Here is a 266263-nt window from a genome sequence, read left to right on the forward strand (position 1 = left end):
TGCAAGATATTTACATGCCAGATGTGCTAAACGTTCATATGCCCGTTCATGCTTCAGCCACCATTCCAGAGGACATGCTTCCATGCTGATAATGCTCGTTGAAAAAATAATGCATTAAATAAATTTGTTACTGAACTCCTTGGGGGAGAATTGTATGTCTCCTGTTCTGTTTTACCCACATATTTCATGTTATAGCAGTCTCGGATGATGACCCAGCACATGTTCATTTTAAGAACACTTTCACATCAGATTTGACAAAACGCAAACAAGGTACCAATGTGAGATTTCTAAGGATAGCTACAGCACTCGTCCCAAGGTTTAAGAATCTGAAGTGCCGTCCAAAATCTGAGAGGGGCGAGATGTGGACCATGCTTTCAGAAGTCTTAAAAAAGCAATACTCTGATGCAGAAACTACAGAACCCAAACCACCAAAAACGAAAATCAACCTTCTGCTGGTGGCATCTGACTCAGATGATGAAAATGAACATGCGTCGGTCCACACTGCTTTGGATCGTTATCAAGCAGAATCCATCATCAGCCTGGATGCATGTCCCCTTGAATGGTAGTTTAAGCATGAATGGACATATGAATCTTTAGCGCATCTGGCAGGTAAATATCTTGTGACGCCGGCTACAATATGTTTTTTACAGTTCAAATATTTGTAATAAAAAATATAAAGTGAGCTCTGTACACCTTGTATTCTGTGTTGTAACTGAAATCAACATATTTGAAAAAGTAGAAAACATCCAAAAATATTTAAATAAATGATATTCTATTATTGTTTAACAGTGCGATTAATTGTGGTTACTTTATTTTATCACTTGACAGCCCTTCTTTTAGCTCATGCAGTAGAGGCTCATGCACTAAGCTCCAGAGGCCCCAGGTTCGATGCGGCCCGGCAATGACCGGGGTCTGTCGGTGTTACACAGGGACTGCAATTCTGACTGGCACTTGCACATTGAAGTGAAGCTCCTTGTAATTTTGTGACCTTGCATGCCCAGGCAGGGCCAAGCACACAGTGACCCATACAGAGGAGAGCTGTGTGTGTGCGTGCGTGCATGCGTCCGTCCCCAGGTCATTTTCTGCAGAACTGCTACTTAGCCAGTCGGTCCCCAGCCTGGAGCAGTGCATGGGATTCTTCTGTGCTAAGTGCAGGATTCTGCACTTGTCCTTGTTGAACCTCATCAGATTTCTATTGGCCAAATCCTCCAGTTTACAACTCTAAGGGGATGGCCAGTGGTTCACCCAGAGATACACATATTTGGTTAGACTGGGGAGGTTGAATGTGAGTATTGTGAAGGAGAGAAAAGTAGCAGAATGAGACGCAAACACAGCAATTTGTAAATGAAGATTTATTTCATGTGATCTTACAGACAGATTCTTTGTTTGAGACAAGTAATGTAGTTAGCATGGACCCATTTTAAATCCACGAAAGAAAACACCTGACATATTAATAAATGCGATCTTAGCCTACAGTTCTGTAAATTTAAATCCAAGCATGTATAAAAACATTCCGTAGTTGCAGAAAATCAATAGTCTTATAGAAAATGGTAAATTATGTGCTACATAATCATGAATCTGGTTTATTATTTTTCTTATCACAATCTGGTTTGATTATTAGTCCACCGGACAAGAAAATCAAGCTGCAAATAATAGATCCATAAAGAGGTGGGGGGAGGGGAAATAGGACAGTAGTTGCGACCAGGGCTGGCTCCAGGGTTTTTGCTGCCCCAAGCGGCGGAAACAAATAAAATAAAATAAAAAATAAAAGCCGCAATCGGCAGCTCCACCGCGCCGCTTTCTTCTTCGGCGGGACTTCGGTGGCAGGTCCTTCCCTCCGAGAGGGACCGAGGGACCTCCTGCCGAATTGCTGCCGAAGAGCCCGGCAGCCCCCCTATCAGCTCCCTGCTCCCCTAAGTTCCCTGTGCAGCAGCTGTCCCTCCCTCCACTGCCATGCGCTGCCCCTGCCCTCTGCCTTGGAGCTGCACCCAGAGACTCCTGCTTGCTGTGCAGGGAGAGAAGGGGGGGTGCTAATGTCAGGGTGTCCCCCTTTCCCCTGCTCCTGCACCCCGCTTACCCCTTCTCCATATAGAGCAGGGAGGGGACACGGATGGAGAGAGACAGAGAGAGCTTGGGGCAGCAGCTGCTGTCAACTTCCTGATCCACTTAAAAAGACAATGCACCTAAGAGTGGGTCAGCTTTCTTAAAGGTGCAGTGTGCATTTCTCTCTCCCTCCCACACATAAGGTGTGTGTCTGTCTGTCTGCTATGCTGTCTCCCCTCCCTCGTGTTCATGCTGCCTTGGTGAGAGGCTACATTAACAACAATGTGTTAACCCTTGAGGGCTCAGCCGAGTGCTAGTTCATCATTTAGCAGTAAGGCATTTCCTGGGAAATAACCCACCCTCTTCCACCCTCTAACTTCACCACCTCAACCAAGCTTCACAATCATCATAGCTGTGAACAGTATTAAATTGTTTGTTTAAAACGTGTGCTGAGTGAATATCTATATAATGTATAGTTTTTTGTCTCGTGAAAAGAAATTCCCTGGAACCTAACCTCCCTTATTTACATTCATTCTTATGGGGAAATTGGATTTGCTTAACATTGTTTTGCTTAAAGTCACATTTTTCAGGAACATAACTACAACATTAAGTGTGGAGTTACTGTACTCCAGTGATCGGGGAGGGAGGCATACAGCCACCTAGATAGATAGTTCTAGACCAGTAGCAGGTATTGCAAAGGTAGACATGGTCATCCTAGGTACAGCGAGCTGCAGTGATCCAGGCAGGAGGTCACAGAGGAAGGGGTACAGTTTCCCAGTCCAAGCAGAAGGAAAAAGTTTACTAAAAGCAGTAGCTACTTGAGGATCAGAAGGATATCTAGCCTAACACATTTGTCAAACTGGGTGCAAACTCCCAATCAAGACTGACTCTAGTTAAACACAATGACTTCCCTTGAGGTTAATCATAACCTGATGTAAATATTGGGCACCTACTCACTTCTCTTAAAAAAAAAATCTTCCACGTATTTTGCTAAATAACTCAGTTATCAAATTCCAAAAGATGTAGGCAATCATTAGCTATAGAACATAGATGTTGAATTAAAGAGGGAACCAAAATTCTGAATGAGAATGAAGAAAAGAGAACCCAGCAAAGACCTAGCGTTGTACTTTTGCAGTTGTGAATGTACGTAGATCTGAATAAGCTTTCCCTCGCTCAAATATAAGTGCTAATTAATCAGTTTTGCTATTTACTTATTCCTAAATACAAATCAAGTTGAACTATGAGCCAAATGTAAAAAGTGGTTTGGTTTGCATTGAGTAACCAAACCAAACCTTTGTCTGCTCTCACAGGTTACCCTAAAAATGTTTTATATAACATCTTAAGTTCATCATTCCAAGGTTCAAACCTAGGGTGAACTCCTGGCTCCATTGACTTAAGAGGGCTAGGATTTCACCCCTAATATTCTGTGGCTACCAAAGTTTCCTTGGGCCATGCAGTCCTGTCCTAAGACAAATAACTTTCAAGGTTATATCACTCCAAACTTTCCTCCTCCAGGGTTCTCTGGTTGCCTTGTAGCATTCCACCTGGGCTGGCTACCTTGGGAGCTAACTGCTCTTGGAACCAACTGCAGCATCAAATAATAATGCTGAAATAAAATATTTGAATCTGAAGTCTGCTCCACTTGCTCAATAATATTAATGCTTTGCAATGTTCTAATGTCTCCCTCCAGAGGATTTCAAACAGTTCCTCAAACTTTAAAGAAACCACAACACCCCTGGGGAAGACGGGTCAGTATTATTTCCAACACAAGGCAGCGACTAAGTTCTACATTTTCAAAACTGGTCGCTCATTTTGTATGCCCAGCTTTCGGAACTCAAGACCTGATTTTCAAAAGTGCTTAGCACCTAAAACTTCAGTAGGAGCTGTGGATGATCAACATATCTGAAAACATGTCCAAAGGGCCAAACATTTCTAAGCTAGGTATCTAAAATTTGGTTCCTAAATATAAAAAAATTCCTCTTTTTCAGAGTTGCTGAGTATCTGTAGCTCCTATTAACTTCCAGTGGAGTTTTGAGTGCTAATCACCTTTCAAAAAATCTGGTTATATTTAACAGCCTAAATATGGATGTAGGAGCCTAGGTATCTAACCCTGTGCACCCCCAAAAAAAACAAACAACCCAGGAATCCAAAATCAGAAGCCACTTCTGAAAATCAGGCTCAAATGACTTGCACCGTGTAACCTTGGGGAAGTGGTAGGTGAGGACTAGAACCCAGGAACTCCTCCAATCCCTGCACACACTTCAGAAACATGTTGCCTACCACTTGTCAGTTCATTCCTATGCAACCAAAGTCTAAAGATGCTGCACTAGCCCATTATGGAAACTCTCAATGGCAGTTAGGAGCCACAGTGGTTCAAATTGCCCATTGCCTGCCATGTAACTTTATTTCTGTTTATGTTGTGCATCAGCAGCCTCAGGTAGTTTATTAGCTAGGGGGTGTGAAATGTCTCTCTTTTGCAAATTTGGAACCATGGGCCAAAAACCATATAATGAATATAACTCATCCTCTGTGCAGTACTAGAATCTGGGGCTACTCCTAGAGGGGTTATTAAACAACTCCTGAGTAACCACTGGGGATCTATTCAAACAGCAAATGGAGGCGTAAATTAGCTCTGGATGCCACACAGAGTAAAAGGTTGTCAGAAATCTCCTCTTGGGTAGAGACTGGATTGACACCAAACACAATGCTCCTTTCTAGGCCAGAAAAGCGACGGATGCTGTCAAGAATAATATGCTTTCCCTGCACTTCATCTGCTTCTTGGAAAACTGGATTCAGCTTGAATTTCCTCATTTGTCTTGTTATTATGGGTTCATATTTTCTTTTATCGTGCAGCGTGCTGAACAGAATAGCAATCTCTTTCTCTGAGTAGCCCTTTTTCAAATACTCAAAACATTTTCTAGCCACATAATTTGCTATTTCGTTCATATTTAAGTCTCTTTCTATGCTATAAAAACCTGATACATGGTGACCACACGTGGCTTCACGTAACAAGTTTTCTAAACGCTCATAAGGAACATCTCCTAATTTTTTATCTTGTACAATCCTTTCCATTTGACTTTTTATGTTGCCGTATATCTCCTTGGAATTACGGACCACTTTGGTTAGTGATTCCACAGGGTCATGCTGACGTGCAGGTGGCAGACCAGATTTGCAAGTGTGACTTGTCTGTAAATAGTCCAAGAAGATCCAGAAAACACCAGGCTCATTACATCTTTGGGTGATATCTTCTGCCTTCTTGTACCAACAGCCATTCTCTTCCCGGAAATTTTGAGCTTCATCAACTACTATGTGTTTCACCTTTTCAAAGTTGTCCTTCATGAAAGTTACTCTTGTCACAGATTGGCAAATGCCTTTATCTCTACAATATAAATAAAATATTTGATAAATGTTAGTGTGTGTGCTGCAAAGTACTTCTCTAAATCTTATCAATTTAGACTGAATGATGTCAGTTAAATCATTTTTCTGTAGATTTTCAGCATACCAACAAAACAAATCCCCATCCCATTCAAACTTTGACTTTATTAAGAAAAAAATTGACTCTTCCTAAGACACATACATGCATCCTAGATACCCACATGCCTTGAACACAGAATTATTCCAGAAATCTACACACCTCAAGTGTGTTATGTAGCAAATTTGATATGAAAATTATTTGAGATCATTTTTTGTGTGGGCATGCTCACGGATAGGAATATTTTCACTCAAATTGCTTTGCCTTACTGGTTAAAAAACTGTATGGGAGCTTCATTACTAGTAGCTTAACGTACCTTCTATAAAAAGATGCAAAGGGACCGTGTACTTGGATAATATTATATTTTAATATATTAAATTTAAAGCATTTTTTCCATCCATAAGCTTCCAAATTGGTTTTTTTAAAGCAGCCCTTTCTCACCAGGCCACTAAAATCTATTTTTTTTGGCATCATCGCTCTGAATCGCTGTTGCTTGTGGCCTCTGAAAATTCGCATTCATAGGGAAACGGAGGAGAAAAGAAGGTAGGAGGAATTATTTTAAAAGTTTGCTCTTTAATACTTTATATTAGGGATCTTATCCATTTCCAAGAAAACAAAAACGAGCACTAGCCACAAGTAGCTGCATCATTTTCAGCTGGTGGGCTTCCAGTTCAAACATCTGATTTCCATGGAAACAAGACTCTTAGTTGAGCATCCCAGGTCCAGGATGCCTGCTCCGATTTATGACAGATTGATTTTAGAAACTTGCTACACACTTTTGGAATCAAATGGATAAATTTTTCCCTTTAGAAACCAAACTCTACAGTATTTCTAATTAGAACTAGGGAGGGAAAAATCAACTTAAAAAAAAAGAGTAGAGTAAGAAAGATGTTTTCTATCATTGTTTTTTCCAGGGATGGGCATAACAAACTGACAGACCTGTGAGGTTGTGGGGTGTATGTGGATAGTCTGAGTTTTCCTGGACCAATAAAACTGGACTTTTGATAAAGCCCACTTGATGAGGCATTTTAGCCAATATGCAAATTCTGATAAACACCATTGCAAGCCAAGTACAAGCTGCTTTGGTGGCAATCTTTTGGTTTTCCTACCTGAAAGGAAGTTGGCTCATTCAACCACCCCATCTGACTACTAGCACCCTCCTGTTAGCTACTTTTTCTGCTACACCCTCTATTCTGTCCCCTTGCTGTACAAGTTACATTAATTTTGCGCACACTGAATGCCAAATTGGTGTAAGTTACACTCCTTTGCCAGGATCCAACTTAGACCTATCTTAAAACATATCCACCCAAACGTAGCAGTGTTAAGTTACACATCAATACTTAGTCAAGAATGGTTTCCAATAACCCTCTTCTATGTTGTCATGTTCAAAACAGCAATTACTCAGGCCTTTAGGGTGAGATCCTTTTAGTTCTTGAAAACCACTTTTCAGTGATAAGCAAATATACTGTATAGCTTTAAGCCTCCCTTTTTATAAAGATAGGTGCACTTTAGATCAAATAAATAGACAGCATTGATCAAGTAATGGCACAGTTAGGAATTATATATGAAATGCTCACCCCACAAACTCTCTCAGAGGCCGGTTCTCACAAATGTAGAGAATCTCTTCTGGTTCGCATTTAAACACATTCCTTATCTTTTCGATGATCTTCAGTGCCACTATCGTTTTCCCTGTTCCTGGCAGGCCGTAGACAAATAGCTTTTTAGCCTTGTGCAGGTTTTTTGAAAGCAGTTCGTACTGTTTGATGGTCAGGAGGTTGAAAAATTCACAACCAAGCTGGTCACTTAAAAAGGATGGAAAACTCAGCAAGAATATTGCAAGTGAGCGCAGTAAATGTTTCAAGTTATCACCGTGGATTCGGCTGTAGTTAGTCGGGTACATATCTTGCATACTCACCCCCCCATCTTGCCCTTTGTCACTGTTACTGTGCAGACAGAGTAGCTTTGGCATCACACACACTTTTTGAGTGTAGCCCCCAATATTTACCAGTTTTTCCTTTAACCTGCAGGCAGTATGTCTTGAGTATTCAAAAATACCTTCAGAGTTGGGATTCTCAAAGACTGTGTAGAGTATTGGAGGACTCTCCATGGCTATTAAGAGAGCATCACAAACAACATCTTGGTTCTCCTGCAAGTCAACCTGAACAGCCCAGCTTCTCGAAAATATAAGTATCCCCTGAGAAAGCAGCTGCATGTGCTCTTCCATTAAATTGATTAGTTCTGGATGCTCTGATGCAAGCTCCTTGCTGAGGTTTTCTGGAGTATATTTTATCCTATTAGATTCCACTAAAAATTCAGAGAACAGGAAATTGTTGGAGTTAGAATAATTTTGACAAACTGGATTAGCATGCCTCAGACTAAGTGAATTAATGTTGGTGAAAGGTTCTGACTCGACAGCCATAGAGACTGGAGCCCCCGTTCACAGAAGAGGCAACATCAGTGCACACTTCTGTCACACTTTGCCCACCTTCTCCATATGCCTCAAACTTTTTCTACAAGAGCCACCTCCTAGGAGTGGGTAAGGAATTGAATCTACATTACCCATACAATTCTTGGTCCCTCTGCTGAGATTGCCAGCAGGGGAGCCTGTTGATGCCAATTATAATAGGGACAGCAGCTGGCCAGGTCTCCGTCCAGATCCACTAGCTCATGTCACAGAGTATGAACAGCTGTCAATTAGCAACAACTTTCAGTCAATACCAAAGTAGTGCTGGACTGTAACTGGCAACAGGCTCTGGATCCCAGTCTCTGAGCTATCCAACTACATCTATACCCCACCCTATTAATAATGATTCCACTGTGAACATTTGGGGCTCTTTCCTCCACCCCAGTACACTGTGCACTGGGTTGTTTGGGTTTCTGAGAGCAAAGGGGGGCTAAGCCTGGCCAGCAGTGCTCAACCCTCCAATGGGGTCTAACTGGGTGGGCTGAGACATGGCTAAGGGCCATGTGGACCCACTAGTATCTGGGGGCCTGAGTCTTGGGGGAAGGGCGCACAACTTCACATTCAAATAAGTAGTTGTCGTAAGTTAGTGCATAATTCTCCCACCGATGGCCTTCCATAGCCGTCTTCCTGTCTTTGCCTTATGCAAGTAGAATGCCCGGGGCTACTGCCCCTCAGCATCTTCCCCCAGCCCACACGCTTTCAAACGTGTCAAAATATAGAAACCAGAAGGAAGCTTCAAAAAGACGCACCTGGAAACAGATATTTTTGCAGATCATCCAGACTATCAAGGCCTTGGTGTGAATAAACTGGTTTGATGAGGGGAGGCCCATCTGACAGACTCAGCTCTTTCTTAAAAGCAGCAGCCAACTCTGAAAGTTCTTGAAAAAGAAAGTAAAACTCATGTAAATACAGGCTCCTTCCATCCCTCACCACTATAAGAAGGCTTGGAAGGATTTGATTTGTAATTGGTAAAGGTCAATAAATGTCGATTTCGCCACACACACACAAATTGACGAAAAATATTTCCATCAATAATAATCAGAATTTACAGATAGGCAAAGTAAGAAAAATGCAGTTTGAGAATGTATTAGAGTTTGATTTAAGGCTGTTTCTTTGGTATATTTTGACATGTGATGTTGACAACTTGTTTTTTAACGGTTATAAATCTTTTTTAAAAAATCTCAGCATCTACATTCATTTAATAACTATTGTCTGGGCCCGCTCCAATATCTCACTCCCCCATACTTTTCCACAACTGTGAAAATTTTAGTAAAAAAAGTTTAAAAACAAACCAATATTATCTGTCAAAATTATAAAAAAATAAACACTGAATTTTGCCCAGCCTAAATATAAGGATGTGTAAGCAAGTGTGTCACAAGCTGCTCTCAGAATGGTCTGAGATGTTGCTCTACAAAGAAATGGGCATATAGGCACAATAGACCATTTGCATGCATCATTTCAATTGCAGCAGGATGTGCTGCCAAGTCAGAAATCAGGGGCATAGAGTTGTGGTTTGTTTCACTGAGTAAAATCTGTCTACCAAATGAATCCATATTGGCAGCTATTTTATGTTAAGACAATGATGTCCCTTTCAATGTCCCTCAGTGAGCCACAGAATGGGGCTGTAGAATGATCCCTCTAACCACAGCTCTCAACTCTGCACCACTACACTGTATCAACTGGTCTAATGTGGAAGACACAACTAAAAATAGTGGAAGAGGAAACAAAACTATGGTGGAGTCAACTATTTTAACTTGTGTGAAGATTTCTGGAGCCCTTGTTTCAAGATTCAGCCTGACGTCAAAGTGCAGCAATAAATGGTGTGAAAAATGCAGGTAAGTTTGGACCTAAAACACACACCATAGTCAGGGAGAGTGGAGAGGTCATACTCTAAAGATACATGACAATCCTGGCACTGATGGGTTCCTGTTCACCTGCCACCCACTCTAGGGCCACTGAAGTAAACTGGGAATAAACTATGAAACATATTTTTGAACCTGGATCGGCAGCAGTCATCAAGGTGGTCCACTTCTTAGCTGTCAGTCTCTCGGTGCGGTTTCCCTTTACAATCCATGAGTCCGGCGTTTCCGAAAACACAGCACAACAAAAAGGTTCAATCCTCACAGCACAGACATACCCACAATGGTCTCCACATCTATCATATACATTTATGATTTTATGTTTGTACTTTAAATTATGTTCACTTTCCCTGGCAGTATGAAAGTGACAGAGGGTTAATTTCTCTCTGGCATGATCTATTTCTTTTCCTAATTCTTCAGTGGTTACATCTTCACGTCTACATCCTGCAACTGTCCTGTTATCGCGCACTCCAATAATGAAATATCCTCCTCCTTGTGTGTTTGCAAATGCAGAGATATAATTTGGCAGCATGTCTCTGAGGTATTTCAAGATATTATCAGTTGCAAAATTTTTAAATTCTACATCTCTTGATTCTGTGAAGTTCAGGGTCTCTCCATACTCCAATCGGTCTCTTTCAAAAAACTGAGCAGCAGCATTGCTTATGTCTCTCTCCTCCTGCACACCAGCTTTCTTTGTTCTCTGCACATCTTGCAACTGGGGTCTTTTAGCACTTGGCCCTCTCTCCTCTTCCAATTCTCTCGTGACATGGCCTTGTTTCCCTTTGAGAAATTCCAAAGCATCGCCAGGTTTCACACTGACAAGAGAAGTGCCAGATCTTAGGTACAAACCAGAGCTCAGGCTGCAAATACGAGGTTTTGTTAGGCCTGAGATAGCCAATGAGTTTTCACTGCTCCATGATTTAACAAAAATCAAAAAGTCACTGTTTTGCTGCATATAGTCAAAATATTTTGTCAAGTTTGGACACTGAATGCACTCCCTAAAAGCGATTTCTATGTCCTGCCCAATCATATTTCCTTGTAAGGTGTAGCCCTCATTTTCAATCTCCGCTTTTACCACTCCTCCTCCTGAGTTTAACAAAGCACACACTGCACGGGCCAGGGTAAGTTTTTGCTTTTGTCTTATATTTTTGGGAATATTTTTTCTCTCATTCTCTCCAAAAGTTATTTTTCCTACTTGTACGACCACTTCCGGATAATCTGTTGCTGAATCAACATACAGGTGCTCCACCTCATGGGCCATCTTGTGCCTGGGAAAATTTAAAAAAACTCCTTAGCATTTATGTAGGGCTTTTTATCTTAAAAATACTTTTTAAATATCAACTAAAATGCTGACTGTCCTTAAAACAATAACTTCAGAAACAGACTTCAAGGAGAAACAGCAGAACTAAAATTCATTTGCAAATGTAACACCATTAATTTGGGCTTGACTAGGGACTGGGAGTGGCTGGCTCATTACAAAAGCAGCTTTGCCTCTCCTGGAACTGACACCTCCTCATCTATTATTGGGAGTGGATCACATCCACCCTGATCGAATTGGCCCTGTCAACACTGGTTCTCCACTTGCGAGGTAACTCCCTTCTCTTCCTGTGTCAGTATATAATGCTACTATTAAAGGAGCAGCGTGTGCTCATAAGAACGGCCATACTGGGTCAGACCAAAGGTCCATCTAGCCCAGTATCCTGTCTTCCAACAGTGGCCAATGCCAGGTGCCTCAGAGGGAATGAACAGAACAGGAATCATCAAATGATCCATCCCCTATTTCCCATTCCCAGCTTCTAGCAAACAGAGGCCAGGGACACCATCTGCTAGAGCTTGTCATTGTGACAAAGTGGGAATATTTTGTAACATATTTATGATTCCTCTTTTTGCCTCAGTCTCCCCTATGTGCTGCATTGTTACTCAGTGAGTGGAAGGGGACTGTTTCCTCTCAGGACAGGCTGAGATGTAGGCGTGGGTGTCACCTAGCTGTCTGGGCCTTAGGGTACATATCAGCAGAGCATCTGAGAAGAGAATGGCAAATCCAGTTGCCAGGACTTTGACATCTAGTAACCAGTGACCCAGAGGCATTCCCTACGCCTTGGTAGCCCTTTAACTTTGGTAGTAAAGGCATACCCTTAGGCTGTAACCCACATGGTCTCTGCAAAGGGAAATCATTTCTCACTAGTCTATTAGAATTCTTTGAATGTGTCAGCAAGGTAGTGGATAAGGGAGAACTGGTTGACACAATTTATTCAGATTTTCAAAAGGCCTCTGACAAGGACCCTCACTTGAGAATACTAAACAAACTACATTGTTGTGGGGTGTTAACACCTGGGTAAGAGATGGGACCCAAAGAGTAGGAATAAATGTCCAATTTTCATCATGCACAAAGGTTAACACTGGGCTGCCTCGAGGTTCTGAACTGTATCCAGTGTTAATGATTTATTAATGATCTGGAAAGAGGGATAAGTAGGGAGGTCGCAAAAATTGCAGATGATGCAAAATTATTTCGTCAGGACCAGAGAGGACTATGAGTATGAGCTCCGGCGGTGATTTAAAGGGCCCGGGGCTCCCCGCAGCAGCTGGAGCCCTGGGCCCTTTAAATCACCGCCGGAGAAGCTGGTCCAGTCCAGCACGGAGTACCAGCTCTTGCCGGTACGCCGTACCGGACTGGCTTACTTTCACCTCTGCCTTCTGCTTAATGTGTAGATGTGGTCTAAAAATCAAATAAGATGTTAGAATGCATAAGGAATGGGATTAAGATAATAAGGACAATTTTATAATGCTTTTATATAAATCAGTTGGGGGGGAGGCTCATCTCAAATACTGTGTACACCACTGGTCACCATCTCAAAAAGGTTATTGCTCACACAGAGGGGGTTCAAAAAAGGGCAACAAGAACATGAAATACTCTTCACCGGAGAGTTTGTCCATCTGTTTCAGAAGCAAAAGGATAAAGAATTTAGCAAGAGTCAAATGTGCATTTCTGGTACCTTATGCCATAACTCTGTTGCGAGACAGCTTTAATCTACTCTACAAAAGATGTACATTTTAAACCCCAGCACAACAAATACAATATGAATGGTTTATAATCCTTCCTACTGTTAAAATATATACAAATTAATTCAACATTATACTGAAAATACAGAACTGTGATGTTACGCATTATGCATAAAGATATATAGGAAACACATGATGGTGTAGAAAGTTGTTGTTTTTTTTTAGCATGCAGTTGGGATGGCTGTATACTCCAAGTGGTGAAGAGAGATCAGAGATCTCATATCCTCACTGCATGTACTAGTTGGACTGATTTTATTCTACCTTGGTGCTCTTCCCTGTGACTATTTTGGGTTAGACACTACAGTTTCATGTTCCCTGAAATGGAAAGTGTTTTGCTAAGTGGGATGAATTGTTGTTTAATTCAGCTATCCATCTGCCACAATACTGCAAGACTATTCTGTAACTAACCAAAGTGGAAAAGTGACAGTAAATAGGGGAGATTATTTTTTTTCCTGTGTTTTCATTGATGGGAGAACATGACTAGCACAGAAGGCCATCTCCATGCCAGGAGTACTCACTTTTATTTGCAGAATTAAATATTGTAACAATTTTCTCTCACACAAAGACTATTTCAGAAGAAAATGAGAAACACACACAAAGCACAAGAAATGAATGAGTCTATTTCTTGAACTCATGCCTATGCTAGGATTTATTGAACTCATTCCTACCTTTACATGACCTCAGGAAAGCGCTTTGAGATCTATGGATAAAAATGCTGTGTAAGAGCCAGCTATTATTATTATTAACGTCACTCGCATGTAGAAAAGTGCTATCAGTTTCTATTGCAAGGAAAATGAAACTGAACTATCTACTAACCTCATAAACTGGTTCTGCAATTTAGGATCTTGTCTCTCTTCAAGAAAGTGCTGCAAAAAAGCTCTCCCCTTTCTCATCAAACCCAAATTTAACACTTGCTGAAAGTTTGTCTACATACAGAAGTTGCATTAAACTTTAACTTCAGTTAGTTTTTAAAAAATGTAGTTAAACTGGTGCAACCTCCTATGTGGGGAATTACATCAGTTTAAACCTGAAACAAATACAAGAGTGTCCACACACAAAGCTGCACTAGTTTAATTAAATCAGTTTGGTACTGAACACAGCTTGTCCTTGTCTGTCATGCACTGTGACTGTTTCATTCGTAGCACAGACGAGACCAAAGCATAAGGGATATGTATTAAAAACATGTAGGTTAATTCAGACCTAGTCTTTTAAGCTGTCACACGTTGGGCACCCAAAAACTGAAACAGCCAAACTCACTCGAAAATCTCTGCCGAAGAGACAAATTGTGCTCTCAGTCCCACTGGTAAATTCAGGAAGAAATGCAGTGGCTTCACCTGTAACTGAAGGAAGGATTTGACCCAGAGTCTTTTCACGTAGTTGTTTGCAGTGTTGTAGCTGTGTTGGTCCCAGGATATTAGAGACAAGGTGGGTGAGGTAACCATGTCTCTTTTCACTTAGAGCAGGTCAGAACTGTAATTCCGAGATTGCACCTTTACATCAACTCTGTATTTCATAAGGGAGGAAATAGCGCACCCCACCACCAGCATAGTGTAAAGTATCCAAAGTGAGCTGTCCAGGTGACTGTGTTTCCCCTACATTTCCAGGTCTCCGCTTAATCAACAGGAAAATATTTTTCTCCTTGTTGAAGACTTCATGCAACAAACACAACAAAAGAAATCCCATCTTACCTTCCTCCTGGTTCTCCTGCACTCAAGTAGACAGAGGGGCCTCTATGAATTTCGGGTTTCACCTTCTTGCCTCCTCAGTCTGAAGGAGCCTGTCCTAACTTCAGTATCTCTTGTCTGTCCTGTCTCAGCTGGTAGAAATCGATGTACCTCCTTTGACTGCAAAGGAACTATGCCAGTTTACCAGGATGATCTTCCCACTGGGTTCATCTCTCAGACTGCTGCTCTGCCTCTGGGTCCTAATGCTGGTGAATTGCCCAGACAGCAGATTGTGACAGGAGCAAAACCAGGCACAACTGGCAAAGAGTCCTGTGGCACCTTATAGACTAACAGACGTATTGGAGTATAAGCTTTCGTGGGTGAATACCCACTTCGTCAGACACATGTGGTGGAAATTTCCAGAGGCAGGTATTAATATGCAGGCCAGAATCAGTCTGGAGATAACGAGGTTAGTTCAATCAGGTAGGGTGAGGCCCTCTTCTAGCAGTTGAGGTGTGAACACCAGGGGAGGAGAAACTGCTTGTGTAGTTGGCTAGCCAGTCACAGGCTTTGTTGCTTTTTACAGATCCAGACTAACACGGCTACCCCTCTGATACTTGACACCATGCAAGGCGTAACCGGGTCCCTCAGAAGACCCCACTGTCCACACACCGTGTGGGCGAAGATGAGCTGCTCTTTAATCCTAAAGAGTGATATTTCATTAATTCTTTATGTGCTGCATGCAGACAGGCGCAGTCTAGCAGTCTGAACACAGGGCAAGGAACCAGGAACTGCCATCTTCTTTCTAGTCTAACACACTCCTCACAGTCATCTGTAAATTCTAATCTTGGCTCTGACCTCAGCCTGCTGTGAGACTTTGGGCTAGTCACTGAGGGTGTGTCTACACGGGAAATTTACAGCACTGCAACTTTCTCACTCAGGTGGTTTTTTTCACTCTGCCGTGACCACACAATCCACGTTAAAGCGCTGCTGTGGCGCTTTACTGTTGCCAGTGTAGACTAGCCCTTAGTCTCTATAGGCTTCTGTTTCCCCATCTCCTTGATGAGATTACAAGTTTGGCTGACAAAGGTAATAGGGTTAACATAATATACTTAGATTTCTGTAAGCTGTTTGACTTGGTGCCACCCAGCGTTTTGATTAAAAAGCTAGAACAATACAAAATGAACATGGCACACATTAAATGGATTAAAAACTTGCTAACTGATGGGTCTCAAAATGTAACTATGAGCACAGAATCATCTTCAACACGGTGTGTTTCCATTGGTGTCCCACAGGAATCAGTCCTGGCCTTTCTTTTAAAATAGGCTTTTTAAGGCCTGCCACTCTTGAGATATGTTCTCCTGGACCAGGACCATTCTGGTCTGTGGCTTACGGAAGAGTTATTTTTAATCCCCTTCCTCACTAGGATCCTTTCTTCCTTTTCACCCAGCTGTTCCACCTGCTCAATTCTGCTGGAAGTCTGTAGCAATTCTTTGAGTGTCCTCTGTGTGGTGTCCTAGGTCCTGAACCCTGGCCTAGGAGTCCCCAGGGAGCTGCCAATGTCTGTTGAAGCCTGGTGGGCTCTAAGCTACGAGGACGGTAGCCCCAGCCAAGGCACCGCCCACGGGAGCTCTGAGTGGAGGATTGTCTGGCTCCACCAATTGGTCCAACTTCGCTATTTAAGCCAGAAGGAGGCACAGGAAGTTTGAGCAACAGGATGGTTTCCTATGGTGCCTGTGTTAGGCCTGCACCCAGCCCTGTTCCTGATTCCTGCTCTGCTCCTGGCTCATGCCGTCACTCCTGTTCCCATCCATGCTTGATCCTTGCCTCTCCTCCTGCCCCTACATCTCACCTCCAATCCGCCGCTACCCGCCCTGGCTCTGACCCTGGCCTCCGACTTCTGATTCTGATTCCGGGTTGACCCTCGGCTCTGACCCTCAGCTTAGATTCCTGGTTCTGACTCTGCCTTGACCCCCTGGCTCTGGTAACTGGCAGTTGACTCTGGTGCTGACCTGTGGCTTCATTCCCCCACCCGAACGCCGGCTCCTCCCACTAGACCTGACTCCTGCTCTGACTACTAGGCCAGAACAGCTACATCTTGGTCCATAACCCTCAGCATATTCCTGCTCTTGGGATGGGTTGACTGGGTGCAGGCAGGATGGTGGAACCTTCTAGTAGCAGGCAGGGCCTGTTTGGGCACCTCACTCTTGCCTCAGTGTTGGCGCAGATTTAACACCATTAATTTGGGCTCCTTACAAAAGCAGCTTTGCCTCTCCTGGAATCGACACCTCCTCATCTATTATTGGGAGTGGATCACATCCACCCTGATTGAATTGGCCCTGTCAACACTGGTTCTCCACTTGTGAGGTAACTCCCTTCTCTTCATGTGTCAGTATATAATGCCTGCATCTGTAACATTCACTCCATGTATCTGAAGAAGTGGGTTTTTACCCACGAAAACTTATGCTCAAATAAATCCATTAGTCTTTAAGGTGTCACCGGACTCCTTGTTGTTTTTGAAGAAAAAACAGTCGCTACTTGTTCTGATTCCGGACACATGAGGTGTTGCCTCCTGGAGGTCTACAGGTTATGACCCTATATCAGTCCCAAATCCCAAGCTCTTTCTGCTTCAGGGGTTACCCAGTTTCTAAGTTAAACAGTATAGATAAGCAGCTGTTAAACCATTTGCTCCTGGAACGGCTCTGTAACTCATCATTAGGTTAGCATAAAGCTGTTCAGCATGTCCACACCCAGCAACAGTCCTTGTTGACTATGGCACCTAACCACAATTCCTGGCACAGCTCCCTCCTTTCTGTGTCCTAGTATTTTTTGAGCAGGAACATTTCGTTTAGGGTAGGGATGGGGAACCCTCGACCCGCAGGCTGGATCCGGCCCGTTTCTTAATTTCATTCAGCTCGCGGCAAGTCTTGGCGCCCGCCCTACGGGGCTAGAGCCGTGAGTGCCAGCTTACCCCACTGGGGGTGGGAAGCCCCAAGCCTCCACACCCCCAGCCCCGGGTGGGTGAGCTGAACATTTCTCTCTCTCTCTCTCTCTTAAAAAAAAAAAATCACCTAAATTAAGTTGCTTTTTACTTGTGTGTGTGACCGTGATTGATTTTTTTTCTATGGGTCAATGGCCCGTGATAGAAAAAAGACTCCCCACCCCTGGTTTAGGGGGAAGGAGGGGAGTTGATAGGTGGCAATGACAAGTCTCTGAACTGTCACTGAATGATGGGAGTGGTGAGTTGAGACTTTTTTACACTATGTTGTGTTAAATGGACCTCATCCCTCCCACCCCACTTGTCAGTTTCATTCTTCTGATGGTCCCGTCTGACACATACATTGTAAGCTGTCTGGGACAGGGGCTGTTTTCTTTGGGTACGTCTAGACTGCAATCACACCCAGTGATTACAGTTTCTGTAGACATACCCAGTGATGAGCTGCCAAAATATTAACAGGTTCCCTCCTCCTCACCCCACAAGGGGGTTGTGGCCGCCCCCCCCCCAGGGCTCCTGCTCCATCCAACCCCTCACCGGGACTCCTGCCCCATCCACCCCCCTTCCCTGTCTCCTGACTGCCCCCTGCCGCCCCATCCAACCCCTCCTCTCATTCCTTATGCCCCCCTGGGACCCCTGCCTCATCCAACCACCCCTTCTCTCTGTCCCCGACTACCCCTAAAACCCCTGCCCCTGATTGCCCCCCACAGCCCCATCCAACCCCTGCTCCTTCCTGACTGCACCCCCCCGGGGACCCTTGCCCCCCATTCAATCCCCCTGTTCCCTGCCCTCTGACCGCCCCACCCCATCCACCCCCCCAACTCCCTTGCCCTCTTCCAACACCTCCTCTCTGCTCCCTGCCCCCTTACCGCGCTGCCTGGAGCCGCTCGGCAGGGACCAGGTCTGGGTCCAGGCCGGGGGCACTTGGCTGGGCCGGGCCAAAGCTGCTTGGCCGAGACCAGCACCGAGGGGGCCAAGCCAGGCCGGAGCTGGGGGCGCTCGGCTGGGGCCGGGACAGAGCTGGGAGTGCTCAGCTGGGACCACGAGCCGGGCCAGAGGGAGCCGCGGGCCTGGAGCCGTGGGGCCGGAGCTGGGGGCGCTCAGCTGGGTCTGGGATAGGGCTGGGTCTGGTGGCGCTCGGCCAGGGTGCCAGGCCGGAGGGAGCCACTCGGCCAGAACCAGGAGCCTGGCCAGAGGGAGCTGCTTGGCCGGGCTGGGCCAGCCGCACCTCCCCTTCCCCGGTGCCCCAGCTTACCTGCCTGCTGCTTGTTTCGGGCTTCCCCCAAACATCTGATTCGCAGGAAGCAGGGGAGGGGGAGAAGGGGGACGGAGCATTCAGGGGAGAGGGGGAAGTGAGCTGGGGCCGGGGCAGAGTGGACAGCTGCCGGAGCTTTTGTTAAATAAAGCCCTTTTAGAACCGGTTGTTCCGGGACAACCGGTTCTAAAAGGGCTTCTAAATTTAACAACCGGTTCCTGTGAACCGGCTCCAGCTCACCACTGGATACAATGAGGATAATACCACCTACCTCACCGGGAGGATGTGAGGATTAGAACATAAGAACATAAGAGAGGCCGTACCGGGTCAGACCAAAGGTCCATCTAGCCCAGTATCTGTCTACCGACAGTGGCCAATGCCAGGTGCCCCAGAGGGAGTGAACCTAACAGGCAATGATCAAGTGATCTCTCTCCTGCCATCCATCTCCATCCTCTGACGAACAGAGGCTAGGGACACCATTCTTACCCATCTTAGCTAATAGCCATTTATGGACTTAGCCACCATGAATTTATCCAGTCCCCTTTTAAACATTGTTATAGTCCTAGCCTTCACAACCTCCTCAGGTAAGGAGTTCCACAAGTTGACTGTGTGCTGCGTGAAGAAGAACTTCCTTTTATTTGTTTTAAACCTGCTGCCTATTAATTTCATTTGGTGACCCCATGTTCTTGTATTATGGGAATAAGTAAATAACTTTTCCTTATCCACTTTCTCAACATCACTCATGATTTTATATACCTCTATCATGTCCCCCCTTAGTCTTCTCTTTTCCAAGCTGAAGAGTCCTAGCCTCTTTAATCTTTCCTCGTATGGGACCCTCTCTAAACCCCTAATCATTTTAGTTGCCCTTTTCTGAACCTTTTCTAGTGCTAGAATATCTTTTTTGAGGTGAGGAGACCACATCTGTACACAGTATTCGAGATGTGGGCGTACCATGGATTTATATAAGGGCAATAATATATTCTCAGTCTTATTCTCTATCCCCTTTTTAATGATTCCTAACATCCTATTTGCTTTTTTGACCGCCTCTGCACACTGCGTGGACATCTTCAGAGAACTATCCACAATGACGCCAAGATCTTTTTCCTGACTCGTTGTAGCTAAGTTAGCCCCCATCATGTTGTATGTATAGTTGGGGTTATTTTTTCCAGTGTGCATTACTTTACATTTATCCACATTAAATTTCATTTGCCATTTTGTTGCCCAATCATTCATTAGTTTGTACAGTATTTGAAGATGAAGGGTGGGATTTTCAAAACTCCCGGAAAGATTTGGGCACCCCGTTCCCATTAGAAATTAAACACTAAAGTCAGCAGCCGTGACTCTGAATACAGAGCTGACCTGCTGAGTGGAGTGACTGATACGTTGACATAGTCACTTTTCAGAGTACAGCCACACGTCCCGTGCCCAACCCACTCTGAGACAAGCAGTGAGCCAGACCCAAGGATGATTTATTCTTCATAATTTATTTGCAGTGGTGCCCACTGTATATTAGGCACTTTCCAAACACTTAATGAGGACAGTCCCTGATAGGAGGTGTTCCCTACCTACGAACAGAGGTCTGAGGAAGGGAAATAACAACAGGCAAGTTACAAACTTTTTATTTAAAAATCATCAAGAGTCACTCTAGACAGCATGGCTGAGGTGGGTCTTTAGGAGGGACTTGAATGTGGACAGGGTAGAGACCTTGTGGATGAGCTCAGGGAGCTTGTAACATGCCAAGGTGGCTGCATGGGAAAAGACATGGAGGTGGCTGTGTGAGAATCCGCCAAACAAGCAGATGAGAACTGTGGAACTCATTGTCAGGGGATGTTGTGAAGTCCAAAACTATAATGGGATTAAAAAAAGAATTAAAGAAGTTCATGCAGGGACATCATTTCAGATTTTGGTGGTGGTGGGCAACTTTAACTGTGATTACATGGGCTACTTAGGCACCTGAAAACTACTTTTTTTTTTGCAGACAATAATTTAGAAAGTAGCTGACAGGAGCACTGTATCTAATTCCTGTATACAGAAAGAAAATTAAATAAATACTAGACCCATTCAGCTCTAATACTAACATGTTCTGACATTTTGTGTCACGTCACTTAAGGGACACTGATTAGGCTTAAAATTTTAAAGCATACTCTTACTCTTGAATACAACAATGGAAACAACTGTACAAAAATCTAGATTACTTTCTATCATTTAGGCTATTTACTTTTTGCAGTTCACCAAGCTTGGAATAGATCATTTAACGTTTGGAAACACCCTACTAGGGAAAGGCCCCATAACTTCATACTGCACCTGCCTAGGGCTCTAGGGGTGATAGCTCACTACAAATACTAGACTAGAAACTGACTTTAAACAGGAGTGAAACTGACACTTTCAAAGTATTGCCAACCCCAAATGTTCAAAAATGATGAGTCCGGCTCACCAAAAATCATGAGATTGGCTTAAAAATCACGAGATTATTTAAAAATAACAGATTTGGTGTTCTTTTTGTTTGCTTTCTGCTGTTTGAGCCTTGAGGGTGCACTGGGTCACATTTTGAATCTTCCTCCACAGCCACGAGGGCTAGAAACTTACTTTTTCTTTAAGAATGAAGGCTGAAATCATCACAGATCCACTTGACTGCAGGAGCTGTGGCTTTAAGGAAAACAATAATTATCGTGAGACTCATGACAAAATCATGAGAGTTGGCAACACTGCTCACTTCTGTTTAAAGGCCAGTTACTTTCCAGAATACCACCACAATGACTGAGCTGCAGTTCTCACAGGCAAATATTTAAAACCAAACACCAAGAAAATTCCACATTTTAAAGTTGAGAAAAAATTGAGTCTTCTGAGGCAAAGCAGGGCCACTGCAGGCAGGAAAGGAAAATAAACAGGCACAGGAGCTCTGGGCAGCTCTTCTTCTCGAAAAAAAAAAGTTGGGTGATCAAATCTTCCAGTCCTTAATCAGGTAAAACTTCTATTGCCACCAGTGCCTTCACTCATAGATATTAACATGTGTTCAGTAATTATACACTTCATATTTAACTATCTTAGAGCCATCTTATCCAGGGCTACATATTTTATACGCCTTGGCTCAGGGACTATATTTTCTGGCATATTCTGAACAATGCTGAGTGCGCACATGGTGTCAGTGAATTAGAACAGCCGTACTGGGTCAGACCAAAGGTCCATCTAGCCCAGTATCCTGTCTTCTGACAGTGGCCAATGCCAGGTGCTCCAGAGGGAATGAACAGAACAGGTGATCATCAAGTGATCCAACCCCTGTCACCCATTCCCCGCTTCTGGCAAATAGAGGCTAGGGACACAATAATACAATATCACAAATAATACAGATTATGACAATAATAGTTGACTTTATGGATACTACGGATGCAATTTGTTCTTTGTTCTGGAATTGGTCTGAATACAGCTGAAACCCTAAGAATTTGAGGCATAAACACATCTGATACTCATACAACACGTTCTCATTCCTTCCTTTTCCCAAACTCAGAACAAAAAATAACAAAATAAAATGGTTTTTGGATAAAATATAAAATTTCACAGCTGCCATTGTTCTACAGCCCAGCATGGGGCAGAACCTGCCACCCCTTGGGGGTTAAAATGATCTCTTCTCATCTGACGCTCATTCTCTCTCTATTTCTTTCTTCATCCTTCCTGACCTTTGTGATGCTTTTCATGCTGTCAACCATGACATCCTCCTTCCCAATAGCCTGGGAGGCTCAGAGAACTGGCCTGCTTGGCTTTGCTCCCATGTATCAGAGTTCTCTTTTTTTACAGCATGCAACAGAGAGAAAGGCTGGTCCAGTGGAGAGAAAGCTGGGGTTGTATTTCCCCAGGGACTTGCTGAATGCTCTCAGGCCAGTGTTTCAAAGGTTTTAGGTACCCCAAAATGCAGCTAGGCATCTAGTGGGGTTTACAAAGCATCCAACTTTCTAGGTACTTTTGAAAATCCCACTAGGTGCCCAATAGGGTGACTAGATGTCCCGATTTTATAGGGACACCTGATTTTTGGGTCTTTTTCTTATATAGGATCCTATTACCCTCCACCCCCGTCACGATTTTTCACACTTGCTGTCTGGTCACCCTAGTGCTAAATACCTTTGAAAATGTGGTGGTTAGTCTGTGTGTGCCTCAGTGCCTATTTGTATAGGGGGGAGGGATAGCTCAGTGGTTTGAGCATTGACCTGCTAAACCCAGGGTTGTGAGTTCAATCCTTGAGGGGGCCACTTAGGGATCTGGGGCAAAAATTGGTCCTGCTAGTGAAGGCAGGGGGCTGGACTCAATGACCTTTCAAGGTCCCTTCCAGTTCTAGGAGATTGGTATATCTCCAGTTATTACCTTATTACCTATAGTGGGGATAACAGCACAGCTCTACCTCACCAAGGGAGGGGCTGCGAGGAGAAATCAGTTAGACTTTGTGAGGTGCTCAGCTACTACAGTGATGGGGCCACACAACTACCACAGGTCAAGTGGGCACCTTGCTATACCATTGCTCACCCTTCCCTTGGTTTAGGCCCCTTCTTTTCACCTATCCCCCTCACATCTCCCTCTTTTCCAAATGTAACCTTGGCTCAGAGGACTTGGCTGTATTTCTTCTGAGTTCCCTGTATTCTGGGAATTCACTTCCAGATCCTTAATTTAATTACTAGCTCTTTCTTATCTTAATCACTTGACCTCTGTTTTTAAACAAAATGCTGACTCCCTGCCCCAGGGGCACAAGCAGAGACCAGCCTGCTCCTCTGATGAATTTATATTCCACACCCAGACTGCAGGGCAGTTAAGAGCTCTAGCTGGGGCTAGGACACTGCAGAGCTCCTGTATGAAACTCCGAGTGTGGGAGGGCGAGTTGCTTACAGGAATTGCTACATTGTTTGCTTTCAAGGAGCTTGGCTTTCTGTGTGTGGAAGAAGTCTCCGAAATAACAGGAAACTGGTGTTAGCAGAGTGCTCGTGCCCAGGACTGTGATCACATCACACTATGAACCCCGAGCCCAATACCGAACTGCCCACCTGTTTCCTTGTCACCAGGTCAGTTTCTAAGGTTAGCAGCTTGTCCTCAAAGAGAAAGAGCCAAACGTTGGTTGGTGATGGGGGAGGGAGAAATGCCGCCCGGAAAAGGAAAGGGGCTGAGTCCTGACTTGGTGATCACCTGTTCTGTTCATTCCCTCTGGGGCACCTGGCACTGGCCACTGCCAGAGGACAGGACCCTGGGCTGGATGGACCTTTGGTCTGACCCCGCCTGGCCGTTCTTATGACTTCCACGTGCTGTGGCCACGTGGAGCTGCTTGAGCCCAGCTCCGATCCGCCGTCCCTACAAGTTAGGGGTCCCGGTCTCGTTCACACTAACGCCACTTCACGCCACTGTGGCGGTGAGAAAGGGCCGTAAAGCCAGTCCGTGATACTGACACTCCTGGCTGGATATTTACAGTGGCAGAACCCCGGGGCGGTGTCAAGCGGTTTTCGTGTAAATGAGACTCGGCCCCCGAGGGACCGTGGCTGCTCCGGGTCACACACACGCCAGGCGAGCTGCAATGGCGGGTTCACCGACCTGACCCCCGTCCCCGCGCAGGGGATCTGCCCAGGCGCTGAACGCGGGTTTGTGACCCAGGCGAGCTCGGTGTGAAATCCCCGAGGGGATCCGCCGCGGGGATAACAGCTCTGCCCCGCCGCAGGCACGGACCGTGTCCCGGGCCGCGCTCCCCGCCCCCCACAGCCCGGGAGAAACGAGCCTCACCTCGCGGCTGTTCTCTGCGGAGTCCGCACCGCGGGACGAGGAGCCTCCAGGGACCGAGCTAAACTTCCCGCCTCCCAGGCGCTGACAGACCCTTCCGGCGGATTAGACCCCGCCCCTCAGCGCAGCGCTGAGGTTCCAGAGCCCCGCCCCTCCCGGCTTAGACCCCGCCCCCTTAGCGCAGCTCTGACGTTCCAGAGCCCCGCCCCTCCCTGAGCCAGCCCCGCCCCTCCCCGCTTCGGGCCCGCCCCCCAGCCCAGCTCTGAAGTCCCAGAGCCCCGCCCCTCCCTGAGCCAGCCCCGCCCCCGCAGCACAGCTCTGAGGTCCCAGAGCCCCGCCCGCAGCCTGAGTCAGCTGACCCGTGACCCAGACGGGGCGCTGTGATTGGCTGCCAGGAAGGGCCGGTGGGGTCGTAGACCCGCATGGCGGAGCGCAGCGTGGAGCCTGGTGAGCCGGGGCAGGCGGGCTCGGGCCGAGGGGCTGATCCCGGGGGAGCGGCCCCAGCCGCACGAATGAAGAGCTAAGGGAAGTGGCTGGTTTAAACGGGCTCCGAGGTCCAGCTCCTGCTCGGGGGCGGCGGGGGCACATGGTCGCTCCAGCTCCCTGCTGCCCACTCAGCCTGTGGCCACTGCTGCACTACAGCCGCGCGGCTACCGGCTGCAGGTACACGGGGCCTGAGCGTGTGAGATCTTGGAGTGAGGCTGGGGAGGAGAGAAGATCTGGGAAGGGTCTTCTCAAGTCAAGGGAACACTGCCTAAACCAGTGACACTCAGATTGAGCTTCGAGAGCCCCCAGTGTCTCTTTTAATGTCTCCTGCGGCTCTTTGCAACACACGCTGTTAAAACATCGTGTAACCTAATTATTAACCAGTCAGGATGTTTTTACTATGTTACTAACCAGCTGTAGTTGACAAAATAACACTTTGGTCAGTCATTTTGCTGTGAAAATATATAAAAAAATTAAAAAAGGGAAATGGAAATAATGAATTCATACTACTGTGGCTCTTCTGGGTAATGTTGATAGTCAGTTTGGCTCCTGAACCACTGAGGTCTTAGTATCACTGGTCTAAAAATAGCATTTCAGTTTCAGAATTAGAATTAGTGGTGCTTTTTGCCACAGAAAGTAGGTTATGTATTGGCAGAGTGAGATGTGCCTACAGCAATGATGAGTGAAGTATAGTCTGACCTGGTATTGCCAAGATTTTGTTTTGGTTCTGACCAGGGTGTGATAATATAATCTTCTCTCTGAGCTGATTCTGGTTACTTATAATGAGGATGACCTATTGAATCTTGGATGTTCTTCCATTTTATTTATCTTTTTATAAAATATGCAAACTTGGTTACATTGTAAATGAGTAAATTATGCCATAGCTATTAATGAGGCCTTTTTAAACTATGTTCTAATTCAGCTTTCATTTTTTTTCAGGTCTGAGTAATAGTTTCATGTTCAGATGTCTGTTCACATGGAGCACAATGGACTAATTGGAGCATCAAATCCGACACAGTCTTTTCGTAAGACTTGAGTGGGGATTTTAGAGCAATACTGAATGTATAAAGGATGTAACCAGTTAAGTAAAGCCTGCTTCATTAGAAAGAGATGCCGGGGTAGAAAAAGATTTTTTTCTACTTAAGACAATAATTGAAGTGCAAATACAGACTGAAGTTCCAGGGTCATGTACAGTAACTCCTCACTTAACGTTGTAGTTATGTTCCTGAAAAATGCTACTTTAAGTGAAATGATGTTAAGCGAATCCAATTTCCTCATAAGAATTAATGTAAATTGTGTGGGGTTAGGTTCCAGGGAATCTTTTTCACCAGTCAAGACATCATATTCATATACTGTGTGTGTGTAATTTATAAATATATAACACAGTATAAGTTTTAAACATAATTTAATACTGTACACAGCAATGATGACAGCATGGCAGAGAGAGACAGAGACACACACACACACCATGTGTAAGAGAGAGAGAGATGCGCATTGCCCTTTTAGGTAGGTTAACCCCGCTCTAAGTACATTGCTGGCAGCAGCTGCTGTCTCAACTTGCTGATCTACTTAAAAAGGCAAGCTCCCTTTGTCCTGAGCCCTGTCATGGCCTCCTGCTCTGTGGGGAACTTATAGGAACTGGTTCCAAGCCCCCACCAGCTAGCTCCAACAGGCTGCTCTTTCTGAAAGCAGTAGACAAAGCAGGCAGCTACTGAATAACATTATAAGGGAGCATTGAACAACTTTAAATGAGCATGTTCTCTAATTGATTGTTTTGTTGCTAATGTTCACTGGGATGACTAAGTGAAGAGTTACTGTACTGACTTTAAAATTATATAAATCTTAGGTCATGACACTAATGAATCACTGATTTAAAATTAACTTAAAAGGTTCAAAGTCCATAGGATTAAGCATAATTCAACAGAAATGTCAGTGATCAGTCATGAGCTGCAATAAGGAGACAAACTGTTTTCTTCGCTTCTGCTGGCTGAGAGTGAGCAGCACTATTGGACACCAAAAAACCCTGGGAAAAAAATTAACCGTAAAACCACCTTTTCAATAAACACTCTAGCCCCAGTCTGGTAGCCTTTATTTACATGAGCAGTTGTACTGGAGTCAGTGGGACTACGTTTGTAGATCTGTGTAATCAAGCCTTCTCGGGCTGGCCATGTTATAAGGTTGTATTGTTCTCCTGGAGCATCTGGGTTATCAATTTTCAGAAAAAATGTAACAACTGTTGGGAAATATTTGTTGAAGCAAGATGTAATGGATGATATGAATTAATTTCAAATTTGAGCTATATTAAAAAGCCTTGTAAAATCTACTTAATCTTGAATAATCTTCCACTGAACGTGACTTCCCCCCCCCCCCCCCAAATAAGGTGTGTTTGCGTGAGCTCATTTAAGCTGGTGAAGTGTCTATATTTGTAGATCCCATAGTATTTGTGGAGGCAGCAAAATGAGCCTGCCTTCTTATTAATATGCCTCCAAAGGCAGAGGTAGCCATTAGCACTGGTCTGGTATGTAAAGTGACAGCTTTCATTTTAGCAGGGTACAGGAGTTAGGGACCCTTCTTGGGCCTCAAAGGATTAAAAAAAACAAACAAAAAAACCTTGGCTCTTAATGTGAAAAGATTGTACAAGTTCTTTGCAGCACATTGTTAGAAGGCTAAATTGCTGTTTCTGTAATGTATTGTAATACCATACCAGCTAGGATAGTCTACTGCTGCCCTCTGTCGTTTCAATAGAAAACAAGGTTCACGCTTCATGAAAACCCACTCCTTCCAACTGGTTAAAATGACCTGTGCTTAAGTAGATCAACTAAAGTGCTGTGGAAGCAGGAATCACCTTAAAACCACCACTAGCCAACTTTGATCTCTAAGCAGGCTGATTATCGAAGGAGACATTTCAGTATGACCAAATGGACGTAAGGTGCTAAATGAAGCTATACTACACCAGTCCTAATTAAAACTGGCAAACTGCAGCTTAAGTCTTGGCTCCTCTTCAGTATGAGGGCACTGCTCCCTGATTACAATTTCCACCATGTGTGATTTTACTCTGACCTTTGGGTCTCCACCAACTGTCCATATATTATGATGAAAGCAGCTACAGTCTGATTCAGTTCATGCAAATATAAACTTTCAGATGAGCAGTTTGAGTGGTTTTAAACCATTAGATAACAGAAGTGGAAAAAGTCTAGTTACGTCCTAATTCCCAGTATCATGATAGATAGGAAGGAAGAGAGAAGCAGCTTTGCAATGTCAGTAATCACTAACAGATTTGAGGATCTATTAAATAAAGCAAGTCTGAATTGGCACGGTTCCAGTTTTTATCTGGCTTCAGTCACATATGCTCAATAAACCCAATTCAGACAGAGGGCATCCTTTCCCTGGCTTGGGCTAGTGCTGCCTGGCTTGCTAACATCACCCCTGAGTTGTCCAAGGGGAGATTTAGGGAGGGTGGGGAGTTAAATTTATGGCAAATTGTCATGAATTGTGGGCCTAGCCCTGTTCTGTAATGCTCCCTTGTGAATGCCAAGATTGAATAGTCTGGAAGCAGAGCTGGGGAGAACATGATGAATCTTAGGAACCTAGGAGATGCCAGGCTGGAGCTGAGCAGTGGTTTATTTAGGGCTGTATCTGCCTTTGAAAGTGTTCAGCACCAGAGCCTTCTGGTTGAGAGTCTCAGCCTAGCCCTAGCATCTCAGAATTGGATAGAGCAGCATTTAAGGCAACAAAAACCCTAGTGCTGCTACTGAACCTAGTGTCCAAATGTGCCTTAGAGCCTGATTACTCTGCTAATAAACGGTCACTGTACCTTCTGCTGCCCTAGTAATGTGTTATACACAGTCTGGCTGGCACAAAAGTTGTGTTCCAGGTACAAGAACCTAGACTATACAGTGCTTGCACCAATTATGGATCTGCTTTGTAAGTGTCAGCGCCGCGCACTCCCTTCAGCTTTCAGGGGAGTACAGCTTAACAAGGTGCTGCAGCTCTGTAGCATAGCCGGTGATGGGGCACCTTTGGTGACTCTTTACATAAGTGTAGACACAGCGATAACAAAACACAAAGCCGGATGTGGAGAGGACTGTGTCGTTGGCTCGGATTTTGCGGCACAACGGGCACACTGTCTTCAGTTTTGGTAAGAGAGGTGAGCCTGTGCTGTAGTCCAGGTGTATGGGTGGCGGAGGAGTAGGCAACACAGTCAATGATTTGATGGTCTCCTGGTTCTCAGATGAGTACCACCAGTCCAGAAACTGCAGGAAGAACACGCCCACGGAGAGGCTGGTGGAGAGGGATAAGGCAACTCCTCCCAATGCTTTTTTCACCGCTGATTGCACTTGCTCCTTAATGCTGCAGCAGGGAGATAAGGTACAGACAGAAAATTAGCACCCTGCCCACTCACCTGTGTAAACTAATAGTGCTGATAGACAATAGTGCAGAGACAGTACCCAACTGCATACCAGAGAGAGACTTCAGGGCTAGTCAGCTACTGCTTTTTAAAAAGATACCTTGTTACAAATGTGTGATGTTTACATTATTTAGAATCAACTGAGGAAACGAACAACAGGTATTTTAGGGAGGTGTAATTTGGTGCATGGGGCACGGAACTTTTTTAAAACTTGGAAAGTAGGTCCAGACCCATTGAAGTTCTTAGGTGGAAGGAGTGGGGTTGAGAAGGATTGGGGTACAAAGGAATTAACCCATGGTTTAGTTTCAAAGCAAGCTCGGGTTGGGAGTGTCCAGAACTCATTGCCTTCTGATCAGGATTTCTGTAGGAACAGAAATGCTAGTCCCAGTCCACTGGTGGACAGTTGATCCCACTCACCCACTTTGGTGGCAGTTTCAGAAGACTACCCAAGGACTGAACAGGTCACAGAGACTGAGCTTCTGCAAGTTAAGGCAGTTTTGGAATCAGGGACCTCTGAAGTTAACTCTGACAGGCAGGCTACTAGACTCTGCTCCCCGCTTCAAAGAAGGTCACATTGAGGTTTTAAATATAAAGGAAACATATTTGACAATAATAGGATCCCTGTTTGATGCCTATATGGTACCTCTTAACACTGACAGTTTTATGCTAAAGCACCAGCTGGGAATAGAAAGACAGCCCCAAGATTCCCACATAAGACTGCAATAATTCAAAGCTGTATTTGTCTGGCTCCTTTCTAACTCACCTGTGAGCTGGCTGCTGGCTTGCAGTGGCTACTGCTAGTTTCTGCTCCAACGCCTGGATGTCCTCTGCTGTCAGCCTAACCAGGCGTACACCAGCCAGGCCGAGCAGTGGGGAATGATGCTGAGCCTTACCAAGGATATAGCACAGCTGCTGGCTGAGAAACCAGCCCTCCCAGGCCATGTTTACAAAGGGATAGGCTGCTAAAAAGGCCCTGTAAAAGCGCTTCCAGGAGGATGATGGAGGGTGGATGGAATATTCGTCCTCTTCCCTCAGACTAGAAACCAGTTTCTCCAACTTTGTTTTCAGATAAGGAATGAGAACCAACAAGAGCAGAGACTTCCAGTGCTGCTTCTTCGGCAGCCCAGCACTGGCCAGCTGACGCAGCCCCTTGCTGTCTCCCACCGCTATCCTCTTTAGGCCATAGAAGTTTTCTGAAAAAGAGGCACTACACCTGGACAGAAAATGCTGCTGGAGCAACAGATCCAGGAGGGTGTAGATCTCATCAAACCAATGCCAGAGGAAGCCATAGCGGCCAGGATTGGATTCAGCAAGCACCTAACACAAGATACAGGGAAGGAAATGGTGTCAAAGAGCCACTCAGTTAAAGCAATTATGGCCTATGTATCCGGTATAAGAAATGGTTCAGAAACAGAGACTTGAGCAGTGATCAGAATAAGACACTAGCTAATAGAACTTTGGCCCCGTGGTGAAAATTAAATCCTTCAGTTTGCTACCAGCATACGACTGGCAATACTGTATCTATGTGTGACTTAAGCCAGATGTGAATTCCAGGGGTGAAAGGTGAGTAAAGGGCATTTCACAGGGGACATGGTAGTGATCCCCCTCATTCCCCAATAACGAAAGTATACCCCCTAAAACACTGTCTGCGTATGTATCCTTGCTGAGCTGGAGACTCAAATGCACTGTATATGTGTGTGTTTTCCCTCCATGAACATTTGTTCGATATAAGTGCCTTAGTACTCCATGTCTGGAACTAAAGTAGCATTGTCAGCATCAGTCCAGGCAGAAGGACTTAGATCTGGGCACTCATCCCTTTGTGTGCTAGAGAAAAAGGTGATCTAAGCGCTGAGCCAAGACCTCATGAGTGCCAGTCAGCCCTAGTTCTGCTTTTGACCTCATCTGTTTTTTTTTTTGGACAAGCCACTTTACTTCACTGCTTGAGTGTCCCCAGCTGGAGAAAACATTTCCCTCCCTCACAGGCTTGCTGAGTGGATTAGTTAATGTTTGCATAGTGATCTGAAGATGGAGTGCTAATCAGTGCACTAATTATATGCCATTTATCCCATTCTTCAACAGCACATAGGAAATGTCATGTACCTACCACAGGGCAACTTGCTTTCCACACAGAGGAACCCTTTAACTTTATTTCTGGGAGTCGAGCATTCTCAGCTCCTGTGCCATTATAGCAACAGCAGTGGAGAAAGGTTACAATCTGTGTGCTATACTGAGCCACTGCACCTGCTCAGGCACAGGAGTTCTGTATCCTAAGATAGCACTTTGCCCTTTTATAGCACCTTCCATTTAACAATCACCAAAGTGCTTTTCCAACGTTAATTAATTAGCTCTCCCAACCTCTGTGTGAAGTATATATTATCCCTCATTTTACAAATAGAAAAAACACGGCACAGAAATTAAATGACTTGCCTAGGGTCTATGGAGAGTCAGTGTCAGAGCCAGGAATAGGATACTGATTCTGCTTTAATCATTAGCCTGTACTGCTTCTCATGGATAGGCTAACTGACACCAAGCACATGCTTGACACACATTCAACTTGAACACTGTCACTTATTTTCAGAATCATGACACAAAAAACCTTGTCTTTTAAGGTTCAATCCATAGCACATGTTTATGATGGAGTAGTAAACCCTTGCCACTAGGTGTTTCCAGTGATAATACTGGCATATGCCCTTCCTTGAAATAAGACTGCTGCAGTAAAGTTTTGTAAATGCAATCAAGTAACACTGTCACTGAGACTTCAATGCTATAAGCAGATGCTGCTAGGTGGAGACATTAGAAGGTACTAGTCCCCCTATGAAATACACATACCTTTTAACTTGGCCTAATGTAACACCAAACTCACTTGGTGCTGTATTTTATATGTTCACATTTCTCGTGCTCTATGGATACCACCTCCTCCCTAAAGCCGGGGGGCGGGGGAGGGATCTTTACCTTGACCACATGCTGAAGTGCAGGTCTCACTGCTGACATCAAGCTGTCCTGGGCCACCACTTCGAAGATGGAAGGCCTGTCCTCGCTGGCTGAAGCCGCGGTGAGATGAGCCCCGTGCTCCGCCATGGCGTCCTCCGTGCGGAAGGATCCCGACCTCCCCCCACGGTAGCTGGGACAAAGGAAGCAGGAGTTGGGGTGGGGTGGGGTGTTTTAATGCTGAAAATCCCTCCCAGCCCAAGGGAACGGGCTGTAGGCTGAGCAGCTGCCGTGACGCTGGCACCTGTGCCGCCCCCCCCGGGGACCTGGAGGGGGTGGGGGGGGCAGCTGGGCTGTCTCAGCCGATGGGCGAAGGAGCCTCCAGGAAATGGGTGAAAAGCGCCATGGAAACAGCCTTGGCGAGCAGCCCCGGGGAGGTCCGAGCTCGCGGCGGGGGGGGGTCTCGCTCGGGGACCAGGCTCCGGGGGAGGGCTGGGTCTCGCCGGCCCGGCCCCACACTTACCCCAGCGCCGCTCCCGGGCTGTTCCGGGCCCCACTTCAGAGCAGCCCCCGGAAGCGGGAGCAAGAGGCGACGCTCTGCCCCCCCGCCGCGTCTCTATGGCCTCGGCGGCGCGGACACTCTAGGCAGCGGGAGGGGGGGACTCTATCGCCCTGAGTCTTCCGAGCCGCCCCGCTTCCGGTTCCCGTCCCCGGCCGCCGCCTCCGCAGCGGTGTGTGTGTGTCGCCCCGCCCTGCGCCCGACGCCGCGGTGAGTGTGGGCCGGCCCCGCCCGCCCGCTCCATGGAACAGGCCCGGCGGGGGGGGCCCGGAGGGGGGCCCGGGGCGCGGCTGGGGCAGGGCGCAGGAAGGGGAGCGGGTCCCGCCGCCCTTTGTTCCCAGCCCCGCCGGCGCCGGGCGGAGCGATTGGAGGCCGCGGCCCCTTTCCCCACCGCTGCGGCCTCTCGCCCCCCTTCGCCCGGCACCTGCGCTGCCCCCAGAGCGGCCCCGGGCCAGGCCGGGCCCCGCGCTTCAGGGGGACGCGGGGTCCGGGGGGGCTCGCGGGGGGCCTGGCGCGGGCGTCGCCGTGGGAGGGGGCGGGAGCTGGAAGAGGCGGGGAGGGGGAATGGGGGCGGGGAGGGAGCGGGCTGGGGCCGGGTCACTCGCTGCTGCCAGCGCCAGGCCCCCCGCTAACACCCCAGGCTGCCCTGGATCCCGTGTCCCCCCCCGAAGCGCATTAAGCCCAAACCTTGGTGGAGCCGGACCCACGTTCCTAAATATTGATGGAGCAGGGGCACCCCAGGCCCATATAACTCGCCGCCTATGCCCAGCCCCACTCGGACCGTCCCTCGCCACCCAGGAGCTGTTCCTGGGGGGATGAAGCGCACACAGCTGGGTGGGCTGGCCCAGCGCTTAATGTGGTGAAACCGGGGCTGTTTCCTAGGGAGATTGGGGACCCACCCATTGATCCAGAGCGTGTCTAGCTTCTATGTACCAACTGGGACTGTTCCCTTTCCAGAGTTCCCAGATTAATCATCCACTCAGATTGTCTCAGTCTGAGACTTTTCCCTTTTAGATTTTAAGAAGGTTAGTGTCTTCACCCCTGAGGTTACCCGGGGCTGGGCACAAAACTAGATAGGGCTCTAGATTGCTGTTATGGAGTTTTGGGTGGCCAGGGTTAGTGTTCATCAGTTACAAGACCCATCTTTCTTTGAGGCTATTGTGCAAGACTGCCTCTGGATGTAGTGATTCCTTTATTCCTGCTGTAGTCACTGAATTAGACACATCTGGTTCAATCTAAATTTGAATTTCAAACACTTAAAGGAACAACATGCTGGTGAGCCAGCTGGGCTGCTAGATGAGACTAGAGCCTACTGGGTATTTTCTTGTCATGTTCTTGTTCTTGTCTGGGAGTGAACATAGGCCTTTTGTTGCAAACCTCAAAAACATTCCCAGTTTACTTGTTCTGAGTTTAGCAGGTGCTGGTTAGACACTGGGTTCCAGGATGGCAAAGATGAGCTATTGTTACTTTACAACCTCTCTCATCTTTAAACATCCCTCAGTTCTTGCTAATAAAAATGGCTGTTTTCCATCTTTAAAAATGTTTCAGCTTTCCTCCTGTTTTGAATTGTGCAGCAGAAGCTGGCATTTCCTTGACAGTTACTTGAAACCATTGTCATTTGTGAATCACTGCTCTCTTGTCTCTCTTTGTTTCTTGGGTTTCACTTGAGACTAGCTGTGCCCTGTAATGTGTTTGCTTAGTAAACCAGATTATACTGAGTACCACTGGGAAATTGCCTTTGACAGCATATGTGAAGCTAGCTCAAACACAGAATGAAGCAAAATACTCTGCACCTGGGGAAAGGCAGCCTTGTATTGTATTTGGAATATTGTAGCTGTGGTACTTATTAAAATAATAGTCTTAAATGTTATTTGTGTCTGCCAAATCAGGAGGTCATTAAGACATGTACTGTCACTAGATTTAAATAAGAGTGGAGTAATTTTATGAGTGCTAAAGACATTTGTAGCTGAGCAAGCTAAAATAATAAGGGTAATGAAGTCTCAGGCTTCAGGGCATAAAGGTCACCTGTGAAGTTTAGCAAGGAATTTTCCTCCTCTGTGTTGCATTGCACAGTTAGTTAAATGTGTATTATTGAGTTTCTGGCCTTTCCTTAAATAACCAGGTATTGGCCATTATTAGAATACCAGACTAAATCAGTCCAGGGTCTACTAAAGCATAGTAAGAACTACATTAATTCTCATAAAACTGGTAATGTGCCTGTTACTTTAGTGAATGAAAGACATTTAAGTTCTCTTTCAAACTGGGCTAAAATCCTAAGCAGTGTGTCAGCAATAACATTGCAGCTGCAAGTAGGCTGCATTTTTAATTATGAAATGAGACTTGTAGCAACTTCCTCTCTTGGAAAGCTATGGGGATTGCTGCCAAGACTGGTAAGCTTCAGGAGTTTAAATTCAAAGTGATGCTATATCCCTCCCCTCCTTTTTTTTTTTTTTTTTTTTTTTGAGTATCCTTCTCTGTCTCTGTTTTCAAAATTACCTCTTGTGTTGATGTTCCCAAACACAAAGCTAGCCCAGTGGTAAAGCAGTAGCAGAACCAGAGTGAACAATCGTGATCAAGGTCACCCTGCTGCAGCTGCTGGGCTGAGGGTAGGTACACCTGCGAGAGCACCACAGGCAAGATCTAATGAGGATTGCTGTTTCCCACTCCTTGGCAGCTGGACAGGATTACAGCTGTGCCTAGAGTCTCCCACATGGAGAAAACAGAAAGTGACCAGGATTATCTCATTACTTCTGCTCTTACTACTCACAGTAACTTTACTGCTGAAGCAAGAGAAACAATAGCATTAAGCATCATCTGGAGGCAAAGGAGAATAGATAAGCATAATATGAGGGAAGGAGGTATGATAGGACCAGAAGCTCCAAAAGGATGTGTTTAGCGTGGTGGGGGATGAGCAGCACAGACAGGAAGTGGTGCTGGTCTGCTATTCTTTTGGGACAGAAAGAGTTCAAAACCAGATTTGTTCTCTGGGAGCTCTGTGGAGGCAGCAGAATCAGCCTGTGGGGAAAAGCTGTCTTGTTTGTTTTGTAGCCAACACTTCAGGCTGACAGGAGGAGGGCGCAGGCTCAGTCTGTTACACGGGGATCCACATCAGTTTTTCAGCTGAGGAAGAGTCATTAGGAAGAACAGAGGTGTCCCTATCCCAGGAAAAAAGGAAGGGTAAGCGTGAAATAGGAGCTGGAGAGAGAGAAGCAGCAATGAGTGGAGACAGGGAGAGCAAGAGAAATGGAGAAGACAGAAATGCACATAAGACAAGAAAGGAGATCAGACAAAACCAGGAAAGGAGAGGGAGAAAAATTAGGAAAGGAGTTGATTGGATAATTATAGGGGCAAGTTATATTTCAGGTTTTCGGCTGTGATACTAATTTAATAATCAAAAGAAATGAGACTTCTTTCTCCCATGCTTGTCTTTTCCCCTGGTACTGTCTAATAGTTTGTGGGAGAGTCTCTTTCCTCCCTGGCCGTCACGAATCACATTTAAAAAAAAAAAAAAGGTGAAATGGATTCTACATTCTTCCTGATATGTTTGTGATGTCCCTATAATTTGTACATGTTGTTGGTAATCCACTCCGTTTTGTGAAACAAAGAAGTGCAAGTAGTCGGGAAGCCATTCTGACTAGAGTCCTGTAGTAACAGACCAACGTGTCCCCATGCAACCTGGTCCTCATGACCAACGTACCTATAACAGCAAACCAGCATTTGCAGTGCAGCCCTACAGTAACAAGCCAGCGTCCAGATAGCGTGGTAGTGAGATGGAAAAGATTTCAGCTTCAAGTTTCCATAAGTTTCTTGTAAAACACTTTTTTAAAAAGTGATGCTTTGTGTATGAGGAAAAACGTTTTTTTGATGCATGTGGGGAACGGTCTGGTTTGCGGTTACTTCTGTGATGCAACCCCAAAATGCACCAGTAGGGGGAGACTACCCTTTCCTTACTTATGTCCCTCCATTGTCTGAAATGGGTTGTTCTGAAACGTGAATCGGTTTCCATAAATGAACACTTCTTAAATATAACCTCACTTTTGAGGGGAGGAGGTGAATGAAATATCTGGAGAACACCTAAAGGTTCTCTCCCTCAGTATAATTAAAAACATCCACACCAGGGAGGATTGAAAGAACAGGGTGGGAGATTGTTGAACCCCTTTTCTGCCCTATCAAAAACAAACTGCTGTGTTTTGCCAGCAAACTTCAGTTGAAACTTCCTCGATTAAAAAAAAAAAAAAGTATTTGCTAAGTTACCTCACTAGTTGGTGCGGCACAAAGGTTGTATGTACAAACCCTTTTTCCCTTACAATATTCCTGCCAAGCCTTGTTTCTCTGTGTGGTGTAGTTTGCATAGTGGTTGACAGTGATTGCAACTTCTATTCACATGCTCATTGTTCTTGCAGGTGTGCTAAGGAATCGGAACCATGACGGACTCCAAGTATTTTACAACCAATAAAAAAGGTTAGCTTTAAACTCTTACCAAATATTGCAGGTTCCTGGAGATGCTGGCTGGCTATCATTTTAAAGTGGCTTTTTGGAACTCCACTTGGAAGAATTTGTGCTCTCCTGTTAGCTTTGTCCCCATTTCTCCTCTCAATCATCCAGGGAGAAGTTCTTCAAAAGTAGGCCATGAAACAGTCACTGAGCCCCTCCTTCCCCCTTTTCCTCTGGTAGCATCAAAAGGCAGGACTGAAGTGCTGAATAGTTTTGCAATGCACAAACTCAGTGACTCAAATTACCTTTCCTGACTCCCTGATTTTCCGCAGCATCAGAGAAGCAAAACTTGGAGATTTGAAATGTTTGACTTGTTTTGAGGTTTAGGGCTGGATTGAGGGTTCAGGACCATGGACAGTTGTCCAGTCAGACAACTAGACGTGTGCTTGGGTTGGGTGGCAGGGAAGAACAGGCTTGAAGGGTCTGGGTGTTTATATGTGCACATTTTTAGCCATTTGGAAGGCTTGTTATGAGCTCACAACAGACTCTTTTCTAAAAAGTGGGTCCTCTCTTGCTGCCTTCTCAAAATCCATGGAGAAATCTACCAGAAGAGCCAGATATCCAATTCATCCCTCCCCCATCCAAACTCCTCCTCACCCCTGTGCTCCACATGACTTTACTGTAACCAGGGGTGTCACTTAGCCCTAGTGATCATCTGTAACACCTTGTTGAAAGAGGTGGTGTTTCTGACATATCGTGGCTCATGGGTATAAAGTAGTCATGGTGCACACTTCAGGGAGGCGTTCCCTTACTCCACCACTGTGGAGTCATTTGTCTTACTCTTAAACTCTGGCCTAAGGGACTAGCAGTAAATACAGACCATTAACTCCAAGCCCTCTAAACTCTGCCTTTTCTTTGGACGTTAGTGCTGCTGATCCTGCATTTTGTTATGGCTGCAGATCAGAATCTGGGTTGGGGGAAAATGTTGATTTTTGGCTCTAGCTCCTTCAGCTGTGTCAGAATGTCTAAACGTTTCTGCTGAATGATCCGTATTGCCATTTGTGTTGTCACTATGCTTCAGAGTGAACACCCTATTGAAACAAAATGAATTTACGTCTTTTTAAGAGCTTTTCTGCACAGGGAGACTCAGGCAATTGAATTCAGATTAATGAAAGGTGTGAATTTAAAATGGTTTAGTTAAACTGCAGTAAATCCCTGTGTGGATGTTCTTACTCAGAATTAAAGAGGTCTTAATTTGGTGTTAGCTTAATTCACAGTAAATTCATCTAAACTGAATTAAGGCCACTTTAATTTTGAATAAGTGTGTCCACACGGGGATTTAATATGATTTAACTAATCCACTTTAGAAGTTAATTTGGAGCAACTTTCCTGAGTGTCCCCATGTAGATGAGCCCTTAGAGAGAAATGACAGCCCTAGCTTCAGTTTCAGTCAGGCAGCAGGAAATTAGATCTCACTGGGATAGTTATAAGATTGCCATAACTTTTTTAAAAAAACAGAAGTGTGTACATTCTACAGAAACTGATGCAGACACAAGGAAAACACTGGTGCTGCATACTGGCTCAGTCGGACTCTCAGACTTGCTCTCGATAAGAGTTATGAGCTGGATGTCTTTCTCAGATGGCTGGCAATGGAAGCAGCCACAACATTGTTCTTCAGAACAGTAACTTCTGCTCCTTCCCAATGGCCTGCTTGAGTCATTGGCACTAGGGCAGGGAACATACTTTACTCTGTTAAACACAGTGTGAATTTACAGCATTATAAAAGTCATTTATAACAACTCAGCACCTTTAATGCATCGTTCTACAAGCCAATTCTGCTGCTGCTGCTGTTTCCTATGGAAACTGTAGCTTGCTAACATAATGGCCCATCGTCGGAGGAAGTGAGAGGGCATATAGTTTATGACTATCATCTTTGCAGTTCATTCCTTTTTGACTTCCTGGTGTTGCCTGATCAAAGCTCTTGGCACCCAGTGTATTCGTGAATCAAACGGCACTTGCTAGGCTTCACGAACTGAGCTAATGTTTAGGGAGAAAAGTAGGATTTATGTACCTCTCAGCATGCCAGGCTGCTTTGCCTTTTTCCCAGACATGCCTGCCTGCTAGGCTGTCCTAAAAATGCCATTTGGAATAAAACATCTTTAAGGATATTGATTGCAGTCTTCTTTTAAATGAGTTGGTATGAAATGCCAAGCAGGTTTCACTGGCCCATATCGCATTACTGGCTTTTAAACAAGATCAACAATAGTGCCTGATGCTAACGAATCCGTTTCCTCAATGTGTTCTTTATAGTTTTCAAATCCCTTGCCATATTTTGTTTGCGGTTTAGATAATTGCCTTCATTTCCTCCACCTGCAGTCTGGCATGGTGGAATCAACAGCACAACTTTCCATTCCAAAGGGACTGTTGTCACATATAGACTCCTGGCTTGCTGGTTCCTTTTCCTGTTTGAGCAGCGATCGAGAGAAACCAGAAAATCTGTAGGGACAGAAAATGCAGCTTTGTTCTCATAGCTGTTTGCTATCATGCTTTCAGATTAGAAGTCCTTGTTCCCATTCCAAAGGCCACCCTCCACCCCCTAAAAACGTTTTTGGCTCTGCCAGATATTTTTAGACCCACACAAACATCTGGGAAACAGGCACCTCTCATACCATTCAGCCCTTCTATATTGCAATCATGGGCTCTCCAGGAGAATCCTACAGTAGTTTGTCTGCATTGGTCTGTGTGGAGCAAAGGTTTGAGCTAGTGCGTAGCATTGCCAGGGGCTCTTTGATCCTCCACAAAAGCTTACCCCTGATGTTACCATTGACTCCTGCTGTGCTGTGTGTCCTTGTTAGGTGGCTTGTGGTTTCGGATGATAGTGATGCCTACTCTGGGAAATCAGCTCCCAGTGAGGGAAGGGTTTGCTTCCTTTCCAAACCAGGCGTGTCCTACAGCTGCTGTCTGAGCAGAGTTAAGGCCTCAACTGAGTTTGTACAAGGGTATAGCTGGAAGAATTAATCTCAGGAAGGGTCTCTTCAGTTATTTTATAGGTGGTCTCTGAATCCAGGCATGATTCTTCCTTGAGTGTCTTTTGTTTGTTCTATCTTTTTGCCTCACCTGTTTTTTGGGTTTTTTTGTTTGACTAAAATTGTCCTTCCCTATTTTTGACGCTGCTGGTCCTGCCGTGCTTGTATTGCACAGTGATCTGTGTCATCCCACTGTTCCCTCACTGGCGCTTGCAGGAAGCAAACAGTGACAAGAATGAAGCTAGGAAAGTCTGGGCAGAATTCTCTGCTAAACTGAGCCACAGTTTCTTACACGTTCTAGTCCAGTGTCTCCCCTCTCTGCACCCTCGATCTTTTTGATCCTTGTTATATGGTAGTTTCTTTGTGCTCTTTCTCAGCGGCTAATTTAGCGATGTGGTTTAGTGCCCTGGAAAGTGGTGAGATTCTGACATACGTTGTGGCTTTTATTAGCATTTTTCTTTGTGGCCGTGGCCTCCACACCATTGCTAGAGCAAAGAAGATCACCTGATTTCTCTTGTCTGAGCAGCAAACCCCAGATATTCTTAAGATCACTTACCAAGCTTAGGAGCTCATCAGCACTGCTGTTTAACTGGTGAATGGGCTGAGCAATGTTGGAGCTCTGCTCCAAAGGCTAATCACTCTGACTCATTGCTGGTCTCTTCTGCCCCAGGCTGTCAAATTTGGGCCTCCCGTTTGGTGGTTTTCTATTTTCCCCAGTGCAGCTCTTGCTGCGGTTCTTCTGGGGCCTCCTATAACCTCATGAATCATCCACTAGCCCAAAGATGATGGAAGCAGCATTTCAGCGTTGATGGGAGCACAAGTCACTTTGGTAACTTTAAAGCTAGAGCCACTGGTTTCATGAAATTCAGACTGTTCTGTCTCCTTGCAGGAGAGATCTTTGAACTGAAGGCCGAACTCAACAATGAGAAGAAAGAGAAGAGGAAAGAAGCGGTGAAGAAGGTTATTGCTGCCATGACTGTGGGGAAGGATGTCAGGTAAAGGCTTTTTCCCTCTCCCATATGGTCTCCAACTTCATCATCTCCTGTGTTGGGAGCCTTTCTGTCCTGAAACACTGTGATAGCATTTGAATTCACACAATCGTTTGGGAGGTTTGATGGATTCTGAACATCTGGAAACCTTGTTACTAATTTTGACCCAGTTACAAGTGAAATGCATTTAGCTCTTATATAGCACTCTTCACCAGTAGGTCTCAAAGCACTTTATGAAAGAGAGGAGGATCATGCCCATGTTGCAGATGGGGAAACTGAGGCACAGAGTGGGGGGGAAGTGACTTGCCCAAGGTTACTCAGCAGGCCAGTGGCAGAGCTAGGAACAGAACCCTGGTCTCCTGAGTCCCAGTCCAATACTCTATCCTGCTGGTCTCCTCTTAATTTCTATGGATATTTGTCCATCATACTGTCCTAAACTGGGAATGAATGGGCATCTCCTTTGGGGAACTCCAGGGCTGGAAGAGTAGAGGCATCATAGGCCAGGATCAAGTGCTTTATTTGATTGCTGGAAGGTGGTGGTGGTGGTGGTTGGGAAGAAGCTTGCTAGCACTTTGCTTGGTTCAAACCAGTTCTGGTTCTTCACTTACATGGGCAATAAATGAATGCACAGAATTAAAAAGTATTCTCCAGTGCCGGTTTAGCCAAAGTCTTGTTAAACAAAACCTGTTCGTAGTTTAGCTATGTTAGGTGTCTTATCTGGGCTGACATTTTTTTAATCCACTTGTTAGCCTAGCTGGGGGGGTTGTTTTTAGTTTAAAAAGGTAACTCAGAGGTATTGTTTCCAGATGACTGTATGCCAGTCGCTATCAGACAAAGTTATTATTTGAACTAACTCATCAAACTGGGCTTTTAACACGGCATCAAACTCCTAAAGAGGAATGTTTATACAAAAGGCAAATAGCTATAAGTATTCTCAGGTTGTCTTTGCAGCAATTTGCTTCGGTCAAGGCTTCCAGATTCTCCTGTATCCTGCAGTAAAATCGTTATAATCCTGGGTTCATGGTCTGTTGCCAGGGAAATGAATGTAGGGTTGCAAATTAGCATTATGACTTCACTGCAGGACAGTGGAGATGCTGAACTAAAGAGACAGCACCTTTCAAATACCCCAAGGCCCAGGACCCATTAGCTTTGAGATCTGCATAACTCACCTGAGAGATGCAGTAATCCAGTAAAACCTTCCTCTGAAGTGCTGTTTACAGATTGCTACTTGGCATTTATATGAGCTGTGGTTAAATCTCTTAATTGTTTTAGATTATACTGGGTTGAAATTTGGTTTACAGTTTCAGTGTAAATCAGTTCTCCTGTCCCCTACTAAACATTGTGAAGTGTTGCTCCGTTCCCTGTTGTTTTAGGTGAACCCCAGAACTAGACGTGATGTTAACATTGTTCAGTCAACTTCATAATCAGATACGTCTTCTATAAGAGCATGTTATTTTACCTGCTCTAGGCACTGGTTTATATGAAAACACAGGAGGAGATTAAATGATTTAACTATTATAAAATCGTCTCCAAACTTTGTTTGGGGCGGAAAGTGCCCTCTGATTTGAACAGAACTTCAGACTTCCCCTAGCCTCCGTTGATTCCACTGTCATGCGGTCAAAGGGGTCATTTACGCTTCGTGCGACAGTTCATCTGACTTCTTTGCTTTCCCCTCCCTCCACTCTCCTTTTATCCAGCTCGCTCTTTCCAGATGTGGTGAACTGCATGCAGACCGACAACCTGGAGCTGAAGAAGCTGGTGTACCTGTACCTAATGAACTATGCCAAGAGTCAGCCGGATATGGCCATTATGGCTGTCAACAGCTTTGTGAAGGTAATTTGGCCCAGGGCTCATCAGAAAACAGCCTCATACAGTTCACGTCAATGTGCTTTGTTTGGCATGTGCTTCTCCTAGGCTGCAGGTAATCTACGTACTTGTACTCCCCAGTCCTTGGGCTCATGGGGGTGCAGGAAATTGTCTCAGACCTGAGGTCCCTCCAGTCCAGTATCCCATATCCGACAGTGGCAAGTGTCCGGTGCTTCAGAAGAAGCTGCATAAGCCTGGCAGTAGGTGGTTCTGAGAGGACCACCCAGAGTAAGTTTTACTGACCCCCATCAGTTAGAGGGTCGCTTATGTCCTGAGGCAGGAGGGTTTCTGTTCCTTGGTCATGTTTTAGCCTTTATTATAACTCCAGACTTTCTGGTTATCCATAGAAATGTCTAGTCCTCCTTTGAATCCTGCTAACGTCTTTGTCTCAATACCTTGTGGCAATGAGTTCCCCAGGTTAACTGTACATTATAGACTGTCAGGGTTGAAAGGGACCTCAGGAGGTCATCTAGTCCAACCCCCTGCTCAAAGCAGGACAAATCCCCAAATGGCCCCCTCAAGGGTTGAACTCACAGCCCTGGGTTTAGCAGGCCAATGCTCAAACCACTGAGCTATCCCTCCCCCCTGTTTATTTAGAACAGTATTTCCTTTTATCAGTTTTAAATTACCTACCTTTCAATTTCATTGATTGTTCCCTTGTTTTCTTGTCATCAGAGTAAATAACAGAGTCTGATCCACCTTTCTTGTACTGTTCATTATTTCACATACTTTTACCATGTCATTTATATCTACATCTTCTAACATACTTGACTAAAAGAACTTATTTCCTTGGTATACTGTGGCTTAATGCTCTAAATAGAATTGAATTGACCTGCCAACATCCAAAGAGTACCAGTAAATAAGTCAGAGCATGTTTCTAAGCTTTTGGTGTGGCAGGAGGGTGTGAGCTTGCTGCTGCTGCGGGGGGGGGGGTGGGGGGGGAATGTTCAGAAGGGACATCTGCTTTCCAAGGTCAGCTGTGAAGGTGCAGCTCCCTACATGAGCAGACTCATGGGGCAGAATGTAGTTATCCATTATATCTTATTAGTGAGTGATGTAGCACTTTCTGACCTCCTCCTTTTCCTGCTTTAAAATTTCCCCTCTAATGTGTTATGGAGGGGGTGAATTTTGGTGGGCAGTAACGTAGTTTGGAACAGTTCAGGCTAAGTCACCATCTTAGTTACAGTTCCTGACTTCCAGGAGTTGAACGCATCTGTCAGAGAATCACTTCCATGTATATGTCTGAAAATCAGTCCCTTTTTCAGGTGTTTTTCCATCATAAGAGATTAAATAGTGCACGGTAAGCGTGCCTCGTGGTGTTGGGGGTTTTCATGCTTCGGTCTTTTGTCTACTGAATTTTGAAGCACTTTGTTAACAATATAGATTAATCCTGCTGGTAATTAGCAGAAACAGAGGCTGAATTTTTAAAATCGAGTTAAAATTACATTGGTCTTGAGCTGCGAGATCAACTGTGTCCAGTTCTGCACCCCACCTTCCTACACACAAAAGCACTGCTAGGCTGAGAGATCTATGATAGCTAAGGTCTGATGCATTGCAAACTACCATGGCTGTGAACCCCAGTTCCATGGTGACACTATGAAGAACATTTATTTCTAGTTCTGGAAGTCTATGAGAAATTGACTTGGAAGAAAGTCCCGTTATGTTAATTGCCATCTTACATCCACTTAAATTCTCACATGATTTTAGCAGTCACTACCTCAAACCACCAGGGTTAGAAATCACTGGCAAAAGCATTCCTCTCTAGCTTACTGTCCTTGAGATTGGGTGATCAAGTCATGTCAGCTGAAGCTTTGGGTGAGGAAAAACAAATGGCATTGAGAATATGACTTCATTATCTGCAAGCTGCCAGGGCTAGAAACCACTGAGAACCGGTAAGGAAAGTTTTCAGAACCAGTAAGCTGTCCCAGCCTTTTGTCCTGGACCAGAAAATTGCCTTTCTCTAGTAGGAGGACCCATTGTCTAGGCAGGGTAAAATCAGAATATCCTGATCCCAGCTTTCAGCAGCTATGGTGAAAAACATCAGTGGCTTGCTTTACAAACTCTCTTGTTGCTGTTGCTTCCCTCTGCAGGACTGTGAGGATCCAAATCCGCTGATCCGTGCTCTGGCAGTCCGTACTATGGGATGCATCCGTGTGGATAAGATCACTGAGTATTTGTGCGAGCCGCTCCGGAAGTGTCTAAAGGATGAAGACCCTTATGTGCGGAAAACGGCAGCCGTCTGTGTGGCGAAGCTGCATGACATCAATGCCCAAATGGTGGAGGATCAGGGATTCCTGGATTCCCTACGTGACCTGATTGCAGACTCCAATCCAATGGTAACGTACCTCAAATGCACTTCATACTTGTAACGGGGCAGGTAATCAAGAATCCTGAGAGTTCCTAAATGCACTCAGTGTCCCACGTCCTTATGGATGTGTCTACTGGGGAACATTCAGCCCCCATAAAGAGCGGGGAGTGGCTTGTTCCTCCAACACACTCGCATTCTCAGTGTCTTTGTAGATTTCTCCACCACGTGAATCTTCCACTGAAAACCTTTATAGACATAAAACTTCAGTTTACGCCAGACCTTTTCTTGGTGTGTACATCTGCCTCCATTTCCAACCAGTTTAGCAAAATGCTGCATTAAAGAGCCACACTGGAGTAAAAGAAATGTCAACTTGTTTGTTTGAATTTTTGAAGGGTAGAGGGCAATGAAAATACAATTTTGGTGTGAATCAGAACTTGTGCATGACGGGAGTCAAGAGGCAAGATTGGAAGCATGTTGCACTGATTTGAAAAGACATATTGATCAGCTTTCTGGCTTGCCCAGTCACCCTTTGCACTGCGGTGGTTATGAAACGGTGTCTGGTGCCTCAGTGGGGCTGGCATTGAAATCAGCCAGTGAGTCAGCTATCTCTTGATTCTTTCTCCCTGGCTGGGACTTGAGAATTACTCCCCTGCCCAGTTCTTCTGTCTCAGATAATGAACACAGATAAATTGGATAACTGTGAAATTCAATCTCATTCTGTAATTGCCCAGCCCTGCTAGGAGATGGTGAAATGCTGCCACTGTCCTCTCAAAAGGCATCTCCTGTTTCTTTCTGAGACTGTGGGTTCTGCTGGCAATAATAGAGGTGTTGAGCTGTGCTGTGCTGACACACAGTAGACTTGTTTTTGTCTTCCCTTCATTTCCGATACTAGCTTGTTTAATTCAGGGTTGATCCCTGAGAATGATATGTTGGATGTTACCATCTGAGCTCTGCCAAGAGCTAGATGTTCCCGTGCACGTGAGCGCGCTCTGTGTGTGTGTGTGTGTGTAAACCACTAAGAACTCTTCATTGGCACCAGAGGTCATTTAACTGTTACACAGTTATCCCCAGCCTCCCTCTGGGAGGAATCACAGCTTGGGCTCTGAGCTGGGAATGCTGTGCTGCTCAGCTCCTGCAAAGAGAGGAGCGTGGTAGTGTCAGTGCCTCTTTGAGCCAGGTCAGGAGCTGTACTCATTGACTCCTAAATGAGTCATGTCCGGCTTCCCCAGCCATGAGAACGGCACTGCCTGATGCAGGGCTGCAGGCAGTCCTGGAGCACTCCCAGCACCATCACTGAGTTATTCCTCATTTTTAGTAATTTTAATATCTAAAGATGGGGCAGGAAGGGAGGAGATTTCCCAGCCAGCCAGTGGCTCTTCAAGCCAGGCGTTGAGCACCTTTGTGGGGACGTTTGTACTAAATGAAAACAAACTCAGGCTTTCTAAGGAAATTCGGAGCTGGTGCAGTTACAGGTACAAGTGAGATGCCATGAGATTGTTCCCTTTTCCCAGGACAAATAAAATTCTTGCCCTCGTGGGCATTGCTGTCATGGAAGTCTTGCTTCTCTTTGTACTTGTATGCAGTACACAGACAGAGAGCAGACTGACATCACTTGAGGGCCCTGCACTCATTTATTGCTCTCCTGGGTCGGAGTTCATCAGCACCATTCTGTTGCCCTCTGACGGGTGCAAAAGGCTCAGGGTTCATATCTTGCTTATTCCTCAATAAGAGTTAAAAATGTACCATAAAGTTTATACGATACCACGTCCCTAATTGCTCTGTCTGATGCAACGGCAAGAAGAGACCTTGGGATTCTTGAGCTTCGGTGATTTCAGATACAGGGCCTGTACCTTTGCTGTGCAGGTGCCGATATCTACCAGTCAGGAGAGAGATCTTGTTTGTGTGGCACTGAACTCTTGTCTCTAGGCCTGTCCATTTACCGCATTGCTTTAAGCAGAGTGAAGAATTCTCTATAATCTTAGGAGGAGCTACAAGTTTCAGCACTTGCTTTTGAATGTAAATAAGTATTGTCTTTAACAGTTAAAACATGGGCATTACATTAAAAAAGCCCACAGCAGATAATAAATGAAAAAGCTGAATGAGGGGCATTTAGAGGAAGTGGAGTCATATCCAGAAGCCAACAGTCGTTAAGCCCGTAAACCCTCTTCAGTCTTTATTTAGAAGTGCAAAGGGACAGGCTAGCTGGATATTTAGGGAGAGGGAGTTCCTGCACTCGAGGGGCTACCACAGCGAAGTCAGGGTATGATCTCTGTCTAGGAGTTCAGCTATAGGCAACTGGTGTCATAGTGCAGATGTCCATCAGGAAAAGGTTCAAGGAGGAGGTCTTGAATATAGCATGAAGAGAAGAGCCTCTTATGAAATTCATTGCTGCAAGGGTAGACCAATGAGTCTGGCTTCCCTCTCCCCCATCCCGTGGGTAGGTGGCAAGACAGCTTTTCCAAGGTAAATAAAGGTTTGAAGACATAGCTAAGGGGAAATGGTTTTCTCACCCAGTGAATGACAACTGCAGTTACCAGTAAGCTCTATGTCTAGTCAGAACTGGAACTTGCTAAATATTCCTTTTCCCTCTGTTGTTGCAATTAAAGGGGAACATCAGCTTAAAAATTACACCTCCTCCTCCTTTGGGTTTGCCTACTATAGCTACCAGTAACCCCTAAGATTGCTGTAACTGGAAAAAAGTGAGAGGAAACAAAACAGAATTGTTTTTCCTTTTGTTTGCTTTGTACATTTGACAGTACATGGCATAGTGTCAGTTTCACTACTCCCTCTTTTTAGTTAGTTTTTCCCTTGTTTGTGTGGGTCTTTCAGTTATATTGTCATCGCAAAAAAGGCTGAAACATTGCTACCCCTTGTGGATGAGCGTGACTTGTGATGCTAGCCATGTAGCCTTATAACTTCATGTAAACTAGACAGGGTTGGGTGTGCTTACAGTTCCTCTGTATCACAGATTTGCTTTATTGTTTTAATTTATATTTTATCTGGAAACCACAGCCCTTTGTTCTACCATTATATGTAAAGAGAACGTACATACTAAGACATTTCAGAACAGGCTTTGGAAATACCGGTAGTTGTCACGGTATCTCTCTAACTCTGCTTGTGTCTTTGTCAGGGCTTGTCTTCTCTATGCAGCTAAATCAGCACTGCTGCAATTGATGCAGCAGCGTCGATTTTAGCGGGTCAGGTGAAGATGTGGTAAGTCGATGGGAGAGACCTGAACCATCAATTTAATTAATCCACCTCAACGAGAGGTAGATTATGTCAACGGCAGACACTCTCCTGTCGATGTAGCTCGGTGTAGACACCGCTTTAAGTCGATATAAGTTATGTTGACTTAACTTACGTAACTATTAGCGTAACTTAGATTGGCGTACAGCGTTAGTGCTCCGCGAGTACTGGTGCTTTGCTGACAATTTCCATCAGATCATACGTGGCTCAACAGTAACAGCAAGGGGAATTTTTGCTATGGATACTACACTTATGAAAAATTGAGTGCTATTGGTATGCTTGGCATGGTACATCGTATGCCACTGAGATTTCTAGTGTGGTCTAAGGGAGTTAGCTACCCACTGAATTTCAGTGGGAAGTTCAATGCTTAATTCCATCAGGTTCCTTTGAAAATCCCAGAATTTATTTCTTAAGGTCTCCTCTAAAAGCTTCATAAACAATGAACTGCGTGGAAGAGAACCTTCCTCCACTATGCCTGTATCTGAGGGAAGAATGGCTGGAGACTTGGCCCTGGAGATGCAGGCTTTCTTGGCATTTCAGATCTGATGGTTAGTCCACTTAAGCCGCCACCTCCAGCTTAGATTATTGTTTTCTTTTAAAGCCGTGTCTTGAAACTAACAGGCAGGGGCTGCTCTCCAAGCGGCTTCAAGAACGGGAAGGCATTTCTAACTGCAGTGTTTTGAAGTTTTAGGCTTTCCAATTCCCCTGAGGGCTGTGATTTTTCTGGTGGAAAATCTGACCGCAGGAGCTCTCCCTGTTCTGAGGAGGCGGCCAGGCCTGTCATATCATGAGAGCAATGTGCAAGAGACAGCCCCTTGCTACTGCCTTTCACAGACTCCCCAGCTGTTCCTAGGATAGGTGGATCAATGTGCCAGAAAATGTATCTAGATTAGTGACTGTAAAAAGTCAATGCTCTTGTTTTAATACAGTTAAGTGAATTATCAGGAGCGCTGAGGTATAGATGAATCCATCCATCTCATACAAGACAGTTCCTAAGGGGGAAATTATGCAGTAAATCTGTACATCAGCAGGGGTGCTGAGAGGGAGTCTGTTCGTATACCTGGACCCAGGGTCAGTATTTATGAATAAAGACGGGTGGGCGACAGCTTGAGAAACCCCACAGTGTACGCAATCCTTTTCTTCAGTGTTGTTTCTAGGGACTACGGGCATCCAGCGAGTTGGATAATCTCTTAATGCAATTCTCACAGGAAGCCAGAAGAGACGTTTCTGCTGGTTTATGTATGTGAAAGTAGAATGGCATGAGCGTGCCCCTGCTCTCGGCTACTTTGGAACACAGGTCTGATCGACTTCATTCAAGCCTGTCATTTCACACTGCTCGTGTATGTCTGGCAGCTCTATCAGTCTCTTATGCACAAATCGAATCATGCAGAGTATTGCCAACCTGTTGTTCAGGCCTTCCTGAGAGCCGTGGAAAAATCAAGGGCAGGTGGTAAAATGCCAGACCCTTGCTGGGCTTTCGCTAGAAAATAAAAGGTTCTTATTGATCTCACAGCTTTTTAGAGACAGTGGAGCTAAAGTGTCTGGCTTTCCCCGTGGCAAGAGATATGGGGACATGCCAGCTCTGATATTAGATGATCTCTTTTCAAGATACGGTTTGGTTTTTGTTCTGTCCCGAGTTTCACATGAATATTGATGTTTACTTGGAGACACTGTGTCCCTGCCGTGTGAATGGCACTGTCCATTACAAGGCATAAGGAGAACTCCTACCTTCTTGTAGTTGATGTTGACAAGGCTGTGAAGATGTTAGATTCTGCTGTTTAGTTCCACTTACAGGATCTGATCTTTCACCAGGAGTTAACAAGCCTGCTCCATCCACCACCTTGACATGAAGAAACCATTTTGGTAAACAAACCTTCTGCTATTGTGAGTGACTTGAAACGGTGGTTACTCAGAACTCCTTCTAAAACATTTTAACCTGAGTGCTGCACAAAATTAAATGAAAACAGGAAAAACACTAGAGGACAGCAGCAAATGGATCATTTGAATAAATGGCTTGAACTAGCCCAGAGACTACTAATGAAAACAGCTTCCTTGGCATCCCTCAGTACCCAGAATAACCCAACTGATTGCAAGGAGGGTGCATTGGGATGGCAAAGCCCTGGGGTGTGAGTTAAGCCCTGCAGCCCCCGTGCTTACCAAAGACTCTCCAAGGTAGCATCACAAAAATGACTGAGCTGCCTGACGCATGCAATACTGTTGGCTAGACTCAACTCAGGCTTTGCCAGCAGAGAGAATGTGGGCGTAAGGAGTGACAGCAGTGGAGGGGAGAGATTTATTCATAAGAATGCATTGAATTGACTTAGAACAGCATGTGTAACTTACAGGGTTGGCAGGGAGGTGTTGGGATTGTGTTTATCTATTGTTTTCATGGGGTTGCATGTACTTAGGCGGGCTTCGTACATGCTTGTCTTCTAAGAGTGGGCAGGGTGATCTTTAGGGGGCACTCTTGCAGCTATTGAGAACTTAACCTTGGTTAATGCTGCAGTTACACTGATTCACCATCCTCCTATGACTGGGCATGGGAGCGTTGGAGATTCATGCCTCTTCGTGGCAGTCTTTTTACTCCAAAACTCAGGAGTTGTGTCCAATCTGCATTTATAGATTCTAAAGCTGGAAAGGACCATTGTGAGCATCTCGTCTGACTTCCTGTATAGCACACCATAGGACTTCCCCGAAATAATTCCTGTTTGAACTCAAGCAGATCTTTTAGACAAATATCCAATCTTGATTTAAAAATTGCTAGTGTCGGAGAATCCATCACAGCCCTGGGTAAATTGAACCAACAGTTAAGTACCCTCACTATTAAAAAATTTCATCTTCTTTCCAACCTAAATTTGTCTAGCGTCAGATTCCAGCCATTAGATGTCATGCCTTTGTCTCCTTGATTGATGAGCCCATTTTTATTTTTTTGTTCCCCACGTAGGTACTCACAGACCGTCAAATACAGATTAGAAGAGTCATCCGTTTCCTATTAAAAAAGTCTAGCTCATCCCTGCTTCCTGCAGTGTAAAATTGAGTGGGTGTGTTGCAGCGAAGTTGCTAGCCAGAAGTTGTGTTTGTTACATTATTTCTGGTTTTGGGTACAAACCAATATTTACTAACAAGCTCTTCCTCTTTGATCTGGTGCTTTAACCAGTTGAAAAGGAACGCTGACTGGAAGTTCTCATTTAAACGAGTATATATTTGTAATTAAACAAAAGACAGCAGCAAGCTAAAAACGGCATCTCTTCCTGCAGCATGTTATCTCTTGTGCACAGTGGTGCAGCCAGCTGGCTGCAAACCTTTATCTTAACTCATTCATGTTTTCATTAGGACAAAAGAGTTTTCCTCCTCTTTTGATGAGACACAAGAATATAGAGCAGCTGCCATTTTCTGCGGATGGAATGTTTAGTTTCAAGTAGGAAATCCTCATTTCCAATGTGTCCCGTCCCCCCCCCCGGAGCGTGCGTGTGTGTGTGTTTAAAAAAAAAAAAAAAAAAAAAAAAAAGTCCTCCTCCCGAATGACACAAACAGCCATTGAGATGGCTTTTTATTGCGGATCTGTAATCAGCTACCTCCTAGCCGCACAGGCAAATATTAATCATTCCAACGGGATGCTGCATAGAGTCATAACTCCATCTCGGGCCTGCTGATTGCCTGGTAATTGAGGAAGGCTTGGGATGTGTCTTTCTACCAGTTGAGATCCCCCTCATTAGGATGATGTTTGGCTGTAAATTACAGGGTGACCCTGCTGGAAGCAGATATTTTTCTCTTAGAATAACATCTCATTATGGAAGAGTCATGGGGCAGTCAGAGATTGTAAGTTTTCAGAGGCCATGACATTATCACAGTAATCCATCAGAGGGGAGTGTGGGCGTGTATGTAGATGCGCATATCATTTTATGCGCACACACGTAGATACCTCTCGGATGCTGTAGTCTGGGCATCTAAACATTTAAAGATTTTGTGCGTTCATTACAAGGCACTAGTCCAACGCGCTTTTGAACAGGTTTAAAACTGCATCCTGTCAGTTTATTCATGAGCTTTTCTGTGGCGGTCATCACTAGCTTCTCCGCTCCTCAGCCAGAAAGTGCTTACGCTCCTTCCACAGGTCGGCACAGAGAGACATTGAGGTTTGCTCATTGTTGCACAGGGCTCTGAACAGACCCCAGGTCGTCTCCCAGCCCTGACCCTCAACACAAGACAGGCCTTGCTCCCCGTTTGCCATGAATTTCCTTTTGTGATGCTTAGCATAACCAGGATTAGCATAAATCTAACACTCCGGGGGCTCCCTGTTTAGTTATGCTTACACCTAGCCCTGTTCAGCCTTCTGGATCCTGTTCCTACACTGATGGCTTCGAGCCAGCTCAGTTCAGGAAAGGCGTCTCATCTCTGCTAGTCACCTCCTTTTACTGAAGCAGGATTTTTGTTTAGAATACCACATTTACTGACTTGGGTGGAATTGTGCTATTTTCTGACATGGCAAATCACTGGGGTTGATAGCTACTCTTAACAAGACATGCCGACATTGTTAACAAAGCCACAGCGGTAGGTAGCTGATCTGGCCTGGCCCTGATTATGAGGTTCTTTGAACACTCGTAATAGCTACTGGTTTAGATTTCAAGCAATGTATATTTTAAAAAGTTTACCTTAGGGTGACCAGATGTCCTGATTTTATAGGGACAGTCCTGATTTTTGGGTCTTTTTCTTATATAGGCTCCTATTACCCCCCCCCCCCCATGCCCTGTCCCGATTTTTCACATTTGCTGTCTGGTCACCCTGGTTTATCTGTTCATGTTAATGACAGCCCAGGATGATGTGCTTCTAGTGAACTCTTTCTTGTATGCACGGGATGTTGGTACTGAATTTTCTTCTTAGGTTTCGAATTATGCGTAAAGAGAGGGGCTGATTACCAGTCTTCAGTATTTCCATCTGCACAATAGCTTGGCTTTTGTCTCTGGCTCAGCAATTAATAACTAAACCACAAGGTGGCAGCACTGTACTAAAGAGAACATGAACTCCATCTGCTCTGTTGCTAGTTCACTTGGGGCTCATAACATTGAGCTGGTCGACACTTTTCAGCAATATAAACGTTAAGGGAAAGAGGATGTCCACTAGGGTGACCAGATGTCCCGATTTTATAGGGACAGTCCCGATTTTTGGGTCTTTTTCTTATATAGGCTCCTATTACCCCCCACCCCCTGTCCCGATTTTTCACACTTGCTGTCTGGTCACCCTAATGTCCACACCCTTCCTTTCATTATTTGGGTCCAACGCTATTGTTCTCTCCTTGATTCTATGGCTCCCTTTGATGACTCTTAATCTGTGGAATCACTGTTCTCTGCAGAGATCTTCCCAAAATTCGATGTGTGCCGAGTTAGCATCTCCTCCCATTACTTCATGCCCTCAGGTTTTTAGTATTGAACACTAGTTCAGTGTTGCAACATCTCTTCTCTTTAGTCTTCAGTAAGCCTTAATGAGCATCTCCAATTAAAATGCAGTTCTGCTCTGTAGAGTGACTAAAAATAGCAGAGCAGAGTTCCATTTTCGTACCCTATTGGGTCAATTTACAAGGGAAAAGATGTTTTCCTGTGGGTCCTACAAACTCAACTTGGGTTCTGAGGCTCAAGCTGAGTTCTTCCCTAATGTACCATCACCGGGCCAAGTTAGGCTGCCAGCAATACCTGTGAAACCCAGCCACCTTCAATCTATGGCCTTAGTGACATCTCTGAGAGCCCGTTATCTTCACCCCACCTTCACTTTATTTCCAGCCACGTCACCCCATTGTCTTCAGGGGAATTTCAGTGTTGATACACACAAAGGAAGAGAATTCAGCTCGTGTTCTGAGTTGTATTGGTTCTCTGCATGGTTAAGAGAAATGAGGTAGTAACAATTTTGAGTCCCTGAAATCAGAAAATCTGGGAGAAGAAGCAAGAGCAATCTGTGCTAATGCCTAGATTCTTTTTGCTAGTCTCTGTACATCAGTGAATAACAAATTATTTTTGTTAATAGAAAACCGAACTGGCGAGTGCTAATGCAGTACAAAGGCTGAATGGCTCTGACCGATGGCAAGATTGTAAAATCCAAATATATGTGTGGCGAGGAAGGGAAGTCTGGATATGGGGTTGGTGTACCACAATTTGGCTGATGGGAAGAAGCTGTCGGGCGGGTGGTACCAAATAGAGACAATTTCCCTCCTCCCAGACCACTCATTTTGGTTGCTAATCTCATCTCCATTTCACTGCCTGTGAATGCAGGTTCTTTAGAGATCAAGTAATCCAGGAGTTGTACTAGTCCTTCAGAAACTCCTGTGTTCTGAGGAGTATCAATAGTGGTGGTAAAGCTAAATCTCTGTTGTCCATCTTTGTTGGGGAGGCTGATGTGTCCCATTTTTGTGGGACAAGAATTTTGCAGCTGCCATAGGAAGCTGCTCTGCACCTGAGTCCGTTTGCAGTGGCAGACTCTTATTTCTCCAGCCAGGTGAAGTGGGTTCATGTCCTTCCGAAGAACAGGAACAAATGAGCGTCAGTTGGAAAGGAGGATGAGAGAACTGTTTCCGCTCTGGGCGATTTATCATGTTAACACCATCCACAAACTGCCCAGTGAATGAGTATGAGTTGAGCCAAATTACCCAAACTAATCAGTAAACTCACCAAACCCCAGGTCACGTTCCCACCACCCCTCAGTTAGGTACAAACCTACTTAAGATGGACTAGGTCTCCTTGCTTTCCCCAGTCTCTCTTGCTGCCCCCGTTGCCCCCTTGATTATTCTCTCTGCTGAGGTCAGACCTAGAGCAGATGCGTTTGGTTTTGTTGAATGATCTCCTGGAGGGAGTGCGAGAGGGTCCTTAACCCAGCCTTCTCCTATTGGGTTGGGGTAGCTGTACACCCTCTTAAGAGACTCTATCCTGAGACATGAAAACTGATCCTATTCATTTGGAAAGAGTGACTAGTTAGAACCGGCTAATATGCTCTTATCTCTCCCCCTCCCCCCCATATTTATTCTTGGGCGTGGGGGGGTTATTCCTTTCACTAGTAATTTTCATGTACTAAAGCTGAGCGCTGGAATGCTCATTAAGAAAATATGCGTGGCCACTGACCCCATGGCCACTGACCCCACATTCATGTTTGATCACGTCTTTGCAATGAGACTAGCAGTGCCGTTCGCCTCTGCATGCTGTGCCTCATCTGTCCCGTTTGGGCCAAAGGAGAGCTGTCCAATCGTGTTCTAAGCAGCTGAGGACTCAGGGATTGCCAGATCGAGATGGAACTGAAAGAACTGTTGGTATGGGAAAACTAAGGGAAACTCCCTGGGGCATGGAGAATATAGAGGCCTTTGCTGATATAGTAGAATTCACTCATTTGCTGTTTTCTATCTACCGAGCTCCTGACTCCACTCATGATAAGTGAGCAAGACAAATAGGCCTGAAGATGAATTTCCTTTTGTGCTTTCCCCTCAGATGGGACTGGTCATGCCCAAACCTAAGGAAACAATTCCTTACCGGGAAAATGGCCAGCCGCTGTGGGCTTTATATCCCATCGCTATCTTACATTTTTCCTATAGCACCCATTGCCACGTAGCCTCAAAGCGCCATACGCAGATCATACACTGCTTGATAAAGGTATAACCATTATTGCATCATTGTGTATCATTCAGAGAGCCAAAGCACAGATGAGTGACTGGGGGAGTATGGTTACTAACTGAGCAGGAGCGTTTAGGTTATGATGTATTTAATTCAGAAGGCCCAAGAAGCTGAGAAACCAGCTGCATAGTTGTGTTGCATTTTACTTAAAAATGCAACTCGGACACCACATTGGTTTTAAACAGGGGTGTGTGCAGTGGGTGGGGAGCATGGATCGTAGCAGACACTGTATATTTATAAAGGTTAGCTGCCAAAATTCAACTGTGCAGCCATCGTAGCACGGTCTCCTTCCTATTACTGAGCAATAATGTAACACCTGCTACAAGATGCTTCTAATTTCCCAGGTGTTGGACTGTTTAGCCGAATGGATCATTCCAAGATCTTGAATATCAATCAGTGCTCTGACTCTGAGGCAGCTTTACAGAATGGCATTTTTTCAGCTGCTGTTTGCTGGCTATACCTGAAGTGTGCACTTGTCAGAAAATGTGACCTTTCCTTCAGCTTCTGGGCTCCTTCCCCCAGCAGTATTTTCTACATGGCTGCCCTGACCTAGCTTGGTTGGGTTGTGAGAGTTTGGACAGTGTCCCATGCCTCTGTTTTAAGTGGTAACATGCCTGTGCGAGGACAGTGATAATCATTTTGCCACTGGATGGCGCCAGAGAGAGCAACTGCAGGGGAGGTTTCAAAGAGCCTCTTTGGGAAAGTGGTGAGACAAACCCTGGTAGGAGGAGATGAATACTTGAGTGAGTAGGATTGGACATTCTTTTTTGGGGGTGGGGGGATGAAACAGCACTAAACAGGGAGTCTCAGGCTACCCCAGCCGTCTAGCAGAGCTCTGTGTTCCCTGCACGATGTGCTCACAGCCACGCCAGAGAAGCAAACCGTTCACAGTGTTGAGGTCGGCGTGTGCGTCCCCAGCTAGTTTCTCTGCTGCCTGCAAAGAGCAGTTCGTCAAGCAGAGTTTAAAGCTAGAGCGAATCTTGCTTCTCATCACGCTGCCAAAGCCCCCTCAGTCCCCAAAGGGAGATGAGAAGGAGCAGGATCTTTTAGTCTGGCAGAAAGCAGCAGGCTAGCGCTGCCTGGAGGAAAGGGGAAAGGCTTTAAAAAATAAGTGTGCTCCGGCATGCCTGCTGAAATCTAGGACCTCTTCCTTCTCTCCTCTAAAGCCCATCCCACCACACACAAGACGTGTGCTCCGGCATGCCTGCTGAAATCTAGGACCTCTTCCTTCTCTCCCCTAAAGCCCATCCCACCGCACACAAGACGTGTGCTCCGGCATGCCTGCTGAAATCTAGGACCTCTTCCTTCTCTCCCCTAAAGCCCATCCCACCGCACACAAGACGTGTGCTCCGGCATGCCTGCTGAAATCTAGGACCTCTTCCTTCTCTCCCCTAAAGCCCATCCCACCACACAAAAGACGTGTGCTCCGGCATGCCTGCTGAAATCTAGGACCTCTTCCTTCTCTCCTCTAAAGCCCATCCCACCACACACAAGACGTGTGCTCCGGCATGCCTGCTGAAATCTAGGACCTCTTCCTTCTCTCCCCTAAAGCCCATCCCACCGCACAAAAGACGTATGCTCCGGCATGCCTGCTGAAATCTAGGACCTCTTCCTTCTCTCCCCAACGCTCCGCCCCAAAAAAAGAATCCCGTTGCCATAAAGAGCAAGTTAGAGGATGTTTAATGATTTTAAAAAAAAATGGAAAGCCATTTTCAGGACTGGATTAAATACTGATCACTTATATAGCATTTAACCTCCGAGCAGGTCAGGCGTTCACGCGCCCATACCTCTGAAGGGGAAAAGGAAGTGGAGGACCATGACTTCCCCGACACTCCAGAGGGAATCTGTGTCATTGTTAAGGTTGGAACTTGGGACTTCCTAGTTTTAAATCCTGTGCGCAGACCGGGCAGTGCCTGTTCCAATCACCAGGCAGGGACAGTACTTGGCATTTAGCTAGAGGTCACCTGCGCCCATCACATACATAAACTGGATGAAGGGCCCTGTGGCCCTAATCTGAGCTATCTGGTTCGGCCACTTGCGCCATTTAACTTGAACGTATCTTAAGCTGTTGTGCAGGAGGCAAATTGCAATGTTGAGGTGAGTTGTTGTACGACTGAGTATGAGCGGAAGATCCTGAAGCACCTGTCAGTGTGGTGGTGGTGCTAAAGCCACTCTAGTGTAAATAGTGTGGATCTTGTTCTCCAAGGATCTGTCTGCTTGCTCTGATACTGAAAGGCTGCTTCGCCCATCTCCCAACCGAAAAGTCTAATTGCATCTGAGACTGCAGGAATGATCTTTCAGATACGTATCCGTGCAAATGCCCATAGCCTCCCAGCTGGGTGTCTCTGTAATGAAACAAACACACTGTATATGCCCCATATGCAGCTTGAAAATGCCAACAGCTCCCTCCATCCTGGGAAGTACCATGTGGGGAGAGGCTGCTGTACATCCAAGCTCGGGGTGGGGTGGTGGGGCTGAGCTTTGAGGACAGCCTCCTTAGTGAGCATTGGTTGCTTCACTCTGCATATAAACCCGCCAGCCACATCTCTCCGGAGCTCTTTAATCTGTTCACCTGCTTTTCTCCGTTTTCTTCCTCGTTTTAATGGGCTAGTAAGTGGAAGATTCCTGTTTTAAGCAGCAGAACATTACACTTCATTAGCTGCATTACACACTTGGTTTAATTTCCAATTAGCCTTAGATAATAACAAAGTAATCTGATTGCTCATTCTGGTGAGCATCCTGTCTCCCCTCCTGGTTTACCTCCATTCCCGCCCCTTTCCATGGAGTTTGGTAGAGAGAGACTCACTCTCTTCCCACCCAGCCACCTCCTGCTCCCTGGCTAATATATTTCACTCTGCCATTTGCATTGAGCTGTGTGGCTGAGCTGCCAGAAGGGATCATTCGCAAACGCGGCACAGCTGCTTAATGCAGGTTTCTCCAGGGCCTGGTGGAGCCTGTTAGATTAGCTACAGAGAATGTTTCTCACTAGCGCTGTAATGCACCATGTATGTTTATGGTGTTAAATACATTGTAATAGCCTCCAGCATGGGATTTTTGAAGGAGCCTCAGTGATTTTAAGTGTCCAGATCCCACTGAAACTTCATTTGAGTGCCGAACTCCCTGGGGGAATCCTAGCCTAAATGCAAAATTATCACTATTCAGCCAGACTGTGTTATAAACGAAGCTTGCTACAACTGCCTTTGAATGGTATTTAAATGTGACATTTACCAAAAGCCAGGTGAGAGGTGAAATCAGCCAGTTTGTGGTAGTCAGTGATTCAAGCCAGGGGTTTTGCCTGGGATTAGTAAAGCAGAGGCTGAAGCCCCCAAGATGCTTTGGGGTGGGTATCAAATCTGATCCAGGCCCAGCATTAGTCCTTGTTGTGCCGTGTGATTTATGATGGAAGGGTGGGTCCTGAAACAGGTCTGATGCAAACAGGAGCACAATTCTTACTTGATGCCCTTGGGGGGGGTGCATGGTTTGGGATGTATAAATAAATTAGCTAGTGTGATGATTGAGCAGGGAATCCGAGGAGGCTGTTGGTTAGATCAGAGCAGCATTGGCAGCTGGCAGCCAGCATGGCGGTTCCTCTCTTGGTTTAGTGATGGAAGAATCACTCAGCTAAGGAAATCAATCTCTAGGCTTTTTTTTTAAAGCACTCAGCATTATGGCATCTAGAGCTGAAATACAAAATAGTGAACGTCCACACGTGTGCATGCCGTCATTCTGGAACACTGGTTCTGTAGCAACTGGTGACTGATGCTTTGTAAAACTTTTGCAGTATTGTAAAATATTTGCAATATTTGTGTCCTTTTCAGAGTAGTGAACAGGGAAACCTAAAGAAACCATCCAGAGGAGCAGCAAACTTTTATAGAGGTGGTTCTGTACTGGAAACAATTTAGTACTAGAAACCTGGGGGACACTTTAGCAGATGAACATTAGATGTGGGTTTCCCTGTATATGATGTGCATTGTTGTATTCCGTTTTTATATCTCTAATGAAAATATCTAGCTCTTATATGGAACTTTTCATCCGTAGTTCTCAAAGTGTAACCCACACACCTTCTGGGTGTGGTGTTCTGTCCCATCTAGTGACACTGAGACCGAGAGAGAGATTGAATCTGCTCTACAGCCATAACTAACAGCCATATGGCTATTAGCTCATGCAGTAGAGGCTCATGCATTTAGCTCCAGAGGTCCCAGGTTTGATTCCGCCCGCTGATGACCGGGTCTGCCAGTGTTACAAAAGCACTTGATGGGAAAGGTCAGCATCATCTCCAGTTTACAGAGTTTTATATAGTGTGCTATTGGGTAGGTCTGTGTTGAACTCAGGCTTACAGCTCCATAGCACCCAATGTGCATTTTCAGGGACAGAAGCTTTTTTGTTGATATATTGGGTAGCTGTTCTGTATTAAGAATCTTCATATGACACCAGCTTAGGATATACAGCTCCTGAACTCCCAGGTTACATGTGAGAGGGAAGGTCTTGTGATTTGAGCATGGAACTAGGGGCTTGTTACTGCCCGGCAAGCCAGGCTGTGACTCACCAGGCAGTAATGTCCCACATGAACGCTGCTACTAAAAGTCTGGGCATGTGTTTTGGCTACTACCACGTGTAATGTACTGCAGTATTTTCAGTAACTAGATCCTGTACAGCACTTGGTAGACAAGTGATTGTAGAGGGAAGGACTTGTAATCGGGGCAGTTCTTGTCTGTTAGACAGCTAGTTGGGAGAATCACCTGCTTCAAAATCTGCATGTTGCCTCCTTTCAAACGGCGTTCCTTGGCAGGTCCTTGCCGTGTGATAGAGAGTTTTCATTTCTTAGTAAGTGCTTTTCACATAGGAAGAAAGTTCTGTAGACATTCTAGTGCCAGCCAAACAGCTCAGACTGAGGCTTACAAGGACTGGCTAGGGGGCGAAACAGGCTTCATGTGCCACTTCCAGTGCCCATAGGGAAACTGGTGACGCTGTCACGCGGCAGAAGCGAGAGAGGCTGGCCTCAACCGAAGTTAAGGTCAGGAAGGTCCTGTCGATCTGAAGAGATGTTTGAAGCCTGTAGCTAGCTGGGGTATTTTGCCCACCTGACCCACGCCACTGGTGCTCTGTGTGCTGACATCTTTCTTGGCTGCATACCCAGAATTAATATTGCAAAAGGCAGTGCTTGTAGGAAAGGCCATGTTCCTTTGGACAGCACTGATAGGCCACACCTTTAGCCTCTCTCTACCTGACCCATCTTTTACATCTCCTCCCTGGACATGATGCTCTCTGCACCATCTGCTCTGTTGTGGCCCCCTATTGGTCTCATGCTTTATCAGCAGTGGTCTCCTAACAGCAATGCAGTTTTTCCCCCTCTCCTTCCTCCCTCAGATACCCAGAGTGTTTTAGGAGGGACTCTAACTTTGGGCAGCCCAGGAAGAGCAACTTGCAAGATTGCATTGAAACTTTGGGTCTCCCATGAGCTGCCACTTAACATGGGTCTCTGAAGGGTTTGGTGACAGCTACTTACCATAGGCCATGATATCGAGGCAAAGTCTCAGACATGGCCCAGCTGCATACCATGTGCTAAGCCAAGTTAATCCCTCGAGTCCTGAGTGACACACTAACCGTGAATGCCTCTCCTCTTCCCTTCCTCTCCTAGGTGGTGGCTAACGCGGTGGCTGCCTTGTCAGAGATCAGCGAGTCGCATCCCAACAGTAACTTGCTGGATCTAAACCCGCAGAACATTAACAAGCTGCTGACGGCCCTGAACGAATGCACCGAATGGGGCCAGATCTTCATTCTGGACTGTCTGTCTAACTACAACCCCAAGGATGACCGCGAGGCTCAGAGGTACATGCGCTGGCTCACACCTTCCTGTGTGGCTAGTGGCCTTTCCAAAGTAAAAGTTCGGATGGATTCGCTACAGCGTCCCATCACCTGTCTGAGGGTGGGAGCTTGCTGTAATGGGCTGTGATACAGGCCTCGAATAGCAGAAATAGACTTCAAATAAAACAGCTTGAAAAGCCGTGAGAGTTTGATATTCCAGGTATTGCACGCATAAAAATCCATTGGGATCTGCTACTAAGCTGCACAGATCCCACCTCTCTGCTCATCATGGTTCCTTTAAAGGGCTAGACTCTTCATAGCAAACCAATGGTGGTATGGCAATTGGCGCATGCACTTTGCACAATTCAGAAGCTGGTCAGACTACGCCTCTTAAAGGAGACAGAGAAAAAAATTGGACTCTGTGCCCAAGAGGGGCCTGAAAGACTCTTGTTTTCTTTGTATAAAACTGCTTGTTTTCTCACATTATTTCAGGTTCTGTCTAGGCTGGAAAATTCGATGGTGCCCAGAAAACTAGTCTAAATTATGGCATCATGGGACTGACGATGAAGTTGAGGGATGAACTGGGGAAGGGATTTCTGTCACTGTTTAAAACTCACTGTTTTTGGGATACCGCTTTAACTTCAGTGACTTACATTGAGAAGAAGAGCTTGTGTTAGATTCATTACCCTCACCCACGCCCTTCAGTTAAGATGTTAAGTCCTAGCAAACATGTGTTAGATCTTCCCTGGTCCTCCACCAAAGCCAGGAAAGACCAGTCTCTATATCCTGCATAGTAGGGAAAAAACAAGAAGGAAAAAGCGCTGTTTAAAAAATAAAAATCGCCTTCTGCTTTCTGTATCCTTCATAAAGAGGCTAAAAGGGCACAACCCTAATGTATCTACGCAAGCCTGCTTTAATTTGCTGGGTTTTTTCAGTGCCTGCATTTTTGAGGCAGAACAGATAATCCCCTTTGAAAAAAAAATCTGTAGGATGAATTTTCCCCTCATCCTAGATGTTTTAAGATTTCCTTGTCTTGTTTCAGAAAACAGGCTCTTAATCAGCTCTAGGAGCCTACAGAGATCTCCAAGCACCAGGCCTGTGTTGTCCTAGCTTATCCCGAACGGGGCTGCCTGTTGAACAGCTCTGAACATGCCCTGCTCGCTCTTCATATTTGAATTCTCTAAACGTCAGGGCGTGGGACTGGATGGAATATACTGTATATTCCGGCGTATAAGACGACTTTCTATATTAAAAAACAACCCCCCAAAATCGGAAGTCGTCTTATACGCCGGGTATAACAGCAGGCGGCTGGGCTTTAAAAGGCTCTGAGCTCCCCGCCGCAGCGGGCAGCCCGGAGCCCTCTGACTCCCTGCTGCGGCTGGGATTTAAAAGGCTCTGGGCTCCCCACCGCAGGGGGCAGCCCAGAGCCCTCTGATTCCCGGCCGCGGCTGGGATTTAAAAGGCTCTGGGCTCCCCGCCGCAGGGGGCAGCCCAGAGCCCTCTGATTCCCGGCCGCGGCTGGGATTTAAAAGGCTCTGGGCTCCCCCCCTCGGAAGGGGGGGTCGTCTTATAGGGCGAGTATAGGCCAAAACCTATATTTTAACTGTAAAATTAGGGGGTCGTCTTATACGCCCCGTCGCCCTATACGCCGGAAAATACGGTAAATGCAATGGCGGTTGGCATTGCTGATGTCGGATTGCAAGGGGTTACTTGCCAACCGTGGGTTCCTGTGTCCTGTGGTGTTCACGAGAGGCCCCCCCGTTCAGCTGAGGGTTTATGGGAGAAACTCAGAAATAATCTGAAAATCCACATAGTCTTTTCTGTCTCTAGCATCTGTGAGCGGGTGACTCCCCGGCTGTCTCATGCTAACTCGGCCGTGGTGCTTTCTGCCGTGAAAGTCTTGATGAAGTTCCTGGAGCTGCTACCCAAGGAGTCTGACTATTACCACATGCTGCTGAAGAAACTGGCCCCTCCGCTGGTCACGCTGCTGTCTGGAGAGCCTGAAGTTCAATATGTTGCCTTGAGAAACATCAACTTAATTGTGCAGAAAAGGTACAGGCCAGAGTGCCGCTCTCGCTGGGTGTGGTGAGGGGATCTGGCTGAGTGAATCCATTCAGAAGTTTCTGGGTGTCCAGGTGTGCTAATTGTGAGGACCCAGCTTCTGGCTCCAAGGAGTTGGTTGACTAGTCCTGTTTCCTGTATCCTTGAACACACAGTTGTCGGCTGGAGTCATTGACTGTTTTTACAGCTGATTGGTTCTGCCAGCGTCACTGTTGTGTTTCTTCAGCCAGCCAAGATTTCTTGGGGAAGGCGATTTGGGACATGCATTCCTTTTCTTCCCGCTCCCTGCCATAGAGATACAAAAGAGCCTTCCCTCGACTGTCCATCAAAGACTCTAAACCGGGAGAAGGGGACCAACATTTGTTTTGTCAGCAGGTTCAAATACTGTGATCTCTTGATGATATTGAGAACATGGGATGGGTGTGGCACAGGAGCTGGTACACTCGGGGAAAGTGGCTGTATGTTGATACACATGTCTAGCCACTGAAGGAGAGAATCTGGTTGAGTAGGTGGCATTATGTGTTGGGAGGGTGTTATGCGTGGGTGGAGGGCAGGTGGGGAAGTAGGCAGAGTTAAAGCGGCTTGAACCCAGCAGCATAAATATCAGAGGGCTTGGAGGTGAAAGACGTGTGTTAATTTGAAATGCAGGTCTAATATATTTGTGTGCAAATCACTGATAGGCACCGATACCACTGTGTTCTTAGCAAAAGTCAAGGTGGTGCTAAAAGTCAGGTCATCGTTGTTGAAATGGAAAGTCACTGAGTTACAAGTGTGTGCAATTCTGTTGTGTGTATGTGTGTGTTCCCCAGGCCTGAAATCTTGAAGCAAGAAATCAAGGTATTCTTCGTGAAGTACAACGACCCCATCTATGTCAAACTGGAGAAGCTGGACATCATGATCCGCCTGGCATCCCAGGCAAACATTGCCCAGGTCAGTTACTCCAACTGTGATCATATCCCTGACAGATGGTATATACCAGCTCCAGAGTGCAATGCCGTTAGGGAAGATTTATGCACAAATTAATACCTCTAAAAGTGTTCTCTGAACTGTTGTACAATAAACAGCAGCAAATCAGTGTTATCTCTGGCACAGTGTACGGTCTGCTGTTACTTAACGGAGGGGTTGGAAATTTCTTAGTGCTTTACATGTTAATAGCGTTGTACAAACCTCACAACACACTTGTTAGGTAGGGGATACATTTTACAGACCGGAGTTGCAGAAACAAACAGAGCTGCAGTAACTTGCATATGAGTTGTTGGCAGGGTGGAGATTAGAACTTGTGACTTCCCATTCTATGCTGCTTCTGTCCTGTCATCCCAGTATCTGAAATTCCACCGTGGTCTATCCCTTCTCTCCTAGGGTGTGTTTCAAGCACTAGCCCCTCTTTGTTAACACAGAGCGATTCCAGTTGCTGCTGCTGTGCCATCCGGTTCCATTTATAACTAAATATTCTTGTTTAATGTGGCATCTTAAAATAGCTGTTTGTGTTGCACTTTATGGGAAGTGATGGAGCAAGGCAGCCCCATGTCTGATTTGCGGGGCACATGGAAAATCTGTGGAAAACCAATTGCCAGGAATATATATGTGTGTAGCGCTCCTCTTGGATTTTGCTCTGCAGATTCCTCACTAAATTTTGAAGTGCCTTCTACTAGATAATGCAGCTGATTTTCAAGAGAGGCAGAGTAGTCTGGAGAAGCTGAGAACCTGGAACTCTCAAGTCCCCTTCCCGGTTCTAAAGCCACGTTTATAAAGCAGGCAAAGCTCAATCACAGAGCTCAATAATGGCCTAAAGTGGAAGCTACTGAGAATAAACCCGTTGCTTCCCCTCTGATCCGCTCTGTTTCCACCTGGGACAAGATACTTAATCTGTTCCCCAGTTTCCCCATTTGTGAAATGGGGATACTTGCCTCGGAGGTGTTTTGAGACGTAGCTGGTGTTGGTACAGCACTTTGCAGAAGTACGGCTCTGCGTAAGCGACTGCTTATGAAGCTATTGACGCCACTGTTTGTTGTGTTGTGCAGCCTTGTATAAAGTATCATACACTGAAATACGAAACCTGCATTCATAAAAGTGCAAAGCTTAGCTGCCCTGCCCACACATTGCCTCTGCTGTGTTTATTCGCTTGTTGCTCACCCACTTCAGGGCCCTTTTACGCTGTCAGAGCAGTGAGCCCAGGTTCTTCAAACAAGTCTCCCTGTTTGTTTCTCACTTGCAACCCTAATTACATTCGTGACATCACAATAAAATCCACAGCAGGTCCCTGATGTCACACATGGCAAAGGACGTGAGACTTAAGCAGGAGTGGCTGAGCTTTGGAAACAAAAAGCTTTCTATGTCCCTAGGGCTAGTAAAAGAAATAACCAGAAGGTTTGATTTTGGCCAAACTGTTTCTAAACCAAATGATCCTTCTGAGTCTTATAAGATCCTGGCAGTTCCTGGAGAGAACTCTTGCAGGGTTTCCGTATATTACACAGCAGTCAAGGCAAGGGGTAAAGTTGACTTTATTTTACATACAACCTTTTGTGTCTCAAGAAACAATCTTATCTGCATAACAAGCTGTGCTACAATCTCCATACAGGATTGCTGGTGTCCCCCAGAGCCAATAGATAAAGGGATTGGCAGCACTGGAGAAGAAAAATACTCTGTGTACCGGGGAATAAGCCAGGACCCTACTACTTACCTCCCATTCCTTCCTGTACCTCCTTATAGACCCCATAGAAGCAGTGACTCCAAAGTCCAAAATGGCTGGTTGGGTTGCAATGGGCAATTTGAGAATAACCCTTAACTTTCTTTCCGCTTGTACCCATTGGGCCCTGCTGGACTGATTGTCTCCTCCAAGCTGGTTCTTCGCTAAATGTTGGTTGATGTAGCGGCTGCTTTTGGTGTTTAAGGACGGCGTTAACGTTGTACATGTGCCTAGAACTATGGATGGGCACATTTTAAATTAACCCAGCTAAATACTCTGAGCCCAGAATATTTAAAGCTCTCTGGGGATCGGTAGCTTCATTTAATTTTCCAGTACCTAAGCAGCGTGGCTAGGTAGAAATGGAGGAGGGGCAAATGGAAATGTTACTCAAATGACTCGTGTTTTGTTTGATGCTTTTCACAACAGGTCCTGGCGGAACTCAAGGAGTACGCTACCGAGGTGGATGTCGACTTTGTCCGCAAGGCTGTGCGAGCTATTGGACGATGTGCTATCAAGGTCGAGGCAAGTACCCGACATTGGTTTATTGGCTTTATTCATCACCACAATGTCTGAGCGCTTCAGAAATCTGAATGGATTGCTCCCCTTCAGCCTTGTGTGGTAGGAAAGGTTTCTTATCCCTATTTTTGAGATTGTCACTTGCCCCAGGTCATACGTTTTGTGTGTGAGAGACAGAGTCTGGAGTGGAACGCTGATCTCCTGAGTCCCAGCTCAGTGCCTTAACCACAAGATTGTTCTCTTTCTCTCGGATCCCAGCCTACTGGAAGGGTAGTGGGCAGATCCTCGTCTGATGTAAATTGTCATTGGCTTCAGCGGAGCGATGACAATTTACACCAGCTAAGAATGCCCTAGTCGCTGTGAGCTGGATCTTTAAAAGAGAGGTCTTATTTATTGCATAAGGAATGCAGAGGATTCAGTGCAATAAAGGAGTGGCTTGTGTCCCAGTTCCATTTTAATAGGACCTACAAAAAGTATTGGGGATTGTTTTTATTTTTTTCAGCGTTTGGAGTTGAAGACAATTGCAAAATGGAACACACACTGAAAATGACTGTCGGGTTGTCTAGTTTTAAAGATCTGTAAAACGTGGAGCTTTATTCAGAGGTCTGTTAGTCTGACTCATGTGAATGGCTTTCCATGAACATTTGCAGTTATCCAGAACAACAGTGTAAAAGATGCCTTGTCAGTTCAACAGCCACCTACAAATGACAGTATTAAGGTGGTGTATTGATTTCACTTTTAAAGCAAATCTAGTTGTTCTGAAAGGTGCTAGACAGCCATCACTGTGAAGAGTGAAGGCTTATAGTGTAAGGTTAGGTTTGTAGTTAGTGATTTAGATAAGCCAGTGGGAAAAGCTGTGTGAACAGTCTTATTTCCCAAACAAGGCTGATTTAAATGGAAACAAGAGTATCCACACAGGTTTGCACCACTTTGACTAACCGGTGCAAGTTTGTATGTAGACAAGGCCTCAGACTGCTTCATCCATCTGCAAGATATATGGCCTTTGATCAGCCCTCTTATCCCCACTGCCTTGCTGTTCCCTGGTTCTTCTGGCTCAGATCAGTGCTGATAGAAAAATACATGTCCCTGTGACGGAGTTTCCTCCTCCATCTCTCCAAACTGCCCAGAGGCAGTGATCAGCACTGCTCTGTCTGCATTTCCTGACTGCAGTGTCGCTGGATGCCAGTGTCGCTGGATGCGTCATCTGTGGCCAAGTAGAGAGGAACAGGCTATTTGAAGAGTAGCAATAGTGAGAGAAGAAGATCGGAGATTGAAAGAGCTGAGGCTGTTAGGCAGTTTGGACAAATTAGAGGTGGTACGTTTTGGGGGTAGGCTTCTCAGCCAAATCCTTGACTAGTCCACTCCAGGCCCTTTAGAATCCCTCCAGGCTAGAAGTTGGCCACGTGTCCCTCCTTGATACAGAATGGACATCGGCACATTCCCAAGGTATCTGGATGCCGTAGGAGTCTCTCTCCCGTCGGGTACTGTGTGAGGGCCGTGCCCAGCATGAACAAAAGCTAACGATGTGCCAGCTAATTTGCAATGGCAGTCCTTTACCATGTAACCATAGCCTCGTATAACTAATCGGCTGAGTTAAACCTTGCTTTTAGCTTTAGCAACCTTCCTTTGATGACGTTGCTTTTACCGAATCGTTCTGTTTACGTCTGACAAGAACCAAATGCAAAAGGTAGCAAGTACAATGCAGCCTACTACAGTGTAAAATGACGCTTTCATCTCTGGGTTAATCAGTACCTGTTCTCCGTGCCCCAGAGTTTACTCCAGGCCGTTTTCACTGCGTATGGGGACTAATGGAAGGCTCGCTGCACTCTCTCAGCCATCCAAGTGCTCGAGTTTCTGATGACTTAGAAATCTGCCTTTGACAGAGAGCGCAGCCAGTGGGAGCTCATGATGAATGAGCATTCACAGGGAACCACATCTCTGCCTTCAAGAATCCTGCCTTTCATCTAATTGTGTCTCTTCTAGAAGAGTTGGTTTGTGAATAAATTTGTATCTATTGTGACTCGAGACTTAGAGCAGTTGCTGTATCTGGCGAGGGTCTGGAGGCTTGCGTCTCAGCTGCAGGGCGAAAGGGAAGCACGCCATCCGCAGCTGTGATCGGAGGAGTACAAATGAAGCCTCAACATGGCTCCAAAGGCTTCGCTAGGCATAAACTCGAGAGAGGGCTAAGACGAGACAGCGTGAAAGTAGCAGAGCTGCAGCTAACGTAACAGGCGCTAGGGACCGGCAGGAGGCAGGGAGAACCGAGTCATGTTGTTAGTGGACTTTGGTCCAATCTAAGGAACCAGCAGCATTTTAACAAACCTTGCAGTCGTAGGACCTCTGTTGTGCAGTTTGTAGGGCTCTGCAGAATTGTACTGGGTTTCATTTGGTTTCTATATAGCACAGGGTTTTTTACTCACTTGTATCCCCCCAGATGAAAACCCTGCCTGCTTTAGTGCTGGCTCCTATAACTGGCCAGTTTACCAAAAAAAATACATCCTTTAATAAAGTGTCCACTTGCAGGAACCTCTGAAATGCCCATCTTCAAAATAGCTAACCAGTCACAGGAGGGGCGGTGCATCTTGCCATGGGGATTTGAGGACTACTTCAGTGAACAAATCCCCTTCTGACCGCTCCCTTTCAAGGGAGGCTCAGGCTAAAAATCAGTGGCACGTATTTAAACAATGAATGTTGTCCCCTGTGTAACAGATTGCACTTCAGCGTTCAACGGGAAAGAATTACAAACACTGATGTGCCTTTCCTGTTAACTGTTTGCATTCCTCAGCGCTTGGACAATGAAGAACTTCCCAAATCTGATCCATGTCTCTTTAAGATCATATAGTAAAAAATAGAAGAAGTCTTTGTTCCCAGAGAGTGAAGCTTTGGAACTGCCCCACATCCACCAGCAGGCAATGCAGGGGAAGGGGGAATAGCCCAATCCTGCCCAGCAACTTGGCTGGCAGAGATGGTATTTGGCCTGGGGCCTTGCTGAGATCCCCAAGCACTGCCTTGTGCTGAAGAGGCAGCCCACAGGTCTGCCTGCATGAGATTTGTAAAATGGTTTCACTGAGACTCTTCTGGTTGACAGGCCTCAAATGATGTTTTGTCAAGTGAGAGAAGAGATCGGAGCAGCCTGTAATCAAGGCAGACACCTTTAAATTACAAAAATTCAGATTGCTTTTTCCCTGCCATCTTAATAGTGTGGTACATATCGAGCAATAATAAGGAGACCTAATGTGGTGAACAGAGGAGATTTGTATTCAGCATGTATCTGTCACTGGGAATTTCTAGGTCTTCTGCTTTCAGGGCAAGCCTGCAGAGATGGAATGAGGCAAATGGCATGGGTGAGACTCATTCTCTGCGTTGCCCAAGTCAGGGCTTTAGGTCAGGCTGAAGTTTGTTTTTAGAGATTTATGCCCATTGTCAAACTGCGCTTCCAGTTTAATCCCCTTTCGTTCCTCTTCCACCCTCCCCCAATGCTCTGACATTGTGTAGCTCACTCAAATCGCAAATCCACTTGCGTAAGTACTGCTTGTACCCTATACTGAATGCTTTATGAGTATATTTATGGGGGCTGCTTATGTACTGCCTTGAGCAATCTGTTCCTCACATTAATCACCTGCTGTGTAATGAGGCAGCACATGCACTCCACTAGCGCCCAGTTGGCTATCCTCATTTCAGGCCCTCTGGTGTCTGAGCCACTTAGCTGTTTTGTGGCATCCTACTTCATGGGATCCCGTTATCTCCTGTCTCCTAATGAACACAGCTCTAGTTTCCAGGGTTTCCGTATGGCAGAGAGCATTCTAGGGGCCAGTTCTTGCCACTTTTATGGAGTCCGAGTCTGGGGTTTGAAGCTAGTTACTGAGTAAGATGCACTGGCAATAGCTAATCTTCAGGAGGGTCCAGCAAACTCGTTCCAGTCCTGGGTCTGTCACTGCCCTTGAAGTGCTTGCTGTGTGCTACTGACCCAGCCCTAGCGATGGCTTTTTACTTCCTCTCTCCCTTCCCCGCCAACACATGCACACCACCCCCTCACCTTCTGCCAGCCCCTGTCCAAGTACCCCACTCATGTCTGAACAGTGATAAGCAACTCCTGCAGTGCATACGTAGTAGCCTGGTCTATACATTAGCCAGCAAGGGGATGGCGTAAGTATCTCTGCAGATAGTATCTATTAATATAACTTCTGCCTGTATGCAGACTCAACCACCTGCTGGTACAGAATCATTTCAGCCATGGCTTTGTCCTTTGGCAAGAGCTTGGGTCAAAGAATTGATATTTCTATTGAGTAAAGCGCTGAATTCCCTGTGATACATAGGCATGGATCAGCATATGGAGCATGCTCCGGAAGTCCATACACATGTTCTGAACCGGTTACCATCCTTTGCTTGTGAGAGTAGCTAAAGTACCGCCCCATTGTCTTGCCCCTGTTCCTGGTGCATTGCACGCCAGTTACATGCACTGTGCTGGGCGGAAGTGCACCACAGCCTGTCCGGTTTCGTTGGCTTGTCTGGAACTGCAGCTGTCGTCTGACTGTGCCGCGTCTCTCCTCTCCTCAGCAATCTGCAGAGCGCTGCGTGAGCACCCTGCTGGACCTCATCCAAACCAAGGTCAACTACGTTGTCCAAGAGGCCATTGTTGTCATCAGGGACATCTTCCGCAAGTATCCCAACAAGTATGTGCCAGTACCGCAGGTGTAATGTCGTAACGGAAAACAACCTCCGTTTTGCTTGGCGCAGCCTAGCTAGCAGCTCATATGGTTAGCATAACTGATTTTCATGCATGTGGTCGCCAGCCCTCTGAACAGCAGCACCCATTCGGACTCTGGTACAAAGGGACTCTAATGTTGGATTGTGAACAGATTGCTGTCTGATTTCACTGTTGGTGTATGGGCAGGATGACTGGCACTGGTAAGAGGCTCATAAACAGATTTCACTTTAAGAGATTCCAGCCAGAGGTACTGAATGAAATGCTTATCGGCTTTCCTACCGCTTAGCATTATCACAGGGTGAGCCAGTACCCCCTTCTAGCTCTTGCGTGTGAGGGGCTCTTGTCCATTCAGCTAGGGCATAATGCATCAGTATCTTTCAGCTGAGTCTCCAGGATCAGTTGGTACTAATGATTAACCTCCTCAGGTTTCTATGCCAGGTCCAGTTGTCAGTGCCAGGGTAGATGCCCTCCGCGCCATCAGGATGATCAGCAGAGTGTGGGAAAGCACTTACAGGATACTAAACCTAGGATCACATGCCAATGGCCATGCCCCAGCTAACCCATTAGGGGCTGGGGGTGCATCATACACAGATGAGAATTTCCAGCCAGGAAGAGCTGCCAGTGAAAATGCAGGATCTGATACAGACTCAAGGGAAGTGATTCAGCTTCCCTTGAATCAAAGATCCCTTTTTTTAAGAGCGAAATGAAGGCAACTCTGTGCCTGGAGTTTCTCTCTTGCACAGTTTGGCTACAAAGAGGGAAAAAAATTACAAAGATCTTGAGGAGCCCTTGAAATCTCTCTCCTTTGACACACTCTCTGATAGGGGAGTGTGTAGGAATACTCTCTGGAGGTAATTCATCTCCTTGTTATGCATCTCTTGTGGATCATAAAAATGTAAGTCATTTTGGCTTGGGTCAGGGTGCTTTGCCGTTAATAGCTCGATGTGAGTTGGATACAGTTACACAATGCTTTGATTTGACCTTGATAATGACTGTGCTCTGGTAAATCAGGTATGAGAGCATCATTGCCACATTATGCGAGAACCTCGACTCCCTGGATGAGCCAGATGCCAGAGCCGCCATGATCTGGATAGTGGGTGAATACGCAGAGAGAATTGACAATGCGGATGAGCTGCTGGAGAGCTTTTTGGAGGGCTTCCATGATGAAAGCACCCAGGTAAAACTATGCTCACCGCCCCATCTCTCAGGTTCTCATGCAGTGTATGCAAGTGGCAGACCGTTGGGTTGGTGGAGCTGGTTGGAAAATGTTTCCCCCCGCACAGAAAACTGATATTTTTGGCTAAAATTCAAAAACCAAAACACTTTGATTTGGGAATGCTGATGCTGTGCCTCATGGGAAGTGTAGTTTGGGTGTCCCATGCTCCCATTCTCATCTCTTGTCTGATTGCATCTACCATCATGTACCCATGTCCCCTCCTCTTTAGGAGGGGGGTGTCTGATGCACAATGGGAGATATAGTCTGGCCACTGAGTGCAGCCCATAGAGGAGAATGGGGACATTAGGCAACCAAACTACAACGCCCATGAGGCACTACAGCAGCATCTCCAAATCAGCCTATTTCACTTTTTTAAAGTTGGTTTTGTGACAAAAATCAAACCTTTCTGTGGAAAGCAGACACTTTTTGAAGGGACACTTTGTCAGCCAAAAACCCAATTTTCCATCATACAATTTTGGTGGAAAATTTTCAACCAGTCCTATATGTTATGTTTAAACAGCCTGGGATACCCTAAGTCTGAGGCTTCTTGGCTTTCTGGAGGATGATTTAAAAGGTTTGTTTTGCTTCTTCCTAGAATATTGATCAGTGCATCAGATAGGTGGATTTTGCTCTGGGCAGAGGAGAAACCTGATGCCCGATAGGTCTTAAAATAACTGCCCCATTTACCATGTGTGACAAAGTTCCTCCTCTGCCTTGGTGGGTCCTGCGCTTATTGGCGGATTTGCTCACCTCAGAGATTCATGGCAGCCCTCAGTTTGGCCACTTTTGCCAGTGGCTCAAACCTGCCATTCACTCAGCAAACCTCATCGCTGGCCAGCATGGGGAAAGGGAGGAGAACAATCCCCGCAGTCTCTGCTGATCCACCTAGTGGGTTGGGGGACAGGCCAGGGACCTTCCCCTCTGGTGGGACCCACAGTCCAGGTCAACGCCTCTTGTATCCAATAGGGAGTTGGGGGGATGGGGGGAACCCGGGCCTGCCCTCTACTCCGGGTTCCAGCCCAGGGCCCTGTGGATTGCAGCTGTCTATAGTGCCTCCTGTAACAGCTGCACGACAGCTACAACTCCCTGGGCTGCTTCCCCATGGCCTCCTCCCAACATCTCCTTTATGCTCACTGCAGGACCCTCCTCCTGATGCCAGATAGCATCTGTACTCCTCAGTCCTCCAGCAGTAGCCTACTCGCTCCCAGCTCCTCGCATGCACCTCACTAACTGAAGTGAGGCCCTTTTTAAACCAGGTGCCCTGATTAGCCTGCCCGTCCTAATTGGTTCTAGCAACTTCCTGATTGTTCTGGAACAGCCCATTATCTTACTGCTTAATCTGGGGCTAATATAGCTACCTTCTATCACTCTCCTGTTGCCCTCTGGCCTGACCCTGTCACACATGGTACTAAGAGATTGTGCTGGTGTAAACTATAGGGTAGTCTGCACTGGGATCACTGCTGCCCTGACAGCATGTTTCACGTGGCTGGTGAAATGAATACATGGTTTGTGACATGGGCTTACAAAGGACAAGCTGCTAACCCACTAGTAAGACCCTAACATGCTTCATGGGAAGGCAACACCCACATTTGCATGTTATTTGTTTTATTATTAGCAGTTGCTTGTTGCTGGCCATGGCATTAAAACACTATAACGAGCATCCACAATCTTGGTATGCAACAAGGGACTCCAGTAGCTATGCACTAACCCCCATGCTGCAGCTGACGTTGGGTACCCGAGGCAGCACTGATGCCAGCGTAGCTCATTTAATCTCTTTGCTGTGTCCCTGCTTTCTCTTAGGTGCAGCTCACCCTGCTGACTGCTATAGTGAAGTTGTTCTTAAAGAAGCCCTCAGAAACGCAGGAGCTGGTTCAGCAGGTCCTGAGCCTGGCCACGCAGGTAAGCCAAGCTATTCAGTGAGATGAGGTGCTGGTGAGCCATGCTGTGTGTGCACCGTGGTTGCAGGCAGTTTGGTGCTGTGCCAGTTTGGCAATGCCAGGGCAGTCTTATGCACCAAGAGACAAGACTCAAGGATGTCATCGTGCACACCTGATTTCTCCCTGTTCAGGGAAGAGGGCTTTGATCTACGTAACCCAGTTTGCAGAGCACTCTGCATCAGTTCTCTTACGCTTATTCAGCTGCTACCTAATTCTTCCTCAGCCCTCACTTCTGCCTTGATGTTTTCTCTTCACTAGCAAGTAAGGCACAGGATGGGAGAGTTCTGTAAGAATCCAAAGAATTTCCTCCTCCAGGAAAATGGTTTGTGGCTAAAATCATGCACTGGGTGGAAGAGCAGGGAGAGATGGGACAGGTGCAAATCCTTCCTCGCTAATGGATGCTACAGCAGAAACTAAGCCAAGTTCTGAACCCACAAGAATGAGGATTTCTTTTTGTCCCAGGCTGTTCACAAATGTGCTAATTGCGGTGGCGGTTTGAATGATGGGCTAATATCCCAGATCCCAAAACCTACTCTGCTGAGTCACAAAACACGTAAAAGGCACCCTAGGGTCATAATAGGCTACACAAACCTGGAATCAGTCTGGTTTTATTGTATTTTCATATGAATAACAAGGCATTGCTAGGTGTGGTGGTGGTCTAAGCTCTGATTCCTAGGTAGAGATCCCTGGTTTTCACTTTAGCGTGAAAGAATGGGCACATTTCTCTTCTCAGGTTAGAAGATATCGTTGGTCTTTGCATGTCTCTCACGGGCAGGGTAGGAAAGGAAAGTGGAGAGGAAAATCTGAGTCTCCCCCCATTCCGGTTCAAATACCATGGTTCTGTTTGCAGTGCGAAAGCTGCTTTGGAAGAAGCATTCTGACTTGAGTCTGAATGTATTTAAAGGGCGTCTGGAGCAAGTGATCTTCCCCTCAAACTCCCTCCTTCATCTACCCTCATAAAGGCCCTGTTTGACCTTAAGCAGGTGACTACATATATAGGATAAATCAACATCTCTTGTTGAGATCAGGAGGGTTTAAAAAAAAAAAAAGTCCACCATCAAGCTGAGCAGCTCACCAGGCGAGGTGCCAAAGTTAGAGAGGCATTAGCAATTGACCTCTGAAGACCTGAGATTACTTCTAGATCATCGCAAGTGAAATGAGTTTAGCCAGCTCAGTCTCATTACAAATGGACACTTGTCCACTGCATGCTGGAGAAAGTTCTGAGTCGGCGGGGGGAGGGGGATTATTGCAAGTCAGAGGTCTGGGATCACAGAGCTGGAAAAGGGGGAGGCTGATTGCGTGGGTGAATAAGGACACGTAGAGAGTTAGACATATTGCCAAAGCTCTATGGGGAAAACTCACAGGCGCTTATCGACGTTGTGCTGCTAAACTCCAGCCAGGGTGATCAGTGGACACCATTTGTTTGCTTTCTTTTTTTAAGCAGCGCTTTTATTTAAAGAAAAGAAAAAGGAATGTCGATTTCATGCTAGGAAAGAATTATCTCCAATAAAACAAAGACGTTGACAGCTGAAGGCCTGGAAAATGGAAGAAAGCCCTAACAATCAGTTCAGTTTGTGTCTTCTCATATATATTTTATTAACTAAATGGAGGAATAAATGAGACCTTTCTGGCATAAAAACACTCTAGATATAAAGGTAGATGATTAAAGGCGAATCAGCCCCATCCTGCAGCGTTGTGTGTCTTGTTCCACCAGTGTCCTTGGGTAAGACACATTTCCAGGAATCCTTGATCATTGTCTTTCATAATACACAGCATCATGCATATTCTATTAGTATGTGGCTGAAGGAGTCAATTTGATCCCCTTCCCCGTCCTTCTGTCTTGACTGTGTGTCCTTCAGGACGTTCTGAAGATCACATTTGAAATGAAATTGTGATACTTTACAGGAGGTCAGTTCTAAAGCATGACCTCAACTTCTGTGCTTAGTAACCTTGAGGACTTGATCCCTTTTAAATTCCATTAGATGTAAGTTCTGAGGTTTTTCTCTCTGACCACATAGGTTAGCTGTGTTTGGGAATGAGCGCAAGGGGTCAGACCCTGCAATTTTTACTACTAAGGATGATGGGATTGCCACAGAATAGCAGTCTATCGATAGCATCTATAGCCCGGTCATGGCTGCTTTTCCAGTGGGTAGTTTCAGTGAAAGAAAGCAGGGTCACTGCAGAAGCAGGATATAGTTGCAGTGGTCAGGCCTGTTCAGTCCCTTGAGTAACGCAGTGCTTTGTCTCAGGATTCGGACAACCCAGACCTGCGGGATCGTGGCTATATCTACTGGCGCCTTCTCTCCACGGATCCCGTGACTGCCAAAGAAGTGGTCTTATCGGAAAAACCTCTGATTTCTGAGGAAACTGACCTGATCGAGCCAACTCTGCTGGATGAGCTGATCTGCCACATCGGGTCACTGGCTTCCGTGTACCACAAACCCCCCAACGCGTTTGTCGAGGGCAGCCATGGGATCCACCGCAAGCACTTGCCAATTCACCATGGAAGGTAAGCCGGGAGCAACCACGGAGGGTGTCAGAGGGCTGCTGTTTTCTTTCCTCCTAACAAGCCCACTTAAAAGATGCGAGGGCCTGCTACAAAAGCCAGATTTTTTTTCCAGTTGCAGAGTTGTCCGCAAAGCATTCATCGAGCCATCTCAGCGCCTGTCCCATGAGAGGATCTCACCCTGGTTGTAGCCTCTGAGCTTCTAGACCAAAGGAGATGGGAAGCATCCTAGAGATGAATCTGTTAGGTATTGGGCAGGGGGAAAGAAGTTGACACAGTTCTTTGAGAACACATGGGGAGGAGGGTCTGATATGGGAGCTGGACAAATAGCTGCTTTCAACAAGTAGTGCAGGTCTGGCAGAAGGAGAAACGCACCAGCCAAACCCAGTAGTTGTGCACACAGCCAGTGGAAGGGGTACATTTCTGTGATGGTACGAAAGGTTTGGGGGGAAAAGCAGGACTTAGAGGCCTTTGTTATGTGGAAAGTGTCTCCCTTCTTGCACTGCCAATTATGCAATTGGCCTCTCCTGCTGTGGGGAATGCAAAGTGGGGAAGAAAAAGCCAAGATCTCTCTCTGAATCTTGGAAAGCACAGAGCATGGAGAAAACCATTGGTCACAATCACTGAAGTTTGGCCTAGGCTAAAATGAGGTCAGATTGATGTCTGAACTATGGTGGAAAGCCCGAAATACCCTGTGACAATCAAAATGGTTTGGGTTGTTCCCTGGATATCACACCGTTTCTCTACAGTTAAAGAACAAACCAAAAAAAGCCCACCCTGGGATCGCAGCCTGAGAAATTGTCTGGTGCTTTGGAATCCAGCAGTGAGTGTTACCAATCCGCAGGGATTCTTGCTGTATTGCTGCTCACTTTGTTACCATGGCTGCCTTCTCACTGGCTTGCGAACTGTATTAATTACAATTGCAGATCTGCTTGCAACAGGCGGTACGGGATCTAAGCTCACCTTTCGAGGCAGTGTGTACCAGAAAACCTGGGAAGTGACTTCTGGAGCGCTGTACTTTTTTGCCATCTTACTGATAAGTCCATTTAGGCAATTGTTTCTTTGCTGTTTTCTAACACCATCCTTCCATACATACCGCTACTCTTAACAGCTAAAAGAGTTTCTGTAACTTGACTGACTTGGGGATGTTGAATTGCCTTTTTCCTGGTTATGAAACATCGCCTGGCAGGACTGCCCCAGGGCTTGCGGTAACAAGCCATTTAGGAGACCTGTGTTTTGATGTATAGTACAGTCCTAGTGTGCAAGGAGGCAGGGGAAGTTATGGCTGCACTGCTCAGGTACTATTCCCACCCACCGGCTCTCCAGAATCGTAGAGGTGTTGGTCCTATAAGCAGCTCAGATCCACAGTGTGACCAGCTCTCTTGTGCAGTGCTCTTCACATCATTGCAGAAGCTGCATCTCTTACTTGTCTAACCAATTCAGCTTGTCACCGGGAGTGCTATCATTATCAGCACCCAGTGCACACTGCTTATCTGACCTGACACTGACAGCTGCTACTCAGCCAGCCCACCCACTCTGCTCTTTCAAGGTTGCTATGTTTTATATCTCTGCATTGCCCTGGTATTGTTTGCTACTTAATTACCTGTCTGGGCCGAAAACAGCTCTGGCTTCAGCAGCAGCAGTAGGACAAAAGAGGGGGAAATGGACATTTTAAGAAGTCCCTTAAATGCTGATGCCAGACTCCGGCATCCTTCATAAATTAAAAGTGAGTGCTGGCGTTCCGTGGCAAACCATGTTTCCTCTGCTTGAGGTCAGCCTAACAGAGTCCATTACTCTAACGATCTTCCTTACTCCCAGACGAAGGACAGATTGATCAAACTCATGCAAAGGCCTCCTGTGCAGCATTGCTGCTGTGAGCCAAATTACCGCCTTCAATCATGTCTTCATAATAAGCAGCCTGTCGGGGGCACTGCTGTGGGGAGAGTGAATTCATGCGCACAGGGTGTCCTCTGACTGAATGCTAGAAAACTGACTCGCGTTTTCCTAATGCTGAAAACACTGGAAAGTCTGTTCATTTGCATACGGCAAGCTAAGGTTGCCTAGTGGAAGATAGTGGCTTAGCTTTTCACCCAGTAGCTTGGGTAGGATCTTGGTTTCTTCTATGCTATGAATAAGGCCTTTTGGAAGCAGAACCCCTTAGCAATGCTGTTTGCCACCAGCTTAAGTTCATGAGGTGTTTGAGAGGAAAAAACAGCATAGTGAAATTGAGGAGGAATGGAATGAGCGGTGCAGAGATCTGTGTTGAGTGTCATGTTATGAGGGTAACCGTGCCCTGATTGTCTTGATTGGTGGGCAGAAATAGCTGGTTAAGTCCTATGAGACCCGTGGGCATAGTCCTATGAGACATTAGTAATAGTTGGTGTCAGCAGGGTGAAAGGTATTGCATGTATGAGGGAGTATTTTGTCACTTAAATGCCAGCACAGTGCTTTGTTTATCTGTCTCTCAGCTGATGGGCAGCACCCAGCTGTGTTACGAGCAGCTCACAGCTGGTCAGCTGTTTCTGGGCATGCGCCACCAACTCGCATGTGTATCAAAGGGGTTACCTGTAGGGCCTCGTGGAGGAAATACTGAGGACCAGAGGAGCAACTCAGAAGAGGGAGTTGTGCACAACTCAGGTGGAGCATCACGCGCTCTCTAGCTTCCAGGGATTTGTCCACACTGTTGCTCCCACCTCCCCTCTACGCCACTGCAGGTGGGAGACTTGGATGGGAGGTTCCTGTCTGCAAAGGTAGACAGTCACCTGTGCTCCAACAAGCGCTTGCTGCTGTTCTGCTCTGGGAGTGGCAAAAGCAGAGGAGGCTAGAGAAGGGACTGGTCAGACTAGGACACTGGACCCTGGAGCTATGCTGGTGTCCTGGGAAAGCCCAAATACATGAATTCAGGTGGCAGTTTTGGAAAATGTAACTCTCTTGCTGTAGTCCCAGGGCAATACAAGAACAGCATTGTAGCATACTCCCATGTCTTTAATAAACATCTCATGCCGTACTCCTTTGAGTCTTGTCGGAAAATCCCACGTTATGGACAAAAAGCTTTGAAGGAGAAAGTCCAGTGTGGGGAGATGCTCTGAGAATGATATTTTATTTTGTTTTAACATCACTGCATTATCTTTCTTGTAAATTTCTCATTGGGTCCTGGGGCAGCTAGAGGGAAAGACCTTTAAGGAAACTTACTTGGTAGTCTCCACTGGAATAAGCAGCTTCCTCCTTAGTAAAACCTGTGCATTTTTTCCCAAGGTTGTACGTTCCTTCATAGGCCCAGTAGACAGGATCATGTTCATCTCCCATAGAATCTCTCTCAGTAGGAAAAAACTTTATTATGTTTTAGTTTGTGTTTTATTCATGGCTCCTGTTTTGGAGGAGTTTGTGGCCGCTTCTCCTAATAACCGCTGTGCTGAAGCTGAGGTTCCTGTCTGATTTTACCTCTGCAATTTCCCTCTTCTTGAGTTGTGGGACTTGTCTGACCAGTGGAAGGTCCTCAGATCTCAGAGCATGTACCGAAGCTCCAGTGTTGTCACCTCCGATGGGGGTTGTAACAGAATTGGTATGTCAGTTGTCCATATGGAACACTATTACTCTGAACTGTTCCTGGGTCACCTGTTTCTGCCTTGTTTTCTCCCTGGTGCTCCAAAGCCAGTAACAAAGGTGACTAATCATTCACGTTTATTCATTTTTCTTGTCTCTCCCCCTGCAGCACTGATGCAGGAGACAGCCCAGTGGGAACCACTACCACTACAAACTTGGAGCAGCCTCAGGTTATTCCATCGCAGGGTGACCTTCTGGGTGACCTTCTGAACCTTGACCTGGGCCCCCCAGTGAATGTACCCCAAGTATCTTCCATGCAGATGGGTGCTGTGGATCTCCTGGGAGGCGGGCTGGACAGCTTGGTAAGCACTGTCTCTACTCACTTTCAGCTGGTAGGAAATAACGAACCATTGGAGGAACCATTCATGGTCTGTGCTGTTGGCAAGACCTTGGTTAGTCACTCTCCTTGGTGCTTGCAGCCCAGAGGCAAATCGGAAAGGCCCAGAACGCTTGGCCATTTTTACTTCCAGGCTGGTTTTCTGCCAGATTCTTCCCTTAGTAAAAGGGATGTTGTCTCCTGCTGTGGAATCCCGCTGCACGTTGGTAGGTGTGTTTCATGCGCTGTCTGACTGGGAAGGGGGACTAAGGAGTTGCTTTTATGTTACAAGGACCTTGCTTATGTTACAAGGGCCAGTGCTTTGTAAAACACCCTGGCTCCTCTTCAAAGGGATCTTTGTGTTGCCCTCCAGTTTCAGTGAATCCTGTTAAAAGGTCCCTCTTTATGGCCTGCTGTATGCAGCTATACCAGCCTTACATCATCCTGTGTGTGTATTCTCCAGAGCATGTCTTGGTTTAGTATCGGTGACATGTTAATTGCAGCTAGGCCAGGAGGAGCACTCCACTGCTCTGCCTAGTCCTCCCCTTCGCCGCCGGAGCAGCTCACAAGGTGATTATTCAAATACTAAAAGGGTCACGCTCCAAAGCAAGAATAAATACATGATGCCTCCGCTCCAGGGAGGGAAGCTGGGCAGAAGCTGTAATGAGAATATCATGAAAAGGGGGAGATTGATTATGGAGAGAAGGCTGGATGGGGTGGTCCTCAGCCTGTGCCAGCCATGCAGTAACAGACAGCAACACACTTAGCCTTTAGCACTGTGTAATCAGCCTTCTAACATGAGAAGAGTTAGAAGTGGGAGGCTTGTCATGCACTCGAATGGACCCTGATGCAACAAATCTTTATTTGCCAAATGCTCCATTCGCTCTAGTAATCTTCATAGAATCATAGAATTCAAGATCAGAAGGGACCATTATGATCATCTAGTCTGACCTCCTGCAAGATGCAGGCCACATAAGCTGATCCCCCCACTCCTTTAGCAAGTGACCCCTGCCCCATGCTTCGGAGGAAGGCGAAAAACCTCCAGGGCCACTGCCAATCTACCCTGGAGGAAAATTCCTTCCCGACCCCAAATATGGCGGTCAGCTGAACCCCGAGCATGCGGGCAAGACTCTCCAGCCAGACCCTCTGGAAAAAGGTTAAGAATATCATATCATTGACCCATTGTACTATTTACCAGTGTGGCACTTAATTAACCTATTGACTAAGCCCGGTATCCTATCATACCATCTCCTCCATAAACTTATCTAGCTTAATCTTAAAGTCATGGAGGTCCTTCGCCCCCACTGTTTCCCTCGGTAGGCTGTTCCAGTATTGCACTCCCCTGATCTTAGTAAAACAGTCATTAAACACACACATCCAGTCCTAGCATTTCACTGGCTAATGAACTGGAAACCCGGTGACCTTTAATAGCTGGCAGAGGTCAGATGTGTCAGCCTGAACTCTCTGTCTCCATGCGGGCGGAGCAGAGGTTTGTGTGTCTGCACTTCGCACGCAGGCTGGAATTCTGAGGAACCCACTGCCACGCATTGCAAGAATGACTAGGAACTAAGGATCTCAATTTCTTGAATTGCATCCAAACCTTCCACGAAACAGTGCTATCCATGGCAGCTCCAAAGACCAATATACATCCCTCTGTGGGTACCTCTGTATTGCAGTATGACCTCGTGGGCAGAGCACTGGACTGGGACTCAGGAGACCTGGGTTCTATTCCTGCCACTGGCCTGCTGGGTGACTTTGGGCAAGTCACTTTCCCTCTGTCTCTGCCTTAGTTTCCCTATCTGTAAAATGGGAATAATGATCTACTGATGGAAAGCACTATATCAGAGCTAGAGTTCTGGTATTGTGCGTGTAGTGCACCCAGCTTCTTTGTTATTGTTTTGGCTCAGATACCATAGTGATGGGTGCAGTATAATGACCTAATTAGAATAGATTTTGGGAAAAGATTCCTATAAGTGTTGGTGTTGGAGATGTTAACGTAGGGACCCATTTGCAAATACAAACGTTGGAGCAGGAAGCCTAGCGTCTTGTCACTTGTTTAATGTTCTGCTTCTGCTAAAGTAAATCCATGGGGCTATGCAGTGTCCTCTAACAAAATGCTGCATCTCGGCAAAGTGGTCACCCCTGCTTCAGACATCAAGAGAAATAAAATGGTCGCCTGTGTGAGTTACAGACACGGTGCTAGAGCGACCTTCCGCATGGAGCTTCCCCCAAACACTTACTAGTGATGTGCCGCTGCAGCTAATGTCCCTGTTGTGTTTTCTCCCTGTCTGGGAAATGTACGAGTGACTCTCCTCCTTGTCTATCCCAGGCTTCCCTCTCTGCTCTTCTTTCCCTAAACTAACCTGTTTCTGTCTGTGTGTTGTTTTGGATGTGAGAGACAGAGCACGTTCTGGGTGTGCATAGGTACAGGTACGTGCATTTAACCTCATGTCAGGCCACATGTCTTTAGCAAGGCCCTGCAGCCAGAAGTGCAGAGTGGGTAGATAGTGGCCTGACAGAGGTTAAATGCCCCAAGCAGATCTGTGTCTGTAAGTTAACTGCCCTGTCCATATTACAAACCCCTCTTGATCATTGTGGAGAGAAATGGCCCAGCAAATGTCCAAACTCGTATATGGTGAAACCCATATCCGTGGCTGTGACTAATGAGACTGCACTGGTAAGTGAATGACTAGAATGGGACATTTTTTATTTTAGACTGCTGGCCGAATCCCTCAGCTAAATAAGTCTTTTCTTTAGCTAAGGTGCTGGACATTAATCTGATTAGGTAAAAATGCTGCTCTCAAGCATTGCCCGTTGCAGAAGAGTGCCTTCACCAAATGCAGGCTTTCTACGGCGAGGGTGTTCCACTTCAGAGGGATATGCTCAGTGCGCAGAAAAACAAGCCATGAAAGACCCAGCAAGACTGATACAAAGAAACAACAACCCGATGAACGAGTTTCACTGCAAATTATCATTTATATTTTAATTTTTTTAAACAGATTGATTTCTTTTCCAGGCATTTGAATGGTGACAAGATTATGCAAAACTTGATACACAGCAAATTAATACTGTGCACTTCATTGAATTCCTCCCTCAGCTTTGCTAGGCCTTGTCTCTGATGGCATGTCAGACTTCCAGCCACTTGATAGGTTAATTTCTTTTGAGAGTAACTTGTATTTTATCTAAATAGTGAGTTACAGTGTAACAGATCAATATGTAGGTATAGTGTTGCCCATACGTAGAGGGAGTGTGCTCAGGGCATGTTATAAATGAAAAACATAAATTAAAAAATACCGAGTCTGTAAGAGTTTATCCCATGAACCCGATGTGAGCTATTTAGTGATTAGAGCCAGCGCTGGGAGGCAGGAAACTTAGGTTCTGCTGCCTGCACTCTGTTCAAATCACATGCACTCTTCCAGTTCCTGGCTGTTTGCTAACGAGGCCCTTGGTAAGATGGAGCTTGGATACTGCGGCTGTAATGACAGTCGTTATTCCTTACAAATCGTTCCTGTGGTATGGTTTTGCTTTGAAAAGCTGCCTAATGTCAGATGTTCTTGTTGAACAAACAAGCAACAAGACATGATAGGTAATGTGATCCTCTTCATTGAACAGGAGCTGTTGTATGACAAGTCACTTTTCACCACCAGGGCAGTAAACCTGTCAAAATGGACAGCTTGTCTATTAGGTAAAGAATTTTCTAATCGCCCATCTACCACAAAGTTATTGGCAGAAGCCTGGCAGCCAGTCATACTGATTGATGCCCTGAATTCTGGAGCTGCGTAATAAACACTGAATGTACAGACTTCCTGCAATCCCTTCCTGAAGCGCCATGTCTTGGCAGACTTGGGTGAGAGTCCGTTTCAGGTGCATCTGCTCAGCTTTATGATGTGATTAGACTCAGTGCCACTCAGTCTCACTTGACGGCAGAGGTGATCTCTGAATGAATGAATGACTCAGCCTTCTGGCACCCCATGGTTTTCTGCAAGGTGATGTTAACACCGTTGGGCTTAGTTTTGCGTGACTGTTGCCTGCGGTGCCACCAGTTTGCCTTGGAAGCGGCATAATATTCTGCTGTTCGATTGTTGAGCACGATCCTCTGCACTGGCAGATCACAAATGCTGGTTAGCAGCAGCCACTGAATGGTTCCAGTCCTTCGGCATCAACAGTCATCTGCCCATCCATGTCCCATCTGTGCTTTGCAGCTGGGAAATTCGGGGCGCCTGGCATTATGTGCATACCCGGCTGGCTAGTTTCAGATGACTGTGTTCCTTCAAAAAATAAAAACAAGCCATTCGTCAGTAATTTAGTTTTAAAGAGTTAAACCGTTTTATTATTTTACACGCATCTGCTCTAATTGGTTTAATGCTTCTAGCTTTGTCTGTAGTTTGGCTCTGTTAGAGGAGGCACCTCATCTAACGGTTAAAACCCTGGAATAGGAGTCAGTCCTTGAGTGTTCGGTTCTGTTCCTGGCTCAGCAACTGACTTGAGCAAGTAATTTAAACTTCCCCGTGCCTCAGTTCTATAAAAGGGGGGTGATAATTGCCAATTTCCCAGGGCTCTTGTAAGGCGTAGTTCATAGAATCGTAGGACTGAAAGGGACCTCGAGAGGTCATCTAATCCAGTCCCCTGCACTCATGGCAGGACTAAGTATTATCTACCATCCCTGACAGGTATTTGTCTAACCTGCTCTTAAAAACCTCCAATGATGGAGATTCCACAACCTCCCGTGGCAATTTATTTCAGTGCTTAACCACCCTGACAGGAAGTTTTTCCTAACGTTCAACCTAAACCTCCCATTGCTGCTTGTCCTCTCCTCAGAGGTTAAAAAAATGGCCCAAATTTGGTGATGAACTGGGCACACCACAAAAGGCACATACTTGATGGGGTTTTAGGAGCGTTAAGAGCATGTTCTTGGATCAGTGCTGGGGTGGAAAGGAACTCTGGTGCCTGGCTGAATTCCTATATGATTGTTTAATGCTGCTGGGGTTATGTTAAATTGTGCGTTGTGGTACCTTGAGCTTTTTATGGGCACCTCCTTTTACTATTTAAATCAAAATAAATAGCTAATAAATAGTTTTGAGATCCTCTGATGGAGGCGCTCCTAAAGGACCAAGTAGTATGGCAATAAGTGCTACTGAAATCAATGGTCCTTCCTTTGTGTTGTTCGTGTGCCAGCTCCATTAACAGTGTACTGTCCTGGTTGTGCACTGACATAACTGTTCACACAGGAGGAGAGCTCGGTCTTTCTGCAGGCCCCCAGATCTTGTTGGTCAGAAAAGTGCACACAGAAGAGAGTCCATTAGCTTGCGTCTTGAAAATGCCCACATGTGAACCAAAGAAAAGAGGTTGCAAATTGAAGTGTGTGTCTAACAGCTTCGAGGATGTGGCACACGCACAAATCCCTTTGCAGCTAGGACCATGCCTTAAATAAAATTAGCCCAAATCAATCCTCATACTGGCAACAGTTTGCGTCTCAGCTGTTTAGCCAACCAAATCCAATTGATGCTATTCAGAAAATGCTTTGTTTTCCTTGCTGTTAGGTTGATTCAAATTGTGCAAGTTCTTAGTAACGTAGCATTTTCATCTAACTCCCTGAACCATGACAGCGTAGTTAGATGAATAAAATCACGTGTCTCCTGTTAGCCCGCAAATTAAGTAAGGATCCACGTACTACATAGCTGCATCGACAGATCTAGCAATCCTCTAGCCAAGGATGATTCAGTTGTTGGGCCCCGGTGGTTGCAGCTCCTGACAGTAACTCCATCCCTTCTTACTCTGCACCTGGACTGGATTCTCAGCATACCTCATATCACATTGCAGATGTGACTGTGGAAGCCTGTAATCCACGTATATGGCACAGACATCTTCGCGTTCTGTCCTTACAGAGCACCGTTAACATGCAAATAGGGGCTGGAGTGGCAGTGGCAGCGTTGCCGCGCAAGTCAGTGTAACTGCTTGCAGTGGAATAAAATTGCAGGACCAGTTGCTCTTTAACTGCAGAGCATCTGCAGCGTCATCCGAGCCACTTAACGTAAAGCAGAGACGTTGCAGTTGTTCGAGGTTCAGGGCTATTATTGCTGCTGTCTGGAGGTCTGGCATCTTCCTCTAGTTTGCACTGGCTTCTAGGATATTACAGTGGTGGGACCATCTGTGTGACTAGGCAGATATAATTGAAGGCAGTCCTTGCTATGTCCAGTAACTCTGTGACTTCCTGCTTGCCGCTCTCCTTCTCCGAAATGGCTGCTCTGGGGGAAGTACTTCAGTCATGGAAAAGGAGCTCCTGTTTCTGGCAATGTGACCTTCGGGACAATGCCAGGCTGCCAGTCCTGAAAGTTGTCCAAGCTATTTGCAGTTGCTTGTGATCAAGCCTCAGGTCCCCAGAGATGGTCACCCATGATCCTAAGGGCGGTGGTTGTTTACCGTCCTACCGAAATAGTAAGAATTTGTCAGGCTGGGCTGGGCAGGGTGTACTGTAATCTAGTTCTTTTCTAATCTGAGCATTCTGCTGGCAGATCTGTCTTTAACTGTGTAGCAAGGGGTGCATTGTGATTCCTGCTAAGGATGGCTGGCCAATTAGACACCTGCTCTTAAAATGAATGGAAATGGTTAACAGATGCTGCCAGCTCTCCAGGGAATTTGTTCAGCATTGCTTTACGCTTGACTAATATCTGCTTCTTTCCTTCTGCATTCTGCCTGTCACTGCAGATGGGAGAGGACACTCAATGGGTAATTGGTTCCTGTTCTTGCTGTCTGCCTCCTTTCTCTTCGTTACTCATACACATCACTGTTATCACCATCTCCATCTTTTGAGTTCATATTAAAATACCACACACACCCCCCGCACGGAGGGAGCAGGCAGGCTGGAATGGTGGTCTCTAAACTGGAGACGTTTATAGATACCTTGGAAAGATGGGGGCAGAGGAAGCAGTATCAAGCCAACAGGTGGTCCAGTGGAGACTGATCTTCGTGTGCATAGGGTGTCCTGGGCTCAGTTGGGAACCTGTTGCATTTATGCTGCATCAATCATAATTTAAAGAGGGGTGTCACCGTTTCCCTCTCCAACACACTGTATAGACAGCGGTGCCTCTTCCGAAGAGAACTCCGGCTATGTCTACACAACAAGGTAGGGGGTGTGATCCCTCTGCTTGTGTGCACATCGCAGCGTAACCGCGGTAGCAGCAGCAGAGGCACCTCTTAGGCATGTCGGTGTCAGGCGCAAGTATGTATACGTGAGCCGGGGAATTACAGCTCTGGGTCAGAGTGGGGCATCGCCTTTGTCTGTCCCAGGGCCTCCTGGTCTCTGGGCTGGCACAGCAGTTGGCATATTATGCATCAGCTGAGTTTTGTCCCATGCATATGAACCAATGGAGACGGAGGCCTCTGCATTGCTGTGCAGAGAACCTTTAAGGTGGGTTGAGAGACTCAGAGGCTAGGTCAAAGCTGCTTCTGTTTGGAAGGATGTGGCCAGGAGGCAGCACCTCAAGGGGGATGAAAGCAAATACAATGTTTAAGGAGCGGTAAGGGAAATTCCCTAGGCCAGAAGCCCGGCCTCACATTTCCTTGGCCCTCGGCAATGAGAAATAGGTGTTCCTGCTCCCCGCTGTCAGGCCTCTAGTCCATGCAGGACATATCTCTTCACCCCCCCTGGAAGGAGGACGGTCTTTAATCCAGCTCCTTCCCTTCACCCTGTCTGGCCTGGGTGACCCCTACCCGGAATTGTGTTCCCATGACATAGTCCTCGGGGCCAGGGACTGCACCTGGACGTGTTGGAAAGGCTTCTGTGCCTGCTCCAATTAAAAACTCCTGCAAAGAGGAGACTGCAATTGGGGGCTCCTGATATGTAAGCGCCGTGCTTTGTACGATCTCTCTCTGAGATTGCCCACTGCACTCGCAGACCGGCGGCGCATAGCGCGATTGCCAGCGTTACAAAGAATTGATTGCTGTCTTTCAAGCTTGAATTTTCGAGCCTGTGGCTTTCCAAGATGAGCTGAGTAAGAAACTGATAAAAAGCTGATAAACATCTGTCTCAATTATGCAGAATTATTCCCAATCATTTGCATAGTACTTTATATAAGATCTTTGCTGCATGGTGGGAGTGGTTTTTTGTTTTTTTTAATTTTTCTTTCATCAGACAAGAGTCCCAGCAACCCCACTCTCCAGCAATAACATTTAGAAATGAGTCTGTTATGACCAGGTCTGGAAGCTTTTCCTTCCATTTGTTCTGTTTGTTTTTTTTCCCCTGGACTTTGCTGCTTTTTGATGTAGAGTGCAGAGCTGGCTGACACCTACGAGCAAGAATATAAAGTGAGAGAAGGTGTAATAGATACATGTCATTATGTGGCAAGCCAGTCCTAATGCAGAACTGATCAGGTCTTTTCTTCTATGATATGGCTCCGACTGAGAGAGCTGTTTGAATAGCAGTCCCCTGCTGTGTCAGACGGACGTATTCGAATGGTAGCGAACGCGGCAGCCAGAAGATTGATTAAACCCCATTTGCAAGCTCAGTATTAATCGGTGCACACCACAGTTACACCACAGTGCGGGCGTTCTGGGTCTTTCACCGCTCCTCTCATTTCACACTAGAATCATTCACCTCGTCCGTTGTCTCTGACGTAAACCGGGAGAAATGATCACTTGAGCCCTGCACACTTGTAGGCTGAAAAAGAATGGAGCTCCATGCTGCTTCCTGTGAATGCCAGCAGTTCTCTCTCCTTACGCAAAGCATCGAGATCCGTGTCTGAAAAGCAGTTGCTGCGATGTGAGGGCATTAGAGCTCAAAGGAGAGCGGGCCTGGAGGATTGTGCTACCGTGTCGCAGACCTGGGTTTTGGAGTGATTTTGGTGGAAGCTTCATGAGACAGGGCGTGCTTAGATTTTCTGGCCAGGAGGGAGGCTAGTGCAATTTTGCAGTGTTCTTTAATGCCCCTTTAGCGGTAAGCAGCAATGTGTCTTTAGAGCTAGATGGCTACTGTGGGAGATGGAAGGATATACCCGAGAGAGGTAGCAGGACTGGAACAGTTTGTATAGTGGGGGTGCTGAGAGCCGTTGAACCACCTAAACCGTGTATATGATGGAATCCACTTCAAGCCAGAGAGTGCGGCAGCACCCCTAGTTCCAGCACCTATGGAAAGAGGGGAAACCCAGAGCAACGAAGGGGTGGGTAAAAGCCAGAGGATTTCAGGTGGCCGTGCTGTCATCCAATAGGGCCCTGCCTTTGACTTGAAAAAGGCCTCCAAGCTTGTTCCCAAGCCCCAACGTATTTGTATCCACTGCGGGGAAAAAAGCAATTGGTTAATATGCCATCTGTTGGCCAATTTAAAATACAAACACACACTCGCCACGAAAGCTGCCAGAAAGTGGGGCAGCAATGGCCAAGAACAAGTGCCATATGGTGGGAACGGGATGTACGTGAGACCTGCAGATTCTGAGCTTGCACAGCTCCAAGGCCTGCTCTGGGCCATGTTGTCACGCTTCGTTCTCCTCCTCCATGAGCACAGGACCAAGCACACGTGGATCTTTGATGATCCTGTTTGTCAAATAGCCCCACATACCTCTGGGCCAAGCTTAGCAGCAGAGCCTTCCATATGACGTTCGGTGTTGTCCCAGCAAGCCAACTCTTCCCCATGTGATTGTCACTGCATTTTTCCATGTACGCTCTTGTTCTTTTCGGTGGTGGTCTGTCTTTGTCGTCAGAGCGTGTGTCTTGTGTCTTATGTGTGACTGGAAAACTGTGTGGTGAGATACATAGCACTGCCCTGTTAGCAAAAGCTTGTGAGCTAAGATAAGCCTGCAGAATGAGGCTCTACGGTAGATATTCAGTATGGATCAACATTGCCTCATTATTTATAAATATTGATGGAATTGAGAAATGCGCAATGCAGGAGCACTGCAATACCAATAGTATTACTTGTACCTGTGTTCAGGTAGATATCCCCATGGGATCACAAGTTTTGGTCACCTCTGGTGACCCCAGCACTGAATTTTCTCTTGAAAATCCAGAAATTGTATCATGGGCTTTACCCCTTTCAGACAAACAATCTTAACATTTTTCACGGGAAGTTCATGGCAAGCTTAAAGAGCACAGGAAGGCTTAAAGGTAAACTGGAAAGGCATGGTGATCCAGCGGGGAAGGACAGCAGAAATGAAAGAATTTGGAATTAGGTGGTTCTAAGAGGAGCACGTTGAACAATTTTAGCTACCCCAAAGGGCAGCTTGGTAGCTTCAAGAAGATCATTATTAAAATACTGGATTACTTTGTTCTCTAAAGTCAGGTCTCTTATCTCTGTAGAGCAGGCCCCAACAGACCACTAGGAGCTCTTCCGTTTTCCATATGGGGTAACTGAACTCTGAGGGAAAGCACGAGCAGTGGTCACGCTGGAAGTCCACATCTCTCTCCCTTCCCCCTCTCTGGATATTAAAATTAGTCGCATATTAAAAGGATACAGCTGAGATGTGTTTAAATAATTGTGAAGTCTTTGCTTTTTCTGCACTCTAGAAAGTACTCCCTAGAACCCCAAAGCTTGTTAGTTTTATCTTCCATCATGGTTACCCCTACTGGGTTTTTGCAGAGCTGCTCAAGACTGCTGGTAGCTGACATGGGTTTCATGGGAAAGCACTGGTGTGTGAAACACATGAAGAATTGCACAGACTTTGCAAAATAGATAAGTCAGAGATTGGATTGGCTTTTTAATTGATCAACCTTCAAAGTACTCCTTTTTTTTTTTTAAGATGTGGACTCAGTCCCAGTGGGACGATGGATTGAAACATGTTTATCTGAAACATTACAAGGTGTTAGTTTATTCACCAGCTTCTTCTCTAAGCGGCTTTATTAGCATAAGAACCCCTCCCCCCGTATGTGCTTTCATAGAATCATAGAATCTCAGGGTTGGAAGGGACCTCAGGAGGTCTCTAGTCCAACCCCCTGTGTTCATCTGTCCTGTTTCACAACACACAGTGTTCATCTGTCCTGTGCATGGTGAGTGCCTGCGACGTGTTTGCAGCGGTTCAATTGAGTGAACTTCAAACTCTATTCTTGCCATCCAATACCTAGTTCAAATGAACTCTGCCTTTCTCTTCTCTCTCTCCTTTCTCTCTTTCAGCTTGGCAGTGACCTTGGCGGGGGCATTGGAGGAAGTCCGGCAGTAAGTGCCATCAATTTTTTTCCCGTAAAAAAAGCTCCCCCTAATATACTAAATCTGATATAATCTTTCCCCCACACACTGCTGCTTTACTAAACCACCGTGTTTGTGAAAACAGACGGCTTTCACCACAGTGAATGGTAGCGGATCCTTCAAATTGTTTGGGTCCCCAGGTGAGTTCTTCAGCGCTGGAGCTGCCATCTCTGGAGAGAGAGTCCCCCTCTCCTGACTCTAATGAGCAAAAGGAGGCAGAGCTATTGTCTTCATTAGAATGGCCCTGGTCTCCTGCTGTTAATAACTAAGCCCTTCAGGGAAATAACCGAACTTCTATAGCTGAGGCTTTCCGTAGTGAACCGTTTTTGATCATGGGACGAAGAATAGAGAGAGCTCCTGCTCTGCTGGGATGGCATGACCCTCTGCACCCAGCTGTATCATGGCTCCGCCACAATTTTTGGATATGCAAAATCCTTTGGTATGAATTCAGTGCAATCATGGCAATTAGCATGGAGAAAGGAAAAGGATTTAGATTATCTTGTCCTTTTGCCAGGCATATGCAGTCTTGTTCCCTAACGTGTATCCTCTTGAGCCTAGAGGTCTTTTTTTTCCTACATAGAGGGGGGGGGGTGCTACTGTGGTTTCAAGGATATCATATGGTTAAGGTGACAGCAAAGATTGCAGGGATTAGTCTCCAAGAGCATTGGAATACAAATGCATTATTTAGCACTCTTGATAATTCAGCAGGGAAGCTGTAAAGTGCTTTAAAATATTCAGGATATTGCCCAAATTCATGCCTTATTTAATAAGCAGCATTCTACATGTGCATTGTTCACCACTACCCTTTATTCCTAACTCTTGCAGGTGGGACAGACCTTCATCCCATCCTCTGTGCCTGCGACTTTTGCCCCTTCACCCACCCCCGCTGTGGTTAGCAGTGGACTCAACGACCTGTTCGAACTCTCTACTGGTATCGGCATGGTGCCCGGGGGATACGTAGCTCCAAAATCTGTACGTAAGAGAAACGTTGGTACAGTACGTTGTTCACCAGTGATACAGCTTAGACAACATAGAGATAACGAGGCTGTTCAGTTGTCCCCTTCATGAGATATGGGATGGACTCCATGAGCTGTGTTCCATTAGGTATATCTTACGTTTCCCCCAGAGCGACAGCGATTGTTGAAGGACAAATCTAACCAGCTCTAGATGTCGGTTTTCAGCATTTCCCTACTATTGCCAGAAAGGTGATGTTACTGTAAGGAAGGATTTGTGGCAGCTGCAAAAATTTGGACTCTGCCACTTTCCCCATTGGGCTGCTACTAACTAGATGCCCTGTAGCAGGTTTCCAAGATTTCACCCCACTGGTCCAACCATTCGTGCTGATCAATAAACAGAAAATCCACTTGTATGAGGGGAGTCCTATTTACGAGGGATTAAAATAAATGGGTGGTTGGAGTGAGCACCGTGTTAGTGTGTGCCCTGGATTTGCACCTGGTTGTAGAAGAGAAAGATGGTGAAAGCCCTGACTGAACCGTTATTTTTATTGATGATCCTTCAATATCAGCAGAACTTGGTCCCGCTAACAAGGCTTTGGCCAAGCTAGAATAGCCAATGTGAAGCTAGGTCTATGGGGAAAGCATGCCATTTCAGAGCAGCTGTTTGAATGTGGCGTTTAGTTTTTCCATGCCCTGGGTGTCACTGAGGGATGGAGTTCTTCCTCGTGGCACCAGTGTGTTCTCCTTCTTCCTGTTTGGAGCTGCCACTTATTAAAACCTTTGTTAATCTCAGTGAATAACCAACCAATAATTATTGTTTACAATAATATAAAACCCATGTGCATAAACTGCTCTGCCCCTTATGCCAAGCTTCCAGCATTTGGCTGCTTGCTGCTACTATGCCAAATGAAAGATCCTCTACAGAGGTCCCACCAAGTATCAAGTTAAAAACAACTATCCGCTGCTCAACCAATCACATTTCCATTCAGCATTCTCCACAAAGCACGTCTGCCTAGGTGTGCTGTCAGACCAAATCCTGAGCATAATGAAGTGGTTTGATTTTGTGCGAAACATTATAATCGCACAGCGAGCTAGCCTTCCTTCAAAGGCTTGTTGTATTCAAAACAGCTTTGCTCTTCGGCCGTGTCACCAGGATGAACAAAAACACCCAGGTATGCCGTGCTCTCAAAGCCTCCATCAGTGTGTGAAGTGTTGCATGCCCTGACGCTACCTGGCACTACCTGCTAGGCCATTCCAGATATTCATAGGTTTACAGATTGAGCCAGATCTGGGAATTTCACTACGTGAGGCCTGGTGTGACACAATCAACCGTGGTCACTCTGGCTGGTGCAACAGTCCTCATTAGTCTGTGTTTGCTGATGATCATGATTCCCCCACAAAGGTTCGTCAGGAACAGATAAGAGCACCAGCCCCGTGATTGTACTTGGTTCAGTCTTCAGGATTATCCCAACACATTCCCTGGAGGAATGTGCCTTTTCAAGAGACGAGTCAGTCCTGGACACCAGCCCCCTTCCATTTCTGTGCATGTTGGTGTTATCGAATGTTTCAGCGCTCCAACAGGAGCTTTGTAAACTAATAGGGTTTTATCAGTGGAACAGGAGCAGCAGGTGTGGTATTGCTCATTGGTGAGCCTGATTGTTTTAGATTCCTTTGCTCCATACGCAGCGTACTCTGTCAGCATCTATGTGCTTATGGACACTGTAATACTTGCTGAATGAATAGATTGCACAACTCAGGGCCTTTCTTTCAAATGTTTAAAAACTCCGTAGGGTTTCTCCAAGCTGGGCTGTGCTGGTGCTGAGCAGATTTCTTGTTGTATTTCAGGTTTGGCTGCCGGCAGTGAAGGCTAAAGGCCTGGAGATCTCTGGGACATTCACTCACAGGCAGGGACACATCTACATGGAGATGAACTTCACCAATAAGGCTTTGCAGCACATGACTGACTTTGCGATTCAGTTTAATAAGAACAGGTAAGAAACCCACATGTCCTTGGTAGGAAGGTGGCAAGGTCCTAGAAAGGGCTCCTGGCTCAGTTTCCCAGTTCTAGACATGGGGCGTGAGTGACCTGTGGTTCCCAGCCTGCTGCTCATTAACTTCTAGGGCACAATTTTCATTGGCATTGTGGGATTTAAAACAAATCCAGACACACGCATAGGCTCTTTCATTGGCTGCATGTTGTAAGTCCCAAACCACTAAATAGGATTAAACTCGCCTTCTTGATCTATACAATTAGTCATCTGCGGGCTACCGTTGGCCCCTTGCTAACTAAATCATCTTCCATTTACGGGCTGAACAGCATAGGAAGGGTTAAAAGATAAGAGAGGCAAACAACTGTTCTAAAACTTCCACTGAAAACATTCCTAGATCGACAGTAATACAGTGAAAAAATTAATGGCGATGATTTGTCATTCAAGCCTCTTCAGTTTATGGTATCATTCATTACCTGTACTTTTTACCCATGGGTGCAGGCCACCAGCTCAGTGAGACTCAAAGCGTAGCCCGCATCTTGGCGAGATTTCTCTGCATCACCTTGTCTACATGCAGCCAGGGCAAGCACTTGTATATGTTCTACCTAGAGTCCGAGGCTGCTTTGTTAGGTTAAATGCTGGAGGTGGCGAACTTTTTTGAGAAGGCTCATAGCTGCTGTGTGTTCTGTGTTGGCCCAGCAGTTCTCCCCATGAGGTGGATAGTAAAATTTCTGCTGGTTTCAGAAGAAGCAGAGTTAAGTCAGGCTTTGAAAACTGCACCCTGTGTGTCTAGTAACCGTAGCATGCGCGTCTGACACACTCATCCGCCCGAAAATGAGTTCATCTCTGGGCAAAGCCACAGAACAGCCCATAGTGACCCAGCTGAGGCTCTAACTGGCTTAGTTGAGTGTATAGAGAGGGGGAAATGTTACCTCTTAGTTAGTAGAACGCAGTCTGGCTGTGGCCACCTGAAGTCATTTATGCTACTGGTACCTGCTCTGGGTAGATCTGTAAGGAACAATTTTAAAGAGCCAAACAAGCCCCGATGTATATGTATATTTCAGTCCTGAGAGCGAATGCTTAATATGACGTGCTGATGAGTTCTGGCTACGGGTTGTATGAAATACAACTGAAAATATCATCGATTGATGCATCTGTGTTGTTTTTAATACAATCTGCTCTTCGACAGCCTGCCCTGCCCTGGTGAGCGAGCGAGCATATGGTCCCCTCTTTCTTCTAGCGCCGAAGCTGCAGCTGCCCCTTTTTACAATTCAGTGATGTTTTGAAACAGCCCCTGGATTTGTAAGGCTGAAGCGTGTTTTTATAGCTGGTAAAGCCCTAGCCAAGTACAGCTAAGGCTGCTGAGTCAGCAGATGTAACAGTCCCCAGCGAGTCGACGAATGACTGCGTTTCCAAATTGAGTTGGGAGGGAGCGCAGCATCCACACAAGACTTAAACTGTCTGGAAACGCAGGCCTTTTGAAGTAGTTATTTAAGTGAACAAATATTGTCAGTGAACAAATCACCAGGTGAAATAGCTGATGGCAAGTACAGTGGGTAGCGAAATCACTTTGCTGGCGAGAGCTGCCACTTGCAGTCCAGGAGAATGTCTAGAGCGTACAGATCGCTGCTCAGAAACCTGCCCTCACAAAGAGAAGCGCCCTGTCAGCGGAATCCCCGCTCTCGGCCCGTTCACATTTGTACCTGCCTCCGTCAGAGAGAGGGTACGTGGCGTGTCTGCCGTCGCGTACACCGAGTCACTGTCAGGAGTGTAAAGGGCCCATTCTGATTAAAGTGCTCTCATTCGAGCATGCAGATTCCTTATTTCTTAAGAGCAGCCTTGTAGAGGAAGGGAAAATTCTCTGCCAAGAGACTGGAATCCTCTCTCCCTTTCGGCAGTCATGGCCTTGTCTACGCTGGGGGTGGCATGTGGGGTATATGAAGCTATACGCTGCAGTGAAAAGCAGGCTGCATCCCCACTGCGATGTGTAACTACCTTTGAGGCTCCAGCTGTGGGGAGCTGCCAGAGCCATTCCCTCCCCCATCCTGACCGCTGCCTCCCATCACCGGAGACTTTCCCTGCTGCCAGAGTCTCCGCTGTGTAAAGCCCCGTTTAAACGCACTTTGGCATTACACTCCCCTGGAGGATGTTCAGACCCAGCTAGTGTTTAATTCTCAAGGGACACTAGACCAGCATGATCTGCTTTTGCAGCAGATCAACTTGTTTTCCTTAAATTAGATGTGGATTCTCTGGCCAATCCAAACAATTCCGCTTCCTTATTGGTCCACTGCAGCTGGGAATCGGTTTTGGTGGTCTCACCCTCTCCTTCCCGTCAGAATCCCAAGAGGTCTCCCTTCCAAAGGCACAGGGAGTCAGCTGAGATAGGAAGCATCACACTTTGCATGTGCCCTCTCGGCCCAGGCCAGCCCTCCTAACGTGCCCCTGCTCCCCGAGTCACTGACCTTCAGATTTTACGTGATGCAGGTATGTCCGTCTGGACTCTGGAGCGTTATGTAATTTGAAGCTTGGGACGAAGATGGCCAGCAGAGAGGTAGCCAGACTAGTAGGATGGACTGTATGGGAGGAGATTCAAGGACAATTCTTCAGGACAGCATGGCCGCAGAGGGGGCAGCCAGGTTAATAGATTCCATGCAAGAAGCATCTGATCAGGAAGACTGTGGTGGGTGCCAGTGAGGGGAATGATTTTTCTCCCTTCTCTGGTCTTGCTGCTGTTTCTCTCTTCCCGTTTCCTCCTTGTTCCCAGCTATCTTGATTGCCATTTCCGTTTCAGTATACATAGTGTTACATGTTCCCCTGTCGTTGAGCCGTAGCAGTGATACAACTTCTGTGAGCAGGAAGATTCCCTTCCCCCCCCCCCAGAACCACAGTATTAATTTTTTAATTTACAATGCATCTGTCAGAGCTCTGGGTGCTTGTCATCCCTTCAACAAGCATGTATCAGCCAATGCAAAGAGAACTCCGAGCATTTCTAGTGCACACATCACCATGGCCTTTTCCCCACCTAGCAGGGCAATGCAGCCCACCTTCCCCTGAGAATATCCTGCCTCCAGCTCCCTGGAGTTCAAATTCAAGGAGCATTTGCCTAGATGCCCGAGCTGATCTGAGCTGCTGAGACAAGTACATAAGGAGAGGCTTGGTCACTAAGATAATGGGTCTCAATCCAAGCTAACATCTTGAATTGCACTTTCAGACAAGCCATTGCAGAGTATGGAGGTGAAACGTGCACCATATAAACCCTGCCACTAAGTAGGACACGCGGGGTTAAAATGTGTCTGAGCCGGAGTGGGATGAGTGAGTGTAAATCCCATCTGCTTTGGCGGTGTGCTTTCCCAGTTAGAGTATAAAGTAAAGCAGAGAACCAGCCCCCATCCGAAGCCAGCCATCTGGCAGTACTGAGGACTGCCTTGCTTTGTAGCAGTACTGGTGCAGCCTGCTGATTCCTCTTTGGTTAGATGTTTCATGGATGTCCTCTCCCTGCCCTGTACCGGTTCGTGCATCTCTGTCCTTTGCTCCTAGCTTTGACACAAAGTCCGCAGCTGCCTGTCTGCCTACTTCTTTGGTGAAAGTGAAGAGTGTTTGTCCTTCCAGCCCTTCTGAACTCATATGCTAGTAAGCTGCGCCTTGCAGGGCAGGCCGCTGCTCAGCAGTTAGACTGGCCCAGGGGGGAGAGAATGGAGATGTTGCCAGTAGATAATCTCTCTTGGCCAGGGTGGGCCCTTTTCCAGGGAGACCAGTGAGACTCAAGTTCATGTGCATTGTCCTATTTCAAGCGTCCGCCTTGATGCCAATTGTCACCTATTTCCCTCTCCCCTCAGTCACAGTGGGGCACATCTCAGGAAAGGCGGGAAGCGAGGCCAGCCCGCCCTAAGAGGGAAAGCAGAGAGAACCCTTGGGGCAGCAGTCCCTGATCCCCTCCCCGTTAAAATAAGTGACTTCGTCGCATGTAGGGCTCTCAGAAATGCAGTGCTGGGTGAACACCCTCTGGCTTTCTCTCGCCCAGCTTCGGCGTCATCCCCAGCACTCCTCTGGCCATTCATACTCCGCTGATGCCCAACCAAAGTATTGACGTCTCCCTTCCCCTCAACACCTTGGGACCTGTCATGAAAATGGAGCCTCTCAACAACCTCCAGGTAAGCAGCGTCTGATGCTACGTTGAGGGGTCACAGCTCAGTTGTCTTCCTCCTGCTTCTACTAAAGGTCGCCTCTGTCTGGGGGCTCCTCCGCATAAGAACCCAGAAGTTCACTGAAATGCTGAGCAATGGCTTCTCAGGGGCGGGCAGGATGGACTTTTGGCCAGCAATCTGTTGGAAATGGTGGGGAGGGGGGGGGGGGTTTGTAGTACTTAGAGGCGATCTGCGTCCTCTCTCATCCTGAAAGTTCGCAAACCTAAACTGACTTGCAGGGCTCACTTGATGCCACTGCAGTGCAGCCACCTCTTGGGTGGGACATGGCCAAGAGTGTGCAGCAAGGCTGCACAATGTAGGACAGGAGGCAAAGATGATTCCTTGGTTAACTGGAACTGTAGCAGGGAGACAGAATGTAGTTACCAGAGCCAGGCTTTGCCCTGGATGCTGGGCTGTCACTCTCAAGGCTTGTATTTAACACCTTCTCCGAAGGCTGTATGCTCTTCTGATTATATGGCATTAAAACAAATTCCTCTTTGATATTTTAATACCCCTCCTTCCCAGTGTCTTTATAGCGGGACAGTGGGAAAACGTAACCCTTTTAACCTCAGATCCAAGCCACACGGCGTCAGAACATCTGCCCTCTGCGAAGCAGCAGTTTGTGGCTAATGACATACGCAGGCGCTCTTGAACAAAACCGGGGAAGTTGGCCAGTGAAGCATGGAAGTTCTGCAGAGCCCAGATGCCACGTGGTGCTAATGTACGGAACCGAAAAGCCGTGTGCACTAGGCAGTCGTGCAGAGCTATGCAGATTATCCGATAAATGAGGGAGGCTGGGTTTGCCATCTTTCCTTCTCCGAAAGGGAAATGCCCATCTTGTTTCCTCTCCCCCAAGGAGTGACTTCCTTGTGTTAGGGGAGTACGTTTTGGCAGTAAATAAGCTGACCCTCTTGGAGCTGCGTGAATATAGCAGATTCAGATGTGCTCCAGACAACGTACATACGGAGCTAGTTGAGAGGGCAGGGTCGGGATTTGCTAGGCTTGCCAAGAGCCAGGCTCGAAAGGAGAGGAAGAGCCGCAAACATCTGGAGCGGATCCCTATGTTGGGTGTTAGTTCAGCTTAGATGATGTTTTGAGATGTAAGAATAAAGGAACCCGTGGAAAAGATGGCTGCTGAAGTGATTATCTATTTATTTAGCCCTGCTAGTTTTAAGTGGTGCTTTCCTGAGATCACTGGCACTTTCTCTGCCCCAAAGAGCTAAGGTCCAGGAAACAGAGGGTAAGGGGTTGTTAACGTTACAGTAATGAAGCTGGTTTGTATATTTCAGTTCTCAGGCCCTTACTTCTCACTGTAATGCAGGGGTTGGTAAAGCAGTTCTCCCTCCAGGGGGCCTCACCGCTTCCCTTAGTGCAGCTTGGGGTCAGATATTTCAGTGGCCATTCTGGGGTCTTGGCACTGCTAGGTTTATCTATGTTGCATTCACCTCACCGGTCAGGCAGATGCAGCTCTGAAACAGAATGGAGTTTTGCCCCATTGGCAGAGTCTGCGGTAGCTCCCTGTTTCCTGAAAGCTGGCTGGTTAGTGGTTCCCCTGTCTATAGCCTTTATGTCTATGCATCTCCTGGGTAGAGACTTCTCGTATCCAGCAGATGCAAATAATCTGTTTCAGAGCACATAGAGCTCAGTGCCTTGATATTGGGCGGGGGGAGGTTGGGATGAAGTGGGTCTGAATACATATATAGATATAATCCCATTGGTATGGTCTCCAGTTGCATTAGGGGCCCAGACGGAGTGGAGCACTTCCCATGTAGAGAGAGTTCTTACTCCCTCCAGGGTTTTTTAAAAAAAAGCAATGATTAAATTGTAACTTTCATCTGCCTGAACAACAGTTTCCTTCTCTTGACTGTTCCGCTCCGTGGCTTATGACTTATTAATGAGTCTTCGGGCAAACAGCTAGAAATAGCTCCACTGTTTAGTTCCTGAGGCTCCGAATTGGCATCACATCACAAGAGTGGTGCAATAGCTGCTTCTGCATGAGTGGAGCAGAGATGAGCAGGTCCCCTACCCCACAGACCCTCGGCAAAGTCACGAGGTTAGGGGAGTACGTGGATGAGCTGCACGTGATCTCTCCCATGCGGGGGCCTTTTCTGCTTAGAGAGAAGGAGGCAGGGCAGGAGGGTTGATAATGCCCTTGGAATCCATTCCACAGAGGGAGGAGTTGCAGCATTTTGCACCACGGTGTAGGAGACCCATAAGAATCACAGATTTCCCAGGGCCAGGAATAGCTAGGCATGTCAAGTTGGTGATCACATCAGTTTGGTTCAGCTGTTATGAACACTAACTCATGGGGACAGAATGGACAAGTCCCAGACCTTCTAGATCTGGCTTTGGACATGAAGGGGTGTCCCATAAACCAAAAACACACACGGAAGCCACTGCTTCCTTTGCTCAGAAAGGAGATGAAATACTGGGTTACCATGAAGCCAGTTTGTTTCTAGCAGAAAATGCTACACGAATAAAGCAGAGCGAAAACATATGTGGAAACCTCCAGCTGCCTTATTTGGAAATAAGCAGAGCATTCATTAGTGCCAGATCTGCTCGCTCGTTGACTAGCTACCTCATTGCCACACAAGTTGGCTGCCCTTTTACAATCAGGGAAGCTGCCGTATGGAGTAATAGTATCTCTCTCAGCTGAGAGTTGAGTCACGCTGGTAGCGGAAGCCAAGTTAAAAAGTACGGTTGTTACTCTCCAGACCGCGGTGGATTTGATGGAGATCTGTCATTGTGCTGTCAGCACCCACCTCTGGAATGGCATTCTTTGTGTTTTTCCACAGAAATAATTACTTTTAAAACATCCTACAGAAATCACTCTGATAGGTGCCGTACTGAGAGAGCAATTTATAGCAAAATATAGGGACTTCTGTATTTCTCTACACCTATTTTCATTGAAGAAAGAAAATGCTCAGTAAGTTGAGTGCGATATTGCATGTGATTTTCTGTGCATGGAATTGTCAGGAGCCAGTGTACAAGATTTGTTTGAACTTTAAGGCCCTTAATTTCCTTTTTTTTTTAATCTGCGTTTTTGTTGCAGTTACAGAAAAATAAGTCCTCAGGCAACCAAACTCATCTCTAAATTCCCATGGCATGTGAACTAAAAACTTCAAAGGCTAATAGTTTGTTCTGCAGGCAGCAATTTCAGAAGTAATGAGTTTGTCCTGTTCATGTTGTAATTTTATTAGAATGTCTTATTCTCCACTATGTGCAGTTTAATTTTTACCTCTTTCCTAATCAGCGAAAGTGATCAAAACACTTGACACGTTAACAAAAACCAACACATTAGAGAAGGGAGAACTAAATGTTAAGAGAGCTACTTACGCAAGATGCAATCGGGGTCCGCACCCAGCATTAACAGCTTCTAGACTGTGTTTACCAGTAGTCCTGCCGTGTATGATAAAGGATAGAACCCTCCCTCCCTCCTCACCTCCAACCTAATATTGAAAATGGTTCATCAGCTTTGTAGCAAAGTTTGATTGACCCTTAAAGGATGAAGCCAGATGTAAATACAGAAGCATCTCGGCCCTGTAGAGTTAAGCAGACTCCAGACTGGTTCATTGTATTTCTATCCCTATTGCATTCCCCAAAAGAGAGCTGCTGTTGGAATGAGCCTTTTTAAGAGTGTCTGTTGCTAAATGAGATCTTCATGACTTAGTTCTTGTTTTGTTAATTTCCATCAGAGCTGGTTGTTTAGGAACATTTTCAAATTACTTACTCAGCCTTTCATTGGCCACCTGGCATTTGGCTTGATCTCACCACTGCATAGTGCTGGCTAAATCCAGTGGTAGCTGCTCGGCTTTTCTAGAATCATAGAAATGTAGAACTGGAAGGGACTTTGAAAGGTCATCGAGTCCAGTCCCCTGCCTTCACAGCAGGACTAAGTACTGTCCCTAACAGATTATTTTGCACCAGAACCCTAAATGGCCCCCTCAAGGATTGAAGTCACAACCATAGGTTTGGATCCTCAAATCACTGAGCTATTCCTCCCCCACAAAAACAACAAAGCCTGGAACTGAAGGGACCTCTAGATTTTCAGTCCCCAACGGTGCCAGGACCGAGCTGGCCTTCAGAGGCCCTGGGTTGACTGCAGGCCAAGGAAATGCAGACTTCTTCGGCTTCTGTTTTTCTTTCCCCATCTTGGAGCAAGGTGTGGAACCCGAGTGGCAGTTGCATCTCCCCTGGAGATCGCTGGGGCAGTCGCTATTCAAGTCTCTGCCTCAGTGCACATGGGATAAAGTAGTGGTTCTGCAATGAGAGCATGCGGTGGTTTAAAAAAAATAAATAAAGTCCGTTAATCCTATCCAGACCAGAGCCAGGATTGGAATAAAAAAAGCCATGCCGGATTGCCTGCTGGGAACTGTCCTGTACCAAAATGAAGCCGCGGTCCTAATACGCCCCCGTTCAAGGGTAGTTCAGAAATCCCCTCAATGTTGTAACTTCTGTGTTATGCCGAGCAGCCCTGGGAGGAATTGCAAGCGTTGCAGTGTCCTGCCCCGATATACGGGATACGTTGTGAGATTTTTTTATGTTCAAGACAACTGCAGCTGCTGAACCATGAAATGAGTAAAGGCTTCTAAAATTCCGTGCCTTCTGTCACTTGAAAATGATGAGCTGTGTGGGGGCTGCCTCTCACTAACCATCTTACCCAGAATTCGGGGCTAGTTAAAACCAGGTTCAGTCCAGATCCCATCTGCACTACAAAATCCACCGTCTTGTGGCCCAACTATGTTAAAACCTGGGTTGTCTTTTTACTGGTATGGGCAGAATAAAATGTTATAACCGTGTTGGGGAGCCAAGTCTTAACCCTGGTCGAAATGTAGACTGTGCATTTCTGTCCACACGGGCAAGAGTAAGCCATGTTATAACACTGTTCAGTCCACTGCGGGTGTTTAACAGCGAAGAACATATTTACCATTGGCTATGTAGTAGTGCTTGTGAATGTTTAAAATCGTTTCCCATCAGAGTTACACCCAAATCTCATTTTACTGAGCTTTGCGTCTATATTTGGCCTGGATTTAATGTTCAGACGAAGCATTTGATCTCTGCTGGAGGGGTAACCTGAAGTACAGCTTTAGCTAATACATCGCTGTCCATTCTGGATTTCCATGCTGAATACAACCGTGTTTGCCAGTTGTTCTGCGTAGTTCTGCACAGCACCGTAAAACTTGCAATCATGGTTGTGGCTGGCACAGTTTGCTCCCGTATAGACATGGCTTTAAGGCTGCGTCTGTACTAGCAATTTCCCCAAAAATTTCCTAAGGAGCAAACGCTATTGCAAAACAGCCTTGGCATGCAGTGCAGTCTTGTCCGCTCTTGCTCTGAGAAGGCCTAGATCAGTGGTTCTCAGCCCACGGGCCTGCATGTGGCTCAGTTAGCGCACACCTGCGGCCCAGCTCAGCCGTGTGCTAAAGGCTACGGGCTCCCTGCTGCCCTGCCGCACGGTGGGCTCCCGGCTGCCACTCGACCCCATGTGGTGGGGCTCGGGGTCCGGGCAGCTGGCTGCTGCCCAACCCCACACAGCAAGGTCCTGGTGGGGTCTGGAGGTAGGGTCCTGGCTGCCCCCTGCACCGGGTCTGGGCAGCCAGGTGCTGCCCCGGCCCCCCACAGCAGGATCTGGGGGTCGGGGTCACTTCCCCACGCCCAGCTCTCCACTCCTGGCCCCACTCTGTGGAGGGGTCTCTGGGCAGAGGGTGCTGAGAATAGGGTTTTGGGGGGCGGTTAGGTGGGGGACACTGGTTCTCAACCTGCGGCCCAGCTAACACTTTGTTTAATAGGTTGAGAAGCACTGGTCTAGACTGTGCAGAGGTAGTAGTGATGGTGTCTAGTCTAGCTTGGCAATCCCATAATGCTGCAGTAGAGAAGAGAATTTCAGAAAATTGCCAGGTCTGCCTTGCTACGACATAGACCTAGAATCATAGCAGGTTAGAGTTGGAAGAGACCTCAGGAGGTCATCTCGTCCAACCCAGCTCAGCTGTGTGCTAAAGGCTAAGGGCTCTCAGCTGCCACTCTGGAGTTTTGCTGCTCTCTGTCCCAACAGTAACTGCCTGCCCTGGATGATTTAATAAAAAAACAAGCTAGAACGAATCACAAAGAGCCTTAATGTACCTACTTGTGCCTGGAGCATTGGGGATTTTAACATTCTACATCAGATTTTCTCTTGGGATTTTAACATTCTACATCGACAACGTGTTCCATTCCTTGGCATTACCTTCTATCAATCACCAGGACTTGTTCAGCACAGCTGGTGAGCGAGCAGCCGAGCGCACGACTTCAGTATTTCAAAATGCCCTTAAAATTCTTCTCAATTGGCTGGCACACACTTGTAGTGATTGTGTTGCCAATTGCTGCATTTCTTCATGGATAGCGATACTGGAAACAGAACTTTGACTCACTGCAAAGCACTGTGAAATGTAGAACAAGTTTCTGTTGTTTCCTCCAAACTGCATTTGAAGCGTGTGGTGAAACCTTCTCCCGTCAAGGGTCAAGCGAAGATGCAATTCTCTCCTCTGAGGAAGGCTAACCTAAGTAAGCCGCTGGAGATCAGGAGACCTGGGTTTAGTTCCCAGCACTTCCTCTACAACCATGGACTAGTCACCTTAGGGATACTTCTCTGCCTCCTGGGGATGTTGAAGATCATTTTGTTAACATGTGAGTGGATCCGGTGCTGTGATGAAGGGGACCATACAAGTACATGAAGAGAGGAGGTGATGTGGGGAGGCATTGAGTGCTTACGTAAGCAAGGAAACCACTTTAGCTTCAGCAAACAGATTCCGTTCTGGAAGGAGAGATGGAAAAAACAAATCTCTCTCTTCCAAGCGACATATTGACTGAGTGTTGAGCATGCGTTGGGTTAGTTCCATGGCGGGACGGGATGGCAGGTTTGGGGAGTTGTTAACCCTTCTCAGAGGGTGTGGGGAGACACTAAGACACACCTCCTGGAAAGACGCATGTGAAGGTAGAGGGCCTGACAAGGACATGGTGGAGGTTCCAGCCAGGGCTCTGAGATCTTGTCAAATCTCACAAGCCAAGCAGGGCTGGACCTGGTTGGAGCTTGGCTGAGAAATCTAGGGAAACGCAGACACTACAGAAAGGGGTGATGATGATCCAGTAGGGGCTCTTCTCTGTGCTGGTCCTGACCCAGTTCCCCAGTACATTGGAAGGCATTGTGCTGTTGGAGGAGAGTGTTTTCTGGATCAGCCTTAGTCTTGTATCAAAAATATTGACTGTTTGTGGCACTTTTTGCAAGAGTTTTGTGTTAGTTCTTGTCCTTGGCCAAATTGCAGGTGACCCCAGTGGTTTCCTCTGGGTACTGTATTATGCTCTTCCTGCCCTAAACCGTTGTGTGCTGTTAAACAGCTGTCACGTTCCACCCCAGAGCTGGCTATATTTCGGTGGTAGATTAAACTGTCCCTGTGTGTCTATATATCTGAAAAGGAAGGACCTTGTGGGAGAAAACTGGCAGGGCCCATCAGTAACGATGTGCTGCTTTCACTGTGAGTCTGCTCGGGGACAGTTTTCCAGTTCTTTAGCAGCACCAGGAATAATGCTAATTATGTGGATCCTTTCTTGAAGCCCTTTGTTTAGGTGGGTACCGTTCCCCACGGTTTGATAGAAGGGAAACTGAGGCACGGAGGTGGGGATTTGCTCATGGTCACAGTGGGGAGCCAATGGTAGTTGGGAATAGAACCGTAATTCTCCCAATACCTACCGCAGATCCGTGGTTTGTTTTAACCACAATCCCGTATAATCGCCAGCAATGGTGAGTCAAGCAAGTAAAAAGAGCTCCCTCTTGCGCTGCATCACCCTGTTTTACCTTCAGACCCAGGTAAAAACCTGACCCTGCTGCTGAGCATCGGCTTAATTTCATGCCTTGAAGAGAGAGGTGCTTCAGGCGAGAGAGCCATATCCCAGTGAAGAGGGGAAGAAATCACCTGTGAAAGCATCCATTGTGGGTTGTGAACAATCAGAGCACAGAGTGGAGTCTGCAGCAGGTTCCCTCAGTTTGCCAGACCTGTCCTCACTGGCATGAGATGCAGCACATTTGACACAATAAAATGTGCTTTGGAAGTTACAATAGAGCCAGACACACATGAGAGCCTAACCTTCCTTCCACTAATTTACTGTTCCCTGACCATTGACGCAAACAGCATTTCAGGAGATGACAGCTGCAGCCAAGGACGTGTCATCCAGCCTGGGCGCTCCGGGCACTCCAGTCTGCTGCCTGAGCTCAGGATTTGTGCTTCTAGGGAGAGCACGCAGCAATCAGCGGCTGTCAAATCCTGTAGGATCCTGCGAACCGTACCCATCAAACAACATGAGGGGAAGCAGAGAGCATTCATGTGAGGTTTCTGGCTGCAGACATGGTCATGGAAATAAACCGTGGCCTTGTGCTGGCAGAGGTGATGTAGGTCCTGGAAAAGAAAGTTCTCACCTTGATAACATCATGGCTGTAAGGCACTCTGATGCATACTCTGGGTATATCTACACTGCAAGGGCGGGGAGCGTGCTTTTCAGCATGGGTAGACCGACACGGGCTAACACATATCTCTCTACTCAGGCTGGGAAGTACAGTCCCAGCTGCAGGGAAGATGTATCCTACAACTGAGGTGCACGGTCCTTAATTCAGCCTTGGTACTCCCAAGGTGTGTTCTTTACTGAGTACATGGCATTCCAGGGCATGGCGAGTGCGTCCACACCCATCTTTAGAGCTTTGTTTTAGTACTAACCTGATTTGGGTTTAAATTCTTTTTTTAAGCATTGCACGCTCACAATGTCTAAGAAATGAGTGTTACGCCCCTTAGAACAGCAGCTGCCAGCCATCAGCGTTCTGATGTCTTCCTGCAGCGAAAGAGTTCAGACGCAGCAAAGCAAGCGAACGTGAATCCCGATAGTTTGGTTCTACAGGGGATGCTCTCTCAGCAACGGCTCGAGGTGCAATTGAACAAGCTCTGAGCAGTTGGGTGCCTGGGGCAGGTTTTGCCCGGGCGAGACCTTTTCAGTGTTAGAGCATCACAGGAAAGCCTGTCTGAACAAATAAAACCTGTCCCCTTTGTTTTTGCAAGAGAATTGATCCTCTCTTGTGTGGCAGAATTCAAAGAGAAGAGTTTTTTTTTCCCTTCAAACCAGGTTGCGGATGGAAAGCAAGCTTCAACCAGGGTGTACCAGGCAGTCTCCCTCTCAGAAGAGGTTGAGGCTGAAAGTGCTAGTACATTCTTAATTACACACTACACGCAGGCAAACTTCTCTGAAGGGTGAGCCCTATTTGAATCAGCAAGCTCCTGTGGAAAGTTTGTCTGAATGAGAGGGGTTATTGAAGATGAATGGAAATTCCTTCTGTGTGTGTCAAGCAAAGTGCTGTTATACAAGGCTACAGGGAGGCAGCCGAACGGAGCAGGTTATGAAGAATTTCTTGAGGTCGTTTGGGGAACTTCCTTTCAGTGGCGACTAGCCCACAGTCGTCCTTGCTTGTAAAAGCACCATACCTGGTCGTACTGAAAGGTGAACTGTCAGGCTGGAGGGAGGTTACTAGTGGAGTTCCTCAGGGATCGGTTTTGGGACCAATCTTATTTAATCTCTTTATTACTGACCTTGTCACAAAAAGTGGGAATGTGCTAATAAAGTTTGCGGATGACACAAAGTTGGGAGGTATTGCTAACACGGAGAAGGACCGGGATATCGCACAGGAAGATCTGGATGACCCTTGTAAACTGGAATAATAGTAATAGGATGAAATTTAATAGTGAAAAGTGCAAGGTCATGCATTTAGGGATTAATAACAAGAATTATTGTTATAAGCTGGGGACGCATCACTTGGAAGTAAGAGAGGAGGAGAAGAACCTTGGAGTATTGGTTGATCACAGGATGACTATGAGCCGCCAATGTGATATGGCCATTAAAAAAGCTAATGCGGTCTGGGGATGCATCAGGCGAGGTATCTCCAGTAGAGATCGGAGGTGTTAGTACCGTTATACAAGGCACTGGTGAGACCTCATCTGGAATACTGTGTGCAGTTCTGGTCTCCCATGTTTAAAAAAGATGAATTCAAACTCTGGAACAGGTACAGAGAAGGGCTCCTAGGATGATCCAAGGAATGGAAAACCTGCCTTATGAAAGGAGACTCAAAGAGCTTGGCTTGTTTAGCATAACCAAAAGAAGGCTGAGGGGAGATATGATTGCTCTCTATAAATATATCAGAGGGATAAATACCAGGGAGGGAGAGGAATTATTTAAACTCAGTACCAATGTGGACACACGAACAAATGGATATAAACTGGCCATCAGGAAGTTTAGACTTGAAATTAGACTAAGGTTTCTAACCATCAGAGGAGTGAAGTTCTGGAACAGCCTTCCAAGGGGAACAGTGCGAGCAAAAGACATATCTGACTTCAAGACTAAGCTTGATGAGTTTATGGAGGGGATGGTATAATGGGATAGCCTAATTTTGGCAATTAATTGGTGTTTTACTATTAGCGGTAAATATGCCCAATGGCCTATGATGGGATGTTAGATGGGGTGAGGATCTGAGTTACTACAGAGAATCCTTTCCTGGGTGCTGGCTGGTGAGTACTGCCCACATGCTCAGGGTTTAGCTGATCTCCATATTTGGGGTCGGGAAGGAATTTTCCTCCAGGGCAGATTGGCAGAGGCCCTGGGGGGTTTTCACCTTCCTCTACAGCATGGAGCACAGGTCACTTGCCGGAGGATTCTCTGCACCTTGAAGTCTTTAAACCGTGATTTGAGGACTTCAGTAGCTCAGACATAGGCTTGATACAGGCGTGGGTGAGTTAGATTCTGTGGCCTGCGTTGTGCAGGAGGTCAGACTAGATGATCATAATGGTCCCTTCTGACCTTATAGTCTATGATTCTGTCAGGGGAAAACTTAGATAACAGAGGAGTTAAGGGAACCTTTCGGAACAGAAGAAAGAATGTTCCTGGCCCAGAATTGCCTCCAAGTTTTCTTGGAAGCGCTTGTAATAGTGTGTGTGATGGTATGTGTCAGACACTGCAGTGCTGAGCATGGGGAACAATGACAGCTAACTGGGCTGTGGTCTCTGGCCCGCAGAGCCTTGTTTTTAATAACCTCCCTCCTTTGTAGCTAGCCCTGCTGTACGTAGCAAGCTGTGGCTAGCCCCTGTCGCAGGGCACGCTTTGCGTGGTTTGTGCAACTGACACAGGAGTGCATCAGATGTGTCCAGAGATCAGAAACCGCCCAGGCACTCTTGAGACCTGCTCCCAGCCAAAAGGTTTGCAGTGTTGTGGAAGACTGGTGCACAGCCGCATTGGGAAGCTGTTCCGTTTGTGAGTAAATGTCCTGCTTGGGAAAGAGGCTGGGGTAACGTCTCCAGAAATGGAAAGTTCTCGCTCCATGGAACGGGGACAGCACCAACCCTCCCCCACTCCCAGCGTGTTCCTCATAGGGCTAGTCTCCCGGGGATCAGAGAAGAGAGCAGTCTGGTCCTGGGCCTCCCTCCAGTTTCTGTGCGGTGGATGTTTGCCCGCTAGGCCCTGTACTGAGCCCGTCAGCCTCGTCTCTCGCAAATTGCCATCACAAGGCTCCAAACCAGGTGGCTGAGGCTCAGACAAAGTGACCTAGCACTCATGAGACTCCACATCACTGCTCCAGTCTCTTCAGCTACCCACAGCCTCAGCTAGGGGAATGGGGGTGGGAGGATGAGAGAGAGAGATTTTTATTGGCTGTCACGGGTCCAGGCTCAAACAAATTTTCTCTTGAAGCCCTGCCATACAGAAGGAAGTGCCTGATAATATGTAGAATAAACCTTATAAAATAAACCAGGACTTATCGTGGCACCAGTGGGAGCGTGAGCCCTAGCAGGATTACCCCTCTCTCACATCGGCACTGCTCCTGGTTTGCAAAGGCTGCTTGTGAAGGCTGATTGCAGAGGTTTTCATTAGAGATGCCGAATGGTTTTGCAAGTGATGTCATCCGTGAACCCTGTGATGCAATTTGCTAGGGAGGACGCAGAGCTGCTTGCTGTGGTGTCAGGAGGAAGTGGTGCTCCAATGCACTGCGCTGCATCAGAATCGGCCGGCTCAGTAGTCTTCGGCAGAGTTGAGAGGGAGGTCAACAGATACCTTTTTATAGCACTCTCGTAACTGCAGAAGCAAGATCAGCATATTAATTTGGTGTGTGCCTCTAGATCTGTGCCTGGAGGGAGAGGAAGCTCTTTCCCCGGCCCCTGTTGTAAGCTGCTGCTGTTGTATAGCAACAACAATTAGCTACAAAAACTAACGAACCTCTGTTGCTGTAGAATAAACACAGCCGTTAATCATAGAAATCAGAGCTAGGAAAGATCTCTTCGGTGGCGGAGTCCACCTCCCTGCCATGCAGCATTGCTCACAACGGTACGTATTACTAGTGCACAGTCAAGTCCAATTTAAAATGCCCCGAGCATTGCAGCGGCCCTTTTCCTCAGGAGATTAACATGCCGCTTAATAGATTTCACTGTCGTTTTCCCAGACATTTAGCCAAAATTTTTCCAGCTTCAGTTCAATGCCATTACTCCCTAGTTATACCCAGTGTTACCCCCTGAATAGTTGCATCTCCCTCCTGGCTGGCTACACTCTTCCTGAATTTATAGACACCTCTCTCCCCCCTCCCCCCACATCATTTAGCCAAACCTCACACGTTTTGCTTGGATAAATCGTTCTTTCCAGTCTCCCAGTTAATTTGCACCTCTCTGAAAGCCACCTAGTTTGTTTAAATCTCTCTAAAGTGATGGCAGGAACTGAAGGTAATATTCCGTCTGCCTCTCAACCTTCAAACCTGCCAGCATGTGATGTTGGCAGTCGGTGTATGACAACAGACCGTAATGTAGAGCTATTTATATTTATGGGTCATTGACAAGGTGTAATGGTTTTAACTAATCCCTGCTTTTAAAAGATCTTTTCTCACTGTGTGAATTAAATATACACCCTTTTTAAACAACAGCATCAGAAAAGACGTGGAAAAAACAAGTTATGTCACATGCAAATCTCATGCTTTTCTCTGCTCTCCAGGGACCCTCCCAACTGCTCCAAAATAATTTTCAGTTGTTCCGAACGCTGACCTCATTTCCTTAACACTCTAGTTTGCATGTATTCCAAACCAGCTGATTGGTGTGTTCAGATTTCCCATCACCCCCTCCTCTCCTTTATCAACAGCTATTTCTACTGGGATTAGTTTTATTTCTAAATAGGCCCTACAGAACACAGGGACATTTTATTCTGCAGACAAAACACAGAGGTCTTTAATTTTGCCTCTGTGGATTAATCTGGTTCACCACTGGCTACAAATCATCTGGCTGGTGACCTAAGTGAAATACACAGTGGGTGAACCAGATTAATCCACAGATTAATCTGGTTTCCCCAGGATCTTCAGGGAGTGAGGTGCTCAATTCCTATTGACATTGAAGGTATTTACATATCCCAGCCACAGCCCATAATGAGATGTTATGCATTTTCTGGTCAATACTGTCTATCCAATGCCTGGGTTAGGATTCATCTATTCCAAGGAATTGTGGATATCTGCCAGACTCTGTTCCAGCGACATTGTGTGTTGTAGGCAGAGTGACCTCAGTTATGACAATACGTTTTCCTGGACCTCTGGTTTGCCCCTACTATTGCCATAAGCCTCATCAAGGAGAAAATTCAAGTGCAGTCACTCTCCTGGTGAGCAAAGAGCAGCCAGTCCTACGCAGAATGGCTTCTTGGTAGTGCTCAGAGGCAATCGTGTGCAGCTCTTCCGCTGTGGGAGTTTAAGGGGCCTGTTGGCAATTAAACTTTTCACCCATTGATTGCCCTCTCCCAGTTGCTATAAAGCAGACCCTGTTCCTTCCAGCCCAGGGCAGAGCTGTCGACTCAGTCAGCCACCGCCATGGTGATATTTACACAGCTTTCCCCAGGGTAAAGCTACTAAACACCAAGGAATTCAGGCGCTGCTGCGAAAGTGTGTTAAATGGCCCCCTTACACTGGAGTAATCTGCACTGTTGGTCTTGTGTGTGTGTGTGTGTGTGTGTGAAGCACAGGAGGTGTCAAGGGTTAAAAGGCAACGCAGCTGGAAGTGTGGTAGATGCAGGTAGTGAGGTAAGAGTGGGGGATCGGGTTGTATTCCCGATTCCGGCACTGATGTGCTGTGTGACCTCAGGCAAGTCACTTAGCCATTGGGCTTCAGTGTCCCTGTTTGCAAAATGCAGCCCTGTGAGACACGCTGAGGTAATCTGACGAACGTGGCAATATACGTGCTAAGCAGCGTTAGCGAGGTGTTGCCGAGACACGTCTGAGTGCAGTGTAAAAGGGAGTGTCCAGAGTTAGTGGCCGACCGAGTATGAACCGGCAAATGGAGCCGGTGCCCAAACCCCACCTACATGCTGCAACAAAGAAATTAAATTCAATGCGGGAGAAAGGGAGAGGGGACGTTGGAGACAGAAGATCGGCTTCAGGCTATGGAGTATTCAGAGCGTGGCTAGACTGAGAAAAGAAACCCAGGAATCTGTGGGGAAGGGAGGGGAGGACAGGGAGATGGAAAGGGGAGTGTGAGCCTAGCTAGGGGGAGGCCGGCTGAGATTGCTGAACACACAGGTTGGGTGGGGAAAGGGCCAGCTTGCAAATAGGAGGGAGGGGACATGAATGGAAGGTTAAAAAGCCCATCTGTGGAGTGGGGCGTGAAATGACAGAGTGCCTGCATGCAGCCAGAATAGATTAGCATTTGGGGGGGTGGGGAGTGATGGGAAATGAGGGCGGAATAAGCAATAAGCTTGAGGCGGCTAGCTGTGAGCCCACAGCGGCTGGCACAGTGAAGTGCCCACGGGAGGGGAGTGAGACCTGATGAAGGAGCAGGCTGGGTGCGCTCCTTGTCTGTAACTGCTGAGACGTTCTGCCAGGCCCAGCAGCATCTCTCCACGTAGCCCAGTGTGCACAGCTGGCCTTCGCCTCCAGGCAGGGCCGTTAAAGATCACCACCCCTAGAAGGGCACCAGCCCCCGAGGCCGATGGCTAGGAGACTCCTGTCCCGTCCATTCCCAGCAGGCTATAGAAAATGCCCTAATTCTCCTGTTTCTTTTCCTGCCAGGTGGCTGTGAAAAACAGCATCGACGTCTTCTACTTCAGCTGCCTTATTCCTCTCAACGTGCTTTTTGTGGAGGATGGCAAAATGGGTGAGTGCTGTTTGGTCAGCGTCCCTCTGCTCTTTGGAGAGCCACACGGGCAGGCAGAGTACAGCGTCCTGACAGAGCACAGCTTGATGCAGGTCCATCCGTAGCAGAGACCCATCGGTACTGGGATGCCAGGGCAGTGTAGCAGCCAGTCCCTGCTCTCCTGCAGTCGCTATTCAAAGCAGTTACATTTCCAGAACATCCCTCCTCTGGTCTGATTCTACCTGCCAAACGTAGGTACGCTGCCCAAATCCTGCTCTCGTGGAAGTTGTCCATTGACTTCAGTGGGACCAGGATTTAGCCCATAAATCTTATGCTGTTAACCCCTTCTTCACGTTCTCTCCAGTTCGATAGTCTGCTTTTACATCAGAGGCAGAGAAGGTGCCTGGTAAACAGAATCATAGCTGGCTTGTATGTTTGGCCTTTTTGCTGATGGGAAAGGGAAATCCTGCATGATGTGGTTCTTGTATTCTGAGCTTTGGGGGTCTCCCTCACAAACCCCACCTGCTCCTGACTCGTGAAAGTCTGCTGCAGCGAAGGCGTTGGGTACAGATCCACATGGTCTTCAAGACTTTGCTGCTTTCAGTCAAACTAGGCTAGACAAATTGCTAGCCAATGAGTTGTAGGGAAAACTCTTGAACTAGACCCCAAGGGATGGACTAGGTGCGATCAGGCAGGTCTCTTCTATCTCTGCAGCATGTTCTTCTGCAGTGACTCTTGGGACCGGCAATGTGGGTAGTTCAGAGAACTAGGAGGGCGGGACAGTGACCGTTGTCTTTCCTGTCTGTAGAACGCCAAGTCTTCCTTGCCACGTGGAAGGATATTCCAAATGAAAACGAGCTCCAGTTCCAGATTAAAGAGTGTCACTTGAATGCTGGTGAGTAACTTGGTTTTGGACTACAGCGAGCCTTCATGTAATGCACAGGAGTGACAGGTACTCAGTAGAGCATTTCCGGTTATCAGCATTGTGTATCGACAATGCTGACAAATCAGGATTGCAGCTACAGGCTGAGCAGTTCCAAATTCTAGCTCCAAGGATTTGTTTAACATAAACTTTCAGCTGAATTCCATAAAAGGAGGTTCCACAGTGAATGTCTCTGAAAACAGTCCCCTCCTTAGGATTTCACCCATTCCCTTTTTCCTTCCGTTACAGTTCTTACATTCTCCCTTTCCTGTTTATTTACCTTTCTTGTCACAGTGTCTCTGAGCAGAGAGCTTTGGGCTTGATTTCAAACCCTTCCTGCTAGTTACTGTGGTTTGTACCCTAACCCACATCACAGAAATTTCCTACTGGTTCCGAGTTGTTGTCTTTCACTGTCAGGCTGGGATCCCTGAGGCTTGTTAGCTGTAGGGGCAGCTGTGGCTAAGTGGCTTGAGAACAAGACTAGGAGTGAGGGAATGTGGGATGTAGATCTGCCACTAACTTGCTGTGCCACCTTGGATGAGTCAGCTGTCCCTCCTGGGTCTGTTTCCCCATCTGAAAGTAAGTGACCTAGTGGTTAGAGCACTGGACTGGGACTCAGGAGACCTGAGTTCTGTTCCTTGCTACATGACTCCGGACAGATTACTGCAGGTTCCCCATCTGTACAAAGGGATAAGGATACTGAGCTCCTTTGTAAAGTGCTTCGAGCTCTCCTGATGAAAAGCCCTACAGGAGAGCTAGGAGGTGTTATCTGCAGATATAAGGCCACAGTCATATATTGCTGTTGTTTAGTGTTATGTTGCTGGCTTTCGATTGTACCCTGTCTACTTGAGCCAAGTGCTTTGTCAGCTATTTGCCTCTATTAGGCGACGAGCATCTCGCGTGTACGGAAGACCTTTTTGCCACTGAAGGATGAGGGAGTACATGGCTGGTAGAGCTGCATTGTTCCTGTTTGAGAGGCCTAGATGGGATCCAAGTGCCTGTAACTAAAGCTAGTATGTTTTACAGAGAGGTGTGTCCCTCTTGATCACAAACTCCTGGTACTTTCTCTCCTGCCTGCCATCACACAGGGATAACACTCCTCACTTCAGTCACAGGCAGACACCCACCGCCTGCCTCTGTAGCCATGATTTTTTTCTATTTTGGACCACAAGATGTGACAAAAATAGCAGCCGTTGGACCTTATGACTTGATTCTGTTCCTGGGATTCTGGCGAGGGCAGCCGCTCCCAGCGCGCCTTTTGTTCCAGCCTCTCAAATGGCACACGGACATTTCCACCTGATTGGAAGTTCTGCCCTGTAATCCATCACACCCTTCCCCTTCCGCTCTCATCCATTAGCCACTCTGTCTGTCGTGCTCTGTGGCACAGAAGGAAGGTTTCAGTCTTGTGATGGACAATTTGTCAGTTTTTTAAATCCTGCCCCCCTCCCCTTGGGCCTAGATTCTAAATGTTCAGTCTCAGCAGGTGGCTTTATTTCTGACGAGACTTCCAGAAACTAGTTCTTTCACCCACTGTAAACCATAGCTGCAGTGGATCTGTCTGTCTGGGAGGAATAGGTAGTTTAATTCCTGGTTGCTCGACGTACATCGACGGGCCATCTGGTCCATTTTGCGGCCACCACACTGTCTCTAATTGTAGGATACTCTACTGTCAAGCTTTCTAGCTGACCCTTGGTTGTGATTAGCCTGTGCACTGCAGTGCGTTCTCCACTTTACCCACCTGTTCCCCTTGACTGGGAGTCATTAAAGGATGCAGAGTAATTGGCAGCATTCCCTGTTGGGCTGCTTTACCAGCCATGTGCCAGACCTTGTGCCTGGGCTTGCTTGGAATTGTAATGAAGCCCAGCTCTCAGCGGAGGGGCATGCAGGAGCGCTCCAGTCTCGTTAGATTTCTGCGCGGTTGCACACCATGTGAGTAATAACGTTGCTCTGTTGCAGTGTTATCTGCAGCCATCACCAGGGCTCAGAGAGAGGAAGCTCCTGTCAGTCTTTTTTAGCGAGAGCTTTGGAAGCGGTGCCGGTCTGAGTGTGATCCATCGCTAGGGAGGCTACAGTGTGTGCAGAATCTGCCAGCCTCTTCTGCTTGTTTAGGGAGGAAAATGGGTCATGTCTGATAAACAGCCTTCAAATGCTTTTATCAGCTGACGCCTCTGTTCTTGTCTTCGGAGCTGATGCCTCGTCCCTGCTGCAATTACAGGAGCCATTTTCTGCACTGACCACCTGGATCGTAGAGCCAAGCAGGCTGAGAGCTAGTGGGTGCCAAAGGGTGAGAGCTTGGCATGGAATAACAAGTGTTAGGCTGTGGCTACACAGGTGCAGACTTGATGCACGGTGCAGCATGATTTGTACCCTTGCGATGTCAAACTGGAGGAAGCTGCACCAGTGCAAACCACACAGCACTGGTGTAAATCTTGTCTCCACTAAGGGTTTGCACTGGTGGTCCTGGCTAAAAACCTAGTGTAGACAGGGCCTTACTATAGGCTCCCTCTGGCCATCATCCAATCTTCCCTCTAAGGGTAGTGGCTTGCAATGCTGAAGTCTGTGTGTACTTGCCCTGAGTGTATGGATTAAACAATCTACCTCCGTTATCCTGGCCTTTTTCTCAAAGAGACCCCAGCAGCAGATTAAAGCTTGCACGGTAAATTTCAGCTCTCCCATGTTCCTTATGAGGAATCTGAACAGTGCAGCTGTGTAACTTTCATACCCTTGGCATAGATGGGGACAGACATGCTCTAGGGACCTGGTCCTAGCTTTCAGCTGTGCCAGAGCAGCACGTGCCATGAACCAAGCTTGTGAATTTCAGTGGCTGTTGACTATGATTCAAAATTTGCTGCGATGCTGCTCTTCAGCCCAGATCCCTGCTTCCAGCAGCTGCTAGTTTTCGATAGGTGTCCAGGGCATCTTTGTCAATGTAAATCAATATGAATCCCATGAGACCCACTTAAATAGCTAATTCCTGAATCCACAGTGTGGTGTGATCTCTTCCAAGTCTAGGAACCCTGTTAACGACAACATTCATTCTCCAGTCTAGCTGATTTCCGGTTCAACAACATGAATTGAGCTGTGAGCTAAAAATACCTCCATTTCCCAGCTGATCTGCCATAATCACAGCGGAACCGGTTATTTAAATATAGTGGCAGAGCTATAGCAGGCATTTGACAGATGGAGCGAACACACCGGCAATTGTGCAGAGGCTCCTGAGGAGCTGAGGCGGGGGCTAATCAAAACAGTTTTCCCTCCATCAATGCACGCTGCCTGGCATTCTTTCTTCTCACCGTGAAGACCCTTCACTTCCATCTTTATGACTGTTTAGATCTTACAAATGCCAGCACAGCACCTAGAGAGGGAGACAGATGATACCAGAAGCCCTGCCATCCAGCTGAGTGAGGAATGCCGATTTGTATAAGGGGACATTTAAATTAGAAATAAATCTCTTTACAGCAGGGATCAGTTTTTTACTGAGTCAGAGATGCAGCTTGCTAATTTCTTGTCTGGCTCTGTGTTCTACTGAACATCCAGGATTGTGTGTCTGTCCCTGGACAGCAGTCAGATTTCAAAGCACCTCTAGCCTAATAACTCTGGTTATTTATCCTTTTTCCTTAAAGAAAAGGGAGATCGAAACACAAAGACATTTCAAATGTTACTGAATCTGTGGGCAAAATGTACTGGAAAGAACAATCCTATGCTTATCTCCTAAGGATGAGCTAGATGTGACTTTGTCCCTTGAATCTCAGATTTGTAAAGGTGGTTAGGAGAGGCTGCACTCGGCGCTTCAACGCCTCAAGGGTCTAGAAGCCTATGCCTCATTTTCCAAAAAGCGAGTTAGGCTCCTAAATCAGTTAGGCATTGCAATGCTGAGTGCAGCAACATCTAAATACTTTAAAAAATCTGGGCCTATGCCACCAATCCCACAAGTGACTACAGTGCCCTCGCGAGTCCCATTGCAATCAGTGGGTCTTGCTGCACTGGCCTGCAGATTTGGGCCAGGGTGCGAATGCATGGACTCATCTACTATTTAAGGTGTACGTACGGGTGCATTTCATATTTAAATACATTCAGGTTCTGCTTATGTATCTGAGGCCATAAGGAAACAGTTATGATATTTTAGCGGAGAAATCATGTGATCGTGTAATTAAAGATTGTTGTCATGGACACACACAAGGGGTCAGAGTTAAGATTAAAGGTACAACCTCAATTTTCTCATCTCCTGGCTTTTATGCTAATTTAAGACTTTGGTACCTTGATTATTCTGCTCATGTGAAAAGGCAGGGAAAATCCATTGAAAAGGCGAGAAGAGCTTAAAAAGCTGAGACCTCCAGAGCAGTGAGGGGCAAAGTTTAGAAACTCCACAGGTGTATAAAGATTTCAGTACAGGGTCCTGTTCTGCACTGAAATTCTTACTCATGAGATTTCGGCGCTGCCATCTGGATATGCTATTAAACAGGTTCAAAGCTCCCAGCATCAGTCAGCGTTACTGCCATGTATGCACGGTACCAAATTCATAAATGTACACCTCTACAACGCGGGTTCGCATATAACACGGTAAAGCTCTGACACACTGCTCTGAGCAGCATGTTAAGAGTGCCGGACCAGGCCGAGGCCGAGGGTTTCGATACGAGTCAGACGGTCTCAGGGGCGGTCAGGGGCTCTCCCCACCCTCCACAGGGTCTGGGGAGCAGGAGCTGTGGGAGGGCACTTTTGGGGACCCCGCAGTCCCAGAGTGGCCCAGGAGATTAGTGGAGGGCCGGGAGCAGCCCGCTCTGCTTCCCTCACCCCGGCCCCAGATATGCTGCCTGAGGGAGGGGGCTTGGGGGAAGGGATCGCCTCCCCCACACTCACTAGCAGCGGCAGAAGCGGAGCAACCTGGCCCCAGCCTGCTCCACTCCACCAGCTCCCAGCTGCAGCGCTCTGCTTCCCGCCACAGGTGAGTGCAGGGGGAGTCCTTTCCCCAACCTCCCTGCACTCACTGGCAGCAGGAAGCAGAGCACCGCGGCTGGGAGCTGGCAGGGTGGGAGCGGACTGGGGCCAGGCTGCTCCGCTTCCCACCACTGCCAGTGAGTGCCTGGCGGGGGGTTAGGGGGTGAGGTCCTGGGGTGATTAAGAAGGGGGGTCTCTGCAGGGGCAGTCAGGGAACAAGGTCCGGGGAGGGGGTGGGAGGAGGCAAAGCAAGTTTGATATAACGCGGTGAGATTTTTTGTCTCCCGAGGACCGTGTTATATCGGGGTAGAGGTGTACTTAGCTTAGGTAATTTTTTGCAAAACGCACATTCTCCTCCACTAGCTAATGCATGTTAAAATCCAATTTTCCTTTTTCACACTAGAATTTCTTAAAACATGTTAGTTAAAAGATGTTAATAGATTTTAAGGCCAAAAGGGGCTATATATTATCTAGTCTGACTGCCGGCATATTTTAGCTAATACATTTTAAAAACGCACCTTACACCCTAGTCCAGACAAGCCCTTCAAATAAAACAAGAGCCGTATTGTCTGTAGGTGTGTCATAGAATCATAAACATGTAGGGGTGGAAGGGACCTCAAGAGGTTTAGTCCATCCCCCGGGCTGAGGCAGGACCAAGGAGACCTAGACCATCCCTGGCAGGCGTTTGTCCAACCTGTTCTTAAAACCCTTCCACAATGGGAATTGTGTGTGTACGCACACAAATACAATTAAAGAATAATGCCAGTCTGGCTGTACGTAATCGTGCTGCCTTTCTCTTGAGCAGTTCTGATAACCTTATTTGCCCTGCTGCTTTATCGGTGTCACCAGAACCCTGGGATGGAATGACAGTCCCATTATTCTCAGTCGAGTGTGTTTTTTATTAATATCTCAGTATATTTCTATTATTTTCCCATACAATCCCTGGCTTTTGTTTGCTGCTCTTCACCCGACCCTTGACATACAAATGAAACCGTTCGCTGGTTTGCACTTTAACACTTGGGCTTAATCTAAAGAATGCGTTTGGTCTCTTAGTCACCACAGTTCTGTGCTTTGTATGTAATGTACTGGGAAGAAAATAAGATTGTTCCTTCGTCTAAAGTGGCTTTCCTAGTCCACTCCAGCCCCACTGCTGCCAAGAGAGGTTTGAATACAGTGAAGCTACTTCTGGCACCAGAGTCGGTGTGATAAATCTGTTCAAAGAACAAGACAGATTTTCAAAAGATTTCAGCTTCCATTGGCGCACCTAAATGAAACAACCAGATTTCCATTGCTCTCCGAGGGAAGGAGCTGGGCACGCAGCAATTTTGAAAATCTGGCCCTAGTTCTCCGTATGCGGGGTGAAATACAGCCGCCCTTCTAAAGGAGGGACCCTTCCTCGCGGGCAGGACCTTTCCTGCACAAACAGGTCCACGTTCCGTCACTGGTCTCAGCTCCTTTTGCTGGTTGTGGGCGATGCTCTTCCCCAGCCCAGATTCTTTGGTCCTATGCAGTTAAAATTTGTGGAGTCACATGGTTCCTTGCCAACAGAGTGGGGTCCTCCCCAGGATTATGAATAGCAAAGAGGAGGTGCTGAGCTGTCTCAGAGCAAGTTTTTATCCAATAAGAACAGAGTACAGGTCAACTCAGTGCCTCATACATGTTGTTCTCCTTCCACAGACTCCTGACCTCCCACTGTACAAATGAGGGACAAGTGGGGATTGGACAGTGCGTGGGACATGGGGCCAGATTTTCCAGAGTGGTTTAGCACCTAAAAATGTAGATAGGCACTAGTAGAATCTACAGAAGCAGGTTAGGTGTCTAACTCACATAGGCATTTTGTACACCTTGCTAGGCTCCCATCTGATCGTTAGGTACCTAAATACCCTTGACAATCTGACTCAGGGCACTTTTCGCCTCAAGCTTTGATTTAGTGGCAGCCCATATTGGTATGGAAGGTAGTTACCATCTGCCTGCTCAGGGGTCTCTCTAATGGATTGGTGGGTCTCAGTCCATTTCCCGGAGGACAGATGTCCACATTATAAACAAACTCCTCACCACCACCAAATGTCCAGCTGGTGCTTTTGCTGGCACTCGGAGCAGAGAGGCCAGTTATTGAATGGGTATGGAACACCCTCCCCCCCCCCAACCTTAAAGGTGGGCTCCTCCATGTCAGAATTAAACCCCGTGAGCAGTGGGAAGCTGACACTGCTGCCTTGTTCCATGGCCAAATAGGATTTCAGCCACCTAGGCTGCTCACCAGTCCGGCACCTCCAGCAGCACGGCATTCAGACACATCTATAAAGAGGGCTGAAGCCAGGCAGCTGCTACATTTGCAATCTCTTGGCCAATCCAGAATGTCTCGACTGAAATGATGCAGAATCTTCTGTCTCCGTAAAGATGCACAAGTTAAGACCGTGATTAGCTAAGAGATTCCAGGATTATTGTTAATATCTTAACCCATCCCTGGCTTTCTAAAGTAGAAAGAGACTTTCATGCTGGAGCAAACTCAGAAACGAGCATGCATGCCCTTGTCTGGCAACTCCCCGCATTCCCACTATGAGGTTGCTTGTGTGTTTTAAGCATTGTCTCCTTCACAGCCAAGCTTCTCCTTGATCATGCAGCTGAAGTCAAAGCCCTGTGCTTCTGCCATCAGTTGGAAATGACTGTGATGCTTCACGATGGGATCAGGCAAGGTTTGCAGATGCACCTTCTGCTTGAACCCATCTCTTCACTTGCTACACAGACTCTGTCAGATGTCGCTAGAAGCACAGGGAGGCATTTGAGGGTCGCACGACTGCTGACAAAATAACTAGGTTTTGTTTGCTGATTTCCACTGTTCGCTGCTGAATGGTACCGAGAGCTCTGAACTCAGAAAAAGGCCCATCTCAATAAGTAAATGGCAAAGCTTCATATATGTGATCCTGTATCCGGGACCTAGTTAGATGTGATTAGCAATCTGGTTCAGTGTGTGTGAATTCCCTGTGTTACAAAATGCACAGTTCACATATTTTTGAGCATGGTCTATTAATCTTGTTTTCCCTTTATAAAATTAGGCCCTGATTCTGCAAAGACTTATGCGTGTGCTTAACTTTACACAAGCAAGTGGTCCATAGAAACCATTGCAACTGCTTGCAATGTAAAGCAAGTCTTTGCAGGATGGAGGCCTTAATTAGCAACTGGCATCTCATCCTTTCCTCCCCCCTTTCCCTCCCCCCCCCCCCCCCAAAAATCCGACAACGGTAATTTGTCATTAAAAAGTATGGGCAGAAGTATGCAGGGCATGCGAAAGGTGGCTGGCTGTGTCTGTTATGTATTTGAGAGGTTCCCCCGGAAGGAAAACTCCTTCTGTCATATCTTTTTAATCTAAAAATTCAATTAAAAATAACCCTGTCTGTATAGAAGGCAAACGTTTTTAAAAAAAAACAACTCCTCACAAAATCCTATTTGAAGTTGCATATTGAGAACAGATGCAGCTTATCCTGCGCTGCTAAAGGAACCATAAATTCTTCAGATTGGTTTGCACTGTCATCGGGTCCTGTAGGTGCAGAGAAGGGACTCTGCCCACCGTCAGCATAGGCTTTTGACAAGCTTCTGCTTGTACCGTGTGGTAATTAACCGAGGCTTTGCCGTTCCTCTCGCTGATAAACACATAGCACAAGGATGATCTCCCAGCTCCCAGCAAATGTCTGTTTATAAAGGCAGCGCTGTCGCATGGCATTAACTGTCCTGCTTGAGCAAGGCACTGCCTGGCACTGTTGCCTAGCGACGCTGCCCGATCTTGGAGAAACTGACATTGGTTTAGACTTGCTCACAGAGAAGTGGCTGGAGCTGCTACCTGGGGATGGGAGGGAATTGGAAATGACACTTGCTCTCCAGTGTGTGTATCCTGAAGTCTGTGTTAATAGAGACAGAGGCAGAAATATTCAAGTGACAATCCAAGCCCCAGCACGCTTGGCTTGTGTTGTCACTGCGTTGGATTGTTATAAGTGGTTGAGTCACCTGATGGCTTCTGTGTCCAGTGATCTTATGACGAGCTTCCAAGACAGCAAAAGCAGGAGACTGGGAGTTCTAACCCCAGCTCTGTCTTCTTGTGTGATCTTGGACAGGCATCACCTTGGACCGCTCAGCTCCACTTTCCCCGTCTGGAAACAACGCGCTTGGCCAAATTAGCAATTCTCTCGCATCTTCAAGGCTTGCTCCTAGTAAGAGACCAATAAATGCTTCTCAGCAGGTCCACACTTTAGACTCAAGGGCTCCAATTGCGATTAGATTCAGTGCCCCTGCTGGGGGTCAGAGCCTTTAGTTTGCACTGACGGAATCCAGGCTCTCAGGGTGCCAATCTCGTGCAAGGAGGCGCCTCGCCCTCTGTGATGTATTGGTAGCAACCATCATTAATGTCACTGGAGCGAAGGTATGGGACGCTATAGCGCCGGTACTCTGCCGCTGTGTGCGCTTTGAACCTGCACGCTGCCAGATGTAAGGGTTTAAACGGGACCCATTCCATTCCACATGGGAAGCGAATCTACCCCGAAGTTGCAACTAATATGTGGTTGATGTTCCTTTCAGACAGGACCAACTGCCCATTGTGGCATCCCCACCGTTAATAGATCTTTGCCTTTTGGGTCCTCTGCAGGTTTTTCTGTGTGGCAATCTGCTTAGGCTGCACAAGAAAGAAGTGTGTTGGTCGAATCCTGATCCCTGGCAGGGGCCAGTCTGTGCCCAGCACAATTGTCAGCTGATGTGGCTTGTAACAGAGCCCCTCTGTGCCTGTTCCGGCTCCATTTGCGCTTAGGAGCAGACTGTTTTGCCCTGCATCTTTTCCTCACCCTGGGGGCCCTTCGTATAGGGGAGGAGGAGAAGTTACTTGCCTCTCCTAGTTTCCATAGTAACCAAGGAAGAGAGGAAAACCCAAACCTGACTGTCCGGGTCGTTAGCCGCATGAACCCGGCCCATCCTCTGCCAATCGCTGTTCCAGAGCCTTCAGGGGTTAGTCCAGGTGCTGGTCTTCACTGAGTAAAGCCTGAACCCAACGTTCCCATGCTGTGGGGAGAGCCGCGCCGCTCTTCAGGGGTCATCGATGCTGCCACAACTCAGCTGCGGCCCCCACCTGCTGGCTAAGTGGAGGAAGAAAGGCAGCTGCTCCAGGGCGAGATCGCAGCATGAGAAGTCAGACCCCTTCCCTGCTCTCTGCTGTATGGATTGAGGCTCAGATGCTCCTGTTTTGATCCCTCTGCTCCTGCGCTGACTTAATCGCTTCCATTCTTTAAACAAAACCTTTGTGTGGCGCTCTGGAGTTTAGTGTTCGTGAACGTGGGCGACGGACGGCGCTGGCTGGTCGGGTGCGCACTCCCTGTGTGGATGGTGTACTGTCCTGCCCCCACGCCATCCCTTGTCATGTAGTGAGCTTTCTGGGCCAGTGCCCTCTGCCTGCCTGCCTTCAGGTTTATTTGCCACTGGTTCCAAAGGGCACGCTGGGTCTTCCCCGCTGCTTGCAGCCAAGTTTGCATTTTCCTCTCCATCTTCCTGATTGCTGTGGGAAGTACAAGCTACTGGCCAGGGTTCGACACAGCCCAGCCCATTCGTTTCCCACACACGCACTCATCCTCACCTGTAGGATGCACTGGCACAAGGGAGCTGTTGAATTTGTGAGGCTGGAAATAGAGGCTATTGAATTTTCCTTCTGCTCTCTCTAGTGGGCGAGTTGAAAATGCCATGCTCTAATCAGCCGAGTGCCTTCAGCTCACCTGTGCGGTAAACACTTGTAACGGTTTTGGAGCAAAGGAAGGAGCTGGGTTTTCAAAACAGGCATCAGAAGGCTCCCCAGCATGTGTTGCTTGAGGAGCGTCTATCTCCCTTTTGCTCAGGAAGGCGATTCTGGGAACACAGGCCACATCCTTGTTCCTCCCTTTCCTGAATTTCCTGAGCCTGTGAATAATTGCGCCCTCAGCTAATATGCAGCAGGGGGACCATGTGGTCTAATGATTGGAGCAAAAGGACTGGCAGCCTGGTGCCGCGTGAGTTCCAGTCCCACTTTGTGGCAACATCTTCAAGCCAACCGGGAGTTGGCTGGAACACAAGAGCCACCTGGTGAACTAGTAGATAGAACATCAGCTGAACTTACCGCCGTAAGCCAGGAAATTACCCCAGGAGCCCACAGCCAGGAGTGGCTGGGACCTCAAGGGACATTTGTGGTTATCTCAAGAATCCCCTGACTATCAAAAGCTGGGAGCGGACGAGAGGAGTGGATCACTCCAAAATTACCCTGTTCTGGCCATTGCCCCCGAAGCTCCAGTCCTGGCCGCTGTTGGAGAGAGGACGCTGGGCAGGAATGGAGCATGGTCTTGACCCAGTATGGCCATTCTTCCATTCTTGTGTACTGAACTTGCTTTCCTAGGTCAGCAGATTGTGTGGCTTTAGGAATGAGACTTACAGGGGCACTGCTCATATCTTGGCCTCTATGGCCCAGAGTTTCTTCCCTCTGGCCTCAGAAAGACCACAGCCAGCCCCTCCCTTAAATTGGGTTTGGGCTTCCACAGGTGTGGGCCATTGATTTGGATGCTGTGTATTATGGATCCCTGCTGCTGTTTCTCTGTAAGGTGCCTGAGAAATAGGTGTAATGGTTACAGCCGTATATTTATGTGCAGGTAAAATCATACGTCTCTCCCGAGTGCTACAGTCACAAATTGTATAAAAACCTCATCCCGGCCGCAGTGCCGGGAGGCAGACGGGAAAGGCGTTTTCTCTCACCCGCTAAGGCACTGAAAAGGGTTTGAATTCAGGGTGCAGAGAATTGTGTTAATGACTGAGAAGCCAAAGTTGAGATTTAGGCAGTGATCTCATTTGTTCTTACCTAGCAGCATCCTCTGGCTCGGAAGTGCAGGGCACGATGTCCAAAATCAGCCTGTCCAAGTTCTGGGCCTTTTTTTAGGAATCTGCAGCTCACGGAAGGGACCCGGGCCTTGCTGTACTCTCGCCTTGCCTAGAGTAGTGTGATCGTGGAGGTGGGAGTGTGACCCCTGAGGGAGACCCAAATCTACAGGGAGGTCTCCAGGGAGATGGAGCACTTATGACCAAATCTGCTCTTCTCCAATGTGCGCCTTCCCCCGTAGACTCACTGTCTTGTGCAGCTGCCAGTTCTTCGTCTGTGCACTCGTGCTCTTTGTACACTGCTTAGCACAATGGGCCCGTGCTCTGTGACTAGGGCTCCTAGGTTCTAGGATAACACAGATGACATTTGGGGGTGTAGTTCTGTGCGTCTGGTGTGCACACTTGATTTAATAGAGGTGTTTTTCTATTTGAAGACACTGTTTCCAGTAAGCTGCAGAACAACAATGTTTACACCATTGCCAAGAGGAATGTGGAAGGCCAGGACATGCTCTACCAGTCTCTGAAACTCACCAACGGCATCTGGATCTTGGCTGAGCTACGTATCCAGCCTGGGAACCCGAATTACACAGTAAGACCCTTCGGCTCTCGGCGGGGCTGGGGGTGGGGGAGAGGAGAGGCCACACATCCTTTCTTAAGCTATCTCAAATCTGAGCCTGCTTCTTCCCAGCATGCTCATTTGGGGCAGGGCCTGTTAATTTCAACGCCAAAGGAAATTCCTGCTGAGCTGGGGGGAGTTGGGAAACCACTGACACAGCTATGTTAGTGACCCGCTGAGCTAGCTTAATGCTGACTCAGCAGCAGGCATTTATTGGCCGAGATCGGTACCACTCGAATTAGCCAAGAGAAATCAACACAAAAGCATTGCCAGAGTTCTCCCCAACCCCCGCCTTTCCGCCTCCCCCTCTAGTAAACAAACTAGATTTATGCCATGCTGCGCTGTTGAAGCAGAGACCAGCTGTCCAGATTTCGGAGATTTCCTTGGCCTGGCCTCTGTGGCAGCCACTCAAAGGCAAGAACGCTGCTTGTCCCACACGCCGCATGTAGCTATTTCCTTTAACTGTCCTGCCTCCCTACTGCTTATTGTTTTAGATTCTCCTCGCTGCTGATGGAGTCTCTCTCCTGGTTTGAGAATCTCGAGTCACACCCCGGGGGGCCCTTCGTGTGGAAAGAAAATTAAAATCTTTGAAAATGTACTACCGAAAAGGGAGCTTGGCTTTGCGTTAAGCTCCCTCGTTCTACAGGAGTGCGAGCAGGGCTCTGATTTGCGAGCTGGTCTGCTGTTGGGAACTGGCAGCTTGATGGTTAGCATTGCCCTTAAGGGAAAGCACCTCTCAAGGTTATTGACCTACGCCCGCCGAATACCACTGGCATTATCTTGGTTTAGTGTGGTATGAATTCCGATCCTGCGGGATAGGACTGTCAGGAGTGTACAGGTCCCGCATTGAACATTGGTGCAAGTCTATTAATCAGACTGTGAAGGAGTAAGCATTCGTAAGGGTGGGGTCCCATTTATCTTCTGTTGCTCATTTCCACAATTCTGTCACAAAACTGGCTAGCTTTTCCTCCGTGAGTGGGAGTACTCAGCACCTTGGTGGTACAGCTTTGGGGGACAGCAAGTGGGATTAAATATTTGAAGTTGTCTGTAAATTTAAAAAAAACCAAAACCTGGTATCCTGGAAAACACAATGGTAACCTGTGCTAACACAGTATGGGTCTTTGTCACCCCTTGAGGTTTGAGTCTGCTGCTGCAGCAGAGTTAAGGCACATGATCTTTTAGCTTTAATTAAATAGAGGCTCAGGCTTTGAGATCCACAAGGTCCTGGGTTCGGTCTTCAGTCAACCCAGCTCAAGGCGCACAATCATTAGGGCAGAAGAACTTGAACGGTGGGGATGGAAAAGTGTTAACTGCCCTTGCCTACCTATGTTAGGCCAGACTGACTCTCTATTAGACATCTGTGTGCAGCACCACTGGTGCGCGTGGCACCTTGCTGAGCGGGTGATGCATCGTGGCAGCCTCGCTGTGTATTAGACTGGGTGGAGTCTGGATCCAGTGCAGTGAAGTGGCTCCTGAGGGATTAACAAACGAGCTAGTAGAGATGGGCTGTGTGTTATCTGCTGCCTTCTTACACTAACCTCGGCTTCACGTCTCTCCTAGCTGTCCCTGAAGTGCCGGGCTCCTGAAGTGTCCCAGTACATCTACCAGGTCTACGACAGCATTTTGAAAAACTAACAGCATGGGTCCATGTCTCACTCCGCAGCGGGAGGAAGGGAGACTCCGGATCCTCCCGTTATCGGTGCAGGCAAAGAACTCTAACTGGAAGCAGCTGTATTCATGTGTAGGATTTCAGACAGATGCACCGAGAAACCAAGGTAGCGATTAGTATCCACATGCTAATAATAATATAGGGAACAACTGTTTGATATTTTTAGCGTCCATGGAAACTTTGTAACCACTGCTTCAACCACTCCCGTGTCCCCCCAGCGCCACTGTTCTGTCGTTCTTTCTTGTGGGCTTTTCCAGCTCGTGCCAATGTTTAGCGTTTTCTAAACCGCGTTAGGCGTAGTTGATATTTTGTAATATATGGCTCGTTTCAAACCCAAAAAAGACAAGTCTCTTGTTCATTAAAACAAGGCAAAGGCATCATAGAAACACAAACTGCACTTTATTATTTTATATTTTTTATACGTTTGGGGTTTTTTTTTTGTATTGTAACCAGATGAAAAAAAGGACAAAAAAACAGATCTGGAGTAGTGAAAACATCCAAGGGAACGCGGTGAGCTAGGACTAGCGTAGCCTTGAGGAGCCAGTGATGTGTGGAGAGAGCCAGTTCGGACCCAAGATGCATCTACTTGGGTTGGATGGGGCTTTGGGTCGTACTTGTGCTGTGGGCCTGGATGCTCATCCCAAAAATCGGTGCCCCAGCTGTCTTGCCTGGTTGCAGTCCTGGGGTTTGGAAGTGGGTCTTCATTGCATGGGGAAGCAGGAGCTGGCAGGGTCTGGTTTGATGGCAAAACGAGGAAGGAAACAGCAGGTCTGACTCCCGGAATGCAAGGCTCTTGGCAGAGCGTGGGGTGCAGGCATTGCCTTTTTTTCCCCCTTTCCCGCTCATTCCCTGTGTCTTCCTGCGACAGCCTGTCTGCCGTCCTCCCGCTGGGTCAGCTTCAGCTAGCTGAGTTGGGTTCTGCCTGGCTCCAGCTGCTGTCCTGTGTGGTAAATCTGAATCCTGGCAGAGGATGGTCACAGCCACTTTGCCTACAGTTCTCTGGGAGCATCCTCGAGCGCTTGCTTGCTGAGGTGTGAGTGCAAAAGCTGGAGGACACTGCAGCATCTGGCTATGCGCTTTGGGTTAAATTCGCTGGAGGAGTCCAAGCCCCTCCTCGCCCCCCTTACACCTGCGGGCACTGGCACTGCCAGGCAAGTTGCCCCTGGCTTTGGAAAGCCTTTTCGTCCGGAGTCCTGGAAAGCTTGCCATCAAAAGTTGCTGAGGAGAAAGCGCCCATTATACAGGGGTGCAAAGGAGAGTCGCCGAGAAGCTAATTGGGAGTCGCAGCTCACCTCCCCCCCTCACTTGTGACACCCAAAATATTTAGAGATGGGGGAGAGTCTTGAGTGCAATCTCCTGCCCCGTAAACCCTCAGCTCCGGATGACCCTGTTGCTGCAGGGGCCAGTGGGTGCTGTACGTGAGGTGATCTCACAGGCTCGTTCTCTCCATCCCCAGTCACCAGAGCTGGGCTTTCTGTGCCAAAGGCAATAGACTGAGGGTCATTTGGGTTCCTAGTGTCTGAAACTCACTGGCGTGGGGACACAGGCTCCCTTACTCCTCTCTGCTGCAGCTCCTGCTCACGCAGCAGGCTCCCAGGGTGGAGGGCAGCTGTTTGGGCTTTCTGCCAGCCAGGGAGTTTCCCTGTCGCAGGCAAGGTGCTGGAACAGACACCATGAACAGTGAAACAAAAGCAGGGAGAGCAGCTGGCTTGGCTCTATCCATTAGTCCATCTACATAGCTGGATGTGTCAACCCAGCCCCAGAACGGCTTCTGCAGTCCCCACTGCTCTCAGCTGATGCTTGGCACAGCACTTCCCCCAGGAGTGAAGCGACCCCCTTAACGGGACCACATACAACCCTCAGCCTGTGCTCTTGAACCCAAGACCAGGTGGGGATCACCTGTGTGATGCATGTGAGTCTGGGGATAGAGAACGGGACTGTAACGGTGGACCTGGAGAATAAGGGGGAAGGGAAGGGGCTAGCGAGGGTAGGCCAGGTCACGGGCAGGATGAAATGTGGTTCCATGGCAGGGAGACTCGGCTTGAAGCCAGTTCTCAGCCAGGGAAGTGAAGATTGGGAGCAACTGCATCCTTCGCTGTATGAGCTGGGCTGCGTCCTCGGTGCAGAGATCGTTTGGCAGCCTGAATCCTGGCTGGGCAGAAGGCGGGACAGGGTTATAGAAACCGGGCACTTGAGCATGCACCAGCTTGGCTGTTTGGTTAGTTGTCCAAAGCCCTGAGGATAGCTGGGCTGCAAGCAGTAATTGATAAAGTGCCGGGTGCGCGGAGGCGGGTGCCTCTCTCGAGCCGCCCCTCGAAGCCAAGCTGGGAAGCAGCACCCGGCCTCTCGTAAGTTTCCACCGTGGAGTTCAGCTGTGTGCATGGGAGGGGGTGGGCAGAGCAAGCCTGAGTCCTGCCGAGGTGTGAGGGGCAGCAGGGGAAATCCCTGTTCTCTCTGCCAAGGGACGGCAGATTCTGCACAGCGCCTCGTAGTCCCCTGGCTGTGGTGCTGGCTAATGGAGATTGCTGCTCAGTGAGCCTGCACCGGATTAGGTCACCGACCTGGGAGAAGCGGTGGAGGATCCCTGGGAATAAAGGCACGAGTCTTGCTCAGTTAAACCCTCTGTAAAACCTGAACACGGGAAAGCATTAAACAAAACCCTGAGCAAATCCCTCGCCTGCCCGGAACTCCTTCCCCCCCGCGGTGTCTGTGCGTCTCTTCTGGGCCTGTGCTGTGTGTGTGTCTGCATGCCGTGAAGCGTGGGCTGTGGGAAGGGGAGCCCCAGGGCAGGCAAGGAGCATTGCTCAGTGTCGATGCCATTCCATTGTATCGCAGATCCACTCTGATGTGTTCACTTTTTGGTAAAGCTTTACCTTCTGTCCTTGTCAATAAACTTGTCATTTACACGAACGCCCAGCTGTGGTGTGCCTCTGTTTGGGAAGGGGGGCTGGCAGGGCACAGCGGGTTTGGGGCTGGAGGATGCAGCAGGAGCAGCTGCTAACTCTCCTGAGAAGCACTGGCATCCTTGCCAGGTGACCTATGGACCAGAGACCCCCGTTCAAGGTCAGAGATGGCCAGAAACGTGCTCAGACTGCCCCAAGCTGGTCAAAAGCAGAGACAGTGCCATGTGACTAGAGATTTATTTGTGATAATTTCCCCCATCGCCCAGAATAAAACCCTGCTCTGTTCCCTGGCTGCTAATGTTCCGTAACACCCGTACCAGCGAACGTACATTTCCCTCCTCCTTCACTTCTATGCTTGGCGTTATTTATTGTGTGCATTACAATAGTACTCAGAGGCTGCCGCCACCGTCAGGGGCCCCTTATGCCAAGTCTTCAAACACACGGTGAGAGAGTCTTTACCCTCAAGAGCTTTCAGTCTAAATATCCTGGGCAGATGAAGGGCAGGAGGGAAAGTGAGGCACGAAGTGGGGAGGTGACGTCTGAGATCAGTGGCAGAGCTGAGAGCAGAACTGACTCCCACTCCTGTGTCCTGGAGCCAGTAGACCGTGATGTTCTACTCGCCTTTATCATTTTCTAGTTAAATTACAACGCACTATTGATTTTGCTGTGCAGCTTTGAGGCTCCCACCCACCTTCAGCTCCAGGTGCTCTGCACTTAAATCACTGACTCAGAACCTGGGCAGGGTGGAGAGGTTAGAATAAAGACCATCAGGCGCGTGGCTGGATCAAGCAGGAGGAGATGGGTGGGCTCTCCCCTCGTCCTTCGGGAGTCTCAGCCGATCAAAGCCTCAGTTCAGAAGGCGGCGCTGACCATGAAGGGATCCGATCCTGTAGCTGGGAAGCTACCGCGCTGAGCCCACAGCATCCCAGCGTTGCCAGCTCTGGTGCTGGTTTGTGTTTTTCTTAAAAGCCCCAGTTTCTGGAGTCATGTGAGAATCTCAGCTTTCATTGAAAGTAAGAGCAAGTTCCTCCCCCACATGGGAAAAAGCCTCTCAAACAGGATGTCCCCGAAGGAGCCCAAACTAGGAAACGAAAGAGAACCCCCCCCAACTATTGTTAAAAGTTGGGGGGTTTAAGCCTTGGCTTTTTGCAGACCTGACTCCGAATCTTTGAAGCCTGGGTTGTGTCAGCGAGTGGCCCCTGTATCATGCCCCAATGCTGAGTTAGCCCTGGCCTGGCAGAGGAGGACAGAGCTCAAAAGCAAAGCAGCCAGCGTGTTGCGGGTGGAAGGTGGCTGTAAAAGGAAGACGTGGGCCCAATACCACACCAGTGCCGTGGGAGGTGGGGAGACCTAGGAACCCGAGATTAGCCATAGCAGCCTGAGCCCTGTAATATGAAACCCTGCTGAGTAAGGGTACGTCTACGCTGCAAGAGAAGACCTGTGACAGTGAGCCTCAGAGCCAGGCAGATGATTCAGGTTCGTGCTACGGGGCTAAATATAGCCATGTAGATGTTGGAGCTCGGGCTGGAGCCCAGGGTCTGAAATCTGGGATGGGGGAGGGTTTCCGAGCCTGCACCCCTGCATCGACACTGTTATTTTTAACCCTGTAGCGTGAGCCTGCGTCAACTGACTCAGGCTCTGAGATTTACTGTCACGGGGTTTGTTTTGCAGTGTAGACGCACCCTTTCTCGCTCCAGGTTGTTACACAGAACCATGCCTAATGAAACCCCTTCCATTCACTCCCTTCTGTAGCAGCTGCTCCATTGAAATCTGCCTCCAGTCTTGCTTTGTCACCTTCCACCAGTGAACTGGCGTTACCCATGCTTTCCAAGTGGGAGGGCCTTGCTCCGTAGCCATAGTAAGAGAGAACCGAGCTCCAAAGAGATTAAGTGATTTGCCCAGGGTTACACAAGGGAGTCTGTAGCAGAGCTGGGAAGTGAACCAACCTCTCCTGCATCCTGCTGTCTCCCTACCATGTTCCTCATTAGACACAGCTGACGCATGGGCTCGTGAGTTCCCCTGTCACCAGCTCTTCCTTGCTCCGTGGCACCAAGCAGTTTATCAAAATAAACCATGCAGACATTCGGCTAAGTTTCTTGCAGTAACTACATCTCCAAATGAAGCTTAATGGCCCAATTTCTCCATGTCACACGGCTGCTGAAATACATGAAGGCTGGGAATGACTCTTCCCCCATCAGGAAAGTGTCCCTCAAGGGAGTCTCTTCCTGACGCTCCAGGCTGCTCAATCAGTGGTTTATTACTAGGTGCACCTCCCGGTGTGATTGGTCAGGCCTGGGCTCAGCTTTATTTGTGTGTAACTTAGGCCAAATCATTCTTAGCTGAGCCAACCCTTCAGGGGTCCTGGGGGAGGCAGACTCCCTCCACACTAGCTAATCCCTTGCTGGTTGCCTCCCTTTACCCTGCACTGGGGAGAGGGGGAGAAGTGGCATCATAGGCAGGAGCCATTAGTCCACACATGCACTATGGGGGATAGCTCAGTGGTTTGAGCATTGGCCTGCTAACCCCAGGCTTGTGAGCTCAATCCTTGAGGGGGCCACTTAGGGATCTGGGGCAAAATCTGTCTGGGGATTGGTCCTGCTTTGAGCAGGGGGTGGGACTAGATACCTCCTGAGGTCCCCTCCAACCCTGAGATCCTATTTATTCAGAGACCCAGTGGCTAATTTGGGGGGGTTTCACCTGGATCCCTACCTTTGAACTTCTCTTCCCATTGCTAAGCTGCTGCTCGGAGAGGCCAAGGGAGAGCAGAGGCAGTTTAGGGTCATAAATGATGTGGGAGAAGCTGCTTTCAAGTGGCACTTTCCAGCTCTCTCTCTTTCATAAGCACAGGGGCTCAGATCCTCAAAGGTATTAGGCCTCCAACTCCCATTGAGGATCTGGGCCCAGGCCTGTTGTCTAGTGGTGAGTCGCTCCTGGCTCCACCACTGACTTGCCATCCAGCCTAATCTCACTTAGCATCTGTCCCTCAGCGCGCTCCATCTCTAAATACGAATGCTTTGCCTTTCTCTCGTAACAACATGAGACTGGCCCTACTGGGTCAGACCAAGGGTCCATCTAGCCCAGTGTCCTGTCTTCCGACAGCGGCCACTGCCAGGTGCCCCAGAGGGAATGAACAGAACAGGTGACCATCAAGCGATCCATCCCCTGTCACCCATTCCCAGCTTCATACCCCCCAAACTAGCATCTCTGGGGAAGGACTGGGAAAAAATCAGTTGTTTAAAAAAAAAATGGAATAACTTGGGGAAAATAATAAATTGTCCATGAAAATTTTCATTTTCAACAAAAAAGCATTTTTGTGTCAAAAGCATTTGAAATGAAAACATTTGACCCATTCTCGTTATTAGATGTTTGTTGCAATTATAAAATTAAATGGGATCCTGTCTGTGTACTTCTCCAGGATATAATTGACACATGACTTGAGTAGCCCCAGCCTCCGTGGTCGTGGTACCGGTCCCGTTTTACAGAGATGGAAATGGCGTTAGAGAGATTAAGTGACTTTGCTGAGGTCGTAGGTTCAGTGGCACAGGGCTTCTGGCTCCACCCCCTACTCTAACCATTCGGCCGGGCTCTCTAATCATGGATATAAGACAAGGTTTGGGGTAGCAAGAGTTAGTTGGGAGTATTTTGAGTTCTTTCAGCCAAAGACCTCCCCATTATGGGACCAACCCTAGTCCCATTGCTCAACGCAGCAGGGAGATCATGGCAGCAGTCCCTAGAGCTAACAGTCCCTGCAACCTTGCTGCTGCCCTGCTGTGTCAGCAGGTGCGAGCTCCCTGCCTTTCTGGGTCTCGCCTGCTCTTTGTTGGCCAGGGTGGCTCCCTGTGTTCTCCTGACAGACTATTCCTGGAGCCCTGCCCCTGGGAGAGAGTCATCAGGCAAGGAGGGTGGCTGCTTCTATTTCACACCCATGACAATGGAAGAGAGCAGGGAGGTGAGCTGAACTGCGTTACCTGGAAGCCAGTCAGGATAAGCCGCTTTGCCGCAGAGCTCACAAACCCAAGTCCTTCCCCATCCATGGCTCTGCTGGACTCCTCCCACTTCCATGTCCATATTCCAGCACCCTAAGCTTGGCCGATAGGGGACAGGAGCCAGCCTACCAGTTAATCCATCTAGCCCCCACTCTCAAGCAGAGCTGCCCTGTGCTTTCCTTCCACCCTCAATCCAGCCATGCGGATGTTAACAGCGAGGCATATTTAGCACATCTCAGCGGGGCAGCCCAGCTGCAAAGGGGCTCTAAAGGGAGTCAGCACAACGTGATCAAAGATTTCCCTCATCTACTGAGCCAGCAGCGCCCCTCTGCTCCAAATCCCTCCGGGGGAAAGAGCTGCTGGCTCGCCTGCCGCTTCCACATTTTCCCTCTCGACGACACGGGGAAGGGGCAGCAGGCTCTGATCCAGGTGCATGGGTCTGGGACAGGGCGGAGGCTGGCCAGCTGCTGCAAGACTCATTTCCTCACCGTTGACTGATCAAACCACTATCCCCTTCAAGATCAAATCCTGTCAGACCAACCTAATAGCTTCCTTTGACAGGGTAATAAGCCTCGTGGAGGAGGAGGAAGCGGTAGACGTGCTATATCTTGACTTTAGTAAGACTTTTGATATGGTCTCACATGATCTTCTCATACACAAACTAGGGAATTACAACCTAGATGGAGCTACTATCAGGTGCGTGTATAACTGGTAGGAAAACTGTTCCCAGAGAGTAATCATCAGTGGGTCACAGTCATGCTGGAAGGGCATAACGAGTGGGGTCCCACTGGGATCAGTTCTGGGTCTGGTGCTGTCCAATATCTTCATCAGTGATTTAGCTAATGGCATAGAGAGTACACTGATAAAGTTTGTGGACGATACCAAGCTGGGAGGGTTTGCAAGTGCTTTGGAGGATAGGATTAAAATTAAAAATGCTTTGGACAAACTGGAGAAATGGTCTGAAGTAAATAGGATGAAATTCAATAAGGACAAACGCGAAGTACTTCACTTAGGAAGGAACAATCAGTTGCACTCATACAAAATGGGAACTGACTGCCTAGGAAGGAGCACTGCGGAAAGGGATCTGGGGGTCAGAGTGGACCACAAGCTAAATAGGAGTCAACAGTGTAACGCTTGCAAAAAAAAGCAAACATCATTCTGGGCTGTATTGGCAGGAGTGTTGTAAGCAAGACACAAGAAGTAATTCTTCTACTCAGCACTGATTAGGCCTCAACTGGAGTATTGTGTCCAGTTCTGGGCACCACATTTCAGGAACGATGTGGACAAATTGGAGCCAGTCCAGAGGAGAGCAACAAAAATGATTAAAGGTCTAGAAAACATGAGGAAAGATTGGAAAAACTGGGTTTGTTTAGCCTCGGGAAGAGAAGACTGAGAGGGGACATAAATCTTCAGGTACGTAAAAGGTTGTTATAAAGAGGAGGGTGATAAATTGTTCTGCACTGAGGACAGGACAAGAAGCAATGGGCTTAAATTGCAGCAAAGGAGATTTAAGTTAGACATTAGGGTAGTTAAGCAAGTTGCCAAGGGAGGCTGTGGATTCTCCGTCACTGGAGGTTTTTAAGAGCAGGTTAGACAAACACCTGTCTAGAAGATAATGCTTCATCTTGACTCAGTGCAGGGGGCTGGTCTAGATGACCTCTCAAGGTCCCTTCCAGTCCTACATTTCTATGATTCTATAATTCCACCCTTATGCACCGGCTGCCAGCTGCACCCAGATGTACAGGCTGAAGGGAAAATGAGAGAGAAGCAGAAATCCAAGCCAGCCCATCTGCTGGCCCCCTCCCCCCCGCCTGGCACCGAAGGCTGGCTTTGCTGCGAGCAGGGGGGAAGCAGGTGTGTGGCTGGCCCGCACAGCTGGGAGCTGAGGGACAGTGCTTCTATTTTGAGCTCTGCTGTGAGATGGTGCCTCTGGGTTTTTCAGATGCAGACGCAGGGAGTGGGAGGGGCCAGAGAGGCTGATTCCTAGGCAAAGGGAGCATTTTAGCTGAACAAAAACAAGCAGCCCAGTTCTTAGAGGGGCCGAGTGGTGGTCGCTCCCACTGAAGTCAATTGGGGCTGCGGCTGCTAGACGCCGATAGAGATGACGCCCCATAAAGTTTTAGCACTTATGCAAGTCTCTATGCCTCAGCTCCTTCTCTATCCCCTACCTCACAGGGATGCTGGGCGTGTGATGCGCACTAAGGGTCACATGCCTGCCTAGATGGATAAAAGGAAAGACTTTTATACACAGCACGTGTTTCACCGGTGGAACTCACTGCTCCAAGATGTCCTGGAAGCAAAGAGCGTAGCAGGATTGTAAAAAAAAAAAAAAGGCTTGGCCATTTCTCTGGAGAACACGAAGGCCCACGCTGATGAGACAAACGAAAAGGCGTATGAGAGAGGTAAATCCTCACACTTCAACCTCTAACTGCCTGGGGTTAGGGAGAGACTGGCCAGGTGACCCCATAACTGTCCAAAGGGTTTCTGGCACTGTTCCCTGAAGCCACTGGCACTGCCTAGTGTCTGAGAGGGGAGGGTGGCCCAGATGAGCCGGTCTGGTAGTACCTGTGTGCCATTCCCTCTCTGAGGCCGTGCGCCATGCAAACTCCCTCTCCCTCCGATCCCAGCTTGATCTAAACAGTGAGTTAGCCTGTCCCAGCCTGGTGACTCAATTCTGTGACTTCCTGCCTCTAGCTGCCTGGCCTGACCTCCCCAGTGTGTCAGAGCAGATTGTAAGCTCCCGGGGGCAGGGACTGTATCTTTACTTGCCGTGCCAAGGGCCACACGCACGCTGTACACAGGCTAATGGTTTTTGGGGTGCTCTCAAATGATGGAAAATACACAGCACCCTTGCAAAAAGACACCTGAGGAAGCTCAGGACTCTGAGGGCTGCGTTTTCAGGTGCCACTGGGACCGAACTGCCCTTAGAAGAGAGTTTAGAGCAGCCTCCGGTGTAGGTGTAGCACCGATTGTTGCAGACCTCTCTGCTTCCTTCTCACGGGCTGGGTTTCCAGACAGGCTCGGAGAAGGGAGCTGGCAATGGGATGGGGAGTCCCCGTGCTGCCCCGGCTGCTTAGAATTCCGGCGGCCACAGCCAGCGCGGGAGAAAGACAAACTGTTTCCTTGTGCAGAAGCCCTCGGGGAAGCATGATGGAAAATCAGAAGCCTGGTGTCTGGAGCTCACGCCACAACAAAGCGAAGGCGGCTGTGCGGGCCGGAACTCACCGCGGTGAAGCGCTGCGGAGAGGGGATCAGGACAACGGACGCTGATGAGACAAAGCTCCAGGTGCTAATCAAGGCGCTCGCAGGGGGAGAGTCTGAGCCATAAGGCAAGTGTGATGTGCCACCCCTGGCTCTGGGAAAGGCTTTTCTATCCCGGCTAGCGGGGCCGCTCTCACTTGGATTGCAGAGGACGGACCCAAAGGCAGCTCTGACTCTCCATAGGCCTCTCGCAAGCTTGCCCCTGTGGGGAGGAAGAGACCTTCTGCATGGGACAGGCCGCTTCACAGTAATTCCCGCCTAGCTGCTGCTTCCCTCCTGGACCTGTTCCCGTTTGACTAATGCGCTGGCTCATGCGCCTGGGAGGCCAATTCTTCCTGCCTCCGTCTTCCTCCGCCCCAAAGTTACGGGGCTCGGGCAGGGCCAGCGCGATGACTGGCCAGCAAGTTCAGGGGTAAACCGGCCCCATGCTAGGCAAGACAAGGGTCGCCTTGCCCTGGGGCTGGGGCAGATCGCCCCATTGCCGAGGAAACAGCTGGTTTCCAGAGGTGCTGAGCACCCACAACTCTCACTTCTCTGTGTCTGGAAGGAAGAGGAGCCTTGGGGCGAGGTGAGGCCATGTAGGTCCATTGCCGCTGGGTGGCCTATGACGAGGCCTCCCTCTTTCCAGCTGGCTCCGAGAGGCGGGCACATGCCAGCTCTGTGGAGCAAGGCCCAGCTGTTAGTTCTGTTTGTACAGCACCTAGCACACCAGGGTCCTGGCCCACAGCTGGGGCTCTGAGGTGCCGTGATAATACTAAGGCCCAGTGCCTCTGTCCCCAGGGGGCCATGAAGAGCTGTCACCCACATGGCAAGCGTGACACAGCTGGTGAAGGGCTCTGCTGGCTGTGGTGGGCGGTGGGGGGGTGACACACTCGTGGCAGGTGCAGGCAGCATGGGCCTGTGGGGGGGGCATAGGGCTGGAGGTCAGGAGACCTGGGGGGTCTAAGCAGCTCTGCTGGTGACCTGGGACAAGACACCTCCCTTCCCTGTACCTCTGTCCCCCCCCCCTTTGTTCAGAGGGTGCGTTCTTCAGGGCAGGGCCCGTCTCTTGCTACGTGAGTGTACAGCACCAAGCACACTGCGCCCCCGATCTACTTCGGGGCCTCCTGGAGCCACAGCAACACACTGAAATGAAAGCGCCAGGCCCACGATAGGGCCCTTAATGCAACTGCTTTCCTGCTGCGCGGCTGCGGAGCTATTTCACGTAGGCAGGAAATGAGCTTCGAGGAGCCTGTCTGGCACCTGGCGGTGGGTGTGAGACGCCCTTGCAGCTGGTAAAGTCGCACTCTCCCTTCCTTTCCATCCCGTGTGCTCAGGCAGCAACATCCAGCTCTTGCCTCATCTCTCCCTCTCGTTCCCTCCTTCTCGGGGAATCTCGCTTTTCTAGCCAAGCTTTGAAAACCTCCCTTGAAATTTTGCCCTGTGCCCACGATGGACACGGGAATCTGGGCAGAGTACCAGCCCCCTGCTGAAATGCGCGGGTCTGATGCAGAGCGAGATTAAATGACTTGCCCGAGGAGTCTGTGGCAAAGCCAAATCTGAGTTCAAGGCCAGGGCCATCCCTTTTCTTTCTGGAGAAGACCCGGCGCCAGGAGTTCCTGAGATCCTTGCAGCTGGCTTCATGTTTGTAAGTGTCTTGTTTTAGTGGGGTTAGGAAGAGGATTCCCAGGCAACTGGAAATAAGGGGAATCCAAGTCTTTTCTCCCCTGTGTTACAATTTCTTTTATAAAGAAAAATGCTGCAAGTGGCCAACCTCTCTGTGGGTATTATTAAAGCCTCCAAAAATAGACTTGGATCCCCAGTGCAGACAGGAATGGAGCCCGAATTTTCCTGGAAAGCATCAGAAAGGTTTATATGAGCTAGCATGCAAAGATGGTCCCTGACTGGCTGCATCCCACTCATACGGCAGGGCACTGACACCGGGGACGGTGTTTGATTTACTGGGGAAGCTGTGCTTAGGCAATATACAAGAATAACAGAGTATATGAGATACAGGAGAACGGCTACTGTACGCGGCCAGGGCCAAGCCAGCCCCTACAGATGTCAGCCAGCACTGGATCAGACCTCTCCAGAGCTGTCAGCTGAGGAGCTCGCCCTGATTAATTAAGCTTCATAACAACTTTGGGAATTAGCCAAACGTTAACTCAGATTCTCTGACAGTCTAGATATGATGTGGGACAAAGGTGCCTTTTCTATCACCTTTCACAGCCCCGATCCCAGGACCACGGCTGCCTGGTCCCAGCCGTAACGTTAAGCAACATGAATCTGCTCTATGTTCCACAGAGCTGTGGGGCAGCTGGGCGCAAGGAGGGCCCAACCCCACCCCCTTCCCTGGCTACACCCCGATGCAGAAGACAGGCTGGGATAGCAGTTACCGGAGGTTTGGATGTACAAATGTAGTTGTGAAATTGTGTATTTCACCTGGTGTGTTGGCTCCGTGCTCCTTTGAAAATGTGGCTTTCAAGGCCTGATTTTGAGCCCTCCCTCCCCACGACTCCATATGTGCACCCACAACTGTGCCCCTGCGCCCCTCATTGGACACGCGCCTTCGGGGCAGTAACCCCCTCGCCCGCTCGCCCTACCGCTTGTCAGCGCCAAATGTATTTGTGCACAGATGCGAACTCCTGCAGCACTGCATGCGCCACAGCGCGCACCAGCAGAGCCCGGCGTGAGCCCCTCCCCGAAAATCAGGCCCAAACCATCTCACGCCACTAAGAAATAAATGAAGGGTCCCGGTTCGTTCCCCAGAACCACGCCCAATTCAGCATCGGGGAGAACCTGTGATCCATGGCACGGCCGGGATTGTACGGGGGGAGAACCGAGGCACAACTCCTCCAGAGGTATCGAACTCAATGGACGGGAGGGCGCTAAGTCCCTCGGAGGATCTGGCCCTGAGAGATTAAGTGATTTGCCTGAGGTCACACGGGGGGCAGTGGCAGAGGCTCAGACTGGCACCCAGTGCCCCCCAGGCCCAGGCTCCAGCAGCTCCACCCCTCGGGGGCTGTTGCTGGTGCTCGGGGAGCCAAAGGCAGCGGGGGGGGCCCGCTGGCTGCTTGTGGGGGCTCCTCGTGGCCCCCCGTCCCCAGAGCCCAGCGAAGAGCTGAGCAGGCCCCTCTCCCCGGCTGCAGCCTCCCGGCGCTGCTGACGCGTGTGCCCGGCCTGGAGCCGCTGCAGCTGCAATTAAAAATCCCCCCCCCGCCCCCCGCCGTGACTGCGGGAACATGGCCGGCGCTGTGACCCAGCGGAACAGCTGCCCGCCGAGGCGGGGGCCCTGCACGCAGGGAGCCGGAGGAAGGGGCAGCCAGCCCGGAGGAGCGAGCGAGCTCCCCCCGCCGCCGCGGCAGCCCCAGCTGCCTGGCCGGAGCCGAGTCCCCGGGAGCTGGGGCTGCTGGATGGAAAAGCGACTCCCCCCTCCCGCCCCGCTTGCAGGGGATCCGGGCAGAGCCGGTGCCCGGGCTGGGGGGCAGCGCGCCCTTGGGATTCGCGCCGCGGCGAGGTAAGGAGCCCGGGACGGCGGGAGCTCGGGGCAAGGCAGAAACCCGGCGGGGGGGCGCCCGCGCCCCGCCCGGTGCAGTAAAGTTCCGTGGGGGGGTTGTGTTTTTCCAGGGAAGGAACAAATCAGGAACCAAAGTTGAAATTGGGCAGCGTAGGCACCTGGGGCGGGGAGCAGCCGGGCCGGCTGAGTCCGGGGTCCCACCAGGACGGGGGCAGGGGCAGGATTCAGCCCCCCCGGCACAGCTCTGCTCTGGGAGGGCTACAGGGCCAACCGCTGTCAGCGCATCGCTCCCCCCAAGTGGTGGGGTTGGGCCGCTGCAGCCAGAAGCGGGGCAGACAGCGGGGGGGGAGAGGGGCCGGCCTGGCAGCAAAGGGCTGGGGCCAGGGAGAAGCTGGCTGGAGCCTTTCGGACCGTTTCAGGGGGCCCAGGGTTGCAGGCAGGGAAGGGGGAGACAGGCTGGATTGGGAAGGTCCTGGAAAGAGCAGGTAGATCCCCACACCGGGGAGAAGGGAACTGCCTCTGTGCGGTCTGACTCCCTGGGCCCCATCCGGCTCCCCAGATCCTGGACTGCTGAGCCCCCCAGCACCCTCTCCCTCCTGCTGAGCCCCCCACCCCCAGCAGTGCACCCTCTCCCTCCTGCTGAGCCCCCCAGCAGTGCACCCTCTCCCTCCTGCTGAGCCCCCCAGCAGTGCACCCTCTCCCTCCTGCTGCTAATTCAAGAGAGAGCTTGTCAGCTTGCAACTGGGGAGATGCTGAAATCTGAACCGGGAGCTTCTCCCAGACCCTCTGTCCCTGACACACTGGGGAATCCTCCCTGCAGGCGTCAGGGCTGGTCAGTTTCACAGGAGACCCCCTCCCTCCCCCAGACCCAGGGTCCAAGGTCCAAGCTCTCCCTGGGCTCCATGTTACACTGAGCTAGTTGCTAACGTTCCATCTGGGTGTCGCTGACTTTCCCTACAGCATATTGTGGTGTGCGCGGGTGGGCGTAGCAGCTTATTTTTCTTCCAACACCGCCATACAAACTCTCATGCATATTCCCACGCCGACACCCTGACACATGCTCCCCGGCTACGCGCTGAAGGGGACACGCGGGCTGCGTCTGCTCACCTGCGCGTGCGTGCGTGTGCTCACTACGTGGGCACTGGATGCACGCTGAAGTGCACACGCTCTGTGCGCAGGCCCAGGCGCTCGCTTGCATGCGCCTGATGTGCAAGTGCTCGCTGCAAAGGCTGACCCGCTGTTGTCACCGCGCGCATCGCCCATGGGCTGCTGTGCACGCGTTCACTGTATACACGCACTATTTATGTGCAAGTTCTAACCGCCAAACTCCCCTGTGCACGTGGTACTTTCACTCGGCGTGTGAACCTGTAGCCAAAACCTTTGGCTGCAAGGGGCAGTAAGAGGGTGTCTAACCACGGTGGAAATTTGGCCAATATAAAAGTCTCGGCTGGATTGAGCTAGTTGCTACTTTAGCTCAGGGCACGGCAGTCTTTGAGGTCCCACCTTAGAGTGCGCTGTTAGGGGCACCCGTCCTGTGAAGAGGAGGGAGCTTTGCCTAGTGGTTAAAGCACAGGGCAGTCAGGAGACCTACATTCTGTTCTCAGCTCTGCCATTGGCCTGCTGGGTAACCTTGGACAAGTCACTTCCCCGTCCATGCCTCAGTTTCCTCCTCTGTTGGGCGGGGCTAACAGTCAAAGGAGGCTGGTGAGCCTTGATTGGTTACGAAGCACTGGAGGAATGGAAGGCCCCATGGAAATGTAGGGGGCTAGGAGAGTTCGGGTTATTTCATTACAATTCCAGTTTCGCTCTGCCTGTAGAAATGCTCTCGTTTCACAGCAATAACCTGGCTGTTTCCTTTGCTGGGAGAGCAGGAGATTGGCCTCGTAATGAGAGTGAGAGCTGATTGCGCCTTGTGGTCGCTGTGAAGGGAGGAGGAGAGGTATGCTTTCGGCCTTTCAGATTCCCAGAGCCTTGGCCTTGGCGGCAACTCAGGACCCAGTCTCCCTCTTGAGACAGGGACCAACTGGGAAGGAATCACCACACTGCCAAGCTCCCTTGCCATCTCCGAAAGCAGGACCTCCCGGGAAGGCAATTCCTGGCATGGTCCTCCATCCCCCACTCCTTCTTCCAACAGCCTGGGGACCCATCCCAAACTCTGGCCGGGGGGGCTACAAATCTGGGAAGGAGGAGCAAAGGAGGCTGGGCCTGGCATTGCCACACATCCTCTGCCACTCTCCCCACCCCCAAACACATCAAAGGCCCCTCTCAGAAGCGAGTGGGACTTTGTCTGAGGAGAAACCACACAATGGAACGCGGTTACCAATGCTGGCCAGAACCATGGCCCTCCAGCCAGCTCCCTAGACGAGGATCTCCCTGCCTCTCATATGGAATTGGTTTGGTGGCTCGTGAGCTGCCTGCTCATGAACTGGTGATTATGTTGCCCTCTTGTGGGAGAGACCTACAAAGAGGATAAAAGCTTTAATACTGCTGCTAGCTAAGGGAGCTTCTCCTGCAGCATTAACAGCCACAGGCCTGTGGTTTTCAGTGGGGGAGAGATCTAGCGGAGCTACCAACGCTGAGGCCTGGTCTATAGATAAAACTGAGGCTGACGTTTCTTCATCACTCAGGGGAGTGAAAAATCTGACCTAGTGTAGACACAGCCAGGGCAGCAGAAGAACCTTTCCGTTGACCTAGGGAAGTGGTGTTCCTACAGTGAGGGGAAAACCCCCTTCTCTCTGCGTCTACACACTGTATACCAGCATAGCTCCAGTTGCTTGGACTCTGGAGCCTCAGCCAGCTCCCCATTCCAAGCCCCCCTGATTGTCCTGCCCCCTATTTTCTCTGCTTCCCCTCCATTAGTCCTGCATCTCAACCACACCTTTGCAGCGAAGGAAGAGAGCGAGCCTGTTGATAGGGTTGCTGTTGGGCCAGGTGAGACTCAACCTTCCCAGGGGTTCAGTGCCCTGTCGTCCATCCAGCCCGAGTCCGGGCTAGCCTCTGTTGTTCTGGCTATTGCTAAGCTGCCTCCCTGGTCACAGGCTTACAGCAGTGTTGTAAAAGATACAGTCTTGGCTTAGAGGGTAAAACGGAGAGAGGAAAGAGAAGGCGTAAGGTGGGGAAGGAAAAGGACACACACTTGGAAAGGGGGTGTGACAGTTTCACATCCCAAGCAGTGGTAGGGATTTATCTGGTGGAGCTGCTGCAGGTGGCGGTGTCATTGGGCTCCCTGTGTCTGGCCTGGTCTGGTCAGGACGTCTCTCAGGATCAGAGCGACAAAAACACAGCAGTATCATAGTGTATCTCAGGGTGCCAGGGGACAGTGTGGGTGGCAGCTGTCACACTGGTGAAGTTCGCTCCTTCCCCCTCTCTTGTGTTTCAGGCAGCCAGCATTCACATCTGTCAATCTGTTTATTTTCTCCTCTAAGGCTTTTTTATGAGCTGGACAGAGCAACCCATCCCCCTCATTGCTTTGTTCACCAGTTGGGCTGAATTTCCGACACACCGGTTTTGGTTCATTGATTTCCAGTCCCCCACTTTTCTTGCTTACCAGGTGTGATTTTTAACACTCTTTGAGGAGGCCTTTGGGTTTGGACTCATTCAATCTGTCTCCCTTTTGCATTTTTTTTCCATCAACATCTATTGTTGTAGGCTATTGTGACACTTTATCAACTTTGCTCCACTTTTCCCAGTGGAGCTCACAATCAGGGCAAAGTCGTAGACCCATGCGGGTCCCCATATCTGTACCTCGGGGGGGCTGACATGGTGGCAGCAGTGGGATTTTATGCTACTGCATACATAAAGGTTGCTAGCCTTCCCCTATATTCATGACACAGTTATTACCACATAATCGGGGACGGTGCTGTTAGCCACAGCTGGTCAACACTGCACTGTCACAGGGACTGGGTCAGGGCTTGCCAGCAGGCAGAACTGGGCTCACCCCGAGGTCCCTGTTTATTTCTATTCTGAATCCTCTGCTTCTCCTAGACTTAAAGAAACCCCTTTTCTTTCTTAGCTGCCTGTGCCTGATGGGAAACCTTGGGCTACAACCAGGCCTCTGCAGACAATGGCCCCATTGAAGTCAATGGAAGTTTGATCATTGACTTCAGAGCAGCCAGGATTTCAGCCAGGGTGCAGCCACATGAACATGTCTCCATATGCATCTGTCTGGTTGTGTGTGCACTGTTGTTTGCCTGTCTGTGTGAATGTGGCCAGGTGCGTTTGTCTGTAGGCAGTGTTGATGCACGTGTTTGGGCTGGCGTGTATGGATGAACGTCTGTGTGCGCCACGTTCTGTGAGCGTGCCTGTGTTGTGAATGTGTAGCCACGTCTCCATGAATCCCAGAGTGTGCCTGTGTGTTCACGTGCACATCCCTGAGAGCGTATCCACATTTGTCTCCAGACACGAGCGTGCGTCTCTCCGCGTGTGTCCACGTCTGTAGTACTCGGCGGATCTGCCTGCTCAGAAATTAGCCTCCGTCAAATTAATCACATAACTGATCAAACCCTGAAATGAAACATTAAGCCGTTCACGCAGCAGAGTGATGGCCCCAGCTAAATACGATTCCACTTGTCCAAGTGAACACAAGATGGATTTCCCAGCTCTGGGAGGTGTCAATTTAGAAATGCCCTAAGCTGTGGCTGGTGCTTTCCACCTCTTCTTCATCCCCAGCAGCCTGTACTAGTTTATCCTAGTCACTCATCTAGAGCTGAGATGATCATTGATTTTGTTTGGTTTGGGTGCCAAACTGAAAACTTTGGGGAAAACTTTCCCCAGAGGCAAGGGGAGAGAATCATTTCAGTTCAAACCAAAATAAAATATTTTGGTGTTTTTATTTTTTTTTCTTGCTGAAACAAACCTAAAAAAACACTTTGTTGGACGCAAACCAATTTTTTTTGTTTTCCGTCTGGGTTGTTGTCGGGTGTTTTTCACCTTTATTTAGTTTGCTAAATTTCCAAATGAAATGTCAAAATGCTCTAAAATTCCCTCGTTCCTGGCCTACGCTTGATTCTCGGGGGGGCGGGGGGGGGCTGCTACCAGGTCGCTTTGGCCCTGATGGAGAAACAGATACAGATCCCTTGGGATATGCAGCTATCAAACACTCTCACATTTGGGCTGCCCCATTTTGGTCTGCGTGCCCCCAGCACAGGGCCCAGGTTCAGCGCTTGTCTACATGGGAACACTCAGGAAAGTTAATCAGAATGAATGTTTAAAGTGGATTAGTTAAAAATTGCAGAAAGTAAATGTGAATTAAGCTAAACTGGATTCAGAATAAGAGCGTGCAAACAGGGGTTTAATGTGGTTAACTAGTCTACTTTGACTTCACACCCTTAGCTAATTCAGATTAATATTGCTGAGTAATACCTAGCCTCATGTGGACATGCCCGTACGCAGTTTAGTAGGAAGGCCTTGAATTAACGTGCAAGAAATTGATCCAATGACTCGGACATTGGTTCGGGGCTCAGGACACCTGGGTTCTGTTCCTAGCTCTGCTGTTGGGTGGTGGTGGGCTAATCATGTCCCCTCTCTTTCCTTTATTTTGACTGTTTAGATTGTAAGCTATTTGGGGCAGCGACCAGCTCTCCCTATTCTTGGACAGGGTTACTGGCTTAGCAGGTAGGTGTGAGCAGTAGATTTGTCTGTTTTGATTTTAGTGAGGCTTTTGACGCACTCCCACGTGACGTTCTCATAAACAAACTAGGGAAATGAGGCCTAGGCGAACTTAATATAAGGTGGGTGCAAAACTGGTTGAAAGACTCTGCTCGGAGAGTCGTTATCAGTGGTTCTCTGTCAGACTGGGAGGGTGTGTCTAGTGGAGTCCTACGGGGGTCAGCCTTGGCTCTAGTACTAATCAATATCTTGGATAATGGGGTTGGGAGGATGCTTATCAAATTTGTGTCTGGCACCGGGCTGGGTGGGGTTGCACTAAAGATAGGTGCGAAATACTCCACTTAGGATGGAAAAATCAAAGGCACAGCTGCAAAGTGGGGAATAACTGTCTAGGAGGTCGTATTTCTGAAAAGGGATCCGGGGTGAGAGTGGAGCACAAATTGAATGCGAGGTCACGAATGTGATACAGTTGCGAAAACCCCTAATATCATTCTGAGGTGTATTAACAGGAGTGCCGTATACAAGAGGTAACTGTCCTGCTCTGCTCAGCATGGGAGAGGCCTCAGCTGGAAGTACTACGTCCAGTTCTGGGCACCACACCAGGAAAGAGGTGAACAAATTGGGGAGACTCCAGAGGAGAGCGACAAACACGATGAAAGGTTTAGAAAGCCTGACTTCTGAGGGAAGGTTAAAAACGGGGCATGTTTAGTCTGGAGAAAAGAAGACTGAGAGGGGCCCTGATAAGTCTTCAAATATCTTCAAGGCTGCTATGAGCAGGATGGTGCTCAGTTGTTCTCCAAGTCCGTTGAAGGCAGGACAAGAAGTAATGGGCTTTTTCTGCAGCCAGGGAGATTTGGGTTCGATGGTCGGAAAAGCTTTCTAACTATTAGGGTGGTGAAGCTCTGCAACAGCTCTGGAATCCCCCTCGCTGGAGGGTTTTAAGAACAGGTTGGACAAACCCCTGTCAGGACTGGTCTAGGTTTCCTTGGTCCTGCCTCAGAAGAGTGGGCGGGACTTCATGACTTCTTGAGGTCCCTCCCAGGCCTCCATTTCACTGGTCCTATGTATCTATGCACAGCACCTAGCGCAATGGGGCCCTGATCTAGGTTGCAGAGTCTAGATGCTACAGTAATACAAACCCCGTTCCTTTCCCTTTGGCTGGAATTGATTTGTGGCAGCCTCTTCTGACTCATCGCCTGTAGCTGGGAAGAGATAGGTGGAGGGGGAAAGCTGAGGTGAGGTTCCCTCTGGACAGGGGAGGAAGGCCCGGTGAGAGGCGTGATCCTGAGACCTGCTGCTCCTCTTTGTTCCTGTTTTCTGCCTGTTTTTTTTGGCATCATCTGAGGCTAGACCTGCCTCCCCTCCTTTATCGGGAGCTGTGCATGAGTTGTTCTGTCGAGCAGGTCAAGATGCTGCTAACTTAGCGTTGGAAAGGCGCTGTCAGGACATGTGTGCTTAGTGCTGTCTTGCCTGCCCTGGCCATGACTTCCAGTGCAGCCTTTATGAAGTCAGGCTAGTCAAGTCTCATGCTTCATGGCAGAAGCTGGTTGCCTGCAGGGGTCAGGAAGGAACGGGGCCCCCACTGTGTGTAGCACTGCGCAGTTGCCATGGGAATAGTGGAGGACCTAGTGGGATAATGTGCCAGCAGCCAGAAGCTGAATATTGGACTGGGTAGACCTATGATATCATCCAATATGGGAACAAGGAGGGCAGGAGTCTGGATTAGATGGACCTCTGGACTGATCCAGCAGAGGAGGGGGCAGGATGGCAGGCCTCATGGACCTCCGGAGCGATCTGGTATGGGAGAGAGGTAGGATACTGGTCTCTGGATCAGTCCAGTATTGTTTGGGTCTGTTACAATCAGCGTGTCTTCTATGTGCAGTACTAGGGTGGTGGTTACATGTCTGCTCAGGAGTTGCACCCTGGCACAAGAGTTGCACTGTTGCCCTTTGACGAAAGTGTTCCATTCTCAGCCCCGCCACCCCCAACCTGTTGTGCAGTGCATTATGTGCCTGGCTGCTTCCTCCACCCCAGAGGTGGCTGCATTTCCATGCTGCTGAATGTAGTGAGTTTGTCCAGTTGGGTGCGTTGCAAGGTGCTTTAACTGGTCATTACTGTCTCCCTTTTAATTGTTTAAAAAAAGGGGGGTTGTGACTTAATTTCCTGTCTCATTTCCCTTCAGTGTAGCCGGTTACCAAACTCTCTGGCTCATTCTGCTCCCTTTTGAGCTACTAGGGCTGCAGAAACATCACTAAGTCCTCTGCTGAGGGTACAGCCCAGCCCAGCCTGGAGCCATTTCCTCAACCTCCCTCCCTGCAGCCCCCTGCACCGGGGCAAGGAGAGTGATGAAAACGCGATCCTTAGGGGACCAGGGCCAGCTGGTGTCATTTAAAACAGCCCCCAATGGGACTGATAAGAATCTGCTACAGAGGTGGCAGTGATGGGGGAGGTTGGAGAGAGCCAGGGCTTTGTTAGCACAGGTGATGGAAAGGGGCAGAGGTAGGAGGAAAGATGGCCCAGTGGTCGGAGCAGTCATCTAGCATTTGGGAGACCTGGGTTCCATTCCCTGTTCTGAACCAGTCACTGAGTCTGTGGCTCAGTTTCCCACCTGTAAAATGGGCATAACAGCCCGGTGGGGCTGGGATGATGACTACATTAAAAGGCTGTGAGGTGCTCAGATACCGTGGGGCCAGGTAAGAGCTGTAGCTAGCTAGGCAGGGCTCTGGTTGGTTGGTTGGTTGGTTTGAGGCTGCCTGGGATACTTCGGAAGGAGGTGTCTTGTTTGACTGGGTCGCTCTTGGTCTTGCAGTGACAGGCTGGGCGGAGGAGGAAATGCTTCCTGAATGGGGCTGAAACCGCAGCCGCTGGAATATGCAGCCCGGGGGCCTTCCTGGCAGTGCAAACGCAGTGGCCTGCGCCAAGGAGCCGATCGCCACGTCGCGTGGGGGGGCCACGGCCGGGAGGCATGGTGACAACTTTCAAGGTCGCCGTGCTTGGGGCTCAAGGGGTCGGGAAGAGCGCCATCGTCCGCCAGTTCCTCTACAACGAGTTCAGCGAGGCGTGCGCGCCCACCAAGACGCGGCGTGTCTACCTGCCGGCCGTGGTCATGAACGGCCACGTGCACGACCTACAGATCATGGACTTCCCACCCATCACCTCTTTCCCAGTTAACACGCTGCAGGTACGTGTGCCAGGCGCTGACCCGGTAACGCCAGCCAAAGGCAGATGGGCCTGTTGGTAACAATGAGAGTCTCCCCTGGGGTCACATATGCTCTGACTCATCAACAGAAGAGACCCGATGCCAAGAGTCTCCTGCCATTTGACTCAGCATATGATGGGTTTCCGTTAAGAACACTAATCCACAGCCCTGCAAAGATGCAGCCCAGGGATATTTTTGCAGTAGTTTTCCTCTTAGGATCAGGTTGTGTCTTACGTGTCCGGGGCAAGATTTGTCTGATAAACAAATGTGTTAGAAGGGGGCTGCTCGGGGAAGGTTTGTTCTAGTGTTCTGAGCCTAGGAGTGGGAATCAGGACACCTGGGTTCTAATCCCTGAATCGCATCGTGGCCTCGGTGAGTCGCCTCCACTCTTGGTGCCTCCGTTTCATGAATTGCTTTGAGACCCTTGACTGGAAGGCGCCACACCAGGGAAGTTGTCGTCCCTGTGAATATTAACATACTGCAATCTGGCTGATTCTCATGGTAGTTACAATATATGGCAGGGCAGAATCTGCAGTGTCATGGGAACTGACGCCTTTCAGCGCTGGCGAGATTAGGTCTCAGTGAGAATTGCAATGAACTTTAGGAACATAAACATGCAGAAAACGCATTGTGACCCCCCCCATTATCCAAACCCCAAATAACCAACCTGCCCACCTGCGGCTCCACGCTTAGCCCCTTCTCCTGTCAGAACACGTGCCCCTCTCCCACAGCCCTGAACCCCCATTTAGAGCTGAACGTTTTTGATGGCCCCGGAACAGTTTGGATACTGTACATAGTTCCAGAGGAGAAAGTAGGAAGATAGAGCACTGGACTGGCATTCAAGAGGCCTGGCTTCTATTCCTGGTTTCACCACTGGCCTACTGGGTGACCTTGGGCAAGTCACTTCCCCCTCTCTATGCCTCAGTTTCCCCATCTGTACATTGAGATAATGCTACTGACCTCCTTTGGCAAAGCACTTTGAGATCTACATAAGAGCTAAGTATTATTATTATTATTTATTATTAAAAGGATGGTGTCTTCTTAGCTCAGCCTAGGCATTTGAGTGACCGCGAATCACTGCAGCCTGTGCTTTCCGTTAGACACCTGCGTAAATCTCACTGGATATGTCCACCCTGCAGCATGGAGGTGTTATTTCCAGCATGGGCAGAGGAACACGCACTGGCTTGGATCGAGCCAGCACAGTAAAAATAGCAGCGTAGCCGCAGTGGCATGGGCTAGTACAATCCTGTGTACGAACCTAGGTACGTACTCCTGTGACTAGCTCCTCCTGCCGCCCCCCGGGCTGTGCTGTTGGTTTTACTGTGCTCGCTTGATCAGAGGTCTTGGACATCCACTAGAGCTGGAAATTCCACCTCCAGCTGCAGCGTAAGTGAAGCCACTGACTTAAATGGGCGTTAAGCACGAGCTGAAATGCTTTGCTGACACAGGGCCTAGGAGAGTGACGCCCCTGCACTAAGCGACAGAGTCCCGTGACACCTTACAAACTAGCAGGCGTATTGGAGCATGAGCTTTCGTGGGTGAATACCCACTTCGTCAGACGCATGCAGTGGAAATTTCCAGAGGCAGGTATAAATATGCAGGCCAGAATCAGGCTGGAGATAACGAGGTTAGTTCAATCAGGGAGAATGAGGCCTTCTTCTAGCAGTTGAGGTGTGAACACCAAGGGAAGAGAAACTGCTTGTGTAGTTGGCTAGCCATTCACAGTCTTTGTTTAATCCTGAGCTGGTGGTGTCAAATTTACAGATGAACTGAAGCTCAGCACTTTCTCTTTGAAGTCTGGTCGTGACGTTTTTTTTGCTGCAGGATGGCTCCTGCCCTAGTTCAGATTCCTCCTCGAGTGGAATAAAAACAGCCCAATAACATGTGACATTTGGCCAGGCTTGGATCTCTGAGGTCAGGCTCCTGAATAAGTAGGTTTGATTTTCCCAGGCGCCTAACTCCCTGTGTGAGTCTGGACCTGCGGCTCAGTCCCTTGCTGTCCCTTCCTACCTCCCCTAATGATCTGCCGGGTATGGTGCGTTTCTCTCGCCGTTCTTCACGTAAAACAAACCTGGCATCTTTTGAGGATGCTTGGCTGCTGTAACAGAAACAGGCAGTTCTGTGGAAAATTAATCCGAAGTGGGATATTCTGCCCTCCAACATCAGCCGGCGAAATCAAAGGCTGTAACGGACGGCATCCCAACCCACAGTCTGAGGGAGCGATAGAATTCGTAGTGTACCAGGGCATCATGCTGAAACTGTGCAGTACAATTTCATTGATCTCCCAGCAGATGCAGAACGTAAAGTCGCCACTAATGTCTGACTTGTTTGCTGAGACATTAACTTTATGCCTTCTGTCTGGGGAGGTCAGTCCATTTTCTTGGGCGATCAATCAGGGAGCGAGGGTGATTTCAGAATCTGTAGGGGACTCGTGATGGTTATGGAGTTAGTCAGGGTAGTGGCTCCATAGTTAAGGTGGCAGGACAGAATCCATGCTCTGATTCTCATCTCCAATGTAGATACTATGGGGATGGGTGCTTTATAATCAGCTAAATGCATATCGATTACCCAAGGGTATAACTGGCCCAAAAATGCCCTTTGAGGCTGAAATTTCATGTGCTTAATTTCAACCCAAAGCTAAATCCTCACAATGTCCCTTCTTGCAGATTAGTAAAGCATAGTCCCAGAGAAGTGTAATAACATAAAAACAGAACAGCAATACTGAGTCAGACCAATGGTCCGTCTAGCCTAATAGTCTCTCTCTGACAGAGGCCAGTGCCAGATGCTTCACAGGGAATGAACAGAACAGGGCAATTTTGAAAGAGCCATCCCATTGTCCAGTCCTGTGTTGACTCTTCCCAACCTATCGTGTTCATCTGTGTCTGATAATTCTGTTCTTTACTATAGTTTCCACCAATTTGCCTGGTACTGAAGTTAGGTTTACTGGTCTCTAATTGCCAGGATCATCTCAAGAGCCTTTTTAAAAAATCAGCATTACATTAGCTATCCTCCAGTCATCTGGTACAGAGCCTGATTTACACAATAGATTACATACCACAGTTATGCAATTTCATCTCTGAGTTCCCTTGGGAGAATCCCATCTGGTCCTGGTGACTTATTACTGTTTAATTTATCAATTTGTTTCAACACCTCCTCTACTGACACCCCAGTTTGAGACAATTCCTCAGATTTGTCACCTAAAAAGAATGGCTCAGACGTGGGGAATCTCCCCCACATCCTGTGAAGGGAAGACTGATGCAAAGAATTCATTTAGCCTCTCCACAATCACCTTGTCTTTCTTGAGTGCTCGTTTAGCATCTTGATGATCCGGTGGTTCTGCTGACTGTTTGGCAGGCTTCCTATTTCTGATGTATTTTAAAAGTTTTGCTGTTAGTTTTTGTGATCTTACCTAGTTGCTCTTCAAATTCATTCTTGGCCTGCCTTATCATACTTTGACATTTGACTTGCCAGAGTTTGTGTGCCTTTCTATTTTCCTCAGTAGGATTTGACTTCTAGTTTTGAAACTATGCCTTTTTGTCTCTAACTACCTCTCCTAGTCTGTTTTTTAGCCATGGAGGCATTTTTTTTGTCCTCTTACTGTTTTTTTTTTTATTTGGGGTGTACATTTAGTTTGAGACTCTATGGTGTTTTTAAATAGTCTCCATGCAGTTTGCAGGCATTTCACCCTTATGACTGTTCCTGTTAATTTCTGTTGAACTACCTTCCTCATTTTAATGTAATTCCACTTCTTGAAGTTAAATGCTACCGTGGTGGGTTTTTTGGCATTCCTTTCCTCCCCCCTCCCCCCCGAGGATGTTAAATTGAATTACATGATGGTTGCTATTACCGAGCGGTACAAGCTATATTCACCTCTAGGACCAGATCCTATGCTCCACTTGGGACTAAATCAAGAATTGCCTTACTCCTTCTAGGTTACAGGACAAGCTTCTCCAAGAAGCATCCATTTATGGTGTCTAGAAATTTTATATCTGCGTCCCATCCTGAGGGATACTTGCCCAAGGGAGTGGATAGCAAGGGCCCTGTGTAGGAGGAGGAGCCGTTCTTGACTTAGTTTTGAGTAACACCACAGAGTTGACGGAGATCTCTGGCTGTGGGGAGGAAGCATCTCAGCATGAGTGAGCAGAATCTCATTCAGGTTGTGAAAGCCACAAAATGGGACCAAAATAGAGCTAATTAAAGGCTGCTCAATTTCAGATGAGCTGCTGTTTGAGGTTGTGGGCCGTGCTGTGCAGAATCTAATGGAGGGGTGGGTATGAAAGGAACATATGCCTAAGGATTACGCACGAGGCTCTCTGCTATTAAGATACAAGATAGTAATTTTTCGTGGGGAAACAGCCTGGGTAAAATCCAAACACTCCCCTCCCCAAACTTGAACTGAATCTGTTCTGAGTTGTGAAAAAACATCATGTGACCCCTTTCTTCATTTCCCACTGGCTCCGGCTCCAGTTAGTCCCAGGATAGGAAGCGCTGGCTCTTTATTTATTCCAAGCATTTATCTAGAGCTCATCCCCATAATATCTGCACCTGACGTAGATTAGAGCAAAAGCAATTTCCAAATTTAAGGCCTGATACAGTTTTGGACCAGAATAATTCAAGCAGAAACATCATGTCTACATTGCAATCACGGGGCATAAGAATGGCTGTACTGGGTCAGACCAAAGGTCCATCTAGCCCAGTATTTGTCTACTGACAGTGGCCAATGCCAGGTGCTCCAGAGGGAGTGAACCTAACAGGTAATGATCAAGTGATCTCTCTCCTGCCATCCAGCTCCACCCTCTGACAAACAGAGGCTAGGGACACCATTCCTTACCCATCCTGGCTAATAGCCATTAATGGACTTAACCTCCATGAATTTATCCAGTTCTCTTTTAAACTCTGTTATAGTCCTAGCCTTCACAACCTCCTCAGGCAAGGAGTTCCACAGGTTGACTGTGCGCTGGGTGAAGAAGAACTTCCTTTTATTTGTTTTAAACCTGCTGCCCATGATTCCAGATCCTATAGACATACACGAGTTAGCTTTAATCTAGCTAGCTTGAGCACCAGAATGACACAATAGCATGGACTTCAGCAGGGCTAGTCACCTGAGTAAGTATCCACGGTCCTGGCTTGGGCTTTTACAGCCTATGCTTCTGCAGCTTCCTTGCTATTGTTAGCCCTGGTCTACACTGGGCGGGGGCGGATCGACCTAAGATACGCAACTTCAGCCACAAGAATAGCGTAGCTGAAGTTGACGTATTTAAGTCTACTTACTGCGGCGTCTTCGCAGCGCTGATTCGACTGCTGCTGCTCCCCCGTCAACTCTGCGTGCGCCTCTCGCAGTGGTGGAGTCGATGGGAGAGTGCTCGGGGATCGATTTATTGCATCTAGACTAGATGCAATAAATTGACCCCTGATAGATCGATCATTACCCGCCAATCTGGCGGGTAGTGTAGACCTGACCAGGTAGAGCTAGCTCGGGTATGTCTACCCATGCTGCAGCTACACCTCTGATTTCAGTGTGGACGGGCCCAGATTTTTAAAGGTATTTATTGCAATGCCCAAGTGATTTAGGAGCTCGTCTCATTTCCACCCAAGAGCCTAATTCCCTTTTGAAAATTAGACTTTGGCTCCTAAATCTGTTAGGTGTTGCAATGCTGAGCGCAGCAGCTCCTAAATAGCTTTAAAAGTCTGGGCTGGTATGTCTACCTGTAGTGAAGGCATTATTGCTTTATACCAGGATAGCTTATATCCCTTCCTACATGGGAATAAGCTGTATCTGCATGAACACCGTTATACCGATAGAATTATGTTCACACTAGGGAGTTGTTCCACTTTGACTATACCAGCATATTTAAAAAATTATAAATGTGTGTAGATGAGGCTTAAGGAGTTAATACACCATGAACAGCCCTACCCCTAACCAGGGGGAGAAGAAAACGGAGAGCGGTCTAACTCGGTGTTTCTCCATGACTGCTCCGTGGAGCGATGCCAGTCCCTGACACAGTAGCAAGCTGGTCCCTGGTTCAAAAGGGTTGAGAAACATTGGCCTAAAGGATAGAAGAGGGAAGAGGTCCTAAAAGGTGCCTTTCACTGCACTGAGAGTGAAACAGCTGGTTGAAAAAATGCCAGTTATTTTTTTTAAGGGGCATTTAGGAAAAAAATGGGAAGGGGTTTGTTTTGTTTTTTGTTTCTCCACAGATTTCCCACAGAACAGGTTTGGTTTTCAAAATCTGGTTTTGGTTTAAAAAAAAATCAGTTCTCACAAATAGGTTTCTATTTGCAGAAACCTAGTGGCCTCTGGCCCCCCCCAATGTTGTAGAGACTAACAAAAGTGTTAACCAAAAATTGTTTGGTTTTTAGTTTCAGTTGGAAAAAAACTGGAAAACATTGACCAACATGGAAAAACTTCTGCTCTAATGGGGTTTTAAAACCATTTTGCTGAAAAATTTGGAGCAGCTTTGAGGAGAAATTGGGAGTGGATGTTTTACTAAAAGAGGTGTTCTGGTTCGAGCAGGAATTAATTGAAGGCAGTTCTCTGGCCTGTGTTATACTGGAGGTCAGAGTAGATGATTACTTTGGTCCCCGCTGGCCTTAGACTCTGTGCACTTCAAGTGTGTGCCAAGAGCCAAGCACAATGCCAGTGCCCCAGTTCAATCCCCTTTCAGCCCTAAATCAACCCTCAGTGCCCTGCCCCCAACCAGATATAAATGGGGTTCAGCTGGGTGGTTCTGGGGGAATTGCATTCCTCCCCCCTCAGCTGGACGGGTTCAGAGAGGAGCATTGCTGTGATGCAAGGAGGTCAATAGAGTAAAGGGATAAAAATGGAAGGATTCCCCCAGAGCTGCACAAGAAAGGAGGAGATCAAAATTCAGCACTACACAAGGGAACAAAAGGTCAGCGCAAGAGACAGACAGAAAAAGCAAAGGGTAATTTATTGACATGACAGACGATGCCTAACATACTCCATGTCTCGGTGTGCACCACAGAAGGCGGACGGTGCAAACGGATGGAGGTTTCCAGGGAAGGAAGAATGGGTCCTTGAGTGATCTCAAAGGAGTGAAGGGAGGTGGGAAACACAGGGGCTTGGCTCACCCTAGCTGCACTACGGCCGACGCTGCGGAGGAGGGATCAATGTAGAGAGGGGTAGGAGTGCATCACCTGAATGGGAAAGAGGAGGCCTGGCTGTTGGAGGGAGAATGGATGGCTCAGGAGATTGGTCATGGGTTACAAAGGCTTTTCCTTCTAGTTTGGTACTGACCAGAAGTCGTTGCTTGGGGACTATCAGTAGAACGTGGTGTGGGTTAGAACCGTTCCAGAGGAACAGATGCCCCCATCAGAACTGGCACCTTTCCTGGCAGTCTCAGAAGAGAGGCAGAGGACTAAGTGAGGTGGGGTCCCTCCAGGGCAGGGCTGAGGGGCATGAACAGCTTGGCGTGGGTTCTGAGGATAAAGAATAGATGCTTTTCAGCAGGCCGTGTCCATCGCCCCAGGGAGCTCTGATTACGTGTGCTTCTGAAATGGGTTGCTCCAACCCTCCAGGAACTTTGGGAAAGTTTAGACCTGGAGACAAACGTCACGGCTTGGGCTCGTCTCTGGTCAGAGGCAGAAGCTGAAATGCCAAAACGTGGAGCGAGGGGCTCTGCCCTGTATTCCTCTGACTGAAAGGACCAAGTCCTGGAGAGGCCATGAGAGAGGCTGTCCTTCAGGGATTCCTCGCTCAGCTAGGCAGACTCCTTGTCTCCCATGGTGGCTGCTTGTTCATATCACAACCCACCACCACATTCCTGTCGTGCCACTAAGGCCTGTGTGGTTGCCACTAGTGCAAAAGGTTATTTGTGTAGTGCGGAGCCAATGGATTGGCAAGTGAATCTGAACCTTCTCTGGAGGCCAGGCCTTTCTAAGAGAGGTACCCTTAGATCACAGCACCATAGGCAGCCACATAAGGGTCTGCTTTTCCGTCAGTCCCATGTGATGCTCTCCTATCTGCTGGTGAGACCAGCATCCCTGCCTATGGTCCTATGTGGCCTTCCTGGCTCCTTGCTTGGAACACTGCACTTCAGCTTCACCTCCTAGCTTCCCAGTCTGCGCTGGGGTTAGCTAGACATCACAGATCTTTATATACAGGTGAAGGAGGGGGTCACCCCAGCTGTAGGAAGGACACAGGCAGGAGATTGCCCAGGATTCATTTGGGGCATAAAGGGGGCAAACCTCAATCCCAAGAAAGGAGGACAGTGGATGGGCTCCACGCACCGTACCTCACATGGGGGCCAGCACTGCAAATAGAATTAGCCCCAAGCCCCCGTACACCAGGCATGGATCCTGTCACCCTCTCCTAGTTGCTTTAAATAGCTTCACTTGCCTCTCTGATGCAGAACTTGGGAGCGCCAAGGCTGCTACATCACCAAGCGGAAAGCGATGCTCAGCAGTCTATAAATATGCCGTGTTTATAATCACACAAAATATAGGGCTTCTGGCAATGCATAATTCAGCAGGGCTGAGGCTGCATGGGGAGCGAGCAAGCAAGCAGCAGATAAGCACTTCTCCCTGGGCATCCTCCGACAGAAGGAACAGCCCCTTATCCACTAATGCCCTAGGCAGGGGATGGCAACAGCTTCTCCCAGAACGGCCTTATTGTTGCATGAACAAGGCACAATTGTGAGAAGAATGTACCCCCCTCTCTCTCTCTCTGTGTTGGAGGAACATGGATTCTGCAGCTGAGAGCACACAGCTCTGTGCTGCCTTCTGGCCGATTAATCCCCGCCCCTTTGGAATGCTCGCTGATGGATCCCCGCCCCTTTGGAATGCTCGCTGATGGATCCCCGCCTCTTTGGAATGCTCAGCAGCCTATCAGGATGGTTCCATCCATCCACTAGGCTTTATAGCCTTGGGTGACACTTCACTTGGAGGTAGCGAGGAAAGGATGGCATGCTTGCTCCTCTTTCACAGGCATTTCGTGAAGGGACTGACAGGCAGCCAGTCCTGACAGTCGCACACATTTTGGTAGGTGCTTTTGAATAGAAAGAGCAGCGTGGAGCTAATTCATAGCAAACTTTCTCACACTCATGCCACAAGGGAAAACAACAGGAAAGCAGCAGCCTGACCCACCTGGGTGTCCAGGCTCAGTTTCACACGTGCGTCATAAGGGGAGTGCAATCTGGATGCTAATGCTCCGACAATTGGTGGGAACCTACTTTCTGGAATATCCTCTTGGGGAGGAAGAACTGGCCAGCCTGGCACCTGCACTGACAGGCCCTTGATCCGAGTTCACTCAGCTCCCTTTCAGGTACAAGGACCCTTCCAACAGTCACGATACTAAAAATATGTAACGGCCTAGTCCTCCTGTCACTTACACCAGAGTAAATCCATTGTCTTCAGTGGCGTTACTTGTAGAAATTGTCCTGCTGGCTCAGACCCAAGTCCATCCACTCCAGTGTCCTAGCTCCAGTAATGGTCAGTACCAGATGTTTCAGAGGAACCCTGTAGCAGGCAGGTTTACTCTACGGTAGTGGAGAATCAAGCTCAAAGATTCAAGTTTATCCTTAGTAGGCCCTAACTGACAGGAGTGAAGTTACACCATTTATATATTTGACTCCCCTGTCAGAGAAACCAGTTTAACCTTTAGAAACTGGCATCAACTTTGCATAATCCACATCAGCCCAACTGCTCCTGTGTCCTGGGTGTTTTCTCTAGTTCTTTGTCTCTGAGAGTTGGGGCTTTTAACTTCCCTGCCAGCAACAGCTACTTGCCTCAGGTGTAAGGCAATCTAACATGTTCACTTTCCTTCCATCAGCATTGCCACATCTTCCTCCTCCCCGATGATGTAGGATTATTTGGAATTCTTGTAATTCTCTGGTGCCTTTCGCCTCCGACCTTCATGAATAAAGCGTCACAACTCATCTTTGAAGCAGCAGAATATTGTCAAACGCATTTTATAGACAGGGAAACTGAGGCATGGAGACATTATGTAATTTGCCCGAATAGTCATTCAAGGATGCATTGCCACTGGAAAAGTAGAATTCAGTGACTGCTAGAATCCCTGCAGTAACCACTAGCCTATACTGCAGTCGTTGTCCCCCCCCCGCATCACTGTAGTATTTGCAGTGTAATTTACCATTGCTCATTTATCTATTAGAAATCAGCCCTTAATCCACGTGCCTAATCAATAAGCTACTGCAAACAGCAACTGATCATTAATGAACTAATCAGCAGTCCTTGATTTTTTTTGTATTGCCAATAATTTTATTACAACACTTAACTGCAGGTGTCATGAGGCAAAGCAACTTTAAGCGAAATCTAGATAAGATAATAACACCCTAGTGAAATCATGATGGACAATGCTGAAAATGACTCGAGTGATGGCATTCAAGCAAATTGCATTCCAGTCTCAATGTAATAAGCTGTAATATACTGATCTCCCAGACATATTGGAACTCTTCCATAAAGATATTAACCCACAGCTAATAAGCTGCCACTATAATAGTCTTTATCGCTTTGGTAACAATCACTGAAAAGTCACCCTGTCATTTTCATGCACTGACCAGGGGGCATGGGGGTGGCACCATGAATGAATAGGTTTCTTTCATCGCTAATTCCAGTGATTCATTCAAACCTTTGTGGCCTGCAAGCAGCGATCCAAAAAAGTGTCCTTTGCCATTTCTTCCATTCCTAGCTCCTTTTGCTTGCTTTTATTCCCAAATATCATAACCGTGAGAGGGGATGATTCATTGTACGAAAATGTCTCACTACAGGAAGAATTACTATAGTTTCTTCTAACTGTATTTTTATACTCTACAGTAAAGCTTTTGCAATTTCTCCTGCATAGAGTGCAGTCCCAATCTATCAATCATAACAGGGTCCATATTGTATGGAATCCTAAATCTCTACCCATTTCCATAGGGTCCGGGACTCCTCCTGCTTCCTCAGTCCATTAGAGCAGCTGCCACATAAACATGGGTGATTCCTGTTTTGTTAAGAATTGGGGGTTGCAGCCGTGTGCAGTGAGAGAGGTGCCCGATGGTGCCAGTTTGTATGGCTCACAAAAGGAGCCCAGGCTGCCAGCGATCAGAGCGCTATAGCTCTGTGGTTCTGCTATGGATTGGATTCTTGTGTACTACACAAAGTCAGCAGGCACAGATGGAATGTCTCCTATGTTTGTTTCCTGGGACTTGTGTCTTTCTGATCCTTTGACAGCAGTTGTATTTCTAGAGTCACCTTTGAGCTGCGCTTGTGTACGGGATAACAGCAGTCTGGAAGCCCCGATGCAACCTTTACACGGGGTTGGATTGGGCACTGGGAATTAGTATTTCTCTCTTTTTTTCTTGAACAAATGCAGTGTTAACAGCTTCTGAATGGTGGCATTTAAGGAGGTAAAAGCAGGGCATATTTTCACTCATGCATCATGCACAAAACACTGACTGTTCTGTATGGGAAGCTCTTGAAAAGTCCCAGCTGTTCGACAAATGTCTTTTTTTATTAACATTTTCTAGCCCTAAACTGGATATGCAGCATGCCTCACCCCCCCAAACTAGTCTCCTGCAGCCCTAGGCAATGCAGGGAGGAACACAAAGCCATGGAATGAGGGCCTGACTTTGTGGGGCTGCGGTTGTGCTAGTTTTGCCAGCATGGCTGTGCCAGGGCGTCTCAATCCTAACTTGCAGCATCCTCTTCTGTTATCATCCTGGGCCACCCCCAGCTCTGCCAATACATCCAATGCTGATCTATGGCATGCCCTGCTTCTCCAGGCTTGGGACCACCCCACAACAACCACCAGCAGCTCCTTCTGCCATTCCAGTCCTGACCTCCGCACCCTGCACAAACTCAGCCCGGCCAATGACTCTCAGTTCTAACGTGAAATACCACTGGATCTTCCAGTTCCGGGCTCTTCTGGCCTCGGGCCTTCTGGTTAGCAAAACCTAGTGTCCTAGTCTTTGCCTTTCCTGAGCAAAGAGCTGTCCTGGCCCAGCCATTCTGTGATGTGGATGAATGGCCACTCTAGACCAGAAAAGGAAATGTACTTGATCTCTCTCTAGTTCAAACAAAATGTGTACAGTCTAGATTGCCAGAGGTGAACGCTTAATATGTTCACTGACAAAAACATTCAGTGAGTTCATTAGGCTGAGGCAAGCACTATAAATCTTGCAACAAGCTAATTCAGAACCATGGACAGATCGTGCGCTAATAGTGCCATCAAGCATCGAGCAATCAAGGTGAAATTAGTTCTGTTGGAAAGTACCTAATTAACAGACCTGGAGACCGGGGTCCTTCACGTGCAGGCTTTCCCTACATTGCCCTGCCAATGTGGATATAAAGGGGAACAAACTTTTAGGAACGAGGCTTCTCCCCTCCAACATCAATCGCCAATCAAACAGCCCACGAACGTAATTAACGTTGATTGCTTTTCCCCTGAGTCAGCTTTGAACCCATCCTCTAAGGGGGAAACAGGACTTAACCCCGCGCTGGTCCCTGATCCTGAACTTTACCCAGGGTGAGGTAGCTGGAGATGCTGGTGAGAGGAGCTTTGTTGATGTGGTTAGTCTGACCTCGTGCATAAGAACAGGCCATAGAACTTCCCGGAATTAATTCCTGTTTATTTGCCAGGGAGCAAGCCAGAGAAGACCAAGAGGTTAAAGGAGGAGAGGAGAGGAGAGGAGGGGTGGGGGTGTTGAGGAAGGTTAGTAACCAGGATGGGATGAGCTTGAGGGGGCAGGTGGAGGAGAAACACAGTCATAGAGCAGGGAGGTGACTACCCCTTGTCACACTGTGAGTCAGCAGCAGAACCAGGAATAAATCCCAGATCACTTGAGTCCCAGTCCTGGGCATTAACGCTAGAGCATGTGCCTGCTATAATTATCTGCTACTTATTCCACCAGGGTGCAGTGAGGCTGCTGCTGGGAAAACCCCCGTTAGGCCTGTAATATCACCCATCCCAAAGCAACGGTAACCGCCGCTTTGGACTCGCGTTAACTTGTACAGCCGGCCCTAGGGAGGCTCAAAATAGAAGAGTCCGATGGTGCTGGGGTTTTGTGTTTGCAGAAGCAGGCGTGGTATTGCGTTAGGAGCAGTGCCCAAGTCCAGCAAAGCATGGGCATAGACCCCAGTAGCAGAAGGCCTGGCATGGTCCCAGCAGTGCCCTTGCACATGAGGTGGCACAAAGGCTGGAGAGAGACCCCTAGGGCCGTGCCAAGGGGGACGTCTGCACCTGAGCTCTGACCAATTCCTGTGTGCCTGTTGCAGGAGTGGGCGGACGCATGCTGCAGGGGGCTCCGGAGCGTCCACGCCTACATCCTAGTCTATGACATCTGTTGCTTTGACAGCTTTGAGTACATCAAAACTATTCGACAACAGATCCTAGAAACGAGGTAAGTGCCTGCTTGCCTTACTCCTGGAAAGGGCCCAGCTCGCAAAGCTAACGTCACCTCTCAACTGTGCATCCCCTCCAGGACTATCTTGGGGGCAGGGAGGAGGATGGAGGGTAAGCAGGAGCTCCCTGGCTGAGCCTAGCACTCTCAAGGAGTCTCCTGGTTCCCGTCACTGCTGAGAGCCCTAGGGACTGAAATCTGCTAACAGGTGCAGGCTAGATCCAGGCACCTTCCACCTGCACTAAATTCACTCAAGCATCATAGAAAAGCAAAGAGCAACAAACAGCTCAGAAGGGAGCTCGCCAAGCTGCCAATGAGATATTAAGAGCCACAGCGGGGCCAAGTCTAGTCATTGGCAAAGCAGCTTTGAGGTTCTTACCAGTATTTGTAAGCTGCGCTTGCTGTGACAAGGGAGGTGAGTGACTGGGCAGTTTGCTACACCAGGATCTGCCATACCCCTCCATGCAGAAGAAAGTTCCCTGCTGACAGCCCGGCAGCAGCCCCCAGTCTGTTCCCCCCTTCCCCCCACATTACACAAGGGAGGCTCCAGATTGCCATCCTCTGCCACTGGGACAGGCCCAGCCAGGACCTGGGGATGGGAAGGGATCCCCAGGGGACAGAAATGTTAGTAGGAAGATAAAATAGTGAGCAGCAGAAGCGCTATCGTAGGAAATTGGAAGGGGGTAACGGGTTGGAGGTTAAGGGACTGTGGCCTTCATGCCAATAAAAAAAAATTGACATGTTTCTTCTCTTCTGTTACCAATTCCCCCCACTACTCCGCTCTGTGTCTGTGTCTGCCCTGCCTCTCTGCAGGGTCATCGGCACCACCGAGACCCCCATCATCATTGTGGGCAACAAGCGGGATCTGCAGAGGGGCCGGGTGATTCCCCGCTGGAACGTCTCCAACCTGGTGAAGAAGACCTGGAAGTGCGGCTACATCGAGTGCTCGGCCAAGTACAACTGGCACATCCTGCTGCTCTTCAGCGAGCTGCTCAAGAGCGTGGGCTGCGCCCGCTGCAAGCACGTCCACACCACCATCCGCTTCCAGGGGGCCCTGCGCAGGAACCGATGCACCATCATGTGAAGCCCTGCTCCCCACCCCCTGCTCCCACGACCGCCCCCAGAGACCCTTTTGTAAAACGGAGGGGTGGGCGCAGGAGGACGTGACAAAGGAAGCAATGTCAGGGAGGGTACCCAGCTCTCCTGGCTGAAGCCTCGGAGTGAGCCACCCTCAGCCCTGCCCGTCCCCAGCGCATAGACGGCACGGCCTGTCAATTCAAGGAGGCGGCGTCATGCTCCAAAGTGCAAAAGGCTGTTAGGAGCCTTCCTCTCCTCCCGCCTCTGCATTGGATCATGGACTGGATGATGCGCTGTCCAGCGAAGAAAGGAGAGGGGCACCTTGGAGAGAGCAGGGATGGGTGAAGTATCGCTGGTTACCGCGCAGTTGGGGGTGGGGCCGGCCTCCTGCCGTCCCAGAGCCAGGCGAGGCTGCTATCAAGCTGCCGCTTGGGTATTACCTGAGGATGACCTAGTCTTGACAAGTGGCAGATTTGTATGGATACACATCTGTAATGCCAATGGCCTACCACGAGGCGTAGCGTGGCATCCCCTGGGAACCAGAGATGTTTTCACTGCAAACAGGGATACAAAGACCCAGTCAGCCTTAAGTCAACAGGTCCTTCACCCTTGTGCCAAGAGAGTAGCTTGGCAGCAGGGAAGCTGAATCCTCCCTTCTTTTGCCCATTGGATCTGGAGCGTCTTCCCTCCAGGGACAGAGCAGCCTGACAGCGAGAGGCATGGCTGAAATGGATTTTTTTATTTTTTTATTTCGGGACAGAATTTTCAGATGGTTCAACACCCCCCCCCCACACACACACAAATCCCCCTCCAAAACTGGTCCTTCTTGTTTCCTTCCTGTGTTGTGTTTCTACAAGCGCCAAACCCTTTTTTAAATATCTCAACAGCGTGAGCGCATGTCTGAGGCTTGCCTTTCTTGGCATGTGCGTGTCGGGGTGTTCATTCTCACATGTGTGTGCACGAATAGCCCCCCCACCCCCCTTCTGCTGACAAGACACCCAGGTTTGGCAGTTAACTGCATCATTTTTGTTCTTTCCTTTACATGGATTTTTCCCCCCGCAGCTGGCATTTTGGCACTAGGTTTAAAGCAAAATGATCCTGAAATTCTAGTGTTAGCTCCACTGTCCCTGCCAGACTCCTATCTGACTGTACCAGATGTGCTGGACGGGTACTGGAGTTCTACCTCTTGTTGCTGGAGCTGACCACTGTCAGTTTTGTATAGATTTAAAAACGATCATCATAATGAAACCAAACTAGACAATGGCCTCCTTGAAGGATAACAAAAATACTCTGTAGACAGGTACCTAGTGTTTGAGAAACATCCTACAGCTAATATAAACACGATGGTTTTAATGCTCATTTACATCAAGGATCTTTTGTGCTCCTCTGTGTAAAGGGGCATAAGCATAAATAAGTATCAGGACTGATCATTTATAAACTGAGCCAACCCAAACCCACCTACATCTTACTGTCATGGCAGGAGAACTTACTGTCATGAAAACTGAACTTCAGTTAGAAACGCCTGTTTTCCATAGTTGTTTTACCATAATTGACCTCCTAAATTCACCCCAACTTAAGGCTACTTTGCAAAGATTGACTGACATTTCAGATGTCAACGTCTCAGTTTATATGCAAGTATGTACAGTTTCCTAATAGGCAAGGCCATCTCCTTAAACTGTTTAAAAGGGCTGATCGGTAGCTGCAGTGGATCTCAGCTTCCCACTGAAAGCAGCTTAGTTCTCACACACACAGACACACATACATACGTCTCCCCCGGGATAGCCGGGGGCTGTTGTAATAGAACAAATGAAACCTGAGAGGGAAAGTTCTGTGTTCAGGCTTTACTAGAAGGCGATGCTATGATACTTTATACGCTGTTACACTTTCTGGATTCGTCTATTACTTTTGTCCTAGACAATCTTTTCCCTAAACATGACCCTTGCCAGAAGCCCTGGTGCCGTCCAATGGCAGACTCCTGAATTACATTATAGCAAGGCAGTCAAATTGTTTAAAGGTGACCTGCAAAGAAATGAAAAATTGGATTTGTGCCTCCCCTCACACACATTTTTTTCTTTTGGCTAATTTATGATTGATAAAAGAGGTCTGCCTTTTTAAAAAAAAATTCTGCTTGTGTTTTATATTTTAGAAATATAGGTCTTGTCTACCCTATTTTTCCTTGTCTACCCTGTTTTCCCTTCTTTAACTTGCTCAAACACATGAGAAACACTTGGGAGAAAAGATTTCTTGGTTAAAGTTTAAGGGAGGCGGAGGAAGCTCCCACTCCGTACCTGAGACAAACAAGTTCTCCAGTAAAATCAGACCTGCAGCTTCTAAGATAAAAAAAAATGTTTAAGCCTTCCTTATCTATAATAAAACAAAAAACCCAATATTTTCCCATTGGTAAGCTCCATTTCACAATGATGCTATTACTACCTTGGTAACACTTTTTATTAAGATGACATTTCTAAAAAAAATGAACTCTAACTAAAGTTTAATTTTTATGACCAAATCCCTGGAATCTTGCTGTCATGATCACCAGAGTCACTTGCTGGAATACAAACTATATCGAGAGCACTTTTGCAATGTGATAGGCTGTGATTTAGCTGTCTAATTACCATTACCACTAAAGAGAGGAGCATTGCTAAGTCATTATCTGCTGTGCTGAAATTGTATGCCATGTACAGTTAGGTTTGCAAAATGGAATGCCATATAACATGTAGAGAGAGAACGGAAACAAATCTACGGCTACCTAGGTACTTACACCATAGCCACTTGGAACTTCACAGTAATAATGGGTAATAGATCCTCCTGCTCCAAAAACACAGGCCTCCATCACTTGAGCTAAAGGCAAATCTCTAGTATCAATATGGGGTCTAGGACACACAGCTGAGTCCAGCCAGTAAAGAGCAGTAGTACATATTCACAGCAATCAATACATTACTCTATGAATAGTCAGTTGTAAATTCTAGGCTTATGATTCTACTGAGATTTCAGAGGACTTGGTCATGGTTTGTGACATCAGCAGAACCTTCTGCTGGAATTGTAATTCTAGAATTAACTGTTGCTTGTTATTTATCCTGTACGCTGCATGTACTACAATGTAATAACATGCTTTGCTGCAGGTGGGTCTAATGTCATCTCTTTGGTACGTCGTACTTATTAATACATTATGTCCCTATTCTTGTTCTCTAGCCAGCTTTATCCCTTAAACTTTTTTAATAAGAAAACTCATTTGTAAATGCTAATAATAAAGCATTTATAAATGTGCTATCATGTAAAAATATCATGTATTAAGCCAATACATAGATTATTATAACCCTGTATCCTGCAGTTTATAACAGAAATTGGTCTAATAAAAAAGATTTCCCCACCCACCTTATTTTTCTAATAGCCTGGGACCAACACAGCTACAACAAGACTGCAAACAGTTTATAACACACTTAGTTATAGGTTTTATAGCACTGATTAAGTATTTTGAAAAATGTTATAAATGTAATTATTATATTCTACAGTGACTCAGAGAAAATTATATTAGTAATAATAATACTTAGCATTTATATAGCATTTTTCAGCTTCAGAGTGAACTGCAGCTACAAACACCGAATCCTCACAATAGTCCGGTGGGGTGTAGTTATTTTACAGGTGGGGAAATAAGGTAGAAAGCTCAAGTGATTTGCCTAAAGCAACAGAAGGAGCTAGCGGCAGAGCTGGAACATGAATTGAGGAATTCCAGGCTTCCAAGCTCATACTCAGCCCCCCAGGTAATATTGGTTGGTGTCAGTATTGGGCTGTGAAGCCACAAAACAGGAGAGAGAAGATGACAAGCGCAATAGCATTTTTAACGACGCTCTTAATAACTATTGTAATAACTAATCACATAATTATTTATGAATTAACCTATTTCTAAAAATACCCTTAATACAAAGTGTTACCGTTCTCTCTCTTTAAACGAGGTTTAAAGAAGGAACATTTCACCATATACATTTTTACACACACAATTGTGCTTCCTTGGCAGGAAAATTGTTCCCAACTCTTCCTGGTGAGTGTCTTCCCTGGGAGGGCTCAGGCGAGAGCCACATTTCTCTCTGCACTGTGCACCTATTATTCATTGATGTACATTGGAGGAAATGTACAGACGGTGACGTGAAAGCCTCTAATTAGGAGTCTCTCTCTCTCTCTCTATTCCCTCCCATCCCTGCCCCCAGATGTTCTTCATCTGACCTGTTTAGTTTGAGGGTTTCTTGGACTTGGTTTTCCACTTCCCCTTGGGTTTCTTGTTGGAGATTCCCAATGTATCTGTAAAGCCTGTAACACACTACACCTGTTATGGGAAATCAGATTAAAATCAGGTGCATTTCCCCTTCTTCTGTACCTATGTCTCTGTCATTTTCCTGCGATGTCTGATTGGTTCTGATCCAGTCTGGCAATTCCTACCTTTCTAGAAGCAGAGCTGCTCATGCTGGTCACTTGGTGATGGTGAGGAGTGTGGATATAAGAACTAAGTCCAGCTTTTCTAATATCCTGTCTCTTGCATGGCCAGCACCAGTTTCAGAAGAAGAGGCAAAACCCCCGCAGTAGCAGATGTGGGAGAATCTACCCCTCCCCCCACCTTGCATTAGATCTGCTCCTGGTCTCTACTGGTTGAGGTTGGCTTAAGCCCTGCTACATGAGGTTTAAAATCCCTCCCCACATTTTGTGTGTCATTAATTACGTTAACTCTGCTAGTTTGATACCGAATCAAATTCTCATGCGCTTTCCAAAACCCAGCAACTTCCTACAGTTTTGTTTTTCTTTTAAAGAATCCCATTCCAGCTCCTCAATCTCAGCAAATTTCTTACTAAGGCAAATTAAGTGTATTGTTATTTTTTTCCCCCTTTGACCAGAAATCAATCTAATGTTGAATCCACCAGGTTACATTTAAAGCACAGATCTTTTAGCTGGTCACATTGAAATTGCAGTGGTTTGAAATCCAACCAAAAGGCATTGCAATTTACAGCTAACGCGGCTTTTAACTCAGGTTGGCAGCTCTGATTCAACCGCAGGCACTCCTACAGCCTTTAAACTTGAACTGTTAAGCTGCATTAGAAGCCAAGCTGCCATGTCATCACTGCTACTTTAACTTGAACTAGCTAACCCAAGTTAAGAACAGTTCTTTTTTTTTTTGCACTGTAGACATACCCTGTGTGGAGGAGGAACTGATTTTAAAGAATAGTTTTACATTGAAGATTGTATCTTTTTTACTCAGCAGAAATTATTTCTGTCTGGTTTCAGTCATACCCAAGAGGAAGGCTAGTGGAGGTTTGCCTGGTAAAGCACAGCTGGCTTGACACCCTGACATTTATCTCGCACTCTCTTTCTCTCTTAAAAAGGTCAGTTTTACAAAGCTGAAAACAATTATGAGCCAGATCAGCTGGGGGGACAAATTCAATCAGAAAAATGTGAATGATAATTGGGATTTAAGAACACTTTACGAGCTGCCCCAAAAGACACAAACCTAAAATCAAATAAGAAGGCCGTATAGGCGGTGAGGGTTGTGTTGAGCCGTGCAGCACTAAAATCACACCTTGTATGTAAAGGCAGAAGCACTGGCTGAGCCTGATTCTCCATTGCCACAGCCAGCCAGGACCACCCAAAGGATTCAACCAGGCCTGGGGCAAAGCAATTTCAGGGGGCCCCTTCCATTAAAAAAAATTGCAATACTATAGAATATCTCGTGGGGGCCCCAGCGGGGCCTGGGGCAAATTGCCCCACTTGCTCCCCCCACCCCCCAGGCTGCCCTGCAGCCAGCTTGGATGCTCATTTGCAGCCGGATAAGGGGACGTTGGTGTTTTACAGCAACTGTGCACAGCTGCAAATGGGATGAGACGGGGAGAAATCAGACCCACTGTTTTTTGTCTTGACCCGATTTCCAGCTGGCTGTGAGGGGACCTTTGCCGTGTGATGGCCCCTCCACACCACAGGGCGTGACCTTGCGAGAATTTGAAAACACTAGCTATGTAACAACCCCCAGCCTGGCGTCAATGATCACATGCAGGAATAGTGAGCACACAGCTCAGCTCTGGAGAATTGAGAGAAGATGATTCCTGAAGAGAATTTTAAAATGAGGATAGGGAACCCTAAGGGGACAAAATTTCCCAGGTCCAGGCTGCAGTCTGGCTGATCTCCTTAACCCAACCAGGCAAGACCTGCCAATAGCTAGGCCTGGAGCCTGTGAACAACAGCCTGGTTAATAGTAGCAGTTGTTAGATGCATTACAAGTTGGGTATAACTAGCACTAATTGAGGCAGAGGTTCCCTGGGCCATTGCCAGCCAAGCCTTTCACCTACATGAAACACGCATTCACCACCTGAGCTGACTGAAGACCCTGTTGTATTGAAGACCCCATTGTGAGGCCCTTACAAGCTTGGAACAGTAGCTGTAGGGTGACGGCACATCAGTGATGTCTCTGTAATCCCTCCCGTGTTGCTACTTAGGGACGAGTGCTCTAGAATGTAAAAGAGAATGAGTGCTTTTCTGTAGGTTTTTAATGAACCATCCCATAGAATTTAATAGAGAATTCTGTCCTCCAGTGTTCAGAAAAAAAGTTCATTTGGTTTTAGATTTTTTTTAGAGTAATTTCTGAAGGATCCTCTTAATTTTCTGGGTGGTGTAAGGCCCAGTTGGCCAATTTAGGAGAGGCCACTATGGCTCTGCTCCAAAGGCAACGGGAAGACTTCCATCCACTTTACTGGGTTTGGCTCAAGCTGTAGGTGCTGGAGCTCAGAACACAGTGATGCCCAATCCCTTTCCTACTCACTCTAATCACCTCACTTAATTGAACTGCCCAACTGTCATTCCTAACTGCCATGGAACCTTCAGGGGCCCCACATTCCACCTGACAATGTCTCCCCCACCTCCCCGTCGTCACTGCCACCAACTGTCATGGAACCTTCAGGGACCCCACATTCCACCGGACAACATCTCCCCCACCACCAACTGCCATGGAACCTTCAGGGGCCCCACATTCCACCGGACAACGTCTCCCCCACCTCCCCGTCGTCACTGCCTCCAACTGCCATAGAACCTTCAGGGGCCCCACATTCCACCTGACAATGTCTCCCCCACCTCCCCGTCGTCACTGCCACCAACTGTCATGGAACCTTCAGGGACCCCACATTCCACCGGACAACGTCTCCCCCACCACCAACTGCCATAGAACCTTCAGGGGCCCCACATTCCACCTGACAATGTCTCCCCCACCTCCCCGTCGTCACTGCCACCAACTGTCATGGAACCTTCAGGGACCCCACATTCCACCGGACAACGTCTCCCCCACCACCAACTGCCATGGAACCTTCAGGGGCCCCACATTCCACCTGACAACGTCTCCCCCACCTCCCCATCATCACTGCCACCAACTGCCATGGAACCTTCAGGGACCCCACATTCCACCGGACAACGTCTCCCCCACCTCCCCATCATCACTGCCACCAACTGCCATGGAACCTTCAGGGGCCCCACATTCCACCTGACAACTTCTCCCCTGCTACCGTTGCCAGATGTCTGGTTTTTGACTGGAACATCTGGACTAGAAGGGAGCCTGGCAGTCTTCAGTCAGAAAAGTCCAGTTGGCCACAGCAGGCAGCAGTGCCCACCCTTTGGCCGGGGGTTGCACTAGGGCCAGGGTACCCCTCCTTGGCGGGGCAGGAGGAATAATTAGGTATCCCCTGGGGTGGGCAGTACCCTGGGGTGGGGATGCCCCATGGCACATGGATGGCTGGGGAGCCTGGAGCAATGCCAAGCACCCAGCGTCTTGTTCTGGCTAACTTGGGTGGCACTGCCCCTGGAGTGAGGGGAGGAGAGAGGTCCTGGGCCACAGTGGGGGGGGGGCAGAATGGGGCGGGGCCACAGGGGAAAGGGGCAGAACAGTGTGGGGCCATGGGTGGGGCTGTAGGTAGAAGAGGCGGAAGGTGTGGGGAGGGAGCCCCCCCCCCCACTTGCTCTGGCCCAGGGCCCCAGGAAACCTTAATCCAGCTCCGCTTCCATTCATGTCATTGCCCAGCGCAGTGCTGCATGCACCAGGGCTATGCCTGCGAGCAGGAAGAATACCCAGCATGATGTGGGGGTCTGCCATTCTGTCCTCGTTAACACTCATGGCCTCTGCGGCCAGGGGGTGGGAAGAGCAGCAGCTGCGGCTGGAGCCACATGAAGGAGCTGCTCTCTGCTCAGCTGCTGACGCCTGACAGAGAGCAGTGGCTGGCTTCCAGACCAGGCTCCGAGAGGCAGGTGCCGCCACCAGGGGGGGGAATCCTGTCTCCCCCCCCCCCCTTCTGCCCTGATTACCATGGCCCCTCACTAGGGGGACCGACCCCTCCCTGGCCCCTGGTTCTGGGGACCGACCCCACCATGCCCCAGTCCTAGCTCCTTGCTATGGGGACAATCCCTCCCTGCCCTGGCCCCTTGCTCCGGGGACTGATCCCCACTGTACCCTGATTGGTAGGTGGGCAGGCTCTGCATTAGCTCCACCCAGCCTGGCTCTGCAGGTAGCAGGTGAGTCCCGGGAGAAAGGGGAGTGAGCGGGATGTGGGGAGTGGAGATCGAAGAGGAGTGAGCAGGGGGCGGGACCTTGGGGAAAGGGGCGGGGCAGAGGTGTATGGTTTTCAGCAATTAGAAAGTTGGCAATCCTATCTCTCCCTCTCCCCCCTCCAGCGTCACTACCACCAACTGCCATGGAAACTTCAGGGCCATCCGGTTCCACCTGATAGCTCGGTTACCTCCCCCTCAATGGCCACGGGACCATCAGGGCAAGAACATTCCTGCAGGCAGCTCACCATCTCTTTCTAGCAGCAGATGAGAGAACATGGCAAAGAATTGTCATCTCACGTTTGTCTATTCCTCCTTTCAGGTTTTGCACTTACCCGGCCCTCCCTATTCACAGATGGCCTTCCTGCTCTATAGAGGGCTATATCTCTGTTCACAAGGGTCTCTTTAGCTGCACACAGCCGCCACTGAATGCATGGAGGCTTATGAACACAGAGCAGGTCTGAGCTCCTTTAAGGCCCTCTTCAGCTGGGAACAAGTGGGACCTGACAATGGTGCTGTGTATTTCCTGATAACGGCCACATTAACCCGGATCCATGCCCCCTCCAGCTAGCCTGTCAGACACAGAGCCCTGAAGAAGGATCCCCCCTGCATCATGGGAAGCTTGTCTTCAAGCTTTAAATCCAGAAAAATGAGTTTCCAACAGGTATAAGACACAAATCTCCAACCCTTTCTCCAGACATCTGCTTCCGACTCGGTTCCTAATCTCCGACTGCCTCATTCTCATGCCACTTGAAACAATCACTAAATTGCCTCCTGATAATGAACCCTGCAGAGAGAACTGTTTTACCCGTCCTGAAAGAGGAGGAGGGACGTGATTGGTGATGAGTCATGGAGGAGAATTACTGTTAAAAGTTTCAAACCCATGTTTCTAAAGACATTATAGAAGCTACAGCAACACTAGGAAAAAAACCCTTTCAGAGAGGGCTGCGTGAAAAATTTCCACAAACTGTTTTTCAACAGAAAATTGGCTTTTCAACTAAATGAAATTGTTTGCAAAGAGTATTGGCTTTCCACAGAAAATTTTGATTTGCCCAAATGCCCCAAAACTGGAATATTTAATCTAAAAGCCGAAATATGCCATGCCATGGTGCCTGTGGGAGTTGTAATTCAGGTGTCTAAAACTCCTATTCTCTAGAGGCCAGGCTCCCCAATCCGACTCATGTCCCATGATGCATCTCCAACATGTGACTTCCGGGATGTGCCAACTACCCTCTCCAAGAAGGGAGACCGTGGTGTCTCATGGGAGATGCATTTCGCAATCAAAATGTCTTGGGTCTCAGCAGAAATATTTTACCAAAGCCTCAACATTTTCTGTTAAAACAACCCTTACTTTTCCACCCAGCTCTACTTTCAGACCATTTATCAAGGAGCTTGTAGTTCTGAACAAAGGAAATTAAGCTGTATCCAATACATTTAAATTAAATACAAGTCTGTGATGGCTCTTCTCCATTTTTGTTGGTTCTGTATATTTACAACACTCATCCAACATGGTTATGTTTGTCAAGGAATTCAACTGACCTATCTCATGAGGCCTGGTCATAAACTAACAGAACCACTCCAAGTGAATGTTTAGCTGATCAGCTAAATAATTTCATTTCATTCTTAAAAGATCCTTCTTGCCAAGTAGTTTTGTTCCATGAAAACAATGAGGAGCCCAGTGGCACCTTAAAGACTAACTGATTTATTTGGGCATAAGCTTTCATGGGTAAAAAACCCACTTCTTCAGATGCGTGGAGTGAAAATTACTCAGTTCCTATCCCAGGGACAAATGGCATTAAGCTGATACAATTCTCAGTGCCTTCCCATTGTACCTGCTCACACCAGGACTTAATCTGGTTCTTGTCTCCATTATTACACTTTAAAGGGTGGGGGGGCTTGTTTTTAGCTGTAGGTTGCTAAGGGGTGACATACACTCGATGAGATATGCAATGAAAACACTGATCCTGCAAATTCATCCTATTTCCTGACTGCTGGGGAAAGAACATTTTCACGGGCCTGGTAGGATTTTTCATGTTCAGAGAGATCACCTCCGTGATGCCTCTTTCTCTCTTCCATATTCTGTTTTCACTGGGCTGCCACCCATATTCCTTCCCCTTGTTCTGAGACCCACCATCTAGTGGGGAACCGATGAGTTGGGCAATCAAGCAACATAACCTGGGGCTGTAATTCTCAGAATCAGTGATCCCGTACCACGTCTCATACCCACAATGGGGTTGTTAATGTGTTTCTAATGACAGCAACAGAACATAATGAAAACGGAACACTTGGCAACTGTGTGGGAAATGGAAAGTGTCAAATATCCCAATGCCGACCCATTGCACTTAGGGTGGAAGACGGTGCCCCCGACACATGTCTCAAGTCAGTTTCAGCCCTGCAGCCTTAAGACTCTTGTAGAAGGTATATTGAAATTCTCACTGAATCGCTAGTCCGTTGAGATTAGGGTGACCAGACAGCAAGTGTGAAAAATTGGGACGGGGGTAGAGGTAATAGGAGCCTATATAAGAAAAAGACCCAAAAATTGGGACTGTCCCTATAAAATCCAGACATCTGGTCACCCTAGTTGAGATGGAAGCATTGCTCCACCTAGTATTACCTGCACAAAGGGTTATTAATGTTCCTTTCACCCTCACTGAATACAGTTCAGATCTAGATCTTGCTGAGGCCACCTGAAAAAACAACATGGGTGAGCTGTCCAATCAAATCACTGAGCACATGGTTGAACAGCGTCCCTGGCCTCATTTGCCATTCCTTCCCCCACCACCCTCCAGATCCACAATCTTAAATATGGAGCTGGCCACATCTGGACCTGACTGTCCTATTTCCTGCTGCCTCCATTAATGAACAGAAATTTAAAAATCCAGAACATTTTTTTTTGCAAAAAAATTCCAAATTTTTGTAAATCAGCATTCTAAAAATGCGAAAAATTCCCACCTGCTCTAATTAACAGAGACCATGCAAACTCTTGTCTTTATGAACTCATGTTTCTTATCTAATCCTCTCTTGGAAGACCTAGCCATAGGTCCAAAGTTAGGGATTTCTAATGACCCAAAGGAAAAATAGGTTGTTTGGAAACAATTTATCTCACGTAAAGCGCAACAAAGGGTTCACCTAGTAAGCTATATCATCCCTGGGTTATAGGCATCATTGCTATCAATGGATCGATCTTTGCATATCCCCATTGAAACAGAAGTTACTGAACCAGAAGAAGAGTTTTAGGAATGTCTCTATTGCACAAACACTGAGAGTTACACAGTGATCAAAGGTTTAGGAATACAATGGCTAACTGGAACAAGCAGCATTATTAATAATCACCTCAAATACTATTTCCAAGAGTTATAACAATAAAGACAATTCACACATACATTACACAGAACATTCATGTGTATCAAGACACTATGGGTGGTCTCTATAGGGCTCTGTCCTGATATCACAGGGCATCTCTAGCGCCGGCATGTTGGTTAAAAACAAGCCCACCATCTGAATCTATTATATTTCTTTCAGCTCTTGTCATTTCAAGTAATTTCCTATTTCAAATGCATTGATGGCTATTGGTTTAACAATAATAATGACAAGCTTAAAATACGTGCAGGCAACTATGGCCCAGATCCTGAGCTGAAGTAAATCAAATTTACATCAGCTGAGTGTTTGGCCTCGGTAACTTCATGAAAAAGGGGGAAATGGTCTGATTAGGGACTTTGACACAATTCATGATCTATGCCACTTCCAGTGTTTTAGAAAACTCTCTTTGAATTCAACAATAATTTTGTGAACAGAATGAGGGTGGCATGTTGCCCATTGCATATAAAAGGCAGAGCAATCTTGGGGGAACCTTTCCAAAAGCAGGGCTCTATACTTCCTTACAAGTGCAATTGGGATTCCCACTGGGATCAATACAAGATTCACCCACGGATCTAGGACAATAATAATAATATTTTGCCTTCCTCTTGTGCCTTTCGCCTGAGGATCTCAAAGTGCTTTACAAATATTCACTAAAATTCTTGGCACCTTAAGAGGTAAGCATTATTGGCCCCATTTTACAGATGGGGAAACTGAGGCACAGAGAGGTTTTTGTTTTTTTGTTTTTTTTTTAATTATTTGAACCCAATAGTCCTGCTCTAACAACGAGACCATGCTCTTTCTCCTCTTTGAATGGCCTAAATTGGCCTCTGTATTTGCAGTTTATGGGCCAAATTCTCCTCCCAATTGCACAAGTACACCATCCCTGGAAATCCACAACTGAGAGGGGAATTTGGAAGTACATCTGTCAAAGAAAAATATTACAATGGATTTGGAGTGGGTCTCAGGGGCAAGGAGAAAATGATCACTGGCATCTCCCCCTGCTGATAGTACTTGCACAGTAAAAGTATTTACATTTCCATCTGCTGGTAAAAAAAAAATTTGCTTTCATTGTACCACACTAACAGAGCTTTTCTTGGGTTAGCAGTTTCTGCCCTTTGTTTTAAGTTCTGTTCTTAGTTCCAGACTTGGGACCAAGTTTTCAAAAGATGCCTCATGTCAAATTGCAGGCTCATTTTTCCACTTTGAAGTGTTAGTGCATGTTCAAACCCAGGAGAGAGCACAAAATTGTACCTGCAGTTTTTGAGGGTCATGTCAAGGCCTCTCTGAAAATCTGCCTTCTCATCCTTCAAAATAAATGTCAAATTTCTTTGGCCCAAATGATCAGGTCACTTTTTTGAGCCACTGGGCTGAGAACTTGGGAGAACTTCAACTTCATCAGTTCACTGGCTTCGCATCTGTTGGGCCGGAGTCTCCTCTCTAACCCCGTTTCTCCAATGGGGTTGGAGGAGAACGTGGCTCCCTGTACAGCTACAAACCCTTACAACTGGGAGGCAAAATTGGCGCCAGCAGGCAAGACATCAGACCCAGGATTCCTCATCTTCTTCTGTGAGCCACACTTTGGTATCTGCTAGGACTGTCTTCTTCCCAGCTTGTGGGGAGTCACTGTGTTCCGAAAGCCAAGCCTCTTCCTCAGACTCAGCATTTCCTGTGCTGTTCTGCCTTGTGCTATCCAGGCTGTCCTGAGTTGGCTGGGTCAGATGCTTTGAGCTGTGGGCCTTCTCCTGGGCTTTGATGCTGGCCACTTTCTGTGCCTGTCGATAGGTCACTGGAGTGGGGATTTTGGATGGCCGTTTCTCAGGTCTGTTGTCCCTGCGTGGGCGGATTTTGGGGCGTAGCTTTAACTTGTAGATGGATGGCACCCGTTCGGGCTTCTTCAGGGACCTTTTGGGCTTACCTTGAGGCAGTTTGGACTTTTCAAGGCCATCCGCAGAGGCTGGAGAATTGATAGATGCCTTGGGGGCATCAGAGGCTGCCTGAGGAGCTTTGCTATTTCTACTGACTGCAGCAGACCCTGCATGGCTTGTGTGAGATGGCTGCCTCCTTGACCAGTTGCCTTTGGTTTCACTGGACACGTTCTCCTGGAACAAAGCCCCTTCTGGCTCCAGAAGCTTCTTTTCCACCTGGTTTCCATTCACCAGAGGCGAACTTGGCTGAGAGGAAACCCTCACAGCCCCCTTGGGTGGGATCTTGGTGATCCAGTTCTCCACGTCCACTGGGAGGAGCGTCTTGTGCCCCTGGGAGAGTTCGTCAATCACATCACCATAGCGGAATCCAGCCGGGTGCCATTTTGCCTCTCCACTGGGCACATAGACACCACTCCGAGGCACACCCTCACCACATGGCAAGGTCTGCCTGGCACTTGTAAAGGAAGACAGGGAGGGAGTGGAGGACCTGAGCCCACTTATGTCACTGGCGGCGGTGACGCTCGCTGTGCTGCAGTCCAGAGTGAAGTCGTCCAGCTGGTTCCCCTCAGGGCAGTGGTTTTCGTCAGAATCAGCCTCTAGAACCTTTATGTTGGATAAGATCTCATCTTCTAGGCTCCTGTACAGCGCCTGCTCCTGGGCCGGGTTGATGGGCAAAGGTGTATACACCCGTTCCCTCTCCTCTGTGGAGCCTAATGGATCTCCACCACTCCTGCTGCTGTCTTTAGTGTTTCCTGGCTCTACCTCCTGCACCAGTCTGGTGTTTGGACCCTTGTCCTTCCCTGCTGGAGCTGACTGGCCAAGTCTGTCTTTTGGGCTAGTGGGAAGATTGGTCGTCAATGTCTCTGGCTTGACTGCCCCATCGCACTGTCTGTGCCCCTGAGAGCCAGCCTCGGCCCTGGACACGACTTTGTTCTTTGAGAGAGCTGGGGCTTTTGCCATTTCACCGGCAGGGACTTTCCACCCATTTCGGAGGCGGGGCTCCCCCTGGTAGCTCTGAACAGGGGTTGGGGGCCTGCTGAATGCGGGGCCGGCTTTGACTGGGATCTTAGTGCTACTTTCCTGTTTTGGAGTCTGGCCCATGTGTTTGACTGGGGAGGATGGCCGCCCAACCCCAGCATCCCCCCAGCCACGTGCAGCGTTGTGGCTCTGTGCAGCTCCCTTGGAATCCCGTTGTGGGGAGAGGTGAAGGGGTTTCATTGGGCTGGAGGAACGGACCATCCCAGGAAAGGTCTTGACCCCTGATTCCTGAGGCTTGTGAGCCTGTGGAAAGCGTTTTACTCCATACTGGGCGCTCCTTGGTGGCTGAGCTGTCCTGTCCTTTGGCACTGTCATCTGTGGCCTGGACTCTGTACACCTGGCTTGCACAAACCTAGCTGGGTCCTTCTGATTCATCCCAGAGATTCTACTAGTCTGTCGCCCTCTCTGGGGCTCTGGGAGAGCTTCCGAGGCGCCAGAACCATCCTCCTCGCTTCCAGTCAGCAGCGATGTCAGGGAGGACATAGAAACGCACAGCTTATCCCGCCCGCTCTGGGTGGAGGAGTTCTGGTGGGTAGCAGATCTTTCTTCAGCAAACAGCTGCCTCCGCGAAGGAGTAGCAGACCGCTCTGTTGCCCTATAACAGAGACAAAGCATCAGATCGGTGTGTCAGTCGCCTCTAGCCCTAGGGAGGCGGGTACCTGCGTTGCTCTGGGCGTGAAGCTGGTTCTGTGCTGACAAGCAGTGGGAGGGCGTACACATCCCACGTTAGCAGCTGTAACCATTTGCCTTGTGATGCACTGACAAGCTGGCACAAAGGCCAGTGCAGGCCACCCCCCTGGGAGGTGCTGACAAGCTCAAAGTCAGCAAAACAGGGCCCCGTAATGTCATCAACTCCACTAAAAAACACAGGCGTGGGGGTTTAGCTACTTACATTTTGGTGCTGCTGAGAGCAAGGGGCTGAGTGAGCTGCCTGAAGTCAGTTAGCACAGGCAGCTCTGCCAGCGCATCCCTAGCCTGACCTACCACCCACCCTATCAGCACGGAGACATCACCCAGACAGCCAATAATCCACCCCCATCTGGAAACAGTCTTCTCTCTACCTCTTCCAGTTCCAGGCCTTGGCCTACAGCTCTGCCAGTGCCCCTCAATCCTGACCTGCTGTTCCTAGCACGCACAAGCACTGCCAATGACCCTCAAGCCAGTCCTGGGGCCTCACTTGAGCAGAAACCCTATAGCAGTTAAGTGACTCCCTCCAGCTGATCCTGAGATGACCCTGAGGAGCACTGAAGGCGGCCATGGCCAACTATGCTCAAGCTTGAAACAGCTCCTTTGAGGTGGGAACCAAACAGGAACAACGGGTGGACTGGGAGTCCTGGAAGGCACCACAAAAGAGGCCTGGCTAGCATGAAAATGCACCATTCACTGTGTAATTCTCCAGCTTTGTCCAATGCCAGCCGCTCTTCAGTGGCTGTGTCAGTGACTATAGCGACTGCTCAGCACAGCATCCGTGGGAGTCATCCGGGAAACCAAGCCCAAGGCCTTTCGCAAACGTCTTTTCATTACCTGGCCGAAGGGACCCTCCTGGGTTCTGACTGATCCCGCGGGGGCCTGGGCCGGGAATCCTTCTTGCTGGTGCTCTCTGGCGATGCAGATGAACGAAGCTTCCGGCTGGCGCTGAAGCTCTGTGGGGTGTAGGTCCTCCACTCCACTGGGGGCAGTGGGCTTTGGGACCTGCTCACGATCAGGGTGGGCTGGGGCTTCTTTGGGTTGTCCGTCCTGGGTGTCGGGCAGACCTTGATCTCATGCTGCACCTGTACTGCCTGCAGCCTTTGAGGGCTTGTCAGCTTGACAGCCTGTTTGTGAGCTGTGAAGAGATTCAGGGATTCAGGATCTCTGGTCACCGCACGCCGGTGGATTAACCTTTTGGGGTAGCTGTACCGGTGTGCCAGACCTAAGCAGTGCCAGATATTACCAACCACTTCTGCTTCAACTGTGCATGTTCTAACTCACCATGGAGACTGGGGTAGACCAGAATTGATGCCAGTCCTCTCCAAGCCACATGGTGAAAATCCCTTGTGAATACTCACAATGGATGGAAAGCTGGCACTGTGGCACACCTAGGAATTTCACATGGGTCTTTAACCTCCAGGAATAATTTATTCAGCTGGAATAGAGCAAGATCTCATTGTCTTATGACATTTCTACCATCCAGGTGCTGAAATGCAGTGAGATCCGATCTCACATTATTCTGCCGCCTTAATTGGTTCCCTGAGGCATTTAAAACCTTGTGAAATATACCAAAAAAACCCTAAATACAATAGTCCCAAAGGGCAATTCCTACACACACCCCTAGGCAGGACTGAGGTATTGTAGGTCCCTCTCCCGTCTGAAGTGCCAGCCTGACCTCTAGTGGCGCTATGTGAGACAAATGGCTTCCCAGGAGCCTTCTCCATGCTGTAAGGAGTCATCTGCCTCCTGCTACAAGAACCCAGAAAGAAATGACCCCTACCAAAAAGTTCATGTGACCCTGTCAGAATAGATACAGGCTGAACTGCTTTCCACCCAGCACAGCAACCATGGGCGAGCCTAGGGAATTGTTCAGATTGGATGTCCTTCTCCTGTCTGTCTATGCTTCTTTGCTGTGACCCACAGAGTCTTCTACTACTGAAGACCTGTAGCCTGATGACGGCATGGGACACCCACCCACCAGATTCGAACCTCATCCAAGGCGAAGGGTCACCCCCCATGCGGCCCTCTCCAAGGCTGCACACATGGAACCTGCCGACTGAAGCAGAACAAGGAGACTTACACAGCGAGGTACACCGGCAGGGATCATGCTTATCCAGATAATGTTCCAGCGTGTCCCAGCCACCTCCAACCCGCACCATCACATGATTCCGGAGGATCTGGAACAAACAGAGCATCCATGACCGAGGGGCTCACCTGGGCCTGCAGCGTCCTGGGCTAAAAATGAGTGAAAGCTCAACAGATGGATGTCACCATCCTGTTGGTTTTATTCCAGTGAAGTATATACAGTATTTCACATGCACATGACTGTGGATGCACACAGGGTTACATGCACACATATAATAATAATTCCAGGTGCCACAGCATACAGTGGTTTTCATGGTAATAGGTGGGGAGAGAACCCAGGACCTTTGTCTTCCAAAACAGCCTCTACCCGTTGAATGAAAGGAGAACCTCATATTCTCTGTGAGCCAGCTAAGAGATAACATCCTCAAACAGATGTGCGGCCAGGTTTTCCAAAGAGATCAGGGCCAGATTTTGCAGTGCTTGGTGCCCCAGATTTTCCAAAGAGCTCAGCACCTGTTGTGTTAATACAGCACAGCCAGTGCACATTCAATGTGCTGAGCTCTTCTGGAAATCCCAGCGCTACGGACTGACCCTGATTGGTGCAGAATATCCTAGTCTTCCACTGACTTCATTGCTCAGCCCATCTCAGGAGCAGCGTTTACCTCGTACACTACAATATATGCATGCAAACACATGCACACATTTGGTTTACATGCCTGCCTATGCATGCATACTTAGCCATGCATATGGTTGCATACATGTGCGTGCACACACCTGCATGTCTGCTTTTACCCGGCTACATGTGGACAATGTGTAAAAAAATCATGTAGTCCAAAGGGGATTTGAATTCACTCAGATGAACCAGAAGGGGTGGAGGACCTGCAGCCTGGAGCACAGTAGCATATGCCTCCTGCCATGGAAAAGATGCAGGTTCTCACACACAACGCAATACAGAGCTTGCTACCACTATGTCTTACTCCAGCAGGATGCCTCAGGGACCCAGTGGTTATTCAGGTAATTGAGAGGTGTACATGCAGGTCAGACCATGATGGCATCTCTGACGGCAGGAGAGGGGTTTGAGGGTTAATATGGGTGGCCACCCCCACAAAGAGAAGAAAATCTGAGGGTCCTCTCCAGTCAACCATAACCTGCAGGGCACATGACTTCCACTGAAATCACGGATTTATAGATTTGTAGATTCTAGGACTGGAAGGGACCTCAAGAGGTCATTGAGTCCAGTCCCCTGCTCTCATGGCAGGACCAAATACTGTCTAGACCATCCCAGACAGACATTTATCTAACCTACTCTTATATCTCCAGAGATGGAGATTCCACAACCTCCCTAGGCAGCTTATTCCAGTGTTTAACCACCCTGACATTAGGAATGTTTTCCTAATGTCCAACCTAAACCTCCCTTGCTGCAGTTTAAGCCCATTGCTTCTTGTTCTATCCTTAGAGGCGAAGGTGAATAAGTTTTCTCCCTCCTCCTTATGACACCCTTTTAGATACCTGAAAACTGCTATCATGTCCCCTCTGTCTTCTCTTTTCCAAACCAAGGCTATCAGCCAGGAAAGTTAATGAAGGGACTTAGAGACCTGAAAGATACCCACTGAACAGAATACAGAGGGGGGTGGAGATGGGAGCCTATGTTTCCCCCCCCACAGTGAATGCAGCGCTGGTGAAAGGCACCAGACTGACAGCTCTGGAGGCTGGAACCCTGTACTCATCCACTGGACAGCTGGTATGGCACTGACAGCACCAAGGGGAGCTTCCCTCACCCAGCCCCATTCAGCTCAGACCCAGAAAGAGCACTTCTAGGGAGAAAGGGGAACTCACTCTCCATGGCCCAGCCAGTCCAACCAACAGGCCGGCTGGAGCGGTGGGGTTTTGAGACGTCGTCCCCTGTCCTACTAGGGAGCGGAGTGACATCAGAGGGCTTCAGTGTTAGCTGTCCCATCCTACTTAAGGTGAAGACATGCAGATCCCGTTACTAATCCTCACTGCCACTCAGCCCCTTCCCCTGAATGCGTTTTGTGGTGTGCTACCGCACCATGGTATGAAATCTCTGCCTTGCTAACGGTCACGGTGCTGTTACTCTGACTCTGGCAGCCTCGCTCGCCATATTGACACATGCCATCTTTTGGGATGGGACCAGGCACAACCAGAGGTGAAGAGCCCGTGTTTGGTGAATCCCACCCCAGAGATCCACCATCCCAGCCCCAGGTGGTAGCAGCAGTGCAGGTGCCCCTCCTACCCCCAGAGTAGATTAGAAGTTCCTGGTATTATTATACAGACCAACATAACAGCACCTGGAAAGCACACACCCCTGGACTTACCCTGACAAAAATAAGGGTGTTGGAATCGCCCACGCGGTATTTTCCTTCAGACACCTTCATCATGGAAAACTGGACTGGGCACGTGCACCGGCTCACCAGGTGCTGGACCTGCAGAGTCCAAGGCAAACCATTCATGGTCAACATGAGGAAAGTGCTACTCCCTGTGCATCCTGGATACCATTGTAGCCTTGGGGAGGGGCGTGCTAGGCTCCTTGGGCCTATTCTCCATCAGAGAGACTGGGTGCCAGGGCTTATCCAAATCTCATCAAAGCCACTCGATCCTGTAAAAACAGCCTGGAAATCCCACACGAAAAGATTTCTGCTGCTGCCTTCTTGTGATTGGGCCCTGAAAAACAGGCTTCTGGCTCTGGCTGTATTTGGAAACTGGAAGCACAGAAGCCACCACAAAATTAAAAAAAAATCAACGGGTCGGGGAGGAAATTAACTGAACATTCTTGAACCTCTAAGAAGGTCAGGATCACCTAGCGCTCGATGTCAAGATCCAGGAAGTTGAAGCCAGGCTAATTTGGGCCTTTGGAGTTCTAACTGGGGCCAGCTGATGATTGAAGACATCGGTTCCCTTTGCCCTATTCCATTCAGTAATTTGACCCTTATTATCTTCTAACCCCAGTTAGTGCCACTAACCACCAGGGAGTCTCGCCTGCTGGAAACAGAGGCGCAGAACTCCTGCTAACTCTGTCGGATTTTAAATACCCAGGTGCACTGAGCGGAGAAGAAGAATCTCTCACATTCAGGTAGCAGCTTCCTCCCTGAAAGGTCCCAAAGTAGACTGCATATACAGAGGACCTCCCGCAACATTGAGACAGGCCCCCAGTCAGGTCCTCCTGAAGTTCATACCTGGACAGAACAATGAGTATCAGGGAACTCAGACCCCCAGTGCCTGCTGGTGCCTTACAGCGTCCCCTCTTCCTTACCATCTGGTCCAGATTCTTGAAGTCACAAGGCTTCCTCTGGGGCTTGGGAAGTGGGGTATCCTCAGGGGGGAGGTCCATCTCCTCTCGGATCTCCTCCTCAATCTCCTCCTCCATTTGGATCAGGGTGGGAGCACTCATCCCGAAGCGAGAGGCCCGGCGGGCCACCTCCAGCAGGCACAGCACAAAGTTCTTCTCGTTCTTCCTCAGCACCAGGTCCTCCGTCTCAAACATCAGCACCTCTGGGGCACAGCGAACGAGCAAAACGTGGGATGAAGGAGGGGAAGGATGGAGAGAAGGAATGAGAGACAAGGGCAGAGCTAGTGAGAGCAGCAGCGGCTGCTCTGGCAGGGGTGGTGAATTGTCCCACCGATGCAGCGTGTATGCAATGATGTGTGTTCAATCACATGGCCACAGATCTCTGCAACAGGGACTGTCTGATGCAGGAAGAGCTAAGCAAGGCCTGGTGTGGTGAGACAGTATGAGTGAGAGCCAGGGAGCCGACTGTGCAGACATGGGTGCAGATTTACCCTCAGTGTTTAACCTCTTCAGGCCTAAGGGGGTACAGTAAGTGGTGGGACACATATTGGATATGCCCTGCCCTGATAGGCCAAGTGAAGGGATACTTGCATGGAATATCCTTGATATACCAAGCAAATGTGTAGGTACATATGAGGTGTCAGTATCCTTGCATGAACATACACCAGGGGTTCTTTAGGTATAAATATCCTGCTCATGAGATGCCAGGCAAGTGGGCATTCAGCCCCACCTTACAGTGGGAGAGTGAAGGACCTCACTCTGCTTAGTGTAGCAAAAGGAAGACCTAGAGGTGACTCGAGCATGGTGTATAAGCACCTTTGTGGGAAGACAATGCTGGCTCTTTAATTTCATCTAAGGGAGAAAAGTAGAATAAAAGCCAATGGCTGGTAAAAACAACAAGGAGTCTGGTGGCACCTTAAAGACTAACAGATTTATTTGGGCATAAGCTTTTGTGGGTAAAAAACCCACTTCTTCAGATGCAATTGGCTGGTAGTCAGACAAATTCAAGCTAGAAATAAAGCACAATTTTGAATAGGGACGGTGATTAACTGTAGGCGCTAACTCCCAAGAGAAGGGGTGGATTCTCAGTCTCTTGACATCTCCAAATAAGGCCTTTCTGGAAGAGGTGCTTGGACCAAACACAAACCACTGGGCTCAACGCAAGAGTAACTGGGGGAAGCTCTCTGGCCTGGGTTATACAGGAGGTCAGACTAGAATGATCTAATGGTCCCTACTGGCCTCCTGATCTATGAATCACTAGCATGCTCAGCTCCTTTCTGGAAGTGGACGCTAATGTGATAAAGTGAGGCCTGGAGCACAGACACTGCTTTGGCTAGGGAAGGGTTAAACAGAATCTGGGCTCCTCCTGACTTCAGCTGTTCAAGGACCTGAGGACCAAAGGCCGGGTTCTGTGTAAGAGAACCAAGGCCTGGATTACCCCAACCGTAGCCAGCAGAAATGCTGCCAGTTTGACCAAGGAACTAAAACCACCACGTGGGCACAACCTCAGCCAGTCAATGAGGCAGAGATTTACACACTGCTAGAGCACCCCCCTCTCTGACCCTAGCTCCCAGTGCAATGAGAGAGGAAATAAGGAACTACAGGAAGGCAGTGCTGTGTTAAAGACATTCACGGCCGCTGCTGCACTGGGCTCTAGCGCAGGCTGACAAAGATGATGTTCAAGGAGCAATGCAAATAAATCCAACCTACTAGTCGCCTCTGACACACAGCGCTCTTACGTCTCTTTGCCAACTGCCATCCCTACTGCAGTTTGTTGTTATTGTAGGGTTGCCAGTGCTAACTTTAAATCAGATTTGCAATTCTTTTTTTAGGGGGTGGGGAAAGCGTCCCGACTGCCAGCGCGTTGTTGTTATTGTTATTCATTATTTGTATTGTGGTAGCACCTGGAGGCCCCAACTGAGAGCGGGGCCCCTTTGCGCTGGGTGCTGCGCATACACACAGCGAGAGACCCACCCTGCCCCACGGCACTGACAAGCGAAATAGACAAGACACACAAGAAGGTGAGAGAAACAAAGGATATCGGCCCCCTTTGCAGATGGGGAAGTGAAACCCAAAGAGATGAACTGAATTGCCTGAGCTCATGTGGCTGCTCAGTGGCAAAGTCAGGAACAGAATCCAGGCCAGTGCCTTAGGACCCAATACTAGACAACCTGCCCTCTCTTAAGATGCTTTCACTAGGAGGCTGGTGAAGCTCTGGAAGGGGTTACCTAAGGAGGTGGTGGAATCTCCATTCTTAGGAGTTTTTAAGGCCTGGCTTGACAAAGCCCTGGCTGGGATGATTTAGTTGGGATTGGTCCTGCTTTGAGCAGGGGGTTGGACTAGATACCTCCTGAGGTCCCATCCAACCCTGATATTCTATGATTCGTCTCAGAGCTGAATCCCCAGAATGCTACTCAGTTTGGGCAAAGTTTAATGAGAAGGGAGGGAGAACGCTCTCGTGATCGAGGCTCAGGATGGGTCAGGACACCTGGGGCCTCCCTAATTGGGCCACTTTGTGACCTTGAGCAAGCGGCTTCCCTCCAGTTTCTCCTGTCTATAAATGGAGAATAAAGATGGGGGTGGCAGGGCTAAGTGAATGTTTGCCAAGTGCTTTGAGATCCTCAGCGAGAAGGCGTTAGGAAAGAGCGAACTATATTAGACTGTCAGCTTTTTGGGGGGGCAGGAGCCATCTTTTTGTTCTGTGTTTGTACACATCAGGCACAGTAGGGTCTGGTCCATGGCTGGGGCTCCTACAGGCTACCTTAATACACCTAATAAATAACGCACAACGCCCAGCACAAGGTGCCTGGTCCTAGGCACCAAAGCAAGACAAATAAATAATGAGCAGAAAAAGCATTGCCATGGGCTGAGGCAGCAAGAAATAAAGAGACATGAAAGGAATGGAAAGAAACTGGAGGGAAAGATCAGAATCCTGTTTACCTTTAATATCCATCTCCTTCCTGCACCACTGGATGAAGTTAGACACGTTATCCCTGGCCTGGAAGGTCCCTGGCTGGGCAGAGTCATTACAAGTCACCCCATATCCGGGCAGCTGGAGCTTGTGGGCCAGGCCCGGATAGTCGCGGGAGAACTCTCTGGCCACGTGGGTGATGTTGTTGGCATGGTAGCACAGCATGGAGCCCGTCTCCAGCACCTCCAGGAGGGACCCAACGTTGACGTCCCAGTCATAGAGCTCCTTGAGCCACTCGGCCAGGTCCTCCTTCATGGCGTAGAGATACTGCTCGCTGGACTTGTAGGGCCGGATGCTCTGCACCGTGGCCCCCTGAATCCCCGCCATCTTGCCATGAGACGCGGGGCTAAAGGGAGACAGAGAAGGAGCATCAAAGACTTCCATGCAGGACACTGAACCATCAACTCCTTGGTTTGGTTCCAGACTTACCCAGGTATGGTGAGTTTCCACGTCTCCGTCCCCAGAGCGGGTTCTCATGGGCCTGTCCCTGGGCCCCCCATCGCCACGGCTCTCGCCAAACTGCAGCGCGCAAAGGACACCCCTGATCTAGGCGGAAAAAGTCACAATATTTCTCCCCTCCTGCGGAGCGGCAAGGTCAGCGGTGGCAAAGCTCCATTTGGTCCCCTAGTCGTGGGTAAGATCCCCTAGCCATCGCAATTGCATTCCTTCAGGGAGAGCAAGTGCCACCATCCATCCCACACGCAGACGCTCGGCTCCTCCGAGCCCTCCACCGGAAGGTGCTGTCCTGACGCCTCATTCCTGCGCCCACGGAGCCCACGCTGCCCCAGCCCGCTGGGGGAACCTGCCTGCAGTCTCGCCCCATTGCGAGGGGACACACATTCCTATGCTGGGAACTGACCTTCCCCCCGAACGCTCTCCCTCTTTCTTCAACAAGGAGCTGGGGCGTTTTGCCTTCACCCAGAGCTCCTGCTGCCTGCCCCTCACGCCCCTGGGACTGTCAGAAGCCTCTCTCCGTCCCCCGAGGGGTTCCTTGGAGCGGGAGTCAATTTAAACGGGAAATCACCCCTCCTGGACAGCCCAGTGTTTTGCTTCCTTTCCCCAAGTGCTGTTCTCTTCTCCTTGGTGACAGAGACTTGCTACAAACACTCCCTGTTAACCCCGTAGGCTCCTGCTTTCCCAACCAACGTGCCTAGTTCCTTTTTTTTTTTTTTTTAAAGCAACAATCGTCCCAAACCAGGAGATTTTAATACAAATCTGAACTCCTCCAAACTTTGGGAGCATTTGGGTCTGGAGCATTGGTTTGGGGCCAGCTGTTCAGCAATAGCATAGGACACTGGGCCATGTTTCCTCCAAGGATCTCAAAGCACTTTACAACCATTAATGAACTGATCCGCAGTTCCTCCTCCCGCCCTGCCCAACACCCTCTGTGCAGTACTGTAGGTCAGTCCCATCTTCCCCATTTTACAGATTGGCAAACTGAGGCACTGTGAGGGGGAAGCGGCTTGGTCAGGGTCATACAGCGAGTCGGTGAGAGACCCCCAGGAGTCCCAGTCTCCTGCTCGAAATGCTAAACACACCAGGACAAATCCCATTCCACCCATGCAGCCCTGCTGAAGTTAGTCCAAGTGGATAGCCATAACTGAGGTTAAAATGAAAACCAGAGTGCCAGAGCGTCAGCTGGGGTGTAAATCAAAACATGTCCACTAGAGCCATGGTCCATTCACACCAGCTGAGGATCTGGCCCAGCACCTTTCAAAACCAGGCACTGCAGGACCCGGGCTCATCCAGTCTGCGTAACAGTCTCTAGTGTCACACGCCACCTGGAGACTGGGCGCGATCAGGAGGGCTACCACATTTTGGTGTCTGTTTTCTGGGACAGAACAATCACACCATGGTGCCATGCCATGTGGTCACAACACCTGCATCACAGCCCCACAGTGTCGCCTCCGCACATCGGGAGCTGATGGGGCATCTCCCGAGGAAGAACCCGATCTATGTGCCCAGAGCGAGGCTGCGCCAGCAGAGTAGCCATGTCACCATCAGACCCCCAAGTGCAGCCACGTCTTGCCACACCTTATGCCTCTCTGAACAGAAATGCTGCAAACGGGGCAGCCCACGTCATTCCCTGCACCAGTCTGGTCCCTGCACCAATGAGCTCCTAAGTGCCCGAATGAAACCGGGCACCTCTCTAGAGGTTTACACGAATGATTCCTGGGCAGCAGCAAAACACATGGGGCCAGCGCTCCCCCACCCGCCTGTGGAGCGCGTGTGTCAGTGGACATTCAAAGAGAAGAGGATGCAGCTATATTAATGAGGCCCTTCCAAGTCACATTTCCCTGACTGGGGCCTGAAGAAAGATATGGTAACACCACGGAGGGGGGAGGGTGTCACAGAACCAGGGGAGAAGAGGGGACGCTGCTATAGGGTGTGGTTAGAGATTATATCAAGGAGAGGTTCTTCAGTGGTAACTAGGGGAGGTAGAACGGATCCCAGCAGGGGCAAAGACAGCTGGGAGTATGCACGAGTGGGTGGACAGATATTCTTGGCCTACTGCTCCCGCTGAAATCCACTCTCGCTGGTTTCAAAAGACACAAGGACGGGCCCTTAGGGTTAGATCTGTGGCAAAGCTGGGCCCTCATGTCCAATGACACAGCATGGGGTGACCCACCAGGTCACTCCCTTCCACTGGCCTGTGTGTAGAACCTGCCTGGAGAACCCCCAGGTGTCACAATGAGCCACGGCCCAGCGGCTGGCGGTTAGGGAGCTGACAGTGGCTTCGCAGCGAGTGGCAGGGAGGCCTTGGCAGGTGAGACTCGGCTAAGAGGCTTTCTCCTGAAATCCCTCGAAAGTTAATCTACAGGAGGAATTAAAAATGTTAAAGCTGAGTGAGCATGAGGACAGCTGGGGGCTTGTGATACTTAATCCTGCCTCAGCATAGGGGGCTAGATTAGGTGACCTCTCGAGGTCCCTTCCACCTCTTCATCACCCTGGTGTAATATGACAAGGGCCCAGACAAGGAGGGCAGGTCTTTCATGATCTTATTTAAAACCCAGCAACAGACTCTGTCTAATTCCCTAACCCTGCCCAATATTGGGAAAAAAGATTTTATATTCCCCTGGGAGTGTATTACCTTAATGAGGACTCCCTGGGCTGCTTGATGCCAGAGAGATCAGATGGACAGACCCAGCAGAAGCATGGGCTGCCTTGGCTCCAGCCATGCTGGATTTCATAGGAACACAGGGCTGAAAGGCACTTCCTGGATCACTGTGGCTGGTCCCCTTAATGCCTCATACAACCCCATGCTCCATTCCTCTTGGACCTGCGCACTGGCAGTGATCTCAGTATGCAGGACGCTGTCATGCTGCCCCCGGGCTCAGCGGTGGTTCCCGCATGAGTTTGGTTTCAAAGACTGAACTGTATCGGGCTTTATCTGGGGCATCTCATGGTTACCAGCACTCTAGCTACATCGACACAAGGCAAATGCTGCAAGAAATGATTTTGCACCATTCCGACGTTCAGTGCTCCCTCTGGGAGTGTGGCATTGCCATGTGCTTGGAGAGAAGAGTGAATTCCTGTGGTCCCCTTTCCCATCCCCTGCTGGAAGGAAGGGGGCGACTCCAGGCACCGGTTTGATCACTCATTGCTCCCTGCGTTGATTGGCCATCTCCAGGCAGTGCTCTGGGATTGGCATGCCGCTCGCTCAGACTAGAGCAGGGTGGGCGGAGCCCTGATAAGACCCACCAAGTCCAGACCCACACGGCTTGATTGAGCGGCAGAGGTGGAGCGTGGCTGGATTTTGGTGGCACACACGTATGTGTTAATGTGATTTGTTGCATTGTCCCTGGTGCTGGGCAATACCATGTAACATTATGCAAAGACCAATCGGCCAATGACAAACTCCCCCACCGTGGTTTGTTTAATGGCTGAGAGAGCATTGCAAGGATTTTACTTCAAAGCTTATAGACACAACAGGTCCCCTCCCCAAACCACACCCACCATTAACTATGGCCTAGCACAGCTGGTTACAGCTTGAGAGATGAGATGAGCCCCACATCATGCTTTGGAAGGCAACAGGCTTTGGGACCAGATAACTAAGTCCAGAGCAGGGGGCCTCTCACTGGTAATGCCCAATCCCAAGGCATCTGGATCCAGCAACCACCAGCCAAAGCACCCCTCGTGCTATGGAGGCAAAAGGCAGTTTTGTTCTGTGGTTTCACATAAGTGCCCAGAGGCCTTCGGCCACATGGTCAACCCAGAGAATGACCATCACATGAGTCAGGCAAGGAAGGGCCCTGGCTGGTCAGCAGGGTCCCTGGTCGTAGCAGCAGGTAGAGGATATAAACATACCGGGAGCCTTGGCCCCAACTTCATTTTATGCTGCTGTTTTCCCCTGCCCCAGCATTTTGCTAGCTTACCATGTCCTGGTGGAGAAAAGAAGAGGAGGAGGAGAAGGAGATGGCAGAGGAGGAGGCTGAGGAGCTGGAAGTGGTAGAAGAGGACACAGAGAAAGAGAACATAGTCTCCTACTCCCCCCTTTCTCCTCAGACGTCAAGCACAGAGCAGGTCCAAGAGCTGAACAAAGCAGAGGAGAACTGGCTCTGGGGCTGGCTCCCGCCTTTCTCCCTCTTCTCCGGGTTGACCACGCTGGCAGACAGGTACCGGCACTGGGAATCTGGGAGCAGGCCATGCTCTGCAGAGGGCGACTATCTGGGGGTAACATCCCCCATACCATAGGTGTGAGGGCCTCACACCTATGGTATGGGGGATGTTACTACAATGGCACGACAGCGTGGGAGGTGTCCCTCCAAGTCCTCTAGTGAACCCGGAGGGTCACTCCAATCTGCCACCATTTTCTTCCTAATTTCTAAATTCCCTGGACGCTGAAGCCCTCTGTCCCCAGCTCATGCACGGTTACCAGTGGAAGCATCCCACACACTGGGCCATCAGTGCGGCCAGGCGGCTCTGGAGGGACTGTTTGCATGACCTACTCCATCCTTGGCCTCTCCACTGAGACGGATCGTTATCGATGCCTGTTCTCTGAAATGAGAGGGAGCTCTGTGTGGATGAACTAGAGCTCTGCAAAGAACCGATTTTTCAGTTCAGTGGCTGAACCAAAACACTGGAAAACAGTTTGTTTCGGGGCAACCCAAAAAAGTAGTTTCATTTCATTTGGGGGCTTTTTTTAAAAAACTTGTTAAAAATAAAATTGCAGTAAAATGTTTTTAAAAAGGCATTTTGCATTAAAAAAATCTAACTGTTCTAGCTCAAAAATGTCAAAAATAAAATGTTTTGATTTAGGGGGAATTTTTCCCCCCCTTTTTTTCTTTTCTTTTTTTAACTGAAACACTTTGACAAATGTAACCCAAATTCATAGAATGTTTTGACTGTCCTAAATCTGCATTTTTTGACAAAGAAATTTTGGGCAGAAAAACGTTGTTGAACTGTTGTTACTTTGGAATACCGGGGTGATAGTTTTCCTGTTATGGACAATTATCCACTACAAGTGGGCCTGAGACTGGCAATAACTCATTTCATTTAGACCATATCACGACCATCACATGGGTAATGACTTTCAATCACTGCTAGCATGGAGTGGATTGAAAATGGTGACCTAGAGAGGAAACAGGCAACCTCCAGTTACCTCAATACTGATCCCTGTAGCGAGTCGGTGTGGCTCCCCTCCAGCCCAGCAGAGGGAGCTCCTTGCCAGACGCCCAAGTGGGCTGAGACACCACTTCCTGTCCCCGCCCCCCGGAAGTCAAGGGGCGGGACAGGAAGTATAAAAGGAAGACGCCAGAGCTCAGTCAGGAGCCAGCAGCCGCCGGGAGCAGACGTGCCGGCGGGAGCTCCTGACCGGGAGCCTTCTAGGAACCAAGGCAGCTGCCCAGACTGGCCTCCGCTTCCCCGCGCCCACTACAAGGAGGAGGAGCCGCCCGAGCCGCCCCGTGACAGGTACTGGGACCACCCGCCGGACCGCCCCTGCGCCCCCCCCGAAGAGGAGCCGCCGGGGCTTCCCCGGCCCTGCTTCCCGGAGGAACCGCCGGAGCAGGCCTGGCCGGACTTTCCGGAGGCACTACCAGACCTCCCCCAAGCCCGGACCCGGAGGAGCCGAGGACCTTTGACTGGCCCGATCCTGATCCAAGTGTGCAGGTAGGCCCCGAGGGGGATATGGAGTGTAGCCCGGGGATAGCCGACCCCTGTCAGGCTACGGACACTGAGGTCCCCATGTCAGTGTGTTGCGGTCAGGACCCCACTGACCAGCGGCCGTGAGAGCCGCTAATAGGGCCCCGGGCTGGAACACAGTGGAGTGGGCGGGCCTGTGTTCCCCCTGCCACCCCACTCGCGGGTGGCAGTTTCCCCCTCACCTCAGTGCTCAGCCCCTGCTCCAGAGGCCTGAGCCTATATTGACTTTGCTGTTGCTCAGCCCCTGCTCCAGAGGTCTGAGCCTATATTGACTTTGCTGTTGCTCAGCCCCTGCCCCAGAGGCCTGAGCCTATATTGACTTTGCTGTTGCTCAGCCCCTGCTCCAGAGGTCTGAGCCTATATTGACTTTGCTGTTGCTCAGCCCCTGCTCCAGAGGTCTGAGCCTATATTGACTTTGCTGTTGCTCAGCCCCTGCCCCAGAGGCCTGAGCCTATATTGACTTTGCTGTTGCTCAGCCCCTGCTCCAGAGGTCTGAGCCTATATTGACTTTGCTGTTGCTCAGCCCCTGCCCCAGAGGCCTGAGCCTATATTGACTTTGCTGTTGCTCAGCCCCTGCTCCAGAGGTCTGAGCCTATATTGACTTTGCTGTTGCTCAGCCCCTGCTCCAGAGGCCTGAGCCTATATTGACTTTGCTGTTGCTCAGCCCCTGCTCCAGAGGTCTGAGCCCAAGGACTGCTGTCCGACTACCCGCCCTAACTGAGGGCCGGGGCGTATACTTAGTGACTGTGTGCCTTGTGCGGCCCCTGCCTGAGGGTCTGGACCTGGACTCATACTGAGACTGATTGCCGTCATCCAGCCCCCCTGCTCCAGAGGGACTGGACTCATACTGAGACTGATTGCCGTTATCCAGCCCCCCTGCTCCAGAGGGACTGGACTCATACTGAGACTGGTTGCCGTTATCCAGCCCCCCGGCTCCAGAGGGACTGGACTCATATTGAGACTTTTTGCTGTTATCCAGCCCCCCTGCTCCAGAGGGTCTGGACTGCCCACGTAGAGGGGACAAGGAGCGAGTCGGTGTGGCTCCCCTCCGGCCCAGCAGGAGGGTTGAGCCCCGACGCGCCAGCTTACAATCCCTAAAGCCATTATCTTAAAGGAAACAACAAATCAAGGAAGAACAAAAGAAAAGTCTCCATATGAGAGCACCGTCTGTGCATCTCCTTTGGAATCTGCTGCTTCATTTCTGCCTCCCAAAATGTCAGCAGAAAGAATCAGTGCACAGAAAGCCAAGTCCGAGCTGGATTCCAAACTGGCACTGGTGCGACCACTGCTGGAATACCGTGTCCAGTTCTGGTGGCCACAATTCAGGAAGGATGTTGCTAAATTGGAGATGGTTCAGAGAAGAGCCACGAGAATGATTAAAGGATTAGCAAAAATGCCCTACAGTGATCGACTCAAAGAGCTCAATCTATTTAGCATAGCAAAGAGAAAGTTAAGGAGAGACTTGATTCCGGTCTATTAGTAGCTACGTGGGGAACTGGTATTTAATAGTGGGCTCTTCAGTCTAGCAGAGAAAGGTCTGACATGGCTGGAAATTGAAGCTAGACAGTGAGGGTAATTTATCACTGGAACAATTTAACAAGGGTCCTCCTGGTGGATTCTCCATCACTGACAATTTTTAACTCGAGAAGGGATGGTTTTCTGAAAGCTCTGCTCTAGGAATGATTTTGGGCAGGTCTCTGGCCTGTGTCATCCAGGAGGTCAGACTAGGTGGTCACAGTGGCCCCTTTTGGCCTTTGAATCTATGTACCAAAGCCAGTCCCCTCGTTTGTCCCTATGGCCCTCCAGACTACAATTCTTCCTGAGGAGAAAGGCAGGGTCGGACCTCCTTCCCAGCGTATCAATGGCATTCCTTCATCCGCAGACAGGGTTCGCTGTTGGGCTGGCGAGGCTTGTTCAGAGCAGGAGCTTGGTTCAGAGGGTAAGAATTTAGCAAGCAGGTCAAAATGTGGGTTCAGAAACCTAACCTAGGAACATGAGAATTGCCAGATCCCTGTCCCAGATAGCTCTGGTTTTCTGCTGGATCGATTAGACCCTTGATCTATCTCCACCTAATCTAGTGCCCTGTCCCCAAGTGTCCACTACCGGCTGCTTCAAAGGAAGGTGATCATCTGTACCATGCTGTCCAAAGGAGACATTTCTTCCTTAGTCTTGCAGGTCAGCAGCTGTCACCTCTGAAGTAGGAGATTTGATGTTTTATTTTCTTAGCTTGCATAATGAATGTGATTAGTCATCTGAAAATTAGCCAGCCATTTAAACACGCGTCATTTCATCACCTTGAAATTGACGTCTCCTAAACTTGCCACACAAGAAACACATGGTCTGCTGCTATAATCAGTGTCATCCCGCAGGGCTGGGGAGAGAGACTTGCCGCAGAGCAGAAGCCATGATGACTTCCTCTCATCTCCCTTTTCCTTCCTAGGAAGAGATCTCAGCAGGAGCCCATCTGTTGCCTGCTGGACAAGAAGAGGCGCCCAGGCAACACGTGCTCCGAGTGCGAGATCCTGTTCTGCAGGAAGTGTGAGGGGCTGCACTACAACCCGGGTTTCATAGAGCACTGCATCCTGGGCCATGGCAAGGAGGAGCCAGAGGGCAGGGGCTCGGGCCTCATCAGCCCCATTCTGAGCGCAGGTGGGTTCAACAAACAGCGGCTAGGCTGGGATTTGACAGTTGTGAACCACCAGGTGCATGGGCTCCAACCTGCCTCTTGTGCCGCCGGCATGGAACCGGAGCCAGCCCTAGGTATGTCGGGGCCTTGCGCAGAGGATCCTTGTGCTTCCCCTTTACTCCCATCTCAAAGCAGATCCCCCTCTCCTGCACTCCCCCTTCCCTACATCAGTCACTTCCCATCCCTTTGCCCCCATTCTCCCCTTCCTCTTGCTAAGGAGTGGAACCCAAGCCAGCCTGCACGTGCACTGTCCGAGAAACTCAGTGTGAATTGCATACCCTTCTCTGGGGCTGCCTCCGAACCAGCCTGTCTCTTCCTGCTCCCAGCGCCCTGCGCTCTTCCAGCCGGCTGGCTTCCTCCTGCAGTAGAGCTCTTCCCAGAATCATGGCATCTCTCAAATGGTAAAGCCCTCGCTAGCCACCTCTCCGGCTCCAGTTCTGGCTGGAAGCTCAGCCTGCACGGGGCGTAACATCAGCACCGAGGAGACACAGCTGATGCCAGCATTGCACAGGGTTAGGGCCACAGTAGATTCCCAAGCTGGTGCAGCTGGCTGGGGGCTGGCACCTGCCTTGCGGCAGGGAGCAGCATCTAGAGCAGAGGCAAAAGGAGATGGGATATTATGAGAAAGCGAGAGACCACTAGACCACTGACAATTAAACACTGAGAGGCAATTGAAAGTCAGAGCATTCATCATTCAGGCTGTCAAACCCTCCCAACCCCACCCCTCTGCAATCATAACGTGATCGTCCCTTATTCCAGATTCCATCAACCTGGCTGTCGCTCCAGGGGGAACAGAAGATGAAGAAATAAAGAGAAAATGAAGTGGCGACTGTAATCATTCTCCTTTATTCCCCCATAAATCACCTGACACCGCAGACAGGCAGAGACTGCATTGGCATCAGCTTTCTTGCTTCTAAGAGAAGGTGAGGGGCTGCCTGCAGGACGACTTCTCTGCCTGGCCCGTGTGCTCAGTGATCTTCCACAGCACACAAGAGACTTTCCAATAGGACTGGTTGAAAATTAGCCATTGGAACTTTTTCCTTGATGGAAAATGGGGGGTTTTCAACTGAACAAAGATTTCTGCAGAAAGTATCTGTTTTTACTCAAAACCATTTGGTGTGTCACCGCAAACGTGAAAATCTGAACACTTGGGGCCAACCAACAATTTATTTATTTTTAATTTCTACAGGCTTTGGTCAAAAAAAAATAGTTTGGTTTGCAGCATTTTCAGCCAAAAGTTTGTGGGGTTTGGTTGCCAAAAATTGAGAAATTTTTCAGTTTGGGGCTTTTTGTCAAAAAAAAAAAGGGGGGGGGAATTTCCACCCAAAAACCCTCCCAACAAACCCAAACATTTCCCGACCCGCTCTCCCCTTGCCGGCCCCCCACCCCACCCCGCCAATGGAAGAGAAAAGCAATACAGAAGGTTTCGTACTTACCTCAGACCAATATCTCCACCTTCTCCTCTTCCATGCTGGCATCTGAGTGCTACACATAAGAATAAGGGTATTATACAGATTGCATTAGCAACCCAACAAAGTGGCAGGCACTTTCCAACCGGAGACAGAGACAGTCCCTGGATGGGAAGCATGTTAAAAAAATCCCAAGGATGCAGAGGGATTAGTCAGGGTGCTAAAAAGGGCTACACCTAAGAGTAATGGGCTGCAAGAGGCTATGGTAGGGTCTGTTGGTGGAGGAAGGCATTTGACAGTGGCCGGAGATACATACATCCTGCACAGTCAATGCTGGGAATGGAAAAGAGCTTTGGAGCCGAACAAGCATCTTTCCATTGGCTGCAGTGGACTTTGGCTCTCGCCCCAGGGTTTGATCATGCCTGTCTTCTGTGATTGGCACCTCTTCAACCGCCACTCACTGATAATTCCCCCACATCAGTCCCGTTTCCACTGACGGGCCACCAGCATGGGTCATGTCTGTACGGGGAAGCTGCTGAAATTCTCCCACCATGAGTCTAGCGCTGATGCAAGCTCTCCCAGGGCTAGCAGGGAGGGGGGCACTAGCCTTTGTTGCCTGCTGGTGTTCCAGACAGTGCTGACACCAGTGCTGGCAGGCAATAGCTCGGCCACCATTGCTAACACAGGCAGCACTGCACTGCTGACAGATCATTGGCAGAAGATTTCTGAACATTCTTTGCGTAGAAGCGCCCTGACTTGGAGCGCGGAGCTTCATTAGAGCCACTCATCAGCGGGTCAGGGAGGCTGAAATTTGCCCGTGGAGAAGGCCTACACACCTTAAATCACAGCTAAGCCCTCAAAATAGGGTCGTGCATAGGCCTTGTGCCTGTTGTGACAGATGCTATTTTGCCAGTGTTCAGGGATTGAAACAGTTGTCATGCAATCCCCGGGCGATGCTCTGGAACTGCTTCCCACAAAGCCAGGCAGGACTTTGGGGAGCCTCCTCTCCCTTGGAGCAGACTGCCTGCAGGGCAAGAAGCTCACACGGCTTCACCTTCCTGGGTCTGACCTTGGAGCATTCAGCATCCTCTGCCCCTCCGTGCGCTTCCCACAGCGAGTCCGCCCAGGCGGGGTCCTGGGGAAGCCACAGGGTCCTGCACCCCCATTTCGCAGTCAGACGTGACTCTCAGCCAGCCAGTAAAACAGAGGTTTATCCGATGCCAGGAACATGGTCTAAAACAGAGCTTGTAGGTACAGAGAACGAGACCCCTCAGGTGGGTCCATTCTGGGGCCCAGGAAGCCAGACAACCATGTCTGCCCTCACTCCTCGTCCCCAGCCAGCTCCAAACTCAAACCCCCTCCAGCCCATCCTTTCTGGCCTTTGTCTCTTTCCTGGGCCAGGAGATCACCTGATCTCTTTGTTGATCTTTAGCCATTCCCTTGCAGGGGGGAATGGGGGAATTGCAGCCCTTTGTTGCCAGGAGACAGAGTGTTGGCCATTTATGCACGCTGGAGACTTAAGAAATGCATAGGGGAAACTGAGGCACCCACACAGTATTCAGAGGAAACATTAAGAACAGTCCCACTTCGTCACACCAGGGACCCCAGAACAGTGCTCGGCAGGAAACGGTTTTCTCATCCCACCAAAAAAAAAAAAAAGATTTGAACATTTTTTCCCCATCCCAAATGGAGACAAAAAGTTAAAAATCTTCAAAATTTTTACGACCTTAAAATCTTTGGGGTGGGGTGGGGTGATCAGTTTGGGTCAATTGAAATATTTTACTTCAATAATTTTGAAACTTTTCGTTTCGACCTTCCTTCCCCACCCCCACTATAATGAGCTGAAATTGCCAAACAAAAAGCTTTCAAACTGGGAAACCAAAACTTTGCATTTCAAAAATGTTGCAATGGGACAGTTCGACAGCTTCAAAACTTTGTTTTCCAACATTGGTTTGAGCCAGGAGCTTCTTGGAAACCGACCCTCTCCCGCCAACAGCTTTGGCTTTAGCGAATCAGCAGTTCCTGAGGAAAAAACATTTTGTCAAAAAATTCCCCACCAGCTCAACTCCAGAGCTAACACCATGAGCTGCCGCAGCACGAGCTAAAGAGCCGGGCTCTGTACCGGGGGCTGTAGGACCCGGGTTGTCCGTGGTGGATTGGGCAAGACACACACTGACCGGTGGGTTACATTGGCCCTCTGCAAAGGAGTCAATTTCAGGCCAAGGAAGTGAGCCTCTCCCAGCAGCTCTTGTGGTCACATTGTGTGTATGAGCGCGTGTGTGAGAGAGAGATTCTGTTACTCTCCCTCAAGGTGGTCTTCGCCCTCCCTAGGGCTCAGTTACTTTCATGTAGGGGCAGTAGTGAGTTAAAAGCTGCAGGGCAGTGATCTGCGAATAGGGGTGCTAATTGGATAGCAGGTGAAGCACCAGTAGGAAACCCGGGGACCGGGGGAGCACTTGGGTTCTGGCTGATGAAGGCACAAGAAAAGCTGAGCTCTCTAATCAGACAGACAAGCTGAGTTTTTCCTCTCTGTGCGTCCTCTTTGGCCCTGCTCACACTACCATGCTAGCAGTGGCAGCTGTTGATAGCCGAGGTCCGGCAGCTGTGTGGATCGGCCGGAAGTTCTAACTCTAGAATACGGATCTTGCTGGGGATGCGTGTTAAAACATGATGGTGCCATGATCTCCTTGTGCGCACAGGACCGAGCTGTGTTACAGCCCTGGGATTTATACATTCGCTGGTGTAGATGGACCCACCGTCCCTGTAGGGAGAACGGCAGGCTCTGGTTATTGCAGATCTCACAGCTAAATAGATAATTCTCATCCATAGAAGATGAAATGCTACTGTAAGTGCTTGTCTCTGGACCGGCCACATGCACTGGCCTGATGGGACCAGGCTGTCTCCTGTGGCCAATGGTGCCTGATTCACAAACTACTATCCTTGCTTTTCTCCTCTACGCTCTGCCGTCACCCAACTCTGTCCTCACCCAGTGAAGGACTTGGCCTAACACACCGGCTCTCAGTTCCTACCTTAGGAGCGCTGTCCTTTCATAGAGGTGCCTTTTGGCCCCTTGCTATATGCCTGTGTTGCTGATTTCACCAGTCCGCTAAGCTTCTTGGCTGTGGACTTTCCAGGCATTTGCCAGGAGATGACGCTGGGACCCCGGTGAGCCTACCAAACAGGAAGCAGAATGCAGGGCACCAGATAGCTGGCCATGGGCACCTGAGAGCTGAAGGCATTCATCAATAACCAGGCTGATGAAGAGGATGGTTCTTTTTCCTCCCCCCTGGGAGGCTCCAGCACCTGCAGGAAGAGGCAATTGTTTACACAGCTGTTTCCTGCCAGGTGATCCCCCAATAAAACATCCTACACACTGCCGCTGTCATGGCACAGCGCAGCCAGTGGGCTGAGCTACTCTCCTCTGACCTCAGCCCAAGACCTCCAGGGATTCTCCCCGGCCACCCACATGCTTGGTGACATTTCTCCTAAGCGCATGGCCCTCTGATCTCAGGGGGACGCTACCAAGCAGTCAATGAGGTGCTCATTGATCTGAAGCCACCCCTCCAATCCCAGTGACCGGCGGAAGGAAGAAGGCACGTACTCTGTCTATTCCACCGCTCGCCCTCCAGAACCTCCTGTCTGCTGCACAGGTGCTAGTGGGTCTGTGCTCCTCTGCCAGTCATTTCCAGCTCCCCCTCTCCCCTGTCCTTGTCAGTGGCAGCAGCATGAATGGACCTGATTCACGGCCTTCAACAGGGTTCTGCTTCGAGCTAGAAACGTAATGTTCGGAAGATCACCGCACTCCCCAAGGAAATTTTTGCCCTGGATGAGGTGGATTTTTCAAGCCTTGCTTGTTTCACTGGCCTTGGGTCTTGCAACACTGAAAGGCCTGCGATGTGCTCATCATCTCGCTGGTCCCACACAACCGCAACCTGTGCTAGAAGTGCAGGAAAGACATTTATAAGCAGGCAACTTCCAACCTTTTATATTTGCTCGTATATTTTTCTAGTTGCCTAGCAGGCTGCAATGCCTTCAGCTCCCTGGTTGGATTAGAATCACCCTGACTGGCGGGTAGGTATCCTGATGCCATGGATCTGGTCCCAGGGGAGCAGGTGAGTTCCAGGGATATTAGCACAGCAGGTGTCTGGAAGCTCATCCATTTGCTGGAAGAACTCCAGGTCTAGCTGCAGGTGCTTGGATGCCACAAAGCTGGGTTTCTGGCTGAAAGATTTGCTCCAGAGCTGGCAGCAGATGGCTGGATAGCATGAAGCCAGCCATTTAAGTTAGTGACTTAATCTGAAGACATTTTAGTACTATGCTGAGAGTCAAATACTGGTTTTGAAATCTGGACTCAGTGGGAATGCAGCAGTGTCAAACCCAAGCGTATAAAAAATAATGGATCAGGTCCAAAAAATTTGTGAGATTGGCATGAAAATCATGAGATTTTTAAAAATAATAAATATGGAGTTCTTTGTGTTTGCCTTCTGGTGTTTGAGCCTCTACGGTGCACTTGCTTCATGTCTTTAAGCTTTTCTCTGCCATCACAAGGACTAGACACTTAATTTCTTTTAATTTCTTCTGATCTTTTTCTATAAAAGACATGGCTCCAGGAGAACACCATTAATTGTGAAAGTTGGCAACACCAGAACATGAATAGTTCCCCAGACACTTGCTTTCCTTCCCCGTAACAAAGGCTTGCAGGATTACAGTGTCTAGTTTGGATCATTTGCTCAAAACCTCCAGAGAGAGAGAGAGAGATAATGGACATTTTATGGGCCATAGATTTAGCCTCACATGTGTTGGCTGCATCAGTGTAACCCCACCCCCAAGAGCAAGTGCGCAAGGAGTTTGTGACTTGACACAGAATTGAGCTCTGCCAGCCAACACCACACTGGGGAAGGAGGTCCGAGTGGCCCAAGAATCTCAAATATTCCCGCAGGCTCAGGAATGCTGCGTGCCTGACATACCGTGAGAAGCAAGGTCGCGGAGGAGAAAAGACCCATTGTAAAACGGGCTCTGAGACAGGGCTGCCTCGTGGCTTGCCGTATTGCATGAAGTAGGAGCTCCATCACACCCAGCCCAAGGAGCTAAGATGGGAGGATCTCAGCATAGACAACTGGGGTAGTGCTAATTAGCAGGTGCCCTGTGTATATTTCTTCGGCCCTGTCCCACAAGGGAGGTCAGGGGAAGCAGCTCCTTTTATTTTCCCTACTACTTCTTGGACTTGGTTGGAGAATCCTCTTCCTTCCATTTCTGCTTCCCCAGCTCACTTACTGCTCAGGATCAACCCTACAATAACAAACCAGCCTGCTGCTTTTGTGTAGCCCTACAATAACAAATCCACACGTGCTGCCCTGCACTCCAACAATAACAAACCAGTCCGCACGCAGCCCAGCGCTTCTGAGCAACCCTACGATAACAAACCAGGGTGTGTAGCCCAGCACTCTTGCATAACCATACAATAACAAATCATTACATGCAATGGAAAAAAAAACATTTCAGCTCAGGAAGAGATTTCCATTTTAAACTCCAGGAAGTTATTGTGACACAGAGTAGAAAAATGGGATTTAACATATTCTGACCAAACAGCTCAGCTGTGTCTTTTGTGGCTCATCCTGCACTGCCAGAAACCCTGCTTTCATCAGAGTCACATACTCTGAATTAGAGCAGCCCCCCGACATCCCCCAGCAATCCCTTAATTCCTCAGCAACTGTTCAGGGCATTCCACAATGCTTGTTCTTGAGATGATTTTACAAGTAAGGATGTGTATAGCTGCAGACAACGTGCTGCAATGAGAACAATCCCAGAATGCACAAAGCCTGACGGCTGAACATTGCACCATGGGATGCCTTCCCAGAAAGCAGTCTGGTCTGTAACCGGGCCCAGGCCTATTCAACATATTCATAAATGATCTGGAAAAGTGGGTAAACAGTGAGATGGCAAAATTTGCAGATGATACAAAACTACTCAAGGTAGTTAAGTCCCAGGCAGACTGCAAAGAGCTACAAAAGGATCTCACAAAACTGGGTGACTGGGCAACAAAATGGCAGATGAAATTCAGCATTGATAAGTGCAAAGTAATGCACATTGGAAAACATAATCCCAATTATACATATAAAATGATGGGGTGTAAATTAGCTGTTACCACGCAAGAAAGAGATCTGGGAGTCATTGTGGATAGTTCTCTGAAAATATTCACTCAGTGTGCAGCGGCAGTCAAAAAAGTTAACAGTGTTGGGAATCATTAAGAAGGGGATAGATAATAAAACAGAAAATATCATTGACCCTATATAAATCCATGATACACCCACATCTTGAATACTGCATGCAGATGTGGTCGCCCCATCTCAAAAAAGTTACATTGGAATTGGAAAAGGTTCAGAAAAGGGCAACAAAAATGATTAGGGTTATGGAACAGCCTCCGTATGAGGAGAAATTAATAAGATCGAGACTTTTCAGCTTGGAAAAGAGACGTCTACAGGGGGGATATGACAGAGGTCTAGAAAATCATGACTGGTGTGGAGAAAGTAAATAAGGAAGTGTTATTTACTCCTTCTCATAACACAAGAACTAGGGGGTCACCAAATGAAATTAATAGGCAGCAGATTTAAAACAAACAAAAGGAAGTATTTCTTCACACACCACATAGTCAACCTGTGGAACTCCTTGCCAGAGGATGTTGTGAAGGCCAAGACTATAACAGGGTTCAAAAAAGAACTAGATAAATTCATGGAGAATAGGTCCATCAATGGCTATTAGCCAGGCTGGGCAGGGATGGTGTCCCTAGCATCTATTTTCCAGAAGCTGGGAATGGGCGACAGGGGATGGATCACTTGGTGATTTCCTGTTCTGTTCATTCCCTCTGGGGCACCTGGCACTGGCCACTGTTGGCGGACAGGATACGGGGCTAGATGGATCTTTGGTCTGACCCAGTGTGGCCGTTCTAATGGTTATCTGGAAAAGCACAGTGCTTTGTGGATGCCTGATTCACAGGGAAGTGCCTTAAACCAGCATCACCAAAGCACATGGCGGCACCCTTTGGCTGTGGTTATTCTGCTTTAGTTACAGTGGAAGAACATGCTCTGAAACATTTTCCCCATGTAGAGAAGATCTTGTATAGCTCAGCAGCCTTTTAGCTCAGCAGCTAGCGAGATCCCATTCGGCCTTGAGCCTGGATGTTTATCTAGCACCATCTTGCTCGAATTCCAACACCCTGAAGCGCTCCCTGGCGAAGGAATGGGTCCAGGCTGTAAAAGCAAGTGACAGGTGAGCAACAGCGAGCTCTACTCATTGGGCCTCCTGCGTTAACGCAATTGGAGCCCATCTATGGAAAAGGATAAGCACGTTTCTCACTAGACAGTGGGGCCTGCATGGAGGTGAATGGCAGAGCCTGAGCACAGGGTCATAGATACAATCACAGACCTAGTGCTAGGGAAAAACCCCTTCACGAACGACCCCCCCTTCTCCAAGTGTCAGCCCGTATAGAAGCGGTTAAGAGCCTGGCAGTGCCTTGCATTTGTACAGCACCTTGCACAAGGGGTTTGTGGTCCATGATGGAGGCTCCAGGTGCTAAGATAATACAAATAAATCATCAGAACCCCTGAAACATACAGCAAGAGGCAGGCTCACCTCTGATCGGGGCTGCAGTCAGCACCCTTTACCATCAACATCTTGCCTCCTGCCACGCGAAGCACCTCCCACGACTGGAGAAGAGGCCACCTTGTTTAGTCGTTAGCGCAGGGCTTGGGTTTTGGTTCTACTCCCGGTTCTGCCACGGACTTGCTGCGTGGCCTTGGTCAGGTCCCCTTACCTTTGGGTGCTCCTGTTTCCCCGTTTGTAGAATGCGCCTAGCGATACCCACCTACCTCATGGGATTGGGGTGCGTTGTCGGGTTCAGTCACTTAGATGTATCGGGTGCTCTGCGACGGGGAGTGTAACTATTAGCAGACTATAGTTCAAGCCTTGGCCTAATTCCAACACGGCGTGAGATCCTCTTTGTCCTTCATCAAATGAGGCGCGTCTGTGCCGCCTCCAGGAACATGCCCGTTCATTAGCAATTCCACGTCTGATTTCCCTGAAGTCCGGGGAGCTGCCGTCCTTTCTGATTAACATGCTTGGCCTTTCTTCCCAGCCTCTTATCTGAAGAAGAAATTCCTTCCCAGCCCTTTCACAGACCTGTGATTGTTCTGTCCCTTCCCCCTATCTATCTCCCCCACTGCCCCTGCACCCTGGGAGCTGGTGGAGGTTGGGCTAGGAGGCCAGATCCCTCTGCGGGGTAAGTTGTTTGAGGGCTGCAAAGTTGGAGCAGGAATGAACTCGGCCCGTCCTGCCCTCCGCACGTATTGCGACACCTTCCGCACTGTTCTGCGCTTTATATGGCCAACATACCTGGGTATCAATAGGCAGCAAACAAAAAACACCCCTGGCATGTTACAACACGAACAAAAACAAACAGGGCAAATGCCCCTTTGTCTCTTCAGAAAGGGGGAGGAGTGACTCCTCAGCCAGCGCTGGTGTGGGCTAGGAAGTGGTCAATGTCGTGTCTCACCGGCTCATCCCCAAACAGATCCGGCATCACCCGTGCTCTGCTGCTATGGACGGCCATGAGTTAATCCTCCATGCTCCTCATTTCAGCTCTGGAGGAAAACGAAATTAACAAATCCCAATGCCGGAAGAAATCCTTGCTAATCAGGGGCCTGCTCGCATGCCAAGGCAGAACCAGGCCCTTATGTAGTATAATGCCCTTCAAACACACTGTAGCCCTGAATGCTTTGCAGAGTTAAACCAGCTCTTCATTGCAGGGACTGGGGTTTAGTACAGGGGAGAGGCAGCTGAGCAGGCAGTGGCCAGGGTGAAAAAGAGCCCTTGGGAAATCTGCATGTGCTGTTCTTGTGCCAGTTGCAATTTGAACAATCAAAGCTGTTTTGGACAGGTGCAGATGAAAAGCTTCTGACAGGTGCCCGCGACAATCAGATCAGAAGGAAACTTTTCCCCGGCCCTGGAAAATAACCCACTTAGTGCCTTTATTGTGAACACTGAATTTCACTACTTTGGTCCAAAACAGTATGTCTCCAGGATTCCACTAACAAAGCCAGACCACTCCACTCCCTTGCTGGCAGCTAAACTGTTAAAATAAACTCAGCAATGCCAACCACAAACATTCAAAAGAAACCAACAACCCAGACACCTCCCCCCAAAAAATCTCGAGAATGGCTTAAAAAAATCACGAGATTCCTTTTATTTGTATTCTGGGTTTTGAGCCTTTTAGAGTTCACTGCGGTCACATTCTCAAGCTTTTTCTCTGCAGCAAGGAAGGCTCGAAACTTGCAGTTGTTTTAAATGAAAGCTGAATTTCTCACAAAAATCACGTGCCTCCAGGAGCAGGGGGCTTTAAGAAAAACCAGCAGCTGTCGTGAGAGCTGGCAATATTGTGAGCTAAGGGTGAGATGCCAGAGATGCCTAAGGGGTTGGATACCCAGATCCCATTCATTGCAATATCCCTCTGATTGAGAGAGTAGAGTCATCGTTAGTTAGCAGGGTTCGCAACAGAGGACCTACCTGAGGTATCATCTTGCTCCCTACGCTTCAGCAGAGGGCTCAAGCTGGCATGAGAAATGTGAAGGGGCGGCTGGTACAGCCAGGGCTGGCTTTATGCAGAGTCCCCCGATTCCCTGGAATTGGGCCCCATGCCGAAGAGGGCCCTGCGCCTAAGGGGGCCCCGGTGGCATTTCAGTGGGGGGGGGAATCCTTCGGTGCCGCGGAAGACCCGGAGCGGACACCCCGCCGCCAAAGTCTTATTGGAAACCCAGGGGGCGGGCGGGCACAAGCCCACTCACTTCTAAAGGCCCCTCCCTCAGCCTAGCAGGAGGGGGACCCAGGGACCAAATGAATGCGGGGGACAACAAATGAGAAAAACAGGGACTGAGGCGAAGGTCATAGGTTCAAAACGAGGGCTCCGGATGGGGACACCGAGCGGAGAACCCTGGACAGCGCCCGTGCTTCTCAAAGGTGTCGAGGGAGCCAGCGGATGCCACCCAGTGGAACTCTGCCTGGATGGGTGAAACTAGGGAGGAACAGGAATAGGCCCCACAGTCGCAGAGCCCCCCTCGTCCAGCATCCTCCTCCTGCTAGTGTAGATGGAGAGTTTGGCCAGGGCCAGGAGGAGGTTGACAAGGTCTCACGACTTCGTGGGGAGTGCAAAAAGGAACAGGTGCGGGGAAAAGTGCAGCCAGAACCTCAACAAGAGGTTCTGGAGGAGCTGGAATAGGGGCTGCAACCTGGCACATTCAAGGTAGGCGTGCGCCAGGTTCTCCCTCATGCCGCAAAAGGGGCAGGCCTCGGGTACGGGTGTGAACCGCGCCAGGTACACGCCTGTGCTCACGGCTCCGTGAAGGAGCCGCCAACCGATGTCCCCGACGGGCCGTGGGACCCGGTGGAATAAAGGCTGCCCCACCGGGGCTCCTCACCCTCTTTAGGTGGAAGACAGTCCCGCCATTTGGTGTCGGGGCGGGATGCGAGGGTGAGGAAACGCAGTGTGTGGAGCACGAGCGTGTACAGTTGGTCCCTAGGCGTGGTTCGGAACCGGACCGGCTGCAAGGTGTGCAGCCGGCTCGGGGTGTGGGAACAGGGAGGCCGGGGGCGATCACGCAACAGGGGCCGAATAAAAATGTCTGGAGGGCCCGGGGTGAGGGGTGGGCGGGGAGCGCCTCTCGCAGGGCCCGCTGCAGGAAGACGAGAGAAACGGGTGACAAGGCGGCCTCCGCCTCCTGGAGTACGCACAGGGGAGTCGAAAGGATGGAGAGCCCCATGCGCTGACCGAGCACATGGGGATCCACCCAGTCCCCCCTGTCGTAGTCCAGGAGGTCTCTGAACCTAGTGGTGCCGCCGAAGCCCCGGACCGCCGCCGAGTATCCCTATCGGGCCCTGCGGGTCATAAAGCCGGCCCTGGGTACAGCATTGTCTGCGACGCTAGAGGACTCTGGAAATTGCTCTTCTACCAGAGTCAAACCAGCCCAATTTGGTGGTCTTCTGGGCATGCTGTGGTTTGATAAGCTCTAGAGAGAGGGCCAAGGAACTGGGATTTGGTGGTCTTCTGGGCATGCTGTGGTTTGATAAGCTCTGGAGAGAAGGCCAAGGAACTGGGATTTGGTGGTCTTCTGGGCATGCTGTGGTTTGATAAGCTTTGGAGAGAAGGCCAAGGAACTGGGATTTGGCTTTTATATGGGAAAGGCTGCCTTACCCTACATTGTTATAAAATCCTTTAATTCCTGCCCAGGAGTGCCCTCTGCTGGATCAAACCAGGATGCCAGGCAAACCCAGAGCGGCTTAAATCAACAAAACTGGAGAGCCACAAACTGCAAGCGAAAGCAGGAGAGGCTGGAAGCCAGGTCACCCCCAAAGAGCCAGGACAGCCGCTGGTGAGGAGGCAGCTTTAGACAAGGATTGAAATGCTTTTCATGGCAGACTCCAGCAAAACATGGGTCCCCCTCTACCTCCTCTGAGACATTCACTCCCCCTCCCGGGGGCTTAGGAGTTGAGACTCCAAAGTGTTCTTGAAAGAAAACAGGGCAACATCTCTCCCAGTACAAGAACAAACCCTGCGGTGCAACTTCTGCAGCGTGGGCAGGATGCAAGCGTAGGGTGACCATTCTGTTTCTTGATTTCCTGGGCTACCAGGCCAGCTCCCGCTTAGGCATCCAGAAGTGACACATCTCCAAGAAGATGGAGAGAATGTCATCAATACAACCCCCAGAGACCAGGCAGAGAGATTCCCTAGCTGAGCCTTCTTTTTGGATGCTCCCAGCTAATTCAGAAGCACAAGCTGATGCCATTTCAAAGGGTTTTAATAGGCATGTACAGTGTTTTGTGTTTACATAGGATACTCTCACAGCTAAGCAGACGACCTTCTCCACTAAGCAAACGGATGCCAGTCTAAACTGCTGTAATTTACAACTTCTTCCGGATCTCGCAGCGAGTTACACTAGCTTACGCTACCCCCTGAATTTGGCCCAGAGAATTATCAGAGTTGTTCTCATGTGTCACCCAATGAACACGGAAAGATTGGAGCTGCTGGAAAAATGGAAGAAAAAAAAAATCACCAATCATTCGGAAATTCTGTTCTGTTTCGCAGGTTCAACATGGGCCCATTTATCCGATCAACGGTCTAGTGAAAAACCCAGTTTGGGGTAAACGAAAAATGTCAATAGTGGTTTTGATAAAAATTCCCATTCAAAATATTGTGAAAAACAACATGAAAAAAACAAACCAAAAAGATAGGAAAAAGTCAACGGGGTTTTATTTTGTAAGGTCTCCCTCTCCCAAAACATTTCATTTTACAAAAACGTTGGCATTTTTGGACCATAAAGCCCCTTGAAATATTTTTAAAGTTTCTATCGTCTGGACCCTGGCACGTCAGGGTGGTAGTTCTGGGATTATCCAACCTCGCCAGGCTAAAGGGCCAGTCTCCTCCTGTTTGCAAGTGGAGATATCTTTGAACTGAGAAGATGGTCTCGTCTTCTCTAGAGCTCTGTAAAATACCCATTTTAGCCCTTTGGTTTAGTGGGGGACATTGGTTAAACCACTGAAGAACACTCTGGCCGGAGAGATCTGCCCACTGTTCACCTCAAGGTCGGGACTATCCCTGCTCGCCTGCGGCAGTCATTGGGATGGCTCCTGAGATGGGAGTTCAAGTAGATCATTGACAAGAGGTATCTGGGTGAAGGACCAACATGGGAAGGGAAACATGTATCTGAATAAAAACCCTCCCGGTAAAGAGCAGGGCAGGAGATGGGGATCAGCCGCCATCTTTTCGATGCCACATTCAGGGCCGGATTGTGCCCTTGTCATCAAGGCGTGGAGGGGGGTGGAAGGCCCCTGGTTACGTCCGAGCATGTGGGAGATCAGAAGAGAGTCTGGCTGGAATTCCTGCCCCAGCAGCCAATCCACGGCAGCTGGGCGGCCCACTTCCCCGTCGCCACCACCTGCAGCTTGGCCTGGTCGAACTTCCAGTACTGGTCCTCCCTGAAGAAGTACACGAAGCCATCCTGCTGCGTCAGGGCGCCATCCACCCCGGCCGGGACCCCGTTCCAGTCCCTCAGGCTCCGGGGGTAGTAGGGCTCCACCTGCAGGGACTCCTCGCTCACCACGTAGTACTTGGGGCCCTTGAAGAGCACCAGGTGGCGGAGCTGCTGGAAGTAGAGGGCCGCGTCGGGGTGGCGAGTGCTGCACTTCTGGGGGAATCCCGCCTCCAGGGCGGAGCCTTTGTATCGCCAGCATCGGCCGCCTGGGGAGAAGCCAGAGACAAAGCTGGTTAGGATCGCTGAGGGGGGAGGCTGTGCAGGGGCCAGGACACACGGCAGGGAAGTCAAGAGCCATGAGCTAGCAACAGCATTTTGACAATGGGAGCCTGTTTCTCAAAGGTGTGTAGTTAATAAATAATAGACAGAGCCCGTTTCATCAGCAGATCTCAAAGCGGCGCAGCACCATTCCTGCCATTTTACAGATGGGGAAACCGGGCACAGAAAGGCAACGTGATTTGCTCACGGTCACCCAGCAGGCCAGTAGCAAAGCTGGGAATAGAACCCAGATCTCTGAAGCCCCCGTCCAGTGCTCCAGGCACTAGGCCACATGGGCAGGTCAAACAGGCATTTGGAGGAGGACAGATGATGTTGTGGTTCAAATGTAACACTGCGCCCCAAGTGGGCTTCCGGCAGGAGGGGCCTCTGGATCTAAAAGCAGGAGCCTTTCCTGCCGAGCTAAATGATCCAAGGCTGCATGCAGCAGGCTCGTCTGTGGCCCAGCACCACGCTGCGGGGGGTCCCACGCCCTGGGCTGGGATTCAGATCTGGGGCCGGCTCCCCCGTGGTGAACTGCACAGAACCCAGATAATCTGCCTCGAAAGGATGAACACCTTGTGGGTAGTGCCCACATCCAGCACTGCCCACCTTAGCTTGCAAACAATAGCTATGAGAGGTCAGACCTGCCCTCATTCACCTCCGTGGGCACGGACCCTGAATCCTAAAGCCTGCATTTGGTAGCGGACTAGTTCTGCGGACACACCCAGCCGCTCTGAGATCACGGGCAGAGCTGGGGAAGATGCTTTCCATGGGAATATTATTAGTTCCCGTAACCAAGGGCATGGCTACAAGAGGCTGACTCAAAGGGAGGAAGGAGGTGGACGTTGATTTCTTAATGACAAACAACCAGCAGGTGTCAGTGCTGTCCAATTTATGACAGGTTGCCCAGCCCTTCATCAGAATCCCTGAGCGGTTCCCAGGGGGAAGACGGATACTTACAGCCCAACTAATGTCCCCTTCACAGATGAATCGACGCACAACAGAGGATCCTAAGGGGCTAACGTGGAATGCAAAGAGGCCTAGATGCGCTCAGGAAACCTGTGATCAAACCCAGCTCTGGGCTCACAAGGGAGAACGCACCTGCTCAGGATATCCTACCCAAGGTGACCAGCACCGTAATACCTGAGCGCCTCATAATTTATTTCATGCATTTCTCCTCCCAACACTCTGGTGAGGAAGGGCAGGGCTGTTATCTCCATGGTACAGCTGGGGAACTGAGGTGCAGAGAGGCTAAGTGACTTGCCCAAGGTCCCCCGGGAAGTATGTAGCAGAGCAGAGAATTGAATCCAGGTCTCTCAAGTCTGAGGCTACAAACACCTGTCTTATCCCCACTATATTCACTCGGTGTCACTTGCCAGACACACAGCAGATAGGGCAGCCATCCTGACAGGCCAACCAGCTCAATAAACTCTAGGTCTTCCCATTGCCCCACCCCTGAACAGAAGGGGGCAGAGAGGCTGGCTGAAGGGGCTGGCAATGGGATACAGGGCCATTCACCTCTTCCAGGGCGCGGCCCGAAACCCACGTGAGAAGAGCCTGTTTCTGACCAGGATTTATGGAGCGGTTTGTGCTACCCAGCAGACAGAGGAGTGCAAAGTCCCTCTCCCAAAGGGCAGGCCGCCTAAATGAGGCAGGCGCTAATGGATGAATGCAGCGGAACTGGCCTCCTTAGAGATGGACTGAATGGGCTGCTGGCTAATCTCCTCTCTCAGCCACTGTGAGGAGATCCCTCCAGGGCAGGGGTGAGGCAAGATCACCCTGCTCTTCCTGTTCCTGCTGCCAGAGGCCCCAGGCCTGCCATGTTGTGCAAAAACCAACACAATACAACACCTTGCTATTCCCACTGCTTTCCGTAGGGGCCGCTGGTGCGCAGCAGCTCAATGCCGAACCAATCATTCCGGAGCAAACCCAAGGAAATCAGGGATGGTCGGACTGATGCAACCAGCGGTGAGTGCACTGACCAGCCCTTCCTGGGATCCTCCACCCAGAGTGAACCCTCCATTGCCACTTAGTGCACCTCCAGCTAACGAGCCCCGAGCGGTGCCGTGCACTGAAATCCCAGGGACTCCGGAGATCAAAGGGAAATGTCCCCCGTCGGCGTTTTGGCTGTAAATTGAGATCTCTGCAATCGTCGGCTAAAGGCACTGGACTCTGGCTGTCTACTACGGACTTGTTACCGTAGTGCCCGAGCGCCCCACAATCTCTAATGCGTTTCCCCTCCCCACACCTCTGTGAGGTCGGGCCGGGCCGGGCTGTTAGCCTCATGGTACAGATAAGGATCTGAGGCACAGAAAAGTTAAGTGATTTGTCCTGGGTCATGAAAGAAATCTGTGGCAGGGCAGGAATTGAACCCAGCTCTTCCACCATCCGTTCTAACTGCTAGACCATCCTTCCTTGCCAGGGTGCTCATGCACAGGGAGAACCTCCTGCACAATCCTTGTAGCCAGGGCCTGCCTGCAAAGCGCTATCGGCTGCCAGCGGCTGGGGGGTTCTCGTTATTCATTTGTATTATGGTTGGGGCTACAGCACGGTACAGCTACGTCGGCAGACAGAGGTGTGGTCCTGATCCCTCCCTGGCGGTTACGGCAATGCAAATAAACAGTAAGAACCGCAGCAACTGCAACTGCAGGCTGATTTCCCACTGTCCCATCCCATCAGCCTCAGCGCCGGCCGGCTGGCTGGGCACTCGGTTACTGGACTATGGGTTATGGCAAGGGAAGAAAAACAAAAACTCTTTTCAAAGAGCCTGCCCCGCTCCCAGGCTCTTTCTGATCCTAGCCCTGCAAGGAGGGGAGGGAGGGAAGAGGGACTGCTGGGCTCCACCCTGCAGTAGGAACAAAGCCCCCATTCTGAACAGCCTCCAAGCTATTACAATTACAAGCCAATGTCACACTGACATCCATTCTCCTTTGCAGCCAAGTGCCTGGGCCTGCACTAACGACCCTGAGCTGCCCCTTTAAATGTCCAGTAAGTCAGCCTGCTGCAGCAGTTCACAGTCAGATGGGGAACTACATCGTCTTAGCCACTGGGGTCCCTAACACCACGGCCAGAGCCCCTGTAACACTCGGGGCTCAGAGCTCTGCACTGGCCTCTTGCTAATGAACAACGCTTAGCGCTTGCAAAGTGCTTTCCACCCCTACATCTCAAAGAGTTTCACAAACGAGGGTGAGTGTCATTCTCCCCATTTTACAGATGGAGAAACTGAGGCGCAACAAAGCAAAGGGGACTTTCCCAAGGTCAGCGGCGAAGGCAAGAACAGAACCCAGCCTAGAGCCCAGTGCACCAGGCCATGCTCTGGACAGACAGACAGATCAAGGACACAGCCACAAGGGGGAGATTTTTGCTCCTCCTCCTCTGGGTCTGGCTACCTTTGAAGAAGTAGAATTTCCCGTCTGCCTCCGACACAGCAGCCGCGTCAATGCCAGCTGGGAGCTCCGCCCATCGGGTCCGGAGCAGCTGCGGGTCGGTGGCGTTGCCTCCCTTCGTCACAACCCAGTAGTGGTGGCCTTTGAAGATGTAAAGGTTGTGATCTGCATCTGTGCAGAAGAGGGAACCGAGTTAGAGGGAGTGTGGCCTTGTGAACCTGAGCGGGGGGGTCCTATCTCTGCAAGCCAACGGGCCCCGCTTTGCGCCCCACCCAGAACAGAAAGCAGCATGTGCAAAGCCACTACAGCAAAGGCCTCTCTCCTGCCCCTCCCACGTATCTGCCTCTTCTCCCAGAGATCCACACTCAGGCTCCTCACTCACCCTGGGGAAGCTCATCTTCTCCAGGGCCAGCCCATCCCCATATGTGCCAGCTCCACCTCTCTGCCCTGACGTCTCCACCTGGGTGCCCTGCAGGCACCTTGAACATGCCATGGCAAACCCACCACTTCCTCCCAAGCCCTCTGCTCCCCGTCCGTTCACAACCCCACCTGCCCATCTCCTCACCATGAGGCCATCTCCGACTCACCTCTCCTCTCCCTGCATTCAGGCTCTGAGCAAGCCCTGCCGGCTCCTCTGCTAAGTCATTCTAACCCCCATCCCTACCCAACAGCACCGACCCTTCGGTCCTCTCTCCCCCTGATCCCTGCAGCCACCCGCCCCTCCATGGCCCCCAGCTTCTCCTCTCAATCCATAGACACTGCTATTGTGGAAGGCGTCTTCCTCTCCTGTCGCTCCATCTAGGCTACTCCCCTTCCTCGCCTGCCTTTCACCAACAGAAGTCAGCCCAATAAAAGATACCACCTCACCCACCTCGTCTCTCTCCTCCTGCGTCAAGTTCATTCTTCTGGCCCTCAGCGTCAAGGCTCTGCATCACTGAGATAATTTCCTACTACATCCGCTCTGCCGTCCCCCTGTACTCCTCCCTCATGCCTCCTCGCACCTTCTTCCTCGCTACCACGTGCACTTAGGTACCCCACTAGGGAGCATGCTGCAGGGCTACCCCTCTGTGCCTGATCTGCAGAGGATCGGAGTCCGTCACAGTCTCACCCTTGGCACCTGCTTTTAGTTCTGGAGGTCCCCGGTTCAACCCTTGGTGTGTCGGCTAACACAGCAGCCCTCCCACTTGGCACGTCTCTCTCTTTCTCTGCGCAATGCTCCTCAGGACACACATGTGCTACGTCCTCAACCCTTTCAATGGGACCCTAGACTTGATCCCCCCAGGGGGTTACTAACACTGCCGCCGCCAGCACCAGCTGGAGGGGAAACGGGCCGGTGAGTTGAATAAGTCTGTCTTTTCCATCTCGAATGTCTACAACAAGGGAGGGCAGGCTAGACGGAGCAGCAGACAGAGGGCTACAGCTGCGTGTCGGCGTCCGGGAGACTCACCGATGGTGATAGCATCGAAGAAGGACTGGCAGTAATAAGAGCCGAGGCTCCCCTGCAGCTGATCGTCGTCTGGAAAATCAGGGCTCCAGTCCTGGAAATGAGCAAATAACTTCCCAGGAAGCCGCACAGCTGAGCCCTTGGAAGGCTTTCCTGCAATGGAAAGGGAAACCACGAGATGTGTAGAGTGGCCGCACAGGGGATGCTTCCATAAAAGCAGCCACACTGGGTCAGACCAAAGGTCCATCCAGCCCTGTCTCCTGTCTTCCGACAGTGGCCAATGCCAGGTGCTTCAGAGGGAATGAACAGAACAGGTCATCAAGTGATCCATCCCCTGTTGCCCATTCCCAGCTTCTGGCAAACAGAGGCTCGGGACACCATCCTGCCCATCCTGGCTAATAGCCATTGATGGACCTGTCCTCCCTGAATTTGTCTAGTTCTTTTTTGAACCCTGTTATGATTTTGGCCTTCACAACATCCCCTGGCAAAGAGTTCCCCCAGGGCTTCGGCAAACCCAGGAAAAGGGGTGGTCTTGAGATGCACTGAGACATCACACAAGCCTTTTATCTGGATGTGAGGTTAAGAACAAGGAACTAGACCAAGGAGCTAGAGCTGGGTAAACCTTTTCCAGTTTGAAGCAACTTTTTGTTCCAAAATTTCCTTTAACTTTGTTTTCTTTTTTTCTTTTTTTTAAAAAACGATCACAAATGTTTTCAAGTGGTCAAAATCTAAATGAAACTTTTTAATGTTGCTGAAACAATTTTTTTTGTTACTTTTCAATTCACCTGAAATTCTGACAGTTTTTGTTTTTGATCAGATGACGATTCCCAGCCTCCACCCATCCCTGACTTTTCAGAATTGCCGGAGAACCAGAAGATCCACCATTCACCCGGTTCTAGCTGAAACAAGAGGGTGTAACAGAGAGCGAGTCTGGTGCAAGATCTGAGGTCTGAACCAGAGGCTGTGATCAAAGTCAGGCCCTGTATTAAACCAGATGCTCACAAGTTCATTGTGCAGTACGTGAACTTGGCAAAGTTGTTGTTAGTTTACTAGGCACTAGATATTTACATAAAGATATTCCAGCTGGTACAGACACACCCCAGTCTAGTACAAGAGAAGTTGCTTTGACAAAACAATGAATAGGGATGTTTTGTCCAAGATAGAAGGAACAAGAGGCGGTAACAAATAGATGTCATGAAACACGTCAGGTGGTATGTAAGTTGTTTATCTCAGTCTATAGACGTCAGGGTACCTTGTCTTAACCCTTTGTCCAGCCTAGGGGGCAGTAGAAAGTCCCACTGCTGACTGAGCCGGTCCATTGTAATGGGCGTACATGTGTTAGTGTACCTGCAGAATCTAGGGGGTGCTAGTACCGTACTTCGTTGAAAATAAACCTGGCCGAGTGCCTTCACCACCAAACTGCGTCTGTGGTCTTTCTGGGTAGCACTATCGATGCCTGCGGGGTCAGCTACCCGTGCAGAGCTTGGGGCGGCACATGGAGAGGACACACACGCAAGCCAAAAGATGACAGAGGGGATCCAGGAGATCCAGGCTCACCGTACAGGTTCTGGACAGCAAGGATGTCATCCCAGCTCAGCACAAAGTCCTTGCCCAGCTTCTTATAATAGGGAGACATCAGGGCGCTCCTGACGGGCGAGTGCTCCAGCCCCAGCGTGTGCCCGATCTCGTGCGCTACCACCACAAAGAGGTTGCGCCCCTTGCCGCTGTGCAGGGACCATCGCTCGTCGCTGTCGAAGTGCGCCTCCCCACGGCGGGGGAAGAACGCGTGCGCCAGGGCGCCCCCTGGTGGAAAGAGAGGAGCGGAGGCGGTTACAACTGACGCAAAGGTCACATGCATGTGCCGAGCCTGTTCTACAATTGGCAAGGGATGTCTGGGCACAAAAGGATGCAGTCCGTGGTGGCACTAGGAATACACAGACAATATCAATCATCCTATTTAACATGGACTTTTTAACATGTATATTAGTACGGGCTCTGCTGGTAAACTTTCTGGGTTGTGGAAATAACGCAATTAGTATTTTTAGCGGGTGGGCGAGGTGTAAGGGGGACAAAAACATTCCTGTTTGGGGCCCTCCAGTGGGCTAACACCACCTCTGGATACAGTGGCAGCCAGTGAGAGAACACTGGTGGGAGACAGACAGCCCCAAAGGTAGAAGCCCTGTAGCTATTCCCAGATCAGGGAGTGTATTAGGCAGGGAAAATTTGCTTTCTCGGTGATGGGGAGAAGCAATTCACGCCAAACCTCCTGTTCTGTCCTTGACCTCTCCACTGAGTCTGCCAGCAAGAGCCAATTGTGGGTTTGGGAAATGGAAATCAGCCCAAGAGGAACTGGCATCCAATCCCAGCTAACGTGACATTTTGGTTACAGCTGGATTTGAACCACTCACCTTTGGGTAAATCCTCGCTGGCTCCCTTTCACTAGCTAGTCATTGCCTTTCATGCGCCCGGAACATTCCCGGGGGGGAATCACTACAAAACCTAATCTACTCCCGCTGATCCTCACATCTTCATGTCAGCTGTTTGAAATGGGCCACCTTGATTACATTGGCCTCCTTAGCACTACAAACGGGATTTCCACCCCTTCTTGTCAACTGTTGAGAATAGCCCACTCCCACCTTCACTGAATTGGCTCGTTAGCACTGACTCCCCACTTGGTGAGGCAACTCCCATCTTTTCGTGTGCTGTGTATTTATACCTGCTCCTGTATTTTCCACTCCATGCACCTGATGAAGTGGGTTCTAGCCCACGAAAGCTTATGCCCAAATACATTTGTTAGTCTCTAGGGTGCCACAAGGCCTCCTCGTTGGTTTTGCAGATACAGACTAACACGGCTTTATGACCCACAGGGCCCAATTAGAATACTCGGCGGTGGGGCGTCCACTCCGGGTTTTCCGTGGCACAGAAGGATCCTCGCCGCCGAAGACCCCCGGAGTAGACCCCCTGCTGCCAAAATGCTGCTGAAGACCCTCCGGGAAATCGGGTGAATCGGCTTAAAGCCAGCCCTGCATGGCTGTTAGTCTGAAACCTGTGGAATCTAAGGCACCAAGAAGTGATGTCTGTATCAGAGTCGTTACGGGTCTGACAGCATTTAAATCGAATCCCTTATTTGCAGGCATAATAAAAAAAAAAGGGGCTCAGCCCGAAAGCAGCTGTTCTTTTAAAACCAAATGCATTGGTCATTTGGATAGTTTGAATTAATTGTCCCAAAAATACATTTTTAAAATGTGAATTAAAACCAGGCCTTAAAATAAAAAAAAAAAAGGCTGATGGTTGGATATTGTGGACTAATCTCTTTAGCAATAGTGAGATTAAAATGATTTCTGTTATTCACTTCTAAATACAGGCCATTTTATCTGTAGAGTGTGTAGTTCCATTGAAATTGACATGAAGATCTTTATCACATGGGTTAATCACTTGGGCGTGGGAGCAGGCATGCTGCAGTCACTCCGAACGAGCTATTCTGCTGCATTGGCTGAAGGCTACGGGGATTGAAATGTCCCCAGAGCAGAATGGCTTAGCAAGGGATGTGATGGATTTGGGAGGAAATAGCCCAAGCTGTGAAAAGTCTGTGGTCCCGGATTTGTATGAAAGTCCACAGTACAGTTTAATAACTGACATCACAAATTCATCACACAAGAACATAAGAACAGTCATAGCAGGTCAGACCAATGGCCCATCTAGCCCAGTATTCTGGCTCTGAGAGAGGCCAGTGTCAGATGCTTAAAGCAGTTGGAGGTTTAGGGACAGCCAGAGCATGGGGTTGCATCCCTGACCATCTTGGCTAATAGCCATTCGTGGACCTATCCTCCAGGAATTTAGCTAATCCTTTTTTGAATCCTGTTATACTTTTGGCCTTCACAACATACCCTGGCAAGGAGTTCCACAGGTTGACGGTGCGTTGTGTGAAGAAGTACTTCCTTGTGTTTGTTTTTAACCTGCTGCCTGTTAATAACAAATTCTAAGGAATCACTAATTCCTTAAAGCCAGGATATTAGGAATAAATATCTGCGGCTAACCTCAGGTTTCAAAGGCGTGAAATTTGTAGCCATCACCCCAGAAATGAGAGGCCCACCCCTTACCACTAACCAGCTTTGGAGAAGAAATAAAAAGTAGGGCACAGATCCATGCCTGGTGCATATTAACCTAGATCCGTCAAAGTCAAGGGAGCTACGATGATTTACACCATTGGAGGATCTGTCCCAAGTCCTTGAGAGCCTGCGTCCATGAAAGATCTCACGGCATGCTTTGCAGGACAAGTGTTGTTCAGTACTTAGACAGGAGTGAGACAAAAGCACTTGCGTAGTTAGTCCCAGTGTCCAGCTAAATAACGATTACATTCTCCCGCCCTAAATCCCTGTCTCCGTTTCCACGGGACAGCATGACCCCCATTCTGCTCTCACTCCTGTGTAAGCCAGGAGGAACTCCATCCAAGCCAGTGGAGCTTGCACCAGAGTGAGATCAGAGACACAGAATCATAAATGCAGGGCTGGAAGGGACCTCAACGAGCAATCGAGTCCAGGTCCCTGTGCTGAGGCAGGACCAAGTAAAGCTAGACGAGCTGTGACGGGTGTTTGTGCAACCTCCAGTGATGGGGATTCCACAACCTTCCATGGAAGCCTGTTCCAGAGCTAAACTCCCCTTAGTTAGAAGATTTATCCTAATAGCTAACCCAAGTCTCCCTTGCTGCAGATCAAGCCCATAACTTCATGTCCTGCCTCCAGTAGACATTGAATCATAGAGCCAGAGGGTTAGGAGGAACCGCAAGGGTCAGCTAGTCTAACCTTCTGCCAAGATGCAGGATTTGTTGTGACTAAACCATCCAAGACAGATGGCTCCAGCCTCCCTCGGTGTAGGAACTTCCATGACTTCCCTAGGCCGTTTGTTCCATTGTGCTACGAAGAACTATTGATCACGGTTCTGTTGATAACAGCCCTTAACATATCTGAAGACTGTTAGCAGGTCAGTCTTTTCTCAAGACTAAACATGCCCAGTTTTTTTAGCCTTTGCTCACAGGTCAGGTCTTCTAAACCTTTGATCATGTTTGTCGCTCTCCTCTGGACCCTTTCCAATTTGTCCCCATCTATCGTGAAGTGCGGCACCCAGAATTGGACCCAGGCTCTGAGGCCTCACCAGTGCCAAGCAGAGAAGAACAATGACACACCCCCATATCTTACATAGGACAGCCCAGAATGATATGTGTCAGGCCCATCCTTCTCCTTCAGCCATCACACGCTAGTCCTGGCCAGCGACACTAAGCTGATCTGCTCATGGGGGAGGCACTGGAGGATCACAAGCCTCTTCCCCTTTCCACCCCCCCTCCCTCACTTGCTGCCTGGTAAGAGCCCTCGGTGTAAAAGAGAAGCTTACGATGAGGGAGCGATTAGCACCTGGCCCATCGAAGGCGTTGCTGAGTCCATCGTTGTGGTCGCCATGGAAGAAAGCCAGGCGGATGTCAGCAGGGCTGTCCAGCACCTCCCAGAACACCAAGGATGAGACATTGCTCCAGAGATCGAAAGCTGCTTTCACCGCCAGCCGCACCTGGTGCTGGGGCAGATACCAAGGCCAGTTCACGATCCGGTAGGTTAGGTGCCGCTTGTACCACTTTCCACCTGCAAGAGGGAGGGTTTTCTTTTATGTCTCCATCGTGTTTCCCATCCACAGATCTCACTGCACCTTCCAAAGGAAGGGTGGGATCATTATACCCATTTTACACATGGGGAAATTGAGACACTGAGAAGAAAAGTGATCTGCCCATGTTAGAGATAGGAATAGAAGCAAGTGTCCTGTCTCCTGACCCAGCACTCTATCCACCCTAACCCACTCTATACTTCACCTCCACTGAACAGTGCATTCAAGAATCCTACAGATCCTGATCTCAGGTACAACAGAGTTAATCTGGAGTAGGTTCCTTTAATGGAGTGACTCTGGTTTTGCATTGGTGTAAATGAGATCAGAATCCAGCCCTGTTGATCTGAAGTTTCTTTCAGCTCAACACACCTCCTCCGGTTCACACACCAGGCAAAATTCAGATCTCAGGGACGAGAGGATACATCTGGAATAATTCCACTGCCTTGAATGGGGTTACTTTGAATTTACTCCAGGATTTGGCCTCACTGAACCTCTTCTCAGCAGCAAGGATCTCCATTGCCTACAAGCCCCAAAGGTTTGCCAGACAAGGGAACAATCATGGGCAATGCCATGGAGCACCCCAGGGCAGCGAGGAGATGAAAAGGACCATGCACTTCAATCTCAGACCTAGTCTGTCCCTTAGCCAGCGTATTGTAAACATAATGGAGCAGATCATCCCTGCAGTAAATCCCATTGTCTTCGATGGGACTCCGACTGAGGGATGAAGGAGCCCAAGTAAGGGATGATGCCTGTGACCCTCCTGGCGCCTACTTGGCCTAGACATGAGTGTTAGTGGGCGTGATTCTCCTCTCACCAATCAGGAGCAGCTCCACCAGCGAGAGGAGGAGTCTGATACTTTGATTGCAAGCTCTGTGGGGCAGAGACCTTCTCCTGGTGATGTGTTGGCAGAGAGTCTAGCACCATGGGCCTCCCAGGTGCTACCATAATGCAAATAACAAAGAGGAGGATAAAGCCCAAGTGTATGTAGACCCCATGGAGCCCACTAGGGGCTTCGCAGTTGCTACTGATTTTACGTGGAAGGCGGGCAAATACCACGGCGTAGGGAGGCAGTCTGGACAGAACAGCTGGCAGAACCAACTCAGTCTGGGCCGTATGCTGAACCCCGTTGCATTGAGGCACATCCGCAAGAACTCCACTGGCTTTAACAGAGTGACTCCAGATTTACACCGAGATCAGGATCTGGCTCTCTCTCACGCCCTCTTCTTGATTTTCTTGCCACGCCTCCCTTCTAGCCGGCGGGTCGCCCTTCTTCTGAGAGCCCATGAATTGGAGCAAGTCACACCACCACTGGCACATGCGCACCCCAATGTGTAACGCTCACCTCCATTTACACCACCACCGACTCAGACCCCAGGCTCCCCCACCAGGGAGCTGCGCTCCTGGATTGCTGAGCATTTTGAAGCCAAGGGGTGTTTTGATCAAGTTAGGAGAGAACGTGGGACACGCAGCCGGAACGAGGGCATTTGCCCCCCAAAGCCAAGCGGAGTAAGTGCGCATAGAGGGCCAGATCCTCAGCTGGTGTGGATGGGTGCAGCTCTGTTGAAGTCAATGGATCTATATTGGTTCACACGAGCTACCGATCTGGCCCAATAACTAGCTTTGCCGCCTGTGGGTTTCAGTGAATGAAAACAAGGTTGCTGCTGAAAACAGCTGCCCTGCAGGCGGAACGAAATAGCAGCGATGCAGGAAGGGGAATGACCTCAAACACATGGGAGAGGCTGGGGGTGTGTCTGGTAAGGCAGCCCAAAAGGAATGCGAGATTTCAGGCACATGTCACTTATCTGTACATGCGGAAAGTCAGGTTTAGGTCACAAAGCTCCGACTCCTGGACAACATATGGGTGGGTCTGAAATGTGTTCCCAGGAAGGAACGGGATTAAAATGTGTAACAGAGGCCACTGAGCTAAGGTCACACAGGCAGCAGCACCGGGTGAGAGTGGCAGCTCTTGGTATTGGCCAGTAAAGGTGAAACCCAATTCTGCAGAGCAGGTTTCTCCTTGCACACCCTGCTGGGCCATGGGGCTAAGATCAGCTACGGTGTCATTAGGCAACAATGCTGCTTTTCAAACCCAGCAGGCTGGCTGAGGCTGAGAAGCAACACGGGAGCGTTTACAATCATCCTCCACCGGTGCACTAGCACTTGTGTAACGTGTTTTTAATCCACGGATCCAACAGCGCTTTCCAAGACAGGTAAGAATCACTGCCCGGCTCCATTACAAATGGGGAAACCAGACAGAGAGTGGTCTGATCACTGCCCTGTTATATCAAACAGGATCCTTTCACGGTCCCCTGACCTTCCCCATCTCTTCTGTCTTTACCTTTTGTCCCTTGATACATGCTTAGATTGTAAACTCCTTGGGGCAGGGACTATCTTTTCATTATACGCCTGTGCAGCACCCTGATCCCTGACCAGGACCTCCCCGAGCTACCCTCGTACAACTGATAAGTTACGGCTGGTATCTGTACTGTGGGGACAATGAGACTCAGCTCCGAAGCCCTTTGAGATCTACTGGTGCAAAGCACTCGATAAGAGCTAAGGATTGCTATTCTTTCAAAAGTCAACGGGCTTTGGTTTCTAGGTGTCCAACATAAAGCACTCGGCAACCTCCGTGTTTCCACTCAGTTGTGGGGAAAGCAGAGCCGTTTCCAAGAGACTTTCTCCATTGGATCATACGAACTGGAACCATAAACTCCCTGAACATTAAATTTCACCAAATGAGGGTCAGTCCATCCTCATCATCATATCCACTCATTATACTCCACACCCGAACACAGCCATCATATGAACATCATACCCTCATATCTCAAGGTCTGTACTTCGCCCCATCAACCTTTTACCCCCAATCGAGGATACTGCAGATTATGTATTCCTTACGCCACCCGATCTTAAACCGATCCCCTCAATAATCTGTACGTTATTCCCTGATAACCAGAAACTTCTATGCTTAAGTTCTGTACCATTCACTTTAAAAAAAAAAAAATCATCTTAATAAAATGTTTAAATCCGAACCACCAGCTGTAGAGACCAGAATATCTGGGGGGAAATTTGCATTGGAGAGGGGGAGTCCTACCGGGGTTCAGACTGCCTGATGTTTTGTGCAGTCTCATGCACATTCCTCCGCCCCGCACTCTGAGTTCCAACCTCTGTGTTTCTAAAGGATTTTTTTTTTAATTACATTTCTAACATAGTGAAACTGTGCTAAGTAAACTAGATTGTAGAGGAGCTGCACTGATTTACAGCAGCAGAGGATCTGCCCCAAAGAGGCCTAGGTGAATGCATTTTCCTTGCCCTATTACAATACTAGGATGGCAGGGGATAAGAACTAGCTAAAACATTCAGCAGGATCAAACTTGCATTTTGCCGGCACCAAGTGGACCTGGAACCTCAGAGGTTTCACGTTCTCATTATACTTAGAACTACACTTCTTGAGCTTGTCAACCGAGCAGAGAAAGGTACAAAACTATCCAACGGCTGGAAGTTGAAGCTAGACAAATTTGGACTGGAAATAAGGTGTACATTTTTAACAGTGAGGGGAATTAACCACAGGATCAATTTACCCAGGGTTGTGGTGGATTCTCCATCACTGGCCATTTTTAAATCAAGATTGGACGTTTTTCTAGGAGATCTGCTCTAGGAATAATTCTGGGGCCGTTTTCTGGCCTGAGCTAGACAGGAAGTCAGACTAGATGATCACAATGGTCCTTTCTGGTCTGGGAATCTATGAGCATGTTCTAAATTTGGCATCATGATTTCTTTCGGTTCTATTACAAGACACTTTACGTTGTCCATTGCAATGTAGTTTCATAGCGTTTTAGCCACATACTTAGCTACATCCTCGGCTAGTGTCCATCTAGCCAGCCACCCCTTACTGTGGTAGCTGAGCATCTCACAATACATTTATCTTCACAACCCCCTATGAGGGAAAGCAGTGCTAGAATCCCCATTTTATCCCTGGGGAACTGACACAGAGAGACTAAATTATCGGCCCAAGGTCACACAAGAAGTCTGTAGCAGGGTAGGGAACTGAACCTACGTCTCCCAAATTCTAGGTAGTTCCCTAACCACTAGGCCATCCTTCCTCTCAGACGCACAGTGTAGCACCATTAAGGAAATGGATCTATGAACATCAATGGACCGAATCTGCTCTGCACCAGCTGTGGGGCTGGCTCATTACTCCCAAGCAACCGAGGAATTCTATACAGACAAATGCAAAAGCCAAAGGACGAGAAGCATTTACTGTCAGTTATGGGGGTGGGGGGATTCCTGGTTCCACATGTGATTTACATAAGGGCTGAGTGGCCTAGGCTATATGTGCCAGCATTAATAACCAGCTGGCTGCAGGACATGGGAACTGCGCATTCGGAAATGCTTCACATAACTCTGCCTTATGGGGCATCACCCAGGAGAATGTCTGCACCTCTACTGGTTGGAACGCGGCCACAGGCGCAAAGCATTCTACACCTGGTATAAACTGTCAAATGCAATTGAGAGCAAGGGATTTTTAAACACCGAAGTGGACTTTCCTGAGCCTTCTGCTGCCAGCATCACTTGGGCGGAGAACAGACATAATGCATGACCCCGACGGCACGGGAGCCCAAAATGCAAGATTGCACAACCCTAAGGAGATGCTACTTTAAAGAGACATCGGCAGCGAGTTTAAGCCAAATGCTCAGGGGTGGGGCAGGACAGGGAAAGGACAGAGTCATTTACAACATTGGTCTGAATCTGCCTCGGTCACAGCCAGAGAAATTCCCTCAGTGGCCCGGTCATTATTCACTCTGGTACAACAATGGGAACTGGGGCCCAGATCCTCAGAGGTATTTTAGGGACCTAACTCCCATGGGAGGTAGGCACCTAACTACCTTTGAGGATCTGGGCCTTGATCCAGCTGGTTCAGGCAGCTGGTTCAGGTTGCGGTGGTGGAATACGTCCCTCTCATCCCTTAGCATCAGCCCCTTCCAACTGAGCAGCCACCAGGCACATCGCTGCGGCCCCCTCTTGCCCCTAAAGGCCGCCGGCAGGATTTGGATCTCACGTGCGCTGGTGCGAATCAGGAGCGACTCCAGCGAAGCCAGTGGGTTCCAGTGGAATAAAACCTGGACCAGCCCCTGCGTCTGTGCATTCTGGGACAGCCAGGCCAGAGCAGCCCGCAGCTAAAGCAGAGCGAGCGATGGGGTCTAGGAAAAGGGACGGATGGGTTTTCCCCCGGTGGGGTGCCCATTGCCTCCTGGTTATCTCGGCTGGGCTCGTGCAGGGCTTTTTCACAGCTAATCTCCTTTGACAGGCCAGCGCTTCCAAAGCCTGCCTAGGCAGTTTCAGGGCTTCGTTGCAGATACCTCCAGACGCTCTTTCTCCTGTTGCGGGCACAGGCAAATAAACGTCTGGGGCTGGCACCGAGGCGATTAAAGCGGGTGACAGGCCGCGCCTTTCTAACAAGCCCAGTCCCCTATCGCAAAGGCAAACCAGGGCTGGGGCTGCAAACATCAGGGAACACACACTATGGGGAAAAAAAAAAACAGGAGTACTTGTGGCACCTTAAATTTGTTAGTCTTTAAGGTGCCACAAGTACTCCTGTTTTTTTTGCGGATACAGACTAACACGGCTGCTACTCTGAACACTATGGGGAGGTGCCCAGAAGATGGGGCCCTGTTCTCACTCCAGCAGCCAAGCCAGGACCTCCCGATGCTGCTGTGTGAAGTGACCAGCGGCTCAGTTCCATGGTTCCCCCCCTCGGGAGGGTAAGGATTCTGTAGGGCTGGAGGGAGGGCGCACAAAGGCAGGGAAGGATTCAGGGAGCAGGTGCAGTCTGTGGTGTGCTTGTCCGGTGCCTAAATTAGCACGGCCACAGACCTGTCCCCTGCCATGCCAAACACGGCTCCATCTTGCTGCAGAGAACCAGCCCCAGTCTGACCCCGGTTTGGAATGGGGTTAAAAACATGGTTAGGTCCAGTCTACACTACACAATGCAACAGCGTTTTATCCGCAGCATGTTGTAATCGGGAGCTGGCATTGCAGAGCACACGGGTGAGACCGTCGCCTAACAGAAGATCCCATCTCGACTGTTCCCCTTTCTCCAACAAAGCTCGCCCCCGGCTCAGACAGACGGCTTCCTGTTGAAAGCAGGATAAACAATGAGCTGCGCAGAACGCTTCTGGAGGGTCTGGCTTCCCAGCCACGGAGCCTAATCACTCTTTGTCCTGCCACAGCCACTCGCGGCAGTTCCCCCGGGAGGATCACATGGCAGGGCTGTGCGGCTTCTCTTCCCCTTCCCCGCCACACGTCAGCACAATTCATAGATTCTAACGCCAGAAGGGACCACCTGACCATCGGGTCTGACCTCCCGAGAACTGCCCCAGACGAATTCCGGTTGGAACGAGAGCAGATCTTTTCGAAAGGCAGCTGATCTCGATTTAAAAATGGCCAGTGATGGAGACTGCACCGAGCAATCGGCTGTCCACACACGCAGGAGCACGGGTTGTGAGGGGAGGAGTGGGGAGAAACACCAGTGTATGTGCCGCCAAGTACCAATGCAGCTAGCAATAAGACTACTTACGTGGTTTCAACAGGCTTGGAAATTGCAGCTGGACTGGCCAGGAGAGTCAGGCAAAATGTTTATGTCTAGAGTTTTCCTTAGGGAAATGCCATTTCCTCTCAATTGTGAGGACATTCAATGGGGGGCTGGGGGGGGAGAACATGGGGAAAATGTTTCAAGAATGTCCAAACGGGACATTCTCCGAATGGAACCGTTTCGGTTTTTCGTTCCAGCGAGGACTGTGATGGAATTGCAAGCTATCCCCTTCAGGACACGTCTACACAGCACATGTAGACAGCCGCGCTAGCTCTGCTCAAGCTAGAAATAGCAGCGTAGCCGGGGTAGCGCAGACGGCCGCTCGGGCTCGCTGCCTGAGTGCAAATCCACCCGGCCCACCTTGGTATGTACGCGGGCGGCTAGCCAGAGCTGCCACTGGTGCTACCCCGGCTACGCTGCTATTTTTAATGCACTAGCTCAAACAAATCGAGCACATCTCTGTCTGCCCACACTGGCAAACATGCTGCCAGCAATCCCCTAGGACAGGGGTCACCAAACTTTTTACTTCGTGCCCCTCCTTACCCCTGTCCGCGCCTTCCCCGACCCCGGAGCTGGGGCCGGGAGCGGGGCCATGGCTTTGGGAGGGGGGATGCGGACAGGGCTAAGGGGGCCGAAGCTGGGGCCACAGCTGGGGATGGGTGTGGAGCCCCGGGCACAGGGCCGGCAGGAGAATTAAAGGCACAGAGCCAGCAGCTGGGGCCAGGAGCAGAGCTGGGTGGCGCTCCCTGCCCAGCCCACCATGGGGGCTGGCCCTGGCCCCAGCTGTGCCCCCCTGAATGGTTCTCTGTGCCCCCCTAGCGGAGCACACTCCACAGACTGGGAACTCTGCCCTAGGAGTGTTTGGGGAGGTTGTTCCTGACCCCGCTTGCGGGTTAGGGGGCTTGGGAGAGACGCATGCAGTCAGAGGGTCTGGTCAGAGCCAGCAGAAAGCCAGCTGGCGTGAGCAGTGCCACTCTGTCTCTGGGCCCAGCCTGCTTTCTCTCTCTCGGCTCTGGGGCTCTTGTGTGGCATGGTCCTGAATTCTGAGAAATAAAGTGGTGTCCGGTTGCAAGCTTCCCGCACACGTGGTTCGGTTTGGGCGTATGCTGTGAACTTTGCCCCGAGTGCCACCCTGGTGCATCAGTTCACCTCCGTCACCAGCCTCCAACACACACCAGTCTCCAACAACCCTGCCACGCTCCTTGGCAGGGGACTGAGAGTTTGCCATTTCTGCCTCTATTTCATCCTGCCCCTGTCGCCCCACATCCTTCCTGGGACGCTCAGTCCAGCCTCACTGAACGCAGACCCCCCCGTCCACTCGATACATTGGTACCCAAACGAGAACCCTCAAGGGTTCAGAAAGCAATAACTGGCCCCAACCCACTGAAGAGCGGCCACACTGGGTCAGACCAAAGGTCCATCTAGCCCAGTGTCCTGTCTTCTGACCGTGGCCAATGCCAGGTGCCCCAGAGGGAATGAACAGAACAGGGAATCAAGTGATCCATCCCCATCACCATTCCCAGCTTCTGGCAAACAGAGGCTAGGCACACCAGCCCTGCCCATCCTGGCTAATAGCCATTGATGGACCTGTCCTCCATGAATTTATCTGGTTCTTTTTTGAACCCTGTTATAGTCTTGGCCTTCACAACATCCCCTAACAGGCTGGGAAGGCTCAGCAGAGGCTTGCAGTTGTAATGGGATTAGACTGTAATATCTATGGGGCAGGGACCATCTCTTTGCTGTGTCTGTACAGCACCTAACACAATGGGGCCCAAGGCACAATCACAACAGAAATAAATAATGACGATAATAAAGGGAGAGGAAAAGGAAGGATCACCAGGGATCAGACAGGGAACATCTGGCAGGGCTTCCTGGATGGTTCTGTTTTCTACTCTGATCCCTTAGCATCCTCCCTGGCTTTGGTCCATTCCACCCGCGAGGAAGCTGGTCTGATAGAGCCAGCTGAGGAATCCGTGTCTCCCCTCGCCCACTTCCTCCACTCTAGCCATGCTGGAAGCTTCGCCCCCTCACTCGGATTGCCCCGCTTAGGGGCTCTCCCTCCCCAACTCCCTCCCCTTGGAAGGACTCAGACGGGGGTGGGAAGGGAAGACGGTTTATGGCTCTAGGGAGATGATTTCTCCCGCGCTGCATCTCTCTTCTCTTGTGGGTTTAGTCTCAGTTGTGCCCTTAGACGTCCCTGGGCCAAGTCCATCCCCGAGTGACGCCACTGGCTTCAGTGGATGGATTGGACCCAGCGGTCAGACTCTGGTCTCAGATGCACACAACCGTTGACTCCATGTGCATCACCAAGGGCAGAATTTGATCCTCGAGGCCACCGCTGAAGCAGGGGTGAGATTAAGTGGGAGCAGAGGGAGGCCCAGCTAACAGCAGTGGCCTCTCCCTGGCTTGGGGTTAGCAGTGACCCACCCACAGCTCCCCCTCCTCTTTCCTTCCGCTTTCACCGCTGCACAGTCCCTGGGGTGGCCAGCATCAGGCAGCATCAGGCCCCAAGTTTCTGGGGGCACTCACAGAACCCAGCAGGTTACGTGGTGTTTGCACAATTCACCCCCCGTCCTGCTGGCATCGCCCAGCTGGGCCCAGCTGTCCCCAGACACCAAGAGACCAAAAAGCCTCTTCATTTACATTGCCACCGCCAGGCTAACCGGGTTCACACACCCTTTGGCAAGGGAAGAACGCGCCTCTCTGTGCCAGGTTTTCCTCTCAAGGCGCCATGGATTCCGCAGCTTTCCAATTCCTGATCCACCTCAGGGCTGAGCTCCAAATATGAAATGCCTGGAGCCCTGCAAGGCAGACACACTGGGATTCCCTGCAGCTCCCTGCGCATGGGTCTGTCAGATAAGGGCCTCTCTAGTCTCCATGTACACTGAAGATCTCATACGTGTAAGGGTTCCCTGCCAATCCTTCCTCTCCCTCCACACCATGATGGCTGCTGCCCTCCACCCTAGAGGTGGCTGCCTTTCAGTGAAGAATGGAAAGATTGTTATACATGATCTGTAAAGTGTCCCAAGACTCGATTTAAAGGGCGTGGGGATTTAAAGTCCCTGCCTGTTCCAGTCAAGGCCCCGCCCCTTCCAATTGAGGCCCCGCCCCTTCCCAGGACCCCAGCCCTGTGTACCAGTAAGTCCTTTAAGTTACTTTCACCCCTGCCCGTGGCTCTGGAGTCATTCCAGGATCCTGTTCCAAATCACCCCCCTTGACTGCATGGACCTGCTCTTGTCCATCTCCGGGTCTCTCTTCTTTAGCATTCTCCTCCCAGCACCTTCTCCTCTGCAGCCCACTCCCTCTCCGTGTCCCTGCCTTGCCTAAATCCTGTTCGCTTCCCCGCCCCCTGCCTACAAATGCTCCGTCTTATCTCCATGGAGCCCTGCCAAGATAGTTTGTCGGAAAGATGAGAAGAAGAGTCACGTTTTGTTGTAGGGAAACCAGCTGCGTATGGGAAAGTGCTGCCTCTGGGGAACATTCCCCACCCCACCATCAGCCTCAGCCGCTAAAACAGATGCAGACATGTCACTGGCACTTATCTAATCGCTCATTAACTTTTCCCATGTCCCAGGCACAGCTGCGCCCAGCCCGCTCTCCTCACAAAGCATGTTACTGACGGGCGTATTTGGAAGGCAGCTGACGGGAGACGAGGGGCCGGGTAAATGGGTGTGACGGTGCTGACTCGCCTGGTGCTAGGCGTGCCCAGCTCAGAGGCAAATCCAGCCTGTAGCGACGAATTTATGACCAGACGGTCTGAAGCAATTAACTCAACAGACAGACACACACCCAGACTGCTGACGGTGCTTTCCTCCTCACAAGGCGCTTTGAGAGTCTCTGATGGGAAGCGCAAACCCCTGTGTTCAAACACAGGCACCTCGGGCAAAGCATCCTGACGTTCAGAGGCAATGCAAATCTGGAACGCCCGCTGATTTCAATGGGAGCTGCAGTTGCTCAGGGACTTTGAAAATGGAGGCACTTTGATTCAGGTGCCCTTAAGCATCCCCCTTTGAAAATTGTGCCCATTGTTATTCCTGGTAGGGGCACTCGTCCAGTTTTAAGGACTGTGGTTTTGTTGGAAGTCGCCCTAAAAGAGAACCTCCAAACCTGGCCTAAGTAGCCATCAGTCCCAGAGAGGTGCCCAGCCTGCCTTAATTTCCCCTCCTCCAAGCCACCTTCCCTGAGCGAGCTAGAAACAATGAGAGGTCTTGGTCCTTATCTTCAGGGCACTCAGTGGCCTGGATCCAGGACCTGTGTCTTCCCTGCCAGAAAAGATGTTTATTTTACAGCGAGATAAATAGGCTGCCATAATCCTAATGCAGATAAGGCTATTGTGATGTAGCCCAGCAAGGTCATCTCTGGGTGGGGGAACCGCGTTGATCTCAAATAGCTACACTGTAGGAAAATCTACCTGTGCCTTATCTCCACTTGGCTTTCACAATGAGATGGCACCAGTGCATTAGTTATCTTGCTTAAAAGAAAAAAAAGAATCACCAAATTTCAGAACGGGGTCCAGAGTTGACCCCATGCCTCAGGCACTGAGGAACTTTCTGTTATAAGGGTCAAACTCATCTGTGCAGGAGACAGAGCATCCTCAGGGGCCAGTCTGAGAATATATCCCCAGAACCCACAGCCAACTGCGACCGGACACCGTCGTCACCAACGAGGACTGGAAGAAGATCATCATGGTGGATGTTAGAGTGTCCTTCGAGAACAGGACCCCGGCCTTCCACCATGCCCGAGCTCGAAAGGTAGAGAAATATGCCCCTCTGGCCGACACCTTGAGACCTAAGGGTTACCAGGTCCAGACCCATAGACTGATTGTTTGAGCCTTAGGCGCATGGAGCCCCAGTAACAAGCGAGTGCTGAGAGAATGTGGAATCGTTTAACGCTACGCTTGGCTGATGCAGCAACTCGTGGTGTCAGATGCCATCAGGTGGTCGAGGGAGATCTACATAGAACACATCACCGGACATCGGCAATACCACGAGGGATATTGAGCGCAGTCAGGAAAGTAACAAATACTTTCCTCGTGGATTGTATTTTCTAAATGGAAAACCAACCTAATTCTCAATTACTGAGGGACAATCTCCACTCATTGATATATTTTGCTTTGCACAACCAAATCTCCATACAACTTTTCATGAGTCATTTGGATTCCAATATCCAACCTGTATTGTTAAATCTAGTCAGCTAACTTTGGGTTATTGCTGATTAGGTACTCTATGTAGCATATGACATTAACAAAACTAACTTTGTATTTGTGGATAATCTAAGCACTACACCCAGATGTACAGACTCTCTTTTCCCAACCTATGTACGATATAACTTTTTTAACATTAGCTTTAATAAAAATTGTAAATCTTAACTCCCACAGGGCCCTCACAAACTTTACCCGCTTCCACTCCAAGTGCCAGGGGCATTTCTCTGACCTGCCTTCTCAGATACAAACACATTTGCTTGGACATTTGAAGCAAAACCAAACCCTATTCAAACAAGCCACTCCACAGCACACACCCCGCTCCCCCCAGGCAGGAATGAACGACGCATGCCAGAGGTTACCCATGTTACTTCATGCACAGCTGGAAGATGCTCAGATACGACAGTAAAAGAGATCGAACAGAACCTGCCCGGCATGAACTTGCAATACGGAGAACAATGCCAAATAAGAGTCATTTACAGCAGTGTCTTTGTAAGCTACTGTCTGTGGAGAGAAACTTGGGACAATTTTCAGAGTGAATGTTCAGTGCGATTCCTTCCAAACAATCCTAGTGCCGGGATCAACTCAGCACCGGCTCAGCCATTAACCTCCAAAAGGCTGGACCAGGCAGATACATGTTTTCCAAAAGTTCTTCTCACTAACAAGCCTGGATCCCAGTCACACAATTTTAATTTTGGGCAGCTATTTCCTTGATGTTGATCAGGGATATCATGGTCCAATAGGTGTAATTATACTTAGCAGACAGATGCGTTCAAATGTCCTTGAAAGGGAGAAAAGATCATTCTATCTTCTTGCCCCCTCGTCTCCAAGTGTAAAATTACTGCAGTACAGCCAGGAAAAGAATCAAATAAAAGATACATCCAACTACCCCAGCCAAGCCTAGAGCTGGACGCTTGTAGTGGCTGCCAGAGTAATTTAAAACAGACATAGCGGGACGTGCGGAGATGATAAATAACAGGATCTCAGGGTTTGCTAGATCTGGTCAAAAAATTTCCAAAAGGAGAATTTTCTATTGGAAAATGCAGCTTTGTCAAAATCAAAATATTTCATGGGACCATGTCAGTTTCAATAAGGAATACGTTGAAATAAATCATCATGGGCTCTCATTTTGAGAAAGTCAAAATGTTGCATTTTGATAAGATGCAAATGTTTCATTTCGGATTTATAATTTCGATTTGTTTAGAGATTTATATTGCATTAAATATTCTTTTAGTATTATAATATATTATATTTATTATAATACTTTTAATTACATTCTAATGTTTTGACATTACCAAAATGAAGTGTTTCAACATCAGCGAAATGGAACAATTTGATGCTCCCAAACAGAGTTTTTTTGGAATTTTTGTTCCATGGGGAAGTTTGGCTTTTCCTTATGATTCAGGACAAGGAAAAAAAAAGAATTAGGACTGTTGATTAATCGCAGTTAAGTCACACGATTAACTCAAAAAAGTTAATCGTGATTAAAAAATTAATTGAAATTTATTAAATATTTTGGATGTTTTTCTACATTTTCAAATATATTGATTTCTATTACAACAGAATACAAAGTGTACAGTGCTCACTTTATTATTTTTATTATAAATATTTGAACTGTAAAAATTATAAACAAAAGAAACAGTGTTTTTCAATTCACTTCATACAAGTATCATAGTGCAATCTCTTTATCTTTAAACTCAAAAACAAAACAAAGTCCACTCAGGCCTACTTCTTGTTCAGCTAATCGATAAGACAAACAAGTTTGTTTACATTTACAGGAGATAATGCTGCCTGCTTCTTATTTACAATGTCACCTGAAAGTGAGAATAGGCATTCGCACGGCACTTTTGTAGCTGGAGTTGCAAGGTATTTACGTGCCAGATCTGCTAAACATTCATATGCCCCTCCATGCTTCAGGACCATTCCAGAGGACATGCTTCAATGCTGATGATGATCGTTAAAAAAAATGTGTTAATTAAATTTGTGACTGAACTCCTTGGAGGAGACTTGTATGTTCCCTGCTCTGTTTTACCTGCATTCTGCCATATATTTCATGTTATGGCAGTCTCGGATGATGACCCAGCCCATGGTCATTTTAAGAACACTTTCACAGCAGATTTGACAAAATGCAAAGAAGGTACCACTGTGAGATTTCTAAAAACAGCTACCGCTCTCAACCCAAGGTTTAAGAATCTGAAGTGCGGTCCAAAATCTGAGAGGGACGAGATGTGGACCATGCTTTCAGAAGTCTTAAAAGAGCAACACTCAGATGCGGAAACTGCAGAACCCGAACCACCAAAAAAGAAAATCAACCTTCTGCTGGTGGCATCTGACTCAGAAAATAAAAATGAACATGTGTTGGTCGGCACTGCTTTGGATCGTTATCGAGAAGAACCTACCATCAGCATGGATGCATGTCCTCTGGAATGGTGGTTGAAGCATGAAGAGACATATGAATCTTTAGCGTGTCTGGCATGTAAATATCTTGCGACGCCAGCTACAACAGTGCCATGCGAACGCCTGTTCTCACTTTCAAGTCACATTGTAAACAAGAAGCGGGAAGCATTATCTCCTGCAAATCTCCAAATTTGTTTGTCTGAGTGACTGGCTGAAGTAGGACTGAATGCACTCGTAGGCTCTAAAGTTTTACATTGTTTTATTTTTGAATGCAGGGGGTTTTTTTGGACATAATTCTACATTTATAAGTTCAACTTTCATGATAAAGAGATTGCACTACAGTACTTGTATGAGATGAATTGAAAAATACTATTTCTTTTGTTTTTTACCATGCAAATATTTGTAATAAAAAATAAATATAAAGTGAGCACTGTACACTTTCTATTCCGTGTTGTAATTGAAATCAATATATTTGAAAATGTAGCAAACATCCCAAAATATTTAAACAAATGCTATTCTGTTATTGTTTAACAGCGCGATTAATCACGATTACTTTTTTTTAATCGCTTGACAGCCCTGAAAAGAATCTAAATTTCAGAATTTCCCATGGAACAGAAATTTCAGTTTCCAATCAGCTCTAATTGTTGCTGAGGTCAGATGTGCCAAAGAATGGGTAAAACTCAGCAGAAGGGCCCATCTTCAGGCAGTTTCCTAGGCAGGAGCGGGACGAGGTAACTTACTAGGTCTTCTCCTGCTCTTGTTTTGCTAGGAGAGGCTACCAGCACCTCAGCCAAGTTACAGGAGCTCTGGGAATCAAGTCACAGTATGTAAAAGTTCAATCACATGTAGCCTGGGCAAGCACCCAGGTTTTATTGGCCAGCAGCCTGCATTATTGCACTCGGTCCATGACAATCTCAGTGAACAGCGAAAGCACCTACCCTGCTGCGCATAGCGCTTCCTGCGTCTCGTCTTGGCCCGTCTGCCGGAGAGCAGGGCGTGCACCCGCTCGGCCCAGGCAGCGTGGCTTTCTGCATCACTCACACCACATCGCGGCCGGTTCATCTGGTGGACCGTGGAAGTATCCAGGACCCCGCTGAGCGGCAGGTGGGTCACCCACTGGAACTCCCTGAGAAAGAAGGGGAAGAAACGTCCGAGACAGCAGGGAACTGAAGGGCCACGCAGAATGATGGCAAGCCCTGGAGCCGCCCAGCCCTCAATCACTGGTTCACACAGAAGAGCCACTGGCATTGGTGCATTATGGGAAATGATAGTGCTCGACACCTATAAGGCCAGATCCCAGGCCCACTGAGTTCTATGGCAAAGCTTTCATTGTGCTGGGAGCAGGATGCAGCACTTGTCATCCACATATCTGAAAGCTGTTTATAGATGTGGTTACCCACACTGCACAGAGGAGAAACTGAGGCACGGAGCAGAGAATGCAACAGCAGAGCCTGGGCTAGAACCCAGGCCTCCTGACGCGCAGGCCGGTGCTCTAACCACTGCACCACACTGCCTGCCATGCTAAAATGAGTCGGCGCATCCCAGTTCCGTTTCTCACAGGCAGGTATCCACATTCAGGTGAGAAGCACAGTTGGCTCCAGCTGGCAGACTTAGCAGGGAAGGCCAGGGATTGAATGGATTTTAATCAGACTGGGGCACATGCACTGAAGTCAATGCAGTAACCCGAGGGCGCACAGGCGTCTCCGAGATCAGAGCGTGGCCCAGGGGAGCTGGAATAGGAGTCAGCACACACTGACCCTTGCCACGTGAGGGCATATTAACCTTTGGTAACCCTGTCCCCGGCCTGTCAGGGGATTGGGCCCAGGCAAATAAAATCAGCCAGCTCCCAGCACTCCTGGGTGCCACACGTCTCTTGCTGCATCTGCTGCAGTACAGGCTCCCGGGGCTGTTAACGCAATGCAGCCAGAGGTCGATACAGCTTTTGCCTTGGCGGCTGATGCCATTTTACTAGCGTGAAACTCCCCTCTTGCTCATGTTCATATGCTTGGCACCTGGGGAAGGGAGGGAAAACTCTCTGGCGCCAGGCTCCCTCGGAAAGGGCAATCTTCTCCGTGGCACCTCACACAATCCACCAGGATGCGCTGGGGTGGGAGGCCCGCCCCTGGCATTAATCTGTTAACGAAAGCCCAAGGAAGAGCACAGCTCCCGGGAGACAACCTATCCTGCAATCACAATGGACCCTTCTGGCCTCGGGATCTATGGCCCCTCTACGCCAGCGTATGAGAGAACAGAGAAAGTGTGTCCTAGCGAACACAGCACCTGACTAGCACTCAGGAGATGTGGGTTCTACTCCTGGCCCGCTGGGTGACCTTGGGCAACTCATGTCTTGTGCCTCAGTTTATCCATCTGCAAAATGGGGGGGATGATACTGGCCTCCTGTAATGTGCTTTGAGATCTACTGCTGAAAAGCACCATAGACGGACCAGGTGGTGTTGTTATTATAAGTGCAGCTGTCATCCCAGGCAGTCATGAAATCTTCCAGCCAGCCACGAACTGCAGCATTGCTGCAGATATTATTCTAACCAGGCCATAAAAGGCAAACGAATCTGTGCAGTAAGATACTGGGCTGAATGGTGCAGGTCAGCGCATCACTGCTGGGAACTGGGCATGCGGCTGTGTATTTTACAACAACCAGCTGTGCTTTTGCCTGCTTAGAAGCTAGACAGGGCACAGGAAAAGACCTTTGCTGGGAAGAGACTTTAAGGTTAGGGTGACCAGGTGTCCGGTTTTCAACCAGGACGCCCAGTTGAAAAGGGATCCCGGCAGCTCCAGTGAGCGCCACTGACTGTCCGGTTGGCGGTGCTGCACAGCGGGGCTGGCAGGCTCCCTGCTAGCCTCTATGCCGCGTGGCTCCTGGGAAGCAGCTGCCATGTCATCCCCCGAATGGGAGCTGCGGGGCTGGCACCTGTGGACGGGGCAGCGCGGAGAACCGCCAGGCCGCGCCTCCATGTAGGAGCCGGAAGTGGGGGGACATGGCGGCTGCTTGAGGTAAGCGCCGCCTGGAGCCTGCATACCTGACACCCCCCCACCCCGTGCCCCAATCCTCTGCCCCAGCCCTCATCCCCCTCCTGCCCTCTGAACCCCTCAGCTCCAGCCCAGAGCTCCTTCCTGCACTCCAAACACCTCATCCCCAGCCCCATCCCAGAGTCTGCACCTCCAGCCGGAGCCCTCAACCCCTCCCTGCACCCCAAACCCCTCATCCCCAGCCCCACCCCAGAGTCTGCACCCCCAGCTGGAGCCCTCACACCCCCTGCCCATGTCCCAAGCCCCTGCCTCAGCCGGGAGCCCCCTCCCGCACTCTGAACTCATTTCTGGCCCCACCCCGGAACCTGCACCCCAGCTGGAGCCCGCACTCCCTCCCACACCCTGGCCCCCTGAGCCAGCCTGGTGAAAATGAGCGAGTGAGGGAGGGTGGGGAGAGCAAGCGAAAGGAGGGCGGGGGTGTGGAGTGGGTGGGGCGGGGCCTCGGCAAAGGGACGGGGCAAAGGTGTTCGGTTTTGTGTGAGGAGAAAGTTGACAACCCTACCTAAGGTCAGGGTACAGCTCACACGACCCAGAAGCCAGGGGCTGGATGGGGATTTTGGTTTGTTGCATTTGAAATTTCTCCAGAAAGGAAGATTCTTACCTCACTGCTTCTGCGAACTGCTCAGAAGTGGGTCCACTAGGAGCTGGCTCATCAAAGTAGCCGTACTTCTCCAGGAACATCTGCCGTCAAAGGGAAAATAGGAAGACAGAAAAGTAAGTTGTAGCTGAAGCACAACTGGGGAAAAAAAAGCCTGAGAATATTAATAGTTGTTCATCTGCACTTGATTGCTTGGGATACAATGTTCACGTCTGGAAATAGTGCAGCAAAACCAGGCCCACCCAGGAGCACACAGCTGTGTGGATGTTGCTCACTGTGGGGACAGAAGTCACAGAACTGATCTTCCTGTCCCAAAAGCACCAGCCCCACTACTTGAGCTAAAAGGGACTCTTCTTTCTCTGCTGGCAGTATAGGGCGTATGACATTATTGGGCCATTCTGATTCCAGCCAGCAGAGGGAGGTAGTTTGGAAATACTGAAACATGCCTCTCAAACAGAGAGCTCTGGGCACAACCTGCCAACCACACAGCCCGTAGCCAAAGTTCACCACGCGTACTGAAACGGTTCTAAACCGCTGAGGGACGAGGAAGGCGCCGGATGTTGATCAGCTCCATCCTGCTCCCTACAAAGTCAATGGCAAGGCTCCCATGGACTTCAGTGGGGGAAAGGATTGAGCCCAGGCGAGATCTGTGGCCACAGTAAAGCTGTGTGCACTGTCTTCTGCTGCAAAGGAACCGGATGCATCCCTGGAGAGGGAACGTGCTCTCGTGGCGTTCTCTGCCCTGCAACCAGGGAGTTCTGTTTTCCCGATTGTTCTTTAATTATTCATTATTTTAAATAAAGGGACCTCGTCAGTTCAGACTTGGTCCAACATATAAAATGCATAGAAAAGTTCCCAGGAAATTGTCTCCCATCCCAGTGGAAACAGTTTCATTAGACAACCAACTTTTCCTGTTAACAGGTGAGAACCAGAGAGCGTAACTGATGGGAAACCGAAGTGAGACCGACTGGGCTGTTTTCATGATCCGAGGCAAGAGAAATGTCAAAAGTGTAAACTGCACCAGTGACGAGGAGAACATTTGGGGCCAAATCATCACCTGGTGTAAATCAGTGAAGCTCCTTTGACTATGCTTATTGAGAGGCCCTTGGTCTTTAAAAGCCCTTCAGCTAGAATCAGCCCTGGTGTCAGCAATACATTCGTGTGGGTTGGCGAATCTGGGTGGATGTGGATATTTTCATTTAAACTATATATTTGTGGTGTCCTGAGGACCATGCTGGATTTGCAAGCTATCATTTTAAGGGGAGAAGGGGCTCCTGGTCTTGCTAGCAGGCTATAGGGCTCTAGAGTGAAGCTTGTGATGAGAGTCAGGCTGGAAAATTATGCCTCCTTGCCCCTAGGGAGCAGCCTGTTTTGTCTCTCCTGTTTTGGGGTTCATGTGTCGTTCTTTCTGAATTCTGAAAAATAAAGTTACATTATGTTGCAACCTTCCAGCAAGAGTATTTACGTTTTTATCTAACTTCCTTGTGTGTGTGCTATAAAACATAACAAGGGTCTTTAAAATACTATTTACCTTACACCTCCCCAGTTCCTGGACAGGTAAGTTACACTTGGTCACATTAACATCCCATCCTCTTTGGTGTCTGCCATGACAGGTCATAACCCTGCACCCACGGGGGACAATGGGAGCTTTGCCACTGAATTCAGCGTGAGCAGGATCAGGGCCCAGTTGTCTCAACTCCCTTTGGCGAGTCCATCCCAACCTCCAGTTGCTATGGCTACGAGCATTAGTCTTGCTATCATCTCGGATTTCTCCCTCCACCACATTTAGCCTGCTGCTCCTACTATTCTGTGAGACGAACGGTTCCCTCCCGTCACTCCTTGGAAGTTGTTTATAGCTGCCTTCCTTCAATCTTCTCCTTCCCAGGCTATAGTCTCAGCTCCCTCAGACTCTCTCCTCTGAGGCCTTCTTCTCCAACACTGTCCTTCACTACAGCTTGTCTAAGACAGGCTAGAGCCTTCGCCACGAGATCTGGGTCCAATTCCCAGCTCCGCCACCGACTTCCAGGGTGGCCTTGGATAAGTCACTTAGACCCAGTCGACACTCAAAGCTTTAGCGGCACAGCCACACTGATTGGGGGGGTGATTTTTGCAGATAGAGTTACCGTACATCCCTAAAAGCCTTTGCATAGACCCAGTTATACCGCTATCACTCATTTTGCGCCGCTGAATCAGAAAAAGCTATACTGGTACAAATGCTTTTATACCATAACTGCATCTACACTGGGGGGTTTTGCCCCTTTAACTATACCAGCATAGTTAAAACAGCGACATTTTTCAGTGGAGACTAAACCATGATGTCTCTGTGCCTCAATTCCCCATCTGTGCAATGGGGATCCTGCCCTGCCTCCCAGGGAGGTGGTGAGGATGAACCCATCAATGGTAGCGAGGCGCACAGGTCCTAAGGTTTCCAATGATTGTTCCTAGGTGCTTGACTTTAAATTTGTTAGCACTGAAGCTCATCTCACTGCAAGCAGCCCTCACGTTTCTGACCCATCGGGTGACTTTGCGGTTTGGCTCGGTCTTTGTGAGCAATTGGTCTCAGGGAAAGCCAAGCCGTTTCCATTACACGCTATCCTAGCATGCTACAAAGACAGCACATTTCTCATTAATCCAGCTTCTAGCCAAGACTCAGCAGAGACCAGCAGACCCCCAGAGGCACTGTGCTGTTCCATCTCTGTCCTCTCCGGTACTCCCCTTTCCTTATCAGCATTCTGGGGTGGGGGAAGCAGGCAGACTACAGATTTCATCATATAGCCCTGCCAGAGATTGGTCTTTAATCAGAAAAGCCAACGTCTTTCTAGCTGTGATATACAGCACCTGGTATAGCCAACACACACAAAACGTTAGAGACTCCGGGGAGGGGAGAGCTTCTCTCTCTCAGCAACAGAAATTGGTCCAATGAAAAGTATCACCTCGCTGACCTTGTCTCCTAGGACTGACACGGCTATAACCACACACACCATAGAAAAAAAGATGTCTGAGAAATAGATGGTTTCTTGCACACACACACACCCCTTTTCTTTTTTTTATCACCTATACCTTTGTGTTTGTTATTCTGCAGATTACATTGCAAAATTGTTTCATTGCATAAAAAGGCGCTATGCAGCACAAATGGAAAGCCAATGTCCCTGATACAAAAAGCGTTTGGTCTTATTACAAGACTGTTTTGCCACAGCATATTTTTAATCAGAGAGTCTAAAAGCCCTTTACAAACATTAAAAGGGATACTTGTTTTTTTAAAGTCATGTTTTAAGCACATTTCCATGTGTGTGTTTTAATAATACCTCAAATCCTTAAAACACGGGCAAATCTAATTTATTTCTCTCTACAAAGAAAGCTGTCTGTGTCTATAGTTGAAAGTTAACTATGATTTAAGTAGGGTGTGAATTTAAAGCACAGTAGCGATTCTGGAGTAACTTTTGAGTGTCAACAAGGTCTCATGCTGTTTGTGAGGGTCTTGTCTACATGGAGAGTACTCCGGAATAGCTATTCCTGATTAACTCTCTGTTTGGATGCTTTTATTCCAGAGTGCCATATTCCAAATCAGTTTAATCCACACTGTAGCGGGCTGGCTACCCGCTCCTGCCCTTTGGGGCTTTAAAACAGCCCTGGGAAGGGGCTTTTGGCTGGGCTGATTGGGGAAATGGCGGCAGCTGGGGGCCACGCCCCAAACTGAGCCCAGGGCCTTATAAAAGGCCAGAGCAGCCAGGAAGCCAGGGAGTCTCTCTCTGTGGTTAGAGAGAGATGGGCCTGGCTGCTTAGACGTTAAGATAAGTACCTAGGGTGAAGCAGGACGGGGAAAAGGCTGAGGGGCTGGGGAAGCTCCAGCCTAGGAAAGCCCCAGGCCTGCGGCCTAGCACGGGGCTAAGAGGTACTGGGGTTTGCAGGGGGCAACCTAAGGATAGGTAAAGCAGCAGGTCCGAACCCCGTTGCCGGTGATGAGAAGGCTGACACTGCAGTCTGTCCCAGGATATGGGGCTCGATAGTGACTGAGCAGTAGCCATTCTGAGGCAAGTGGGGATAGCGTGGTGGGGGGGGGTTCCCCTGAGAGGGGGAGACCCAGTTAGAGTAAAAGGGGCACCGGGTCCAGGGAGGGACACGGGGCCGAGAGTAAAGCAGGTGGATCACCAGCCTGCAGAGGGCGCTCCGGACTGGAAAAAGAGCTAAGTTGCGGAGTAACCAGTAGGAGGCGCCGCAGGGGTGAGTCCCGACCCGTTTACACACACAGTGGGGTGAATCAGGAATGGCTATGCTGCTTCAAATTCACACCAGGCCTACTCGGAATTAACTTCCCAGCATATACAAGCCCGTAAAACTTCCTGGATTTTACTCAGCTTTGAATGATACAAAATGATTATTCCTTGTGAGTGACATTAACTCCTGCGCGGAGAGGTAGTGAATAGAGCCCTGCGAATCCACAGATATCCACGGACCCTTTTTGCGGCTCATGGATCTGCTGCAGATACAAACTTCTAGTAGTGAAGTGGATGCCCAGGTTTCATGCTGGCCTATGAACAAAGGGGTGAGTTCTGCTCTGTGTGTGTGCAGTTCTCTGGTTCTCTGATAATGGCAATTATCAGACACTGAACTCGACAAGGGTCCAGGTCCTCAAAAGAATTTAGGCACCTAATTCCCACTGAAATCAATGGAAGGCAGGTGCCTAAATACCTTTGAGGATCAGAGCCTAGGTCCCTACACCAGAGACCTTTGACTATAACAATGGAACCCAGGAGTCCCGACTCTCGTCCGCCTCTGCTCTAATCAATAGACAACACAGCCTCTAGAATTGCAACAGCTCTGAACCCCCACCCCGGAGAATACAAATAGGGGGATTTTATGTAACTCGATCAACACAAGATGATTAAATATCATTAGAACTATAGTTTAAAGCTACAAGATGCTAGGGAAGTTTTAGCTTCCACCCACCGCCACCGCAGAAGGGGAAATTCTATTTTCCATGCAATATAAAAAGCAGCAGGAAATGAATAGCTGAGCATTAAAGGAAAATATGCCCAGCACTCCCTCCGCACTGGAGAACGGAGCAAAACAAGAGGGAAATTCTTCTGGCTGGTTGGAAGCCAGCAAGCGCCCCAGGGAGCAGGTCAAGCCTTGTCAGGAGGGACTTGCTATGCACAGGGCTGAGGATGCTGCAGGGGAGGGGATTTATGGGGTGAAAGCGGCGACTGACGTGGATGTTCACTGACAAAGGAGCACGCCCCTAAAAGGTGGTGTGTATTGACCCATTTTGCAGACAGGGAAACTGAGGCAGGGAAGTGCCATGGTGTAGCCTCTCTGTGCCTCGGTTCCTTATCTGTATGACAAGGAGAACAACTCTGCCCTGCCCCACAGGGGTGCTATGAAGATAAATACAGCAAAGAGCCCGGATCCTCGAAGGTATATAGGCACCTAATGTCTATTGATTTCAACCGGAGCTCGGCAGTCGGCACCTTCATGCCTTTGAGGATCTGGGGACTCAGGCACTAAGACAATGGAGGCCTTGTAAGTACCCACGATAGAGATCCTGCTTTCCTGGTCAGGGCCTGACCCGCAGCCCATTGAACCCAATTAGGCCTTTATAGCAGAGGGTTCAGCCCTGAAGCACACAGCCCGGCCACCGCTGTTCCCATGAATGACTTGCATGAAGCTTAGCCCTGGCTGCCTGTAGCTGGAAGGGAAGACAAAGCTGCAACATCCTGGCCTCGCCTCGGATAACACTCCACGGTAGCAAGAGTCACCGCCGGGGAAAACATCCCGACGGACACTTCAGAACGAGGGCAAGGTGTTTCCTCACTTTAACGTGTCCATGAGCAAGAAGCAAATACAATTCGAATTTCCTCCCCTTGGAAATCACAATTAGAAGCAGCAGATTTTAGTTGCAGGTTGAATCCTGAACCCCAAGACAGCGGGATTTCAGGCCAATCGTAAATGTCTTAGATCAGAAACTCTCCTCCCTCGTTTGAATGGCTGCCACCGCCTTTGGCCCTGAGCCTCTCCTTGGCTATCGGTCCCAGAAATCTCCAAGGAACCTTTTCTGTATTTCCCTTTCTTCCAAATCCAGGTCTCAGCATTGGAATCAAGTCAATTCTATGAGCCGCCGATAAGTAGCTGTGTTGGGGGTTATACATTTTGGAACAGGAAGTGCCTCAGTTTCCCCAGATTTAAAATGGGGATAATGCCCCTGAGCTCCTTTGCAAAGTGCTCTGAGATCTACTAATGCAAAGCGCTGTCTAAGAGCCAGCTGTTATTATATGGCTAAGATGATTGCCACGCAAGTGAATCCATGTGCCTTCCAATTCGGCAGTTAAACCAATGAGTTCCTTACTGCAAGGTCAGCATTACCAATGGTCAGCACAATACACAATTTGTACAGTGGGGGGGCTGAGAGTCATTGAACCAATCTGTAAACCCTGGATATGATGGAAACCACTTCAAGCCAGGGGGTGCAGCAGCACCCCCAGCACCCCTACTTCCAGCACCTATGCTTAGGGGCAGCTTCACTGAAAGTCAATGGGAGCTGCAGGGGCTCAGCACCTCTTAACTCCCGTGCCTCAGTTTCCCTCCAACAGGGACAACGATACTTACCTACTTCAGAGGACTGATAAGGGTTGAATTAGCATTGACAAAGCATGGTGAGAGGCCGGGTGAAGAGTGCTACGGGAGGGTAAGCGCTACGGTGGTAGGATCCATGCTAACCGCATCATCCTAAATTGTTCACTGCTTTCTAAACATGTGGTTTAGGTGGCTGTGAAGACTTCTCGTTTGTTTACTTTCCACACTCCAAAGCTGCATTCCTGACGGCATAACCTCTTGGAGTGAGTCCTCGGGGATCTTTTTTTTTAAACACACATTCGATACTTCAAGTACAGCTCCAGTGTCCTCCGTCATCAAACAGGAACACAAACCAAGTTCAGCAGAAAACGAGGACCGAGACTGGTTAAACCACCACCCGGCTTTACTCTTCCACCCCTGCACGTAAAATTCCTCCGCTCTCTCCTGCATGTCCCTCAAGACCTGCTTCAACATGAAATTAACCAACAGGCAGAGAATGGTTGGAATGAAGGCAGAACCCGCAAGCTGTGTATGTTTTGACTGTATATTTTAAGCCTTTCCCAAGCTCTTCATACTTTGTCTTCTTGACCTGCCTTTTCTGGGCAGGGACTTTGGGCTAGATCTTCAGCTGGTGTAAATCGAGTATCTTCATCAATTTCAACAGACCAGACCTGCAATGGCCCTGTACCAACCTGGCCCCCTGGCTTCCTGCCTGTTTGGAAAACATCAAGCAGAGCACGGCTGGTACTGGAACAGTAATAATAGTATAACCCTATAAATTTTTTTTTAAAAATATAGCCACCACGAGGAGGTTGAAATGTGCACAGTTTCAGGCCTGTGGGTCATCCGTGACGTGTTATTTTCCGCTGAGCAATCAAAGATTCTTCTCAGTTGTTTTAATATTAAATAAATAAATTTCCCATCAGCGTGAACTAGAATTTCCCCTTTGCTCGTGAACTATAGGCCTCCCCCCTCCTTTCATCTTCCGGCCTCCGCGCTCCGGCTACTGTACACTCCCCTCACTCAGCACGGACCCTGGGAACATAACGGCCATTGTCAGTGAAAGCAGCCTTCTCAGCTTTGCACCGAGCGACTGCAGCTACTTGGGACAGAGCCTGCATTCCCCACGCGGGGGCCCAACGGTCATCTCACTCACACGCGGGAGAGGCAGAAGTTATTGTGCAAGTGACATCAGATGATGCTTTAAGACGCTTGGGGGAGTTTTGCCAGAGTGCAGAATGAGGCTCTGACCCTACAAACACCCAAATATCTGCCAAACCCGTTTGCACATGTTGCTCTTTTTTTTTTTTTTTTAAATTAATCTTTGCGGGGAGGGGGTTGTTTTTGTTTTTAAAGGGATATCAAGAGAGAAGAAAATAGAATCTGTCACCATTCATCAATATAAAAGTAAAAGTAAATATAAAGCGGAAATCTGACTGGTCCCAGAAGCTTTCAAACATTAGACTCCAGGGTGCTATTTTCAGGAACAAGCAATGATTGTTTCATGAACCAGCTGTAAAGAAAGTTTGATTGTTCGCACTGCACAGTCACATCTGTGACTCACGTAATTGCGCCACAATTATTCGTGTGGAGGTTCACGTTGAAATTTTTGAACTGTTTGACAGCTGGGTGCTGTCAGTAGCCATTGTTAGCAGCTATGATCTAATGAGCCTTTTATTCCTCCTTAGATTACAGGATCAATTAAATGATGACTGTTATTCCTCACAGGAAATTGACTAATGACCGCTCCCTCCACGCCCGGGCTACTTTTCCTCCTGTTAAGGTAGGAAATATATTGGTGCCAAATTGAAAGACTTATTCCAACAGCAGAATTTTTTAAAACATTTGAATTTAAATCTTTCACAAAGAAAGTTTGTGGGGGTGTCACTCTTAGTAGAAATACAATAGCACCTACAGACCAGCCTCCCATTGGGCGAGACACTGCATAGACGCTTGGCAAGAGATAGTCCCTGTCCCAAAGAGTTCAGGCTACGTCTATGGGCATGTCTACGCTACAGCTGCCATAGCAGGACAGTTACGGCGCTGCAGCTGGGCTGCCATGGCGTAGATGCCTCCTACAGTGACAGAAGGGGTTTTTCCGTCGAGGTAGTTAATCCACCACTACGAGACGGCAGCTAGGTTTACGGAAGAATTGACCTAGTTGTGTCTTCCCCGTGGGTTAGGACTCAGGGTGTGGAATTTCTCACAAACCTGAGCCACGCAGCTAAATGGATCTAATTTTTAAATGGAGAGCAGGCCTAAGTGATTTGCACATGGACAGTCTGTGGCCAAGCTGGGCGTGTAAACTAATCGATCCAAGTCCAGTGCCTTCCTCATAAGGTCTGTTCTATAGAGCAGGGGTAGGCAACCTATGGCACGGGTGCCGAAGGCGACACGCGAGCTGATTTTCAGCGGCACTCACACTGCCCTGGCCACTGGTCCGGGGGGGCTCTGCATTTTAATTTAATTTTAAATGAAGCTTCTTAAACATTTTAAAAACCTTATTTACTTTACATACAACAATAGTTTAGTTATATATTATAGACTTATAGAAAGAGACCTTCTAAAAAGGTTAAAATGTATCACTGGCACGTGAAACCTTAAATTAGAGTGAATCAATGAAGACTTGGCACACCACTTCTGAAAGGGTGCCAACCCCTGCTATATAGGTTCTTATATCACTCTCATCACCATCTCTGAGTCGCCGTTATTAACAACACTGGCGGAATTTGATTTTTTTTTAAACATCAACAGATAATAGGGATATTTATTTTTAAGCATTTTTCTCAAGTTAAATTATCACAGTTGTGCAAAAGTATGCATTTTAAGCACTTTTTCCCCAATTTAAATGTTCACAGTTGCATGAAATTGGGGGGGGGTCTGACAGTGGAGGGGTCAGCCAATAATTATTTAATGACAGTAGACTCTGAAAATTCAAAAAGCTAAAGCTTTACAGCCATTCACACACAAATTGTCAACATCCCACGTCAAAAAGAGAAAGCAAACAGCCTTAAATCAAGCTGGAATTAGTTCTCAAGCAGCATTTTTCTTTCTGTGCCTATCTGTAAATTTCAATTATTATCATCCAAACACTTTTTCCTCCCTTTGTGTGTATATGCTGAAATTGACATTTATCGGCATGTGCTGAAAAAACCTAATCCTTCCAAGGCTTGCTCTGACGAAAAGCCTGTGATGTGGCCAATGTGATAGATACACGGTTCAGTAAAGTGAAACATATTTTATTTCTGCCACTCCAGCATCCTCTGTTCCCTACGGGGGTAGGAGTATGAGGTTACCTCCACAAGAGTGAGGTTTTTGGTAGGGTTGCCAAATGATTTAAAAAAATAATCACAATTAATGGTAAGTTTAAAAAAAATAGTCATGATTAATTGCAGTTTTAAACAACAGAATACCAATTTAAATTTATTATAAATATTTTGGATGTTTTTCTACATTTTCAAATAAATTGATTACAACGCAGAATGCAAAGTGTGCAGTGTTCACTTTATATTATTATTATTGATTACAAATATTTGCACTGTAAAAAAAGAAACTAAAAAAATAATATTTTTCAATTCACCTCATACAAGCACTGTAGTGCAATCTCTTTACCATGAAAGTGCAACTTACAAATGTGTTTTTTTACATAACTGCACTCAAAAACAAAACAATGTAAAACTTTAGAGCCTACAAATCCACTCAGTCCTACTTCTTGTTCAGCCAATCGCTCAGACAAACAAGTTTGTTTACATTTACGGGAGATACAGCTGCCTGCTTCTTATTTACAATGTCACCTGAAAAAGAGAACAGGCATTCACATGGCACTATGGTAGCCAGCACTGCAAGGTGATATGCTAAACATTCGCATGCCCCTTCATGCTTCAACTACCATTTCAGAGGACATGCTTCCATGCTGATGACTCTGGTTAAAAAATAATGAGTTAATTTATGTTGGTGGCATCTGAGTCAGATGATGAAAATGAAGGCGTGTCAGTTCACACTGCTTTGCATGGTTATCTTTTTTACAGTGCAAATATTTGTAATCAAAAATAATAATATAAAGTTAGGGTGACCAGATGTCCCGTTTTTAAAGGGACAGTCCCATTTTTTGGGACTTTTTCTTATATAAGTGTCTATTACCCACTTCCCCCGTCCCGTTATTTCACAGTTGCTGTCTGGTCACCCTATATAAAGTGAGCACTGTACACTTTTATTCTGTGTTGTAACTGAAATCAATATATTTGAAAAGGTAAAAAAAATCCAAACACTTTTATAATACATATAAATTGGTATTCTATTACTCTTTAATAGTGCGATTAAAAATGTGATTAATCGCAACTTTTTTTTTTAAATCTAGTTAATTTGTTTTGCGTTAATCGCTGGCGTTAACTGCAATTAATCGACAGCCCCAGCGTTTAGTTCCTTTAAAGGCAGCACCAGTTGCACTGAAGCCGCAGGGAGGGGAATGCACACCACAGCACAGCAGGCTAATCCCAACACTCAATAACAAACAAAAACACGAAATCCACTCCTGCCCGTGCTGGCAAGTTCAGTTTTACACACACGGACAAAGCGGCTACATTGGAGAAGCTACTATACCAAGTGAAGGCAGATTTAGGAATATTTTGGAGGATTTCTCAGCCCATATAAATACACCTTGGGAAGTACATTCAATTTGTGCTCAGGACTGCGCATGTGAAGGGGGAGAGAAATGGGAGCCAGACACCACGGCGATATTGGGGGAGGAGGTATAAAAAATTCCTCAATGAGAAGGTTTCAGCTGTGCCTTACATTCCCTCTCACTTCTCCGGCGTCAACCCTTTCTCTGTCTTTCTTTTCTAAACCATCTTTCTGCCTATTTCCAATGGCCTTACGGTGCTTCCTTCGTCAAGCTTCAGGGATTTTGTCCTTTATTGCATTGTTCACAGAGAGCCAGATTCTGGAAAACACTTCCACACGTGCTTAACTTTAAGCATGTGATTAACTTTAATTGATGCCAATGGGAGCAAAGCACACATACCACTGTTTTAAGAAAGTCCCGCTGACTGCAAGGAGAATTGGCAAAGCGTGCTCCTGAAACAGCGAAACATTGGCATGGGACTGGGACCGAACTCTCCCAAATTCTAATCCGATCTGAATCCACACCTCCTTTTCTCCATGTGCATAGAGGGGATAATAATGGTTCAACATTCAGATATTTCAGATGTAGCTTTTCAACTTTATTTTTTATTGCCATTGCAGTCACCACTAACACAAAGAAAAACAAAGGCCAAGCCAGGAAATAAAGCGATTCACAATTTGCACACAAACTTGCGTGCCTAGTTTATATAGTTCAGTGTTACCAACTCCTGTCTGGCCAGATTTGATGTTTTTTTCTTAAAGCCTCAGCTTCTGGAGTCATGTGATTAATTGAGGATTATTATTACCACCACCACCACCACGCTCTTAGATAACACATTCATCAGCAGATCTCAGAGCACTCATCTCCGCTTTCATGTCGAAACAAAAATAAACATTGGAGGTACTTACGTGGCCTGCAGGACTGTAGTATCTGAGCATGTCACATACTAATATATTCATCCTTCCAACCCGCTGTGACGCAGTGCTATTGTCCCCATTTTACAGATGCGGAACTGAGACAGACTACATGCCCAAGGCCACACAGGAAGTCAGTGGCAGAGCAGGGATTCGAATATAGGATTCCCAAGTCCCAGGCCCTAAACACTGGTCCATCCTTCCTGTTTTCTAACCCTCAGGACTGAGCAGAGGTGCTTAAAAATGTGACACACACACACACTCAAAATCCAGATGGGAATAAAAATAACCCCCCCCTTTTTTTTTTTTAAATCTCATGCTTTTATGCCAGTCTCACAATTGTAGGAGCTGGGCTCATGGTTCTGGAGCAGTTGGGGGTTGGCAATGCCGATAATCACCCCGGAGGGGAGGGGGCAGGAGCTTCTCCTCGATCTTGTAGGTTACACATTACAACCAGGATCCTGCATGATTGTACGCACGTGCCTAACTTTAAGCAGATGCTTAATTTTAAACCATGAGCAACCCCAGTTAATCCAATAGGGCCACCCATGGTTTTAAAAATTAAGCATCTGCGTCAATCTTCGCTGAAACAGAGCCCAGCTGTGAAGAACCTCAAATCCCTAAAGGCTCCCTCTGTTCTGTGCCAAAATCTGACACCTAAAATCTCCACAAGGACCAGGCGAGGACACATCCAGTGACATAAAGACCAAAAAGAAACTTCAACCCAAATACAATTGCAGATGGACCCAGATAAAGGAATTCCCCGATTTCCTTCCAGCCACTTTCAGCTTGTCTCTCAAGTAGCCCAATTTTGATAGTGGGATTTCCCCATGGCTCCCCGGGATCCCCACAGCCCCCCAGATCCCTCTGCCCCCTCCCCATGGTTCCCCATGGCTCCCCGGGATCCCCACAGCCCCCCAGATCCCTCTGCCCCCTCCCCATGGTTCCCCATAGCTCCCCAGGATCCCCACAGCCCCCCAGATCCCTCTGCCCCCTCCCCATGGTTCCCCATGGCTCCCCAGGATCCCCACAGCCCCCCAGATCCCTCTGCCCCCTCCCCATGGTTCCCCATGGCTCCCCGGGATCCCCACAGCCCCCCAGATCCCTCTGCACCCTCCCCATGTCCCCCGGTACGGCCCCATCCCCCCGGGATCCCCACAGCCCCCCAGGATCCCCACAGCCCCCCAGATCCCTCTGGCCCCTCCCGTTGCCCCCAGCCCCTCACCTTGGCGCCCCCCCGCCGCACGCCGGCCCCCGGGCCGGGCCGCGCCAGCAGCAGCAGGAGCCCCAGGGCTGCCAGCGCCGCAGCCGCCTCCATCCCCGCGCGCTCCGCCGGCCGCTCTGGCGCCTCACCCGGCTGCCGGCTGGGGCAGGGCTCGGCGCGCCCGGCGGAGGCTCGCTGCCGGGGCGGGGCGGGGCTCGCCGCCCCCTGGGGCTGGTCCCGGTCCCGGCCCGGAGCCCGGAGCGCAGCGCCCGCCGCCGGCAGCAGCGTGCGGGGAGCCGCGGGGAGCCTCCGCCGGCCACGGTCGTGCCGGGTCTGCGCCCGGGAGCAAGGGTGACAAACCCGCCCCGGGAGGCGCCTGGCTGGACCGTCCCCGCACAGCCGGGACTCGGGTCACCCTAAGCTGTGACCCCCCAACACCTCCGGCCCAGCTCCCCGCTGGCTGCCGCCGCCTCGCTAAGGCCCCGTCCTGGCAGCCCTGGGCCCCGTCGGGCTCGGATGGGACGGGGCAGGGCCCCGCACGGGCCCCGCTGGCCCACGCACCCAGCTCCTCTGCCGGGGGGACTTGCCCTCAAGCGGCCGGTTAGTTCGGCCAGCCCAGAGGCCCAGGCTTTTCTAGCCCCCCAGAAGAGCTCGGAGTACTAGGGGGACCAGCCGGCAAGTGTGGAAAATCGGGACGGGGGGAATAGGAGCCTATATAAGGAAAAGACCCCAAAATCAGGACTGTCCCTATAAAACCAGGACCTCTGGTCACCCTACGGTGTAGGCTGGCAAGCTCGTCCCTGTCTCGCCCCGGGTCCAATCAAAGATATTACCTCACCCGCCTGGTCTCTGGGGGAGCAAGGGAGACACGATGAGCTGAGAACAAGGGTTTGGGGTCAAACCCAAGCGGGGATATTTTTGAATCAAAAAGTGGAAACTTTTTATTTGAGATCAACTGGGCTGTTTCTGGCGACTTTTGACCGTGATCCTTTCACAAAATTAAAGGAAATTTTGAAACAGCGGGTCATTTTGAATGGCAAAAATCACACCCCGAAGGGGTTTTCTTTTCTGTTCCTCATTTATTTATTTTAAAGATCCGGGGGGAGGCGGCTCCCAAAACAATTGGGCACCGTGGACACAAATTCACAACACACTGTGAGGTAGGTGAATCTGCAAAAAGCTTTGACTAAAAATGTGGCCTCGCTCTACCCTGGTGGCACAGGGCCCTGCCACGGCTCTGCAGACACCCGTGGGCTTTAGTATCTCGGCTGCAGACGTGTTCATTTAAGCCAGGCGTGGCTCCAACCCCGTCCAGCTTATTAATGAAGACGTTAAATAAAACCAGCCCCAATCCCGGCCCCTCCACACCTGGGGGCGCTGCAGAGAGTTAGTAGCAACCTACCAGAATTCGCACCACACTCCAGCCTTACATTATTATTTATGTATTTTTATTACTACAGCAGTCAGAATCTCTGAATTTGAGCCCCCTTTGCTGCACACACATATAGTAGGAGACAATCCTGATGAGTTTACAGTATAAAGAGGAAGAGGAAGTTTTATCAGCCCCTTTTACAGGTGGGGAAACTGAGGCACAGGGAGATTTTTTTTTTTAATGGCCAGTCCAAGGCGGTCAGAGCTGAGAGTTGAGTGTAGTCCATTGAATCCCTTACCCATGAGACCATCCTTCATCTCAAGGAATTCCTAACCTGCCTTCATGACTTCACCCAGCTTTTATCCACCATGGACTAGTAACCCGGGAACAACAGCGACACGGGGTTAAGAAGCCCTGATGAAAAGTCTGACTCTGTGTGTCTTTTGCAATTCAAGGTATGTCTACACTGCAGCTGGGGGTGTCACTTCCCCCTGGGGGAGACATACCAGCATTAGGTCTGATTGAGCCAGCGTGCTAAAAATCACAGTGTAGCAACAGCTAACCACAGAGGGGCTAACCACCCCGGGGTTGAAACCCTAGGTCTGACCTGGGGGCAATTTACCCATTCAGCTCCCTGTGCCCAGTTGCAGTGTGGACATACTGACTCACTTGAATTTCTTCCTTTTCCCCCTTCTCTAGGCCTCTCCTCAATGACTCCCTCTGAACCTGTCCTGCTCCCATCTACCCGTCCCTCCCTGCAGCCGGTGGGCTCTCTTCCCAAGCATTCTGCCCAAGTGCAGGTCCTAGGAATCTCAGGTGGATGGAGAATACACAGACATCTAGCTCAGTTCGATCAGTCTGCCTTAGGAGAAGAAGGACTCAGAGTGTTGGGCCATTGAGGGTTGATGCCACAGTAGCACTGGTTTATAATAGCCACATCAACGCCCATCCCAATTGTAAACAATAGCCAGCCTCTGATTCTCCCAGTGCGCCTTGTCTGATGTTTGTCTGTCGTACAGATTGCAGACTTGCAGGCCACAGAAGTGATTTAAAGGAAGAGAAAGGGGAGACCCAGGTGCTGTGGGATATAGGGATGTTTTTCCAGCCAGAAGAGGCTGAGTGATAGCTGGCCCAAAGACAGGAAATGAAGGGAGTGGTGAGGCTGGAATTGTGGTAGATGCACAGATACCATGGCAATGAGCCTGGAGGGGTGATATCATCAGAGACAAGGGCTGAGATGTGGGAAGGGAGTATACAATGGGAATCTTTGGTGTCAGTTTAGAATTGTAGAATCTCAGGGTTGGAAGGGACCTCAGGAGGTATCTAGTCCAACCCCCTGCTCAAAGCAAGACAATCTCCAGACAGATCCCTAAATGGCCCCCTCAAGGATTGAACTCACAACCCTGGGTTTATCAGGCCAATGCTGAAACCACTGAGCTACCCCTCTCCCCAAGCATGGCTAAACAGATACAAGATCCAAATGTTCCTCAGGGCATTTCTAAGGCACAGTCCCTTTAGCAGCAAGAAGAGCGTCTGCCTGCACATGCGTCCATGTTTGAGACGGCTCGAGGAAGTAACTGTCCATCTGCTGTTTCACTTGAGAATACAACTACGGGAAAGTGACTGGCTTAGATCCAAACTAAGCAGGAAACTCCATCCTCACATTATCCCGCTGCGCGGAGGTGTCTGGAAAAGCACCTGCACCAGGGCCCCCTAATGACTCAAGAAATGTTTGAACCTTCTAACTAAATTTCCTTTTTGTGATTTTTAGGAAGCTGGTGTCTGACCCACGCCGGAGCTGGGTCAAGGAGCCGGCCTTGAGCTCCAGGCTGAGTCAGGGGCCCGCGTTCCAGTCTGGATTCTAGAAAGCCCAGGTCTGAAAAGCTGCTGCTCAAGAGATTTTGGCCCCTAAAAACAGAAGTGTGAGTTCAGCTGCTCCTGTGAGAGCGACTGTTCTTTCAAGCTGAACCTGCCCTAAAGGATCAAACTCAGAACTGCAATTCAGGGTGGGAGTTTACATCCAGGAATTTCAACTTCTCCCCCAAATTTAAAGAGACTCGGGTTCAAAGCTTCAAACAGTTTTCATCATACAAGATCCCAAAGAATATTGCAAATTACCTACACCCAGGAATCATTTAACCTAGCATGGAAATGCAGTCACCTCTTGGAACAGCAGCCAGGCAACCAACACACTATACAGCAGCACTGGGAGGGGAAGTTTGGCTACAGACACCGGTACAACAGCACCACGACTTCTTGACTACAGGGCCTTGTTTCTGTAAGATCTTAACTGCAGGGAATTCGAATTCTCTTTTTCTCCCCCCAACAGGTGATGAGACTTCCAGGATTTGAACCTCTGATTATAAGGTGGCTCGCATCCCAGTGCTTAGCCTGAACCATGGCCTCTAGCATTGTAATTGTAGCCTAAAAATATAATGGAGGGTAAAATACGTTGCTACAGCAGCAGCTCTGCAGCCATGAAAGTTTATGAAACTATAGGGCGTGTGATGGAGTAGCAGTTTAGCGATGCTGAGCAGCAAATACATTGTCGTCTGTTTCCGGTGGAGGTGAGTTCAGGAAAAGTTTATAAACCAACATTATGAATCACTATCGGCCAAGCATTCCAGTCTCCCTGAACGGCCTCTGTTTGTTATCTCAATAACAAAACAACAACAAGAATTACTCTTTGCCGTGCCTTCTGGCTGCCAGAACTGATGCACAGGGATTAGATACATAACTTCCCATTGCATTGCGATAATGTTTTTTCCATCAGTCTCGGGCACCTAAGAAAAATCTTGATGAAAAGTAGCTCCTCCATAGCAGGCGCTTTTCAAAGTTGGCCTTTCTCCCATCCACCAATAGAATGGCTAACAGCAGTTTAGCAATAGGAAGGGTTAAATGCATGCCAAGTTTAATGCAGTGTAAGAAAATATCAAGTGGAAGGTGTTGCTTTGACAGACTGAAATCTACTGCGCCAACCTCCATAAGCAGCGGAAGTGTTAATTTCTCCCATGCCGCCCCATAAATACGCCTCCCTCCGGAACTGGAGGGATAAGTAGCAGGCATAAGAAGAGTGGGAAATCTGTTCTGTGCAGGAGACAGAGCTTTCTCAGGGGTCTGTCCTAGACTGGAAATAAGGACCATCCATCCCAAGCACCGGGCACGCTTCTCTGAGCTGCTTTCACTGACACATATACAGAGCCGCACGTGCCCTTTTAAAACCAACCCAAAAACTAAACCCCTCCACCACGCGCACAATTCCTCCCATGGTGGGGGGAAGACGTGGGAGAGAACAAACCGCACATGAGAGAGGTTTGTCATGTCACTTAATGCCTGTCTGGAAGGTGCCTTGATGGTGATGGAGGTATATAGAATAGTATTTGGTCCTTGATCGCTGAGCTGAGCTACCAAATTAGGGTGGGAGGTAATGGGGGTTGGGTTTTATCAGACCACCCCCACCTAGCTCTTAGCTAGAGCTTTTCATCAGTAGATTTTGAAGCCGTTTGCAAAAGAGGTCAGCCTCATTATCTCCATTTTGCAGATGAAGAAACTGAGGCAAAGAGCAGGGGAAGTAACTTGCCCATGGCCACCCAGCAGGTCAGTGGCAGAGCCAGGAGTAGAATATAAGCCAAGACTCCTGAGTCCCAGTCCAATGCTTTATCTCCTACTAGGAACTGGACTGAGAACCCCCAGCTCATTTCCCAGAGGCAAGGCCCTTCAATTTTCAGGCGGGTTTTTTGCTTAAAATTTTCCAGGAATTTATCAGTGTTTATTATAAAAAAAAATTTAAAAAGGCTAAAATTAACTGCACAGTTCTGGGGATAAATATCAGGATTAACACTGGGGGCTTGGAGGACAGAAGAAAAACAACAACAAATCGAGAAAAGTGGGCCCAGAAGCAGAAAAGCTGGGGGAGGCAAAGGTGTCATCTCCACATGCTACCTCCTCCGCCTCTTCTGTTACGGAGCCGCCATCTCTCCCTCCACAGCAGGGAGCCGGCTCTGGGGAGTTACTGCACGTCTGTTTTTAACACTCAAGTACTCACCTGCATGCGTGCGTATCTTCCACTACCGTGCCTTACTTTAACAGACCACCTCACATCTGCCCTTAGACTAATTTACTAACAGAAACACACCTCCCTAATGTCATGGATTGGATTTCCTTAACGTGAGCAGTATTTCCATGTACGTGAGTGGCCAACATTCAGGGGGCAACCAGTACGACCGAATAGCAGGTTTTGTAAAACTCGAGGTAAAAATTGGTAACACAAAACCGAGGGGCCTTACCCATACCCAATGGCGACAACATTGAGTTGTCACTGACACGGCTTGATTTGAACCATCCTGCAGAGTGGGAAAGGCCGTGTCTCTTCCATCTCCTGAACCACCCAGTTCCCAGAAGACTATTTTTAAATTAAAGCTATTTGAGTTCTGCGTGCGTAAAGACAAGTAAAACACCTCGCAAGCTTAGGCCCCCAATCCTGCAAGGGTTTATACACAGGCTTCACTTTATGCGCTGTGAGTCGCTTCCTTGGAGCCAAAGGGACTTGTCAGCGGGCCTATGGTTAAGCAGGCACACAACCTCCTTGCAGGATCAGGGCCTCATTGGAATTACCGACCGTCAGAACTAAAAACCGATGAGTTGTTTTGTGAAAGAAAAAAAAAAGGCCCTCACACCCTAGAATGAATTTGGACAGCTGTTACTGCCAAGCTTGTATAAGGAAACTGAGGGAACCAGAATTAGAGCAGGAGCAGATGCCATCTACTGGTGGAAACATAATAGATACCTGTGTCTTGTCTAATCTGGGTGTTTCTAATGCAGGGATTCTCTAACTTTTGTACTGGTGACCCCTTTCACATAGCAAGCCTGTGAGTGCGACCCCCCCCCCCAAATTAAAAACACTTTTAAATATATTTAACCCATTATAGATGCTGGAGGCAAAGCGGGGTTTGGGGTGGAGGCTGACATCATAACCTCACAGCCCCATGAGTGGTCTCAACCCCCAGTTTGAGAACCCCTGTTCTAATGGATGCAATCCTAGCTACACTGAAGTCAAAAGAATTTTGCCATTGATTTCAATGGGGCCAGGATTTCACCCAGTGGCACAACAGTACAAGAGGTGCTGGGATGGTGTGCGACTGGCCCCTTATATAGACAGCACTGAAATTGCTTGGCCTTATGTTGAATTCTTAGCTATTTTTGTGGCATTACAAGTTTCGCATCCCCGCTTTCCGTGCTGGCATCTCTCTGCGGTATGCAGTTATTTTATAAACTTGTTATTCCTCCTGGCAAGCGCCAGATGCATTTTTATAAATAAACTGTCACTGTTTCATAACAAGGCATTCTGAAAACACCCCCGCTGGCCTTTTAAAGAATGGCAATGGTTTTATATCTATGTGTTAGGGGCTGTACATGTAAGGACAGGGGGGAGGACTAGTAATCCTTGCCCCACAGCCCTCAAACCCATATATTTGGTCAATCTTTCCCGGCTGTTGGCCCGTTTCTCCATTTGGCTGCATTAATTATAAACTCGTCAGGACAGAGCGCTTTCCATCCTACAGCAGGGTGGCCTAGTGGACAGCACATCCAACTAGAACCGGGGAGACCTGTGCTCCATTCCTGGCTCAGCCATTGACTTGCTGGGTAACTTTGGCCAAGTCACTTCTCTTGTCTCGGTACGTCAGTTTTCTCAGCTATAAAATGGGGATAATACACTAATCTCCTTTGTAAAGTTGCTTTGAGGTCTACTGATGAAAATGGCTATAGGAGGGCAGAGTATTATAAAAGCATCTGATTTTGCTTTACGTAAGTCCATATAAAACCACAAACTCTCCGCTGAGCCCTTTAGAAGTTGCACTGACTTAGATTTGCAACTGCTCCGTAATTCTGGGAGTAAATGCAGGCAGTTTTCTAGCCTAGGTGCAAGACACTATAGCTTAACAGAGCAGTAACCCGCTTAATTGGAATGCAAAGAGTCAGCAACAGTCATTACCTTGTCTGCAAAGCACAAGTCTGGACACAGCTCCTTGGCAACTACCAGTTATTCATTTTCCTTTTAGCTTGACAACCAGATGCCAATTCCTGCCTCATTATATCTTGTTCCACTGATCTTCATCCAGTATCCGCTGACAGTCCTGGTAGGAGCAGAGTAGGGTGCTGACATACTTAAACTTTTTATCTGGGCTTGCACTGGTTAGAAGACCCCAAAACCCACCACAACAAAAAATGAGCGTGCCCTTCTATTTAATGCTGTATCTAAGCAAGAACCAGTTAAGAGAGTGGATCTGTCATTAGGGATAATGCTACCCTTCCCTGCTGGCTGGCAAGTTTCTCACCAGACAAAGCCTTCAGCAAAAAGCTTCCTTCGTTTCCTGAGAAAGGCGCAAAACATTGGTAGCAAAATTAGTGGTGCAGCCGACAATGCTAAACCCAAGTGACGTGATGTTTTCATTGCAAGAGTGGGAAGAATCAAGAGGGGCTCAGCTCCAGTGGTTGGCCTGGCCAGTTTAATTGGTCATTTACCTGCTTAGTAAGTCAGATGGACTTCAGGCACCCAAGGCAGCATTAAGATTTATCATCCTGCATACACAGCATCAGGGCACTTGAAAGCACCGATGCTTTTAACTAAGGGAAAGTGCATGGGTTGGAAGCTGCTTAGGTCTCAGTGGGAGCTATTGGGACTGCACCTGATTTGAAATGAAAAAGGCAGGTAGAAGTGGTTTTAAATCTCAAAAGGGGGGCAGGGGAGGGGAGCTATTAAGATACACTGATGCAATTTGGAAGCGTTTTTATGCCCAAAGAACTAACACCCTGTTCAGTTTCCCCTGTTAAGTGACTGAGGCCCGTTGTGCCACCTCCCTGTCCTTCCTTTGGTTCTTCCAGGGCAGCACTTCCTATCTGAGCGAGAGGTTTTCATTTGACGTGACAAGCTTCTGCCCCATCTCTAGATATGTGAATTCACCTTCCACATGACTTTATAATTATGTTGTCCTCTCACTAACCCAGCCGCTCATCAGCATCGGCTCTTGGTCATTTTAGGCCCCAGTCCTGCATGGAGAATCGTGCAGGTGGATCCACGCAGAGCCCAGGGGCTTGAGATAGTAAGATCTCTGGGACCAGGATTACAGCTCTCCAGAAGGCAAAAGCACAATGCACAGCTATGGAGCTCCGTACGTAATACACAACTCGGCCTGGTTATTTTGGACTGGCTCTAGCCAGTCAAACCCAAGGCAATTTACAAACTAGGAAACCTCAGTTGGTTCAGGGTATTTTTTTTTATTTTTTTTTAAGGGGGTGGGTTAGGTTAGCACTTATGCTGGAGCAAGACTGCAATCCTATTAGCATAGGAATTTACAACACGGACTGCCTAGCTCAATGGTGTTGCATACTTAAGGCCTACACCAAAGAAGGAAATCGACAAGAAGCCATACAGCAAACTTCTGTTTGACTAACACGGTAACACAGCCTGTACAGGAACACCAAAGCAGATTGGTGCCAACAGGCTCCAGTCTTGACGTATTCCAGGGGAAATGCACAACACCTAAAGGTGTGAAAATGGGAAGTGCCCATTTAGTAGTTTTACTTTACCACCTCCTCCACTTCACACATTTTTGGGCAGTCATTTCTTAGAATACGCAGGGTTTTATATGAGGCAGTTAAGATACAGTAGAACAGAACAGCCACACTGGGTCAGACCAAAGGTCCATCTAGCCCAGTATCCTGTCTTCGGACAGTGGCCAATGCCAGGTGCCCCAGAGGGAATGAACAGAACAGGTCATCATCAAGTGATCCATCCCCTGTCACCCATTCCCAGCTTCTGGCAACAGAGGCTAGGGACATCATCTCTTGTGGACACAGAAAATGCCCAGCAACCATTCTGCTCTAAAAACTGACACTGAAAGGCATTGGTTAGACCATCCCTTGATTTCCCTTCCTTTAGCCCTGATGGTTGTTGGGCATACGTTACTTTATCTAAGTTTCTAGGTGGTTGGAAAGACTCCAGTATATAGATAGCATCCCTTCCCCTCCACCCCCCATTGAGAACAGGTCAGAAAGAATTTTACTTAATGTTGGTTCAAATTCTACAAGATGTTTGTTTTGCTCACGTTAAGCTATTTTCTCTAGAAAAGCTGTGGAGACTAAAGTCCATCAGCACTGCCCCAGTATTACGCTGAATTTTCATTTGATAGCAAGACACACCATGGCCAGGTCTACACACTTTTGACAGCATAGTTATGTCCATTGGGGTGTGATCTCTGACACATGTGGTGGAAGGACGTGGAGTTTTCTGCTCCTTACCGTTACATGGCTCCTTTAATCCCAAAGCTATTTATAACTATATCCAGCAGCACTGAAACGCAGTCACTTTTTGGACGTCAGGTGCCAGCAGCCTGCACTAAACAGAGAAATGTGACAAAATTTTGGCCAAATACCTTGAGGCAAATGCCTGATCTAAAAGCTATGGTATCTTTAGTGCCCATGCAGAATTGACAAGAGGTCCGTTTTTGAAATGATACCTCAAAAATCCTCACACAGAGAACTGCATCATACCCAAATTGATCTACAAGATGAGGCGGCTGATCCTGTCAATATTCTACTCTGTTACTGGGAGGTAATCTT

General features: G+C 48.6%; 7 protein-coding genes, 1 long non-coding RNA gene and 1 other non-coding gene across 18 annotated transcripts; 4 read left to right on the forward strand and 5 right to left on the reverse strand.

The window, feature by feature from the left end:
* Positions 1-2381: 2381 nt before the first annotated feature.
* On the reverse strand, positions 2382-14921 carry LOC123352868 (schlafen family member 13-like). Its single transcript, XM_044993346.1, has 5 exons — positions 14587-14921; positions 9977-11106; positions 8729-8857; positions 7093-7819; positions 2382-5422 (listed from the first exon to the last, which is right to left on the reverse strand). The coding sequence occupies exons 2-5, from the start codon at positions 11097-11099 to the stop codon at positions 4642-4644; spliced, it is 2760 nt and encodes a 919-aa protein (XP_044849281.1). The 5' UTR covers positions 11100-11106; positions 14587-14921; the 3' UTR covers positions 2382-4641.
* Positions 14922-20277: 5356 nt separating this feature from the next.
* Positions 20278-24646, reverse strand: LOC123353213. The gene is made up of 3 exons (XR_006574430.1): positions 24561-24646; positions 21399-21458; positions 20278-20657 (listed from the first exon to the last, which is right to left on the reverse strand). It is a non-coding gene; the product is annotated as an uncharacterized LOC123353213 (long non-coding RNA).
* Positions 24647-25052: 406 nt separating this feature from the next.
* On the forward strand, positions 25053-133167 carry AP2B1 (adaptor related protein complex 2 subunit beta 1). 7 transcript variants are annotated; one of them, XM_044993264.1, is made up of 23 exons: positions 25053-25220; positions 25983-26060; positions 37342-37399; positions 41288-41393; positions 43085-43220; positions 45344-45589; positions 62089-62279; positions 64086-64307; positions 65126-65246; positions 67429-67524; positions 72076-72191; positions 73238-73403; positions 75243-75341; positions 77629-77888; positions 81598-81790; positions 92903-92944; positions 93800-93946; positions 95776-95921; positions 99940-100069; positions 115185-115269; positions 116057-116143; positions 128407-128561; positions 130149-133167. In XM_044993264.1, exons 3-23 carry the CDS (start codon positions 37363-37365, stop codon positions 130221-130223), a joined length of 2856 nt encoding a protein of 951 aa, XP_044849199.1. In that variant the 5' UTR covers positions 25053-25220; positions 25983-26060; positions 37342-37362; the 3' UTR covers positions 130224-133167. The 7 variants fall into 7 exon arrangements, with proteins under 7 accessions (XP_044849199.1, XP_044849202.1, XP_044849198.1 ...); XM_044993267.1 differs by lacking the exons at positions 25053-25220; positions 25983-26060 and adding an exon at positions 32550-32568; XM_044993263.1 differs by lacking the exons at positions 25053-25220; positions 25983-26060 and adding an exon at positions 32962-33148.
* On the forward strand, positions 25715-25809 carry LOC123353322. The gene has a single exon (XR_006574464.1). It is a non-coding gene; the product is annotated as a Z30 small nucleolar RNA (small nucleolar RNA).
* Positions 25847-33064, reverse strand: PEX12 (peroxisomal biogenesis factor 12). Its single transcript, XM_044993271.1, has 4 exons — positions 32903-33064; positions 32404-32572; positions 30215-30768; positions 25847-29393 (listed from the first exon to the last, which is right to left on the reverse strand). The coding sequence occupies exons 2-4, from the start codon at positions 32527-32529 to the stop codon at positions 28994-28996; spliced, it is 1080 nt and encodes a 359-aa protein (XP_044849206.1). The 5' UTR covers positions 32530-32572; positions 32903-33064; the 3' UTR covers positions 25847-28993.
* Positions 133168-149500: 16333 nt separating the features above from the next.
* RASL10B (RAS like family 10 member B) lies at positions 149501-168289 on the forward strand. Its single transcript, XM_044994179.1, has 4 exons — positions 149501-149516; positions 152320-152691; positions 165943-166067; positions 166881-168289. The coding sequence occupies exons 2-4, from the start codon at positions 152476-152478 to the stop codon at positions 167149-167151; spliced, it is 612 nt and encodes a 203-aa protein (XP_044850114.1). The 5' UTR covers positions 149501-149516; positions 152320-152475; the 3' UTR covers positions 167152-168289.
* A 10720-nt stretch (positions 168290-179009) lies between these two features.
* On the reverse strand, positions 179010-192130 carry GAS2L2 (growth arrest specific 2 like 2). Of its 2 annotated transcripts, XM_044993364.1 has the most exons (7): positions 191512-192130; positions 191052-191428; positions 188076-188314; positions 187141-187248; positions 184800-184896; positions 183554-183854; positions 179010-182624 (listed from the first exon to the last, which is right to left on the reverse strand). In XM_044993364.1, the coding sequence occupies exons 2-7, from the start codon at positions 191407-191409 to the stop codon at positions 180605-180607; spliced, it is 3123 nt and encodes a 1040-aa protein (XP_044849299.1). In that variant the 5' UTR covers positions 191410-191428; positions 191512-192130; the 3' UTR covers positions 179010-180604. The 2 variants fall into 2 exon arrangements, with proteins under 2 accessions (XP_044849299.1, XP_044849298.1); XM_044993363.1 differs by lacking the exon at positions 191512-192130 and having other exon boundaries at positions 191052-191466.
* A 1622-nt stretch (positions 192131-193752) lies between these two features.
* C19H17orf50 (chromosome 19 C17orf50 homolog) lies at positions 193753-201034 on the forward strand. Its single transcript, XM_044994328.1, has 4 exons — positions 193753-193849; positions 195443-195698; positions 199667-199875; positions 200672-201034. The coding sequence occupies exons 2-4, from the start codon at positions 195460-195462 to the stop codon at positions 200731-200733; spliced, it is 510 nt and encodes a 169-aa protein (XP_044850263.1). The 5' UTR covers positions 193753-193849; positions 195443-195459; the 3' UTR covers positions 200734-201034.
* A 12141-nt stretch (positions 201035-213175) lies between these two features.
* On the reverse strand, positions 213176-256441 carry MMP28 (matrix metallopeptidase 28). Of its 3 annotated transcripts, none has more exons than XM_044993260.1 (8): positions 256294-256441; positions 242967-243046; positions 240259-240446; positions 224894-225115; positions 221043-221288; positions 219489-219638; positions 218045-218212; positions 213176-214603 (listed from the first exon to the last, which is right to left on the reverse strand). In XM_044993260.1, the coding sequence occupies exons 1-8, from the start codon at positions 256384-256386 to the stop codon at positions 214221-214223; spliced, it is 1530 nt and encodes a 509-aa protein (XP_044849195.1). In that variant the 5' UTR covers positions 256387-256441; the 3' UTR covers positions 213176-214220. The 3 variants fall into 3 exon arrangements, with proteins under 3 accessions (XP_044849195.1, XP_044849196.1, XP_044849197.1); XM_044993261.1 differs by lacking the exon at positions 256294-256441 and adding an exon at positions 255063-255268; XM_044993262.1 differs by lacking the exon at positions 224894-225115.
* Between the last annotated feature and the right edge of the window lie 9822 nt (positions 256442-266263).

This window comes from Mauremys mutica, chromosome 19 (assembly GCF_020497125.1).
Source record: "Mauremys mutica isolate MM-2020 ecotype Southern chromosome 19, ASM2049712v1, whole genome shotgun sequence".
NCBI lineage: Eukaryota > Metazoa > Chordata > Testudines > Geoemydidae > Mauremys > Mauremys mutica.

Bases quoted from the DNA above. Each gene is read 5' to 3' on its own strand.
- LOC123352868 (XM_044993346.1), bottom strand. From the start codon at position 11,099: ATGGCCCATGAGGTGGAGCACCTGTATGTTGATTCAGCAACAGATTAT. The intron at 8,858-9,976 runs GTTCAAAAATAT...TTCTTTTTCAAG, and splicing joins GATGACTGCTGCCGATCCAG to AACTTTCAGAGTTGGCTGCT. The intron at 7,820-8,728 runs GTGCGTCTTTTT...CTGAATTTTTAG, and splicing joins GCAAAAATATCTGTTTCCAG to TGGAATCTAATAGGATAAAA.
- PEX12 (XM_044993271.1), bottom strand. From the start codon at position 32,529: ATGGCGGAGCACGGGGCTCATCTCACCGCGGCTTCAGCCAGCGAGGAC. The intron at 30,769-32,403 runs GTAAAGATCCCT...ATCTTGTGTTAG, and splicing joins CACTTCAGCATGTGGTCAAG to GTGCTTGCTGAATCCAATCC. The intron at 29,394-30,214 runs GTGAGTTAGAAA...TCCCTGCTGCAG, and splicing joins AGCCAGCAGCCAGCTCACAG to CATTAAGGAGCAAGTGCAAT.
- AP2B1 (XM_044993264.1), top strand. From the start codon at position 37,363: ATGACGGACTCCAAGTATTTTACAACCAATAAAAAAG. The intron at 72,192-73,237 runs GTATGTGCCAGT...CTGGTAAATCAG, and splicing joins TTCCGCAAGTATCCCAACAA to GTATGAGAGCATCATTGCCA. The intron at 75,342-77,628 runs GTAAGCCAAGCT...GCTTTGTCTCAG, and splicing joins TCCTGAGCCTGGCCACGCAG to GATTCGGACAACCCAGACCT.
- RASL10B (XM_044994179.1), top strand. From the start codon at position 152,476: ATGGTGACAACTTTCAAGGTCGCCGTGCTTGGGGCTCAAGGGGTCGGG. The intron at 152,692-165,942 runs GTACGTGTGCCA...TGCCTGTTGCAG, and splicing joins TCCCAGTTAACACGCTGCAG to GAGTGGGCGGACGCATGCTG. The intron at 166,068-166,880 runs GTAAGTGCCTGC...GCCTCTCTGCAG, and splicing joins CAACAGATCCTAGAAACGAG to GGTCATCGGCACCACCGAGA.
- GAS2L2 (XM_044993363.1), bottom strand. From the start codon at position 191,466: ATGGAAGTCTTTGATGCTCCTTCTCTGTCTCCCTTTAGCCCCGCGTCT. The intron at 188,315-191,051 runs GTAAACAGGATT...GCTGTGCCCCAG, and splicing joins GAAGGAGATGGATATTAAAG to AGGTGCTGATGTTTGAGACG. The intron at 184,897-187,140 runs GTAAGTCCAGGG...TGTTTGTTCCAG, and splicing joins ACACCCTTATTTTTGTCAGG to ATCCTCCGGAATCATGTGAT.
- C19H17orf50 (XM_044994328.1), top strand. From the start codon at position 195,460: ATGTCCTGGTGGAGAAAAGAAGAGGAGGAGGAGAAGGAGATGGCAGAG. The intron at 195,699-199,666 runs GTACCGGCACTG...TTTCCTTCCTAG, and splicing joins TTGACCACGCTGGCAGACAG to GAAGAGATCTCAGCAGGAGC. The intron at 199,876-200,671 runs GTGGGTTCAACA...CCCTTATTCCAG, and splicing joins CAGCCCCATTCTGAGCGCAG to ATTCCATCAACCTGGCTGTC.
- MMP28 (XM_044993260.1), bottom strand. From the start codon at position 256,386: ATGGAGGCGGCTGCGGCGCTGGCAGCCCTGGGGCTCCTGCTGCTGCTG. The intron at 243,047-256,293 runs GTGAGGGGCTGG...CTTTGACGGCAG, and splicing joins TGCGGCGGGGGGGCGCCAAG to ATGTTCCTGGAGAAGTACGG. The intron at 214,604-218,044 runs GTAGCCAGACCC...GCTTCTCCCCAG, and splicing joins GAAATTCTACTTCTTCAAAG to GCGGCCGATGCTGGCGATAC.